Here is a 262,151-nt window from a genome sequence, read left to right as displayed (position 1 = left end):
TTGATGTGTTAGATATCATTCCATTGTCCCCATTCCAGCCATTATTCAAATCAACTCACATTCTATTGGCCACATGCACATATTTAGCAGATGTTATTGCTGGTGTAGCGAAATGCTTGTGTTCCTAGCTCCAACAGTGCAGTAGTATCTAACAATTCACAACAATACACACAAATCTAAAAGTAAAAGAATGGAATGAAGAAATATATAAATATTAGCACTAGCCATGTTGGAGTGGCATTGACTAAAATACAGTAGAATAGAATACAGTTTATACATATGAAATGAGTAAAGCAGTATGTAAACATTATTTAAGTGACTAGTGTTCCATTATTAAAGTAACCAGTGATTCTATGTCCACGTATATAGGGCAGCAGCCTCTAAGGTGCAGGGTTGAGTAACATGTGGCCACGTAACAGGGCGGTAGCCGGCTACTTATTATGGCCCGTCCTCCCCTCAGCAGCCTCCACTGGTCTTTACCCATTTGAGTGCAGCAGCACATTGTTTTTTCTACCCTAAAAATATGTACTGAACAAAAATATAAACGCAACATGTAAAGTGTTGGCAACATGTTTCATGAGCCTAAATAAAAGATCCCCAAAATATTCCATACGCACAGAAAGCGTATTCCACATCCATGTATTTGAGTATTTCTCCAATGCCAAGATAATCCATCCACCTGACAGGTGTTGCATATGAAGAAACTTATTAAACAGCATGATCATTACACAGGTGCACCGTGTGCTGGAGACAATAAAAGGCCACTGTAAAATGTGCAGTCTTTTCACACAACACAATGCCTGAGATATCTCAAGTTTTGAGGGAGCGTGCAATTGGTGTGCTAACTGCTAACTGAGAATTTGGCTGTACGTACAACCTGCCTCACATCCGCAGACCGTGTGTAACCAGGCCAGTTCGGACCTCCACATCCGGCTTCTTCACCTGTGGGATTGTCTGAGACCAGCCAGCTGGACAACTGATGAAACTGTGGATTTGCACACCCAAAGAATTTCTGCACCTACTTTTAGAAACCACCTCATGGAAGCTCATTTACATGCTCGTCATCGGGGTCTTGACTGGAGTTTGGCATCGTAACCAACTTCAGTGAGCAAATGTTCATCTTCGATGCCCACTGGTACCCTGAAGAAGTGTGCTCTTCAACTATGAATCCCGGTTTCAACTGTACTGGGCACATGGCAGACGGTGTGTATGGCATCGTGAGGGCGAGCGGTTTTCTGATATCAATGATGTGAACGGAGTGCCCCATGGTGGCCGTTGGGTTATGGTATGGGCAGGCATACACTACGGACAACGAACACAATTGCATTTTATCAATGGCAATTTGAATGCACAGAGATACTGTACCATGACAAGACCCTGAGGCCCATTGTCGTGCCATTCATCCGCCGCCGTCACCTCATGTCAGCATGATAATGCACGGCCCCATGTTGCAAGGATCTGTACACAATTCCTGGAAGCTGAAAATGTCCCCGTTCTTCCATGACCTGCATCCTCACTAGACATGTGATTTCCTCATATGCAGTGTAACTCAGTAAAATCTTTGAAATTGTTGCATGTTGCATTTCTATTTTTGTTCAGTGTAAATAAATAAAATGGCCTATATTTGGTGACGTGATCAGGAAAACCTCTGGGGCCCTACTTTTACAGAATATGTTGTATCTACAAAGACTTAACACACAAGTATGTTTTGTTGCATGGGATTACATTCTGACGATGGGTGTGAGTAATGTGCGACCAAATATCCATTGTTGTCAGAGGGCGTGTGGCCGAAACTGTGCTACAAAGTGACTGTGAGGCCTGAGTATGATGCAGAGACTGGGGAGGAGCTGTCAGTAGAAGCCTACACCAGGCAAGAAGGTCAAACACACACACACACCACAACAACTTACTTTATATCCTAGGCTTTAGCTCATTCATTGATTTGTCAATAGCTGCCACCATAATGAATAACCTTTTATGTGGATGTGTTGTACATCTTTTTACTCGCCCATTTTACACTGACTCTTCAGCTCCCTCTGCTGGCCCCAAGCCAGTGGTGCAGGAGCTGAGCAGCAGTGCTGTTGTCCTGCAGTGGGAGCCTGTTCCTCTGGAGCAGAGGCATGGCTTCATCCGCTACTACACCCTCTACATCCAGAGTGAAGAAGAAGAAACTCCAGAGGTTGTAGTGGTGCCAGGAGACAGCCTGAGGTACCAGTTGAGTGGTTTGTCTGGACTGTACAGGATCCACATGGTGGCTCACACTGATGCAGGAGGGAGTCCTCCTGGTCCAATGCTTGATGTGGCTGTAGGTGAGGATCAATACAGGCTGAGATGATTTAACTGTTCTACTGACCTACCTCCATTGGAGTGGACAGTTGTTCATTCATTTGTGTGTGTGTGTGTTCCAATCTAGGGGGCGTTGTTTTGGTGGACACCATACTGTGGTGTTGCATTCCTACAGTGCTCACCGTCATGATACTTTTGAACTGCCTACAGTGGAGACAGAGGTGAGAGAGCCACAGAGAGGGCAACCTACTAGTAGAGTTCTTGAAGTGGAACTCTCCCCATGTCTTGCCAGCCTGCTGCACTTTTCCAGACCCACATGTATCCCTGGCTGATTAGCAGCAGACTGCAGATGCCTTAGTCTGTGTCTGATAACAGTGTCTGTTCTCTGCAGGATAAAGCAGAATCTCTGGCCTACAGTCCCTGACCCTGCACATAGTAGCCTGTCCACCTGGAACACAGAGACTAAATACACCACAGTCGTTTTCTCTGGGGGGGGGTGAGTACTTTTATGATCCTTCCCATCCGGAATCCCCGGGACGTCCCTACCCCATTAAAGTTTACATTTAAAATGGTTAAGGTTAGAGTAATAATACATTTTATTTTAAGCGCTTTTCACGACACCCAAAGTCACTTTACATACAAGAGAAAATCAGAAGAATTAAAGGCAATAAAATCACACGTTAAAATGAGTAAGTGTATAAAAGTACACCAAACATGATGACAGACTAACCATGGAGAACACTAAACATGATGACAGACTAACCATGGAGAACACTAAACATGACATGATGACAGACTAACCATGGAGAACACTAAACATGAAGACAGACTTACCATGGAGAACACTAAACATGATGACAGACTAACCATGGAGAACACTAAACATGATGACAGACTAACTATAGAGAACACTAAACATGATGACAGACTAACCAGGGAGAACACTAAACATGATGACAGACTAACCATGGAGAACACTAAACATGATGACAGACTAACCATGGAGAACACTAGACATGATGACAGACTAACCACGGAGAACACTAAACATGGTGACAGACTAACCATGGAGAACACTAAACATGATGACAGACTAACCATGGAGAACACTAAACATGATGACAGACTAACCATGGAGAACACTAAACATGATGACAGACTAACCATGGAGAACACTAAACATGATGACAGACTAACCATGGAGAACACTAAACATGATGACAGACTAACCATGGAGAACACTAGACATGATGACAGACTAACCAGGGAGAACACTAAACATGAAGACAGACTTACCATGGAGAACACTAAACATGACATGATGACAGACTAACCATGGAGAACACTAAACATGATGACAGACTAACCAGGGAGAACACTAAACATGAAGACAGACTTACCATGGAGAACACTAAACATGATGACAGACTAACCATGGAGAACACTAAACATGATGACAGACTAACTATAGAGAACACTAAACATGATGACAGACTAACCAGGGAGAACACTAAACATGATGACAGACTAACCATGGAGAACACTAAACATGATGACAGACTAACCATGGAGAACACTAGACATGATGACAGACTAACCACGGAGAACACTAAACATGGTGACAGACTAACCATGGAGAACACTAAACATGATGACAGACTAACCATGGAGAACACTAAACATGATGACAGACTAACCATGGAGAACACTAAACATGATGACAGACTAACCATGGAGAACACTAAACATGATGACAGACTAACCATGGAGAACACTAAACATGATGACAGACTAACCACGGAGAACACTAAACATGGTGACAGACTAACCATGGAGAACACTAAACATGATGACAGACTAATCATGGAGAACACTAAACATGATGACAGACTAACCATGGAGAACACTAAACATGATGACAGACTAACCATGGAGAACACTAAACATGATGACAGACTAACCATGGAGAACACTAAACATGATGGCAGACTTACCAGGGAGAACACTAAACATGAAGACAGACTTACCATGGAGAACACTAAACATGATGACAGACTAACCATGGAGAACACTAAACATGATGACAGACTAACCATGGAAAACACTAAACATGATGACAGACTAACTATAGAGAACACTAAACATGATGACAGACTAACCAGGGAGAACACTAAACATGATGACAGACTAACCATGGAGAACACTAAACATGATGACAGACTAACCATGGAGAACACTAGACATGATGACAGACTAACCACGGAGAACACTAAACATGGTGACAGACTAACCATGGAGAACACTAAACATGATGACAGACTAACCATGGAGAACACTAAACATGATGACAGACTAACCATGGAGAACACTAAACATGATGACAGACTAACCATGGAGAACACTAAACATGATGACAGACTAACCATGGAGAACACTAAACATGATGGCAGACTTACCATGGAGAACACTAAACATGATGACAGGCTAACCATGGAGAATACTAAACATGATGACAGGCTTACCATGGAGAACACTAAACATGATGACAGGCTAACCATGAAGAACACTCAACATGATGACAGGCTAACCATGGAGAACACTAAACATGATGAGAGGCTAACCATGGAGAATACTAAACATGATGACAGACTAACTATAGAGAACACTAAACATGATGACAGACTAACCAGGGAGAACACTAAACATGATGACAGACTAACCATGGAGAACACTAAACATGATGACAGACTAACCATGGAGAACACTAGACATGATGACAGACTAACCACGGAGAACACTAAACATGGTGACAGACTAACCATGGAGAACACTAAACATGATGACAGACTAACCATGGAGAACACTAAACATGATGACAGACTAACCATGGAGAACACTAAACATGATGACAGACTAACCATGGAGAACACTAAACATGATGACAGACTAACCATGGAGAACACTAAACATGATGACAGACTAACCAGGGAGAACACTAAACATGAAGACAGACTTACCATGGAGAACACTAAACATGACATGATGACAGACTAACCATGGAGAACACTAAACATGATGACAGACTAACTATAGAGAACACTAAACATGATGACAGACTAACCAGGGAGAACACTAAACATGATGACAGACTAACCATGGAGAACACTAAACATGATGACAGACTAACCATGGAGAACACTAGACATGATGACAGACTAACCACGGAGAACACTAAACATGGTGACAGACTAACCATGGAGAACACTAAACATGATGACAGACTAACCATGGAGAACACTAAACATGATGACAGACTAACCATGGAGAACACTAAACATGATGACAGACTAACCATGGAGAACACTAAACATGATGACAGACTAACCATGGAGAACACTAAACATGATGACAGACTAACCACGGAGAACACTAAACATGGTGACAGACTAACCATGGAGAACACTAAACATGATGACAGACTAACCATGGAGAACACTAAACATGATGACAGACTAACCATGGAGAACACTAAACATGATGACAGACTAACCATGGAGAACACTAAACATGATGACAGACTAACCATGGAGAACACTAAACATGATGGCAGACTTACCAGGGAGAACACTAAACATGAAGACAGACTTACCATGGAGAACACTAAACATGATGACAGACTAACCATGGAGAACACTAAACATGATGACAGACTAACCATGGAGAACACTAAACATGATGACAGACTAACTATAGAGAACACTAAACATGATGACAGACTAACCAGGGAGAACACTAAACATGATGACAGACTAACCATGGAGAACACTAAACATGATGACAGACTAACCATGGAGAACACTAGACATGATGACAGACTAACCACGGAGAACACTAAACATGGTGACAGACTAACCATGGAGAACACTAAACATGATGACAGACTAACCATGGAGAACACTAAACATGATGACAGACTAACCATGGAGAACACTAAACATGATGACAGACTAACCATGGAGAACACTAAACATGATGACAGACTAACCATGGAGAACACTAAACATGATGGCAGACTTACCATGGAGAACACTAAACATGATGACAGGCTAACCATGGAGAATACTAAACATGATGACAGGCTTACCATGGAGAACACTAAACATGATGACAGGCTAACCATGAAGAACACTCAACATGATGACAGGCTAACCATGGAGAACACTAAACATGATGAGAGGCTAACCATGGAGAATACTAAACATGATGACAGACTAACTATAGAGAACACTAAACATGATGACAGACTAACCATGGAGAACACTAGACATGATGACAGACTAACCATGGAGAACACTAAACATGATGACAGACTAACCATGGAGAACACTAGACATGATGACAGACTAACCATGGAGAACACTAAACATGATGGCAGGCTTACCATGGAGAACACTAAACATGATGACAGGCTAACCATGGAGAATACTAAACATGATGACAGTCTTACCATGGAGAACACTAAACATGATGAGAGGCTAACCATGGATAACACTCAACATGATGACAGGTGTCGTGTGTTTGTCTATGCCAGATTAAGTGATATGACATGCTATTCTATAAAATTATTTCTCTGTAATTAATATTACCTGATTAAGCTAATCAAGTAGATAATTAACTAGAAAATCGGGGCACCACAAAATAATATTAATTGAACTGTTATCTTCCGAATAAACTCTTAAAGACCTGGTAATCTTTTACATCAATAGCAGTCAATTATTAATCGTCCCCTTTTTAGTCTCATCTGAAAGTGATATATTCTTGGTCATCTTCCCGAACCCTTGCTAACAAGTTGAATCAGCAATACAACATTTGATTTATTTATTTATTTACTAAATACCTAAATAATCACGCAGAATGGATCATACATTGATTACAAATTATGTCATAAAGAAAACGTCCCTGGTGGACGGGACAGATATGGCGGCTGAAAGAGCGGGAAGACTGAGTAACAAAGGGAGAAGCATTGCTTTCGTAAATACAGAATCTTATGCATTCTAAATAACCGCCTATTTGAAAAAGGAGAATGCAATAAATATTTACTCTGAGCTGCGCTTCGGTAGATTGGTCGTCGATGGAAGGCCGGTTTGTCCTTTATGGATCTCTGGTCCTCTGAAGAATGTCTAGTAGTGAATTGGTAGAATGGATACTCCGTCCGTCCTCTCCTAGCCCACGTTTAACGACTGCTACTAACTCAACGGCTAGGAGGTATCACTTCTGGAGTGAATAAAAGTTCAAAATTCATATCAAGTTGCCATACTTTTAAGCTCATGCTATATTCTGGCTGGTATAGTCGAAATTCATCCTTTCGGCGTGTTGATCGCCATCTTCACGTTGAAATTCGATGCTAATTTTGTTAGGTTATTATCTGAGCCCTTTCAACGTGGAGACTGTCGTCCTCTCGTCCTCGGATCAGAAAGTTACATTTTCGTCAAGGACTTTATATAGGAGGGGAGAGAAGGGCGTGTTTCATAGTTTATAACCAATGTCTCTTCACATGGGCGGGGCCACTGAGTGAGCAGAGCTTTAACCTAAAATTACATTTGATCTTTTCACAAATAGTTTCATATTTAAATATTTAAATTGCACAACAATTCCATGTGAATCTGATAACTATAATGTGTAGACTTTCCAAGATACAGTTTATGTCATCCTATCATTAGTAAGAATGTCTCAGACGCCACCAGATCTGGCATCATATTCATTAAGTACCAATGCATATTTTCAACTGGTTGGATTACTGAAATATGGTTCCTTTCCCCCCACCTTTTGATGTTCCCAGACTCTATATGTTTAACAAAGGCTTTTCAAGAGTCCTTCTGTAGAGTCAAGAGAGAGGAAAGGGAGAAAGGTATTTATGGGGTGGGGTCATAAACCTCACCCACAGGCCAACGTCATGACAGTCCCCCCATGTTGGGTTCAATCTTGAGATTAACCTGCACGTTGGGGGTGATCTTAAATAAATGTTTAATTGTCACATACACATCTTTAGCTGATGTTATTGCGGGTGTAACATTTTTTATTTTTTTGCTACAACAGTGCAGTAATATCTACCAATTCACAACAATACACACAACCTAAAAGTCAAATAATCTAAGGAATATACAAATATTACGATAAGCAATGTCGGAGTGGCATAGAGTAAATACAGTAGAATAGAATATAGTATATATGTTAAAATTATTAAAGTGACTCGTGTTCCATTATTAAAGTGGCCAGTGATTTCAAGTCTATGTATATAGGGCAGCAGCCACTAAGGTGCAGGGTTACGTAACCGGGTGGAAGCAGCCTAGTGATGGCTATTTAAGTCTGATGGCCTTGAGAAGCTGTTTTTCAGTCTCTCTGTCCCAGCTTTGATGCACCTGTACTGACCTCGCCTTCTGGATGATAGTGGGGTGAACAGGCAGAGGCTCGGGTGGTTGTTGGCCTTCCTGTGACATCGGGTGCTGTAGGTGTCCTGGAGGGCAGGTAGTTTGCCCCCGATGAAGCGTTGGGCAGTTGCCGTACCAGGTGGTGATACAGCCCGACAGGAAGCTCTCAATTGTGCATCTGTAAAAGTTTGTGAGGGTTTTAGGTGCCAAGCCCCCAAAATTGGCCTCCTGAGTTTGAAGAGGTGCTGTTGCATCTTCTTCACCACACTGTCTGTGTGGGTGGACGATTTCAGATTGTCAGTGATGTGTACACAGAGGAACTTGAAGCTTTCCACCTGCTCCACTGTGGTCCCATCCATGTGGTTGGGGGCGTGCTCCCTCTGTTGTTTCCTGAAGTCCACAATCAGCTCCTTTTGTTTTGTCGACGTTGAGTGAGAGGTTATTTTCCTGGCACCACACTCCCAGGGCCCTCACCTCCTCTCTGTAGGCTGTCTCGTCATTATTGATAATCAGGCCTACTACTGTTGTGTCATCTGCAAACTTGGTGATTGAGTTGGAGGCGTGCATGGCCACGCAGTCATGGGTGAACAGGGAGTACAGGAGGGGGCTGAGCAAGCACCCTTGTGGGGCCTCTGTGTTGAAAATCAGCGAAGTGGAGTTGTTGTTTCCTACCTGCTCCACCTGGGTGTGGCCTGTCAGGAAGTCCAGGATTCAGACCCAGGGCACGAACTTAATGATGAGCGTGGAGGGTACTATGGTGTTGATTGCTGAGCTGTAGTCAATGAACAGCATTCTGAAAAATCCACAGCCAACCTGACAGAGCTTGAGAGGATCTGCAGAGAAGAATGGGAGAAACTCCCCAAATACAGGTGTGCCAAGCATGTAGCGTCATACCCAAGAAGACTTGAGGCTGTAATCACTGCCAAAGGTGGTTCAACAAAGTACTTACTAAAGGGTCTGAATACTTTTTTATAGTTACATTTGCTACAATTTCTAAAACCCTGTTTTTGCTTTGTCATTATGGGGTATTGTGTGTAGATTGATGAGGGGAAAAAACTATTTAATCAATTTTATAAATATATATTTTTTACTTTTATTTAACTAGGCAAGTCAGTTATGAACAAATTCTTATTTACAACGACAGCCTAGGAATAGTGGGTTAACTGCCTTGTTCAGGGGCAGAGCGACAGATTTTTACCTTGTCAGCTCAGGGATTTGATCTAGCAACCTTTCGGTAACTGGCCCAATGCTCTAACCACTAGGCTACCTACCTCCAATAAGTTTGGAACGTAACAATATGTGGAAAAAGTAATGAGGTCTGAATACTTTCCGAATGCACTGAAAACAGAAATAAATAAAATCCTTAAAAATAGGCTACTACACCAGAAAATATGATGATTTGGCCACAGGGGATCATTAGCTTCATAAAAAAAGATGTGGATTGTTTTAAATCACCTACAGTCTGAAGGGCCCGCAATTTGCGCAGCTCATGCTGCAAATACCAAATAGATGATTGTAGAGTTATGACTGTCAGTGAAAAGCAGAGATCCAGCCAGGCATATCACAATATTTAAAAATACAATAATGGAAAAACTGTTTTAAAAGCAAATGTCTATTACTGTAAAAAGATGACATTGAAAAGACTCCAATTTGTCTTTTAGTTATCAAAATGATTAAGTTAATTGAGCAAACAGTAGCCTATCTTATTGGCACCGGTGGAGAACATTGGCCATATCCCCTGTGAGTGTGCATATTCACTGTCTTTATCATTGGGTCAGTGCCACTTTTGTTTCTTTTTGGACAATTATTTCCTCCTTCAGGTTAGATGGACGTCATATTGTATTCGTGTCGCCACTTTTCGTAGGCCGATTATATGGATCAGACAACATGGTTTTTATTGATCTGTTTGTCAGTGTCAACAGAGTAAGCTACCCTGTAATTGTTGTAGTATAAAAATAAATGTGTGTGTGCACTTGGGTGTCCCGTACCATTAAGAAAGGGTGAGACTGTTGCAGCTGCTGGATAGATAGCCTTGACTTTGTTTTGAAAAGAGGCCAGAAAACTGACATAAAGGTCGATGGTGAAGTTTGTTGATGTTTGAGAAGAGCTATCTTGGGTTTCCTTGTTCATTCCTTATGATGTTGGAGAAATAGGCAGATTAGGTTGTGGCAAGTGAGTCCTTGCAGTTGTGAATGTGGTCTTTGTAGGCCTCCTTATGGACAATGAGCCCTGTTCCGTTTGTAGAGCCGTTCTAGTTGTCATCCTGTGGCTTTCATGGCACGCAACTCAGGATTGTACCATGGCGCTGGGATGTTGAAGGAGACCACCCTCGTTTTAAGGGGGAAAAGAACATCCAGGTGGGAGGATAGTTCACTGTTGTAATGAGCCACCAAGTCAGTCACTGCATGAGGGTCAGAGGGGTCATGCAGGTAGGGGTTAGGGTTTAGGGTAGGGACGTCACAAGGATCCACAATTGCATACTTTTATATACCCGATGGCAAAATTGGACTGTGCCCTAAAAAATGGAAAAACACAGATTTCTATTGTACATATCTGTAGACAATGATCTCATTGAAGATCTCTGGAAGTCCACATAAAAATACAGAGTAGGACTAATTTAGTGAAGCATTTTTGTTTGATTGATTACTCTGTATTGCACGTTTATGCTATATTATTTGTCTAACCAATAAAACATGTTCTAAGTTATTCTCTTTATTTTTCAGAATCTCAGAGGAGAGAACACCATTTCAAATAACGCCCCAGTGCCCCCACTCCCCCAGCAGGGGGCAGAAAACTATTGATGTTGATTGTATGTGGTAATATAATTTCTTATGACGTCTGAACCCTGTTCTTTGTTTTTCTGTTATATGTTCTGAATTTGTTTACGTTATAACACACTGTGAGGTTTTCATTGGCATCTGTACAGTACTTTGAATATTGTTTTTATCCAATCAAGTTTCATTGTGACCTGGCAAGTCAAAATAAGGCCACTTGCAAAGTAATTCAAGTAATATATGTTTCATCTGTTCTATATATATCCTTTATATGCTGTAATATCGTATCATCTACTGATGCTACTGATGCGTGTCTGAGTATTTACTGCAGTTTCTTTTAAGAGCTGCTGTGTTATAAGAGAGGCTAGAAGTCTGTCAAACCAGGCTAGAACGTCTAGCCCCAGGTCTAGTGCTGATGAAGAAACAAAAACACAAGTTATCCCAGTTCCTCTGAGTCCTACTGTTGCTTGGTGATGTTAATTCTACAGTCCCAGCAGGACTTATAAAACTCCCTTTGCTTTTGTAACTGTAACTGTTTCCACATACTGAGTCCAGTACGCCCACACACACTTTGTTAGAGCTTTGAATAATGCCCATAACTTATGGCACATTTAAACCCAATTTTATTTTTACTACCCAGTGTCAACCGGTCATCCCCAGTCATGTGTGAGTCAGCATCCCTGGTGTTTTTTGCTCTTTCACAAGTAGATTACAGAAGGGTTGACAGTTTGGGAGGATAGCATGTTGTTAAATACTGCATACTGAATTAAGGGTCCGGCTCTGCATGGAAAACTATGCAAATGCTTTTCAAGAATGCAGTATTGGCTCAGGACAAGAAAATGCTGCATGCGATGCCTGCTGAGGTCTGTAGCCTACTGGCTCGAGTGGATGGAGTTTGGTTGTCATGCATGTCATGTCATGTTGTAGCAGCCTTAACCTAACACCTAGCGAGCTAGTCAAGAGTATACGACCTCATGGTGTCACAGTTAAGGTGTTGGCTACACAGTTACTGGACCCATGTTCGAGTCCTGATTGGGGTTACCCCTGAATTTGTAACGATAATGTTATTACAATGTTTAGAATTATATTTAGTAAATAATTACTTGCCTTGAATTCTGTGACTGATCACTTTAGTCTAATCATATAACATATAAAATATATAAAAATGTCTTTATTATCAATATGTCACCATTAATGTAGAGTGCCATGTATTTCCCCCCCAAATCCCAGTCGACACTGATCTATGGAAATGCCCTAAAATATCCCCAGACGTTTTATGGCACATGTACACAGTCAGTCAGTAACACAGGCAACTCCCCAATAGTCAGCTGCTATCCACTGTGTGCACTGTAGACTACTCTGAGAAACTAACTGCTTTACCACCAGCAAGACTGACGGGATGGTGCAGAGCGCAGGATGATTTCTGCTCTGCTTTCCTTTATTGTTGCTGTCAGTAGCTACAGTAGGTTTCCATCCAATTGGGAACAGATTTTCATGCAAGTATTCTAAAATCTGCATAACAACAATATGTGCATTTTCCCACAAGAGATGTTTCCATAATTTCCATTAACTTGTTGTGAATAAAAGGCTGTGCATGATGTGCATTTTCCCACAAGAGATGTTTCCATCATTTCCATTAACTTGTTGTGAATAAAAGGCTGTGCATGATGACGTCGTGCACAAACGTTAATTTTTGCTGTTAAATTCCCATATACCAAATAAAAAAATATAAGTTAAAGGAAAATTCCACCCCAAAACTTATCTGCGAACTTTCAAAATACAGAATACAGCCGTCATGATCATATGATTCAAAATGCATCAGAGGCTGTATTTCTGTATTTTGAAAGTTACATATCTTGAAAACTTCATTGCTGAGATGCAAAACATTTTGAGACAATATCAACAATGGAAAAATGAAATTAATATTACGAGAGTTTTTGTGTGGAGTTTTCCTTTAACCTCTACGGTTTCGGTGTAGGCACATTATACAACATTTTGAATAGTAATGCAATGGTTCATTGGATCAATCTAAAACTTTGTACACAAACTGCTGCCATCTAGTGGCCAAAATCAAAATTGCGCCTAGAGTCCTACGTGTAATAATGGCCTTTCTCTTGCATTTCAAAGATGATGAAAAAAATAAAAATAGAAAACGCATGTTTTTTTCTTTATATTATCTTTTACCAGATCTAATGTGTTATATTCTCCTACATTACTTTCACATTTCCACAAACTTCCAAGTGTTTCCTTTCAAATGGTATCAAGAATATGCATATCCTTGCTTCAGGTCTTAAGCTACAGGCAGTTAGATTTTGGTATGGCATTTTAGGCGAAAATTGCAAAAAAAAGTGTCCGATCCATTTTAAATGGGTTTCCATGCGTTTTCAACTCTGCCGATGGTTTTGTCTCAAACTGTTGCATTGTATAGCAAATTAGCCCAGTCTGGTCTTGGCAGTGAGCTCTTGCCAACAGCTCGCAGATACAGTGCTGGTATAGCCTACATTATGATATTATGGATAAGACCGGGATCATTTTTATTTCTCAAACTGGAGCCAATTAAAGCATTGATCATGTCACCAGAATTAGATCCCCCATATTTATTGGAATGGAGCATTAAACTCATCACAGTGCACTTTCACCACCCTGTAAAGTTCATAATTTATTTCAGCTGCAGCCTTCTAAATGCTTTCCCGAGTCATAGTGGGAAGACCATACGTCATCGCGTCACCTAAAATGTACTACGATAAGATGGTTATTGGGCCTATTGGCTATCAATATTTGAGCATAATGTCGTTTCCACCACAATTTCTCGAATCATTTATTTTACCGACGCAAAACAAATCACACCTTTTCTAGCATATTTTGTTTTGTCAACATTTGGAAAGTTTACTGATTTGCTATTACCATCGTGACATTTTTTATCCGACATGTGCTTTATATCTATAAAAAGGTTGACTGGAAACCTGGCTTGTGTCAATTCTTATCTTTCAAATTTCGCACATTTAAGTAACTATTTCCGAGTTCCCAGTTGTTTTGAACGCCGCATAAAATACTGTAAGGAAGTGGGAAGGAGGGATCAGTGGCGTAGTGCACTGAGAGTGTTGCGTTGGTTTGACAGACGCCTCAACTAATATAAAAACGTTTTATTTTTCAGTCCGTAACCAAAATATGCGGGCAAAGGGCGTAATAGTTTTAACACTGTGGCCGATTGAGATGATTAGAGTCTGAGTTCGGAAGACATCTTTGGGATTTCAAAATTGCATTCCAAGGTAACAGCATTTGTGGGCAGGTAGGGAAGTAGCCTTCCGGAAGAACTCGCGATACAGGTTGGCAGTTTGCATACGGCACTCGTAAAGTAAGTTTTGAAACAAGTTTTTAATCAAATACAGAAGGAAAAATGACGGATTTTAGAAAAAAGAAGCTGTATGTCTTCGTGGACGTGCTGTGCGTGGTAGTGGGTAAGTACAGTAGCTACAGTGTATCAATTTCACACTGCGCTTGAACAAAGACAGGATTATATACTAGGCAGGCTACGTAATCAGATCCATTCACATACAGTCATTAGGACTACCGTGTCCGTGCCTCGTTAACATTGATTTTAATTTTAGACGGATGAAAATCCATTGGACATGAAATGGAAAAGATTATACAGATTGTTACCAACATAATATTCCTCCTCGTGGTTAATGTATGTGGCAAATGACAACGTCTTTACTGTATATCTAACTGATTTAGTCACTTTTGATTACATAGTTGAGTCGAACTGTCGGCCTACTCTTCATTAAAAAAAATAGAAAGTTCAAATATGTGCGCCCTTAGAGACAATTCTTATAAAGCTGGCGGACTGTGAAAGAGTCAGATTTAAGTTTTGTGTTAACACTTTCTCCAGTTCATACTGATTATAACACCGTAGTAGAGAATAAGATGGGAGTAGCTTGTTTTTAATGCCAGCCTGTCTCTGCTCCAGACCATCACCACTTACAAACATGCACATTTGTCCAGATGACATGATGCGATATTAAATTGCACCATGGGAAAATAGGAAAGGCTCATTTTCATCATGGGCCTTTTACCTTTTGTAATGAATTTCAGTAAACTCAATATTTGTTTGTGGAAATGTAATATGAGTGCCCCCTTATCCCTATTTTCCTCTATTTGGCCTTCCAACATCTTTTGAAGAATATGCCTCTTTTCCACATTCAATGCATTTTCAAGGATCTTGCTTGCAAATGTGCATGACAGACCAGCTACTTCAATACTGAGTTAGTTCAATATGAATTCTGGCTGGGAATTTAAAGTGCAGACTGTCAATGAATCAATGAAGATAAATGATAGGGCAGTGCAAATGTACAAGTGGACAGTGGTTTGAGGTGAAGCTATAGCAATACAATCAGTACCAGTCAAAAGTTTGGACACACCTACTTATTCAAGTGTTTTTCTTTATTTTTACTATTTTCTACATTGTAGAATAATAGTGAATAAATCAAAACTATGAAACAACACATATGGAATCATGTATTAACCAACATGTGTTTTATATATTTTATATTTGAGATACTTCAAAGTAGCCCCCCTTTGCCTTGGTGACAGCTTTGCACACTCTTGGCATTCTCTCAACCACCTTCATGAAGTAATCACTTGGAATGCATTTCAATTAACAGGTGTGCCTTGTTAAAAGTTCATTTGTGTTTTTTTTTCCTTAATGCATTTGAGCCAATCAGTTGTGTTGTGACAAGGTATGGGGTGGTACAGAAGATAGCTCTATTTAGTAAAAGACCAAGTCCATATTATGGCAAGAACAGCTCAAATAAGCAAAGAGAAACGACAGTCCATCATTACTTTAAGACATGACGGTCAGTTAATTGTGAAAATTTCAAGAACTTCAAATGCAGTCTCAAAAACCATCAAGCGCTATGACGAAACTGGCTCTCATGAGGACCGCCACAGGAAAGGAAGACCCAGAGTTACCTCTGCTGCAGTGGATAAGTTCATTAGAGTTAACTGCACCTCAGATTGCAGCCCAAATAAATTCACACAGTTCATGTAACAGACACATCTCAACATTAACTGTTCAGAGGAGACTGTGTGAATCAGGCCTTCATGGTTGAATTGCTGCAAAGAAACCACTACTAAAGGACACCAATAAGAAGAGACTTGCTTGGGCCAAGAAACACAAGCAATGGACATTAGACTGGTGAAAATCTGTCCTTTGGTCTGATCAGTCCAAATGTGAGATTTTTGTTTCCAACTGCCGTGTCTTTGTGAGACGCAGAGTAGGTGAACGGATGATCTCTGTATGTGTGGTTCCCACTGTGAAGCGTGGAGGAGGAGGTGTGATGGTATGGGGAAGCTTTGCTGTTGACACTGTCTGTGATTCATTTAGAATTCAAGGCACATTTAACCAGCATGTCTACCACAGCATTCTGCAACGATACACCATGGTTTGGGCTTAGTGGGACCACCATTTGTTTTTCAACAGGACAATGACCCAACACACCTCCAGGCTGTGTAAGGGTTATTTGACCATGAAGGAGAGTAATGGAGTGCTGCATCAATGACCTGGCCTCCACGATCACCCAACCTTACCCAATAAAAAATATATATATATTTAACTAGGCAAATTCTTATTTACAATGATGGCCTACACCGGCCAAACCCCGTACGACGCTGGGCCAATTGTGCAGTGCCCTATGGGACTCCCAATCACGGCCGGTTGTGATACAGCCTGGATTCAAACCAGGGTGTCTTTAGTGACGCCCCTAGCACTGAGATGCAGTGCCTTAGACCACTGCGCCACTTGGGAGCCTGAATTGAGATGGTTTGGGATGAGTTGGACCGCAGAGTGGAGGAAAAGCAGCCAACAAATGCTCAGCATATGTGGGAAGTCCTTCAAGACTGTTGGAAAAGCATTACAGGTGAAGCTGGTTGAGAGAATGCCAAGAGTGTGCAAAGCTGTCACCAAGGAAAAGGGTGGCTATTTGAAGAATCTCAAATATGAAATATGTTTTGATTTGTTTAACACTTGGGAGTTGGGAAACACTGCTTAGCGGTAGGTTTTCCATCTGTCAAGGCTCCAATGTGGGGGTGTTGTTACACAGGGGGTGTATGATAACTGATAACTGCATTTACACTTGGCAGACTGATTGCGTAATGGTCTGGCCTTTAGCAGCACATTCCCACATTGTTGTTGTTCGTGTGTGGTGTGAGAGAAGAGGAGAGCAGAATGGGTAATGCCTGTTGGGACCTGCTTCAGGGCAGCATCCCCAGGCTTTCAGGATATGATCCATTCCACCATGAGATTTCAGCAGTGAGTACATCACACCGACTGCTACATAGAGAGGGTCTGGCCGGCCCCCCTAATGAACTCTAAAGCCCACCATGTCACGAGTCTTGTCTTAAATTCTCACGGTCAAATTTAGATGATCCACCTCACTTCTTGCACCCTCCAAAGAAAGGAGAAGTAAGTCATATCCATGCTCCTGATCTTCGCAAAAAAATAGTCTTTTTAGACACAGGATACACTAGTTATGGTGTGGCTTTTGTACCACCTCCAAAATGGATTGAAATGCACTCCACTGCCCAAGCCTGAAGGACATAAATTGCTAGAAGTAAAAATACAACTGAATCTCTACCAAGGGGGAAGTTGATATAAAGGGAGAGTGCAGTGATGTGGTCTGTAGTTTAATTATTAGGTTACTGTGAAGTGTGAATTAATGGTATTGCAATGGTTATGCAACAAGTCAGAACCACATTCCCCAGGGTTAACCTCTGTTGTAGGCTATTACGTTTAAATGACATTACACTAAGCTCTGTAGATATAATCACAGAGTAATATAACTGGTAAATACTTATCCTGCCCAGGGCTTCGCCCATGTCAAACTATGAAAAGCTGGTGTGGCAGGTGAGGTGTGTGATTATTAACCATGGGTCATTTCCATTTCTAAAGGACCCATGAGCACCAGCATATGAAGTTCATAGGAGCATATCAAATTGGGTGTCAAATGAAAGCTAAGAGTCTATATTTTTGGCAAATGAAGGCATGATACATTTTTCAACCATTTTCCATGTAAAACAATTGTAATGGCTTTGATTTCTGGTTAAACAGATGGAAAAGGAATCTTAGAAAACATCTTCAAGAAAAAGTCTTCAAAGGTTTTAGAAATACATCCAAACACAATAATGTTGAAGAAAGACCCCTGTCAACTAATATCAACACTTCTATTTAGTTTTGGAGAATTTATTTTCCTTCTGTAAATGTATGAAACATTGCCTTGTGCCTTGCAATTCTATTACCAAAAACCTGCATATCATTAAGATATTTTCAAAAGTCTCTCCCTCATTATTAGGGAGGGTTATGAAAGTTCACAGAAGTAACAAGTAAAGGTAGACCTACCAATTTGTTATAGTGTTTTTACTGATATCAATATTTGTTTGAGTTATTAAGCGAACCAAATTCAATTCTGTTACCAAATCTGTAAAAATGACTGAAAAATCATTAACGGAATTACTGCAATTGAATTGGCTACAATAGGAGATGATAGTAGTCACAAACCACAGTTGGGTAACCTGCTACTGTCCTCCCTTCCACTGGCATACTGGTTATGTTCAGTTTATAACGGTTGTCTTTCTCTTTCTGTGCTTTCATGTTCAAAGCCAGAGTGAAAACTGTCTGAACAACCCATCCGCTCTCTCTCTTTGCCTCTCTCTCTCTCTCTCTCTCTCTCATTCTCCTCTCTTCTTTCTCTCTTTTCTCTCCTCTCCCCTCTCTCTCTCCAGTTAATGTTACCTCTCCTCTCTTACTGACACTTACCCCTCTCTTTCCATTTGCTGTAACCAGCATCCCTACCAACTGAGCACTGACCGACACCAGACATCCATGGACGTTGAAAAGTAGTTGATTTGATTTCAACATCCACAGACAACGTTTTTTAGTCCGGTCCGGAACATCCGTGATTTGGCCCAAACGTGGACGTGAACCAATCATAGACGTCTATATTTCACAAGTTTGGTCGTCACAGTAGTCGTGTATAGTACTGTAGAGCACCCTAGAGTTTAGTACAGAATAATGAACTCTACTGAACTGTACTGACCTCTACTTTACTGTGATGTACTGTGCTGTTCAAACAGTGTGAAACAAAGATGTCTATGATTGGTTGAGATTAGGTCCGAAACAACTAAATTTGGGCTTGTTTGTGGGCGGAGCTCATTACAATAATAGCCATATATGCAAAGGATTATGTTGCATATTTCTACCTGTTTAGGAAACAGCACCATGAAGAGAATGACATTCATATCCATAATTATGCATTTCTGTGTAGTACAGATCAGGGATCCATGATTGAATTCTGTTACTATAGTTCAGTACCCAAAATAGATGATTTAATGCTCAAGGTGTCATGTCATAGCTGACATCCCATTCTTTCTGCAAACATCTTTGAATCTAAAAGGGACACTTCGGAATTTTGGAAATGAAGCCCTTTATCTACTTCTCCAGAGTCAGCTGAATTCATGGACACCATTTTTATGTCTTTGCATCCAGTATGAAGGAAGTTCGCATTAGCTCGCAAAACTACCTCTAACTAGTGTTACCATGGACTTCCAGTCATTGCGCTATCTACTAGCAGCTACCATAGACTTCTAGTCATTGCGCTATCTACTAGCAGCTACCATAGACTTCTAGTCATTGCCCTATCTACTAGCAGCTACCATAGACTTCTAGTCATTGCGCTATCTACTAGCAGCTACCATAGACTTCTAGTCATTGCCCTATCTACTAGCAGCTACCATAGACTTCTAGTCATTGCCCTATCTACTAGCAGCTACCATAGACTTCTAGTCATTGCCCTATCTACTAGCAGCTACCATAATTCGGAGCAAATACTGTTTTTGAAAAACGTGGTCGCATATATGGTTTTTGAAACTTTGAAATCAATGTTTTTTGTTTGGCTCAGCATAATTCCATTATTGTGGAATTGCCCCATGACAAAGAGGCAGTTTCAAGGTCACTAGTTTGAGTCCTCACAAGCCCCCTGCTTTACAACCCATGCTAGGATTTCACTGTGGAATTAGATGTTCCTCAGACAATAAGACTCTATGCTTCAGAGAGCTTTCTCTCTCATGTTTATGTCCTAGATGGCCTCAGCGGCTAGTAAGTAATCTGTAGTTACCAATTTTTTTGGGATACTCAAATATCTGCCCTAGTTTAGCCTTGAGTTTGACATTCAATATAGGCTCCTCTCTCCCACCCCTCTCAAACCCTCTAACCCTCTTTTTCTCCCTCCCTCTCTTCTGTCTGTAAACCTACACTCAGCACAAATAGACAGTGGGTGTTAGCTGGGGTTAACCTCTCCCTGTCTGAAGTTTTCATAGGTAGCACTACAGAGAGACCAGCAGAGCAGAATAACAGTCTACATTTTCAGCTGTACTCTGTGCTTCAGTCCATATGTATAGCTTTGTACTGTTTCTTATAAATAAAGTGTATTCTGAGCAACACATGATTGCTAACCCCCCGCCCCCCCGGCAAGGCAGAGGTTACACTCACCACATACTCTCTCCAGAGCTGAGAGGCTATGAGTGAGTGTGACTCAGTTAGGTCTCCACATACATACTACTGGACCCCCAGGGTCTTGGCACAGCTACAGAGGGACACAAGAAGGAATCAGCTGGTTTAGAAAGGGACTTGAGGAGATTTTGTATTTTTTTCCACTCAAACTCAGTGGCACAGCAATGCAAATCAGAGTATCCCTGGCACTTCTGAGGAATTGAGTGCAAGACAGCAAAGGAAATGCTTTGTGATCAGTTAAGAACTCACAATGTCTTTTCTCCAACTCAATCATCAAGTTTTCTGATGACAGCACAGTGGTAGGCCTGAATACCAACAGCGATGAGACAGCCTACAGGGAGGCGGTGAAGGCCCTGCTGGAGTGGTGCCAGGAAAATAACCTCTTTCCTCAACATCAACCAAACGAAGAGGCTGATTGTGGACTTCAGGAGACAGCAGAGAGAGCACGCCCCATCCACATCGACAAGGCCACAGTGGAGGTTGAAAAGCTTCAAGTTCCTCAGCGTGCACATCACTGACAACCTGGAATGGTCCATTCACACAGACAGTGTGGTGACACATCACTGACAACCTGGAATGGTCCATTCACACAGACAGTGTGGTGACACATCACTGACAACCTGAAATGGTCCATTCACACAGACAGTGTGGTGAAGAAGGCGCAACAGTTCTTCTTCAACCTCAGGAGGATGAAGACATTTGGGTTGGCCCCAAAGACCCTCACAAACTTCTACAGATGTACCATTGAGAGCATCCTGTCGGGTTGTACCACCACCTGGTACGGCAGTTGCACAAACCGTAACCGCAGGGCTCTCCAGAGGTTGGTGCAGTCTGCACAGGGTAGCCTAGTGGTTAGAGCGTTGGACTAGTAACCGAAAGGTTGCAAGTTCAAATCCCCGAGCTGACAAGGTACAAATCTGTCGTTCTGCCCCTGAACAGGCAGTTAACCCACTGTTCCTAGGTCGTCATTGAAAATAAAAATTTGTTCTTAACTGACTTGCCTAGTAAAATAAAGGTAAAAAATAAAATAAAAACGGAGGCACACTGCTTGGCCTCCAGGTCATCTACAACACCCGGTGTCACAGCCACCCGAAACACAGCCTGTTCACCCTGCTACCATCTAGAAGGCAGAGATAGTACAGGTTCTTCAAAGCTGGGACCGAGAGACTGAAAAACATCTTATTTCGCCAGGTCGTCAGACTGTTAAACAGTCACCACTAGCCGGCCTCCACCCAGTACACTGATCAGTCTCTGACATCCCATTTGGCCAAAAAGCAACAAATTTGAAGTTTTGGAATGGCCCAGTCAAACTCCAGACCTAATTCCAATTGAGATGTTGTGGCAGGAATTGAAACGAGCAGGTCATGCTTGAAAACCCACAAATGTCACCATTATATACACATATACATTGAGTGGACAAAACCCGATACTGAGCATTTCCATTCTGTTTTCAGTCGGCTGCAAGGTGTGAACATTCCTACCAATAAGATTTTGTATTGAATGGCTGTGTGTGTGGAGACAGATTTCATGTCATACTGTCTAAAACATTTCCAGCTGTACAGTAACTACAGCCATGCACACACAGTAGCCATCAAGCACAAGTTTATTTTTATTAGGAATGTATGTCCATGTACACTGAGTATACAAAACATTAAGGTCACCTGCTCTTTCCATGACATAGACTGACCAGGTGAAAGCTATGATCCCTTATTGATGTCACTTGTTAAATCCACTTCAATCAGTGTAGATAAAGGGGAGGAGACAGGTTAAAGAATGATTTTTAAGCCTTGAGACAACAGACATGGATTGTGTATGTGTGCCATTCAGAGGGTGAATGGACAAGACAAAATATTTATGTGCCTTTGAACTGGGTATGATAGTAGGTGCCAGGTGCACTGGTTTGTGTCAAGAACTGCAAATCTGCTGGGTGTTTCCTGCTCAACAGTTTCCCGTGTGTATCAAGAATGGTCCACCACCCAAAGAACATGCTACCAATTTGACACAACTGTGGGAGCATTGGCGTCAACATGGGCCAGCATCCCTGTGGAACGCTTTCGACACCTTGTAGAGTCCATCTCCTAACACATTGAGGCTGTTCTGTGGGGAAAAGGGCGTGCAACTCAATATTAGGAAGGTATGCTTAATGTTTTGTACAGTCAGTGTATATATTTATATTCTGGTCTCTGACATTGCTCGTTCTGATATTTCTCCATTTGTGTGTATTGTTAGGTATTACTGCACTGTTGAAGCTAGAAAAATAAGCATTTCGCTGCACCTGTGATAACATTTGCAAAATATGTGTATGCGGCCAATATTTTGAATCTTAGTGCCACCGGTAAGAAAGCTTTTCTATCTGTGTTAAATAGGACAGTACTGGAAAAATGTTGGGAAAAAGATTTGACTCAATAAAATATGTTCCCATGTTCTTTGAACTGACTGCCCTGGAGTTTGTAGTGGTTGAAAGAGGCTTGTGAAGGAAACAATGAAGCTGTCTCCAGGGATTCAGGATTCTCATCCAGATTGGTTGTACCTTGTCATGAGTTCTCCAACTGTTTCCACTCAATGAGAGCTGTACTGATGACAGCAGAGGGAATAGTGCTCCCAGGACAGTTATCTTCTGGAATCTGAAGGCATTTCACTAAACAGAGTAGAATAGGTGGACAAACACACTTAGATGAGTTTGTTTAGTGAGGATTTGATACTATTAGGTTAAATGGAATGGAGAAGAGTACCTTAAATAGTTTCTTAACCATGGGTCTACAAATATCTACAGCTCCCAGATGTATAATCAAAATGTGTTGTCTGGTCTATTTGTTTGGTCTAAGTAAAGTCAGACTATTCCCCAGACCAGATTAAACTGCCCTCCATCCGCACTACTTGGTGCTCAGAATGCGTAAATGATGAGAACGAGAGAAAGGGGATTAGAAAGCAATGGGTAGCTGGATTTGGTGTGACTGCTTGGGGAAGTCGGGTGTTTCTAGTGTGAATTAGAATCCAAATGCAGAAGTTGTATGCTCAGCACATACCTTCCACATTAGTCAGTCTAGCCTGCCAGAGAGGACTGGGGCTGGGAGAAGGGCCCTAGTCCACACACTACACAGTGAGGGAAGAAGACACTGAGAGAAGTTGAATGAAGGGCTCTACACAGTCTACGCAAACAGAACTGACGTAGGTCCATTTTCATTGTGTTCCAAAAATTCAGCCAAACAAATGTACGTTGAACTACGTAGAGAACGGCACAGATGGACCTCCGCCAGCTCCATTTGTGTTGACTTGGTAGAGAGGAGTGAGAGTTGAGGAAAGGGCGTAGATGGACTGGCGAAGGAGGAACAGAGTAGAGGCACTGAATGTGAGACTGAGAGGAGAGTGACTGAGAGGAGAGTGGCTGGAGAGAAAAAAGTCACTGGATGACGGACCCTCAGTGTGGAAAGGCAGGCCATCCAATCCCAGTGTTCAAGCACGTGGCCCAGCTGTGACTCTGTAGGAAAGCCGCCTCTCCAGTCTGAACCAGGTCACATCTAAGGGCTGTTGAGGTGACAGTGGTACTGTAAAATTCTAGAGGACTGTCGAGTCACAGTAATCTCCTCTTGTACCTTTTTATTGACCTTTTTATTTCAGTATTTGCACTGTCTCTGCACACTCACAGGGCCCTATACACACTCACAGGGCCCTATACACACTCACAGGGCCCTATACACACTCACAGGGCCCTATACACACTCACAGGGCCCTATACACACTCACAGGGCCCTATACACACTCACAGGGCCCTATACACACTCACAGGGCCCTATACACACTCACAGGGCCCTATACACACTCACAGGGCCCTATACACACTCACAGGGCTCTATACACACTCACAGGGCACTATACACACTCACTCACTCTCACACACGTACACACTCACTCTCACACACGTGCACACTCACTCACTCTCACACACGTACACACTCACTCGCTCACTCACACACACACTCACTCACTCTCACACACGTACACACTCACTCACTCTCTCACACAAACACTCACTCTCTCACACACACACTCACTCACGCACATACATTTATACTGACTCTACATACCCGCACACCCACTCACATACAAGCTGCTGCTACTCTGTTTATCTTATATCCTGCTGCCTAGTCACCTTACCCCTATACATATCTACCTCCATCACTCTAGTATCCCTGTCCCCTTACCCTTATACATATCTACCTCCATCACTCCAGTATCCCTGTCACCTTACCCCTAAACATATCTACCTCCATCACTCCAGTATCCCTGTCCCCTTACCCCTATACATATCTACCTCCATCACTCCAGTATCCCTGTCACCTTACCCCTATACATATCTACCTCCATCACTCTAGTATCCCTGTCACCTTACCCCTATACATATCTACCACTATCACTCATGTATAGAGGTAAGGTGACAGGGATACTAGAGTGATAGTGGTAGATATGTATAGGGGTAAGGTGACAGGGATACTAGAGTGATGGAGGTAGATATGTATAGGGGTAAGGTGACAGGGATACTGGAGTGATGAGGTAGATATGTATAGGGGTAAGGTGACAGGGATACTAGAGTGATGGAGGTAGATATGTATAGGGGTATGGTGACAGGGATACTAATCTTCCTCCATCACTCCAGTATCCCTGTCGACTTACCTCTATACATATCTACCTCCAACACTCTAGTATCCCTGTCCCCTTACCTCTATACATATCTACCTCCATCACTCTAGTATCCCTGTCACCTTACCCCTATACATATCTACCTCTATAACTCTAGTATCCCTGTCACCTTACCCCTATACATATCTACCTCTATAACTCTAGTATCCCTGTCACCTTACCCCTATACATATCTACCTCTATAACTCTAGTATCCTTGTCACCTTACCCCTATACATATCTACCTCCATCACTCCAGTATCACTGCACATGTATAGTAAATATGGTAGTACAAGCTTTTTTATCAATAGCCTGTAGTTGCATCACGCAGCCCATATGTTTTGATTACTAATGCATTCTAAGGTTTGTATCATTAACAAGTGAAGTTGCCCAATAACTAGAAATCTAGCATTTAGGACCTGTTTCAAATGATCACTTTTTCGTATAACATAGCCACTTCATATGCGCGCGCTCTCTTGTTCCAGAATGGGAAAAATATCCTTTCTATTTTATTAAGTTCAAGTATTTTCTTCTTACTATAAAATCATATAAAATAATGTCACGGGGCTTATAAGCATATCTTGTCAGCTAAATGAACAAGCCTACAGCCTATATCACGATGCATAGCCAGATAACATACAGAAGGCCAAATCATATTCTGTTCTTCTGAAATACATTTCCTTCAAGTTTCTTTAGACCTGCCTAAAATAAATAATGAATTTATTGTGATGGTGTGTATTCAATTGATTTATTCAACTTTTTTAAATGTAGATCTTCCAAAGGCGAGCATCAGAGGATGCTGCTTGTGTGAGTGGAATGTAGATGTTCCAAAGGCGAGCATCAGAGGATGCTGCTTGTGTGAGTGGAGCCTGGAGATGCTAAATGTGTTTATGTCAAATAACGGGGCTGACATCTTTTCATGACAGCCACAGCCCTAGTCACACCACAGCATGTGAATATCACATCAGATGAATCAGTTGAATGCTTTAAAAAATCACACAAAGTAAAATCCCAGGCTGTATGTTTTTGTAATTTAGTCCAACTGTGTCTATAAAGCAGTCCAGGCGCCACACAGTAAAAAGCAGGGAGAGGCCCGCCCGGTCTATAGTGCAGTGTCAGTAAAGTTTGAGGCGGAGAATGAATCTTTAATTAAATCATTGGTCTAGATGTGCTGTGCAGTCAGCGCAGTTACTCAGGTGTTTGAGTTCAGGCTCTGACCACTCCATTACTGCACTCATTTCAGGGAATAAATGTACATTTCAATGCAAGAATCGAAACGAGCCGTGTACAGCCAGGTCCAACATTATTGGCACCCTTGTTGAAGATGAGCAAAAAAGACACTATGAAATAAATAATACATATTTTATGCTCAACATTTTTTGGAAATGTATATTTTATACTAATACAATTGCTCCAAAAAGAGTGTCAAAATGATTGGCACCCCTGTTTTCAATACTCCCGGCACCCTCTCCTTGCGAGGATAATGGCACTGAGCCTTTTTCTCAAGTGTTTTATGAGTTGGAGAACACATTGGGATGGATCTTAGACCATTCCTTCACACAGAATCCTTCCAGATCCTTGATATCCTTTACCTGCGCTTTGGACTGCCCTCTTCAATATAAACCACAGGTTTTCAATGGGATTCAAGTCTGGAGACTGAGATGGCTATTGCAAAATTATGACTTTGTGTTCAGTTCACTATGTCTTTGTGGATGTATGCTTTTATTGTCTTGCTGGAAGATCCATGTTTTTGCTTCCTGGCAGAAGCAATCAGATTTTTGGCTAAAATGTCCTTGTACTTGGTAAATGCCGTTGATCTTAACAAGGGCCCCAGAACCAGTGGCAGCAAAACAGCCCCATAACATCCAAGATTCACCACCATATTTACAGAAGGTATGAGGTTATTTTCTGTATACGCATCCTTCTTTCAACGCCAAACCCACCACTGTGTGGCCAAAGGGCTCTATTTTCATGTCATCGGACCGTAGTACTGGTTCCAATCCAAGTGCCAATGGCGTTTAGCAAACATTTGTTGGTTGCTCTCAATAAAGTCACTTTTTATGGCAACCCTTCCAAAGAGCCTATTGGCATGGAGGTGGCGTCTAATTGTAGATTTGGAGACGTGGTGACCCACAGATGCGACCAAGTTCTGTAATTCTCCAACTTTGGGTCTTTGATATTTCTTTGCGTCCTGAACCATCTTCCTCACTGCGTGGGGACAAGATATGCGTCCAAGTTTATCGCTGATCTTAATTGTTGCCCTAATAGTGGTAAGTGGTGTATATATATTTTTTGCAATTTTCTCTGTACCCATTGGCGGATTTTATGAAGGTCAACAACCATTTGTGAGCTCTTTGCCTTTTCCCATGGTAATGGATGACAACAGGAATTTACATGTGTATTACGACATTACCAGTAAAACAGGAAGCCATGGAAGGCCACAATAGTTAATTTGTTGAAATTAACTTAGAATCTGCATTAAAATTCAAATGTTTTATTTTGTTTGATTTTATTTCTGAGAATCTTTAGATGTGCCAATTTCAATTCTATATGTGTTATTTCATAGTTTTGATGTCTTAACTATTATTCTACAATGTAGAAAATACAAAAAAATAAGGAAAACTCTGGTATGAGTAAGTGTGTCCAAACCTTTGGCTGGTACTGTGTATATATAGCATCCAATAGCTCAGTATTTTAATTATTTGTTTTATACGGTAATTTTTGCTCATATTTATCAAGGGTGTCTGACTGTATTTTCAATTATGTCTCTTTGGTTCTTGTGCTGGAAATTCAATTCACTTCATGAATTGAGATGGCATTGATCCCTGCCCTCCACTGTGTAGACAGAGAGAGGACGTGACAAATGCAGTGACTCTCAGCTTCCAGTGAGATCATGACCCAAATCATCCCATGTAATTGCAGATCAGCTGTCTAAAATAAGCCGGGCTCCATTCAGACCTCTATATTTACAGAGCGGGAGAGTATAGGAGGACACTGGGATTGAAGGAATGACAAAGGATGAATGAGCTCGAGAGACTCTGAATAAGAGAGTGAGGGCACAAAGGAGGATAGAAATGAGTGGCGTTGATGGAATAAAATGAATCTCTTCTACCCAGCGCAGAGGGGTCAGGTAGCTTAGGACCCTCTATGAAAACGTGTAGATCTTATGCATATCCTGTAACTTTGAGCAGGTGCTTGATAGCTTTAACAAACTTCTTTCCCATGTGTTTGTGTCTGAACCAATTGTCTTCGAGTCATTTTCCTCCCCTCTCCCTTGTATTTCTGTGCTCCAAGACCCCGTTTAGGAGAAGCATAGAGTAGGCGAAGGTGCCATTGTAAATGATTGTGAATCGAAAGTAGAGGAGGAAGGGGAACATTACTTTCTCAAAATGTGACTGAAAAATGTTCAAATGGGGTTCCTTAATCTGAGGTAGGTAATGTGAACTCCTGCTTCTTGTGACTTCAGAAGGCCTCGTTATGGGCGCAAATAGGAGATATTTCACTGTCATTCCAAGCAGGGCCTCATTTCCCTCCAACTGTAGAGTCAGGTGATTCATGGGGCGAATACATTCCCTTTCAAACCTGCTTTCCTCTATTACTCTACCTTTTCTTGTAACAACTTTCATTTGGACCGTTAAAGACCAAGTTCCCTATTTTCCTTCTGTACAGATGAAGTTCTGCAGCACTGTCAATTTGGGCTGTGGCATTTTGTTGTGGTATCCTGGAGACCTAATTTGCCTGTCTATTTTTGTCTGTCAGTGTGACTGTGTTTGTTTGTGTCTGTCTGTGTGAATGTTTTTTGAGGTGTGTTAAGAGGCTTGGAAATCTATTAGACACCCCTACTGTAGGACACTAGTGCCAATGTTTTTTTTATTTTATTTATTTGTTTTTTTTTACCGACATTGTTTAAAAAACAATATTTTCATATTAACTTTTAGATGTATGTCTCATCAGTCAAAGTGATGTGTCTGCAGTATAAATGCAGTATTATCAGTACAGAAATAAAGACCTACACAGCTTAATAGGCCTGGAGGTGGTCATTTCAGGCTGGGTGTACTGCCTATCCCATGCCCAACACTAATACACTAATAGAAATAGCGTCCTTCACTCTTCTAACTTCTTTATAGCCAGAAGTGCTAGATCCAAACTTGAGATGTGCAACTTTCAAGCATTGATGTAATGTAAGATTTGTGCACAAATATTTGTTATTTTTGCTCATCTCAGATTCGACACTGATTCCCTCCACTCCTGCACTGTCTTGTTACTTGTGTTGTTGTGATATTTTTCTCTGTTTTCAGTTTACAGGAACTAATGTTCAGAAGTCTGATTATTCTGTCACTTTTCTATCATAATTTGAACCTTATTTTTCCCACTTAGCCACTACTAATGCTTCTGACAGACCCTTCTGAACAATGGTGTTGAAAGCATTGCAATTGCTGCAAGATGTTTGTTATACAGCATCAAGCACAAACTGTCTATTTAAAATGGCCTTCACCATGCTGTATTAAAGAAAATAAAAATGTCCTAGATTTTATCCAGAGGGCCAGACCAGCGCTCAGACTCACAACACGAATACTGTAAGCATTCTAAGTTCACTCATATGGGCAATGCAAACCAGATACAGGTTTCAATAAGCCTCGAGGTTGTCAGCATTTACATTCTGTTTTCAATCGGCTGCAAGGTGTGAACATTCCTACCAATAGGATTTTGTATTGAATGGCTGTGTGTGTGGAGACAGATTTCATATCATACTGTCTAAAACATTTCCAGCTGTACAGTAACGACAGCCATGCACACAGTAGCCATCAAGCACAAGTTTATTTTTATTAGGAATGTATAGCCACTTATATTCCCGGTAAATATTGTTTTTCTGAATACATTACAGAGGATTTGACAGCTGGTACTAATCCCAAGCAAGTTACATTATGAAAGATCAAGAGTATGGAAATACGCTTTAAGAAAATACTGTATCTTGTATAAAAACTTTCAAAGTGATGTATGATTAACTCAGAAGTGAAGTGGTGATAGTAGAGTGAATGTCCTTCAAAGATCATCAGCCTGTCCTGATTTAAGTTCCATTCAGCTCAGATGTTGGGAACAAAACAATGGCAAATTATTCCTCCAGAAACCAAACACATGTTATCGTGGACACTGGATCAGGGGGAGTGGGATGAATGAATAGTCACAATAACCAAGAAACACAAACCTCCTCCACTCTTTCTGTGGTTCACTTCCTGCCATGTGTGGATTTGGAGGAGGAAAAGGAAGCTGTTCCTTGACATTCTTGGTGTGATTCTGACTGATGTTGTTTGTGCTAGCTGGAGGCAGGATGTAGGACAAATGAATTGACAATAAAATGGTGGATGGCCACATTGTCTTGTGGCACCACCAGAAAGGATGGAGGTGCTGAGGGCCTGGGGCCACTAAGGCTTTTATTTTAGGGTTCTATTCCCTCACAAAGCTTTCTACCACTGTGTAAACACTACCCCAACAGCCTTGTGCTGAGGAAAACAAGGAGCGGCGGGCAGGTGAGCAGAGTACAGAGGGATAATGGTTGGTGCCGGTTGAGAATGAAGGGTTGCGTCTTGGATCCCATATCTGACGGTTAAGTGCCACCTGTTTGGTGGTGACGCTGTCTGATCTCTGTTGATATAATGGTGGGTGCTTGCATTCATATTAAATGTAATAAACATATCCTCTTGAACTAATATTAGAAGGCTAGCAATACAATGGACACTTTTTGTAGATGTAGCTTGAGTGAATCTTAGCGGCTATCTCCAGTTTAGGTTTTTCTCTCAAATGTTTGTCTCATTGTGTCTTTTGTCGTGTCTGACAACTAGCAGCAAGGTTAGACTGTATGACACAGTACACTGATCTGTCTTTATCCTATAGGGTCATTCCACCTCAAAAAGCACAAGAAAGAGGATTTTGACACCCACCATCTCAGATTGTTCTGCAATTGTTTATGTTGTTGTAAGCAGATAAGATTAGCATTCCTGCAACATTGTTTTATATAATTTGATCTCTGAGAAATTAAGCTAATTGATTACACCCAAATTGGCCATTTTAATTGATGGGATTCATATAATATTCAATAAATATAGTGCCCTACATCTGATTTGGACCAAACTTTTTTCGAACAATGAGTTCGACATGAGGAATCCAAAGAAATGGTCTAAAGCCCCTCACGGACCCCACCCCAACCTCACATGCCAATCCCACCCCAACAATGAGTTTATCTTATCAGTTCTCTATGTCTAACAAGTAGTTTGGAGCTGCGGCTTGGAGTGTTGTTTCTTTATCCAATGTATTGTATTCTCAGCGAATTTTGTGATTTTTTTTCCCCCTGTTCAGAGAGATTAGTCATTGAAATTGTTAGGTTTATGTCCCATCCTACATTGTTCTTGGTGCCGAAGACGTGGATGTAAATTATGGCAGCCTCCCACACCTCTCTGATTCACTGATTCAAAGGGGTTAGGTTAAATGTGGAAGACACATTTCAGTTGAATGCATTCAGTTGTACAACTGACTAGGTATCCCCCATTCCCAATGTAGATAGTGCTGTTTCAGCGGATTTGTATTTTTGCATATTTATTTTTAGAATCGAGGATGAAATGAGATGTGTTGACTCTCTGTTCATGTGATACGAGTTAGATCTGATATAAATATCATTTTCTTCTTCAAGCTTAGGCTAATTCTTATCCATGTAAATGTATATGTCATCAACATCTAGTTTACATTAAACTAGATGGTGTTATCTGGCCTTGTGTTTTCTTCATGATATTTACTATGAATACTAGTTTGTCCAAAACAGTCATTGCCGGCCGCGACCGGTAGATCCTGGAGGCGGCGCACAATTGACTCAGCGTCGTCCGGGTTAGGGGAGGGTTTGGCCGGCAGGGATGTCCTTGTCCCATTACGTACTAGCGACTCCTGTGGGGGGCAGGGCGCACTGACACAGTCGCCAGGTGCACAGTGTTTCCTCCGACACATTGGTGTGGCTGGCTTCGGGGTTAAGCGGGCATTGTGTCAAGAAACAGTGCTGCTTGGCTGGATTGTGTTTCTGAGGACGCACGGCTCTTGACCTTCGCCTCCTGAGTCCGTACGGGAGTGCAGCAATGGGACAGGACTGTAAGTACCAATTGGATACCACGAAAATTGGGGAGAAAATGGCTATATAAAAAAGTCCATAATAAATGAGTAATGCTAACTGGCTAGCTAGCCACGAAAAATGGGTAGTTAGCTACCCACGACAAATTTACATCTACCTTGCATAACGTTAGTTTTGGGTCATTTTTGCCTGTTTAACTAGCTGGCTAGCTAGATTATTACAATTCACATATATCAAGCTGATAATTATGAAGTAAAATGCTTGCTTTGTTTATTTCTTGTTTCGTCTGTTGTTGCCATTGTCCTGGCTGGAAGAAGGTTCAGTGAAGGGGGAGGTGCAGCATTAGTTAATACAGTAGGGGAGCGACTGCTTCTTAAATGTCATGTTTTATGCGTTCTCCACACTCTCGCCCTTACAAGAACGTCCCCTGAGAATGCACTCGGAGAGTGTGGAGCACGATAGTATGCATATTGAGAAACACCCTGTGTTTTAAAGCACTGTCTGTGTGTCCCTAACCTTGCCAACAGACAAAGCTGTGAATGGATCAGTGGTTCACCAGTCAGGGCCTTGATAAGCTCCGCAACAGTAACAAGGTGTGATGTGTAATGAGAGAGAAATAAATGGGCGGAGAGAACGTTTCTTTCGGACCATCAGGTGACTTCCTGACAACTGATACACAGAAATGTGTATGGCAACAATGTTTTGGTGGAACGTTGATGGAATATTCTAACCCTCAGAAAACTGGACACATGGATTGTATTGCAATGTCCCATGAAACGTGTCTAGAATGTTAATATGGGATATTCTGAGAACATGGTAACCACATTCTGGATTGGTTTGACATTAAGGGAATGTTCACCTAACTCTAACCCCAAAACATGCTGAATAGTTTGTCATTGAATGTTCCTGGAAAACTGGACCCTCAAACATCAGTGAAACATTAGGGTGATATGACAAACACTTTCTCTCTCCCTAGAATTGTTAGCTGGGAAGAGCTCCCAGCAGTTGTACCAATAAGGTCTTTTTCACATACGCTTTAATTTGTAGATGCAGCACAGACGAGAAGAGTATTATTCATTAGGTTGAGTTTATCAACATGAACTGCAGTAATGAACGCATAATGCCTTCCTCATGGTGTGTTTGTGGCTTTGCATCACACATCAGACAGGTTGAGCGCGTGTGTGTGGATTCGATGATGTTTTCCGAAAGTTTCAAGTGCATTTTCCATCCACTCTATAGCCTTGAGAGGCTATATTTGGGCTTGTTTGTGCACACCACCACATCAGTCAGTCTTCTAAGGAAGTGCACTGGGGAGGGGTGTGTGTGTGTGTGTGTGTGTGTGTGTGTGTACATCTGAGTCCATGTGTTTGTTTTTGCAATCCCTTACTCTAAAGATTTTACTACAACATTTCACAACCTACTTCAATGTTTGGTGTGCACTGCTTCGCTATGCTGGGCTTTTCTGGGCCATGAATGTGGTATATTTTCAGGATAGTGTTGTTCCACTGAACGAGGTCTTCAGGAATGAAGGAGAAATAAAACTTCTCAGAGCACCTTGAAGAAATATTTAACCTCCCAGATTGAATAGTGATGTAATGTCTGGGTTTCTGGAAATGTAAAATATATGTTATTTAACTGGTGGATGCTCTCGTAAATCTTTATATACGTTAGCTTGAATCAACAGCATTATCATTAATCGCTCCTGATGTACTTTATCGCCCTTTATTATAGGAAAAGTCGATGCTGGTAGTTGAAGTAAAATAATGAAAGAGAAAATAAAATTCACATCCTGCTAGTTCAGGTGCTGGACAGAAAAATGAATGAAGAATGAAATTATGTCAGCAGTTGGATCCATACAATTGTTGCAGACATCATTTTTCAAGTTGGAGTGAATTAACAAGTTGCCTGCCTGCTCTTTCTTCTCATAGCGGCACTGCCTTTCCTCATTATGACCGTCGTTTTCCGGCCCTACCAGAGGGGTGTGTACTGTGACGATGAGGACATCAAGTACCCCTTCAAACATGACACTATCACCCACGGCCTGCTGGCTGCAGTCACCATCTCCTGCACCGTCGTCATCGTGAGTCCCGCCCTATACTTTCCTCTCTGACACCTAGGTGAGATAAAGAACATCTGACTACATTGATTCCCAGATCAGTGTCACAAACAGGCGTTTGTCTATGTAGCCAGTGGACCAGACCATATATTACCTGTCATACTGGAAGATACTGGAAGGTTAGATGTAATTCAAGCTCCTCTCTCTTTCTCTTCCCATAGCTAGCATCAGGAGAGGCCTACCTGGTCTACAGTAAGAGGATTCACTCTAACTCTGAGTTCAACGGGTACGTGGCGGCGCTCTACAAGGTGCTAGGTACCTTCCTGTTCGGAGCAGCTGTCAGCCAATCACTGACAGACCTGGCTAAGTTCACCATTGGACGCCTGCGGCCCAACTTCATGGCCGTCTGCAACCCCAAGGTCTGCAAAGGCTACATGCTGGATATCAACTGCACCGGCAACTCTCATGACGTCACTGAGTCCAGGTAGTTACTGAGATAGAGGGTATGAGGGGAATATTGTTGACCGGTGCATTGCTCTATGCCAGTGGTTATTGCTGAACTGGAACCAATGCTTATACAAACTGCTGCTCACCAGGACAAGGGTTGGATACCACAGCTTAACGCTCTGGTAGAAACACACTAAATAGATCCACTGTAGTCTCCAAACAGTCATGACAGGTTGACATGACCATTTTTAATTAAGAACATCAATTTTTTTCTCAATTCTTCCAGGTTGTCCTTCTACTCCGGCCACTCCTCCTTCGGGATGTACTGTATGCTGTTTCTAGCAGTGAGTATACAAGTCTCATGGAACAGATGCAAATATCAACTACAAACACCCTTATATTCAACATTCTCAAATGGAATCAATTGATGTAACACCTCTCCATTTAAATTAGGAGAAATGGGGTAGATATGATAAGGCAAAATAGAGCAGGCTTTACTGAGAGTGATTGTGCTCATATATAAATATATATAAAGGGCAAGTCAAAAGTTCAGCCGAATTTTGACACAGAGGCTAATGCCCTGCTGGACTGTCATAGACCGGAGATGAAGGCTAGGCCTGTGTTCTTTTCCTGGTTATCTAGTTCAACTGCTTTGGGCCTTGTCATTGTGAAATGTAGTATTTATTAAGATCCCCATTAGCTGCTGACAAGGCAGCCGTTACTCTTCCTGGGGTCCAAACAGGAATAAAACAACACATCACAACACAACAATAGTCTACAGCAGTGGTTCCCAAAGTGTTTGTAGTCCCGTACCCCTTCAAACATTCAACCTCCAGCTGCGTACCCCGCCTAGCACCAGGGTCAGCGCACTCTCAAATTTAGTTTTTTACCATCATTGTAAGCCTGCCTCACACACAACCAGGCTCGTGGGAAGTGACAAAGAGCTCTTATACAATAGGACCAGGGCACAAATAATAATGACCAATAATTTTACTCTTTATTTGACCATCTTACATATGAAAGCTTATTTGTTCATCGAAAATTGTGAATAAATCACCACAGGTTAATGAGAAGAGTGTGCTTGAAAGGATGCACATAACTCTGCAATGTATTGGAGAGAGTCTCTGTCTTAAATAATTTTCCACGCAGTCTGTGCTGGTATTCACATAGGTACGTGGTTGCAAAGGGCATCAGTGTCTTAACAGCGCATTTTGCCAAGGCAGGATACTCTTGAGTGCAGCCCAATCCAGAAATCTGGCGCAGTGGTTTCTAATTAAATTACATTTTCACAGAACCACTTGTTGAAATTTTGATGACGCTCTCTTGTTCAGATATCGGTAAGTGGACTGAGGCAGGGCATGAAAGGGATATCGAATCCAGTTGTTTGTGTACAATGATGGAAATACCTGTGTGTTGTCCTTCTTAATGCAGACAGAGAAGAGCTCCAACTTCTTAATCATAGCCTCAATTTTGTCCCGCACATTGAGTATAGTTGCGGAGACTCCCTGTAATCCTAGATTTGGATCATTCGGGCGAGAAAAAACATCACCCAGATAGGCCAGTCGTGTGAGAAACTCACCATCATGCAAGAAGTCAGACAAGTTAAAATTATGGTCAGTAAAGAACTTTAAGCTCGTCTCTCAATTTAAAAAAAATTGTCAATACTTTGCAGCTTGATAACCAGCGCACTTCTGTATGTTGTAAAAGCGTTACATGGTCGCTGCCCATATCATTGCATTGGGCAGAAAATATATGAAAGTTCAGGGGCCTTGCATTAATAAATTTAACCATTTTCACTGTAGTGTCCAAAACGTCTTTCAAGCTGTCAGGTATTCCCTTGGCAGCAAGAGCCTCTCGGTGGATGCTGAAATGTACCAAAGTGGCATCGGGAGCAACTGCTTGCACGCGCGTCACCACTCCACTATGTCTCGCTGTAGGGAGCAACTGCTTGCACGTGCGTTACCACTCCACTATGTCTCGCTGTAGGGAGCAACTGCTTTCATGCGCGTTACCACTCCACTATGTCTCGCTGTAGGGAGCAACTGCTTGCACGCGCGTTACCACTCCACTATGTCTCGCTGTAGGGAGCAACTGCTTGCACACGCGCGTACCACTCCACTATGTCTCGCTGTAGGGAGCAACTGCTTGCACGCGCGTTACCACTCCACTATGTCTCGCTGTAGGGAGCAACTGCTTGCACACGCGTTACCACTCCACTATGTCTCGCTGTAGGGAGCAACTGCTTGCACACGCGTTACCACTCCACTATGTCTCGCTGTAGGGAGCAACTGCTTGCACACGCGTTACCACTCCACTATGTCTCGCTGCTTGGCATTGTCTGTATAGTTCTTTTGGCCTTTTCCCCCACCATTGTCCCAGCCATATCTGTGGCAGCAGGAAGAATTAAGTCCTCCACAATAGTATGGGGCTTGCCTGTCCTAGCCACTCTGTAGTTCACCATATAAGACCTTCTAGCCCCTTCTTTATAACGGTATTTTTTGCTTTTATACATGTCTTACTACTTGAAAGTCGTCTTAATTCTCACTCAAAAAGCTCCTGTGGCTTATTTTTCAAATTGCCATGTTTTGTTTCTAAATGTCTGCGCAAGAGTGAAGGTTTCATCGAGTTGTGAGAGAGTACTTTTGCACATATGACACACTTTGGCTGAGGAAAGACACTACTCCCAATATAAGTGAATCCCAAATCAATGTAGTTCTCATCATATTTGCGCCTCTTCGATGGTCCAACGTCCTTGTCTGTTATTCGGTGCTTTCCCGGGTAAGGGGGTAGTAGCTCTTAGAAACTGTCAGTGTCCATGCTAGCTGGGCTATCAACAAATGTAGATTTACTGATGCTAGCATTGGATGTGCTCTTGGAAGCAAAACAACTTGTGTTGTCGACAGGTGCAGGTGTAGTACTGCTGGTAGTAGCAGTACTACCAGTAGAGCTGGTATGTGTCTCTATGGACGGGGGCCTTACATTTCTTTTTACCATTTATCCATTTTAGAGCAAAACGGAATGAGCAGCAGCTACATTTGGCTACATACGGACTAGTGGGATTCCCACGAGAAAGTAATGATTAATGTGATTGGATGTTAATTATTTGACTAGGCTACCTGAATTTGACATTGTTATTTCGCTGAACACTAGATGGTTTAATTGTATTTTTGGCAGTGAAACGAGGCTACTCAGGTGAGAAAAAACCCTCACAAAATGTATAGCCCTGTTGGAATATATAAATGGACTGTTTGAAAATGTGAAGATCATTTTTTTTAAACAAATACAACTAAAACAATAAAATAAAATATGAATCACATTTTTATTTGGCGTACCCCCGACGGCATTGCGCGTACCCCCAGTACCCAGTTTGGGAATACCTAGTCTACATCATAAATAAAACAACTACATCATAACAAAACAATCTACATAATAAATACAAATATAATAAATAAATAAAATAAAATAATTATAAAATAAAACAATTACATCACAACAAAACAAAACAATAAATAAACATAAATAAAATGATACATCACAAAAGACATTGCACTATATAAATTTACAATAATACAATATTACTGTGTGTGCATGCATGTCTTTACAGTCCGTGTTTTGCCGTGAGGTGTTGTTTTATTTTATTTTTAATTATTATAATGTAACCTTTATTTAACTAGTCAGTTAAGAGCAAATTCTTATTTACAATGACAGCCTACCGGGGAACAGTGGGTTTAACTGCCTTGTTCAGGGGCAGAACGACAGATTTTTACCTTGTCAGCTCGGGGATTTGATTCAGCAACCTTTCGGTTACTGGTCCAACGCTCTAACCACTAGGCTGCCTGCCGCCCATGTTTTATGGTTTTTTCCTGATTTCACTGCTAGCTTGTACTGGAGCCATGATGTGGAAGAGTTCCATGTGATCATGGCTCTAGTACACTGCTGTACAGTGCAATGCACTGCATTTCCCAGCCTCTATGTTTGGGCTTAGGGACTGTGAAGAGACCCCCGGTGTCATGTCTTGTGGGACATGTATCGGTGTCTGAGCTGTGTGTTCACTGTTTGAAGAGACAGTTTGGTGCTTTCAACACGTCAATAGCTCTCAAAAAGACAAGTAGTGCTGCAGTCCATTTCTCCTCTACTTTGAGCCAGGAGAGATTTACATTCATGTTCTTGATATTCGCTCTCTGTGTACATTTAAGGGCTAGCCGTGCTACTCTGTTCTGTGCCAACTCTAATTTCCCTATGTCCCTCTTTACAGCACTTGACCATATAACTGGGCAGTAGTCCAGGTGTGATAACTAGGGCCTGTAGGATGTGTTTGGTTGATTGTAATGTCAAGAACGCAGAGCATTTTATCACAGACAGACACCTCCCCATCTTAGCAACAGTTGCATCAATATGTTTTGGGCATGTAAGTTTGCAATCTAGGGTTACACCATGCAGTTTAGTCTGCTAAACTCACTCAATTGCCACATTATTCATTAAAATATTTAGATGAGGTTTAGGGTTTACCTTTTAGTTGTTTTTTATATTTAGGTGTAGCTTATTACTAACTTCCCATTCTAAAACTGACTGTAGCTGTTTATTATAGGTTTCAGTGATTTCACTTGCAGTGGTAGCTGAAGTGTAAATGTTGAGTCATAAACACACAAGCTTTACTCAAGGCTAGTGGTAGGTCATTAGTAAAAATGTAAAACAGTAAAGGACCAAGACAGCTGCCTTGAGGTATATCACCCTCTACCTGGTTTACGTGAGAGAGGCTTCCATTAAATAAAACCCTCTGTGTTCTATTAGGTAGGTAGCTCTCAATCCACGATATGGCAGAAGATGTAAAGCCATGACACGTCTCTTTTTCAGCAGCAGATTACAATCGATAACCTCAAAAGCGGCACTGAAGTCTAACAAAACATCTCCCACAATCTTCTTTCTGCTTATCATCAGTCATTTGTCTCAGTGCCATACATGTTGCGTGCCCCTCCCTATCAGCGTGCTGAAAGTCATTTGTTAATTTGTTCAGCTGTTTGAACCAGAAAGGGGTACTTTAATATTCTTGGGTAGCAGAATGACATTTACTTCCTTCCAGGCCTGAGGGAACACACTTTCCTGTAGGCTTAGATTGAAGAAATGGCAAATAGGAGTGGTAATACAGTCCACTACTATCCTCAGTTATTTTCCATCCAAGTTGTCAGCACCAGATGGTGTGATATCATTGATTGACAGCAATAAATATAGCCATTGACTGACAGACAGACAGACAAAGCAGGCAGGAGACTCTAGCAGACGACTCGGTCCTCACTGCCAGTCAAAGCGATCAGTAATCTGCTCTGCTTTGTTCCTCTTTGATATTCCCTATTAGATGTGCTTAATATCTCCATCTCCCTACAAGTGTTGAATGCTGAGATTGAGTGTATGTGCAGTAGGGGGGCATGAATGGATGCCAATTTACACACCTACTATGGCAGGAGCCTGGTAGCAGCCCAGAGAAATGAATGTGCCAGTTAGACATTCTGGCAGCAACTCTCCTCTTCTGTGAAAATGGTTTTCAGTCCATAGTTGGGCATAAATTAGATCAACATTCAGTCTTTTCATGGTTTATGCAATTCAAAGCATACCATATTTCTGTTTTTACTGGGATTTGATTTAGTATGAAGGGGCATTTAACTTTTAAATGATTGCCTGTTATCATGTTTATCTGACTAAATCAAATCACATTTCATTTAATGTGTATTTAACAAAGTTGCGACACATTTGACAGAAAGAAATTGAATACAATTCTTGCCTGTTACATGTTTATCTGACTAGTGACTACATGTAGCCTGCTGACGTTAGCATTTTGTAAAAGCTGAACAATGTGCTTTCATATTAGCCACTTGTAGAATGGACTCTCACACACTGTATACATGAAAATAACATTTACTAACAAATGCTGTGTTTCATTGAGGCATATTTGATGGACTGAAATATGATGATAGGCTTAATGTTACTGGGGCCAGTTTACAGTCAAATAACATTGCCTTATTTGGTGAGATGGTTCACCACTTGTGAACACAAAAACCACTAATGACCTCAATCAGCAGTAAAAGCAAATAGTCTTCAAACAAAGATAGCTCTACTTATGAGAACTGAAACATCTCCTCCCTCTCTTTCTCTCTAGTTGTATGTCCAGGCGAGGCTGAGGGCAAAGTGGGCCAGACTCCTCCGACCCACAATCCAGTTCTTCCTGGTGGCTTTTGCAGTGTACGTGGGCTACACCCGTGTGTCCGATTACAAGCACCACTGGAGCGACGTTCTGGTGGGCTTCCTCCAAGGCGCTCTCATTGCCATCCTCAACGTGAGTGTTGCCTGCTGGCTTTTTATTGTTCCTAGTCCACTGTTGTTATAGTCGCGGAGACGTGAGTGATTCATATTGGAAAGCGTAGCTTATTTCAGACTACTGCATGCAATTGGGGACCCTCCCAGGCCCAATGTTTTATGACTTCTCTGGCCTGGTTAGAGAGCTGGAGGGGTTATGCAACGCACTGTGTGTTCCTCTGAGACGTGGAGCAGCTGCATGGTGCCCTCCACCACCAGACATACAGTATACAATCACATTTTCCAGCCCTACTCTGGTCCTCTCACTTTGTCTGACCCACACCATTTCACTCCTCTCCTCCCTACAGGTGCGCCACGTGTCAGACTTATTCAAGCAGGGTCCTCCCCACTGCTCCAGCCCAGACACGGTCGAGAACGAGGAACTGGAGCGCCGCAAACCCAGCCTGCAGATTGCAGATGCAGATCACAACAACCATTACAGCTACCCAGGGCCTGTGTGAGAGGGGCCAACCCAGTCAACCACTCTCACAACAAGCTCCCACAAACCACTGGACTGACTGAGGGGGCTGTGCACATTACCAGAGTCCTCTATGTCCTGGGTGCACCAGCGCATTAGTGGGAGAGGACTTTTATATTGAGACATCATGGTTGATGTTCACTAGTTTCTTAGTATATTCGTCTCAGAAGTTTTTATGTTGCTTTTTTTAACACAATAGATTAGGTAAGAGTACCAAACATTCAGATAAGAAAAAAAGAAAGACCATTCTCAAAAGAGAAGCTGTCTAGATGAGTCCCATTTTAGTGCACCTTTAGTCATGTGAGTAATCTGAACTTCATTGGGAGTTTGGGATTGATATATTGATTGTTTCACCTATGTGAAATGGACTGCAGAGATTTAGAAATGTTGATGTTGATTGTGTAAGCTTGATATACCACTAGATCACAAACAATCAATTCAAATGTTTGGCATAAAGATTTTAGAAATTGAAAATGAGAAATTCTGCTTTTAGCTATGCACATTCTGGCATCAATCACTCTATTTTTTTAAATGAAGAAAACAATGTTTTAACTGTAACATTGCTCCTTGAAGGTATTTGGACAGTGCCTATTCATTTTTATTTCATAGATTACTTTATTCACAAGGTCAGAAATGTCTATAATGCCAGCACTGTTAAGGTATTGTGCAATCACAATCACCCCTGTTAGCCACTATGAGCCACAAATACTGTATCTGCTAATATTATGGCATTTTTCCTTTTTCAAGTATGTTATTTTTTCTGTGGCCCATATCAAACCAGTGCCTTCTTGGACTAGTGCCCTTTAAGATTGACACAAATGGATCAGATTCCAAGTTCACAACACAAACCAGATGCCTTAACATGAGCCTTTAAGAGTTGTAATGATACAGCTTACTATTTGAGTCATTTGTGGCAAGCTGGTATAATGCTCTATGCAAAGTTCAATGATTTTTCCTTTCTTGTGTGGACTGCTGGGGTTAATTTGTGAAGAAATGCTCCTGTACAGTGACTATGTCAGGCCTGGCCCTGCTTGGCACAGGAGGACTGATGGCAGAGAGAGGCTCACCTCTGGTAGTAATTGTGAGGCTCAGAGAGCTGACTCAGAGAGCTGACTCCGAGCTGGCCTGTGACTGTGGAATGGCAAGGTACTCAGAGCTGGCCTGTGACTGTGGAATGGCAAGGTACTCAGAGATGGCCTGTGACTGTGGAATGGCAAGGTACTCAGAGCTGGCCTGTGACTGTGGAATGGCAAGGTACTCAGAGCTGGCCTGTGACTGTGGAATGGCAAGGTACTCAGAGGGGCCTCCTGCTGAGACGCAGGTCCTACGGACTTCAAGAGATTGAAAGACTTTTCTTTGAATTCCATAATGATAACCACCTGGAGCAGCTTCAGTGAAGTGTTGTGTAATGTCTCACCTGTGTATTACTGAATCCCCCAGCCCAAATTTACCCATGAAGCAATAGTATCACAATGTTATGGGGTTTGAGTTTCCTCCAGGTTTTCATCATAAAATCCCCTCTGTTAGCCTTGTTCTGGGTGGTGTGTGTTTCATATGTAATAATACTATTCCTTGCCTTCCGGGTGGCGCATTGGTCTAGGGCACTGTGCACTGTGCCACCAGAGACTCTGGGTTCGCGCCCAGGCTCTGTCGCAGCTGGCCGTGACCGGGAGGTCGGTGGGGCGACGCACAATTGACCTAGCGTTGTCCGGGTTAGGGAGGGTTTGGCCAGTAGGGATATCCTTGTCTCATTGCGCACCAGTGACTCCTGTGGCGGGCCGGGCACAGTGCATGCCAACCAAGGTCGCCAGGTGCACGATGCGGCTGGCTTCCGGGTTGGATGCGCGCTGTGTTAAGAAGCAGTGCGGCTTGGTTGGGTTGTGTTTCGGAGGACGCATGGCTTTCGACCTTCGTCTCTCCCGAGCCCGTACGGGAGTTGTAGCGATGAGACAAGATAGTAGCTACTAAACAATTGGATACCACGAAATTGTGGAGGGGGTCAAAAAAATGTTTTTAAAGAATAATAATACTCTTCCCATTAGCGGATTGGTCCTGGTTGGCCATTATATGTACAGGTGAAGTTGGAAGTTTACATACACCTTAGCCAAATACATTTAAACTCACTTTTTCACGATTCCTGACATTTAATCCCAATATAAATTCCCTGTCTTAGGTCAGTTAGGATCACCACTTTATTTTAAGAATGTGAAATATCAGAATAATAGTAGAGAGAGTGATTCATTTCAGCTTTTATTTGTTTCATCACATTCCCAGTGGGTCAGAAGTTTACGTACACCCAATTAGTATTTGGTAGCATTGTCTTTAAATTGTTTAACTTGGGTCAAACTTTTCGGGTAGCCTTCCACAAGCTTCCCACAATAAGTTGGGTGAATTTTGTCCCATTCCTCCTGACAGAGCTGGTGTAACTGAGTCAGGTTTGTAGGCCCCTTGCTCGCACACACTGTTTCAGTTCTGCCCACAAGTTTTCTATAGGATTGAGGTCAGGGCTTTATGATGGCCACTCCAATACCTTGACTTTGTTGTCCTTAAGCCATTTTCCCACAACTTTGGAAGCACCCCCACAACATGATGCTGCCACCCCCGTGCTTCATGGTTGGGATGGTGTTCTTCGGCATGCAAGCCTCCCCATTTTCCTTCAAACATAACAATGGTCATTATGGCCAAACAGTTCTATTTTTGTTTCATCAGCCCAGAGGACATTTCTCCAAAAAGTACGATCTTTGTCCCCATGTGCAGTTGCAAACTGTAGTCTGGCTTTTTTATGGCGGTTTTGAAGCAGTGGCTTCTTCCTTGCTGAGTGACCTTTCAGGTTATGTGGATATTGGACTTGTTTTACTGTGAATATAGATACTTTTGTACCTGTTTCCTCTAGCATCTTCACAAGGTCCTTTGCTGTTGTTCTGAGATTGATTTTCACTTTTCGCACCAAGGTATGTTCATCTCTAGGAGACAGAACGCGTCTCCTACCTGAGTGGTATGACTGCTGTGTGGTCCCATGGTACAGATGAACGTGGTACCTTCAGGCGTTTGGAAATTGATCCCAAGGATGAACCAGACTTGTGGAGGTCTACAATGTTTTTTCTGAGGTCTTGGCTGATTTCTTTTGATTTTCCCATGATGTCAAGCAAAGAGGCACTGAGTTTGAAGGTAGGCCTTGAAATACATCCACAGGTACACATCCAATTGACTCAAATGATGTCTAAATCCATGACATCATTTTCTGGAATTTTCCAAGCTGTTTAAAGTCACAGTCAATTTAGTGCATGTGAACTTCTGACCCACTGGAATTGTGATACAGTGAATTATAAGTGAAATAATCTGTCTGTAAACAATTGTTGGAAACATTACTTGTTTCATGCATAAAGTAGATGTCCTAACCAACTTGCCAAAACTAGTTTGTTAACAAGAAATTTGTGGAGTGGTTGAAAAACGAGTTTTAATTACCCCAACCTAAGTGTATGTAAACTTCCGACTTCAACTGTATGTCAAACATTATGCTGTTCTGTTCACTGTACATGTATCTATCCATAGCTGTTTATGTATGCACGAAAGGAATCAAAATAAATACAAATAAATATAAATAAATATAAATACAAATACACCATGTTTCAATGCAACGCTATACTTTCATATTAACAAAACAGCTGAGTCTGCGTAGCTTTCATCAAGGTTTAATATTCGATGTATGCATTGTCTTGACACGTTGTTTGTCATACATTTCATTCCACATTTAACGAGTTTGCATTCCAAAGAACTCATTCAGTAATCAAATAATTTGATGCCATGCTGGTTTCACTCTTGCAACACATTTCACAAGTATGGGTTAGGTGGTGGGGCTTGTGAGTTCAGAAGTGTGAAATGTAACTGATCTCACATTGTGTCTGAGTGATTTGTAAATCGTGATGAGGTGGGTATGATATCAGAGTGCGTTTTGAAGTAAATTTTGGGGCAATAAGAGAAACGGGATGCCTTGCCATCTAGTCTGGTTTTGACTCAATGGGATACAGCTTTTGTCAGATTTGACTTTTTGTAGTAGGTTAGGAGAACTTATGCAGCAGGTTAGGATCATTAAAATAGCAGACATAGGTTAAGGTTAGGAAAAGGGTTAGAGCTAGCTAAAATTCCAAATGGCGTCAATTTAACAAAAGCTGTATCCCTTCTAATCTGGGCATGCTCCAGCTAGCTTGTTTATAATAATCATGAATCATGATTTCCAGCTGCTTGATGATTCCAGTCCCTCTGCAAGTACTTACTGTACGAGGTGGAAGGTCTCACTCAGAAATTAAACAAATTAATGTAACTGTTTATTTCACAAATATACAGTAACTTATATACATCTACTGATAAAGGATTGGAATCTGCTTTTATGGGTCAATTGTTTGTGAGAGAAAAACCTGACCATAGAAAGATATCCCTACGAGTTTGACATCCTTCCTATTGACAGTGGCATTCCCACGAGTAAGTTTTTCTGACTGTTAAAAACACCCTGCCTCACCTATTGTTCCTGTGCAAAGAGGAAACCAACATTATCTGTAAAAAGCTATTTACTCATTGTTCTGCTATTACCATGGTTCTCTTATCTGAGTTTCTGTTCTTGTGTGAGGAGGGTATATTTAGTGATTCTTCAGTTTCCTTCACTGTTTGTGTGCACTTAGCCCTGAGTATTTTCTAGCCATTGTAGGGAGTTTATCCTGTGTACATTAAAGAGATGAATAGAGATATCACAATCATCAATGCCTGTAGGGTTGCTGCTCTTGCACACTTGTGATGGAGTAGAGCTTTGGAGAAGCTATCTTGAGGTGGTTATTCATGACACTTCCACTGAAATTTTCTGACCATTTAGGTAGCGGTAGCAACACTGACTACATGAGGTTATAAGTTTGATTAGTGTCTGAGAGCCCAAGGCTTTGCATGCAATGCATGGTGGGAATATGGCTCAACTGGGCAGATCGATCCATTAATTACATGGTTTTTACTTGGAGACATCCTGTCCTGTGGCCCCAGCTCTGTCCTGCTTTAAAAGTTCAGTACAAAACCCCTTGACTTATCCCCCTGGCTTTTCAACAAGACTAATTAAAATCAAGTTCCAGGGATTGGGAGAAGTTGAGCAAGACTCTCTACCCCCTCAGACAAGGGCCAGAGAATGGGAACTCTCAACCATAATAAACATGCATATCTAAATAAACATTGGACCCCATTATTTTTAAAAGTCTTATTGGCAGCTCAAATATACACCACTCATTTAAAACAATATTAGTTACTGACCTATTTCGAAATACCTGAGTATGTCTCTAACTTGTTTTGTGTTTTCAATGTCAGGTGGTTAGGAGAGTAAAAATTGTTGATTGAGTTGCAGCTAGGTACTGAGTGGACTTAAATGCATATGCTACATTTCTCAGTAATAAATAACACATGCATACAATAGTATCCCGAGTTTGCTGAATATCTGTTCCTATGGTAACACAGGCACATTTCAGAGCAATGAGTGTGAGGCTATGGACCTATAGCTGAAATGCTAAGACATTTCAACCCCTTATTTAGCATAGTAATAAGAACATTCATAGATCTGCCTGGAGAGGTAACCTCACGATAAATATGATTAGGCTAATCTTGCAGGTGTGCATAATTATAACCCTGAAATCTCAGTATTAATCCAAAATACAGGTATCATAATCTTCATATATGACAAATAACACAGTAATTCACACAGTTCCTTAAAACCCATCTGAGCTCTAGAGACATGAATGGTCCAGGAGTGAATGGCTCAGTGCCTAGTGAAAAGTGGGCCCTCAAATGAGCGGTTAGAGAAACCTCAGCTGGGAAGAAGTCTAGAAGTCTGACAGAGAGAGAATGGGCTCCGGCTGCAGTGTTTGGGGCTGTGGCTCCAGCCCTGTCGTGCGCCTCATTCTGGTCCGACTCACACACACTGTGACGACCATGCGGTCCCAAGCTGGAATGCCTGGGCAAACACTGGAGCACGTTAGATTGTAGCCTTGTATTGTCTTTCTTCGCCTCGGCCTACATTGTTATTTTGCGGCTTTCATTGTTGTTATTTTGCGGCTTTCATTGGGGTGTGTCTCTGTTTATGTTCACGGTTCACGTGCTTAAGACAAGGGACGTGAGTGCTCCTCACAATGTCAACACCCACTCTCAGTAACTAGCTCCTAGCTGTTATCAGACTTAAAAAGGGGATTAGACCTATTGATCAAATGGCCCGGTTCAAAGGTTATCTAGATAAGACCATTAGGCCAGTGTCCTTTCAAACATTTCACAGATAGTGGTCTGACTACTCAATGATTCTGCTGCATTCACTCATTTGCCAGTCTCTATTGAATGTAAAATGTACACTATGTATACAAATGTATGTGGACATCTAGAGGAAAGCCTTCCCAGAAGCGTGGAGTCTATTACAGCAGCAAAGGGGGGTTCAACTCCATATTAATGCTCATGATTTTGGAATAAGATGTTCAACGAGCATGTGTCCACATACTTTTGGCCATGTAGTGTATCCACCATCAACTGTAGATATACAGTAGGTGTCATGGTTAAAGTTTTATTTTCTCATGCAGGATCCCTGTATAGAGGCATTTTCAGCTTAGCTCTACATTCTACCAATTAAAATGTATCCACAAAATAAGCTACCACTGCTTGAGTCACTGTTGTTTTCCACCTCCTGTTACAGGCAGCTCTCTGTCTCACTGCTGGTTCCTAATGAGACACCACCCCTCAAGTGGCCTTGTCCACATAGCATCTATTCACTGTTGTGTTCTGTGTTCATTCGTCGTGTCATGGATAGTAATACTCTAAATCCTCTTGAAATTGTATTGTAATCCCTAGAAATATAATTAATCTTTCTCCGAGCCATTTGACCAAGTTTTAGTCCACCGTCATATTTTTCATATAACTCCATTAGTCGACTTGTCTAACGCTTTAGTGAAATTAAGTCAAAACTGATTGTCATAACAGAAAAGCCACATGCCTCGCTATCAAGTATGTTAACATGTTTTGGTCCATTTCACTGCATCTATTTCAGGAAGCTTCAATTCATTTAAGTAATCTGTGACAGAGTGTAACCTATTATTTTCATGTCTAGTAGGGTTTGACTGTAAAACAGTCCAAAGCTGATATTTATAAAAATATGTGCATACATTAAAACCTGCAAAATAACCAAAGGGTGGAGTGCCTCCAAATCCTTACTGTACTCACACACTCCCATCCATTCCATAGTTTGTATCGCAAATTAACCCATGGTTTGATTCTCATGTGACCAATTCATATTTGCCATTTATATCTAGGCTTTACAGAACGATGTATTGCTTTTGCAGACATTCCTTTTACAAACCATTAATTTCAGATGCAAACTGTCCCTTAATGTAGCGAGCTAGAGTTTTCTCCTTCCCCTGAAGCAAAAATTGAAAAAGAGAAGAGTAGAGTTCAACCCGGTCTCATAGCCTTTCGCATTATAATATACGTAAATCTGAAATTCTTTATTGTACATGATTTGGAAAGGCTGTCTATATAAGATCCTACAGTTGACAGTGCATGTCAGAGCAAAAACCAGGCCATGAGGTCAAAGGAATTGCCCGTAGAGCTCCGAGACAAGATTGTGTCTAGGATCAGATCTGTGGAAGGGTACCAAAATGTTTCTGCAGCATTGAAGGTTCCCAAGAACACAGTGGCCTCCATCATTCTTACATGGAATAAGTTTGGAACCACCAAGACTCTTCCTAGAGCTGGCCGCTCAGCAAAACTGAGCAATCAGGGGAGAAGGGCCTTGGTCAGGAAGGTGACCAAGAACCCGATGGTCACCCTGACAGAGCTCCAGAGGTCCTGTGTGGAGATGTGAGAACCTTCCAGAAGGACAACCATCTCTGCAGCATTCCACCAATCAGGCCTGTCTGGAGGAAACATGGCACCATCCCTACGGTGAAGCACGGTGGTGGCAGCATCATGCTGTTGTGATGTTTTTAGCGGCAGGGACTGGGAGACTAGTCAGGATCGAGGGAAAAATGAACGGAGAAAAGTACAGAGAGATACTTGATGAAAACATGCTCCAGAGCACTCAGGACCTCAGACTGGGGCAAAGGTTCACCAGGTTCACCAGGATAACAACCCTAAGCACACAGCCAAGACAATGCAGGAGTCTCTGAATGTCCGTGAATGACCCAGCCAGAGCACTCTCCATCCAACCTGACAGAGCTTGAGAGGGTCTGCAGAGAAGAATGGGAGAAACTCCCCAAATACAGGTGTGCCAAGCTTGTAGCGTCATACCCAAGAAGACTCAAGGCTGTAATAGTTGCCAAAGGTGCTTCAACAAAATACTGAGTAAAGGGTCTGAATAGTTATGTAAATGTGATATATATATTTTTATATACATTTGCAAAAAAATCTAAAAACTAGTTTTTTCTTTGTCATTATGGGGTATTGTGTGTCGATTGATGAGGGAAAAAATATTTAATCCATTTTAGAATAAGCCTGTAACGTAACAAAATGTGGAAAATTGTCAAGTGGTCTGAATATTTTCCGAATGCTCTATATATTCTGTTCAGTCTGAGAAGGAGAGCGTGAAGATGAGAAGGAGAGCGTGAAGATGAGAAGGAGAGCGTGAAGATGAGAAGGAGAGCGTGAAGATGAGAAGGAGAGCGTGAAGATGAGAAGGAGAGCGTGAAAATGAGAAGGAGAGCGTGAAGATGAGAAGGAGAGCGTGAAGATGAGAAGGAGGACTGGAGGTTAACTCTAATAGCATGCTACTACTATAATTTAATTTCATTTAAAAAATATATGTTTCTTGCCTATGATGTATTTATCAGAGTTATTGACCTCACTATAAGCCAGATTCGAGTAACTTACATTGTGGTGCTCAAACTTGAAGCAGCAGCTGCATCACAATCAATTGGAAATGGACAGTTCATGGTGCTGAAAGTAAGCCAATTTGAATAGGCATAATTCATTTCAACCATCTTCATTTTAATTAGACTTTACCAAAAACAAGATGGCTTTGAGTTGGAGCCTATTTCTTCCTTTTTAAGAAATAAGAGGTAGGCCTACCTGTTTGACAGACTATAGGCTATAGGCTGCTAAATCCATAGATTTGTAGGTCAATTCCTCCACCCACCATGCACTCTTTAAATCCTTAAGAGTCTACTGACTCACCGTGCATCAATCTAAGTCACCTAATAAAAAAATCCCATCAAAATCCATTTAAGCTAGAGAGAGATATTTGTTTTTTTGCATGGTCTATGTATGTCTCAATCCACAGCATCCACTGTGGAAGGTGGCCGAGCTACAGCGATGTTTGTCAGACCATGAGACAGGCGTTGAGCTCTAGACCCGGGGCCTGGCTGGACAATGCTGTACTTCTTTCAGCCTGTGGAGCAGAGCACTGACGTCTGGCACCCAGCCATCCCCACAACCACCACCAGCCCTGACGACGGATTTATATATTTATACATGGCCACTGTTACTGTCGCTTCAACTGCGTCTCCAATCGCTACTATTTCACAGCGGCGTGTGCTTTGCCGGCCCCTCATAAATCTATAAAGCTGTGGATGACTTACTGGCTCACTGGTAACGACCATCTCAGACACACAGAGAAAAACAGACGTTCAGTACCTGAAAGCGCAGCGTGAGAGCCATGGGGCTTGATATGGATACAGCAGAAGGCTCTGTTTCAGTATGGGATGATGTCATTTTGCAGGGAAGGATACACTTACTGCAGCATGGGATAATAGCTCATTTGTTGATCAGACATGATGATGAGCAGATATGTTGCTGTGTCTATGTGTTTACATATACAATAATGTACACACAAATCATATGAATTATATACTTTAATGGTGTACTGATGATACACAGCTCAGCCATCTCATCTAGTGTGGAACTGATTTATGTCTCTGCCAAAGGGGTGAAAAGGTGTATTTATCCAACTAGATTTTTACCATGTTTATGTGTTTATCTTTAAGCGAGACCGATTTAAGACCAGCTGAGGGAAAAATAGAGCTACTCTACAAATTATTACTAACCCAAACACAGTGGAGAACAATGGGCCTTCTATGCCTTCAGAGAAGGGCTAAGGATTTATAAAATAATTATTATAATAATTATTATTATTTTCAACGATGTTCTGATTTAATCTCCTCAATTTCTGTTGGAAATTAAAGGGTTAACACTGAAGAGAAAACTCAATCAGAGTTTTATTTTTGCTGTTCTCTGGGGAGATAAATCTAGCTAGCTAAGTCAGTCATTGGCTAGGCCATCAGAAGCTAGATAAATCAAATCAAATGTTATTGGTCACATACATGTTTATAACAGATGTTATTGCAGATGTAGTGAAATGCTTGTGCTAACAAGTAATACCTAACAATTTCACAACAAATACATAATACACACAAACCTAAGTAATGGAATGGAATTAAGAATATATAAATATATGGATGAGCAATGTCAGCCATTCAACTGTGTTAGGGCAAAATGTTGGAGTGGCAGTGGATTCAACCAATCACATTTGGACTGTTTTTACAAAAACTTATTGAAGGCCAACAGGTCACTGTGCAATAGCGAGCAGTAGTGTTCCCACAGTCTAGCTAGCGAGCTTTTGGTGTTGGCTAGTTTGCAACAGGTGCAGCAGGTGTTATCAATGAGGATGTTGTTGCTAATTTGTTAGTGTCTCACTTCTCAAGAATAACATTTAAAGTGGATGTAACAGCATTTTAGCCATATCAAATCTGATTAAAATCATATACAGTCGTGGCCAAAAGTTTTGAGAATGACACAAATAATAATTTTCACAAACTTTGCAGCTTCAGTGTCTTTAGATATTTTTGTCAGATGTTACTATGGAATACTGAAGTATAATTACAATCATTTCATAAGTGTCAAAGGCTTTTATTGACAATTACATGAAGTTGATGCAAAGAGTCAATATTTGCAGTGTTGACCCTTCTTTTTCAAGACCTCTGCAATCCGCCCTGGCATGCTGTCAATTAACTTCTGGGCCACATCCTGACTGATGGCAGCCCATTCTTGCATAATCAATGCTTGGAGTTTGTCAGAATGTGTGGTTTTAAGTTCTCAATGGGATTTAGGTCTGGGGAGTTTCCTGGCCATGGACTCAAAATATCGATGTTTTGTTCCCCGAGCCACTTAGTTGTCACTTTTGCCTTATGGCAAGGTGCTCCATCATGCTGGAAAAGGCATTGTTCGTCACCAAACTGTTCCTGGATGGTTGGGAGAAGTTGCTCTCAGAGGATGTGTTGGTACCATTCTTTATTCATGGCTGTGTTCTTATGCAAAATTGTGAGTGAGCCCACTCCCTTGGCTGAGAAGCAACCAGCATCCCAGGATGCTTTACTGTTGGCATGACACAGGACTGATGGTAGCGCTCACCTTGTCTTCTCCGGACAAGTTTTTTTCCAGATGCCCCAAACAATTGGAAAGGGGATTCATCAGAGAAAATGACTTTACCCCAGTCCTCAGCAGTCAAATCCCTTTTGCAGAATATCAGTCTGTCTCTGATGTTTTTCCGGGAGAGAAATGGCTTCTTTGCTGCCCTTCTTGACACCAGGCCATCCTCCAAAAGTATTCGCCTCACTGTGCGTGCAGATACACTCACACCTGTCTGCTGCCATTCCTGAGCAAGCTCCGTACTGGTGGTGCCCCGATCCCGCAGCTGAATCAACTTTGGGAGACAGTCCTGGCGCTTGCTGGACTTTCTTGGGTGCTCTTGATGATCCGATAAATGGTTGATTTAGGCGCAATCTTACTGGGAGCAATATCCTTGCCTGTGAAGCCATTTTTGTGCAAAGCAATGTTGACGGCACGTGTTTCCTTGCACGTGTTTCCTTGCAGGTTCTTCCTCTGTCATGGATGACAGAGGAAGAACAATGATTCCAAGCACCACCCTCCTTTTGAAGCATCCAGTCTGTTATTCGAACTCAATCAGCATGACAGCGTGATCTCCAGCCTTGTCCTCGTCAACACTCACACCTGTGTTAACGAGAGAATCACTGACATGATGTCAGCTGGTCCTTTTGTGGCAGGGCTGAAATGCAATCATTTGCATGGCAAAGAGAGACTTTGCAATTAATTGTAATTCATCTGATCACTCTTCACAGCATTCTGAAGTATATGCAAATTGCCATCATACAAACTGTGGCAGCAGACTGAAAATTAATATCTGTGTCATTCTCAAAACTTTTGGCCATGACTGTACACCTCTAGGAAGAATATGACACTAAACAAAAACAAAAATCTGACCAGTGACCACTTAGATATTGTCATTTTCAAGTTTTTGATAAATTCTTTGAATGTTTGGGAATCACGTCTACTAAGGCATTTGTGAAAATTCTATAGCAAAATAGAGTGGGAAAGCAGATGTGCATTTGCACAATTAATAGACACTGCAGCAAATAAAACCAAATAAAAACATCTGTCTCGTCCAGGACCAGAGTCGACACAGACCGGTGCGCTATAGCCAATTAGAGTTATAGTTGGCCTTGATAAAAACAAGCCATTTGCCAAACGGACCTACCATCATTCACTTTGAACTGGACTGTGTGTTTACAGGCAGTTGCAACAGCACGACTTTAGATCATTAGAACGCATTCGGCAAAAGCCACGTAAATACACCAGAATGGATTTCTGAAAATATGTAAACACCATGGGAGTCCTCTTACATTTGGGAACTTTACTGTCCTATTGATCAAACAACCAAGGCTCTTTCTGCCTCAGTTATGCACACCAACAACAACAAGATCAAGAACTAATGCTAGCCAGAACAAGATGAGCTAAAAGGAACATTAGGTAAACCCTCTTAAACTTTTTCAGCTAGTTGGCCATCAAAATTGCACTGATAAACAATGGGGAATTGTAGCCTGCTTGTCCTGCTGTAGCTTGCCTGCCATTGCATGCTTGTCCCAACCAAGCACCCAAGCAAACTGGCTAAAGTTGGATAGCTTGCTAGCTACCTACAACCAGACACAAATGATGGAACACCTCGTTCTGACAATTTTACTCGCCGTAGCAGAGCTGGTTAGCCTGTTTACGTGTTATCTAGACAGTACTTGACTAACTATTTTTTGGTCTACGTTTACTGACACCGGTCATATTCAGCGTTTGTAAATTCATCAGTTGTTCTGCGCTCTGGCACACAGATGAAAGTACTCTGAAATTGGAGTATATAGCAAGAGTGAATTTGCAAATGCAAGATATATGCTAACTGGATAACAGTCATTCAGGTTCTTAAAAGCTAACCAAATGACACCTGCATCTCTGGCTGTGCATAGCCACCGAAAAACAATATGAGGGGGAAAAGTCAGTCACTCATCCACTCTTCCAATGGCATGACATTACATCTTCCTAGCAGCTGGATAGCTAGCTAGCCAACATTAGGCTCCGTGTTTTTAGCTTGCTACATAAATAGATATGCTAGCCTATTAGCAACATTATGACTGATTTGTGATCATTGCCCTTGCTAGTTTGATTGTATTGACATTCATGGCCTTCATTACATTTGTCCATTTTTGGCCAAAATATTGTGTAATTGATACTGAAACAGTGCATTCCAAATGGAGGCAGCAAACAATTTACCAGGCCAGCTGGGATTGGTGAGTTATATTATCATGCATTGAACTGCATCTACAGTGCCTTGCGAAAGAATTCGGCCTCCTTGAACTTTGCGACCTTTTGCCACATTTCAGGCTTCAAACATAAAGATATAAAACTGTATTTTTTTGTGAAGAATCAACAACAAGTGGGACACAATCATGAAGTGGAACGACATTTATTGGATATTTCAAACCTTTTTAACAAATCAAAAACTGTAATTTTGGGCGTGCAAAATTATTCAGCCCCTTTACTCTCAGTGCAGCAAACTCTCTCGAGAAGTTCAGTGAGGATCTCTGAATGATCCAATGTTGACCTAAATGACTAATGATGATAAATACAATCCACCTGTGTGTAATCAAGTCTCCGTATAAATGCACCTGCACTGTGATAGTCTCAGAGGTCCGTTAAAAGCGCAGAGAGCATCATGAAGAACAAGGAACACACCAGGCAGGTCCGAGATACTGTTGTGAAGAAGTTTAAAGCCGGATTTGGATACAAAAAGATTTCCCAAGCTTTAAACATCCCAAGGAGCACTGTGCAAGCGATAATATTGAAATGGAAGGAGTATCAGACCACTGCAAATCTACCAAGACCTGGCCGTCCCTCTAAACTTTCAGCTCATACAAGGAGAAGACTGATCAGAGATGCAGCCAAGAGGCCCATGATTACTCAGGATGAACTGCAGAGATCTACAGCTGAGGTGGGAGACTCTGTCCATAGGACAACAATCAGTCGTATATTGCACAAATCTGGCCTTTATGGAAGAGTGGCAAGAAGAAAGCCATTTCTTAAAGATATCCATAAAAAGTGTCGTTTAAAGTTTGCCACAAGCCAACTGGGAGACACACCAAACATGTGGAAGAAAGTGCTCTGGTCAGATGAAACCAAATTTGAACTTTTCGGCAACAATGCAAAACGTTATGTTTGGCGTAAAAGCAACACAGCTCATCACCCTGAACACACCATGCCCACTGTCAAACATGGTGGTGGCAGCATCATGGTTTGGGCCTGCTTTTCTTCAGCAGGGACAGGGAAGATGGTTAAAATTGATGGGAAGATGGATGGAGCCAAATACAGGACCATTCTGGAAGAAAACCTGATGGAGTCTGCAAAAGACCTGAGACTGGGACGGAGATTTGTCTTCCAACAAGACAATGATCCAAAACATAAAGCAAAATCTACAATGGAATGGTTCAAAAATAAACATATCCAGGTGTTAGAATGGCCAAGTCAAAGTCCAGACCTGAATCCAATCGAGAATCTGTGGAAATAACTGAAAACTGCTGTTCACAAATGCTCTCCATCCAACCTCACTGAGCTCGAGCTGTTTTGCAAGGAGGAATGGGAAAAAATTTCAGTCTCTCGATGTGCAAAACTGATAGAGACATACCCCAAGCGACTTACAGCTGTAATTGCAGCAAAAGGTGGCGCTACAAAATATTAACTTAAGGGGCCTGAATAATTTTGCACGCCCAATTTTTCAGTTTTTGATTTGTTAAAAAAGTTTGAAATATCCAATAAATGTCGTTCCACTTCATGATTGTGTCCCACTTGTTGTTGATTCTTCACAAAAGAATAAAGTTTTATATCTTTATGTTTGAAGCCTGAAATGTGGCAAAAGGTCGCAAAGTTCAAGGGGGCCGAATACTTTCGCAAGGCACTGTATTCTGCCAACAATGCCCGAGTGTACATTATGGAACTTTGAGTCAAATAGAACCTATTTTTAAAACCTCTTATAAAGCTGGTTTTGTAGCATAAACTGGAAATTTGAAATTGTGTACTGATATTATGATTGTCTGTTTGTTTCATATCTTCAAAGTAGTTAAAACGCTGTCAGTTCTACTTTAAACTTTAGGTCATTTTGTGTGCTAAACGGGAAATGTTTATGCAATGGGAAGTAATAGTTACATTGCGACTGGGAAATAATTAATGGTTGTGTTTTTGTATTATTACGATTGGGACCTACTGGTTTATTATGTCACAGTTTATGGACTGCTTATCCTTTAACATCATGCTGTGTTTGACTGCTGTTTTTCCATCTGCCCCATGCAGTGGTGTTGTGGTACCTGGAGAAGTGGGTATACGCAAATGTTGCCAAAAGCTCCCAAACGGCCCACCCAGTGAAGGAAAAGCACCCTGTGTGAAAAATCACACTTTTTACGGAAAAAAAATACAAAGATTAGATGGTCGAACAATGCTTAAACAACATCAATCTGATTGGGTGGGCAGAGCCTGGCTTCCCAGTGGGTGTGGCCTCTTGTCCACCCTGGCCCATCCACTTCTATGCCCCTGATGCAAACAGTGCATGATGACAATTGCACATCACAAATAGCCTACTAACCAACACTTCGGACTAAACGTTTTCAATACCTGGTTTGCATGCCTTAGATAGAATTTACTGGTAGATATCAAACGTTGAAACGTCTTTCCAAAACCAGTTGAGAGCTCCACACTCTTGCTGCCTGGAGATGATATTCCACTGAAACTAGGCTGTGTGTGGCCCAGATGTGAATATAATTCCCTTGCTTTGCGATTGTGTGGGCCACTTTGTGCATGATTTCTCTATTGTACTAAATAATTGATACATCGCATACCTCCACTACACTACTTTGATATGCATCAGTAGGGATTAAGAAGTGAGTATACGCAATGCCCACTGAAAAACAAAGTAAAAATGAAAACTAATTTAGTTTCATCCTTCAAGACATTTAGAAGTATGAAACTTTGTCTTGAAACTTTTTTATCAGGGTTATCCTTGCTCTAATGTTCTATTATCATTACACTATTTATTATTCTATTATGAGAGATACTATGACAGTAATTCACTGTAAAAGGTACACACGTTGTATCTGGCACAAGTGACGATTTAACTGATTTTGTAACGTTCATCGTTAAGGTTAGACCAAGGCGCAGCGTGATTTGGGTTCATCATATTTTATTAAAATGTGAACCTGCAAAGAAACAATGAATTTTGCACAAAAGCTTTTTTGTGCAAAATACATGCAATCAAACAAAGACAAGATCCCACAGCTGAAGGTGGGAAAAAGGGCTGCCGAAGTATGATCCCCAATCAGAGACAATGATAGACAGCTGCCTCTGATTGGGAACCATACTAGGCCAACAAAGAAAAAGAAAACATAGATATGCAAAAACTAGAGTACCCACGCTAGTCGCACCCTGACCTAACCAAATATAGAGAATAAACAGGGATCTCTAAGGTCAGGGCGTGACGGATTTCAAAGACTGCCATTTCAAAGATACATTTTTTATCATTTTTTATAACCCATACGTTTTTTTTCATATGCCTTTATTACATTTATTTTTCCTGAATAAAAATCCAATTCAATTTGAAAATGTTTCTATTTGCAAAAGCATGTAACAGAATTTGGGTATTCCAGAACTGTAATTTACATGTAAATAAACATAACCCTGTTTTATGTTTTTAATACTGCAGATAGAATGCTCTGTGTGCCAGAGATGGTACCATTCAGCTTGTCTGGGGATGACAAAGAAGGGCATTAACAAAGCCAAAATAGAAAATGATTGTAAGGGGCCTCTGCTGTTAAATTAGAGACATAGAAATTAATGACTGTTGTGCCTTGTAACTACTTTAAAATATGAAACTGTTGCACTAAAAACTGCAAACATTTATTTGGCATACAATTTAAGATTGTCAACATTGTACAACTTTATGTAAACATTGTCTAACTTCATATAGAACAAGTTGCACTTGAAATGAACATTTCTTTAAAGCTATTGCAAATAAAAGCATATTTTCATTTTTTTTCTGAAACAATCACTGAATTAGTTATTAATTTCTTCATCTTTAAATGCAATATTTGAGATTTTGTGTATTTCTATCAAATCAAAATGCTGTAATTTCTACTTACGGCAAAGGTTTTAAAAGTATGCTAGACATTTATAGAATAAATCATACATAGTTTGATGTTTCTGTGACAAACGGTGAATTAGTTATTGATTTATACCACTTTAAATGGCTTTTGGCGAATGTCTGTTGAATGTCAAATCAAATCTAATCTAATCTAATTTTATTAGTCACATACACAATACAACAGGTGTAGGCTTTACAGTGAAGCACTTACTTATGAGCCCCTAACCAACAATGCAGTTTAAAAAAATTACGGATAAGAATAAAAAATAAAAGTAACAAGTATTTAAAGAGCAGCAGTAAAATAATAATAGTGAGACTATATACAGAGTCAGATACTCTTGATGGTGCAGCTGTAGAACCTTTTGAGGATCTGAAATCCTTTCAGTCTCCTGAGGGGGGATAGGTTTTGTCGTGCCCTCTTCACGACTGTCTTGGTGTGCTTGGACCATGTTAGTTTGTTGTTGATGTGGACACCAAGGAACTTGAAGCTCTCCTACTCCACTGCAGCCTGTCAATGAGAATGGGGGCGTGCTCGGTATTCTTTTTCCTGTAGTCCACAATCATCTCCTTTGTCTTGACCACGTTGAGGGAGAGGATGTTGTCCTGGCACCACACTGCCAGGTCTCTGACCTCTTCCCTATCGGCTGTATCGTCGTTGTCAGTGACCAGGTCTACCACTGCTGTGTCATCGGCAAACTTAATGATGGTGTTGGAGTTGTGCCTGGCCATGCAGTCATGAGTGAACCGGAAGTACAGGAGGGGACTAAGCACTCACCCCTGAGGGGCCCTGTGTTGAGGATCAGTGTGTCGGATGTGTTGTTGCCTACCCTTACCACCTGGGAGCGACCCGTCAGGAAGTCCAAGATCCAGTTGCAGAGGGAGGTGTTTAGTCCCAGGGCCCTTAGCTTATTGATGAGCTTTGAGGGCACAATGGTGTTGAACACTGAGCTGTAGTCAATGAATAGCATTCTCACATAGATGTTCCATTTGTCCAGGTGGGAAAGGGTAGTGTGGATTGCAATAGAGATTGCATCATCTGTGGATCTGTTGGGGCGGCATGCAAATTGGAGTGGATCTAGGGTTTCTGGGATGATGGTGTTGATGTGAGCCATGAGCAGCCTTTCAAAGCACTTAATGGCTACAGACGTGAGTGCTACGGGTCAGTAGTCATTTATGCAGGTTACCTTAGTGTTCCTGGGCACAGGCAGTATGGTGGTCTGCTTAAAACATGTTGGTTTTACGAACTCGGACAGGGAGAGGTTGAAAATGTCAGTGAAGACACTTGCCAGTTGGTCAGAGCATGCTCGCAGCACACGTCCTGGTAATCCGTCTGGCCTTAGGCCTTGTGAATGTTGACCTGTTTAAAAGTCTTACTCACAACGGCTGCAGAGAGTATGATCACACAGTCTTCCGGAACAGCTGGTGCTCTCATGCATGTTTCAGTGTTATTTCAGTGTCACTTCCCTTTGTAGTCTGTAATGGTTTGCAAGTCCTGCCACATCCGACGAGCGTCAGAGCCGGTGTAGTACGATTCGAACTTAGTCCTGTATTGACGCTTGCCTGTTTGATTCTTCATCGGAGGGCATAGTGGAATTTCTTATAAGCTTCCGGGTTAGAGTCCCGCTCCTTGAAAATGGCAGCTCGCCTTTAGCTCAGTGCAGATGTTGCCTGTAATCCATGGCTTCTAGTTGGGGTATGTATGTATGGTCACTGTGGGGACGACTTCATCAATGCACTTATTGATGAAGCCAATGACTGATGTGGTGTACTCCTCAATGCCATCGGAAACATATTCCAGTCTGTGCTAGCAAAACAGTCCTGTAGCTTAGCATCTTCTTCATCTGACCACTTTTTTATTGATCTAGTCACTGGTGTTTCCTGCTTTAATTTTTGCTTGTAAGCAGGAATCAGGAGGATAGAATTATGGTCAGATTTTCCAAATGAAGGGCAAGGGTGTGCTTTGTATGCATCTCTTTGTGTGGAGTAAAGGTGGTCCAGAGTTTTTTCCCCTCTGGTTGCACATTTAACATGCTGATAGAAATTTGGTAAAATTGATTTAAGTTTCCCTGCATTAAAGTCCCCGGCTACTAGGAGCGCCGTCTCTGGGTGAACGTTTTCTTGTTTGCTTATGGCGGAATACTGCTCATTCAATGCTGTCTTAGTGCCAGCCTCATTCTGTGGTGGTATGTAAACAGCTACGAAAAATACAGATGAAAACTCTCTAGGTAGATAGTGTGGTCTACAGCTTATCATGAGATACCTCTGGCAAGCAACAGCTTGAGACTTCCTTAGATATCGTGCACCAGCTGTTATTTACAAAAATGCATAATCCGCCGCTGTTCTATCCTGCAGGTACAGCGTATAACCGGCCAAGCCGTATGTTGATAGTGTCGTCGTTCAGACACGACTCTGTGAAACAGTTTTGAATGTCCCATTGGTAGTTTAGGTCATCGTAGGTCATCTATTTTATTCTCTAAAGATTGCACATTTGCTAGCAGAATGGAAGGAAGTGGAGGTTTATTCGATCACCTATGAATTCTCTGAAGGCAGCCCGCCCTCTGGCCCCTTTTTCTCCACCTCCTCTTTCTTTTTTACCCCTTTTTCTCCCCAATTTCATGGTATCCAATTGTTACTAGTTACTGTCTTGTCTCATCGCTGCAACTCCCGTATGGGCTCGGGAGAGACGAAGGTCGAGAGCCATGCGTCCTCCGAAACACAACCCAACCAAGCCACACTGCTTCTTAACACAGCACACAGCCAACCCGGAAGCCAGCCACACCAATGTGTCGGAGGAAACACCGTACACCTAGCGACCTGGTCAGCATGCACTGCGCACAGCCTGCCACAGGAGTCACTAGTGCACAATGAGACAAGGATCTCCCTACCAGCCAAACCCTCCCTAACCCGGACGACGCTAAGCCAATTGTGCGTTGCCCATGGACCTCCTGGTCGCAGCCGGCTGCAACAGAACCTGGGCTCGAACCCAGAGTCTCTGGTGGCATGCAAATCACAGGGATCTGGGCCTGTTCCCGAGAACACAGTATATCATTTGCGTTTGGCTCGTTACACTCGTTAAAGGATAAAAAGGATTCTGCCAGTCCATGGTGAGTAATCACAGTCCTGATGTCCAGAAGTTATTTTCTGTCATAAGAGACAGTACCGGCAACATTATGTACAAAATAAGTTAAAAAATAAGTTACAAACAACGCAAATAAACAAACAAAAAAACACAGTCCTTTGGAAGAAATTCTGAGTCCTCACTGTCCGAGACCGAGTCAAGACCGAGTACAAATGTATCCTACATCCAGACTAGAACGAAACACTCAATATTTGGTCTCGAGACCAGATTTGAGTACTACAACACTGTCTTTAAGTCACACTATATTTAGATTGGCTTTATGAAGTATTATCTTTTGGGGTAGTGAGTTGAGGTGAATGCGGTTGAGCATTAATTTAATGCCTCATTCAAATTCACAAACTCCGCACTTCCTGATAACTGTCAACAAATATCTGCTTTTACATGGCACCTTAACAACTTGCCTGAAATCCAATGACTTGTTTATAAATCATATTGACTAGCACCTCATAGTCAATCCCGGTGGGTTAGGGTGCAGTATATCACAATGCACTGGATTTGTCATGAAATGCCCCTGCACATAATTACAAACCCCACAACTCAGTAGCCAAAAGCATTGTTGACTACTAGCTACTGCTATCCAGACTTGACTAAATCCATGTAGCAAAGGGCTGGATCACATCTACTGGGTTTGTACTGGTTTCTATTGGGCTGGTGCAGTGGGCCTATTCCAGTTCCAGACAGAGTGAGGGACCACAGGGGGAACCAGGAGGCCTGGGTTTATTGCACTCTGCACAGCCAGCTGGGCTCCCCTGGAAAATGCTAGGTCCCTTCCTGTGTCAGAAATGTGGAGGGGAGAGGGAAAAACAAGAGAAAAAAGGAAATTCTGAGTGTGATGGCTAGAGAGTGGAGGGCAGTTCAGTTCCCATGCTCTGGCGCCCCATGGGGAAATAAGAAGGCTTGAAGAGAGGATGAGAGGCACATAGAGGGAGAAGGAGCCAATACATGTGGGAGAGAAACACAAAGGAAAATGTAAATTTAAGAATAAAAAAAGGTAGAGGATGGATAAGTAGAAGAGTAACCTAATGCGTGAATTGTTTTTCCTCATAAAACTGATGATGAATGGAGCCAGAGAGGATAGTCATCATAGCTTTCTATGTGGCTGTCCTGAGGCAGACGTTTTGGCTAGTGTTACGGAGAGACCGGGAAGACAATTAAGGGAACAGACATGTCAATAACAGTAGTATATATTCAGCAAGAGACACCACAAACTCACCAAGAAGGAATACTTGAGAGAGTGCAAAGTGGTTTGCAATCTGTTAAGCATGACCAGTCCTCAGGATAGGGAAGAGGTACTTCCTAAAATATTGTATTCATCTAGGCCTGCTGAATGTGAAAGGCTTGATACACAATACTCTTTCAATAGAGAGACGAATACTGTACTTCATTAGATAATGAGTAATATGGCCTCCCGAGTGGCGCAGTGGTCTAAGGCACTGCATCGCAGTTGTTAGCTGTGCCACTAGAGATCCTGGTTTGAGTCCAGGCACTGTGCAACCAGTCGTGACCGGGAGACCCCTGGGGCCGTACACAATTGTCCTAGTGTAGTCCGCGTTAGGGGAGGGTTTGGCCGGCATGGATGTCTTTGTCCCATCGTGCTCTAGCAACTCCTGTGGTGGGCCAGGTGTAAACACACTGACACGGTTGCCAGGTGCACAGTGTTTTCTCCAACACACTGGTGTGACTGACTTCCGGTTTAAGTGGGCATTTGGTCAAGAAGCAGTGCGGCTTGGTTGGGTCGTGTTTCGGAGGACGCATGGCTATCGACCTTCGCCTCTCCCGAGTCCATATGGGAGTTGCAGTATTGAGACAAGAATGTAACTACCAATTTGGATACTGAAAAATGGGTAAAAGTAGATAAAGATGAATACAAACATGGTGGCGTTTAGGTCAAAACAATGTACTTGAGAGCTTAGTCCAACCTCAAAACAGTGACTTTCTTCTGACCCCATCCATTCCCCAGCAGAGAAGATCCTCTCTGGTTTCCACTGATTATTTTCATTTGTCTGTTTTTGTTATCATTCATTCTGTGCATTAAGGATGTGAAATATTGCTGACTGATACAGATTCACTAAGATTAATATTTGGGCCCCTTTAGCTCTACAGAGCTGGGTTTGTCCAGACAGCGGAGGCCCTTGACCCTTGACCCCTGGCTCCCAGGATCTTCATGGTCCAGAGAGGAGTCAGATATCAAGATAGTCAGGAAGACTCAGCTCACTCATGAGTGTCGGTGTGGGTTTATTGGTTTTCGTAGACAACAGCAAACAGAAAGTGAGTGGGAGGACATTATCATATTTCTACACAATTGTTATTGTTTGTCCAGCTCTTGTGCCAAGTCAGATATGCATAAACACTCTTGTTGTTATTGGCTTTCATTAGTCATGTAGTCACCCTGGAGTCTGACTGATGAGACAAGATCTCTACTGTATCTCTACTATATGACCTGTTATTGCACTGGAACAATCTATTGACCACTGTGAAGGAGACTATGGGTGAGAACTACTAAGCAGCAACTGCCAGCAGGACCCACTAATTGGGCTCAGGGCGCCAGTGCCGACATGTTATAGTTTAGTCAATGATATTTCTGAATGGCACAACTCCAAGGAAAATTTAACGACAAACCCCAAATCTATATGAATACAGATAGATCACTGTCTAATAATGTTTATATGCAAGAATGGATATGATTTAATAAATCATATTTTGGACATTGTGATCTCCTGAGTGGTGCAGCGGTCTAAGGCACTGCATCTCAGTGCAAGAGATGTCACTGCAGTCCCTGGTTCAAATCCAGGCTGCATCACATTAGGCTGTGACTGGGAGTCCCATCGGGGGGTGCACAATTTGTCCAGGGTAGGATGTCATTGTAACTAAGAACTTGTTCTTAACTGACTTGTGTAGTTAAAAAAAATTATGCTGTTTTCTTCCAACAAACCTCCCTGTGTGGCGATGACTGTACATGGAAAATATGAACTGGTTTAGTGTTTCCAAAAGTTTATGGTTATTAGTCAAGCTTCAGAACATTGACTACACACACATAATCAGAGTGGTACATTTGTTCTGAATTTCAGTCATCCACTGCCTGTGACAACTGAGACTCCTAATGGACATCATCCTCTGTGCCTCATTAGAAAATATGCACACATGCAAGCACAAACACAAACTGATTTTATTGTTGACAAGACTGCACTGATCCCTTGTCAGTCTGTGAAAAGCATATGATGGACCCATGAGGGATTAATATGATTTATCACATTTTTATAGTAAAAGAATGTTGGTCGTAAAAGGGAAGGAAAGTATAATAATAATATAACCAGTTGTGGGAAAGTCAGTGGAAGACCCTCACACACATTCAGAAGTTTGGGTTGAGGTTAGTGTTAAGGGTTAGTGTTGAGCTGTGTTTTGGACATAATGCCAAGTTTAGGGTCAAGGGTTAGGGTTAAGCTGGGATGTGGACATGAAGCTAGGGTTAGTGTCACACCCTGATCTGTTTCACCTATTTTTGTGCTTGTCTCCACCCCCCTCCAGGTGTTGCCCATCTTCCCCATTATCCCCTGTGTATTTATGCCTGTGTTCTCTGTTTGTCTGTTGCCAGTTTGTTTTGTTCATAAACCCTACCAGAGTTTGTTTCCCTGCTCCTGCCTGTTTCTTACATCTGCTTTCTAGTCCTTCCCGGTTTTGACCGTTCTGCCCACCCTGAGCCTGAGGCTGCCTGCCGTTTTGTACCTTACCGCACCGTTCTGGATTATTGACCCCTGACTGCATTGACCTGTCGTTTGCCTGCCCCTGTTGTTGTAATAAACTCTTATTACTTCGACACTGTCTGCATCTGGGTCTTAACTAAACATGATAGTTAGGGTGATAGGAATAGGGTTGAGGGTAAACCAGTGATGTGGGCATGAAGCTTGGGTTAGGGTTAGGGCTACGTTTAGGATTACTGCTGTGAGTACAGTGTAACACATTGAATCAATAAGTAATTACAATACTTGTTCAACTGTAATTGCACAAGTAGCTAGACAGTAATAAGGGAATTGTAATGTAAAGTAGTACTATTTAAAGTTAGATAATTATTTTTTGTATTGTATTGTGAAAACACAATTCGTAACAAGATGAAGACAGAAATACATTTTTATCTCTCATTAATTCTCTCTCATTCACTGTGTGTGTATGTATGACCATGAGTTACAAAAGTAACGATACAAAGCCCTGTGCCTAATGACTATTCTCTATCAGCTGTACTATACTGACTCCTTGTGGAAACCTTTAAAACTGCAGTTTTTATCATACTTTATGTATTTTTTCCCATGTGCCAGCTTCAGAAATGTGCTTTGCATAATAATAGGGTGTTAAGTGATCAAATCAATTTTCAGTAAATGTCAATAATGTGGTCATCAAAATTTCCAAGAAATCATTTGAAAACATGAATGTGGAAATTGTTAACCACAATACTGTCTTGTTTTGTACACTTTGTACAAACTAATATAATGCAGTACTACAGGATATTTCTTAACGTAGCTCTTTATTAGCTAGCTATAACTGGCATGTTCACGTATCGCCAACCAGGATCAAACTGACCATGACCTAACCATTTGGGTGGTCTTAACCAATCATAGCACAGTATGATATGGTGGTAAAATGCATCCAATTACAATTCAGTATGTTTACACATATGAATATTACATCCCCCTTCTTTTAAAACAAAATAAAATGTTTACATATTCTAAGCGTTTCTTTTGAATACATGCTCTGTAGTTTGAACTCAAGGTAAGTAACCATTTATATTACATACTACACCAACTGAATCAACATAAACTCTGAAACAATAATCCAACATACTCTTACTTTTCTAACAAGGGATTCTCAGCAACTCAGCTTTCACTGTAGAAGTAACATCTTAACATTTCAAACAAAAACAATACCAAAGCATTTCAAATGAACTTTCAATAACAAGTTTACAGTCTGGAACTCTTTTAGGGCAGCGATCCGCCTACACCCTTTGACATTTCACAGGTCTAGGACAGCTCTGGACTTGACCTCTCTTCCTGACCTTGTGCGATATGATGCTGAGCATGCTTCTGTGTCAGTCAACCGTTCTTGTGGTGTTGCAGGTAAGTATGGTGTATGTTGTGCTGTGTGTGTGTTTAGTCCACCACGTTCTCTTTCAGGGGAACAGTGCATCTCATCAGTGTGTTGTTCTTTTGTGTTCAGTAAGTGACGACGATTGTGGAGGTACACTGCTCCTTCTGCGGTGTGGACGTGATATGAACGTTCAGTGTCAGCTGGCTGGATGACGACTGCTGGCTTCCAGAGGCCATGCTCCTGGATTCTAACTGACTCTCCTTCGATCAGTGGTGGCAGTGGTCTAGCTGATCTGTCGTAGTATCGCTTTTGTTGTTGTTGTCTCTGTGCACGTTTTCCATGCATTTCCTTGCAGCTGACGACCTCAGGTTGCAGCTGCTGGTTCAAATCAAATCAAATCAAATGTATTTATATAGCCCTTCGTACATCAGCTGATATCTCAAAGTGCTGTACAGAAACCCAGCCTAAAACCCCAAACAGCAAGCAATGCAGGTGTTGAAGCATGCTGGCTAGGAAAACCTCCCTAAAAAGGCCAAAACCTAGGAAGAAACCTAGAGAGGAACCAGGCTATGAGGGGTGGCCAGTCCTCTTCTGGCTCTGCTGGGTGGAGATTATAACAGAACATGGCCAAGATGTTCAAATGTTCATAAATGACCAGCATGGTCAAATAATAGGTCTGGGACAGGTAGCATGTCCGGTGAACAGGTCAGGATTCCATAGCCGCAGGCAGAACAATTGAAACTAGAGCAGCAGCAAGGCCAGGTGGACTGGGGACAGCAAGGAGTCATCATGCCAGGTAGCCCTGAGGCATGGTCCAAGGGCTCAGGTCCTCCGAGAGAGAGAAAGTAAGAGAGAAAGAGAGAATTAGAGAGAGCATACTTAAATTCACACAGGACACCAGATAAGACAGGAGTACTCCAGATATAACAAACTGACCCTAGCCATCCGACACGTGAACAACTGCAGCATAAATACTGGAGACTGCGACAGGAGGGGTCAGGAGACACTGTGGCCCCATCTGATGATACCCCCGGACAGGGCCAAACAGGGAGGATATAACCCCACCCACTTTGCCAAAGCACAGCCCCCACACCACTAGAGGGATATCAACCACCAACTTACCATCCTGAGACAAGGTTGAGTATTTACCACAAAGATCTCCGCCACGGCACAACCCAAGGGGGGAGGGCGCCAACCCAGACAGGAAGATCACATCAGTGACTCACCCCACTCAAGTGATGCACCCCTCCTAGGGTCGGCATGAAAGAGCACCAGTAAGCCAGTGACTCAGCCCCTGTAATAGGGTTAGAGGCAGAGAATCCCAGTTGAAAGTGGGGAACCGGCCAGGCAGAGACAGCAAGCGTGGTTCGTTGCTCCAGAGCCTTTCCATTCACCTTCACACTCCTGGACCAGACTACACTCAATCATATGACCCACTAAAGGTTGAGACGAGTTTGCGTCTCTCAAATGGGTAGGCAGACCGTTCCATAAAAATGGAGCTCTATAGGAGAAAGACCTGCCTCCAGCTGTTTGCTTAGAAATTCTAGGGACATTTAGGAGGCCTGCGTCTTGTGACCGTAGTGTACGTGTAGGTATGTACGACAGGACCAAATTACATTTACATTACATTTAAGTCATTTGGCAGACGCTCTTATCCAGAGCGACTTACAAATTGGTGAATTCACCTTATGACATCCAGTGGAACAGCCACTTTACAATGAGAGAGATAGGTAGGAGCAAGCCCATGTAATGCTTTATAGGTTAGCAGTAAAACCTTGAAATCAGCCCTTGCCTTGACAGGAAGCCAGTGTAGGGAGGCTAGTACTGTAATAATATGATCAAATTTTCTGGTTCTAGTCAGGATTCTAGCAGCCGTATTTAGCACTAATTGAAGTTTATTTAGTGCTTTATCCGGGTAGCCGGAAAGTAGGGCATTGCAGTAGTCTATACTAGAAGTAACAAAAGCATAGAAGCATAGATTAATTTTTCTGCATCATTTTTGGACAGAAAGTTTCTGATTTTTGCAATGTTACGTAGATGGAAAAAAGCTGTCCTTGAAATGGTCTTGATATGTTCTTCAAAAGAGAGATCAGGGTCCAGAGTAGCGCCGAGGTCCTTCACAGTTTTATTTGAGACGACTGTACAACCATTAAGATTAATTGTCAGATTCAACAGAAGATCTTTGTTTCTTGGGACCTAGAACAAGCATCTCTGTTCTGTCCGAGTTTAAAAGTAGAACGTTTGCAGCCATCCACTTCCTTATGTCTGAAACACAGGCTTCTAGCGAGGGCAATTTTGCGGCTTCACCATGTTTCATTGAAATGTACAGCTGTGTGTCCTCCCCATAGCAGTGAAAGTTAACATTATGCTTATGGTTGGTGCTGGGAAGGTTTGAGCAAAGTCTGCGGCTCATCAACAGCTGGGCTGGTGATTTTAAGTTGTCAACTGGAGTGTTTCGGTATTCAAGGAGGCTGAGGTAGGGGTCTCTCTTGTCTGCTTTTGCTTTGTCCATGAGTGATTTAGCAATCTGCACTGATTTTTCAGCAAGGCCATTACTTTGAGGGTAATGTGGGCTTGTGGTGACATGTGTAAACTCCCATGCTTTTGTGAAGGATACAAACTCATTTGATTTGTAACAGGGCCCATTGTCAGATATTAAAGTCTCTACAATGCCATGCCTGGCAAAGGCTGCTTTCAGCTTGTGTATCACAGCTGCAGATGTGGTGCTGTGAAGCTTGTCGAGTTCAAAGTATCTGCTGTAGTAGTCCACTGTTACGATGTAGTCCTCATTGTTCCAGGTGAACAGATCGGTTGCCACGACCTGCCAGGGTCGGTCTGGGATACAGTGAGGTAACATTGGCTCTTTGGTGTTTGAGGGGCGACGTTCAAGACATATGGCGCATTTACCAACAATGTCCTCTATTTGTTTGCACATTCCGGGCCAAAACAAAATGGCATGTGCTCTCTGTTTGCACTTTTCCATGCCCATGTGTCCAGCATGAATCTTTGTCAAAATCTCTTCTCTGAGACTGGTAGGAATAATGATTTTCTCTCCTTTGAAAATTATTCCGTTGATCTGTGATAGTTCATCATGATGGTTCTGGAATTCTGAAACGCTGTGAGGGCATTTTCTCCTCTCCTCAGGCCATCCATCCTGTATGACTTTCCTCAGCTGTGCGAGTTGTGCGTCCTTTTCTGTTTCTGCTTGGATCTGCTTCAGTTTTGTGTCACTAACTGGTAAGTTGCTGTACACAGTGTGCACTTGCATGTCCATGCCTTCACTGAGGCTGCTGTCCTTATAGGTAAGAAACTTCCTGGAGAGTGTGTCTGCGACAGGGATGTCTATACCTGGACGGTGAGTGATTGTGAAGTCGTATTTTTGTAGTTGAAGGATCATTCTCTGTAGCCTTGGCGGGGCAGCGGCTAGTGGTTTCCTCATTATTGACTCAAGGGGCTTGTGGTCAGAATCCAAAATGACTTGTCGTCCATATACAGTGGGGCAAAAAAGTATTTAGTCAGCCACCAATTGTAATTTTCTGTAAATTTCATCATAGGTACACTTCAACTATGACAAACAAAATGAGAAAAAAAATCCAGAAAATTACATTGTAGAATTTTTCATTAATTTATTTGCAAATTATGGTGGAAAATAAGTATTTGGTCAATAACAAAATACCTCAATATCTCAATACTTTGTTATATACCCTTTGTTGGCAATGACAGAGGTCAAACGTTTTCTGTAAGTCTTCCCAAGGTTTTCACACACTGTTGCTGGTATTTTGGCCCATTCCTCCAGGCAGATCTCCTCTAGGGCAGTGATGTTTTGGGGCTGTTGCTGGGCAACATGGGCTTTCAACTCCCTCCAAAGATTTGCTATGGGGTGAGATCTGGAGACTGGCTAGGCCACTCCAGGACCTTGAAATGCTTCTTACGAAGCCACTCCTTCGTTGCCCGGGCGGTGTTTTTGGGATTATTGTCTTGCTGAAAGACCCAACCACGTTTCATCTTCAATGCTCTTGCTGATGGAAGGAGGTTTTCACTCAAAATCTCACGATACATGGCCCCATTCATTCTTTCCTTTACACGGATCAGTCGTCCTGGTCCCTTTGCAGACAAACAGCCCCAAAGCATGATGTTTCCACCCCATGCTTCACAGTAGGTATGGTGTTCTTTGGATGCAATTCAGCATTCTTTGTCCTCCAAACACGACGAGTTGAGTTTTTACCAAAAAGTTCTACTTTGGTTTCATCTGACCATATGACATTCTCCCAATCTTCTTCTGGATCATCCAAATGCTCTCTAGCAAACTTCAGACGGGCTTGGACATGTACTGGCTTAAGTAGGGGGACACGTCTGGCACTGCAGGATTTGAGTCCCTGGCGGCGTAGTGTGTTACTGATGGTAGGTATTGTTACTTTGGTCCCAGCTCTCTGCAGGTCATTCACTAGGTCCCCCTGTGTGGTTCTGGGATTTTTGCTCACCGTTCTTGTGATCATTTTGACCCCACGGGGTGAGATCTTGCGTGGAGCCCCAGATCGAGGGAGATTATCAGCGGTCTTGTATGTCTTCCATTTCCTAATAATTACTCCCACAGTTGATTTCTTCAAACCAAGCTGCTTACCTATTGCAGATTCAGTCTTCCCAGCCTGGTGCAGGTCTACAATTTTGTTTCTGTGGTCCTTTGACAGCTCTTTGGTCTTGGCCATAGTGGAGTTTGGAGTGTGACTGTTTGAGGTTGTGGACAGGTGTCTTTTATAATGATAACAAGTTCAAACAGGTGCCATTAATACAGGTAACGAGTGGAGGACAGATGAGCCTCTTAAAGAAGAAGTTACAGGTCTGTGAGAGCCAGAAATCTTGCTTGTAGGTGACCAAATACTTATTTTCCACCATAATTTGCAAATAAATTCATTAAAAATCCTACAATGTGATTTTCTGGATTTTGTTCTTCTCATTTTGTCTGTCATAGTTGAAGTGTACCTATGATGAAAATTACAAGCCTCTCTCATCTTTTTAAGTGGGAGAACTTGCACAATTGGTGGCTGACTAAATACTTGTTTGCCCCACTGTACGTACTGATAGAAACGTTTACATACGAACAGAATGGCGTAGAGCTCCTTTTCGATTTGAGCGTATTTGATTTCACAGTCTGTGGAAGATTTGGAAGCGTAGCCGATGGGCTTTCCTTCTTGCAGTACCACTGCACCTAGTCCATACTTTGACGCGTCCACTTGGAGTCTGAGCTCTTTGTCGGCGTCGTAGTAGGCAAGGATTGGTCCTGGTTCTCTCGTGATCAACTCTTTCACATTCTGGAAAGCAATGTCGTGTTGCTTGTCCCAGAGAAACTCACTGGACTGCTTTAGCAGTTGACGCAGGGGTGCATTAGCATTGGAGAGGCAGGGTGCGAACTTGGCTAAGTAGTTGACCATGCCAAGCACTGTTTCCAGCTCTGCACGGTTCTTTGGTGGCTCCATTTCTTTTATGGCTGAGATCTTCTGTGGATCTGGCTTGATTCCATTTGCTGTGAGAAGATGTCCGAAGTAGCTGACCTCTGTAGCGCTCTTCTCGGGTTTGAGCCGGACTGCTCTCTCGTGGGACCTTTGCAGCATCGCGCGGAGGTTTTGGTCGTGCTCATCTTTGGTTCTACCATAGACAAGGATGTCATCCACAATGGCCACAACTCCGTCGAGGCCTTCGTACAGTTCGTCGATCTTTCGCTGAAACTCGTCTTGGGCTGAGATAATCCCAAAAGGCAGGCGACGGAACCTGTAGCGTCCAAACGGTGTGTTGAATGTTGTGAGCTTAGAGTGAATTTACAAAAGCCCCCAATATTTCCATGATATGAGCCCAAGTGACATACTTAGGTCTTTTTTATGAAACCCATGAAATCGGTATGTTCATATGTGTTCTTTGAGTTTGCGAAGGGCATTCCACACTCTACCAGAGTAAGAACGATGGGACATTGTATTGCAAACAAGTATGGGTAAGTCCTGAGGTTGTTTTACAGTCATAAGGCATCCTTGGACTGAAATATAAGGTATCCTTCACTTCTGTCATTCAGGTATTTTTAGAGACACGCAGTACTTAATTTGTACTTCAGGAGGTGCCGGAACAAATAGTGAGCGCGAGAGGGGGGTGACCTGGGGAGCTCTGAGGTACCGGAAAATCGCCATTATAATAAAGTATTGCATGCACATCATCACATTTACGTAGTGGTCTAGACTAGAGCAGTAGAGTAGAGGCGCTTGCATTATTTTTTTGTAGCCTAGGGTCTGAGAAAAATGTGGCCTTTTAGAAATGCATTTCATGCAATTATATGTCATTTTATATGACTAGAAACTTTAGCATAATCTTTTTTAATACCGCACAAATGATTGAATTGTCAGGCTACTTTGACACTGACAAACTGAGAATCTGAGATCATTAAAAACGACCTTGTCTTGAATCCATCAATAGCCTAGGCCTAGGTGTGTGGAGACACATATCGTACAATATGAGGAAATTAAAGTCCTAAAAAGCTTCCAGTTTCACTGACTCAACCAATGATGAGCAGCTCACTCACCAGCCATTGTTTTAGTTTGTAAAAACAATGCTATTCACTCAATAGGCCTATTTGGAAGGTATACAATATTTATTCAGCCTACAGACAGATAAGTATTTTTGTTTCAGCAGGAGCCATTTACATGACAACATGTGCTATCGCACGATTGTGTTAAAAATATTGCTAAAGGCCTGTTTTGGCTGCATGCTGTTCACTGACAGATTTGCCACACGTTCCCGAATGTAGGCAATGCCTTGTTATTGGGCTGCACACCATCCACAGCTATGCTATTTAAACAACAAAAGCGAGTGATCCTCTGTGGCTAAATTATAGGCCTACTCCTGGTGTAGTATTCTGAATTATTTCATTTATTACTGCTATAACTTCGGCAAATGTATTTCAATGTATCTGGGGTGCTGAAGCACCACCAGCACCCTATGATTCTATAAGGAAACAAATTTTGAAGTACAACTCAGGAGAGATGGTAGTTGCAGGCTCGTGTCTACCAGAGCAGAGATGGGAAAAGAGATCATAGAAAGTGAATCTCATTCTGCTTCTGTGAGAGACAGGCTACAGGAAACTGCCACGAGTTGGTATCTAGGCTACAATGTTGAGCAAACCATAAACCAGGGCTGGCCCAACCCGAAAACATTGTTAGAATACCGGGCACAGGCTGAAAATCTAAGTTTTCACATTAGGCTATGTTTTTTATAGGGAGCAGGACAATTACAGAGGAGACAACTCTAATTAACTTTGGTCGCTTTTATTTGACTGTTTACATTGCAAACAGTGAACATTATGTTTCATGCCAGGAGAGGTACCGGATGCTGGCAAATAGGTTCCCAGAATGAAACAGTCCAAAACTGAGAGGTGCTGGATCCTGTTAGGCTCAAATTAAGTAACAAAAACATCAAGTTACAAAGTAAAACTCATAGACTAGATGGAACACAGTAAATGTTAGTCCGGGACACTCAAATTAGTGTGATAGGTTACGCTTGGTAACCTCACAGACAATTTTAGCTAATTAGCAAATGTTCAACTACTTACCACTTTTTAGCTACATTGTATCTACTTAGCATGTTAGCTAATCTTTCCCCTAACCTTAACCCTTTTAGCTGACCCTAACCCTTTAACCTAACTCCTAAACTTAACCCTAAAGTCTAACCCCTATCCCCAACGACTAGCCTAGATAACGTTAGCCAGCTAGCTAACATTAGATACCTAGCCACCTAGCAGAATCCATAACATATCATACGTTTAGCAAATTCATAACATATAGTACATTTTGCAAATTCGTAACATATAATGCAAATCGTAATTTGTGACATAACATACGGAATGAGTGATGGACATCCACAAGTTAATACATACCATCCAAAACATAACATATTATACTAAATGGAGTGTCTCGGATTTACATACTGAATAATACGAAATGCTCTGAGACTAGGTTTACATGGCTGGCACTTTACTCCATAGTGTAAACATTCTTCATTGCTAAAGCGTATGGCACTGTACACTTTATGTATTCTATATTCTTCCTTATTCTCCTGTAAATATGTATATAAACTTTTACCCAATGCTGCTAATGCTCATCATGTTTGCACTGTTACTGTACACTTATGACCATATAATAATACACCTACACACTGATATTCTATTAGAGTGAGAGAGAGAGAGAGAGAGAGAGAGAGAGAGAGAGAGAGAGAGAGAGAGAGAGAGAGAGAGAGAGAGAGAGAGAGAGAGAGAGAGAGAGAGAGAGAGAGAGAGAGACATCCATGTTGGTGTGTGTGTTTATGTATGTGGGGCTGGGGAATTATTTTTCTGGTCTTAATTCTTTGACAAAAAAACGTGCAAATCTGCTAGTGGGATGTCTCAACTTCCTCTTGTCTTTCAGATTGTGGCGTTGATTAGATTATAAAGTGTATTCAGAAAGTATTCAGACCCCTACGTTACAGCCTTATTCTAAAATTAATTAACATTTTTTCCCTCATCAATTGTATCTACTTAGCATGTTAGCTAATCTTTCCCCTAACCTTAACCCTTTTAGCTAAACCTAACCCTTTAACCTAACTCCTAAACTTAATCCTAAAGTCTACATAATACCCCATAATGACAAAGCGAAAACAGGTTTTTGAAATATCATATTTACGTACAGTACCAGTCAAAAGTTTGGACACACCTACTCATTCCAGGGTTTTTCTTTATTAGTACTATTTTCTACATCGTAGAATAATAGTGAAGACATCAAAACTATGAATCAACACATATGGAATCATGTAGTAACCAAAAAAGTGGTTAACAAATCAAAACATATTTAATATTTGGCTATTTTCTCTAAAGTAGCCAACCTTTGCCTTGATGACAGCTTTGCAAACTCTTGGCATTCTATCAATCAATGTCATGAGGTAGTCACCTGGAATGCATTTGAATTAACAGGTGTTCCTTGATAAAAGTTAATTTGTGGAATTTATTTCCTTTTTAATGCATTTGAGCCAATCAGTTGTGTTGTGACAAGGTAGGGTGGCATACAAATGATAGCCCTATTTGGTAAAAGACCAAGTCCGTATTATGGCAACAACAGCTCAAATAAGCAAAGAGAAACGAGAGTCCATCATTAGTTTAAGACATAAAGGTCAGTCAATCGTGAAAATTTCAAGAACTTCAAATGCACTTGCAAAAACCATCAAGCGCTATGATGAAACTGGCTCTCATGAGGACTGCCACAGGAAAGAAGAACCAGAGTTACCTCTGCTGCAGTACACAAGTTCATTAGAGTTAACTGCACCTCAGATTGTAGCCCAAATAAATTCACAGAGTTCAAGTAACAGACACATCTCAACATCAACTGTTCAGAGGATATTGTGTGAATCAGGCCTTCATGGTTGAATTGCGCCAAAGAAACCACTACTAAAGAACGCCAAAAAGAAGAAGAGACTTGCTTGGGCCAAGAAACATGAACAATGGACATTAAACAGATGGAAATCTGTCCTTTGGTCTAATGAGTCCAAATTTGAGATTTTTGGTTCCAACTGCTGTGTCTTTGTGAGACGCAGAGTAAGTGAACGGATGATCTTTGCATGTGTGGTTCCCACCGTGAAGCATGGAGGAGGAGGTGTGATGTTGTGGGGGGTGCTGTGCTGGTGACAATGTCAATGATTTATTTAGAATTCAAGGCACACTTAACCAGCATGGCTACCACAACATTCTGCAGCGATACGCCATCTGATCTGGTTTTCGCTTAGTGGGACTATCATTTGTTTTTCAACAGGACAATGACCCAACACACCTCCAGGCTGTGTAAGGGCTATTTGACCAAGAAGGACAGTGATGGAGTAATACATCAGATGGCCTGGTCTCCACAATCACCCGACCCCAACCCAATTAAGATGGTCTGGGATGAGTTGGACCGCAGAGTGATGGAAAAGCAGCCAACAAGTGCTCAGCATATGTGGGAACTCATTCAAGACTGTTGGAAAAGCATTGCAGGTGAAGCTGGTTGAGAGAATGTAAAGAGTGTGCAAAGTTGTTATCAAGGCAAAGGGTGGCTTCTTTGAAGAATATCAAATATCAAATATATTTTTTGCCAAAAACTTCAATCTTGGCCTCCTGAGTGGCGCAGTGGTCTAAGGCTGGCGGAGTCACTACAGATCAGGTTCAATCCCGGTTTGTGTCACAGCCAACTGTGACTTAGAGACCCATGAGGCAGCGCAGTGTTGTCCGGGTTATGGGAGGGTTAGGCCAGCCGGGATGTTGTTGTCCTATTGTACTCTAGCTGGCCATTGTGCTGTGGCTGGTCATGCACGCTGACACGGTCGCCAGTTGTACGGTGTTTCCTCCAACACTTTGGTGTGGCTGGCTTCTGTGTTAAGCGAGCAGGGTATCAAGAAGCAGTGCGGCTTGGTGGGGTTGTGTTTTTCGGGGGACGCATTGCTCTCGACCTTCGCCTCTTCCGAGTCCGTATGGGAGTTGCAGCGATGAAATAAGGCTAAGTGGGCAGTCATGTGCCTGTTACTGTTCATATTGTGAAAATATATATTATGCCTGTTGCATGGATTGTAAAACGTGTGCTGCTATTTGCTGTTATACAGTGTTGGAAAATGTACTCAATTGTCATACTTGAGTAAAAGTAAAGGTACCTTAATAGAAAACTAGTAAAATGCTACTTGAGTAAAAGTCTAAAAGTATTTGGTTTTAAATATACTTAAGTATTAAGAGTAAATGGAATTGCTAAAATGTACGTAAGTATCAAAAGTAAAAGTGAAAGTATAAACCATTTCAAACCTGCACAATTTCCCTTTTTTTATTGACAGATAGCACTCAGACATAATTTACAAATTAAGCATTTGTGTTTAGTGAGTCCGTCAGATCAGAGGCAGTAGGGATGACCAGGGATGTTCACTTGATAAGTGTGTGAATTGGACCATTTTACTGTCAAAATAGAATACTGTCAAAATAGAAATATTTTTGGGTGTCAGGGAAAATGTATGGAATAAAAAGTACATTATTTTCTTTAGGAAAGTTAGTAAAGTAAAAGTTGTCGAAATGTAAATAGTAAAGTAAAGTACAGATCTCCGAAAAAACTACTAAACTAGTACTTTCAAGTATTTTTACTTAAGTACTTTACACCACTGCTGTTATACTTTGGTTCTATATATCACAAGTAATACAACGTTACTGTTATAAAACAAGAAATCCAATGATTCAGTGTTTTGCATATATGGCATATATTTGGTGTACCAATACACCAAACTGATATCTACTAACTTGCCAGTATTATCATTGATTATTTTGCCTATTGATAATATGTCAAATAGAAATCCAAAGTTGCAATTTTTCATAAAACAAGGTTCTACCGAGATTTGAACTCGGATCGCTGGATTCAAAGTCCAGAGTGCTAACCATTACACCATAGAACCGTGCTGCGCATGACGAGAGGAATTATAAAATATAAAAATGATCTATCGCTCAAATGTTAACATTAAATAATTGTAGAAATATCTTTAGTATGATTGTATTCGCTTAACTCAATATTACAATCCATATTTAGCGGTGTCTAGTATCCGGCAAATCATTCCCCTTCGTTTCAATGCAATTGCAATGCCACAAATGAACGGGAGGCGGCAACCTGTGCTTATTATCGCAGACAGATTTCCTTGCAAAGAAAGCCCATATGGTGTCCAAGATGAGAAACAGAATGATTTGGAATCTTTGGCAAATGGTAATATCAAAGATTTGTATAACTAACCCAAGATAGATCACGGCCTTCCGTTTTCAATGGGAGCAAATTAATCATAGTGGGCAGAACAAGCAAGGAGATGGGCAGAGCCAAGCACGAGCTAGCGAGATCCTATTGGCGTGTTCTAACATGTAGGTAATTTGCATATTTCAATAGGGACACTGAATGCGCATGTGCAATAACTAAATTCGCCCTTGGACTCCGAAACAACTTTTAAAAACGTTGGCACAAGTTAAAGCCTCCTCTGCATTGTTTACCCCAATGGGCTAATCATTAGCTAGGTCACAGACTCTAAATATGATGTTGTTGCTTGTTTAATGTCTTTAAATAATAGCTCCCATTGGCACTAATACAATCATGTGATTTTTTTACAGTGTTAATAAATACAGAGAAATTGTGTGAATTTTACAGTTAATAGGCTATAGCAGCCAGATCGTTCAAGATTGACTTCGAAAATATTGTCATGCCAGACACTCAGATTGTAAAACGCTGCCAATTGCACAAAAAATTGGAGTTGAGAAATGCATAGTATAGCATTAAAAAAAATGGTATCCAGCGTTTTTCAATAAATATCAGCAACACTGTTGTCTTTTCCCTAAATTGTATTTAGGAATGTTGGCAGTGACTGGACTTATTCGAACGTATTTCTTTCCACGCAGCAATCAGCTGTGTGTGAGGAGTTGCACACTCTTGCCACCCGACAGCTGATATGTTAAGCTCATAAATAAATGACATAGCTCATTAACAGCTTCGGGAATTAATATTTTCGTAAACATTTTTTTATTTTTTACAATTAGGCCTATACAGACTACAGAATCGCATTACTACAAAATTCATTTTTATTTATTCCTGTAGGCCTAGCCTATTTAACCAAAATGTTATTTGTTTAAATACTGTTCATGTCTTGACAAACAAGCAGCTCCATAGTATAGGCCTACATAAACTTTGCTTTGCTAATAATGACATCGTTGTGTCTAATATGAAAAAATACAGAAAAGTAGGTGGTTATTTTCAGTTGTGTAAAGTACCTGAGTAAAAATACTTTAAAATACTATTTAAGTAGTTTTTTTTATATCTGCCTGGTCATCCCAACTGCCTCTGATCTGGTGGACTCACTAAACACAAATGCATCATTTGTAAATTGTTTGAGTGTTAGTGTGCCCCTGGCTATCCGTCAATAAAAATACAAAATTGAATTGCGCTGTTTGTTTTGCTTAAAATAAGGAATTTGAAATGGTTTAAACTTTTACTTTTGATGCTTAAGTAAATTTTAGCAAATCCATTTACTCTTAATACTTAAGTATATATATAACCAAATACTTTGAGACTTTTACTTAAGTAGTATTTTACTTAGTGACTTTCACTTTTACTTGAGTCATTTTCTAGTAAGGTATCTGTACTTTTACTCAAATAAGACAATTTTTCCACCACTGGTTATCTTTTTAATGCGCATGCTGATGTTCAACACTGAATTGATGATTTTCCGCCTCCGCTGAGATGGGTCTGGCGCAAGGATCCAGGACGTATAGGAGGGGCTCACTCGAGATGGAGATGGTTTGGCATTCTTACCTCTGCTTGGAAACGCTGGTTGATAACAAGTGTGAAGCGTCAGAGGTCGGGAAGATTGTGAAGCATTAAATACAAATATCCTTTTTTTTATTTATGATTTTTGAAAATGTAGCCTACTGGCCCAAGCGGGCCATATGAACGTTTAATTAACTTGCCCTGTGTGCTCGGAAGATGTTGCAGGGCCAGAGGGCATCCCTGAATGTCGAGCCCATGATTAACATACAATAGGGAATAGCCTATGTGGTGGGACTGCCCATGAGCAGGTTTTTCTAGATGTGAGAAAAGAACAGATCCCACTCTACTGTATGTAATGAATGACAGGGCAGTGTGAAAAAGTTGTAATTTGCAAGTTAATGTTAGGCCAACATCTCTTCCTCCTGCAGAGTGTGTTTGAATTCAAAATGAATTGCTTATGCCAAGATACTGGACTGTATTAAATACATAGGCTATATCCGTTATATTGATCATACAGAGAACAAGAGAATATTTACTTTATTGAGCCTTTATTTAACTAGGTAAGTCAGTTAAGAACAAATTCTTACTTACAATGATGGCATATAGCCTACAGTAGGCTTATGTCAGATATTGACAATGACCCCTTCAAAGATCCCAAAAAATGTCATAGTCATATTGCATAAACATTGTTAAGCTAAGGGAATTTTATTTTTATGGTGACCCATGGTTTATTCCAAAGAGATGTGTAGGTAGTTTTGGTTGAGCAATGCCTGATGTTGTTGTTCGCATCCACAAAGAGCAATGAACGTATTTGAAAAAAGACAAAATTGTATCACTCCTAAATACTGGTAGGCCTATATGACTGTATGCAACTAATGCATCGATTCAGATGTGGTGTATTGTTTCAGTTTCCAGTGTAGTATGGACATATAGCATCATATTGCATCAGGAATGTGAGGGACTGTTGAGTGGGCAGGGAATGCAACATGAAAGGAGAGCAGTGGAATCCTGAGTTCACAGATACACATGCCTGTGGGTGTTAATGTGCCTGAGTCTCTGTCAGGAGTGTGTGTGTGTGTGTGTGTGTGTGTGTGTGTGTGTGTGTGTGTGTGTGTGTGTGTGTGTGTGTGTGTGTGTGTGTGTGTGTGTGTGTGTGTGTGTGTGTGTGTGTGTGTGTGTGTGTGTGTGTGTGTGTGTGTGTGTGCGTCTGTGTATTTTGTGTTTATTTCTGAGTGCGTGAAAGTGTGTCACTGTATGTGTGTGTGTCTGTGTGTGGCTGCTGATGTGGGTCATTACCCCTTCTTTTCCCCCAGGGGCCAGGAGGAAAGAGAGGAGGGAGGATGGAGGGATGGAGTGGGGGATGGAGGGAATGGGAGAGGGAGGCGGGTTCCCAGGAGAAGAGAGACCTATAAATCACTGTGCTGTCTCTGTGCTGACACCAGGCTTGTCTGCTGGGGGGAGGGGCACTCATAACAACACTGGAGCCTTGTCTCTCTGTCACTCACCCCCATGCTGGGCAGGGGCCATCCCCAGCATGTGGGGGTGGGGGGCATTTGGGGGTACCCAGCCCCCCATCGGTACAATATGATACATTCTATCACTTGTTTTCATTTGAGATGGATGTACTGAAACAGCTTAGTTCTATGTTAAAACTTGATGTGAAATGCATGAATTTACTAACTCTTTTGACTCATCAGATGTGCTGCTGTTACTGTTTATTATATATCCTGTTGCCTAGTCACTTTATTCCTACCTATATGTACATACAATATCTACCTCAATTACCTCCTAGCCTGTACCTCTGCACATTAACTCGGTACTGGTACCCCATGTATATAGCCAGATTATTGTTACTCATTGTGTTTTTATTCCTCATGTTATTATTTTGTATATATTTTTCTCTCTGCATTGTTGGGAAGGGCCTTTAAGTAAGCATTTCACTGTTCAAAAGTATGTCTTGCTGTGCGGTAGAAGAGAGAGCAGTCTATGACTGGGGTGGCTGGAGTCTTTGGCAATTTTTAGGGCCTTCCTCTGACACCGCCTGGAATAGATGTCCTGGATGGCAGGAAGCTTGGCCCCAGTGATGTACTGGGCCGTACACACTACCCTCTGTAGTGCCTTGCAGTCTGAGGCCAAGCAGTTGCCATACCAGGCAGGGATGCAACCAGTCAGGATGCTCTTGATGGTGCAGCTGTAGAATTTTTGAGGATCTGAGGACCCATGCAGGTCTCCCGAGGGGGAATAGGCGTTGTCGTGCCATCTTCACGACTGTCTTGGTGCATTTGGACCATGACAGTTTGTTGGTGATTTGGACATCAAGGAACTTGAAGCTCTCAACCTGCTCCCCTACAGCCCTGTTGATGAGAATGGGGGCATGCTCGGGCCTCCTTTTCCTGTAGTCCACAATCATCTCCTTTGTCTTGATCACGTTGAGGGCGAGGTTGTTAACTTGGCACCACACTGCCATGTTTCTGCCCTCCTCCCTATGTTAGTCTACACCTGTTGTTTGCAAAGCATGTGACAAATACTATTCTATTTGATAAATGTAGCTAGGCAATTGTATGTTTTTGAAGACAAAAAACAGGTTGCTGCATCTCCACAATTCCTCATATTCAACCACTCCCTGTTGATGTTTTTTTGGCTGCTGATATTTTCCTGTCCATAAATAGTAGTTTGCCTTGCTCTTACTGCTGTGTACAAGTCCATCTCTGTATCAAATGCAGTTCTAAAAGTTGTGATTACAAGGGATATTGCAGGTGCGTGACCATGTGTCATGTATGATATAAAAGGAGTGTGTTGATCATATGGACTAGTTGCTTTTCAACAGGACATTTTCCTAAAAACAAAAGAGCCTCTTCCATAACAATGGTGTGGTGATTGAGGACTTTGAAATGAGTGCTGTGCTCCAGACCAGACAGCACTGGGATCTGCAGGCCTCAATCAGACCCCAGTTAGTATCACCCCCTCTCTGGGCTGACCTGCCTATAGCAATAATGTGTGTCCTTCACTTCTACCAGATCACATTCTATCATCTATTATTATGCCTCCTCCAGCACACAACGCACACCCATACATCCTGCTGGCTGCCTGCCTGCCCTACGCTGCCCGCCCTACCCGCCCTCCTACTACATGAAACATCTCCAAGCAGAAGCCTGCAATACATTGCATTCCTCACAACTTTTTTTATTCTAATAAATGTGATCCTAGACCCTGGGAGGGAGACCAGCAAGCTGCATTAAAATTCATTGGGAAAAAAATTGCAATAAAATCTCTCTCTCCCTCCCCCTCCCCATTTCTCTCTCTCTCCCCCTCCCCATTTCTCTCTCTCCCTCCCCCTCCCCATCTCTCTCCCCCTCCCCATCTCTCTCTCCCCCTCCCCATTTCTCTCTCTCTCCCCTCCCCATTTCTCTCTCTCTCACCCTCCCCATTTCTCTCTCTCTCACTCTATTTTTCTACCACCCTTGGGCACTCTCTTTCATTCAATCTCTAACTCTCACACTGGCTCCTCTTTCTTAGCATCCCCCGCTGTCCTTCATCCCTCTCTCTCTCCCTCTCTCTCTCTCACACTCTGTATTTTCCAACTCCACCCCTGGCAGATTGTGATTTCCACTGTCAGAAAATTGCTTTTTCAATATCTGTCTCTCTAATTATGAGGCCTGCTAAAGGGGTCGTGCCACCAGAATACCAATAAATGTCTCTGAATTTTTCCTCTTTTAAATGCTATTTTTGATTCTTTAAAGTTTAAAGGAACAAACAATACACACTGAAATATGCAGGTGCTTGGCTATAATCACCATTGTATTACTCACTGGATCATCAAGAGTGCAAGTCTCAATGCTGTGTTGTTTTCAAATCAGCGACAACAAAAATGGCAGTGTGTTTTAAAAACATTTTTAAAGCTTACAGCTATAGCTTTCCTTCTGTACCATACTTGCAATATTAAATAATTATGAGATTAAATACATTTGTTTGTGAGGTGGGATGCTCTCTTTACTCATGTTCATTGTTTATTTCAGATGTCCAAAAATGAACATTACTCAGATTTAGAATATAATTTTATCATAGGGCCTGACAATATATTTTCTTATATATATATATATATATATAAATAAGAAAAATATAATATATTTTATATATATATATATATATATATATATATATATATATATATATATATATATATATATATAAATAAGAAAATATATATAAAAAATATATACTAAAAAATATATATATATATATATATGCAACATTCAAGATTTGTGCACCGATATACGATTTGTGGGAAGAGGAAATAAGCTTAATAGACACTGTTCTGTAGGTCTACCACAACTTCATCACTATCACGTCGAAAGGGTTAAATTGTCCTCTCAGCGGGTTCAGACTACTTGATTGACGTTTGGAGCACTGTAATACCAGTATCCTCCAATAAACAAACGGTCGGTGTCCCCCACGTGGGTATTCGGATTACTCATTGGTTACGTTCACCAGCGTTAATTGTGACTGGGTCGAGCCCCACGTGGAGATTTCATTCAATTGTTGAACGATTCCATTGTACCCCACGTTATATTGTAGGCTACACGTAGTGTATATACAATTATAACATGGTTAATGTAGGAATCTCAAATATATATATATATATATATTGTTTAAGTACAAAGCGGGCTTCATTTGCATGGCTACACGAATGAACGAACTGAGTAGAAAATGTACACGCATGGTGAGAAAATCAACAAGGGTGTTTACTTTACTAATATCATTAGACTATTTATACAAGAGCAATTGGCAAACTGTATGTCATTGGTCTGAAATGTTTTAACACCAGCAAACAGATGTGGCCTTCTTTCATTAGAGTGGGTAGGCTAGATGCGGTGTCATAAATAAGGACAGAAAGGCGAAACCTTAGCTCCAGTCCTATGCTGGCTTGATCAACGAGAATAGCGAGATACTCCCTTCTCATTCTGTCTAGCAAATGTCCCTTTAGTTTCTCTCTCAAGAAAACAAGTCAGCTATGTCTTGAAGATCAGGCGAGGACCAGAAAAGAAGGTGGGAGTGTGAGGAGAGCAGTGTTGTAAAGGAGAAGGGCGACGAACGAGACAAAAGAGGCTGCGGCTGCATTGAATGTGGTGGTGTCCGACTCAGAACCCACATAGTACAACCTAGCCACATTTGCTTTTTATTCTAGGTGAGAATACACCGGGGAGGGGAGTATTTACGAGAAGAAAAGGTGCCATTTTACTCATTCGAAGTGCGTAGTCACGAGGCCTCTAAACATTTAGTCGTGGACTGGGTGCATCTTTACTACATCGAATGTTATTTGTCTGTGGGTTGAACATAGACCAGAACAAAGGGAGTCTTGAGCAAGGAATTAGCGAGCCGAGACTAGCTTTGCCATTACTGCCTCTGAAACCAAGCCAAATGCGTCTCTGAAACCGACAATATAACGTCTTCTCCATTTCTGTCCTTTTTTGCCCATAAGAGAGGAAGATTTTTTTTAAGAATTCGGCACCCAGAATGTTTCCTCAAAACCGACCTCCGGTAAGTACGATTAGCATGTAACGTTCGGTAATTGTTCTGTTGGGGCGATACTTTAAAACCTCAGCGATCTATACATTATCTAACCTTTCTCTGTCTATTGAAGTACGTTTATTTGAAATAAAGGAAACAATGAGCAAGAATGTATACAGAGGTAGGGCCATAAACTTGCTACATGATTTATTGTTCCATTTTTATCTCTGTCATTGTATCTATGCTATTTGTATCCGGAATTCCTTTGTGATCGTGTTGGTGAAAAAGTAACACATGCTGCAACATTGCAAACCTTTACTCATTTTACGTTTGGTACTTGAACGACGAGCGGTGTAAACTCAATCCAACATGGGTCTGTTATAAACAGAGGGGATTTATACCGCCAGAGTCTGGTAAAACAAGAACTTTAGGGAAACTCATTCTGTGCAAATTCTGGACTCTTGTTGTTGGTATAACTTTAAAGTGTCAAATTAGAACAGCCCAACCTCGAGTAATCCAAATGGTAGGCTGTATTGGCCTAGATGATGGAGTGGTCTAGGTTTGTTTGTCCTTTCAACACTCGGCAGTCTATTTGAGGGGTGAGTCAACTTTAGGCAAGGGTTTGGGTTGTTTATTTAACTAGGCAAGTCAGTTAAAAACACATTTTTATTTACAATGACGACCTTGGAACAGTGTGTTAACGGCAGGTAGCGTAGTAGTAAGAGCGTTGGACTAGTAACCGAAAGGTTGCAATATCAAATCCCAGCTGACAAGGTAAAAATCTGTCGTTCTGCCCCAGAACAAGGCAGTTAACCCACTGTTCCGAGGCTGACATTGAAAAAAATTAATTAGTTCTTAATTAACTGACTTGCCTAGTTAAATTCTATTATAAAAAACTACAGATTTTACCTTGTCAGCTCAGGGATTCAATCTAGCAACCTTTCGGTTACTGGCCCAACGCTCTAACCAACAGGCTACCCAGTGAAGTGTCACTTACTGTTTAAGAATGAGTTTTTCCTCTCTGGCGTTCATCTTATTGATGATGCATGTGCTTTTGATTTGTTTGATTCAAACAAAAGTATCAGACAGTCCTATACATGAGGTTTTCTAGACACCCAGTACCAGGAACTGCAATCTGAATTGACTTTCAACTGGTAACTAAATATTTGTGCTATAAACTTTACTCATGTCACATTTGTTTTTTTTATGTACTTGTTGTGTGGAATCAATACATATTTTTTGCAAAAATACAGTATATGCCTTCTATATGAAGTAGCCTATCGTATAAGTTTCTATTTGAAACAGAGTTACCCTCGCCTCTCCTCCATGCCAACCATACACCCCACCATGAGAGTGCTTTCACATCCATGTCCTCCTAGGGATGGGGATTAGGCCCTAATGCTAAGTATGATGCCATGATTCATGGTCGGAGCCAGGGTGGGGAACAGAGGTTAATGGGGCACCTTTGTCCCTCGAACACGTACAATGCCTTCAGAAAGTATTCACACCCCTTTACACATTTTGTTGCGTTACAACCTGAATTAAACATTTATTCAATTGAGATTGTCACTGATCTACACACTACCCTTGTCAAAGTGGATTTTTTTTGTTGTTGTCGAATTTGAGAAAATACTAACAAATTAAAAGCTGAAATTTCTTGAGTCAAGTATCTAACTCCTTTGTTATGGGAAGCCTAAATACGTTCAGGAGCAATGTGCTTAACCAATAAGTTGAATGGATTCATTCTGTGTTCAATGGTGGTGGTTAACATGATTTTTGAATGACTACCCCATCTCTGTACCCCACACATACAATTAGCTGTAAGGTACCTCAACCGAATACTGAATTTCTAGCACAGATTCAACCACAAAGACCAGGGAGGTTTTCCAATGCCTCGCAAAGAAGGGCACCGATTTGGTAGATGTGTAAAAAAAAAATAAAGCACACGCTGCATATTCCTTTGAGCATGATGCAGTTATTAATTACACTTTTGTATGGTGTACAGTATCAATACACCCAGTCATTACAAAGTTACAGGTGTCCTTCCTAACTCAGTTTCCAGAGAGGAAGGAAACTGCTCAGGGATTTCACCATGAGGCCAATGGTGACTTTAAAACAGAGTTTAATAGTTGTGATATAAGAACTGAGGATGGATCAACAACATTGTAGTTAATCCACAATACTAACCTAAATTACATAGTGAAAATAAGGAAGCGTGTACAGAATAAAAATATTGCAAAACATGCATCCTGTTTGCAACAAGGCACTTAAGTAATATTGCAAAACATGTGGCAAAGAAATGTACTTTTTGTCCTGAATACAAATAATTATGTTTGGGGCAAATCCAACACATCACTGAGGACCACTCTTCATATTTTCATGCGTGGTGGTGGTTGCATCATGTTATGGGTATGCCTGTCATTGGCAAGGACTAGGGAGTGTTTTTTTTTTTTTTGCATAAAAATAAATGGAATACAGCTATAAGCACAGGCAAAATCCTAAATAATACCTGGTTGTCTGATTTCCAACAGACACTTGGAGATGAAGTCACCTTTTTAGCAGGACAATAACTTTAAACACAATACCAAATCTACACTGGAGTTGCTTATCGAGACAATGTTGAATGTTCCTGAGTGTTTTAGTTCAGTTTTGATATAAATTGGCTTGAAAATGGCTGTCTAGCAGTGATCAACAATCAACTTGACAGTGCTTGAAGAATTTTGAAAAGATCAATGGGCAAATATTGTACAGTCCAGGTGTGCAAAGCTCTTAGAGATTTACCCCAAAAGACTCTCAGCTGTAGTCACTGCCAGGTGCTTCTATAAAATATTGACTCAGGTGTGAATACTTCTGTAAATTACATTTCTGTATTTAATTCTCATTACAATTGCTTATCATTTCTAAAAGCATGTTTTCACTTTGTCATTATGGGGTATTGTGTGTAGATGGGTGAGAGAACATATATTTAATCCATTTTGAATTCAGGCGGTAATACAACAATGTGAAATAATTCAAGGTGTACTTTCAGATGGCTAGCACCAGACATTACACTGTTTTCAATCAATAAAACCGTGTACATATTTGAAAGTAGTTGAATTGGGTTAAAAATGGATTCTACTAGTGATTTTTAAATTATTTATGCCACTTCCCGAGAGGAAATTCTACCTCTTCAGGTTCTCTCCATACCATGCCCATAGTACCTTGACAGAAGAGTGAGAGGGCTCTACACCAACTTAATGCGCCCTCACCCCAGCCAGCTGTAGGACTAAAGGGAGAACAGAACAGAACGTGGCGCTGTGGTTACAGCTCTTAACCCAATCCATCTCATCCACCAACTCTACACTGCATCACCTGGGGAGCTAGCTACCAACCACAGCTCATATGTATGGTTATGCATCCTGGAGGGAGAGGGGTACTGGGTTGGGAAAGAAAGCACAGATTCTGTTTCATTTTAACCACAACAGGCTTGAAACACTGAAAGCCTGTCTCCAAAGTCATTGGCTTTCATTAAAGTATGTTTGGAAGACCCAGGGAACAATTTATGAAACTATACTGAACAAATATAAACGCAACAATTTCAATGATTTTTCTGAGTTACAGTACATATAAGGAAATCAGTCAATTGAAATACATAAATTAGACCCTAATCTATGGATTTCACAACTGGGCAGGGGTGCAGCCATGGGTGGGCCTGGGAGCCCACCCACTGGGGAGCCAGGCCCAGCCAATCAGAATGAGTTTTTCCCTACAAAAGGGCTTTATTACAGACAAATACTCCTCAGTTTCATCAGCTGTCCATCCGGGTGCTGGTCTCCGATAATCCCGTAGGTGAAGAAATTGAAAAATGTTAGGGAAACAATTGAGAAATGTCCACTAACATGGATGTAAACAAATTTGTGCACAAAATTTGAGAGAAATAAGCTTTATGTGCATATGGTACATTTCTGGGCTATTTCATATCATGAAACATGGGACCAACAATTTACATGTTGCTTTTTATATTTTTGTGCAGTGTAAATATAATCCTTTATGGAACCTTGTTTGTCAAGTTTCCTTTAATGTGAAAAGCATGGTAGAGTGAGTATAATGTACTGAGTATACATTTTACCTGGTCAGTCTGTCATGGAAAGAGCAGATGTTCCTAATGTTGTGTACTCACTGTATATGTAACAGAATATATATCCAGAAATCTGCTCTTGCTAGAGTCGTTCTTAAGATTTATTTGACTTTTTTCAAAACGTTGGGATGCCATACAATGAATGAAGTTCAATTAATGTTTAGGTAAACACCTGACATGCAAATGTGTGAAACATATTTCCTCATTTTTGTTACATAGCAGTGAGACATTTATTTGATAACATTTTGCTGTGGCAGGCAGACTGCTTAGTATAGCCTGACCAAGGAGACCAGCTCCACCTTACAGTTCTTGGAAATCAGCATAATGCGGACTAGTAGTAGATGTGTCAGCACTGCTGTTCTCAATGCTTAGCATCCAGTTCCATTTACCGGTAGCGTTTTCCGGCCAAGAGTACTTAGCACCTCTGAGCAGAGTGCTGAATGTAATTTGCAAACCGATTCTACATGTAGAATCGCACGACAATGTCGGCAGTAAGACGTCCACCAGAGTCAGCTCACCAACCCAAACTCTGCTGGAAATGCACCACACTACACAGGTCTGGCTGTAGAGTGTACAGATATACAATCACACCTAATGATTAAGAGTTTTGTTTGTACATGTATCAATTCCACCCCCACCCCCCTGTTCCTCGGAGGTCCAGTAATGCCAGCAGGCTCCTGGAGCTCTGTTGGCCCAGTCAGCAGACCCTCCTGCTCTCCCATCAGACCCTGATTGATTCAGGACTCCCACTGGGCTGATTCTGGACAGGTCCACTTCAGCAGCACTGGGGAGTGATGGGCTGGGAGGGAAGCGCCGGGGAGTGATGGGCTGGGAGGGAAGCGCCGGGGAGTGATGGGCTGGGAGGGAAGCGCCGGGGAGTGATGGGCTGGGAGGGAAGCGCCGGGGAGTGATGGGCTGGGAGGGAAGCGCCGGGGAGTGATGGGCTGGGAGGGAAGCGCCAGGTAACCCAACTTGCTTAGCTCTTTATTTCCAGTATTCGATTAGATGGCCGCCCGCCTGCCAGAGGAGAGGTTTTTGGGCAAGGTTTAAACCAGCTCTGGAGGTGTGGCGCTTAAGTCTGAGCCCCGGAAAGAACAAACCGGCTGTGGGTGGGTTACCTAATAAAGGAAGGTACTTACAGCAATTAACACAGCTGACAACCAAACAGTTATGCACCGCCTATATACACTGACAGCGGGGACATTTGAATAACAAGCATTCAGGAGCGAGGGGGGGAAAGAAAGGTGTAGCGCAAATGAAAGTGGTGCCTAGCAGCCCTCCCCTTAGTTAGAGAGAACTGGGGCATTTCTCTCTCATTCACTCCCACAGCACAGCAGAGAGATCCTGGCGCTTGTGATCAATTGTGTGTGTGTTTGTCTACGTGTATTTGTGTGCGCGTGCGTGCACATCATCCACCCACAGAGGTGCTTTAAAATGCAAATAACTGGTTTGTTGACTATTTGAATAATTCGATGAGGCTTGAACTTCAAAAGCTTTCTGCAAGGACAATATATTGCCATGTTTCACAGTTGTTTAAATCAGTAGGGGAATGCTTGGGTGAGAGTGGAGGGGGGCAGGGGGCTGTTACTCTTCTATGGTTCTCCAGCTGGGGGCTGGGGATAGGTCTGCCATGCCCTCCTTCCCACTACTGTGTCCCCAGAGACGGGCGGGCAGACAGGCAGGTAGTGCCCTAGCAGCGAGGGAGCATGGTGTCTGTTTACTTGGAACAATCGGCTCTGTGGGAAGGCACAGTGTAATTAGCAGGATGGTTCGTTGGCTAGATTGGTTCCCAGTTCTTATGCTGTTGGAGACTGGGAGAAGACTGATTGGAATAGAAGTGCAGGTAACATAAAGAACTGAAGTCTTCAAGGGGCTTCACCTTTGGTGTGTGTGTGTGCACGCTTGTGGCGTGTGTGTGTGTGTGTGGGCGTGTTGCGTCGTGTGTGTTTTGGGGAGAATCAAGGGATGTGAGGTCATAGTGGTTTAGTGCTATTTGGTTTAATTAGAGGGAGTAAAAGGAAAACAACATTGATTGCATGCAGGGAATGCCACACCCACTGTTCCTTAGAGGGTGTGTGTGTGTGTGTGTGTGTGTGTGTGTGTGTTAACCTGTAGGACTTTAATAGCAGCCAGACTCTCTATATGAAGCATCAGTCATTTGCAGCAGCAGGTTGTGTGTGCTGCCTAGCTCAAGCCCAGCACCTAGTGGCTGTCTTCCCTGGCTGGGGTGTCCCTGTAGGCCTTCCTCCAGCCTATTTTAAAGGCCCATTAAAGACAATTTAGGCCTGATTAGAGCCATTACTGTCCCGGGATGCCTCTTCACCTCTTCTCCTTTCCACCACTACTGCTCCCAGCTGGGGCCTGATTTAATCACTACAATGTATTCCTTGCTGAGCTGGACCAGGGCAGATTACCAGGGGACTCAGGGAGGAAGGCTGCTATCTGATCAGCCACCTGACTGCCTATGGTTCCTTTACCCTGATGGCGCTCTCTAGCCTCTGGCTCTTCATGGCACGGTGGAACATGGCTGTTTTGGAGCTTGGCACATTCCCTGACTTCCTATAGGGACAAACAGGATTAGTTGGAGTATTGTACTTGAGAGTTGAGTACATTTTTTAGTCTTGTCTGGCTGGATGCCTGGGTGGGTGATTGGGTAATCCAATGGTGATCAGGTCAGCAGTGTGACCTCTGACATCACACACTAAACCAGAGCAGCTGACCAGTGAGGTAGAGGGATCAGTGAGTCATCTGACTGACAGCTAATGGGAGGGTCTGCTCTGCAGCACTCCACTCTTTCATATTGTTGTTTCTGTGAGGGGCCACAGGGGTCTGCTGTGTACCTGCAGGCACCTATTCTGACGTTGGCCTGAATCATAACAGCACCTGGGCATCAGAGCCAGAATGGCTGATGTTAGCAGAAGCCCAGGCAGCAGTTTCCTCTGTCTTCATAAATCTCCCCCATCACCGAACTCAACTACTGGGTCAGCCTCGATCCCACACTCCCCATTTCTGTCTCAAAAAGGCTCTCTGCACCTGTTCTCCAGCGCGCGCACACACACTGAGGTGAAAAACAAGAAAACAGGGAGTGGAAGGTGGAGAGAAGGGCAGAATTATTCCCCCTCCCCCTCCTTACCTCCCTCGCCTCCTACAAAATGGCCTTGGCGCTCTTGTTCCTGAGGCGCCTTTCTCTGGCCTGTGAAGAGTAATTGGTGTGTGTGTGTGTTTGTGTGAGAGAGAGCGAGGGAGTCTGTGCCCCTGCCTGTGCTCAGGGGGAGGATCTGGCCAACAGATTGAGTTGGAGCGCAGGCAAGCAGGCAGGGGAGAGGAGCTCGTTAGAGGCTGGAACAATGAGCAGCCCCTCTCTTGAACCTCAGTGGACCTGAGGGGTGTACTACGATTTAAGCTAGATCTACTCTGGGTTTTCTAAAGCTTGCCGGCTTCAGTTAGCTTCACATTCCAGCTCTGGCTTCATCCTTACTATGACGGTGAATATTTCTTGTCTGCCTATGTCATACTAACACACACCTGCTTTTAGCGGTGCTGTGCAGATCCACAGTCCAGTCACATGCAGGACTGAGCGCTGAGTTCCATATGTCCTCTCTCTTGACCTCTCCTTTCTCCAGTTTCCCCCTCCACCAGGGAATCCAGCAGAACGAACAAGCGATCTACTTAATGTGACTAATGTCACTTTATAAACCAATAACATTCTTCTGCATAGGGCCCATGAGTGGAGCTATACCCACTCAATTATTTCCTCTAGACACACACACACACACACGCACACCACTTCTGTTCTCATTAAAGAGAGCAGTGGTGTGAACGGCCTGTCGTATATCCTTCAATGTAGCTTTAGCACCAGGGCGGAGGGGTGGGCCTCCATTGACAGAGATCCAGACAGACAGACAGTCGCTAGCCCAAGGTCCGGCCCATTGTCTGGCTGTCCTGCAGCATTACCTCTGAGGCCCTGTTAACTAATTGCTCGAAGCCCCGCAGAGAGGACCAGAGAGGAGGGCCAGGCTACCGGGGGTGCAACTCCAGAGGGAGGAGGGCCAGGCTACCGGGGGTGCTACTCCAGAGAGAGGAGGGCCAGGCTACCGGGGGTGCTACTCCAGAGAGCGGAGGACCAGCATACCGGGGGTGCTACTCCAGAGAGAGGAGGGCCAGGCTACCGGGGGTGCTACTCCTGATGGGGTCCTACCTATTCTCCCTCTCTCCTTCCTTCCTTTCAACCCAGACTTAATATTAAACAAGTGTCTTAATTTGGTCAAGAGCCCCTTGTTCTCCCCTCCCTCCCGGTTCCCCTCACACATCTGGCCCTGACACATTTTTGTCCCATCACAATGGTTCCTGTCTCCCCTGGCCTCTCCTGGTTTCCCGACAGTCTCATCCTCCCCCCCCTCTCTGTGCTCACACCCCTCCGAGTCTTTCAGCTTTGTTCTTCAGCTCCAGGAAACTCATCATGGCTTTCCAGCTCACAACAACTGTTCCCTATGCATACAATCACATCTCTCATAGGACCCACACACAGAGATGACTAGCGGTGCATGAGGCCGCATTTTCTACCATCAATAAAACACCAAATTCTAGAATTTGGTGTTTTATTGAATAGTGTTGCATCCTTCCGATAGAGTTACAGAATCTATGTCAAGGTGCATTGAAGCGGTTCTGGCTCATGGTGGTCCAATGCCCTATTAAGAAACTTTATGTTGGTGTATCGTTTATTTTGTCAGTGACCTGTATATAGAGTCTGAAAGATGTTCACACTTTTGACAAGATATGCTCACAGTGCTTATTGTCTTTCTGCGTAGGCACCTCTCCAGCCACCCCCTGGGTCTTCAGCGTCTGCGGCGGCAGCTGCAGCCTCGGGAGCCCCCCAGGCCCTAAAGCTCACCTACCCAGAGACCCTGGACCGCATCAAGGAGGAGTTCCAGTTCCTCCAGACCCAGTACCACAGGTACACAACCTCCCCTAGTACCCAACTCAACACGGCAGCCTTTTCTCTCTCTGTGTGTGCGTGTTTGTTCATGTGCTAGTTTACAGCTTCTGTAGCTCACGGGGGCCACAAGAGTTTGGAGAGCTGCTTAACATCTTATTAGGCTACCATGACCAGAAGCAGGAGTGGGTTGGTTATATACTAGATCTGTTCTAGAACGCCCACTTGACCCAACCTCAGCTTGTACTGAGGGGGAGGAAGAGGGAGGAGAAGTGAGAGAGTACATTGGAGAAACGGGCCACGGAAAGGAAACGGGGAAAACCACAACAATGGATGGAGGCTCACAGGCTTTCTTCATCCTTTATGTTTGTTGATGAACTGGAACGTGCATCTTCTGGATGTCGTTAACTGTATAGGAGTAGTTTTTTATGTGTTTCAAGGCTTTGAGAGAGTTTTCCTTCCATAGGCTGCTGGGCATTGGGGATGGGTTGGGGCTCTGTTGTTCAGGACTTTCAGAAGATTGAGACTCCGTAACAATATTCCAACATGTATGTGTGCATTTCAGTGCGTGTCTTCCTGTATGTCTATATGTGTGGTTGATGTGTAAGAATTTAGACCGAGCTGGCCTGACTGGCTTTGACTGTGGGCCTCTAGCTGTCAGTGTCGTCCCAGCCTCAGCCTGCTCTGCCTCTCTGTGTTCTCTTGGCACACCTTCACACGGTCCCCCGCTTTGATTCGACCAGCCAGAATCAGCTCATCCACCCTCTCCTCCAGCTAACTTCTATTGTATGGCCCCCTCTCCCTCTACCCAGCTCCCGGATGAAAGGCTCCCTATACAAACAGGGGGCCAGCGTTCAAACAGGCCTGGCTGATTCCAGATATATCTTCCAGTGACGCTGCAAGGCGGTGATTCGTTTCTCTCGAACAAGCCAGCAATTTAAATTTAAAAAAAAATGTGTGGGTCCCCTGCACATTTTCTTGTTCTATGTGATACCTTAATGTGGATAATTCCCCTACCCCTTTGTGGATTATAAAGTGTACAGATGTGATCAGTATGTTCAGAAACATCGAATTCAACCTTCTGGCAATCTCAACATGATTCTTCCTTATCAAATGCGTAGTGTTGGGGATCACCTGGAGGCTGGAGCTCCCTGGGGAATGGAGATGTGCTCTGCTACAAGAAGGACGGGCTAATCCTGCTAAGGCCCACTTTGAATGGGGAGAGGGAGTGTTTTCCAGACATACCGGATTAAATGGAAAGGACAGAAAACAAAACACAAACGAGTCAAGAAGGGCGTAGTGAGGCAACACGTCAGAGCCAGAAAAAGCCACCCACCTCTCCAACTATCCTCCTAGCTAATGTATGTTCCCTGTCAAAGCATCATGATGTCCTTGCTGCCAATATCAGACGCCTCAATTGAATACAGAGAGAGTTGTCTACTATGTCATCGCAACCTGGCTAAAAGATATTAATGATTGGAATTAACTTAAAATAGAAGGCTTTGGAACCCCAATTAGAACAGAGATCCCATAATCACCCAAAAGTCACTGGGGGACTCACAAGCCACTGCTTACTCACAAGCCCTTTCACAACAATGCAGAGCCAAAAAGTAAAAAAATTGCAAAAAGGGAGATGGTAACACAATAAAATGACAGTAACGAAACTATATACAAGGAGTACCGGTACCGAGTAGATGTGCAGGGGTACGAGGTGGTAGACATAATTGAGGTAATATGTACATGTAGGTAGGGGCAAAAGTCTGTGCATTTAATATAAACTAAATATGAATTGGCAAGAATCAAGCTTGCTGGATTAACACTGAATTCATTATCCCCCAACTATAAATTGCATTCTTTGGCAGATTCTTGATTCGACTAAAGCATTCTACGGCAGCGAGCCACACACATAGTGTTATGCAAAGCATGTTGAGGACAGACACCAGTCTATTGGATTAGGGGTGACCTGCTTAGCATCCCTCAGCAGACAGACAGGAAAGCTGCAGGTCTCTCGCCACAGAGGATCTCATGAGCACACACCTATTACTGACAGACTAATCAGTCTTACTCTAGGTTAAAACACATGGCACGCACACAACAGAGTGGACAGAGACTGACAAGCTGAATGCAGCCTCACACTCAGACCTGGGTTAGAAATAGCAGGGTTTAGGTTAGTATTTTGGCCTTATTGATCGTGGCTGGAGCCTGATGGTTGTTGCTTAAGTGGATTAGGAGGCAGGAAAGAGACCAAGGTAAAGGGATTAGGAGTAATGGGCTATGTGTCTTTCCTGGTGTCTCTTTCTTTCTGTGTGTGTTTGACCCTCTTGTTCTTTGTGTGTGTGATACAAGATACAGTATCTGGACCCCATAGAGGAAGACATTCATTAAACCTAGCTAGATGTGTGGGTCACTTGCTACTGCATGAAATGAACTTGTTTGTGCCTGCCAAGTTAGTTGTGTGTGTTCTGCAGCTGCTCTTTACACAACCTCTAATCAGCAGACTGGAGGGAGCTGCTGACATGGGGCTCTCATTACAGTAATTCTCTCTACACACACGGATCTGTCTTGACTGGGGAATGTGTGACATAGAAACTCTGTTTCCATACGAACGTCAGCGCCGACACACATCTAACATAGTGTGTTGTTGTGTATGGAGGTCTAGAGTGGAGGAGAGGCTCTCATACTGTTACCATGCTGCCACTCAGAGAACAGAGTACCCACTTCTCTCTCCTGCTCTGACAGGATCACACTGTTTTGATACCAGGACTGTGCTCAAAACAACTGTGTGTGAGCGGATGGAACATTGGGTTTATGTCTGTCTCAAGGTTTGTGGTTCAGGGTTGTTTGTGTGTGTGGCACAGCCTGTCTTTGTGGGATTGTGTGTGACTGAGCATGTGTTTGGTGGTTACTGGTTGGTGCTTAAGTGAGCAGGGTGGGTCTGAGCATGTATTCATGAAAGGACCGTCTGTACAGTAAACTAGTCTCATGTGTGCACACACTGTCTTTACTGTAAACTCACACATGCTAGTTAGTACAAAGAGCACTGCCCCCACCCTTGAAAGGCTACACTGAGTGGAGCGCTGGGGCGGGGGTTTAAAAGAGAGGACGAGATGAGGGGGGGACTGAGATGGAGGGGAAATGTGCTGTGTTAGTGCAGAGTAAAAACTCATTAATAATGAATTAGATGTAAAATGAACATCCACACAACTGGAGGGGGTAAATGGCCTTAATGTACCCCGAGCACAATACGAACAACCATCCACCAGCCGGCCTGTCCTACTCCACACCAGCCGGCCTGTCCTACTCCACACCATACGCTATTCATAAGACTTTGCTACACGCGTGCATTTGTTGTGTATATTAATTTCCCTCTAGTTGTCAGTGGGGCGTTTTGTGTCCGAGGCTTGACACGCGCTCATTGTGAACAAGGTGAAGACGACGACCTGGACTCATCCAATAAGAATCATTTAACTTCTTGCGTCGAGCAATCCCGGATCCGGGATTCTATTTATAGCCTCAAGCTCATTAGCATAACGCAACGTTAACTATTCATGAAAATCGCAAATGAAATAAATATATTTGCTCTCAAGCTTAGACTTTTGTTAACAACACTGTCATCTCAGATTTTAAAAATATGCTTTTGAACCATAGCTAAACAAGCATTTGTGTAAGAGTATTGATAGCTAGCGTAGCATTTAGCGGGCAACATTTGCACAAAAACCAGAAAAGGATTCAAATAAAATCATTTACCTTTGAAGAACTTCGGATGTTTTCAATGACGAGACTCTCAGTTACATAGCAAATGTTCAGTTTTTCCTGAAAGATTCTTTGTGTAGGAGAAATTGCTCCGTTTTGTACATCACGTTTGGGTACCAAACAAAAATGAAAATTTAGTCATCAAAACAGCGAACTGTTTTCCAAATTAACTCCATAATATCGACTGAAACACGGCAAACGCTGTTTAGAATCAATCCTCAATGTGTTTTTCACATATCTCTTCATTGATATATCGTTCGTGGTAGTCTCCTTTCTCCGGTGAATCGCTTGGAAAAAGACGTGCAGTTGAAGATGACGCACCAATTTCGACGGAGGACACCGGGCGGACACCTGGCAAATGTAGTCTCTTATGGTCAATCTTCCAATGATATGCCTACAAATACGTCACAATGCTGCAGACACCTTGGGGAAACGATAGATCGGGCAGGCTCATTCCTTGCGCATTCACAGCCATATAAGTAGACAATGAAAAACAGAGCCTCAAAAATCCTGCTCATTTCCTGGTTGAAGTTTCATCTTGGTTTTGCCTGTAGCATCTGTTCTGGGGCACTCACAGACAATATCTTTGCAGTTCTGGAAACGTCAGTGTTTTCTTTCCAAAGCTGTCAATTATATGCATAGTCGAGCATCTTTTTGTGACAAAATATTGCGCTTAAAACGGGCACGTCTTTTTATCCAAAAATGAAATAGCGCCCCCATAGCATCAAGAGGTTAAATGTTCTGTTACAAGACGTTTTGAAACGTTCCATTGCGTGGCCTAATGAACCCCAGGCAGGTGTGTGGGTAGGAGAGGTAGAGGTTTAGCATAGCCACCTGCTGCTACAGCTCTGACACACATTGGAACTTTGCAATACACTATGGTATTTTTTACCCCCCTTTTCTCCCCAATTTCATGGTATCCAATTGATAGTAGTAACTGTCTTGTCTCATCACTACAACTCCCGCACGGGCTCAGGAGAGACGAAGGTCGAGAGCCATGCGTCCTCCGAAACACAATCCAACCAAGCCGCACTGCTTCTTAACACAGCGCGCATCCGACCCGGAAGCCAGCCACACCAATGTGTCGAAGGAAACACCATACACCTAGCGACCTGGTCAGCGTGCACTGCGCCTGGCCCGCCACAGGAGTCGCTAGTGCACGATGAGACAAGGATATCCCTACCAGCCAATTGTGCTTCGCCTCATGGACCTCCCGGCTGTGACAGAGCCTGGGCTCGAAATCAGTCTGGTGGCACAGCTAGCACTGCGATGTAGTGCTTTAGACCACCGCGCCACCCGAGAGTACACTATGGTATTTTAATGAGACCACGTTTGTTTTGATTTGAGGTATATTGCATGTGTGCATGTGATCGAGCGTGTGGGGACTGCAGTGCACAAACATGCATCTGTGTGATCGTGTGTATTTAGTGTAGGTCTGGTGGCACGTGTGTGTGCAGGCTTGGGGTAATGGTGCTCTGCTGACAGAGCTGTCTGAGTGCTGGCAGGCTACAGATTCGTAGCGCATTCCGATGATCATCTTATCTGCTGTCACCATGAGGGAGAGATGGGCAGAGCAGAGCATGCTGACATGTAGCAGACTCCATATCACTTTTTCTCTCTCTCTATTTCTCTGTCTTACACTCACACGGTGTTTCTCTCTTTCTTTCTACTATCTCTACCAGGGGTTGAAACCGGTTCAGGGAACAAACCCCAAAATTTGGGAAATGACTACATTTCTCCAGGAACAAAACCATCATGTCCTCTAGTATTCTGGAACAGAACCACTATTTTCATATCTTGAACTGGTTAATTATGTTATTCACAAAAATGTTCCTCCTATTTAGTATATCATTCTGTAATTCAGTGAAGTTATTTTCATCCCCCTCTACTCACCCGTGAAATTTCTGTCGCATCTCAGACCTGCACTTAACTGACCAATTAAACGTGTAAACAACTACCTTACACGTTCCATAGCAAGCTGCTCGAGCTGTGCTAATTGGTAGGGTAAATTAATGAGCTAAATGTGAAAACGATGTTGATTTCACAGCTTAAATGAACGGGGTTTGAACTGATTCAGAACTTATGCTGGTCGGATCAGGGGGTGTTCAGAACGGAGCAATTAATCTTTCTCTCTCAATCTACACACCATCCACTCCTTCCTTTCTACGCACATCACCTCTGTCTGAGGCATGGACTAATTATTACAGGCAATCATCATCAAATACACCCCCCATACACACTAGGAGAGAATTGTGACATATCTTTTTGAATGTGATCCCATCTTCTGTGCTAAATTCACAATAAAAATCGGAATATATTTGCCTGTATTTGTGCGGTATATTCCTCTGCTGTTGTATGGTATAGATGGGCTGATATAAAGGTTAAACATTACAGGGGAAGGGTGTATGTAACATAAACATCTAATCAAACTTTATTTGTCACATGCGCCGAATACAACAAGTGTGGACTTTACTGTGAAATGCTTACTTACAAGCCCTTAACCAACAGTGCAATTCAAGAGGAAAATATTTGCCAAGTTGGCAAAAAAATAAAAAAGTAACACAATAACAATAACTAGGCTATATACAGTGGGGCAAAAAAGTATTTAGTCAGCCACCAATTGCGCAAGTTCTCCCACTTAAAAAGATGAGGCCTGTAATTTTCATCATAGGTACACTTCAACTAAGACAGACAAAATTAGAAGAAAAATCCAGAAAATCACACAGGATTTTTTTATGAATTTATTTGCAAATTATGGTGGAAAATAAGTATTTGGTCACCTACAAACAAGCAATATTTCTGGCTCTCACAGACCTGTAACTTCTTCTTTAAGAGGCTCCTCTGTCCTTCACTCGTTACCTGTATTAATGGCACCTGTTTGAACTTGTTATCAGTATAAAAGACACCTGTCCACAACCTCAAACAGCCACACTCCAAACTCCACTATGGCCAAGACCAAAGAGCTGTCAAAGGACACCAGAAACAAAATTGTGGACCTGCACCAGGCTGGGAAGACTGAATCTGGAATAGGTAAGCAGCTTGGTTTGAAGAAATAAACTGTGGGATCAATTATTAGGAAATGGAAGACATACAAGACCATTGATAATCTCCCTCGATCTGGGGCTCCACGCAAGATCTCACCCCGTGGGGTCAAAATGATCAGAAGAAGGGTGAGCAAAAATCCCAGAACCACACGGGGGGACCTAGTGAATGACCTGCAGAGAGCTGGGACCAAAGTAACAAAGCCTACCATCAGTAACACACTATGCCGCCAGGGACTCAAATCCTGCAGTACCAGACGTGTCCCCCTGCTTAAACCAGTACATGTCCAGGCCCGTCTGAAGTATGCTAGAGAGCATTTGGATGATCCAGAAGAAGATTGGGAGAATGTCATATGGTCAGATGAACCCAAAATATAACTTTTTGGTAAAAACTCAACTCGTTGTGTTTGGAGGAAAAAGAATTACGAGTTGCATCCAAAGAACACCATGCCTACTGTGAAGCATGGGGGTGGAAATATCATGCTTTGGGGCTGTTTTTCTGCAAAGGGACCAGGATGACTGATCCGTGTTAAGGAAAGAATGAATGGGGCCATGTATCGTGAGATTTTGAGTGAAACCCTCCTTCCATCAGCAAGGGCATTGAAGATGAAACATGGCTGGGTCTTTCAGCATGACAATGATCCCAAACACAACACCCGGGCAACGAAGGAGTGGCTTCGTAAAAAGCATTTCAAGGTACTGGAGTGGCCTAGCCAGTCTCCAGATCTCAAACAGCCCCAAAACATCACTGCTCTAGAGGAGATCTGCATGGAGGAATGGGCCAAAATAACAGCAACCTTGTGAGGACTTACAGAAAATGTTTGACCTCTGTAAATGCCAACAAAGGGTATATAACAAAGTATTGAGAAACTTTTGTTATTGAGCAAATACATCATTTGCAAATAAATTCATTAAAAATCCTACAATGTGATTTTCTGGATGACTTTTTTTTTCTTATTTGTCTGTCATAGTTTAAGTGTACCTATGATGATGATGATGATAATTACAGGCCTCATCTTTTTAAGTGGGAGAACTTGCACAATTGGTGGCTGACTAAATACTTTTTTGCCCCTCTGTACCAGGGGCACCGGTACCGAGTCAATGTACAGGCTAGTTGAGGTAATCTGTACATATAGGTAACAAACAAACAGCGAGTAGCAGCAGTGTACAAGGGGGGTCAGTGTAAATTGCCCGGTGGCGATTTTTATGAATTGTTCAGCAGTCCTAATGTATAGGTCGACCAATTTAATTGGAATGGCCGATTTTTATTTAGGGCCGATTTTCAAGTTTTCAAAACAATCGGAAATCAGTAATTTTGGACACCGACTTTTCAGATTTTTAAATTTTTTACAACTTTATTTAATGTGGCAAGTCGGTTGCGAACACATTATTACTTTCAAAGACGGCCTTGGATCGGTGGGTTAACTGCCTTGTTAAGTGGCAGAACGACAGATTTTTACCTTGTCAGCTCGAGGATTCAATCTTGCAACCTTACGGTTAACTAGTCCAACGCTCAAACCACCTGCCTCACGAGGAGCCTGCCCGTTACGCGAATGCAGTAAGAAGCCAAGGGAAGTTGCTAGCTAGCATTAAACTTACCTTATAAAAATCAGTCAATCATAATCACTAGTTATAACTACACATGGTTGATATTACTAGTTTACCTAGCGTGTCCTGCGTTGCATATCGGTGCGCATTCGCGAAAAAGGACTGTATTTGCTCCGACGTGTACCTAAACATAAACATCAATGCCTTTCTTAAAATCAATGCACAGAAGTATATATTTTTAAACCTGCATATTTAGCTAAAAGAAAGGTTAGCAGGCAATATTAACCAGGTGAAATTGTGTCACTTCTCTTGTTCATTGCACGCAGTCAGGGTATATGCAACAGTTTAGGCCGCCTGGCTCATTGCGAACAAATTTGCCAGAATTTTAAGTAATTATGACACAACATTGAAGGTTGTGCAATTTTTAACAGCAATATTTAGACTTTAGGGATGCCATCTGTTAAATAAAATATGGAATGGTTCCGTATTTCACTGAAATCAAATCAAATGTATTTATATAGCCCTTCGTACATCAGCTGATATCTCAAAGTGCTGTACAGAAACCCAGCCTAAAACCTCAAACGGCAAGCAATGCAGGTGTAGAAGCACGGTGACTAGAAAAAACTCCCTAGAAAGGCCAAAACCTAGGAAGAAACCTAGAGAGGAACCAGGCTTATGTGGGGTGGCCAGTCCTCTTCTGGCTGTGCTGGGTGGAGATTATAACAGAACATGGCCACGATGTTCAAATGTTCATAAATGACCAGTATGGTCAAATAATAATAATCACAGGCAGAACAGTTGAAACTGGAGCAGCAGCATGGCCAGGTGGACTGGGGAAAGCAAGGAGTCATCATGTCAGGTAGACCTGAGGCATGGTCCTAGGGCTCAGGTTCTCCGAGAGAGAGAAGAATTAGAGCGAGCATACTTAAATTCACACAGGACACCGGATAGGACAGGAGAAGTACTCCAGATATAACAAACTGACCCTAGCACCCCGACACATAGACTACTGCAGCATAAATACTGGAGGCTGACAGGAGGGGTCAGGAGACACTGTGGCCCAATCCGATGACACCCCCGGACGGGGCCAAACAGGAAGGATATAACCCCACCCACTTTCCAAAGCACAGCCCCCACACCACTAGAGGGATATCTTCAACCACCAACTTACCATCCCGAGACAAGGCCGAGTATAGCCTACAAAGATCTCTGCCACGGCACAACCCAAGGGGGGCGCCAACCCAGACAGGAAGATCACATCAGTGACTCAACCCACTCAAGTGACGCACCTCTCCTAGGGACGGTATGAAAGAGCCCGAGTAAGCCAGTGACTCAGCCCCTGTAATAGGGTTAGAGGCAGAGAAACCCCGTGGAAAGAGGGGAAACGGCCAGGCAGAGACAGCAAGGGCGGTTCGTTGCTCCAGAGCCTTTCCGTTCACCTTCACACTCCTGGGCCAGACTACACTCAATCATATGACCCACTGAAGAGATGAGTCTTCAGTCAAGACTTAAAGGTTGAGACCGAGTTTGCGTCTCTCACGGGGATAGGCAGACCATTCCTTAAAAATGGAGCTCTATAGGAGAAAGCCCTGCCTCCAGCTGTTTGCTTAGAAATTCTGTGGCCTGTCTTGTGACCATAGCGTACGGCAGGACCAAAAAAAAAAAAGGAAACATTTTGTTTTCGAAATGATAGTTTCCGGATTCGACAATATTAATGACATATTTCTGTGTGTTATTGTTATAATTAGGTCTATGATTTGATAGAGCAGTCTGCCTGAGCGATGGTAGGCACCAGCAGGCTCGTAAGCATTCATTCAAACAGCACTTTCGTGTGTTTTGCCAGCAGCTCTTCACAATGCAAGCATTGCACTGTTTATGACTTCAAGCCTATCATCTCCCGATATTAGGCTGGTGTTTCCGATGTGAAATGGCTAGCTAGTTAGTGGGGTGCGCGCTAATAGCTTTTCATATTTTTTTTAATTATTATTTTTTAACCTTTTTATTTATTAGGCAAGTCAATTAAGAACAAATTCTTATTTTCAATGACTGCCTAGGAACAGTGGGTTAACTGCCTGTTCAGGGGCAGAACGACAGATTTGCACCTTGTCAGCTCGGGGGTTTGACCCTTCCGGTTACTAGTCCAACGCTCTAACCACTAGGCTACCCTGCCGCCCCATGTTAAAAGGAACCACCAGCTTTCATATGTTCTGAGACAGGACCTTGAACATTATCTTTCTTACATGGCACATATTACACTTTTACTTTCTCCAACACTGTTTTTGCATTATTTAAACCAAATTGAACATGTTTCATTATTTGAGGCTAAATTGATTTTATTGATGTATTATATTAAGTTAAAATAAGTGTTCATTCAGTATTGTTGTAATTGTCATTATTACATATAAATAAAAAATTGGCCGATTTATAATTGATATCGGCTTTTTTTGGTCCTCCAATGATCGGTATTTGCGTTGAAAAATCATAATCGGTCGACCTCTAGTGTAATGGCTTGGGGGTAGAAGCTGCTGAGGAGCCTTTTGGTCCTAGGCATGGCGCTCCGGTATCGCTTTCCTTGCGGTAGCAGAGAACAGTCTATAACTTGGTTGACTGGAGTCTCTGACAGTTTTATGGGTTTTCCTCTGACAGGATGCTCTCAATGGTGCATCTTTTGAACCTTTTCGAGGATTTGGGGCCCCATGCCAAATCTTTTCAGTCTCCTTAGGGGGAAAAGGTTTTGTTGTGCCCTCTTCACGACTTTCTTGGTATGTTTGGACCATGGTGTCCACATCACCAACAAACTAAAGAACTTGAAACTCCATCGGCTCCACTACAGCCCCGTTGATATTAATGGGTGTCTGTTCAGCCCGCCTTTTCCTGTAGTCCACGATCAACTCCTTTGTCTTGCTTACATTGCGAGAAAGGTTGTTGTCCTGGCACCACACTTCTGACCTCCTCCCTGTAGTCCGTCTCATCGCTGTCGCTGATCCAGCCTACCACTGTTGTGTCGTCAGCAAACTTAATGATGGTGTTGGAGTCGTGTTTGGCCATGCAGTCGTGGGTGAATGGGGACTAAGTACACACCCCTGAGGAGCCCCAGTGTTAAGGATTAGTGTGGCAGACGTATTGAAGCCTACTCTTACCACCTGGGGACGACCTGTCAGGAAGTCCAAGATCCAGTTGCAGAGGGAGGTGTTTAGTCCCAGGGTCCTTAGCTTAGTGATGAGCTTCGTGGCCACAATGGTGTTGAATGCTGAGCTGTAGTCAATGAACAGCATTCTCACATAGGTGTTCCATTTGTCCAGATGGGAAAGTGCAGTGTGGAGTGTGTTTGAGATTGCGTAATCTGTTGGGGTGGTATGCGAATTGGAGTGGACCTAGGGTGTCTGGGAGGATGCTGTTGATGTGAGCCATGACCAGCCTTTCAAAGCACTTCATGGCTACCGACGTGAGTGCCACGGGGCGGTATTCATTTAGGCAGGTTACCTTCGCTTCCTTGGGCACAGGGACTATGGTGGTCTGCTTGAAACATGTAGGTATTACAGACTCGGTCTGGGAGAGGTTGAAAAGGTCAGTGAAGACACTTGACAGTTGGTCCGCGCATGCTTTGAGTACACGTCCTGGTAATCCGTCTGGCCCAGCGGCTTTGATTGTTGACCTATTTAAAGGTTTTGCTCACATCGGTTACCAAGAGCATTATCACACAGCCATCCAGAACATCTGGTGCTCTCGTGCATGCTTCAGTGTTGATTGCCTCGAAGTGAACATAAAAGGCATTTAGGTCGTCTGGTAAGCTTGTGTCACTGGGAAGCTCGCGTCTAAGTTTCCCTTTGTAGTCCGTAGTAGTTTTCAAGCCCTGCCACATCCGACGATCATCAGAGGCGGTGTAGTAGGATTCAATCTTAATCCGGTGTTGATGGTTTTCTGAGGGCATAGCGGGATTTCTTGTAAGCGTCCAGATTAGTCTCCCACTCCATGAAAGCTCTAGCCTTGGCTTCTGGTTGGGATATGTATCACTGTGGGGACGACGTCATCAACGCACTTTTTGATGAAGCAAATGACTGAGGTGGTGTATTCCTCAATGCCATTGGATGAATCCCAGAACATATTCCAGTCTGTGCTAGCAAAACAGTCCTGTAGTGTAGCATCCGTGTCATCTGACCACTTCCGTGTTGAGCGCGTCACTGGTACTTCCTGCTTTAGTTTTCGCTTCTAAGCAGGAATCAGGAGGATATAATTGTCGTCAGATTTGCCAAATGGAGGGTGGGGGAGAGCTCTGTATGCATTGCTGTGTGTGGAGTAAAGGTGGTCTAGGATTTGTTCCCCCCCCCCCATGGTTGCACATGTGACATGCTGGTAAAAATGTGGTAAAACTGATTTAATTTTGCCTGTATTGAAGTCCCCGGAGACTTGGAGTGCCGCTTCTGGGTGAGCATTTTCTTCTTTGCTTTTTTTCACCTTCATTTAACCAGCTGGCTAGTTGAGAACAAGTTCTCATTTACAACTGCGACCTGGCCAAGATAAAGCAAAGCAGTGTGACACGAACAACAGAGTTACACATGGAATAAACAAACATGCAGTCAATAACACAATAGAGAATATTAAGTCGTGTGTGTGTGTGTGTGTGTGTGTGTGTGTGCAAATGAGGTAAGATTAGGGAGGTAAGGCAATAAATAGGCCATAGTGGCGAAATAATTACAATTTAGCAATTAAACACTGGAGTGATAGATGTGCTTATGGCCTTTTTATAGTGTTGGTTGAGTGCAGTCTTAGTGCGAGCTTCGCTTTGTGGTGGGAAATAGATGGCTACGAATAATACCGATGAGAACTCTCTTGGTAGATGGTGGTTGGCAACTTATCATAAAGTAGTCTACCTCAGGCGAGCAATACCTCGAGACTTCTTTAATATTAGGCATCGCGCACTAGCTGTTATTGACAAATAGACACACACCCTCACCCCTCGTCTTACCAGAGGTAGCGTGTCTGTTCTGCCGGTGCATGGAAAATCCCGGTAGCTCTTGTTTGTTTCTTTGTTCAGCCACGTCTCGGTGAAACATAAGATGTTAGAGTTTTTAATGTCCCGTTGGTAGGATAATCTTAATAATAGTTCATCAATTTAATTTTCTAACGATTGCACGTTAGCAAGTAGAATGGAAGGCATTGGGAGTTTACTCGCTCGCCTCCAGCTTCTCAGAAGGATCCCCCAGCCTGCGTCCCCTTTTTCCGGCGTCTCCTTTTCCGGCGTCTTTTCTTCATGTAAAAGAATGGATCTGGGCCTGTTCCAGTGAAAGTAGGATATCCTTCTCTTCAGACTCATTAAAGGAAAAAGTTTCTTCCAGTCCGTGGTGAGTAATCGCTTTTCTGATGTCCAGAAGTTATTTTCGGTCATAAGAGACGGGAGCAGCAACATGAAGTACACAATCAGTTAAAAAAATAAGTTGCGCAAAATACATAACAAAATTACACAATTGTTTGGGAGAATGTAAAACGTCAGCCATGTTCTTTGGCGTTGTCTGTGACCTGTGGGATTTAATTAGACATTGGCCTCAATGAATGCACTTTTCCACTGAACCCCAGTCATGGAATACAGAACCAGTCTTCTCAACTCCTGATAACCTGCCTGTCTGAGAATCCATCTCTCCTGCCCCCTCAGCACTCCAGAGTCCTCTGGAACCCCAGTAAGGGCTCACCACTGTTTCCTGTACTTTAATTACACGTTGTAAATCCATTAAACATTATGAAAATAGTATATTTACCCTGATCTGAGATCAATTATTCCTAAATCCAGGATCGGTGTTTGTATATGTCATCGGTGTTAGCATGTTTCCCTCCACACAACTTGAGGAAAGTCACCCTCGGAAACGCCCAGCCTGGCCCTTGTCTAGGTGAACGGATACGGATAGAATTGTCACTTTTCAGAAATCCTGCCATGGGGACCTCTGCGGGGGGCTACTCCACTATAATAAAATCTATCAGGGGAATGAATTTAATCCCCCGAGCTCTCACCCGCCCCTCCCATCCCTCAATCTCCTCCCTCTCCCGTCTCCTCCCTGGCGGTGATAAATGAGTCAATTATGGGTGGCAGCGCCGGCCTTCTGAAGGGGAGCGGATGTGCTGTTATTACCTGTTGTAGCCTGGTAATGTTGCAGTATTAATCATATTCTAATTTCCCAGGCCCTCACTGCTCTCCCCCGCATAAATCTGCTACACACAAACAAGTCAGCAGCGTGCCCGCCGGGGTGAAATACAACCCTGGGCAGGGGAGGAGGGAGTGTGTGTGTGTGTGTGTGTGTGTTAGAGGACACGGGGCAGGGGGGTGTGTTGGAAGACACGGGGCAGGGGGGTGTGTTGGAAGACACGGGGCAGGGGGTGTGTTGGAAGACACGGGGCAGGGGGGTGTGTTGGAAGACACGGGGCAGTGTTGGAAGACACGGGGCAGTGTTGGAAGACACGGGGCAGTGTTGGAAGACACGGGGCAGTGTTGGAAGACACGGGGCAGTGTTGGAAGACACGGGGCAGTGTTGGAAGACACGGGGCAGTGTTGGAAGACACGGGGCAGTGTTGGAAGACACGGGGCAGTGTTGGAAGACACGGGGCAGTGTTGGAAGACACGGGGCGGGAAGACACGGGGCGGTGTTGGAAGACACGGGGCGGTGTTGGAAGACACGGGGGAGGTTGGGGTGTGTTGGAAGACACGGGGGAGGGGGGGGTGTGTTGGAAGACACGGGGGAGGTTGGGGTGTGTTGGAAGACACGGGGAGGTTGGGGTGTGTTGGAAGACACGGGGAGGTTGGGGTGTGTTGGAAGACACGGGGAGGTTGGGGTGTGTTGGAAGACACGGGGAGGTTGGGGTGTGTTGGAAGACACGGGGAGGTTGGGGTGTGTTGGAAGACACGGGGGAGGTTGGGGTGTGTTGGAAGACACGGGGGAGGTTGGGGTGTGTTGGAAGACACGGGGGAGGTTGGGGGGTGTTGGAAGACACGGGGGGGGGGGTGTGTTGGAAGACACGGGGGGGGGTGTGTGCTTGGCTGAGGATTCCTGGGGTCCCATGGTGGGTCATGGTCACATCAGGGTGACTTGGCAAAGACAGAAGGACTGGGGGAGGAGGGGTCAGAGAGGGAGAAACGGACAAATGGAAGGAAGAAGAGAGGGAGGAGGGGACTGATAAATTGTGAGAGGGAGTGGACACACAGGGCAATTAGAAGGTGAAGGTGGACAAATGGAGAGAGAGAAGAGATTGGGAGGGAGAAGTGCACCCCATCCCTGCCCTTCAATGACACCTTGGTCCTGGGAGAGACTGCAGTCAGGTCTGGTCTGGTTGGGAGGCCAGCGCTAAGTGTGAGCTCAACTATTCCTGGTGTGCTCTGAAGCGATAATGTCCTGTCACCTGCCCAATCCTATCTCTGCTGGCACACATCTATCTGCAGGTGTCTGCACTGCCTACTAAACATGGATGTGTATTTCTGGCTCTGTGTGTCTTTGTGGGTGTGGGAAAACTTTTTGAATGATATTGTATGAACACTTTTGAACAGGGTGTGTATTATATAGATATGAGTATCTGCTCTCTTGTAAATCTTAACCTCTTCCTTACAGCCTGAAGATGGAGTGTGAGAAACTGGCCACAGAGAAGACTGAGATCCAGAGACACTATGTTATGGTGAGACCCTCAAACACAGTCAACAACACACTCAATCCACTCCACCTTGGGTGTTGTAACAAACACCATGCTGAAGATTCTTGTCTGCAGGAGAAGAGTTGAGATTTATTGTGTTTCACTGAGCAGGCAGACAGTTCAAGGGCTTTATTGGCATGGGAAACAAACTTGCCAAAGCAAGTGAAGTAGATAAACAAAACCAATTAACAGTAAACGTTACACTCACAGAAGTTCCAAAAGAATAAAGACATGTCAAATGTCAAATGTCTATATACAGTGTTGTAACGATATACAAAGGGGAAATTAATTAGCATAAATATGGGTTGTATTTACAATTGTATTTACAGGTAGCCTAATCGCTTTAGGCCAGTAACCGAAAGGTTGCTGGATTGAATCCCCAAGCTGACAAGTTAAAAAAAATGTTGTTCTGCCACCGAACAAGGCAGTTAACCACTGTTCCCTGGTAGGCCGTCATTGTAAATAAGAATTTGTTCTTAACGGATTTGCCTAGTTAACCTCTTACATCTATGGGGGCGCTATTTCATTATTGGATAAAAAAACGTGCCCGTTTTAAGCGCAATATTTTGTCACAAAAAGATGCTCGACTATGCATATAATTGACAGCTTTCGAAAAAGAGAACACTCTGACGTTTCCAAAACTGCAAAGATATTGTCTGTGAGTGCCCCAGAACTGATGCTACAGGCGAAACCAAGATGAAACTTCAAACAGGAAATTAGCAGGATTTTTGAGACTCTGTTTTTCATTGTCTCCTTATATGGCTGTGAATGCGCAAGGAATGAGCCTGCCCGATCTATCGTTTCCCCAAGGTGTCTGCAGCATTGTGACGTATTTGTAGGCATATCATTGGAAGATTGACCATAAGAGACTACATTTGCCAGGTGTCCGCTCGGTGTCCTCCGTCGAAATTGGTGCGTCATCTTCAACTGCACGTCTTTTTCCAAGCGATTCAGTGGAGAAAGTAGACATCCACAAACAATATATCAATGAAGAGATATGTGAAAAACACCTTGAGGATTGATTCTAAACAGCGTTTGCCGTGTTTCAGTCGATATTATGGAGTTAATTTGGAAAACAGTTCGCCGTTTTGATGACTGAATTTTCATTTTTGTTTGGTACCCAAACGTGATGTACAAAACGGAGCAATTTCTCCTACACAAAGAATCTTTCAGGAAAAACTGAACATTTGCTATGTAACTGAGAGTCTCGTCATTGAAAACATCCGAAGTTCTTCAAAGGTAAATGATTTTATTTGAATCCTTTTCTGTTTTTTGTGCAAATGTTGCCCGCTAAATGCTATGCTAGCTATCAGTACTCTTACACAAATGCTTGTTTTGCTATGGTTCAAAAGCATATTTTTAAAATCTGAGATGACAGTGTTGTTAAGAAAAGGCTAAGCTTGAGAGCTAGCACATTCATTTAATTTCATTTGCGATTTTCATAAATAGTTAACGTTACGTTATGCTAATGAGCTTGAGGCTATAACTGGATACAGGTTTTTTTCATAGCCAAACGTGAACAAAACGGAGCGATTTGTCCTACACAAATAATATTTTTTGAAAAACTGAACATTTGCTATCTGAGAGTCTCCTCATTGAAAACATCTGAAGTTCTTCAAAGGTAAATGATTTTATTTGAATGATTTTCTTGTTTTTGTGAAAATGTTGCTGGCTGAATTCTAGGTTTATAGCTATGCTAGCTATCAATACTCTTACACAAATGCTTGTTTAGCTATGGTTGAAAAGCATATTTTGAAAATCTGAGATGACAGTGTTTTTAACAAAAGTCTAAGCTTGAGAGCAAATATATTTATTTCATTTCATTTGCGATTTTCATGAATAGTTAACGTTGCGTTATGCTAATGAGCTTGAGGCTATAAATAGGATCCCGGATCTGGGATTGCTCGACGCAAGAAGTTAAATAAAGGTTACATTCCCCCCCAAGTCTGTATTTGGCAGTAGCCTCTGTGTTAGTGATTGCTGTTTAATAGTCTGATGGCCTTGTGATAGAAGCTGTTTTTCAGTCTCTCGGTCCCTGCTTTGATGCACTTGTGCTGACATCGCCTTCTTGATGATCGCGGGGTGAACAGGCAGTGACTCGGGTGGTTGGTGTCCTTGATGATCTTTTTGACCTTCCTGTGACATCGGGTGGTGTAGGTAGTTTGCCCCCGGTGATGCATGCAGACCTCGCCACCCTCTGGAGAGCCTTGCAGTTGTGGGCGTAGCAGTTGTCGTCTGCAAACTTGGTGATTGAGTTGGAGGCGTGCATCGCCACACATTCATGGGTGAACAGGGAGTATAGGAGGGTGCTGAGCACGCACCCTTGTGGGGCCCCTGTGTTGAGGATCAGCGAATTGGAGGTGTTTCCTAACTTCACAAGGGTAAGCGCTCAGCCCCCTCCTGGACTCCCTACTCTATTTTTTTCTTTCTTTTTTTTCGTGATTTTCTTGGGTCTAATTGTGTTGCTGCCCTGGGGCTCTGTTGGTCTGTTTGTGAACAGAGCCCCAGGACCAGCTTGCTTAGGGGACTCTTCTCCAGGTTCATCTCTTTGTAGGTGATGGCTTTGTTATGGAAGGTTTGAATCACTTACTTTTAGGTGGTTGTAGAGTTTAACGTCTCTTTTCTGGATTTTGATTGTTAGTGGGTATCGGCCTAATTCTACTCTGGATGCATTATTTGGTGTTTTACGTTGTACACAGAATATTTTTGAAGAATTCTTCATGCGGAGTCTCAATTTGGTGTTTGTCCCATTTTTGTGAATTATTGGTTGGTGAGCGGACCACAGATCTCACAACTATAAAGGGCAATGAGTTCTATAACTGATTCAAGTATTTTTTTTTTTAGCCAGGTCCCAATTGGTCTGTCAAATTTTATGTTCCTTTTGATGGCATAGAAGGACCTTCTTGCCTTGTCTCCTGTCTCATTCACAGCTTTGGTAGTTACCTGTGGCACTGATGTTTAGGCTGGGGTATATATTGTTTTTTGTGTGCTCTAGGGCAGTGTCTAGATGGAATTTGTGGTCCTGGCAACTGGACCTTTTTTGGAACTGTCTCGGGTTAGACTGGATGTGTGTGTGTGTGTGTGTTGACTACACAACACCACTGATGCCAGCATCTGGCAAGGGACTAAACATCACACCCACTGGAAACCACATGGACCACACGTGTTGTCTCCAGCCCAAATATGGGTAATCCTCCACATTCCCTTAGAGCAGGCGGTGTTCAGACGAGGCGTGATCAGAGAGCCCCCTAACCGCAGCTGACTGTGTGGTGCCAGGCCCCACTGTTGCAAAAGGAGCTATGTGGTAGCCTGGCACAGCCCTGGCACTCTACCCATTTCTCGCTTCTTTTTTTGGGAGTCTGCAAGTTGCCTAGCAACAGCTCTGAATCTTGGCACAGCGGCAGAGCAAACAGCCAGCTGTCTGTGTGTATGTATGTGTGTTATGTATGTATGTATGTGTGTGTGTGTGCGCGCGTGCGCTTCCATCTCTTTATTTCTTCCACCGAGCTGACAAACCACTCACTACTTACTCCTCAATCAACCCTGTTGAAAATGACATGTCAGAATGTCACAAGGGACGTCTGTTTTTAAAATGATTTGAGCTCTGCCCGATGATGATTTTCCATCCTTGTTCTGAAACGATTGATTGACACACCATCTCTGGGCTCACATGCCATGTTGGCATAGCTTGGAGCTGAGGGCACAAAATAAATGAAACAAAATGACTCGCCCATTCATCTAGCCTTGAAAGGTGTATTTTCTTTTTAGATCTACATATATGCAAATGTATAACCGTCGATTTACGTCTAATTTTTACAGTATTACGAGATGTCCTACGGCCTTAATATTGAAATGCACAAACAGGTGAGTACAACCGCCTTCCATTGTCATCTCTCCCCCTCTCCCTCCCTCCCTTTCTAGTCAATCTGGGTCTAGAGGAGTTATGTATGCTATGCTGCTGGGAGAATCTAGTGAACTGGCCTCCAGCACAAAATGCTAATCCGCCAAGGGTGGACCCATGACACTGTGCTGCTGTTGCATTAATAGGATCTGCAAACAGAATTCTTATTTCTAGACAGACAAGAGGAGAGATGTGCCCTTCCTAAAGCAGCTGGAGCATCCTCTTTACTCCCCTCAAACATTCTCTCTACCGCTGCTGACTTTACCCTCCTTCCTCTCTCCCTCTTTCTCTAACTTTCTCCTCCTCTGGATCTCCCTCCTCCTCTGGATCTCCCTCTTTCTCTCTAACTCTCTCTCCTCTCTCACTACCTCCTTTCTCTCTCTCTCTTTCTCTTTCTTTCTTTCTCTCTTTCTCTTTCTTTCTTTCTCTCTTTCTCTTTCTTTCTCTTTCTTTCTCTCTTTCTCTTTCTTTCTCTCTTTCTCTTTCTTTCTCTCTTTCTCTTTCTTTCTCTCTTTTTTTTCTCTCTCTTTCTCTTTCTCTCTCTCTCTCTCTCTCTTTCTCTCTCTCTCTCTTTCTCTCTCTTTTTCTCTCTTTCTCTCTCTCTCTCTCTTTCTCTCTCTTTCTTTTTCTCTCATTTTTCTCTCTCCCTTTTCTCTCTCCTTTTTCTCTCTCCTTTTTCTCTCTCCTTTTTCTCTCTCCTTTTTCTCTCTCCTTTTTCTCTCTCCTTTTTCTCTCCTTCTTTCTCTCTTTCTCTCTCTTTCTTTCTCTTTCTCTCTTTCTTTTTCTCTCTCTTTCTTTCTCTTTCTTTTTCTTTCTTTTTCTCTCTTTCTTTTTCTCTTTTTTTCTCTCTTTCTCTCTCTTTCTTTCTTTTTCTCTCTTTCTCTCTCTTTCTTTCTTTTTCTCTCTTTCTTTCTTTTTCTCTTCTCTCTCTTTCTTTCTTTTTCGCTCTCTCTTTCGCTCTCTCTCTCTTTCTTTTTCGCTCGCTCTTTTTCGCTCGCTCTTTTTCGCGCTCGCTCTTTTTCGCTCGCTTTTTCGCGCTCGCTCTTTCGCGCTCGCTCTTTCGCGCTCGCTCTTTCGCGCTCGCTCTTTCGCGCTCGCTCTTTCGCGCTCGCTCTTTCGCGCTCGCTCTTTCGCGCTCGCTCTTTCGCGCTCGCTCTTTCGCGCTCGCTCTTTCTCTCGCGCTCGCTCTTTCTCTCGCGCTCGCTCTTTCTCTCGCGCTCGCTCTTTCTCTCGCGCTCGCGCTTTCTCTCGCGCTCGCGCTTTCTCTCGCGCTCGCGCTTTCTCTCGCGCTCGCGCTTTCTCTCGCGCTCGCGCTTTCTCTCGCGCTCGCGCTTTCTCTCGCGCTCGCGCTTTCTCTCGCGCTCGCGCTTTCTCTCGCGCTCGCGCTTTCTCTCGCGCTCGCGCTTTCTCTCGCGCTCGCGCTTTCTTTCTTTCTCTGGCGCTCGCTCTTTCTTTCTCTCGCGCTTTCTTTCTTTCTCTCGCGCGCTTTCTTTCTTTCTTTCTCTCGCGCGCGCGCTTTCTTTCTTTCTCTCGCGCGCGCGCTTTCTTTCTCGCGCGCTTTCTTTCTTTCTCGCTCTTTCTTTCTTTCTTTTTCGCTCTTTCTTTCTTTCTCTCGCGCGCTTTCTTTCTTTCTCTCGCGCGCTTTCTTTCTTTCTCTCGCGCGCTTTCTTTCTTTCTCTCGCGCTCTTTCTTTCTTTCTCTCGCGCTCTTTCTTTCTTTCTCTCGCGCTCTTTCTTTCTTTCTCTCGCGCTCTTTCTTTCTTTCTCTCGCGCTCTTTCTTTCTCTCTCTCGCGCTCTTTCTCTCTCTCCCGCTCTTTCTCTCTCTCCCGCTCTTTCTCTCTCTCCCGCTCTTTCTCTCTCTCCCGCTCTTTCTCTCGCTCTTTCTCTCGCTCTTTCTTTTTCTCTCGCTCTTTCGCTCTCTTTTTCGCGCTCTTTTTCGCGCGCTCGCTCTTTCGCGCGCTCGCTCTTTCGCGCGCTCGCTCTTTCGCGCGCTCGCTCTTTTTCTCGCGCTCGCTCTTTTTCTCGCGCTCGCTCTTTTTCTCGCGCTCGCTCTTTTTCTCGCGCTCGCTCTTTTTCTCGCGCTCGCTCTTTCTCGCGCTCGCTCTTTCTCTTTCTTTCTCTCTTTCTCTCTCTCTCTCTCTCTCTCTCTCCTGCAGGTATACAGTCTATGCTGCTGAATTTCACTTTAAATCAGGTCACTGCCTTCGGAGCATCTGCTCTCTTCCTTCGTTTCGCCATCTCAATCGCTCTGATTTTGACAAGCCACACAAATCACCCTCCTTCCTTCTCTTTCTTTCTCTCTAGCTCTTCCTTCTCCCTATGCATCCTGCCTCATTGGCTGTCAATTCCTCAAGTGCACAAGAGCCTCCCCTTTCATCTCACTCTCCCATTTTGTTCTCCCCTCTTTATCCTCTTTCTCTTGCTCTCATTTTCATTCTCTCCCTCCCACCATGCTGCCCTTCTCTCCAATCTCCCTGGCTCCCTTTCTCCTGAAGATGACATTCAGTAGTTGGCGTTCTCTAACAAGAAATCATTGTGTTTCCCTGGGGAGGGAGCTGATGGATTTATGGAGAAGAGTGCTGAAGGGTGGGCACTGCCTGTCTGCAGAATAGAGGGAAGCGGATGGGGGGGGGCAAGAAGGAGAGGAAGAAGAGTGTGAAGGAGGTTGTGGGTGGGAGTTCACCACAGCATCAATAAATCACTTAGTAGAGAATGGTGTGGGGCTGTGTGGCCGGCCGGAGCGAGAGGAGAGAGGAAAGGCTAGCTGTCAGCAAGACTAATGACCCCCAGTCATAATGATGTTGTCATCATGATCTCTGCATGAATATCATTACTGGTCTTAACAGGTTTGCTGGGGGCCACCGCTAAGTTAATGAGGGGAGGGAGGGAGAGCTGTGTGGATCAGAGAGGCAAATGCCCATGGCTAAGCCCACTGACCCCCAGCAGGTAGGCACACACACAGATGCTGGCCATGAATATTTTAGCTGGGTTCCCTGGCAGTGTTTGGATTTGCATGGACCAGATGTGTGGAGCTGAAATATTTACCACACTCGCCCTCGCAGCCAGCCCTGCTAAGGTTTTGGGGTGTGTTTTGCTTTGATGAGCACACACAAAAACACTGTGTCCTCCCTCACACACTCTCTCTTTTTCTGCAGACGGAGATCGCCAAGCGCCTGAATGTGATCTGTGCCCAACTCATCCCTTTCCTGTCACAGGAGGTGACACACACATACACACAGTCATGCATATTAACACATCAGTAACACGTTCAGTATCTCTCTGACATCCACCCACAGACTGGTGCACATGCTCCTCGTAACAAAGAAGTCCCAGTATAACATTCAGACGTACAGTACCACCAGGAAGCAGACACATACATTAACACAGATGCTGTAACACAGAGTAAAAACATGAATATAAGTCCGATGATGATAGCGATTGCCCATTTACTGCTTATCACTTAGTAAGCATTTATTCTCATGACTTTGAAATGATTTCATTATTAAAATTATTATTTCATTCCAAGTCATCGTCTAATCTCTATAGAGCTGTTGCCTATGCTGTCTGACAAAATCACTATTTTAGTAGTTCTTCAGTCAGCTGTGCAGGCTGACTGTCATCGTTTCTTTCCTGCTCATCAACTTGGATAGAGTTAAGGATATGTTTAGCCTTATTCTAACACTGTTAACATGCACATTGCTCAGCTTGATGTATTTCGCATTTACAAGTGCTGAGACAAACAGACTTGGTTTCCCTTACAATCCCTTACAATAAATTTGACAGTCCTGTAACAGGTCATTTTTACAGAGTAAAATGTAAAAGAGAATGGTATCAACCTACAAGCCATGTGGTCAAAGTATTAAAATGAAACACTGATAAATAGGCATAACATTAGCTCATCATTACACTATTGTTGTTCTATATTAAATCAACTTCTTCACCCTCATCATTCAGTTAGGCCTCATTTAAATTTAATAGTGAAGTAACTCGCACAATTATCACCCATTCCATCTACAGTGGGGCAAAAAAGTATTTAGTCAGCCACCAATTGTTTGTTCTCCCACTTAAAAAGACGAGGCCTGTAATTTTCGTCATAGGTACACTTCAACTATGACTGACAAAATGAGAAAAAAAATCCAGGAAATCACATTGTAGGATTTTTTTAATGAATTTATTTGCAAATTATGGTGGAAAATAAGTATTTGGTCACCTACAAACAAGCAATATTTCTGACTCTCACAGACCTGTAACTTCTTTAAGAGGCTCCTCTGTCCTTCACTCGTTACCTGTATTAATGGCACCTGTTTGAACTTGTTATCAGTATAAAAGACACCTATCCACAACCTCAGTCACACTCCAAACTCCACTATGGCCAAGACCAAAGAGCTGTCAAAGGACACCAGAAACAAAATTGTGGACCTGCACCAGGCTGGGAAGACTGAATCTGCAATAGGTAAGCAGCTTGGTTTGAAGAAATAAACTGTGGGATCAATTATTAGGAAATGGAAGACATACAAGACCATTGATAATCTCCCTCGATCTGGGGCTCCACGCAAGATCTCACCCCGTGGGGTCAAAATGATCAGAAGAAGGGTGAGCAAAAATCCCAGAACCACACGGGGGGACCTAGTGAATGACCTGCAGAGAGCTGGGATCAAAGTAACAAAGTCTACCATCAGTAACACACTACGCCGCCAGGGACTCAAATCCTGCAGTGCCAGACGTGTCCCCCTGCTTAAGCCAGTACATGTCCATGCCCGTCTGAAGTTTACTAGAGAGCATTTGGATGATCCAGAAGAAGATTGGGAGAATGTCATATGGTCAGATGAACTCAAAATATAAGTTTTTGGTAAAAACTCAACTCGTCGTGTTTGGAGGACAAAGAATGCTGAGTTGCATCCAAAGAACACCATACCTACTGTGAAGCATGGGGGTGGAAACATTCTTTGGGGCTGTTTTTCTGCAAAGGGACCAGGACAACTGATCCATGTAAAGGAAAGAATGAATGGGGCCATGTATCGTGAGATTTTGAGTGAAAACCTCCTTCCATCAGCAAGGGCATTGAAGATGAAACGAGGCTGGGTCTTTCAGCATGACAATGATCCCAAACACGCAATGAAGGAGTGGCTTCGTAAGAAGCATTTCAAGGTCCTGGAGTGGCCTAGCCAGTCTCCAGATCTCAACCTCATAGAAAATCTTTGGAGGGAGTTGAAAGTCCGTTGCCCAGCAACAGCCCCAAAAGATCACTGCTCTAGAGGAGATCTGCATGGAGGAATGGGCCAAAATACCAGCAACAGTGTGTGAAAACCTTGTGAGGACTTATAGAAAATGTTTGACCTCTGTAAATGCCAGCAAAGTGTATATAACAAAGTATTGAGAAACTTTTGTTATTGACCAAATACATCATTTGCAAATAAATTCATTAAAAATCCTACAATGTGATTTTCTGGATGATTTTTTTTCTTCTCATTTGTCTGTCATAGTTGAAGTGATGATGATGATAATTACAGGCCTCATGTTTTTAAGTGGGGAACGTAAACAATTGGTGGCTCACTGAATACTTTTTTGCCCCACTGTATTTGTCATTCATTCAGTGGGCTGGGATCGTTTGCGTCGCTGGATAGTCAAGCATTATTCTAAAGGTCCACTGCAACATGTAGCACGTTTGTTTCCCTTACAATATATGTTATTAGTAATAAAGTTTGAGTAAATAAAAGTCCCATAACAGCTTCTTTTTACGAAGTAAAACGTAAAAGAGAATAGTATCAACCCACAAGACGTGTGAGCAAATTATTTGCTGCTGATAAAATAGGCATAACAAACTTCTCATTAGAGTATTGTCTTTCTAAATTAAATCAGCCTCTTCACCCTCCTTATCATTCAGTTAGGCTTAATTGAAAAATAAATTGTAGGGTAAGGTGCACAATTCCCGTTCATCCATTTGTCATTCATTCATTCATTCAGTGAGGTGAGAGAGAGGGACCCATTAGCGCCTGGCTGGGTACTAAGGATCTACAGTTAAGAATAGGTGTGGGGGAAAAAAGTAAAAAGACTGATTTCACAATTCTGACAAATGAGCAGTGTAAAATACAAATATTTAGGTAGTCGGGGAAGGAGCAGGACAAATTTGTTTTGGAGCCTTTTTTTTCATTTATTTACAAAATCAAACGTTGGTGGGTGTTGGCCTATGGTGGTTTTAGTGTTAACCGATTCACATGCTTTAAAAAAATAATGGTTCTGTTCCGGGAACAGTATTGATCAATTTTGTTTTTGGTTTGGGTTCTGTTCCTAAAATAATTGTTATTTTCCAGTTTTCGGTTCTGTTCCCTGAACCGGTTCCAACCCTTGCTATATATACCACATTTTTGTATTGAATGTATTTACATTTTGTTAAAATGCAGACTTTTATTTAAGTTTCTCCTCTCCCCATCTCACTGTTACCTTGGCTTGTCCCACAGCACCAACAACAGGTGGTCCAGGCCATGGAGCGCGCCAAGCAGGTGACTATGGGGGAGTTAAATGCATCGATAGGGGTACGTGGACTCCCTCCTCTACCTCATACAGTGTTTAACTCATCCTCTCATACATCTTTATTTCGGTTATTTTGTTTGTGCTTTCTGTGGGTAGCCAATTTCCCCTCCCCCCAGCATGCACACACAGGTTCACAAACATGCACACACACACAGACAGACAAATTGGTCACTTAGTGCAGGTCTGACTGGAACAGGCTGAGATGAGTGTTAGGAAATGGAGAGGGAGAAGAGAGAGGGATGAAAGATGACACTGTTTGTGTGTCTGCACAATGCTACTGCCGTGTGCCAAGAAACAACCCAATGGCCTCACCAAACCAGAGGACTTTCAAATTGCACATTGCATTGATTTTTACAGCCTGAGAAAAATATTTTAGTGTTATGTGAAGAACTACAATTATTTGAGAGATTCTGATTTTCTTGGCTTTTTTTCACATCTTTTTAACAATCATGCACTCCATGGATTGATTTTGTGGCAGTCTTCTCTCTCCTAGGGAGACCCTTCACTCTCCCTCCATCTTGGATGGCACGATGCATGGACTCCTGCATCACTGGAGACAGACCTCTTTCTGTATACCTCTCCCCCTTCAGCCCCTGTACAGCCCCCATCCAGCCCAGCTCTAACCCTGCATTGTCTTCTCTCTCTCCTTCTTTCAGCAACAGCTGCAGGCGCAGCACCTCTCCCAGCACGTGGCCCAGGGTTTGCAGGGTCTGCACAGTATGCAAATGGGGCCCCATCCTGGGGGCCTCCCTCACCCTGGCCTGGCACTGGGCGGAGGGTCCAGCCTCTTGGCTCTGTCTGGGGCCCTGGGGGCCCAGCTGGCTGCCAAGGAGGGCCACGAGAGGGCCCACCTGGAGGCTGCCGCTGCTGCAGCCGCCGCAGAGCACCACAGAGGTATGGGCTTGGACAGGGACAGGAAGGGGAGCAAGATCGAGAAGGGCGGGACTGGTAGGGATGGATTAGACTGAAAAAATAATTTGATGTGTAGGGTTTAGTCTAGGCTGGGGCTTGGCTAGATTGTTGGAGCTGATTGGGTTGGACTAATAATGTGTGAAATTGATAGTGATATACTAAAGAAATAGACATTTCAAGAAAATACCACGTGTGAGAATGGTGATAGTCATGTTGTATTGTGTTTGCTCTGTTTTGGCTGGCTGCGGGGACGCGGGGCGATGCTGCCCATCATGGACGTAGACCGTGAAGCGGGACCGGTGAGAACGCTACACCTGACTTCCCTACACCCAAGTACACTGCAATATAGTACACTTCAATCTCCCACAGACAATGAGCCCTGATTTTCTTTTTATTCTAATAATTTTTTCCCCCATCACATTTAGCCCGGGTGGTTATGAAGTTGACATGGTTTATACAGTTCCTCTCGCCTCATCGCCTTCTCTTCCTTCTCCCTCCCTCAGAGCTCTATGTCCAACGGGGATAAGGGCCGTACAGCAGACTACCTCAGCAACGGGAAGAAGAGGAGGGCAGACGAGAAGGAGTTCATGACGGACTATGTTAGTCTGCTTGCATCGCTGAAAAGTTGATTAGCAATATGTGTGCATTTGTCACATTAATTCAGTAATTAGGTGGGTGTGTGTACGTGCACATTTTTTAACTAATATCCCACATTTTGATTGCAGGGCAGCGATGCGGATAAGAGTGATGATAATTTGGTGGTGGATGAGGTGAGTTGGCCTGTCTTTGCATCTCAGTTCAAATCCCCTAAATCACTCTGATAATTGACTGATTCAGATTGATGAACCCCCCCCCCCCTCCAGGACCCCTCGTCCCCCCGCAGTGTCCACTCCTACTCGTCTCGAGAAAACGGCCTGGACAAGTTGCCCCCGTCTCGTAAAGACGCCCCTCCCCAGGCCAGCCCTGCGTCCCTGGCCTCCTCCAGCAGCCAAGCCTCCCCCTCCCGCAGCAAGGACCGGGAGCCACCGGTATGCTCCGCATCAGTCCATTACATGCCTTTTATTGTGAGACAAACGCACAGCTTCATACAGTTATGCCTGGGGTAAGATGAGTGCTTGTATGTATGGTGAGGCATGCTCAGCCCACACACTTAGTTCCAGCAATGGTCCTTCCATTCAGCCTCAACTCTGTGTCAAGGACGCTCACATCCCATGTGACTCTAGCCTTACTGAGCCTTAGTGAATTACTGCATTTCTACATGACCTCTCTACAGCATAGATTCTAGATACATAGAACAGCAGTGATACAGAAGCCATCTGTTAAATATTCCATTCCAAGTGGTTTCTCCATGTTGGGTGTCCTTCATGTAACTCCACAGCATTAGCACCTAGTGTCTCTCTGAGAACTGTGGTGTGATGGAAGGATATCTCACATTCACGTCACATGATCTCTTCTCTCACACCCTCTCATTCTCTTTCACACTTTTCAATCTTTACCTCCCTCCTCCTCTCCCCATCTCGCTCTCTCTACTTCCTTCCACCTCTTCCCCCATCTCTCTCTCTCTCGCTCTGCCTCTCTGTGTCTCGCTCTCTCTGTGTGTCTGTCTCAGAGGGAGAAGTCCAGTACCCCAGGTATGAAGCCAGGCACCCCCCACAGTTCCCAGGACTCCTCCACCCCCGGCCCCAGTGCACCCCCACAGTTCCGGCCCGTCCCTGGCAAACCTGGCGTTGACCCTCTGGGTAAAACCAAGAACATCATGGATCACATGTGTACTGAAGTTTTCACTAGGTTTTTTAATATCAGCCTTGATCATTGATTATCAGATTTTGACTGAAGCAGCCTACAGTTTCCATCTGCTTTCAGTATTTGAGTCCATGCATTAATCAAAATGGTAAGCCATGTTCCAACCATTTGAGCTATACAAAATGCCCTTGACATGGGTTACCTGATGTGTTTGTGAGAGATGTGCAGTTGTGTGGATTTTCAGCTGGGAGTTTAAGAGAGGACTCTGGCACTTTTATAATTATGCTGTGTCAGTCTATTGCAATGCATCAATCTCTCCTCCCAGCAGCTCCCATTCAGTAGTCAAGTGGCTCCACACTGCTGTGTGGCAGACCAGCCAGCAGAGTGCAGTAGTGCTCTTGTGATGTTCTCGTTTCTGTGGCAGAGAGCTATGCGTTTGAGCCTGTTTGATGTGGAACCCTACATAGAGTATCAGAGCTGGCTCCCAGGCTGGCTGTTTACACAGGGTCTCTGTCTTCTCTAACAGTGTTAACTCTATCAGCCACACTATTGGGAATGGTAATCATGTCCTTTCCCAAAGCAATACAAACTTCTCTTTGTGTCTCCATCTCTGTATTCATAGTTCTAAGGTAAACATCAGCTACTGGTCTCTGTTGGATTCTAGCTTTTCAATTTTTTTTTTTGCTTTTGTTGCTTTTCTCTCCAATTTCGTGATATCCAATTGGAAGTTAGTCTCGTCTCTGCAACTCCCGTATGGACTCAGGAGAGGCGATGGTCAAGAGCCATGTGTCCTCCGAAACACGACCCAACCAAGCCGCACTGCTTGACACAATCCCCGCGGAACCTGGCCAGCCACACCAATGTGTCGGAGGAAACGCCGTACACCTGGTGGCCGCCACAGGAGTCGCTAGAGCACGGTGGGACAAGGACATCCCTGCTGGCCAAAACCTCTCCTAACCCAGAGGGCCAATTGTGCGCCGCCCCAAGGGTCTCCCGGTCGCGGTCGGCTGCGACTGAGCCACTCGGGAGGCCCAGATTCTTTTGAAGGTTAATTTGCTTTGTAGCTTTATCGATTCTTAATCTTTTAAGTCATTTTACATTTTTTTTGCCTTTTTTCTCCCCAATTTGGTGGTATCCAATTGGTAGTTACAGCCTTGTCTCACGACACTGGGCCAATTGAGACGCCCAATCACAGCCGGTTGTGATCGAGGCCGGGATCGAACCCGGGTCTGTAGTGCCACCTCTCGCACTGCGATGCAGTGCCTTAGATGACTGCGCCACTCGGGAGGACCCCGATTCTTAATCTTATCTCCTCTCTCCCTCCCGCCCTCCTCTCTCCCCTTTTCTACTCTCCCCATCAGCTCTGGGTCTGAGGAACCCTCTGGCGGTGCAGGGAGCGTATCCCCCCGGGGCATTTAGCCTGCCCCCTCCAGGAGTGAACGGGGAGCTGGCAGGGGCAGCGGCAGCCTATGGGGCGGGGCTCCATCTGGTCTCCCCCCAGATGAACGGCTCTGCAGCCGCCGCCGCTGCAGCCGGATATGGACGATCACCAGTGGTGAGAGAGGGATGGGGTAGTGATGGAGGGAAGGTAAACGGAAAGAGCGAGAGGGAAACGGAATATATATACACACACACACACATACACACATACATACATACATACATACATACATACATACATACATACATACAGTTGAAGTCGAAGTTTACATACATCTTAGCCAAGTACATTTAACTCAGTTTTTCACAATTCCTGACATTTAATCCTAGTAAAAATTCCCTGTCTTAGGTCAGTTCGGATCACCACTTTATTTTAAGAATGTAAAATGTCAGAATAATAGTAGAGATTTACTTCAGCCTTTATTTCTTTCATCACATTCCCAGTGGGTCAGATACACTCAATTAGTATTTGGTAGCATTGTTTAACTTGGTCAAATGTTTTTGGTAGCCTTCCACAAGCTTCCCACAACAAGTTGGGTGAATTTTGGCCCATTTCTTCTGACAGAGCTGGTGTGACTGAGTCAGGTTTGTAGTTCTACTTTCAGTTCTACCGACAAATTTCTATAGGATTGAGGTCAGTGCCTTGTAATGGCCACTCCAATACCTTAACTTTGTTGTCCTTAAGCCATTTTGCTTGGGGTCATTGTCCATTTGGAATACCCACTTGCGACCAAGCTTTCACTTCCTGACTGATGTCTTGAGATGTTGCTTCAATATATCCACATAATATTCCTACCTCGTGATGCCATCTATTTTGTGAGGTGCACCAGTTCCTCCTGCAGCAAAGCACCCCCACAACATGATGCTGCCACCCCCGTGCTTCACGGTTGGGATGGCGTTCTTCAGCTTGCAAGCATCCCCCGTTTTCCTAAATACATAACGATGGTCATTATGGCCAAACAGTTATATTTTTGTTTCATCAGACCAGAGGACATTTCTCCAAAGTATGATGTCCCCATGTGCAGTTGCAAACCGTAGTCCAGCTTTTTTATGGCGGTTTTGGAGCAGTGGCTTCTTTTTTGCTGAGTGGTCTTTCAGGTTATGTCGATATAGGGCTCGTTTACTGTGGATATAGATACTTTTGTACCTGTTTCCTCCAGCATCTTCACAAGGTCCTTTGCTGCTGTTCTGGGATTGATTTGCACTTTTCGCACCAAAGTATGTTCATCTCTAGGAGACGGAACCTGTCTCCTTGCTGAGCGGGGTGACGGTTGCATGGTCCCATGGTGTTTATACTTGCATACTATTGTTTGTAGAGATGAACGTGGTACCTTGAGGTGTTTGGAGATTGATAGCAAGGATGAACCAGACTTTTGTTTCTGAGGTCGTAACTGATTTCTTTTGACTTCCCCATGATGCCAAGCAAAGAGGCACTGAGTTTGAAGGTAGGCCTTGAAATGCATCCACAGGTACACCTCCAATTGACTCAAATGATGTCAATAATCAGAAGCTTCTGAAGCCATAACATACTTTTCTGGAAATGTCCAAGCTGTTTAAAGGCACAGTCAACTTAGTGTATGTAAACTTCTGACCCAGTGGAATTGTGATACAGTGAATTATAAGTGAAATAATCTGTAAACAATTGTTGGAAAAATGACTTGTGTCCTGCACAAAGTTGATGTCCTAACCGACTTGTCAAAACGATAGTTGGTTAAACAAGAAATTTGTGAAGTGGTTGTAAAGTGAGTTTTTTTTTTTTTTTTTTTTTTTTTTTTTTTTTTTTAAACTTCCGACTTCAACTGTGCCTGTGTTCATGCACTTGCACACGAGTAGGCTTTTATTGAAAATGATATTACCTCATAAACCAGTTATATCTCTTCATGCTATCGATTGATTATTCACTGTGGGGAAACAGTACATTTCTAGTATGTGGTTGTAACTGCAGTTGTAACTGCTCTGTCAGATGCCTGAGCTGTCATTTTGTCCGTGTCCTCCAGGTGGGCTATGAGTCTCCTCACCCCCACATGAGGGTACCAGGGTTACCCGCCAGCCTGCAGTCCACTGCCTCAGGGAAACCGTGAGTACTGTTCTCTACAGTTCTCTCTGCCGCTGCTACCACAGCCACTTATACGGTCATCACACCCTCTAATTCTCTGACCACAGCACAATTTTACTGTTATGTCTTCATACTCGTTTGTTGCCTATTGTAGGCTTTTATTGTCTTGAGGGTAACCTCAAGCTTCAGCTTTGTTGAAGGCCCAGTGCAGTCAAAAAACTGCACACATTTTCCTGTGTTTTTATATATATTTTCACACGGAGGTTGGAATAATCAGCGGTGTGGACTCAGTTGCATGACTTGGACTCTATTCTCCAATTGCAAATTTGACTTGAGACTCGACTTGATAGCAAATAATGACTTGACTTGGAGCCTCAAGACTCTGCTTTGACTTGAGACTGATGACTTGAAATGATCTGGGCAGGTTTTGTAAAGTTTTGTCACTCATTTTGTGGCACGGTGTCTCTGATTACTCCTCACGCAGCCAGAGACAGTAGCTGCTGCATCGACTTGCAAAAGAAGTGGAACAGATTTTCTAGTGAAATATAAACTCTGCTCTCTGATTGGACCAGCTAACTGTTAGTCAACACATGTCAGGGTAGTGCAGTTGTTATCAAAGTGAGATGGTTTTGGGGGGTCGCGAGTGTGAAATTGAATGGAATAAATATATTTTTTTCATATTTTAATGGGTCACCATTTGTATTTTCTATATCTTTGTCCATTTGATCTGATTTATAATATAGGCCTAATGTATTGCACTAAATTGTCTCAAACTTCTCATCTGTGTTTCAGAACACAAAAATTGCATGTCTTGATTGTTGACCAGTCATCAGCATAGGCGCCCATAGGCGAGCACCCATACCCAGAGATTAGTGTCCAGAAAGCTCTTGCTTACTTTTCTCTGGCAAAAACAGAGTAGGCCTACGTTTTATATTATTCATATCAAATACCGTTTAGAAATCTACTACAGACACATTTTTGCAAGAATAATAACAGGCTACCTGGCGATATTTCAGATAGGCCTCGTTTGGGTGGCTACTGGCTATAGGTCTAAAGATGGCTGTAACATCGCACTGCCTTCAATATTATGGTATGAAGATGTAACATTCTGGCGATTGAATTATGGTATTTGTGAGGAAGTGGGTCTACCCAGTTGGCAACGAGCATTCGGCGGGCAGGCGGCCCTCAAGTGATAGGACGAGGCGCTGACAGACCGTGCTTTCCACCCTATCCTGCAACCCCCGCTGCATACAGTTAGGCCTTGTGATTCTGCTTGCTCTGGACAGAGACGTGAAATGATATCCCTGATATCCAGTTAATATTGGCTGCTAACATGAATGACTTTCAGATAAACTGCATTTTACAACCGGATTTGTGTCTTGCGTTTTGAAAATGCTTTGCCATTTATGTCTCTAATGACAGGTGATTATGCGCAGTGATTATGTGCACTCGTGTGCATGGGGGGGGTTGTGAGCTTTGAACCGCTGCTTTTTGGGGGTCGCGGGTCAAAATGTTTAGGACCGCTATAGGATCTGGTGCAGCGCAAACGTCAAATTGTAGGGAGAAAAGATTGACAAAAATATCCAGCTCCAAATATTGTTTGGTGACAATATTAACTGGTTACTTTGCAAGCTCACCAGCAATGGAGCGTCAATGAACAATTACTAGCATAGGCCTAGCTACTGTTCTTATGGTAAATTGATCATTTACTTATGAAGCTTGCATTTGGAATTGGTTATTAAACTTAATTCTTACATATCAAAATGTGTTAGACAAAATACTGAAACGGCCTGTCTGGTAGGTTCAACAAATAGACAGATTTGTAGTTGTACATACAAGTCATTGTATGTAAAGCGTTTTTTTGTTGTTGCTTGACTTGAGACTTGTCTTGACTCTTCTTAGAATGCACGACCTGGTCTTGACTGGACTCGTTCTACTTGGGACACAATTTGAGACTCTGACCTTGTGATTGGCTCTTGAGACTCTGACCTTGTGATTGGCATTTGAGCCAACTGATTGGCTCAAACGCATTAAGGAGGAGGAAATTGGACAAATTTAAAATGTATTTGATTTACTTAAACAATTATTTACTACAAGATTCCATATGTATTATTTCATAGTTTTGATGTCTTCACTATTATTCTACAATGTAGAAAATAGTACAAAATAAAGAAAAACCCTTAAATGAATAAGTGTTCTCGAATTTTTGACCGGTAGTGTATACAGTAATATTTTTGTTCTTCTCCTCCCTCTGTTTACCTCCTCTCTCTCACCAGTGCCTACTCTTTCCATGTAAGTGCGGATGGACAGATGCAGCCGGTGCCTTTCCCTCCAGACGCCCTGCTGGGCCCGGGCATCCCGCGGCACGCCCGGCAGATCCACACTCTGAACCATGGAGAGGTGGTGTGTGCCGTTACCATCAGCACCTCCACACGCCACGTCTACACCGGCGGCAAGGGGTGTGTCAAGGTGTGGGACATCAGCCAGCCTGGCAGCAAGAGTGCCATGGCCCAGCTCGACTGTCTGGTGAGTGGAGAGACACACTCTGCTTAGAGACACAAACACACTAACACCAAAGAGATAGCAAAGGAAGGACTCACTCAAACAGTGGTCATGTAAGGACAACTTAAAGTGATAGGCATTTTATTTTTATTTTTTTAATACTTTACAGTGTACATGAAAAATGTATGTACCAAGTTGTCTTGAAGGGAAATGTTGCTGGGTGGTAATGTTTTACTCTGGTGGTACTGCTGCGGCTGCAATCCTTAGAGGACTTAATTCTGCTGCGGTCATATTATTAATAGTTGTGAATTTTATGTTGCCCACTGCACACTGACACATTTGCACCCTATAATTACTGGAGTTATTTTCAATGTTACCCAATCAGAATAGGGATAACTACATCCGCTCCTGCAAACTCCTCCCTGATGGCCGGACCCTCATCGTTGGAGGCGAGGCCAGCACACTGTCAATCTGGGACTTGGCCACACCCACTCCCCGCATCAAGGCGGAGTTGACGTCTTCTGCCCCGGCCTGCTACGCTCTGGCCATTTCCCCCGACAACAAGGTCTGCTTCTCCTGCTGCAGCGACGGAAACATTGTAGTCTGGGACCTGCACAACCAGACCCTGGTTAGGTAAGGAGAGGAGAACGAGCGGGGGATAAAGAGGAAGATGAGGCTAGGAGAGGGGGGAAATATTGTGGTATGGGACCAGCACAACCAGATCCTGGGCAGAAGAGGAGGAGAAGGAGGGTAGTGTAGGGCTGGAGGAGGAGGGTAGTGTAGGGCTGGAGGAGGAGGGTAGTGTAGGGCTGGAGGAGGAGGGTAGTGTAGGGCTGGAGGAGGAGGGTAGTGTAGGGCTGGAGGAGGAGGGTAGTGTAGGGCTGGAGGAGGAGGGTAGTGTAGGGCTGGAGGAGGAGGGTAGTGTAGGGCTGGAGGAGGAGGGTAGTGTAGGGCTGGAGGAGGAGGGTAGTGTAGGGCTGGAGGAGGAGGGTAGTGTAGGGCTGGAGGAGAAGGAGGGTAGTGTAGGGCTGGAGGAGAAGGAGGGTAGTGTAGGGCTGGAGGAGAAGGAGGGTAGTGTAGGGCTGGAGGAGAAGGAGGGTAGTGTAGGGCTGGAGGAGAAGGAGGGTAGGGCTGGAGGAGAAGGAGGGTAGGGCTGGAGGAGAAGGAGGGTAGGGCTGGAGGAGAAGGAGGGTAGGGCTGGAGGAGAAGGAGGGTAGGGCTGGAGGAGAAGGAGGGTAGGGCTGGAGGAGAAGGAGGGTAGGGCTGGAGGAGGGGGGAGGGCTGGAGGGGGAGGGGGTAGGGCTGGAGGAGGGGGGTAGGGCTGGAGGAGGAGGGGGTAGGGCTGGAGGAGAAGGGGGGTAGGGCTGGAGGAGAAGGGGGGTAGGGCTGGAGGAGAAGGGGGTAGGGCTGGAGGAGGGGGGGGTAGGGCTGGAGGAGGGGGGTAGGGCTGGAGGAGGGGGGGGGTAGGGCTGGAGGAGAGGGGGGGGTAGGGCTGGAGGAGAGGGGGGTAGGGCTGGAGGAGGGGGGAGGGGTAGGGTAGGGCTGGAGGAGGGGTAGGGTAGGGCTGGAGGAGGGGGGTAGGGCTGGAGAAGGAGGGTAGGGCTGGAGAAGGAGGGTAGGGCTGGAGGGTAGGGCTGGAGGAGGGGGGTAGGGCTGGAGGAGGGGGTAGGGCTGGAGGAGGAGGGGGTAGGGCTGGAGAAGGAGGGTAGGGCTGGAGGAGGGGGGGTAGGGCTGGAGGAGGGGGGTAGGGCTGGAGGAGGGGGGTTAGGGCTGGAGGAGGGGGGTAGGGCTGGAGGAGGGGGGGGTAGGGCTGGAGGAGGGTAGGGCTGGAGGAGGAGGAGGAGGGTAGGGTAGGGCTGGAGGAGGAGGGTAGGGTAGGGCTGGAGGAGGAGGAGAGTAGGGTAGGGCTGAAGGAGGAGGAGAAGGGTAGGGTGGAGCTGGAGAAGAGGAGGGTAGGGTAGGGCTGAAGGAGGAGGAGAAGGGTAGGGTGGAGCTGGAGAAGAGGAGGGTAGGGCTGGAGAAGAGGAGGGTAGGGTAGGGCTGGAGAAGAGGAGGGTAGGGTAGGGCTGGAGAAGAGGAGGAGAAGGAGGGTAGGGTAGGGCTTGAGAGGAGAGTGCATAAGAATAGAGTGAGAGGGTAGGGCAGGAGAGTGGAGAGGAGGGGAGAAGGGTAGAGGGGAAGAGAGCAGGGCAGTGGGCTAAATGACTATGGATCACATGTGAATGGCTCTGGGTTGATTTTGATTGTATCTCTGTGCTCCCCAGGCAGTTCCAGGGCCACACTGACGGGGCCAGCTGTATTGACATCTCCAACGATGGGACCAAACTGTGGACGGGGGGGCTGGACAACACAGTACGTTGCTGGGACCTGAGAGAGGGACGACAGCTGCAGCAGCACGACTTCACCTCACAGGTACTGACACCAACTGAGACTAGATCAGGGCCAGTATTCACAGTGTCTCAGAGTATAAAATTGATTCTAAGAATATACTGAGAATATACATTTTACCCCTACTTTTATGAGTGAAAATAAAATCTCTGCATGAAGCCTCCTTCGTCATAACAGTCCCACCCTGTCAACATGTATTTAGGACACCTCATGAGCTGTCCTAAACAGTTAAGTTACCAGCAGGTGTCTTGATAATAGAAAAATGCAGTGAGTCAGTGGTTCCTGCGCCACATGCAACTGCTTTGGAGTTGTTGAAAGAGTGTTTTGATATTTCTATATGATCAATCCATATACAATCTAGGTCTGTGTACAACAGTAGACTTATCTCTTGTGCTCTAGACAATGATTTCACAAGATATGCCGAGATACTTAGAACCATAAGGCTAATAAATAATAAATCTTCTTTTTGATTATTTAATTAAACTACATACGTGTTATTTCAAGTTATCCTTTTAGAGCGCAATTTCACATTGTAAAGAAAAATGTTAACTTTGATTGTTCGAAGAACATTCTAGACCTTTCAAATGATTTATATAGCATTATCGGTAAGTGACTTGATGGCTACTGTGCCAAAGCAATTTAGTTGTGTTAATATAATGGTAATATAAAAAATTCCACTTAATAACCATCAGTTAGTTAAAAAAAAGGTTGGCCTCTTTGTTTTCTGTTTTTTTAAAATAATTTTTATTTTATTTTACATATTTTGGATATTAATTGCTCTTCAACTATAACCTAATATTAGATGAAGGCTACCTGGGTGAACAAATAACCTGTTGCATACCTTTGTTTATTAAATAATTTAAAAAGTATCAACACACCTGTGTGAAAGTAATTGCCTCTTTACACTCAATAACTGGTTGTGCTACCTTTTAGGAAGCGTTTGGTTGCAGTCATTGCAGCTATAGTTCATCAGTCTCTCACATCGCCGTGGAGGAATTTTGGCCCACTCTTCCATGCAGAACTGCTTTAACTCAGCGAAACAACATTTGTCGGCTATCGAGTACTACCTGCTCATTTCAGGTCCTGCCACAACATTTCAATCAGGTTTAGGTCTGGACTTTGACTAGGCAATTCCAGGTTTCTTTTTAGCCATTCTGATGTAGACTTGCTTTTGTGTGTTGAATCATTGTCTTGCTGCATGGCCCAGCTGCGCTTCAGCTTAACCATGAATTCTACTTTGTATCAATTCTCTGATACACAGCAGAATTCATGGTTCTTTCAAGGAGGGCAAGTTGTCCATGTCCTGAGGCAGCAAAGCATCCCCAAACCATCACACTACCACAACGCTGGATCCAAAAAGTAACATTGAATCTGTATAGTGTGATCATCCAGGTGCTTCCTGGCAAACTTGGATGACATGGGTCCCATTATGCCTGGCGAAAACCAAACACTGCATTCCGCAGTAAGAACCTCATACCAACGGTCAAGTATGGTGGTGGTAGAGTGACGGTTTGGGGACCTGGAAGACTTATGTATGTTTTGAAACGTGCTATAGAGATCACAGCTGGCGTTGCCATATCGCGAGTGGTTATTCCCTATTTAAAACAATGTCAATGAGCGTCATCGCTGTCTTTTCTTTGCAGTAACTTTTGTGATTACCAGCTGAGATAAACCTGTGTTGATTTTACTCCTGGCTCAGAGTTTGTCTGAGCAGTGTCTTAACATCATCCTAAAACCTAATCTGAGCTTTGAGTGTTTTTAGTCTTAACATGATTCCTAAAACTTTTTCTGAGATGCTATGTGGATACAGCCCCAGTACTGTACTTCACTTGTTAATATATATGGAGTGGCTGCGTTTCCGGATTTTCTGGAACCCGATTTGCCGTAGCTAAATATGGAGATTTATGCGCATGTGAAGTACTTTTTAAATTTACGTACTTCTGCCCACTCCGCTGCCTATGTAGCGGCTCTCAGTAGTGATTGGAAGTTTGGATCTTTTTACTGACTCCAATCTTTTCAACTCATTCAGTCAAAATAACATCTTTCAACTCATTTAATTTGATTCAGTAATGCTCAGAGCACGCAGGACCCCCCCCCCCCCACCGGCAAACTTAAAACTGGAATCTTGCTTCTAGTTCACTGTTGGAGGCTTATTGTAGCTGTCATTTGTGACTGTTTGAAGCACGCTTTTATAAGTATCAATGCACATATGATTATTTATTGATGGCTTTGAAACGAGGTCTAGTTGTGGCCACAAAGGACTAGATTGTGAACGACTTTTGGCGGAATGCTTTCGGCTTGACTGCCGCGAGGGAGATTAGCACAATATCGTTTGAACTGCAGCAGCTCCCCAAATGAATTGTTTGAGTGTTGAGCAGAGGCGGGTGTTTGCTTTGGTTCTACAAAGCTGTGTCCATCGATAACATTCGCTAATCAATTAATTGCGTTCATTCTTGCACCATGTGATCAATTATCAGTTCTAAACATGTACTTTTCTTTGTCAAACTGTATCCACAGCCTAATATACAAGACCTGTTGCTCCATTCAGTCGTGTAATGAGCTAGTTCTCTCTCATCCTCTCCCTCCCTCCAGATCTTTTCTTTGGGCTACTGTCCTACAGGAGAGTGGCTGGCAGTGGGCATGGAGAGCAGTAACGTAGAAGTGCTGCATGTCTCCAAACCAGACAAGTACCAGCTGCACCTCCATGAGAGCTGTGTGCTCTCCCTCAAGTTTGCCTACTGTGGTACGTACCACACTGCTAATTGTTCCATTCAAATGTTTTCTTGTGTGATCTTGAGGACAAAATAAAATTTTCAGTCATTTAGCAGACTCTTATTCAGAGCGACACACAATTAGTGCATTCATAGCTAGGTGGGACAACCACATATCTCATTCATAGTAAGTACATTTTCCTTCAGTAAAGTATCTATGAGCAAAAGGCTAGTAGGAAAATAAGAAAAAGGGAGGGAGACTTATTTAAGATACTCTTTTGAATAGGTAGGGTTAGCCTGAAATGACTGTGGCTCACAAAGCAGACGTCTCTTTCTCCCCGTATGCAACAAACTAGCCATCCCTCTGTCATGCTGCATCTCCTCTGCCCATCTCCCATTGTGTGTGTGTCTTTGGTTCTGCAGGCAAATGGTTTGTGAGCACAGGCAAAGATAACCTTCTGAACGCATGGCGGACACCCTATGGATCAAGCATATTCCAAGTAGGTCCCCGCTTTGATTTACTACTGGTTTGTGCCTTAAACTTTCACTAGAGAAATTCTATTTCAAATGCATTTGTTGGAATTCTAGTTAATTAAGCCATTTATTATATTAATCACTTTTTTTATAATGATATTGTCTCTGAATATGGCGCGTGTGTGTGTAACTTTTATTTTTTACCATTTTTGTTTCTCCAGTCAAAGGAGTCGTCTTCTGTGCTCAGCTGTGACATCTCCCCTGATGACCAGTTCATTGTGACAGGCTCGGGTGACAAGAAGGCCACTGTGTACGAAGTCATCTACTGATGAGGGAGCACTCTGATTGGATAAAGTGGGGGTGAGGCTCCCTTGGCGCACCAATGGACTGTAAAGAGAGTGGTGGGCGTCGTGGAGACCAGAGACACATTGTACTTTGTTTTATTTACTTTCGTAAAGGATGCAGATGAGGGTGAAGTCGAATATCTGGAACTTTGACCTTAAAAAAAATATACTCAGAAAAAGCTGGTAGTCGAGCGACACAAAACGTGGGATTCCTCCAAAGACCTCTGATTTTCCCTCACCTTTTTTCTCTTTTTTTTACAAAATGAAAAAACATATTTTTTTAGCCTTAGAATTCATGACGAGCAGTAGGACCATGATGTGTGCACAGAGGGAGATAAGGGGGTTGTGAGTGCTGGGGGGGTGTGTGTGTGTGTGTGTGGGTGACTACAGTTTTGTGTGTAGCCTTACCCAGTCTCTGCTCGTATCACTGTCTGTCTGTACTCATCTCGCAGATGGCATGGCGGACAGACAGTTTGCTGTGAGATTCCAATGACTAAAGGTGGTTAGATTCAGCAGCAATATGATTGTATTGTAATACATGATAAAAGGACAGAACACTATCCAGAATACAAAACTAAAATTTGTGTTCACAGTATTCTGCAATTTCAGGGAAATGGCTACTTACATCAACATTCAACAATTACATGTTTTCTATTGTATTTGTTAGGGCACATAGACAGGTATTTTCACTACTGCATCGTGACCTTTGAACTCAGTATATATCAACTGTAAATAAAGCTCTCTGAAGGCAAAAAAAAAGACATTCGTGGGTCGGATTTGCTTAGAGCCGAGGATAAAAAGAAATGGAAAAACAACTAAATTGTATGATGGTTTGTACATTGTAGTTGAGTAACTTTTCAGTGCATATTCCCAAGAGCAGCAGGACTGTGACTAACCACCATACAGGGCTGATGGGTCTGGAAAGGTTGGTAAGATGTCTGCAGCCACACAGCTTAGTGGGAGCTTTGATATGAGTCTGGCTGACTGTCTGCTGCTTTTAATGTCATTGAGTCCTTAACTGGAAGTGTGGCTGAGGAGGACCTGCCACTAACTTCAGTGTCCTCTCAACCCTTCCCTACACACCCTGTGTATTCGCTCTCTTTAGTACAGCTTTGCTCAGAACAGAAGCCTCAACCATGAGTAGGTCTCATATCCAAAGGTGGACATGTTCCATGAGTGGGGAGTTCTGCATGTGTACAGATGGATAATGATAACACAATGTGTTCAAAGCTACTGTGTGCCCCCCTGTAAAATCTGAATGGTCTGAAGAGTACTTGTTGCATATAGCAGCGATGTCATGGAGGCCCATGTCTTTATAATGTACTCATTAGGAGTGGGATGAAGTGGCCCTGGCCTAGACATTTACCTGGAGGAGCTGGTGATTTATGGGATGATGGAGGTATTCTCTAGATGGGGAGCTGGTGTGTACTGGCCAAGGAATGGACCTGTGGGCTAGGTGAAAGACGTTAGGGCTGGGGGAATGATGTGGGCAAGAGTAGATCTAGGTGATGTAATGAAGACCAATAAACTATTTTGTATGGTTCTTGGTGTGTTCATACTGTACTGCATGTTTCCAACATTCTAAACTGCATTCAATAAGAAAAATGAATACTCAGCAGGCACTTAAAAGGTGAACACTTTATTTTTCCAGTCGTAGTATTTCTTGTAGAACACGTGGGAAATTCATTAGAAAGGAAAACAATTCATTTATTACTTTTTAATTTCATTGGCTTTAAGTCATTAAATAAGAGCACTATTCAATCCGTAGCGCTGAAGAGCTGTGCTACAGTGCGGTACAAATTTAAACGCAATGTTCCCACTTTCAAGGAGACTTAACGATAAAAAAACGGCATATGTCAGCGCAATTGAAGATGGCCTTTAAATTACAATCGCGCTACGGATTGAATCGAGCACTTAAAACAAGTCATTAACTGTCGTAACAGAGAAAGCAGGGGCTGTGAAGGTTTTACTGACAGTGACCACGTTTACATGCACACCAATATCCCATTATTCTGGATACTTAAGTATTTTGTTTCTAAGTAGATACATAATGGGATATGTTTTACAATAACCCGAAAAAGCTTGTATCCCGGTTCTGAGAACCAGATAAGATGCCTGGGATGTGCTAATCTTCGACGGGATACTGTGGCATATAAACATTTTATCCCGTTTCGAATATCATGGGTGTTGTGATATTTTCATCTGATTGTCAAACAAATCACTTCAAAAAGTAGGCTACCATAATAATTCCATAATTTATTTTGCTTAGACTCTGTACTGGACCGTATAGCTTACTGACAACTTTCACCCGTATTTTGACAAATTTCTGAAATTTAGTAGGCCAGAATATGATTTCCAACATTCGGTAAACCATTTGCCAACTAGTTAGATTCATGCAGCTTCTCTTCTTTCATAACTTGTTGCCCGAGAAGACTAAAGTAGTGCACACCAGAATGTCTTACACCGATAAATATATGAATGCATTAGTAATCTAATTAACACCAGTAATGTTGTCTTTCATTTAGGGACCGGGGAGAAAATGCAATAATTTAAACGGTGGAATGATTGGTCCTGTGCAAAATGTCCAAATGTGATCAGTTTGACTGGTTTTAAGGAAATGAAAAGCTGATGAAACAAGTTTCCAAAAAGACTTCAGTTTGTCTTGGTGCATATTTTCATGTGGTTGAAATACTGTCTGCTTGCATAAAGTGACCAAGATAAAACACATCACACGCATTTTCCCCAAGAGATCATTTTTCTCACTCTAGTTCCTGACAATTTACATGAATTGTATAATTTTACTGCAAGAAATGCATAATTCAGCAGGAGTTAATATTATGTTACACTACATGTGAGGTTATAGACCTACAGTCAGTGTCCAGATTTCAGTTACTATTCCATTTAACCCATATGAACTTAAAATGAGGAATATTCTGTTGATTCATAGATACAGGGATATATAAGGTGCATGTAAATAACTGATCCCAAATAAGACCTTAAGCGGGATATGAGCTACAATCCGGAATACATGTACGCATGTAAACGTGGTCAGTGAGCTGAGAGACACCCGCAATAACATCTGCTAAATATGTGTATGTGACCAATAAAATTTGATTTTGAATTGAGAGAGACTGTCTATGGCTGACAGGCAATGAGAGGGGTGGGTAGGCAGGCACCATATACTGTACACTTCCCAATGTCTCTTCACCTTTCCCCAACACAGCGACATGACCTAACGCCTGCTGCTGTATACTGACTGACTATAGATTGAACAGAAACACTGAAATAGCATTACACACTAATGACTGAAAACCTATATAAGTACAGTTATCACTTCTGCTTGAAACAGGAACAAAAACAGGAGTCAGAACAAGCCTTCCCAAAATGGTAGCCCAGTTTTAGGACCCCTGTGGTGTTGTGAAAAGGGCAGTACAGTACACTGCTTGTCACCATCACCAAGGAGAAGGACACAGATAAAAAAAAAGGCAAATATATTTCCCTCACCCACTTGTGTGTCACTAGGTTGTGTAGTGTATCACTTAATTTTGCTCTCCAAGGCCAACGTACAGACGTGGGCAAACACAGCACCCTTAAAATATTCAAGTAGCTTGAGCGTGACTTAAAACAAATGTACACATTAAGCTCTGTGACCAGTTCTACCGAAGCAGGGTTTTGCAATGTACGTGGATATCATCAATTTCCTTATTTGCTACACGTTGAAGAATGTAGTATTAAACAGGGAAGTTAAATGAGCATTAAACGGCGAGTGGTGTCAGGAGAACAAGCCATTGGTAAGCATGAAGATGAACAGCATAGCCCAGTGTTGCTCCTGTCTGTTTAGTGTTTGTGGCACAGGGGCCCGCTGAGACTCAGATTGACTCCGCTCCTCATTAAACGCGGCCTTTGTGAGACAAAAGTAAAATAGATATTAGGGGAGTGAGACGGGGAGCGCTGCTATGAATATTTAATTGGGTGCAGGGCTGTGTGTGTGTCTGTGTTGTGGGTATATCTCTGGGGCAGAGCTCCAGCACTTCTCCAGCCCGGCTCACGGTGATAGCTCTCCCAAGCTCCTGACACCCCTTGCTGGGGAGCTGTGGCGCAGCGTTGGCATCATTAAGGGTTCCACTGTCTGACTAATGAATCGATTGTCTGGTATCAGTGCTCCTCGCTGCAGCTCCCAGAGTGGTGCGCTCCTCCTCTGGGCTTTCCCTTCTGCTGAGCTCTTAATCAGAAAACAGCACTAATTACCCTCCTTTTCTCCCTCCCCTTCTCTTGTTATCTCTAGCCCTCTCCCTCCATCTTACTCTCCCTCTCTCTTGCGCTCTACTCATCTCTCCCTCTTTCTCCCCTGCCTCATCCTCAGGGCTATAGTGGTAGTGTACATGCTGGGATGAGCAGCTAGCTGAGATGAGGGGGTGTTGTAGTCGGGTCCTTTTGGCAGCTGGAGCTGGGGAGATTGCTACTGTACAAAAGAGCCATAGCTGCCCCCACCTGCCCTGCTGTAGTCCTGAAGTAGGTAACCCCCCCCCCCCCCCACACACACACACTTATTTCCTGTTCTCAGTAGACCACCTCATACACGGTGGCCTTCTTGTCTCCAGAACCAGTCACTATGTACTTATCATCCGGTGACACGTCACAACTCAGGACAGACGAGGACTCCTTGGACTGACAGAGAGAGAGCGAGAAGAGGAAAGGAGAGCGGGAGGGGGAAAGAGACGGAGAGAGGAAGAAAAGAAAGAAGTTGTTACAAATCAGTGAGTCATCCATGAACTCTGATGTGGACCAGAGGTGGACCTGCCAAAGCCTGGTCATTATCAGTAGGTGTAATAACACTCAGCTCCATGTCTTAAACAAGGGAGTGAAACTGAGATTAAACAGAGAGAAACTGATAAGGCACTGCCATACTGTTGGATCTTGTCTAGCCATCTTGTCTCGAGTACCACAGTGGAAATAAGTCCCAGACTTTGTGTGTTATCCTCGATTTTATTTATGTGCATGTATGGCTTTTTCAAGTTTTATGTTTGCTTGTTTTTTTTAAATGGTCAAATTAATAAACTAAACAAAACAGAGTCACAGACAGTATGAAACAGAGACACATGTGTGTTTACTCAGGAACACAGATATGTCTGGGAAGGAACACACTTCCACAGCGGTGGGTGAGTGACAGTGATTAGGAGAGATCTCCCTGTGGGTCCCACATGGCACCACACATCACTGCTCTACTCAGGAAGCTAATGTCTCACTTGCCTCATGCCTCTATAGCACCGTTTATATCTGGTTCTAACATGTCCTTTGTCCACATTCTGATTGTACCCACATTTTCAGACAGGTGTAGATGATTAAAAGATGCATTAAACTGATTGTGGTGTGTTTATTTCACTGATCATCCCCAAAGCTAACACCTCATTTGGCCGCCTTTCCTCCCAGTTCTCTGCTGCCAGTGACTGGAATGAATTGCAAAAATTGTTGGAGACTTATTTCCCTCACCAACTTTAAACATCAACTATCTGAGCAGCTAACCGATCGCTGCAGCTGTACCTAAGTCCATCTGTAAATAGTCCACCCAATCTACCTACCTCATCCCCATACTGTTTTTGTTTTATTTACTTTTCTGCTCTTTTGCACACCAGTATCTCTACACACCAGTATCTCTACTCATCCTCTGCTCATTTATCACTCCAGTGTTAATCTGCTAAATTGTAATTATTCGCTCCTATGGCCTATTTATTGCCTACCTCCTCATGCCTTTTGCACACACTGTATATATCCTTTCTTTTTTCTACTGTGTCATTGACTTGTTTATTGTGTTATTGGCTTGTTTATTGTTTACTCCATGTGTAACTATGTTGTCTGTGTCACACTACTTTGCTTTATCTTTGCCAGGTCACAGTTGCAAATGAGAACGTGTTCTCAACTAGCCTACCTGGTTAAATAAAGGTTAAATAAAGGTGAAATAAAAAATAGTGATCAGGTCTTCCTGACCACCTCCTGTAAGATATCCAGACACATTGTGTAGATGGATCTGGACAGTGAAACCATTTAAATCATCATTATCCCTCCCTCAATACATGTCTTAAAATAAATAAATAATTTTGAAAGAATATCTGGACAAAGGACGCATGTAAGTGTAACCGATGTGAAATGGATAGCCAGGGTGCGCACTAATAGCTTTACAATCGGTGATGTCACTCGCTCTGAGACATTGAAGTAGTTGTTCCCTTTGCTCTGCAAGGGCCGTGGCTTTTATGGAGCGATGGGTAATGATACTTCGAGGGTGGCTGTTGTCAATGTGTGCAGAGGGTCCCTGGTTTGAGCCCAGGTAGGGGCGAGGAGAGGGACGGAATCTATACTGTTACATAAGCACTAGGTATAAACCAGGCTTGTCTCTATGTTGGTCCACTACAGAGTTGGCTCAAAATGCCCTAATAACACTAGTGTATTTTCAGAGGAGGCTGATGGGAGGAGCTATAGGAGGACAGGCTCATTGTATTGGCTGGAATGGATTATTGGATCGGTACCACATGTTTGACTCTATTCCATTCCAGGCATTACAATAAGCCTGTCCTCCAATAGCTCCCCCCACCAGCCTCACTGATTACCGCCTAGATGTATTAATTGAATCAAAATAGGGCACAAAATAACATGTTTCTGTTTGGACACAATCGGAATAGTAAATAATATATTATGGTCTTTCTGGTGTATTATTGACCATTCTCTACTTTTTTGAAAATGACCAAGTCATTACAAGGGTTTTAGATCATTCCAGTAATAGTAATTGCTACACAATACATGCTTTATAACAGACTGCCTGTAAATGTTATTCTTCTTCATCTGATTGGCAGAGTGATGTCTCCTGAGTGGCGCAGTGGTCAAAGGCACTGCATCTCTGTGCTAGAGGCATCACTACAGACCCTTGTTTGATTCCAGGCTGTATCACAACCGGCTGTGATTGGGAGTCCCATTGGGCGGTGCACAACTGGCCCAGCATCGTCCAGGTTAGGCCGTCATTATAAATAAGAATTTGTTCTTAACTGACTTGCCTAGTTAAATAAACATTTCAAAAAGTCAACCCAGGTTCTTAAAGGTACAATCCACCTAAAACCACAAATTTCTATGATTACAGTGTTAAATAACGAATATGTGAGAACAATATTTTTGTTGACAAATTACTCATTTTGTCATTATAACAAGGTTAGTAGCAACATGTGAAAATCGTTGTGGAAATATGTTGCAGATCAAGTCGACTACAAAACCCACTGGCTAGTTAGCTAGGTATCTACTAGTCAGCAAACGTAGCTACACACAATAATACCAACGTCAATATCAGCATGCGAAGTAGCTAGCTACCTGTAAAATCACATAAAGAAACTGCAATTTACGAGTCTACAATCTCAACCATGTTCAACTTGTAGTCCTCTCAGTCTACCGCAGAGCCCAGGGTGAAGACGTTGCTATGGTAACAACGGCCGTTTCACACAGACACACAATGCGTGTTGGGTTTAGGGTTGCCAGGTCTAGCTAAATTCTCCAGCAAATGACTATCAAAACCTGATCAAAAGGCCTGAAAACTACGACCTTATTTTTTTTCGCAGCAAGAGAGGAGTTGTCACATGTATTTTTTGGAAATGTCATATTAGCTAGCTAGTTCTGTTTTGTTTTTATTAGTATTTTTTTATTTGAAGGCCTGCACAAGCTTTTTTTCTAATATATATATTTTATTAACAACAAATCAATACATAAATCACATGGGGGAACACAAGCATACATATATTACAAACAATGGACAATCGACCTTGGGGGTACAATATCACATTCCAATTATGCAAGGACTTTAAGGGACATATATATACTTACAATTCTAACAGCTTTTTTGTTAGTAGAGCATTTAACCGTCTTAAAATACAGTTAAATTTATTTTTCTGGGGTACGAAAATGTGGTTTTCTGTTTGTAAATTTACATTTGTGTATATGAAATTTGGCCAAAATAATGAAATTAATTACATAATGTTTCAGCTTATTTCTATTGTATGTAAAGAATCCAAACAGTACATCTCTCCACAATAGTGTAAAATCTTCATAAATGTGTTCAATATAAACCTACTGATGTCTTGCCACAGTTTTCTTACATGCATACAATGCCAAAAAAGATGAAACACTGTTTCTGGGTGGTCATTACAAAAGGAGCAATTTGAGTTGATGTTTTCCTTAAACTTCTTCATATAGTGGTTGGCAGGATAATATTTATGAATCATTTTAAAGGAAACTTCCTTAATTTTGTTAACAAGTAGGTATGTGTGTGTGGAAACATCCAAACTTTTTTTTTCAACAGATATGATCAATAAATCCATTCCAATAAGGCATGACATAAGGTACAGATACAACATCCTGCTGAAACAAGGTTCATATCGCTCTGTTGTTGAATGGACCAAAAGAGAAACAAATCTTTCCTACTGACGAGTCAATAGAAGGTAGGCTCTGAGGGTCAGGTCTTGACACATTCCTGAATAATATAGCAACACCTGAGGGAATGGCATCTAAAACAATTGCAAAATCTTTAGGTGTTACAGGGACCTTGTAAAGTGATAAGAATTCCTTATAAGTGAGTAAAAGACCCTCTGCATTTACCAGTTGGCTCACCAATAGGATATTATTTCGGAACCAATATTCTAAAACAAAGAAGTATTTTTATACAATATATCCCAATTATTCCATATATAATATCTCTGTGGAGAAAAATTGTGTTTATAAATTAAGGACCATGACAAGAACCTGCCGATGAAAAGCAGAAAGTTTCACTGGAATATTGTCAATATTATAATTGCAAAAAACATGAAGTTATGGCCACCAAAAGTAAAGACATGATGAGGAATAAAATTACAGATAGAAGTGGGTCTTCTTAGGAATTGTTTTATCCAATTGATCTTAAAAGTATTATTTAAAGTAGCAAAGTCCAGAAAATTCAGTCCACCATTCTCATACGTGTTCATTACAACAGTTTTCCTAATGTAATGGGTACGGTTTCTCCACAGAAAGTTGAAAAGCATCTGGTCTATCTCCTTGCTTATTTTACTGTCAAGATATAAAGATAGAGGGCCATATGTTAGTCTAGAGATACCTTCGGCCTTGGTTATTAGGACTCTACCTTTTAAAGATAAGTCCCTCTGTAGCCATTGATTTAGCTTCTTCTGGGTTTTTTTAATAAGAGGGTTCAAATTTAGTAAGCCTCTAGACTTATGATCCTTTATAATGGTTATGCCTAAATATGTAAGTTCTTCTTTTACTGGAATACCATAATATGAAGGTGTCAAACAATCTTTGACAGCTATGAGTTCACATTTATTAATGTTAAGATATAGACCAGACGCTTTGGAAAAGGATTGTATCACATTGATCGATATGGGAATTTGGTTAGCGTCTTTCAGAAAAAGTGTAGTATCATCAGCCAGCTGGCTTATAATAATTTCTTTACCAGCTATGCAAATACCTTGTACAGGACTATTATTTAAAGAATTTGCAAGAAGTTGGGTGATTAATAAAAACAGGTACGGAGAAATAGGACAACCTTGCCTAATTCCTCTCTTTAACTCAAATCTAGGTGAGGTGCCATATTTCAATTTGATAGAGCTGTTACCATTTGTATAGAGAGTCTTAATAGCCTTACAGAAAAAATCCCCAAAGCCAAGTCTCTCAAGGGAGTGGAAGAGAAACTGATGCTCTACTGTGTCAAATGCTTTATAAACATCTAAAAATAATATGAAACTAACCTCAGTTATTAGGTCTGAGTAGTCAAGTATGTTTAATACTAGTCTGACATTGTTAGAAATATTTCTCATAAAGCCAGACTGTGTTTCATCAATGATTGCATCCAGGACTTCTTTAATTATTTTTGCAAGTAGTAAGGCTAATATCTTATAGTTATTATTATTGTGTTAGTAGTGTTATTATATTAGTGTTATTAACCCCCGACTCATTGTAGGAGGGAGAACATTGTTTTTAATGCTCTCTAAAAAAGACTTAAAATAGGAAGGGAGCTACTTGTTCAGAAAACAATTTGTAAAATTCTGATGTAATTCCATCAACACCTGGTGATTTATTGTTCTTTAGATGTTTGATAGACTATAATCTCTTCAACTTTGATGGGTTCATCACACTGTTTAGATTCTATATCACTGATAGAGTGAACATTATTCAGTGAGTTAAAAAACATATTTGTGGATTCCTGACAGTACGTAGAGCTATACAATTTTCTGTAAAAATTGCTACAGCATTTAGCAATTCATTTTTGGTCATCTGTAATAACACCATCAATGTTTAACTTATGGATAGTGTTATTTTTAAAGTGAAATTTCTCAAGTCTAAAGAAATAGGATGAATTCTGTTCTCCCTCCTCAATCCATTTTTTTCCTAGATCTAATAAAGGCTCCTTCTGCTTTTAATCTATATATATTATCCAGTTTATTTTGTAACTCAATCAGTTCCATCTTCTCCTCCCCCTAGAGGCCGGCTGGGGACCTCTGAGAAAGGGAAGTTATCTAATGATCACCTTTTCCTCCTCAGCTATTCTGGTCTTAGCAAGATTACTACCATATTTTCTAAGGTATTTGGACAAATACCAAATTTAAAGAGCTCCCAGTTCTTGCAATAGGATTTTTCTTCACAAGCCCTTTCCCAAAAGTGTGAGAGCAGATTTTTAACCTCAAATTTAACTATATCATTATTTAATAATGAGCTATTTAGCTTCCAGTAGGATGCTCTACCAAGGTTAATATCAGGGGTAAATATTTAGATATCAATGTAAATGGCCCTATGGTCTGTGAGGGGAGTAGTACAAATACTTGTAGTAACACACTCACTATCAATACATTTGGATAGAAGCCAAAAAATCTATTCTGGATTGTCTGGAGCCTGTTTTGTTACTCCAAGTGGATGATCTGTCAGCCGGAAACCTCTCTCTCCATATATCAGTAAGATCAAACTTTTCCATAAAAAGTATTAAACCCAAATTCTGATTGGTTGGCCTACCTGGGGGCCATCTATCAGTTGAATTATCTATAGTAATGTTAAAGTCCCCTCCTATCAATAATAACGAATTGGGAAATTTAGATAACCAATGAAGTATATGTTTCTCTATAGATTCAAGCAACTCATCATTCTCATGTTTGGTGTTGTACCCGTACAAGTTGACTGTAATGAGCGTAATGTCATTGTAACTGATCACAAGACAAATAAAGTGACCGAAAGGGTCACATTCCGAGTGTAGAATATTACCACCAAAGGTATTTTTCATTGTCGTGACACCAGCGGAGCGTTCAGATCCATGGGAAAGCCAAATATCATTGCCCCACTGTGACCTCAAGAAGTTGGCATCAGCCGAAATTGAGTAAGACTCTTGAAAAAAGCAAAAATCTGTTCAAAATGGTTTAGCAAATAGAAATAAGTCCTTGCGCTTCACATTGCTTTGTAACCCCCTAGCACTAAGAGAAACTATAGACAAAGACAAAACAAAGATGATATAAAAGTATAAATTGTAGTAGGATCAGTGAAAGTAAACGATAAGGAACCGAGATCTGCACCATTTAAGTCAATTGAAAGTGAAAATAGCTTATTCTATAACCTTTGAGCTAGACGTTATCTGGCTTTGAAATTCAACTCAACTGGAAATTATGTTCAAGACCAAACCAAGGGTTCTTGTAGTAAGAGAGACTAAAAACCCTCTTTAGTGTAATCAGGATCTATTCTGAGAAATAAAATAACAAATAATAATTTAAATAAAAGGGTACCTACTATTTTAAGTGCATATGAAAGCTGATCATAAAATAATTGAATATTTTTTTTTACATATAAACGTTCCTAAGACCTTTTTTTGGAAATAAGTATTAATAACTAAATAGAACAATAACCGTGTAAAGTCAGAGCAGACCTGTATGCCCTTTAAAACAGTATCTTAGTTACTGTATACATAAAACATAAATACAGCTTTGTCTTCTTCGTAAGTTTGTAAACAAAATAGGTCTTCTGGTCATACAAGAACAAACTAATAAATTGAAATACCTGAGTATTCCTGAAAAATAGTCACCTGATGCTTGTTAGGTAAACAACATAAGGAAAATGAGAATACCATGGCTGAAACCATCAACCTGTTCCTTCTGGTGAGATTTTAGGGAGGAATATGGATTTCTGAACCGTTGATGAAGCCTCGTCCTCCGACAAAGTAAGCCTCATTTCGTGCTATCTTGACCGTTGGCCACAACTTGTTCCTTCTTTCTATGTCCTCTGGGCTGAGATGCTCGGCGAAACGCAGACCATGGCTCTGAAGGAGGGCGTTCTTCCTAGCAGCTTTCTAGACAGCATCCCTGTAGACTCTGGCAGTGAATAGGATGATGATACGCCTTGGTCTTGAATCGTTTTGCTGTTGCTTCTTGCAGAGGCGATGCACAACTTCGATGGTATCACCAACTTTGTTCTTCTCTGCAGGCAAAACTTCTTGGCAGATACGGATAGCCTCTCCTCACACATCTTCATTCTCCACTTCTGGCAAGCCGTAGAGTCTCAGGTTCCATCTTCTTGTGTATTGTTCCAGATCAGTGAGACGTCTATGGTCGACATTGTTATTATTTTCCACCCTTTCCACCCTTTTTTCAACTTTTGCCACTCTTGTTTTCACATCCTTGATTTCACCACATGCAAACTCCACAATCTTTTTCAAGACTTCACGCCTACCGTTTTCTCAATTGCGTCACACCTGGAGTTGATGAGTAAGGAGAGGGTAGCCACGATGTCAGAGTTCATGTTGGGTTTTTGGGATGGTGGAGGTTTGCACGGAGTAACCGGTAAAGAGGGTGAATTCGTCATCTTCAGCATTCGAAAGCATGATATTATCCATAGGCCAAGCGTAGTTATGGCAGTTGTCTATAAGCACGTTTCTCTCTTGTTGATTAGCAATAGAACGGCTAACTTCTTCCTTTCTTTTTTTTAATCACGACTTTGCATGGACATGCCAAAATAAATTATCCAATTATTATTCCAGTCACAGGAAAGGTCTTATATCTTGAACAAATAAAAATAGTAATGACTGTAAACTTTTTTTTCTTTCACAATCTTTCTGAAGTTTGGTACAGAGCTCGGTAAAAAAGAACGTCTGTTCAAGCCGCCATCTTGGCACCTCCCCGAGTGAACATAATTGTACACTCAGAAAGCCGACTAAAAACGACGATTGAGGGGCTTACGTTGCAAAGTTCCCTTGCTTGGCGAATCATTTGGCTCACCCCCCAAGATGGCAAACGGGATTCTCCCAAGGGCATAAGGCGAGGGTAAGTGTATGAGGGTGTGTCTTTTAAGTGTTTGGACCGTAAAGTTTGGCTGCATTCCAAACACTTAAAAGACACACCCTCTCCCCTCAGTCCTTAAATTAAGTGGACACTTCTGATGACGTACCATGACGATTGACGAGTTTACACTTGCAAGGGAGGAAGGAATTCATTTAAATGGACCGCCTTTGTCCGGAAATTCATCACTCCTTCGGTCCACAATGTTTGTGTTCTCAGCCACCGGTAGCTTGTCGGTGCTTTATATGTGCTACAGTCAATTTTGATTGCATTTCATATCTTGGCTAGAAGACCACGCATCCGCAGACATCGAATATTAGCCATCCTACTATATCAGGTCATCTAAAATTACAATGTATAAGTATGATGTCGGGGAACGTTATGTGCGGCGCAAGTTTCCAAAAGCTAACCAAACAAAAACATCATTACGTGTTTGAGCCATCATGTGCATTAGTAGCACAATTTCTAACTTATTTACATTTGTTTTTACTTACGCTTGAATGTTGACTTCTCCATATTAATGTTGGTTTTAAGTTTTGGTGGACTTTTCTTAGCGGATGTACAATCATCGTGAATTGAATTATGGGGCGTTTCAGGCCAGGAGTCAACATAATTGTACACGCGCAAAAGCTGACTAAAAACGGGGACTGAGGGGCTTACGTTGCCAACTTCCCTTGCTTGGCTAATCATTTGGACCAACGACAAAGATGGCCACGGTGATTCCCTTAAGGGCATAAGGCGAGGGTAAGTGGAGGAGGGTGTGTCATTTATGAGTTTGAAACGCAGCCTGAGGGTGACTTCCAGGGAATGGGGAGGGGATCAATAAACCCATAAATTTATGGTGGAACACACTTGACTTGAATTATGCCATTCATGTTTTACTTAAGAAATAAGGCCCGAGCAGGTGTGGTATATGGCCAATATACCACAGCTAAGATCTGTTCTTAGGCACGAAGCAATGCTATTATAAACTGTTTACCAAAATAATTAGAGCAGCAAAAATAATTGGTTTTGTCACATCCGTGGCATACTTAAGTGATAATGCCAAAGAAGCCGGTGTTTGGAGTATATATAGGCACAGGTGTTAACTTTAACTCCTATATGTACATATTACCTCGACTAACCTGTGCCCCCACACATTGACTCTGTACCAGTACCCCCTGTATATAGCCTTGCTACTGTTATTTTTCCGCTGCTCTTTAGTAATTTATTTTTATTTAAAAAATGTACGTAACACTTATTCTTCTCAAAACTGCATTGTTGGTTAAGGGCTTGTAAGTAAGCATTTCACTGTTAGGTCTACACCTGTTTTATTCTGAGCATGTGACAAGTAACATTTGATTTGATTTATGAGATTAAACTTCGCTCTGAAGCCGGCAACGTTGCTGGCTCAGTCAAAGTGATTATCGGAGTGTCTAATTAGCCCCTACCTACACCCTCCATAATTTTCACTCCCCCAGTTGTGGGGCACTTGTGCATAGGGCGGAGAATGTGCAAATGGAGGGCCGACACACACCTCTCTGGCCCTGCCCCCCACTCACTCAATCAGCAACAGCCTGCCTCACTGCCTGATAGTCAGCAGCAGCAGGTGGCACTGTCACAGTGAAAATAATAATAGCTTTTTTTTATTATGAGAAATGTCATGGCTGACGCAGTGCAATTTAGAAGTACCCCAAAAACCCACAATCATCAAATCAAAGTTTATTTGTCACGTGTGCCGAATGCTTACTTACAGGCTCTAACCATTTGTGCGAAAAAAAGGTGTGTGTGCAGGTAGTTAAAGAAATAAAACAATAGTAAAAAAGACATTTGAAAAAAAGAGTAGCAAGGCTATCTATATACAGACACCTGTTAGTCAGGCTTATTGAGGTAGTATGTACATGTAGGTATCGTTAAAGTGACTATGCATATATGATGAACAGAGAGTAGCAGAAGCGTAAAAAGAGGGGTTGGCGGGTGGTGGGACACAATGCAGATAGCCCAGTTAGTCAATGTGCGGGAGCACTGGTTGGTTGGGCCAATTTAGGTAGTCTGTACATGAATGTATAGTTAAAGTGACTATGCAATCAATACATTTTCATCCGTGACATTGTTTTCAAGTAGCCCAATTGCTAGACAACTATGGTCATGGCAACCCTGATTGCATAATGGTACTTGATGGAAAAACTGATATGAATAATTTGGTACACTGTTTAGATTGAGCACATCTAAGCGAGATATATATTTTGTCATGACGAAATAAGCGGATGGAACTGTTCTCGACCAAGGGGATCTCAAGACTTTTGTGGCCTGGGACCCCTTTTGTGATAGCAAATTCATCAGGGACCCCTTATAATCAGAACACAACTCGAGGGCGTTCTGATAGCCTATAAGGAGTTTTACTATGACGTCTGAAATCCATGGCTGGACAAACCAGGTCTCGGGCCCGGGGAGAGAACATTTGAAAAGCCTGCCTCTTGGCACTTTTCAAGATAATTTCCTGCTATTCTACACATTTTGCCATGAGGCAAAGAGAAAACATTGCAGTTTTAAAGTTTAAATTACAGTGCATTTATGTTAAAAACATGTTTTTTTAACCTCTTACATCTATGGGGGTGCTATTTCATTTTTGGATGAAAAACGTTCCCGTTTTAAACAAGTTATTTTGTCACAAAAAGATGCTCGACTATGCATATAATTGATACCATTCGAAAGAAAACACTCTGACGTGTCCAGAAATACCAAGATATTCTCTGTGCGTGCCCTAGAACGTGAGCTTCAGGCAAAACCAAGATGAGATGGCATCCAGGAAATGACAAGGATTTTTGAGGCTCTGTTTTCCATTGTCTCCTTATATGGCTGTGAATGCGAGAGGAGTGAGTCAACCCTTTCTGTCGTTTCCCCAAGGTGTCTGCAGCATTGGGACGTATTTGTGGGCAGATCATTGGAAGATTGACAATAAGAGACCACATTTACCAGGTGTCCGCCCGGTGTCCTGCGCCGAAATTGGTGCGCAAAAGTCACCTGCCAGTATTTTTCCATGCGATACAGAGGAAAGCAAGCCTCCACGAACTGCATATCAATGAAGAGATATGTGAAAAAACACCTTGAGGATTGATTCCAAACAACGTTTGCCATGTTTCGGTCGATATTATGTAGTTAATCCGGAAAAAGTTTTACGTTGTAGGTGACTGAATTTTCGGTTCGTTTCGGTAGCCAGACGCAATGTAGAAAACGGAACGATTTCTCCTACACACAGACGCTTTCAGGAAAAACTGCGCATTTGGTATGTAACTGAGAGTCTCCTCATTGAAAACATCAGAAGCTCTTCAAAGGTAAATGATTTTATTTATTTGGTTATCTGGTTTTTGTGAAAATGTTGCGTGCTAAATGCTACTCAAAATGCTATACTAGCTTTGCATACTCTTACACAAATTAGTCAATTTCTATGGTTCATAAGCATATTTTGAAAATCTGAGATGACAGTGTTGTTAAGAAAAGGCTAAGCTTGAGAGCAGACGCATTATTTTCATTTTATTTGCGATTTTCAGAAATCGTTAACGTTGTGTTATGCTAATGAGCCTGAGGCTTTAGTCACAAACCCGGATCCGGGATGGGGAGTTTCAAGAAGTTTTAAACATTGGGGGAATTGTATTGAGTTGAAAAATGGATAATTAGGAGTACTGTGGATACACATATCCCTGTGAGTCAGGCCCATGTTGCCCAGGGTTAAAGACATACATTGTAGATTAATAATATTACATTGTTTTGTATTACTAGAGGTCGACCAATTTTGATTTTTCAACACCGATACCGATTATTGGAGGACCAAAAAAAAGCGGATACCGATTTAATCGGCCGTTTTTTAAATATATTTGTAATAATGACAATTACAACAATAGTGAATGGACACTTATTTTAACTTAATATAATACATCAATAAAATCAATTTAGCCTCAAATAAATAATGAAACATGTTCAATTTGGTTTAAATAATGCAAAAACAAAGTGCTGGAGAAGAAAGTAAAAGTGCAATATGTGCCATGTAAAAAAGCTAAAGTTTCTTGCTCAGAACATGAGAACATATGAAAGCTGGTGGTTCCTTTTAATATGAGTCTTCAATATTCCCAGGTAAGAAGTTTTAGGTTGTAGTTATTATAGGAATTATAGGACTATTTCCCTCTATACCATTTGTATTTCATTAACCTTTGACTATTGGATGTTCTTATAGGCACTTTAGTATTGCCAGTGTAACAGTATAACTTCCGTCCCTTTCCTCGCTCCTCCCTGGGCTCGAAAACAGGAACACAACGACAACAGCCACCCTCGAAGCAGCGTTACACATGCAGAGCAAGGGGAACAACCACTCCAAGTCTCAGAGCGCTAACTAGCGTGCACCCCGCTAACTAGCTAGCCATTTCACATCGGTTACACCAGCCTAATCTCGGGAGTTGATAGGCTTGAAGTCATAAACAGTGCAATGCTTGAAGCACAGCGAAGAGCTGCTGGCAAAATGCAGAAAGTGCTGTTTGAATGAATGCTTACAAGGCTGCTGGTGCCTACCATCGTTCAGTCAGACTACACTATCAAATCATAGACTTAATTATAACATAATAACACACAGAAATACAAGCCTTAGGTCATTAATATGGTCGAATCTGGAAACTATCATCTCAAAATCAAGATGTTTATTCTTTCAGTGAAATGCGGAACCGTTCCATATTTTTTCTAACGGGTGGCATCCATAAGTCTAAATATTCCTGTTACATTGCACAACCTTCAATGGTATGTCATAATTACGTAAAATTCTGACAAATTAGGTGGCCCAAACTGCATATACACTGACTCTGCGTGCAATGAACGCAAGAGAAGTGACACAATTTCACCTGATTAATATTGCCTGCTAACCTGGATTTCCTTTAGCTAAATATGCAGGTTTAAAAATATATACTTCTCTGTATTGATTTTAAGAAATGCATTGATGTTTATGGTTAGGTACACATTGGAGCAACGATACGCACCGCATCAATTATATGCAACGCAGGACACGCTAGATAAACTAGTAATATCATCAACCATGTGTAGTTAACTAGTGATTATGATTGATTGTTTTTTTAAAGATAAGTTTAATGCTAGCTAGCAACTTACCTTGGCTTACTGCATTCGCATAACAGGTAGGCTCCTCGTGGAGTGCAATGTAATCAGGTGGTTATAGAGCATTGGACTAGTTAACTGTAAGGTTGCAAGATTGAATCCCCCGAGCAGACAAGGTAAAAATCTGTCGTTGTGCCCCTGAACGAGTCAGTTAACCCACCATTCCTAGGCCGTCATTAAAAATAAGAATGTGTTCTTAACTGACTTGCCTAGTTAAATAAAGATTTAAATAAAGGTGTAAAAAAAAAAAGCTGCCAAATCGGTGTCCAAAAATACCGATTTCTGATTGTTATGAAAACTTGAAATCGGCCCTAATTATTTGGCCATTCCGATTAATTGGTTGACCTCTAATTATTACACACTTTAAAAACATATTCCACAGATCCCTTGGCCAAAAGTAGTTTAATCAGTTAGTAATATTCATAATATTCATAATATTATTATTATTATATTCATAATATTCAAAAATGCAATGTATAATAAAATATAAAAAAACGTATAAAAATATATATATATTTTGAGATCTGGCCGCGGACCCCCCGCAGTACCTCTGCGGACCCCACTTTGAGAACCCCTGTTCTAGACAAGTATGCCCATACCATCTATTGGCTGATTTGGCAATCTGGAGTGCAGGTAACTGTTTTATATTTACATTTTAGTCATTTAGCAGACGCTCTTATCCAGAACAATTTACAGTAGTGAGCGCATACATTTTTTAAGCATTATGAAATGTGATATTGTTTTATCCCCGATCTCCAGTGATTAGAACCTTATAGGTTTGACAAGTTCCTACACAATTTCCTGATTTCATAGACGGACCACATAGAAGTTAAATCATGGTGAAAATAGTTATTTTACACACTTATAGAACATACACTGTCCTCAAACTGACAGAAGTTTCATGTTTCACTTCTGGGGGTGGATTATCCTTTTAACCCTACGTGGTTCAGCTGTGCTCTCAGCACCACTAATCACAGCTTTCAGAACCACAGAAATACAGGGAGCTGACTTTCTCTACAATAACTGAATAAACAATCCCTACTACTGTACCTCTATTCTGTCTCCACCAGGATCCGTCTCTGTCTGCATCAGACCTATGATCCTATCCCCAGATGGCTCCCTACTAGCACGGCTCCTCTCTCAATCCATCCCTCCTTTAACTCTACCTCCTCCCACTTCTCCCCCCCACTTCTCTCCCTCCACTCTCCCCCTCTTTCAATCTCATCCTCCTCCTTTGCATCCCCTCTCTCCTCCACATAACAGGTTCATATCACCAGGGCTGTCAATCAGCAGGCCATTGGTGAGAGAGGCCATGTTGACTGACAGACACACTCACACTACAGAGAAACGGGGAGGAGGGAGAGAGGATGGATCGGTACAAGGGATGAGGTAGTGTTGAGTGAGAGCAATTGGAGGAGGAGAAAGGGGGGGTTTGGGTTTGTGTATGTACATGTGAGAGAGAAAGAGAGAGAGAGAGAAATAAATCGGGAGTAAAAGCGAGCAAGAGAAAGAAAGCAAGAGAGGAAGTAGCAGAATAATACCCTTTATGGACAGAACGCCACTACAGTAACGTTTCGATAGCAACAACTGATTATCTTTTAAGACAATTTTTAAAAGTGCAGCATCAGAAGCATCTGTACCTTTTCAGATAGTGGAATTCTGCTCCGGCATAGAATGTTCTGTATTGTTTCCCTGACGACAATAAACGTTCCTGATTGCTGTGTTGTTTTTATGCTGTTTTTTTATGGAGGGGAAGCTAGATGTGTTTTCTTTCTACTAAAAGTCACAGTATTTCATTAATTTTAACAAAAACATTTAGGAGAGTGGTCTGCGTGCAGGCAGACAGGTTACGAGCAGGCATCTCAAGATTATTATTTACAGTTCGCCTAATGATTGATGTCTGTCCCACTTTAGAAGTGGCATTCCTTTATAGACAAGTAAAATACCCATTTTAGTGGCGCTTCGAATTTCCAGAGAAGGTTCCGTGTCAGCATTTCAAAAGCTGTTGTATTTGTACCCTTACAGACAAACAAACAAGCCGTAGCCGAGGTGCTTTCAAGGTGCCACATTCCATATGTCTGAAAAGGGTATTATAGTGTGAGAGAGACACAGAGAGATAGAGAGGGAGATTGTGAGACGTCATGTAGAGGGAACTGAGGGGCATTTGGATAATAAAGATAGCCTCTGTGCTCATCAGAGCTCTAAGGAGACACCAGCCAAGGCTGCAGATTCCTCCCTCCCTGCACTAGACTAGCAAACAGCAATGACAGCCATACTGCCTCCCTCCCACACACAACACAATATCTCCCCTTTAAATGGTCTTCCTGTAGCTCATCACACTCATACATACCCAGCATAGATAAAGCCTAAAGTGTGTGTGTGTGATGCAGTCTGTTCTGTCTGATAAAGCCCAGAAAGTCACCTTGAATCATATCTGTGATAAACAACTTGTCTTTCAATCTCTGTCCCACCCTCAGTCTCTCACAGTGGGAAAAAGCTAACTTCCTGCAATTCTACACATTTCATTTTGCCAGAGAGAGAATTTGCAGTTCTATAGCTAATCTCATGTTATTCTATACCTTTTGCCATGGGGCAGAGCGTGAATGTTGCTGTTCTATAGCTAATCTAATGCTATTCTACACATTTTGCCATGCAGCTGAGAGAAAATGTTGCAGTTTCATAGCTAATTTCATGAAATTCTACACATTTTGCCATGGGGCTGATGGAAAACCAACACCCCAGGGGCTGCGGGGGGTTGTGCTATGCCAGTGCTCTCACTCACACACGCACACACTGATGGGAACAGGAGAATATTAGAAGATTGGGCTATGGTTGGTGTTGTTCGTGGGATAGAGAAAATATATTGTGTTGGGGTGGGATAGGGTTAGTGTTGGGTTCACTGACGGTACAATACCATATGAGTATTAGCCAGAGGGCTATCCTGCCTCTCTCTCTCTCACCTGGAAAATACTGGCTCCATATGGCGTCCTCCATGCATTCAGCAGATTGTCCTTCCCTGTGCTCACAAACCACTTGCCTGAAACACACACACACACATTATACTTCAGAGTTAGCTGATGTATCCAACCACTATACATCTCATTAGCATAATTATGCAAGTTAGGAGAGTGTCAGTCAGAGTTCTGAGCTTGTACGTACCACAGGAGGCAAACTTGAGGGAGAGCACACAGCTCTCATGGAGGTGCAGCTGGTACTTGTCTGGTTTGGAGACATGCAGCACTTCTACATTACTGCTCTCCATGCCCACTGCCAGCCACTCTCCTGTAGGACAGTAGCCCAAAGAAAAGATCTGGAGGGAGGGAGAGGATGAGAGAGAGAGAGAGAAAGCTCATTACACGACTGAACGGAGCTCATCTGACAAAGATTATCATCTGCATCATCATGGAGATATGATACAACAGAGAGGAGCAGAGTGACTGGTCTGAAATAGAGGCTGATAGGTACACTATCATATTAAGGTGAAGTCTTCTCAGAAAGACAGTCCTGAGTTGGTCATACCTAGCGTTAGCTAGTCACAACGTCTCAGGTGTTTCATCAGTACCTGTGAGGTGAAGTCGTGCTGCTGCAGCTGTCGTCCCTCTCTCAGGTCCCAGCAACGTACTGTGTTGTCCAGCCCCCCCGTCCACAGTTTGGTCCCATCGTTGGAGATGTCAATACAGCTGGCCCCGTCAGTGTGGCCCTGGAACTGCCTGGGGAGCACAGATATACAATCAACATCAACCCAGAGCCATTCACATGTGATCCATAGTCATCTAGCCCACTGCCCTGCTCTCTTCCCCTCTACCCTTCTCCCCTCCTCTCCACTCTCCTGCCCTACTCTCTCACTCTACTCTTATGCACTCTCCTCCCCCTCTACCCTCCTCTCTTCTGCTGCCCTGGCTGTGCAGGTCCCAGACCCTGATGTCCCCCCCACCTCTCTACCCCTCCTAACCTCCTATTTATCCCCCTCTCCTCCTTATCCCCTTCTCCTCTCCTTACCTAACCAGGGTCTGGTTGTGCAGGTCCCAGACTACAATGTTTCCGTCGCTGCAGCAGGAGAAGCAGACCTTGTTGTCGGGGGAAATGGCCAGAGCGTAGCAGGCCGGGGCAGAAGATGTCAACTCCGCCTTGATGCGGGGAGTGGGTGTGGCCAAGTCCCAGATTGACAGTGTGCTAGCCTCGCCTCCAACGATGAGTGTCCGCCCATCAGGGAGAATCTTACATGAGCGGATGTAGTTATCCCTGTTCTGATTGGTGGAAAGAGAGAACATATGTATTGAACAGCTAAAACAATCAATATGATTGGTTAAGCCTTTTAAAGTTTGTGTCCACTCACCAGACAGTCGAGCTGGGCCATGGCACTCTTGCTGCCAGGCTGGCTGATGTCCCACACCTTGACACACCCCTTGCCGCCGGTGTAGACGTGGCGTGTGGAGGTGCTGATGGTAACAGCACACACCACCTCTCCATGGTTCAGAGTGTGGATCTGCCGGGCGTGCCGCGGGATGCCCGGGCCCAGCAGGGCGTCTGGAGGGAAAGGCACCGGCTGCATCTGTCCATCCGCACTTACATGGAAAGAGTAGGCACTGGTGAGAGAGAGGAGGTAAACAGAGGGAGGGAAGTAGGAGGAAATGGAACGAGTGCCATCCACTGAAATAGAAATCTGTATAAATCTGTATATTATTACAAACAGCAAAAGCATTGAAGACTGTCAACACTGCAATGGGAATGGCAATTGAGAAATATTCACCCAAACCTTGCTAACTGTTTTTACACAATAGCCATGTGCAGAATGCAAAAAGGAAGATTGTATTACAGGGGCCAGAGTAAGAGTGCTATTTCCAATGGCCAATCAGTTAGGGCCGGGACAATACCAGTATTGAGAACGTTAGTATCGTGGGCAAGGGAACAAAACACAACGCGGATTGAACTTCTTTAGGAAACAGACCTAATGATGGAAACAAACATCAATATGTTGTCATCAAAAGTCACATTTATTTATTTTCCAAGCTATAACACAAAATATTTTACATAGCAGGTTTTTAAAGGACCAAAGAGTTTGGTTTGCTTCATATTGTCATTTTTGACATGAAAACTGCGATACTGGTATCGTCCCGGCCCTACGATCAATAGCATAGCGACGATAAGGTTGTTGTGCAATTTTATATCTAAATTGGGAGAGCTTGCTGCTTGCCCCAGCTAAAACAACAACAACGACAGTTCTCTATGTTTGGATGGAGGAGAGGAGCGACATACGGTTTCCCCCCAGAGGATCCACCAGGCAGTGAGGAGGACAGCCCTGGGGCCCTGAGGTGGGACCGAGACTCATATGCCACCTGGAGAGCCTAGGAGGAGGACCAAAGACATGAGGAGGATTACTAAAATAATCATCCGGTGTTGTAACAGTTCAATCTCAGTAAATCCTAATCTTATCAAATTCAGTGAAATCTTGACAATTCATCCAACATAGGCTTTCAAACCAGTTACTACCACAGAAAACATTGTCAAAACAGAATACAGCTGTAAGTTTTGTTTTAAACCAGTGATGCATATCTTCCATGCTTCAGGGCCACAGTGTTTAGACTTGATTTATAATTAGTAATTGATTCACACCCGGGCAACCAGGTGGGTGCATTAACTGGCCAATTTGGGACATAATTGATCAATTAAGTGCCAGGAAGAGACAAAGACAATAGACAATGCAGCCCTTGAGGTCTGGAGTTGTGAACACCTGTTTTAAACAGAGAGGTGAGTAAGGTGTGCTAAAGAACTCACCAAGGGGCTGCGGGTGTAGGCGCTGGTGGCAGCGCTGATCTGGGGCGAGAAGCCCCCGGGACTGGCTAGCTCCCCATTGACGCCTGCGTGGGACACCCCCCCAAATTGAGCCGGGTACAAACTGGGGGGCACAAACAGAGGACTGCGGAGAGCTAGGGGGAGGGGGTGAAGAGGGTGGATGAGAACATCCATCACTGAGGACCAGAGAGGTCAGACAGGTGGGGTCTACGGAGAGTTGTGTTGGTGATATCTTATACTATAACCCGTCTTTATTGCTTTAGCTGATCAACTGTACCACAGGAGCACATTATCACAGTGGTGAGTTATAATGGTATTATGAGCAGATATAATCATATATAATAAAGTATAATCATGGTATTACATGGCTATATAATCACAATAGATTAATAGGATGGTATAGCAGGGGTATAATAACGGGCACAGACAGAAGGTATGAAAGATAGACAAGACAGACAGGTGTGTGACTCACCCAGGGGGTCAGCGGAGGAGGCAGCCCTGCTGACCAGGCGGAGGCAGGACGTACTGGGGCCGGGGGTAAGAGCCTCATGGTGAGACGGGGACGGGGTGCTTGACTTAGACAACGAAGATCCAGACTTCTCCACCTAAAGAGAGGTAACGAGATACAGTCATGATACACCTTCATATAGATAAGTAAGGGATAGTACTCTCATTTGTTGATGTTGGGCACAATGTTAATGCTTGACAACGAATGTATAATACCTGTGCTGGGTCCTTGGCCTTGCCCGGTGTGGGGCTGCATGGTAGGGGGGAGGACGGGACCTCTCCGGGGCTCCTGGGGGACCCTGGTAACTCCTTCCTCAGGGTGGGGGCCCGGTCCAGACCGTTCCCGTGGGGGGAGTGAGGGGGGCTGCCCGCGGGAGACGTGGGTTCCTGTGTACATAGACCGATAAGGGACTCCAGGTCACCCCAAAACTACACAAGACCGTAGCTTCACATTAGCTGTCAAAAATCTCTAAAATTGTAAGATTATAGACATTATAGATCACTATAGTGTCCGTATGGATTTAAGCACAAGTGTGTATGAGGCCTGTACGGTACTGTAAGTCAAACCCAGCAAACTGTCTACCTCCCTGCCACAGCAACCCCAATAAAACCATTCCCATCTTCTCCCAGTGTGCTGCAGTCAGCACATCTCCTGTATCTGAGCAGAACACACATCCACAGACTGTACCACAACAATCACCAGAGACATCCCCTCTCACACACTCAATAAGAACATCTGTCAAATTCTCAAATTGTTCTCTATGCAAAAATCACACAAGAGACTTTCCCGCTTTTGTGCATTGTGCCTCGCAGAACCAAATGCAGAAAGCTTGGATAAAACATATATTTCGGTACACTGCATTAATTATTTAAACAATTTAAAATATTCTGAGGGCATAAATAAAGGAAACACACTGCTGCTATCTGATGAGAGGAGGGGTGTCTGTGCATGTGTGAGCTGTGTTCAACAGGGAGAGACTTTACTCACTAGGAAAGGAGAGAACAGCAGCTCCTCATAATTCAGAGTGATTGGTGTCCTCATTGTGAAATTATCAATTTTACCCTCTACATTAAAAATGACCATATACACTGATTGTTTAAAGCAAAACTACCAAAACTATTGCTGATGGTAAACCTGAACAATCAATTATATTGTAAGACTTAGCAGGTAGGCTATAGCCAGATGACAGTTGTGTCTCCGGTAGCAGCGCATAGATGTCAATAACCTAGCCAATGACATAGGTTGTCACTCAACTCATAAAACATAACAACACGCAAGCCATTTTAGTATCTGAATGCTGAAGGTGCCACACAGATTTGCAAGATCAGGAACAGGTCGTCTACTTGGCGTTTGTCAGCACGCGAAGCTGGGCACAGTACACAGTTTGACAAGGCTACTGATACTGCCTGGGGTTGTACAGCATGCAAACTGATCAATGACTCAACACTTTCACACTGAAGGAGAGAGGATGCATCAGTTGTCACAAAAGATTAGGTCTTTTCAGAAGATAGAAAAAAATATAGTTTTTTTTTGTGACAATGTTTATTTGATCATTTTTTTATTTGGGGAGGGCTATAGGTACACTACACAAACTCATACAATCTCATACTCTGCATTTTCCTGTTGGCTAATGCTCAAAAAGAAAAAAACATCCCAAAAAAGGTGCAGAAATATAAAGTATTGATCATTTTGATCATATCATAGAATCAAAAAGTAACAATAAACCCTGTTTGCAAAGGGAAATAAAAACAAAAATGAGTCTCCACGCCCAACATCTCGCTGTGGATAATTCTAATGATTGAACTTCTAGTGGTGACTGTATCCACTGGTGAATTGAGAGAGAGTGAGGTGATTTCCATCTAATAGCCAACATCTGTTTTGCAGCAGTGCTGCCTGCCAGCAGTAATTGTCTCTGATTAATTAGGAGATTCAAGAAACTATCATCGTTAAGTAACATAGTACAGTGCATTCAGAAAGTATTCAGACCCCATCCTCTTTTCCACATTTTGTTACGTTACAGACTTCTTCTGAAAGGGATTCAATTCATTGTTTTCCTCATTCATCTACACACAATACCCCATAATGACAAAGCAAAAACAGCTTTTTATAAATGTTTGCAAATGTATAAAAAAATAAATACCTTATTTACATAAGTATTCAGACCCTTTGCTATGAGACTCAATTGAGCCCAGGTGCATCCTGTTTCCATTGATCATCCTTGAGATGTTTCTACAACTTGAATGGAGTCCACTTGTGGTAAATTTAATTGATTGGACATGATTTAGAAAGGCACACACCTGTCTATATAAGGTCCCACAGTTGACAGTGCATGTCAGAGCAAAAACCAAGCAATGAGGTCAAAGGAATTGTCCATAGAGCTCCAAGACAGGATTGTGTCGAGGTAAAGATCTCGGTAATAGTACCAAAACATTTCTGCAGCCTTGAAGGTTCCCAACACAGTGGCCTCCATCATTCTTAAATGGAAGAAGTTTGGAACCTCCAAGACTCTTCAAGGAATACCTAGGATAGGATAAAGTAATCCTTCTCACCCCCCCCCCCCTTAAATGATTTAGATGCACTATTATAAAGTGGCTGTTCCACTGGATGTCAGAAGGTGAATTCACCAATTTGTAAGTCGCTCTGGATAAGAGTGTCTGCTAAATGACTTAAATGTAAATGATGTAAATGTTTCTAGAGCTGGCTGTCTGGCCAAACTGAGCATTCGGGGGAGAAGGCACTTGGTCAGGGAAGTGACCAAGAAGCCGATGGTCACTCTGACAGAGCTCCAGAGTTCTTCTGTGGAGATGGGATAACCTTCCAGAAGGACAACCATCTCTGCAGCACTCCACCAATCAGGCCTTTATGGTAGAGTGGCCAGATGGAAGCCACTCCTCAGTTAAAGGCACATGACAGCCCGCTTGGAGTTTGCCAAAAGGCACCTAAAGGACTCTCAGACCATGAGAAACAAGATTCTCTGGTCTGATGAAACCAAGATTGAACTCTTTGGCCTGAATGACAAGCGTCACCTCTGGAGGAAACCTGGCACCTTCCCTTTGTTAAAGTATGGTGATGGTAGCATCATGCTGTGGGGATGCTTTTCAGCAGCAGAGAATGGGACACTAGTCAGATGAACGTAGCAAAGTACAGAGAGATCCTTGATGAAAACCTGCTCCAGAGCGCTCAGGACCTCAGAATGGGGTGAAGGTTCACCTTTCAACAGGACAACGACCCTAAGCACACAGCCAAGACAACACAGGAGTGACTTTGGGACAAGTCAAATGTGCTTTTTTCTTTGTCATTATGGGGTATTTTGTGTAGACTGATGAGGAGAAATAACAATTTAATCAATTTTAGAATAAGGCTGTAATGTAACAAATGTGGAAAAAATTAAGAGGTCTGAATACTTTCCAAATGCACTGTACATACAAAGCATTGCATATTTACATTAATGTACTTTGAAAGGAATTTTGTAACTTTGTCCCAGAAGTATTTAACCGCAGTGCCTACCTGATTTAGGGGACACAGTGAACAGTGAGTTGGTGTTAAATACATTCTGTGAACAAACTTAAAGTTTATAAATTGATGGTTCAGATTACTGGATGCCATGGTCACGTTTCCATATTCTGTTCCAATAAAGGGTTGTTCAGATTCACTTAGATCTAACCCATACTTTTTAATGGCTTGCCCAGAATATGAGCTTTCCAAAAGTTGTTTATAGACATCAGTCCTTTTGGGAGCCCAGATAATGTATTCATATTTCGCATAATTGGATGGTTTGGTATTTGGGTTTCCCAAGGGACTCCATAGGACAGCATTGCTGACCTACGTTGTAAATATAGAAAAAATAAGTTTCCTGTTAATGTTTATGTATATTTCAATCTTGGAATGTTTTCAAACCATTTCTATCCATGATATCAACAAGGGTACGGATTACACATTTGAACCATTGGGTGGATGCAAAATGCCGCCCTCATATTGCAAGGTATTATTGTGAAATATTGGAGTATGGGCATGCCATTTTGATATCAAGTTACATTGTTTTAAAATGTCGCGCAAAATAGAGATTGTGTGAGCAATAGTAGGACCAAAGCGTAGTTTACATTGTTTAAACAGACGGATTTTGATGGGGATTTTTGTTTTATGTTATTTGATTTCCGCGGAGCCACGGAAATTGTAGGAGAAGGGTTAAGAGGTATATCAGTGAAGACCACCTCTTCCAAGGCAATAGGAGACACCATTTTTCTGTATATACTCAGTCAGGGAACGTAAGAATAATGTCTAAACGAATTTAGGATGGGGCAAAATGCTAGTGCCTGGAAATACAATTTCAACTTTGGTACAAATAGTCCTCCTACTTCTTTCCCTCTTAATTTAATCTGGGATCACTTACATTGCTTTATTCATTTTTAAAAATCCCACTATGGATTTTATCCCAAAAGCCAGAAGGGGAGACATGGGAAGAATTGAATTACAAAAATCCAGCCATGGCCATTTTTCATTTTGACAATACATATTCTGCTGGTTAAAGCAACATGGATGTTAGTCCATCTACTGAGGTCGGATTTAATTGATTTGAACATTCTGTTTAAGTTTCTAGCAATGGTTTTATATAAGGAAGAAAATCTATTACACCCAAATATTTAAAATGGGAAATTATTGGGATTCCAAAAGCAGAGATGGAGTCCTCCGTCTGGGTCTTGAGAGGAAGTAAGGCAGATTTGGGTCGATTAATTTAATAACTTGAGGTGAAGCTGAATTTATCCATGATCTTCAATGCATTTGGGAGTGATTGAGATATAATGTCTAGATATAGTAAAATATTGTCCACGTATAATGAGATGAAGTGATCAGGGAAATTGGTCAACAAATAACAAAGGAGAAATCAGATCACCTTGTCTATTGCTTATTGTGATTCTGAATGATCAGAGCAGATATTGCCTATAATATCTACGGCTGAGGAATTGGCATATTTAGTGTTTTAAGCATATTAATGAAATTGGAGGCCAATTCCCATTTGTTCGAAGACAGACCAGAGATATGACCATTCTAGTCTTTCAAAAAGCTTTTTCTGCAACAGGAGATAAAACAGCCCAAGGTTCTGATGAAGCATTTAAGATATGTAGTAGTCGACGGAGGTTATCTGAGAATAAACGTTTTTTAACAAACCCATTTTGGGTAAGGAAGTCTCAAGACGGGACAACATTTTGGAAAACGGTTTGATATCTGTGTTTATCAAGATAGGGAGCGATAGTGAGAACACTGGGTAGCATCCTTACCTTAAAAAAAAAATTAAAAGCTTAAATAGTGGTGTATTCACATCTCCCAAATGAACCTTTGTCAACGGCTGTGTTAATCATTTCAAGCACTAGTGGACCAAATTGATTCCCACATTTTAAATAGACCTTAAGGGGGAATCCCATACAGGCGATTTTCCTTTATTCATTCTACCCAATGTCCTTTTGAGTTCATTGAGAGAGATTTGGGTCCCAGCGCGGTGGCTTCCTCTGTTGAGAGAAGAGGAGTTCTTAATTATTTTAGAAAGGCCTTAGTCTGACATTGTGTGGATTTACAATCAGAGGTGTACAATTCTTTATAGAAGCGAGATAATCTTTGATTAATTTGGGTTCTGATAGTAATTCAATAGTTGCAATATCAGCTAATTGATCATTCCTGCATAGCTTGTTGGTAAATGACGGTGAAGATTACAATGGAAGTAATGGTTGAGTCGAACTCGATGGATAGCATATTCTGCTCTCGGTCTTATCAATCAATTAAGTTCTGTCTTGACTTTGGAAAGAGCTGCAACTCCCATACGGACTCCGTTTGTCCTCACAATCCATCCAAGCAGCACTGCTTCTTGACACAATGCCCGCTTAACCCGAATGCCAGTCACACCAATGTGTCAGAGGAAACAGCGTACACCTGGTGACCATGTCAGCGTGCATGCCCCTGACCCACCACAGGAGTCGCAAGAGCACGATGGGACAAGGACATCCCTGCTGGCCAAACCCTCCCCTATCCCGGACGACGATGTGCCAATTGTGCGCCGCCCCATGGGGCTCCCGGTCGCGGCCGGCTGTGACAGAGCCTGGACTCGAACCAGGATCTCGAAACAGGATCTCTAGAGGCACAGCTAGCACTGCGATGCAGTGCCTTAGACCACCGCGCCACTCGGGAGGCCTGATGCACTTGTATCTTAAACATTTGAATCGTTTTCATTTAGCAGTTACATGGGGTCAGATGATGTTGCATGTAGTAGGTGCTGATCTAAGGCCAGTTAGCCTTTTCCCTCTAACAGGTTTGGTTAGAATTGGGAGAGGGTAAGCTCATCCAAGATCTGTGTCTACGTGTGACTTGGTTATTCTTACTTCATTAGAGACATCAACCACCAGGTTATCCTCACTCTTGTCCCCATCACTGTCCTAAGAGACACAGAGGAGAGAATGTCAGGTGCACACTCTCTCTCACGTAAACAACATTGCCCACCCTTCACACCTTCCTTCTGTCAGCCGTACACACAGACTAACACACAAACTACACACATACACAGATATGCCCACTCCTCCCTCCCTTTCTCTGTCTGTTTGGCCATATTACTACTTTATTCCTCTCTCTCCCTTCCTCTCTTCTTCTCCCCCTCTCTCTCTGGGAATAGTGGTGACAGCGATGGCACTTAATCACCATGGCAACAGTGCGTTGATGTGATCGTGGCCTGATATTCCTTTTGACATCACAGTGGAGTGGCATCACCCCCTAATTATATTGAGCCAGATCAGGGCCATGTTGGAGAGGAGACTATTCCTAAACATAGACAGACCAGAGCTAGGACAAAAAAACATATTGGACGAAGACAGACCAGAGCTGGGAGAAAAACATCCTGGATGTAGACAGACTGGAGCTAGGAGAAAAACATCCTGGACATAGACAGACCGGAGCTAGGAGAAAAACATCCTGGATGTAGACAGACCGGAGCTAGGAGAAAAACATCCTGGATGTAGACAGACCGGAGCTAGGAGAAAAACATCCTGGATGTAGACAGACCGGAGCTAGGAGAAAAACATCCTGGATGTAGACAGACTGGAGCTAGGAGAAAAACATCCTGGATGTAGACAGACTGGAGCTAGGAGAAAAACATCCTGGATGTAGACAGACCGGAGCTAGGAGCAAAACATCCTGGATGTAGACAGACTGGAGCTAGGAGAAAAACATGCTGGATGTAGACAAACTGGAGCTAGGAGAAAAACATCCTGGATGTAGACAGACTGGAGCTAGGAGAAAAACATCCTGGATGTAGACAGACCGGAGCTAGGAGAAAAACATCCTGGATGTAGACAGACTGGAGCTAGGAGAAAAACATCCTGGATGTAGACAGACTGGAGCTAGGAGAAAAACATCCTGGATGTAGACAGACCGGAGCTAGGAGCAAAACATCCTGGATGTAGACAGACTGGAGCTAGGAGAAAAACATGCTGGATGTAGACAGACCGGAGCTAGGAGAAAAACATCCTGGACGTAAACAGACCGGAGCTGGGAGAAAAACATCCTGGATGTAGACAGACTGGAGCTAGGAGAAAAACGTCCTGGACGTAGACAGACCGGAGCTAGGAGAAAAACATCCTGGATGTAGACAGACTGGAGCTAGGAGAAAAACATCCTGGATGTAGACAGACCAGAGCTAGGAGCAAAACATCCTGGATGTAGACAGACCAGAGCTAGGAGCAACACATCTTGGATGTAGACAGACCAGAGCTAGGAGCAAAACATCCTGGATGTAGACAGACCAGAGCTAGGAGAAAAACATCCTGGATGTAGACAGACCGGAGCTAGGAGAAAAACATCCTGGACGTAGACAAACCGGAGCTGGGAGAAAAACAACCTGGACATAGACAGACCGGAGCTGGGAGAAAAACATCCTGGATGTAGACAGACCGGAGCTGGGAGAAAAACATCCTGGATGTAGACAGACCGGAGCTAGGAGCAAAACATCCTGGATGTAGACAGACTGGAGCTAGGAGAAAAACATCCTGGATGTAGACAGACCGGAGCTAGGAGCAAAACATCCTGGATGTAGACAGACTGGAGCTAGGAGAAAAACATGCTGGATGTAGACAGACCGGAGCTAGGAGAAAAACATCCTGGACGTAGACAGACCGGAGCTGGGAGAAAAACATCCTGGATGTAGACAGACTGGAGCTAGGAGAAAAACGTCCTGGACGTAGACAGACCGGAGCTAGGAGAAAAACATCCTGGATGTAGACAAACCGGAGCTGGGAGAAAAACAACCTGGACATAGACAGACCGGAGCTGGGAGAAAAACATCCTGGATGTAGACAGACCGGAGCTGGGAGAAAAACATCCTGGATGTAGACAGACCGGAGCTAGGAGCAAAACATCCTGGATGTAGACAGACTGGAGCTAGGAGAAAAACATCCTGGATGTAGACAAACTGGAGCTAGGAGAAAAACATCCTGGATGTAGACTGACCGGAGCTAGGAGAAAAACATCCTGGATGTAGACAGACTGGAGCTAGGAGAAAAACATCCTGGATGTAGACAGACCAGAGCTAGGAGCAAAACATCCTGGATGTAGACAGACCAGAGCTAGGAGCAAAACATCCTGGATGTAGACAGACCAGAGCTAGGAGAAAAACATCCTGGATGTAGACAGACCGGAGCTAGGAGAAAAACATCCTGGATGTAGACAAACCGGAGCTGGGAGAAAAACAACCTGGACATAGACAGACCGGAGCTGGGAGAAAAACATCCTGGATGTAGACAGACCGGAGCTAGGAGAAAAACATCCTGGATGTAGACAGACCGGAGCTGGGAGAAAAACACCCTGGATGTAGACAGACCGGAGCTAGGAGCAAAACATCCTGGATGTAGACAGACTGGAGCTAGGAGAAAAACATCCTGGATGTAGACAGACTGGAGCTAGGAGAAAAACATCCTGGATGTAGACTGACCAGAGCTAGGAGAAAAACATCCTGGATGTAGACAGACCGGAGCTAGGAGAAAAACATCCTGGATGTAGACAGACCGGAGCTAGGAGAAAAACATCCTGGATGTAGACAGACTGGAGCTAGGAGAAAAACATCCTGGACATAGACAGACCGGAGCTAGGAGAAAAACGTCCTGGACATAGACAGACCGGAGCTAGGAGAAAAACATCCTGGATGTAGACAGACTGGCGCTAGGAGAAAAACATCCTGGATGTAGACAGACCGGAGCTAGGAGAAAAACATCCTGGATGTAGACAGACTGGAGCTAGGAGAAAAACATCCTGGATGTAGACAGACTGGAGCTAGGAGAAAAACATCCTGGATGTAGACAGACCGGAGCTAGGAGCAAAACATCCTGGATGTAGACAGACTGGAGCTAGGAGAAAAACATGCTGGATGTAGACAGACCGGAGCTAGGAGAAAAACATCCTGGACGTAAACAGACCGGAGCTGGGAGAAAAACATCCTGGATGTAGACAGACTGGAGCTAGGAGAAAACGTCCTGGACGTAGACAGACCGGAGCTAGGAGAAAAACATCCTGGATGTAGACAGACTGGAGCTAGGAGAAAAACATCCTGGATGTAGACAGACCAGAGCTAGGAGCAAAACATCCTGGATGTAGACAGACCAGAGCTAGGAGCAACACATCTTGGATGTAGACAGACCAGAGCTAGGAGCAAAACATCCTGGATGTAGACAGACCAGAGCTAGGAGAAAAACATCCTGGATGTAGACAGACCGGAGCTAGGAGAAAAACATCCTGGACGTAGACAAACCGGAGCTGGGAGAAAAACAACCTGGACATAGACAGACCGGAGCTGGGAGAAAAACATCCTGGATGTAGACAGACCGGAGCTGGGAGAAAAACATCCTGGATGTAGACAGACCGGAGCTAGGAGCAAAACATCCTGGATGTAGACAGACTGGAGCTAGGAGAAAAACATCCTGGATGTAGACAGACCGGAGCTAGGAGCAAAACATCCTGGATGTAGACAGACTGGAGCTAGGAGAAAAACATGCTGGATGTAGACAGACCGGAGCTAGGAGAAAAACATCCTGGACGTAGACAGACCGGAGCTGGGAGAAAAACATCCTGGATGTAGACAGACTGGAGCTAGGAGAAAAACGTCCTGGACGTAGACAGACCGGAGCTAGGAGAAAAACATCCTGGATGTAGACAAACCGGAGCTGGGAGAAAAACAACCTGGACATAGACAGACCGGAGCTGGGAGAAAAACATCCTGGATGTAGACAGACCGGAGCTGGGAGAAAAACATCCTGGATGTAGACAGACCGGAGCTAGGAGCAAAACATCCTGGATGTAGACAGACTGGAGCTAGGAGAAAAACATCCTGGATGTAGACAAACTGGAGCTAGGAGAAAAACATCCTGGATGTAGACTGACCGGAGCTAGGAGAAAAACATCCTGGATGTAGACAGACTGGAGCTAGGAGAAAAACATCCTGGATGTAGACAGACCAGAGCTAGGAGCAAAACATCCTGGATGTAGACAGACCAGAGCTAGGAGCAAAACATCCTGGATGTAGACAGACCAGAGCTAGGAGAAAAACATCCTGGATGTAGACAGACCGGAGCTAGGAGAAAAACATCCTGGATGTAGACAAACCGGAGCTGGGAGAAAAACAACCTGGACATAGACAGACCGGAGCTGGGAGAAAAACATCCTGGATGTAGACAGACCGGAGCTAGGAGAAAAACATCCTGGATGTAGACAGACCGGAGCTGGGAGAAAAACACCCTGGATGTAGACAGACCGGAGCTAGGAGCAAAACATCCTGGATGTAGACAGACTGGAGCTAGGAGAAAAACATCCTGGATGTAGACAGACTGGAGCTAGGAGAAAAACATCCTGGATGTAGACTGACCAGAGCTAGGAGAAAAACATCCTGGATGTAGACAGACCGGAGCTAGGAGAAAAACATCCTGGATGTAGACAGACCGGAGCTAGGAGAAAAACATCCTGGATGTAGACAGACTGGAGCTAGGAGAAAAACATCCTGGACATAGACAGACCGGAGCTAGGAGAAAAACGTCCTGGACATAGACAGACCGGAGCTAGGAGAAAAACATCCTGGATGTAGACAGACTGGCGCTAGGAGAAAAACATCCTGGATGTAGACAGACCAGAGCTAGGGGCAAAACATCCTGGATGTAGACAAACCGGAGCTGGGAGAAAAACAACCTGGACATGGACAGACCGGAGCTAGGAGCAAAACATCCTGGACATAGACAGACCGGAGCTGGGAGAAAAACATCCTGGATGTAGACAGACCGGAGCTAGGAGAAAAACATCCTGGATGTAGACAGACCGGAGCTGGGAGAAAAACATCCTGGATGTAGACAGACCGGAGCTAGGAGAAAAACATCCTGGATGTAGACAGACCGGAGCTGGGAGAAAAACATCCTGGATGTAGACAGACCGGAGCTAGGAGAAAAACATCCTGGACATAGACAGACCGGAGCTGGGAGAAAAACAACCTGGACATAGACAGACCGGAGCTTGGAGAAAAACATCCTGGACATAGACAGACCGGAGCTGGGAGAAAAACAACCTGGACATAGACAGACCGGAGCTGGGAGAAAAACAACATGTAGTACAGAGAGGCGGATGATCAACAGAGCTCCCTGTCCAGCCTGTTTTAAAAACACAACATCTCCCTTCACGAGAGGCTACACTGATGTGATATTTAAGGCAGTTCTCATAGAGGAGCTATGTCAATCAGAATACTCACTCCACAGAGAGAGAGATCATGTTCACTAGGGTAATCTATTTTGGCCATTGCATGTCTTACCCTTCCAAGCTAAACACATATTTGACTAGCAGAATGACTGTGACCTCTGGTTGACCTGTGATGTCAGAGACTTGGGGCTGATCCAGCGTTAATACTGCAGTGCAGGTTTAATTGAATGGCATACGTACGTAGTGAGGTGGGGGGGGCTCCTTGTCATCACAGCGCCTCCTCTTAGCGTCTCCCCCTCCCTGGGAGGAGGAGTACCCCCCCGACGGGCCCTGGCGCTCCTCCACTTGCTGGCTGTCTGTCGACGACACAGACTTACTCTGCACACACACACACATATCAAATAAAAAAGAGCTGACACACAACAGGTAAGTCATACAAAAAATGCAATCAAACAACACATTAAAAGTGTATTAACTTTCTCCCTGACACGGAAAAGCTCATATGACTCTCAAATATGACTCTGATCATTTTACAAGAAGTCAATTTTCTGGCTATTTATACTAGAAAGAGCATGGTGTGATCACCATAACAGAGGAATAAAACATCAAAGTGGAATATTATTTCTGGGGTCTATGTGGGCTAACTCTATTCTCTTTCATCGGTTGACTCCTATGGAACGTTCTGTTCTTTTGAACTGTAGAGGACACAGACAGGAAGCTGGTTGGACGGACGAGACCAGAACACAAAGAACCACAGTTTTCTCAACAAACTCCCAGTCTTCTCCTCCATCTGTCCCTCCCTCTCTTCTCTCCCGCTCCTTCCCTTCCTTTCTCTTTCTTCCACTTCCTTTCTCTTTCTTCCCCTTGCTTTCTCTTTCTTTCCCTTCCTTTCTCTTTCTTTCTTTCCCTTCCTTTCTCTTTCTTTCCCTTCCTTTCTCTTTCTTCCACTTCCTTTCTCTTTCTTCCCCTTGCTTTCTCTTTCTTTCCCTTCCTTTCTCTTTCTTTCTTTCCCTTCCTTTCTCTTTCTTTCCCTTCCTTTCTCTTTCTTTCCCTTCCTTTCTCTTTCTTTCCCTTCCTTTCTCTTTCTCCCCCTTCCTTTCTCTTTCTTTCACTTCCTTTCTCTTTCTCCCCCTTCCTTTCTCTTTCTTCCCCTTCCTTTCTCTTTCTTCCCCTTGCTTTCTCTTTCTTTCCCTTCCTTTCTCTTTCTTTCTTTCCCTTCCTTTCTCTTTCTTTCCCTTCCTTTCTCTTTCTTCCCCTTCCTTTCTCTTTCTTCCCCTTGCTTTCTCTTTCTTTCCCTTCCTTTCTCTTTCTTTCTTTCCCTTCCTTTCTCTTTCTTTCCCTTCCTTTCTCTTTCTTTCCCTTCCTTTCTCTTTCTTTCCCTTCCTTTCTCTTTCTCCCCCTTCCTTTCTCTTTCTTTCACTTCCTTTCTCTTTCTCCCCCTTCCTTTCTCTTTCTTCCCCTTCCTTTCTCTTTCTTTCCCTTCCTTTCTCTTTCTCCCCCTTCCTTTCTCTTTCTTCCCCTTCCTTTCTCTTTCTTCCCCTTGCTTTCTCTTTCTTTCCCTTCCTTTCTCTTTCTTTCTTTCCCTTCCTTTCTCTTTCTTTCCCTTCCTTTCTCTTTCTCCCCCTTCCTTTCTCTTTCTTTCCCTTCCTTTCTCTTTCTCCCCCTTCCTTTCTCTTTCTTTCACTTCCTTTCTCTTTCTTCCCCTTCCTTTCTCTTTCTTTCCCTTCCTTTCTCTTTCTTTCTTTCACTTCCTTTCTCTTTCTTCCCCTTCCTTTCTCTTTCTTTCACTTCCTTTCTCTTTCTTCCCCTTGCTTTCTCTTTCTTTCCCTTCCTTTCTCTTTCTTTCTTTCCCTTCCTTTCTCTTTCTTTCCCTTCCTTTCTCTTTCTTTCCCTTCCTTTCTCTTTCTTCCCCTTCCTTTCTCTTTCTTTCCCTTCCTTTCTCTTTCTTTCCCTTCCTTTCTCTTTCTTTCCCTTCCTTTCTCTTTCTTTCCCTTCCTTTCTCTTTCTTTCTTTCCCTTCCTTTCTCTTTCTTTCCCTTCCTTTCTCTTTCTTTCCCTTCCTTTCTCTTTCTTCCCCTTCCTTTCTCTTTCTTTCCCTTCCTTTCTCTTTCTTCCCCTTCCTTTCTCTTTCTTTCCCTTCCTTTCTCTTTCTTTCCCTTCCTTTCTCTTTCTTTCCCTTCCTTTCTCTTTCTTTCTTTTCCCTTCTTTTCTCTTTCTTTCCCTTCTTTTCTCTTTCTTTCCCTTCCTTTCTCTTTCTTTCCCTTCCTTTCTCTTTCTTCCCCTTCCTTTCTCTTTCTTTCCCTTCCTTTCTCTTTCTTTCCCTTCCTTTCTCTTTCTTCCCTTCCTTTCTCTTTCTTTCACTTCCTTTCTCTTTCTTCCCCTTCCTTTCTCTTTCTTTCACTTCCTTTCTCTTTCTTCCCCTTGCTTTCTCTTTCTTTCCCTTCCTTTCTCTTTCTTTCTTTCCCTTCCTTTCTCTTTCTTTCCCTTCCTTTCTCTTTCTTTCCCTTCCTTTCTCTTTCTTCCCCTTCCTTTCTCTTTCTTTCCCTTCCTTTCTCTTTCTTTCCCTTCCTTTCTCTTTCTTTCCCTTCCTTTCTCTTTCTTTCTTTCCCTTCTTTTCTCTTTCTTTCCCTTCCTTTCTCTTTCTTTCCCTTCCTTTCTCTTTCTTCCCCTTGCTTTTTCTTTCTTCCTCTCCATTTAAAAAAAATAATCACATAAGCACAACTTAACAAATAGCAATTGATATGCATCTCTCCTTCCTCCCTCCCTTGCGACATCCATATTTTGGAGGACGTTATCACAAACACGACCTCTTTAAAATCAGTACATTAGTATAAGGGCGTTAATTCTCTAGAGTAAGATGTTGGGGCGGGGGGGGGGGGGGTGTTATGAGCTGACATGGAATTGTTTTAAGATGGTCATATGTACCATTTAGCTATTTGATTTTAGTTACAGTCTTGTCTCATCGCTGCAACTCCCATATGAACTCGGGAGAGGCGAAGGTGGAGAGCTGTGCGTCCTCCAAAACACAACCCAGCCAAGCCGCACTGCTTCTTGACACAATGCCCACTTAACACGGAAACCAGCTGCACCAATGTGTCGGGAGGAAACACCGTACACCTGGCGACCGTGTCAGCGTGCATTGTGCCCGGCCTGCCACTGGAGTCGGTAGAGCACGATGGGACAAGAACATCCCTGCTGGCCAAACCCTCCCCTAACTCGGACGATACTGGGACAATTGTGCGCCGCCCCATGGGTCTCCCAGTCACGGCCGGCTGTGACAGAGCCTGGACTCAAACCAGGATCTCTAGTGGCACAGCTTGCACTGCGACCAAACTTTAACTTCCTGACTGATGCCTTGAGATGTTGCTATAATATATCCACATACTTTTCCTCCCTCATGATGCCATCTATTTTGTGAAGCCACTCTGGTAATTTATATACTAAATAAAAATATTAGAATAAAAATGATATATTCATATATATAATTTTCATTTTTTATATCTGTGTCCATATTGTCCATGAGTTTCTAATATATAGACCATATGGTTCAAGAGAAAAATTGTCTAATTAATGAATAAAGCATCTAATCAACAATGGCATTATTTTCAATTAACATTACAACTCGCCCAACTACTGTCTTTTTTCATAACTGCCACCAGTTGGTGCCAAAACATCGACAACAAAGACATATTAACATATTTATTTCACTAAGTGTGTATAAAATATTCATGCTGAAACCCTCATATTAAACACTAATGGTATTCACTAAGTTGATGGTTTACATTTAGGATCATATTTAACAGCTTTGTCATTAGTTATTTAATTATTTCATATAGGCCAGAGTGAGGGCCAAAGATAATTACAGACACCTGTGATAATTTGAAGTACTCAAAATGTCCGCTATATGTCTTGTGATACTTCACATAAAATACTTGAAAGATACCAAACCCTCTCTTTGCAACCCTACCATTGGGCCTGAGTTAAGGAACAACAGAACTGTTCTACTGTTGTACTAGCTATGCTAACCTAGGTGCTGGTCCTATTAATGGAAACTCTCCAACAAAACAGACCCTTTTAGAGGTCCTCTTTAAAGAGGGTCTCACAGTCACACACACACGCGAACGGACACACACGTTGGGGTTACTTACCCTGCTGGGCGCAGCCTCTGTGAAGGGAACAGAAAGAGGGAAGGAGCAGTAGAGGGGGTGAGGGGTAGATGGGGAAGGGGTAGAGGGGATTGACGTCAGCATAATAATAACAACAGCCCCACAGCATGCCAAGGTCAACCTGAAAAAGGCCTGTCCCAGTGCAATAAAAACACAAGCTTTGTATTGTACATGTTTCCAATCTGCAGTGCTGCCCTCTCCGTCTCGGTCTCCACTCCTCAGAGACACAATACTTTCTGTCTTCCCGTTCATTCATTCAGCACTCATCTGTCTGCTCAGTCTCTCTCTCATTCTTTTTCTGCACCAGGGTCCTACAAGTTTAACATCTAGTCACCCTCCACCAATACAGCCTCGGAGGCAACATAATGCCATTTGTTAGTTGTTCAATGTTTAATGAGCGCTGTTCCTCAAAATATTCTGCCACCCTTTGAGTTCAACAAAAGTTCAGCCAAGTGGTTATTTTGTATCAAAAGCTGACACATTTCAGTACAACAGTTCTTCACTAATGTCCTTCACGTGGCGGTCAGTCAGTGAGTAGTACCTCTTAGGTGCTCAGGGTCCAGGTGGTTGCGTTCATCCTTGGAGGCCAGGTGGGCTGAGACCCCCATGGCTCCAGTAAGGGCAAGCAGACCTGAACCTCCCCCCAGAGAGAGGCCTGATGGGTGGGGAGTCAGGGGAATACCTGGGGTGTGGTGAGACAGGTGCTGGAGCTGCTGCTGCTGTACACCAGGGAGACAGGACAGGGGGAGAAGGAGGACAGGGGGAGAGAGAGAGAGAGAGAGGGAGAGGGAGAGAGAGGGAGAGAGAGAGAGAGAGAGAGAGAGGACAGGGAGAGCGAGAGGGGACAGGGAGAGCAAGAGAGAGAGAGAGAGAGAGAGAGAGGACACAGGGAGGGAGAGAGAGATAACACAGGGAGGGAGAGAGATAACAGGGAGGAAGAGAGGGAGGACAGGAGGAGGGAGATAGATCGAGAGAAGGAGGAATAGAGAAAAGAGAAAGAGTGGGGCAGAAGGAGAGAACAAAACAGAGGGGGGGGGGGGGAAGAGATGGGATGGAGGGAGAGGAGAGGAGGGGGGTTACAGACAGATAAAGAGAGGCTATTTTCCTTGGGTCTTATTACAGCTTATTTTAGTGTGTGTGTGTGTGTGTGTGTGTGTGTGTGTGTGTGTGTGTGTGTGTGTGTGTGTGTGTGTGTGTGTGTGTGTGTTACAGTGAGAGCTTGTCGGAGCTCTGATCACATTACACTCTACTTACACCCCGGCACTTTAAGCACTGCAGAGAGAGAGGTGTGCATGCCCCTGTAGACTGTGTCTTTGTGTGTGTGTGTGTTGATGTTGATAGTGTCGCTGTTGGGGTTGTGAGGGTTGTCATGGTGACCAGAGGTGACTCACCCCAATGATGGCGTTGAGTTCAGCCATAGTGACCTGTTTGGCCCTCTCCACTGCCTGGACCACCTGCTGTTGATGCTACACACACACACACACACACACACACACACACACACACACACACACACACACACACACACACACACACACACACACACACACACACACACACACACACACACACACACACACACACACACACACACACACACACTCACAGGTTATTTATGCCGCTGTGTGCTTCTCATAACACATAGACATACCCTATATGCAGTGCCTTGAAAAAGTATTCATCCCCGTGGCGTTTTTCCTATTTTGTTGCATTACAACCTGTAATCGAAATATATCATGTAATGGACATACACAAAATAGTCCAAATTGGTGAAGTGAAAAAAATAACTTGTTTCAAAATATTCAATAAAAAAACACAATAAAAACAGAAAGGCGGTGCGTGCATACTGTATGTATTCACCCCTTTGCTATGAAGCCCCTAAATAAGATCTGGTGCAACCTTCAAAGTCACATAATTAGCTAAATAAAGTCCACTTGTTTGGAATTTAAATGCCCCAGAGTCTGCAACACCACTAAGCAAGGTGCACCATCAAGCAAGTGGCACCATGAATACCAAGGAGCTCTCCAAACAGGTCAGGGAAAAGTGGGGGAGAGGTACAGATCAGGGTTGGGTTATAACAAAAATATCAGGAACTTTGAACATCCCAAGGAGCACCATTAAATCCATTATTAAAAAGTGTAAAGAATATGGCACCACAACAAACCTGGCAAGAGAGGATCTCCCACCAAAACTCACAGACCAGGCAAGGAGGGCATTAATCAGAGAGGCAACAAAGAGACCAAAGATAACCCAGAAGGAGCTGTGAAGCTCCACAGTGGAGATTGGAGTGTCTGTCCATAGGACCACTTTAAGCCATACACTCAACAGAGCTGGGCTTTACCTAAGAGTGGCCAGAAGAAAAGCCATTGCTTAAAGAAAGAAATAAGCAAACATGTTTGATGTTCACCAAAAGGCATGTGGGAGAATCCCCAAACATATGGAAGAAGGTACTCTGGTTAGATGAGACTAAAATTGAGCTGTTTGGCAGTGAAGCATGGTGGTGGCAGCATCATGCTGTGGGGATGTTTTTCCATCAGCAGGGACTGGGAAACTGGTCAGAATTTATGGAATGATGGATGGCGCTAAATACAGAGACATTCTTGAGGAAAACCTGTTGTTTCAGTCTTCCAGAGATTTGAGACTGGGATGGAGGTTCACCTTCCAGCAGGACAATGACCCTAAGCATACTGCTAAAGCAACACTCGAGTGGTTTAAGGGGAAACATTTAAATGTCTTGGAATGGCCTAGTCAAAGCACAGACCTCAACCCAATTGAGAATCTGTGGTATGACTTAAAGATTGCTGTACACCAGTGGAACCCATCCAACTTGAAGAAGCTTGAGCAGTTTTGCCTTGAAGAATGGGCAAAAATCCTTGCAGCTGTAATTGCTGCAAGAGGTTGCTCTACAAAGACTTTGGGGGAGTGTATACTTATGCATGCTCAAGTTCAGTTTTTTTGTCTTACTTCTTGTTTGTTTCACAATAAAACATAATTTGTATCTTCAAAGTGGTAGGCATGTTGTGTAAATCCTGGTTGTAGAGGCAACAAAATATGAAAAATGTGAAGGTGGGTTAATACTTTCGCAAGCCACTGTATAAACAATAGCATGTGGACACCCCTTCAAATTAGTGGATTTGGATATTTCAGCAACACCCGTGGCTGACAGGTGTATAAAATCGAACACAGCCATGCAATCTCCATAGACAAACATTGGTGGTAGTAGAATGGCCTTATTGAAGAGCTCAGTGACTTAAAACGTGGCACCATCACCTTTCCAACAAGTCAGTTTGTCAAATTTCTGCCCTACTAGAGCTGCCCCGTTCAACTGTAAATGCGGTTATTGTGAAGTGGAAACTTCTAGGAGCAACAACGGCTCAGCCGCGAAGTGGTAGGCCTCACAAGCTCACAGAACGGGACCACAGAGTGCTGAACCGCCTAGCGCATAAAAATCGTCTCTCCTGAAGCAACGTCAGCACAAGAACTGTTAGTCGGAGCTTCATGAAATGGGTTTCCATGGTCGAGCAGCCACACACAAGCCTAAGATCACCATGCACAATGCCAAGCATCGGCTGGAGTGGTGTAAAGCTCACCGCCATTGGACTCTGGAGCAGTGGAAATGCATTCTCTGGAGTGATGAATCACCCTTCACCATCTGGCAGTCCAACGGACAAATCTGGGTTTGGCGATTGCCAGGAGAACGCTACCTGCCCAAATGCTTAGTGCCCACTGTAAAGTTTGGTGGAGGAGGAATAATGATCTGGGGCTGTTTTTCATGTTTTGGCTAGGCCCCTTAGTTCCAAGTGAGGGGAAGTCTTAATGGTACAGCATACAATGACATTCTAGACGATTCTGTGCTTCCAACTTTGTGGCAACAGTTTGGGGAAGGCCCTCTCCTGTTTCAGCATGACAATGCCCCTGTGCACAAAGCGAGATCCATACAGAAATAGTTTGTCGAGATCGGTGTGGAAGGACTTGACTGGCCCGCACAGAGCCCTGACCTCAACCCCATCGACCACCTTTGGGCTGAATTGGAACACCGACAGTGAGCCAGGCCTAAACGCCCAACATCAGTGCCTGACCTCACTAATGCTCTTGTGGCTGAATGGAAGCAAGTCCCTGCAGCAATGTTCCAACATCTAGTGGAAAGCCTTCCCAGAGGAGTGGAGGCTGTTATAGCAGCAAAGGGGGGACCAACTCAAATTAATACCCATGATTTTGGAATGGGATGTTCGACGAGGAGGTGTCCACATACTTATATTGTACCTGACATATGTTTTGTAATCTCATTCACAAACACACCGTTTGTCACATACTGTTCACATAAAACAAATATCACAACAAACACTCGCTGAAGAAAACATACTGTATGCACATGCAGTACTAATGTATGCACTGATTGAGCTACCAGACACACACATGGAAAAAAAGTCACATACCCACACAAACGTACGCAGCAGGACTACACACTCAAACGACCCAAACCTACACCTATTTACTCATTCAAATGTACACACACACACACACACACACACACACACACACACACACACACACACACACACACACACACACACACACACACACACACACACACACACACACACACACACACTGCGTAAACACACACACAAGTGAGCATACACACACAGAGGCAGTATTGATCAATGTAAAACAGTCGCCAGCTCTGTGACCTTCCCTTCAGTGGACACACACTTGTCACCGGACACACACACAAAAACAAACAATGTATTGTGCAGCCAGGTGTGTGCGTGTGTGTATGTGTGTGTGTGTGCGTGTGTGTGCGTGTGTGTGTGTGTGTGTGTGTGTGTGTGTGTGTGTGTGTGTGTGTGTGTGTGTGTGTGTGTGTGTGTGTGTGTGTGTGTGTGTGTGTGTGTGTGTGTGTGTGTGTGTGTGTGTGTGTGTGTGTGTGTCAGTGATACTTACCTCCTGAGATAGGAAGGGGATGATCTGAGCACAGATGGCACTGAGACGCTTCACAATCTCCGCCTGCAACACACACACACACACACACACACACACTTCAGTCTCATCTTATGATTCATACAAGGTAATATAGCACAACATTATTCATGCCCCTTGGGCCATCAGGGTAATTTTCTTCAGGGAAGCAGCAGGAGCAACAAACACATACATCAATGAAAGTACAGACACTTTGTCCATACCATCTCATACAGTTATCAAAGTTAGATCATTTCATTGAGGCAATTCCGGTTAGTAAAGGTGATGGAGGTAGTTCGGTGACAACTGAGCTCCTCAAGCTCATAACTTGGCTTTAGATCAGCGGACTAACAGTCATGTGGCATGCAGGTGACCTGGTTTCAAACCCAGCCTACCACAAGTGGATGAGAGAGAGCAATAATAGAGAAAGAGTATGAGACCGGAAGAGAGAAAGTGGAAGAGAGAAGCTTTGAAAGGCCAGCTATGTTATTAGACTCCAGTTTCTCATGCAGGCCTCTCCCTCTCCTCACTGCATTCAATGCCATTCTTTCATCCATTTTCTCTAGCTTGCCGAGGCCCATTGAAAATTCTCTCTCTAGACGTGAGGAGTCGAGGACATTGAATTGTTGTCTATTCTACATACACACACACATACACACGCATGCATGCACACACACACACACACACACAGAAAAGCACTAATGTGGCAACACGCACGACATATGGTACAAAGGAAAATGTACAAATGAGCATGCACACACACGTCTACGCACACACACACTACATGCCTCACCTATTTCTGCCCTGAGACTCATTATGTTCTCTTCTTCACTCAGGCGTTCTCACCCTCTTTAACAGCCTTCCCACTGAGCCATTATTACCCTATTCATCCTTTTCCTTCCTTCATCTCTCTCTATCCTCCTTCCCCTGCCTGCATCCCTGCCTGCCTCCCTCCCTCCGTGATGGTTGTCTATTTGTGTGTCCTCCATCCCTCCAATCTAACACATGTTTCTGACACACAAAGGGAGACAAACGAGATTAGAGGACACAGGAAGTCCTGACACCCCCTCTACACTGACTGACAGGAGCTTATTTATACACACACACTGCCAGCCTGTCCCATCTCAATACAGGCCAAATTATACAACACAGCTCTCTGATAGATACATCGCTCTGTTCAAAGGGTAGAGAAGACCTAGCTAATTATATAGTGTGTGTGTGTGTGTGTAGACTGGCTTGTGTGTGTGTGTGTGTGTGTGTGTGTGTGCGTGGTGAAAGGGAGAGAGAGGATGTGAAATAGTCAGAAGAGAGAAAGGGAACAGGGAACAGGGACTCTCCTATTGGCCTTGAGACAGAGGGGGTTTATTTTCACTGGACTGTGTCTACAATAAACTGTATTGATGCTGTGCAACAGTAATACATGTAGCTAGACACAGACAGTGATGCATACAAAGCTCTCCCTCGTTCTCCATTTGTCAAATCTGACCATAACTCTATCCTCCTGATTCCTGCTTACACGCAAAAACTCAAACAGGAAGTACCCGTGATGCACTCAATACGGAAGTGGTATGAAGCGGATGCTAAACTACAGTACTGTTTCGCTAGCACAGACTGGAATATGTTCCGGAACTCATCCGATGGCATTAAGGAGTTAAACACATCAGTCACCAGCTTCATTAATAAGTGCATTGACTGCGTCATGCGTCATGTGACCGTACGTACATATCCCAACCAGAAACCATGGGTTACAGGCTAAAGGCTAGAGCTGTTACTTTCAAAGAGCTGGACACTAACATGGGTGGTAATAAGAAATCCTGCCAAGCTCTCTGTCGAACCATCGAACAGGCAAACTGTCAATACAAGACTAAGATCGAATCCTACTACATCGGCTCTGACACTTGTCAGATGTGGCAGGGCTTGCAAACTATCACAGACGACAGAGGGAAACCCAGCCGCGAGCTGCCCAGTGACACAAGCCTACCAGAAGAGCTAAATGCCTTCAATGCCCGCTTCGAGGCAAGCAACACTGAACCATGCGTGAGATCACCAGCTGTTCCGGACGACTGTGTGATCACTCTCTCCGTGGCCGATGTGAGTAAGACCTTTAAACAGGTTAACATTCACAAGGACGCATGGTGATACTGATTACCAGGGCACATACTCAGAGTATGTGCTGACCAGCAGCCAAGTGCCTTCACTGACATTTTCAACCTCTCCCTGACCCAGTCTGTAATACCTACATGTTTCAAGCAGACCACCATAGTCCCTGTGCCCAAGAACGCCAAGGTAACCTGGCAGTGTGGTGCCAGGAAAACAACCACTCCCTCAACGCCAGCAAGACAACGAAGCTGATCGTGGACTCCATAGTGGAAAAAGTACCCAGTTATCATACTTTAGTAAAAGTACTTTCATTGAAAATTACTCAAGTAAATGTCACCCAGTAAAATACTACTTGAGTAGAAATCTAAAAGTATTTGGTTTTAAATATACACAACATGACAAAAGGCATGTGGACACCTGCTCGTCGAACATCTCATTCCAAGATCATGGGCATTAATATGAGAGTTCCCCCTCTGTTGCTATAACATCCCCCACTCTTCTAGGAAGGCTTCTACCCCCAAGCCATACGGCTGCTAAATAGTTAGTTAAATAGTTAACCAATATCTACCCGGAATATCTGCATTGACCCTTTTGCACAAACTTATTTTTTTTACTAATCACATACGCTGCTGCTACTGTTTACTATATGTTACTTAATTCTTAGTTATGTGTACAAACTGTGTCTACCTCAATTACCTTGTACCCCTACACATCGACTCAGTACTGGTGCCCCTTGTACATAGCCAAGTTATCATTACTCACTGTGTATTTATTAAGACTTAACATTACTTGTTTTACTTTTCTATTATTTCTCTATTTTCTTTCTATCTGCATTGTTGGAAAGGGCCTGTATGTAAGCATTTCACTGTTAATCCACACCTGTTGTTTCCAAACATGTGAAGAATACAATTTTATTTTATTTTATTTAGACAGAGAAACTAATAATTTAGTTGTTGACGAGCCAACAACACAACCATGACTGCAACTGATCCTGGATCTGTCAGACAAAAGTCTTGGCATCCTGCTACAAACAGAGATCACCACGGCTTCCTCTCCTTCATCCCTTTCACTCTCCCTCTCTTTCTCCAGCGTTGGCCAGTTGTCAGCAATAACATGGACTTTCTCTGCCAAAAGAGTGCATAATATGCTGACCACACCGCTCGCATTACGCATTACGTACATGTTGTTATTCAATAATTTCATCCAAACTATGTGTTAACAAGCATCTTATTTTGTTTCTTCGCTCCGTGTCGACAATAAAGGGTCCAGGCCAATTGGCAAGGGTGTTATTGTAGCCCTAGAATTAGCTGGTATATGGATCTAGCTCAAGGATAGCTCAAGGCTAGCTGGTGCTTGCTTCTGGAGGGAGGCATTAGCTAACAGTAGCCACTCTTTTGCAGCTAGCTAGCTGCGATGATCCGGTGTAACGATCCAGAGCTGCAGGAATCCAGTGATGTGGTAGAGAGAAGCAGTCCGATATGCTCTGGGTTGACATCGCGCTGTGCTGACTGGCAGGTATTGTCCGAGCTAAGGCTGGCTGGTGACCGAGAAAAAGGCGAAGACAGCTAGCTGTGACGAACAAAGACTAGTAGCTAGTTAGCTGGCGAGCTCCTGATAGAAGTTCCAGTTATAAGGAATAAAAATAGCAGATCCGTACCACATTGGGTGAGGCGGGATGCAGGAAAGTATATTTAGTTCGTAGATAGAAAGTGAGATTAAGATATATACGAAAAAGACCAGCTATTTACACTGGATAAGACCAAGACAAACACACATGTTGTAACGGCATTCTTCCTCCTCTTCTGAGGAGGAGTAGCGAGAAGGATCGGAGGACCAATGCGCAGCGTGGTAAGTGTCCATAACGTTTATTTAAAGACATAAACTGAACACTACAAAACAATAAACGTGAAACGAACGAAACCGAAATAGTACCGTGTGGCAACAAACACCCACAACTCAAAAGTGAAACCCAGGCTACCTAAGTATGATTCTCAATCAGAGACAACTAACGAAACCTGCCTCTGATTGAGAACCATACTAGGCGGAACTCAAAACCCCAACATAGAAAAACACACAGACTGCCCACCCCAACTCACGCCCTGACCATACTAAATAAAGACAAAACAAAGGAAATAAAGGTCAGAACGTGACAGTACCCCCCCCCCCCCCAAAAGGTGCTGACTCCGGCCGCAAAACCTGAACCTATCGGGGAGAGTCTGGGTGGGCGTCTGTCCACAGTGGCGGCTCTGGCGCGGGACGTGGACCCCACTTCACCACAGTTTTTCTCCGCCTCATTGTCCTCCTCTGTGGCCTCTTAAACTAGGCGACCCTCGCCGTTGACCTCGGACTAGGGACCCTAGAAATGGGTCCCGGATGGACGGGAGGTCCCGTTCATGAAAGATGAACTGAGATCCACACTCTTAGTCCAGTTGGTGGTGGTAATGCACCTTAAAGTTGGTTGCCAACCACCATATAAAGTCCACAGAAGAAGAAGCCTGAAGGAGGAGAGATTACTAGAAACTGACAAAATATCCCCTTTATCTATGGATTCATTGTTGGAGTAGAGAACACACGACTTTGTGTGACTCAAAATGAGTCAAAATTCTACAAAGATCTCGGAAAAAAGTACCTTGTGCGTTTCAGATAAAATTACAACCCAATGTTTATATCCCAGGAGAAATTAGCTAGCTGAATGTCCATGAATGTTCAAAGTGTTTCGACCTGTCCCTAAATTAATATAGTTGGTTCAGAGTTCGTTTTGATATTTCAACCTGCCTGTCCTGATCGCGTCTGGTGTGGATGGACAAAATCAACATGGGCGCGACGGAGGACGCACACGCCCAGTCTAGTCAGCATGTAAGGGAGTTTTGGCAGGGCTGTGAATAGAGGGATGGATGAATGGGTGGATGGATACAAAGGAAGAAGAGAGAGCTGGTCAATAAACACCTGAGGATAAATAATCTGCCAACAGAACACTGCTGTCTCTTTGTCTGGCAGAGGGGGGTGAGATGAGGAGGAGAGAAATGTGGAGGAGAGGAGAGAGACTGACATTATATGTGAAGCTGCATTTTAAACAGAGCAGCAAATCACCCTAAATTCTTACAAAATGAGGGAGGAAGAGAAGATGGATGGATGAGAGGGAGGACAAGGACCCAGTCCTGTGGAGCACACCAGTCAATCACTGCCTGAGGGAGACACAAACGCATGCACACACACACACACACACACACGCACGCAGGTACTCATGCCCGCACACATATACACTCAGCGTGCTCGCCAATCATCAGATATGTTTCAGAGTCACAATTAACACAGTGAGCTGCAACACAAGAGTCATTACTGAGACTCTGAAACTAACGCAAGTGGATCGTCAGTATGACATAGACAAGCTGCAGTAAGCTTTTCTGGAGTATTTACTTTATAACACAATGCAAATGCTTTGCTAATAAAGCTTTGTGAAATGTAATGTGATTTGAGTGGGGGGGGGGGGGTGCTCATTTGGGCAATGCCAGCTGAGTCTTTCCCTGAGCCCCAGTGTGGCTGTGCTGGTCAGCTTTAGAGAGAAGAGGTGGGTGAGAGTGTGTGTGGGTGTGTTCTTGTGCATGTGTGTGAGTATTTCATTTTATGTGTTTGTGCATGCCTTCCTGACTGCAATGCATCTCAGTGCATCTCAGTGTATGCTTGCGCGCCTACATGTGTGTTGAGCAGGAGTCCCCCCAGTCCCCACAGCCCTGTAGCACCAGATAGAGAGAGAGAGAGAGAGAGAGAGAGAGAGAGAGAGAGAGAGAGAGAGAGAGAGAGAGAGAGAGAGAGAGAAATCATATCTACTGGGTGAAATACAAGTGTGCCATCACAGCAGAAAGATTTGTGACCTGTTGCCACAAGAAAAGGGCAACCAGTGAAGAACAAACACCATTGTAAATACAACCCATGTTTATGTTTAGTAATCGTCCCTTTTGTACTTTAACTATTTGCACATTGTTACAACACTGTATTTAGACATAATGACATTTGAAATGTCTTTATTATTTTGGAACTTCTGTGAGTGTAATGTTTACTGTTAATAATTAAAAGTGAAATAAACAATAAAAATGATCTACTTCACTTGCTTGGCAATGTTAACATATGTTTCCCATGACAATAAAGCCCTTCAATTGAATTGAGATCCCGGTCAGCCAGCCTAAGTCTAGCCTTATCTCCCCCTGCTGCCAAACACCATGCCCGGACAGGACATGGGACTGCGACATCGTGAGTCAATTGATTTTGTCCCGACACAAAACGCGATCCCGACACGCAGGTTGAAATATCAAATCAAACTCTGAACCAATTCTCTTAATTTGGGGACAGGTAGAAAATAAATTAAACATTTATGACAATTTAGCTAGCTAGCTTGCAGTTGCTAGCTAATTTGTCCTATTTAGCTAGCTTGCTGTTGCTAGCTAATTTTGTCCTGGGATATAAATGTTGGGTTGTTATTTTACCTGAAATGTACAAGGTCCTCTACTCTGACAATTAATCCACACATTAAACGGTCAACCAAAACGTTTTCTTTTTCTTCTTTGGACTTTATATAGCGATTGGCATCTACTTTCATAATAAGGTGTATTACCACTACCGACCGACCGCAGTTCATCTTTCAATCACCCATGGATATAACCAATGAGATGGCATGTGGGTATCTGCTTCTATAAACCATGGGAGGCAGGACTTGTGACGCTGACCACGCATTCAGCGTCACAAATAGAACTGACTTCTGTTTTAGCGCTTGGCAACGCAGACTCTCGTTGGCGCGTGAGCAGTGTGGGTGCAATGATTGAATAACATGTATGTGTACATTTATTTTGCAATGCACGCGCGGCGAGCGGTGTAGTCAGCATGTAATGGAACTGCTCTCCTCTCTCTGCAAACACTTTAAGACAAATATTAGCCACTGGTTGTGGTCACAGCCACAGATCAATAAAATATCTGATCTCTTTCTCCCTCACCTATTCTTTCTCTCACTCTTTCTCTCTGTGCACTTAGACTCTCTGTCTATCTTTCTCTTTCCTCTGTGCAGTTGGTCTCTTTCTCTCCTCATCCTGTTCACATCCCCCCCCCTTCCTCTCTATCTCCCTCCCACTTTCCCTCCCCTCTGGGCAGCCCCTCTTCCTGGCGCTGCGCCAGCAGCCCCCCTTCCACCCTCTCTGATTGATGGACCCTCTATTCGGGAAGAGGAGGAAGAGAAACACACAGAGGGAAAGAGGAAAGGAGAGCAGTAAAGCAAACATACTATTTTACTATTTTCTACATTGTAGAATAACAGTGAAGACATCAAAACTATGAAATAACACATATGGAATCATGTAGTAACCAAAAAAGTGTTGAACAATCAGAAAATCTTTTATATGAGATTTTTAAAAGTAGCCGCCCTTTGCCTTGATGACAGCTTTGCACACTCTTGGCATTCTGTCAGCCAGCTTCATGAGGTAGTCACCTGGAATGCATTTCAATTAACAGGTGTGCCTTGTTAAAATATAATTTGTGGGATTTCTTTCCTTCTTAATGCGTTTGAGCCAATCAGTTGTGTTGTGACAAGGTAGGGGGATATACAGAAGATAGTCTTATTTGGTAAAAGACCAAGTCCGTATTATGGCAATAATAGCTCAAATACTGTAAGAAAATAGAAATGACAATCCATCATTACTTTAATACATGAAGGTCGGTCAATCAGGAATATTTCAAGAACTTTCAAAGTTTCTTCAAGTGTAGTCGCAAAAACCCTCAAACGCTATGATGAAACTGGCTCTCATGAAGACTGCCACAGGAAAGGAAGAACCAGAGTTACCTCTGCTGCAGAGGATAAGTTCATTAGAGTTAACTGCACCTCAGATTGCAGCCCAAATAAATGCTTCACAGAGTTCCAGTAACAGACTGTTACATCAACTGTTCAGAGGAGACTGCGTGAATCAGGCCTTCATCGTCAAATTGCTGCAAAGAAACCATTACTAAAGGACACCAATAATTAGAAGAGACTTGCTTGGGCCAAGAAAGACAAGCAAAGGACATTAGACCGGTGGGAATCTGTCCTTTGATCTGATCAGTCCAAATTTGAGATCTTTGGTTCCAACTGCTGTGTCTTTGTGAGAAGCAGAGTAGGTGAACGGATTATCTCTGCATGTGTGGTTCCCACAGTGTAGAATGGAGGAGGAGGTGTGATGGTGTGGGGGAGGCTTTGCTGGGTACACCATCAGGGATTTATTTAGAATTCAAGGCACACTTAAGCAGCATGGCTACCACAGCATTCTGCAGCAATACGCCATCCCATCTGGTTTGTGTTTAGTGAGAATATAATTTGTTTTTCAACAGGACAATGACCCAACACACCTCCAGGCTGTGTTAGGGCGATTTGACCAACAAGGAGAGTCATAGTGTTGCATCATTTGACCTGGCCTCCACAATCACCTGACCTGGTTTGGGATGAGTTGGAACGCAGAGTGAAGAAAAAGCAGCCAAGAAGTGCGGGAACTCCTTGAAGACTGTTGAAAAAGCATTCCTCATGAAGCTGATGAGGGAATGCCAAGAGTTGTCAAAGCTGTCATCAAGGCAAAGGGTGGCTACTTTGAATATTTCTGAAATATTTCATATATTTTTATATGTTCAACACTTTTTTGGTTACTACATAATTCCATTTGTGTTATTTCATAGTTTTGATGTCTTCACTATTATTCTACAATGCAGGAAAACCCTTGAATGAGTAGGTGTGTCTAAACTGTTGATTGGTGCTATATGTAAGCAGACTCACAGAGTGAGAACCAACAAACAGTTATCCTTGTGGGGACCAAAACATTTATTTCCATTCAAAATCCTATTTTCTCTAAACCTAACTTTAACCCTAAAACTAAACCTAACCCTAATTGTAACCCTAAACCAGCTAAATGTCTCCACTTTGTTTTAATGTCCTTATGGGTACATCTGGTCCCCACAAGGATAGTTAAACCAACACACACACACACGCACGCACGCACGCACGCACGCACGCACGCACGCACACACACACACACACACACACACACACACACACACACACACACACACACACACACACACACACACAGGCTCTTAAACAGACAGAGAGGCCTTTATAGGGCATCTGTAAAAATGCAGTCCTGCAGACAAATTTCTGCCTGGGTCCCAGAGTTTTTAACAATATCTCTCCTAGGCTCCCCAGCAATATACAGTAATGTGCTTACCCATTACTCTGACATTCATATTCACACACTGCCAACTTACCAGCTTGTCCTGACAGACTGCTTCAGCTTTAAACTCCTGTCCGCCACAAAGCAATTATACAGTACACCGCTAGCCCCGTACACTGGCCACACACTCACACACACACACACACACACACACACACACACACACACACACACACACACACACACACACACACACACACACACACACACACACACACACACACACACACACACACACACACACACACACACACACACACACACACACACACATATATATATATATATATAGAAAAGATACATACACACAATGTGGAAGCACACACACATATACACTGTGGTAATACACACACAACAAAAGAGTGTACCATACCGTACAAACGCAGTAACATACTGTCACACACACGCAGGCAAACACAGACATTTGTTTATGCTTTCAGTCTCACACGCATATATAAAAAGGCTTGCATGTGCACACACCTGTAGACACACACAGATGCATTCACACACGTACACATACACACAGATGTATTCACACACGTACACATACACACAGATGGGCTCACACACAAACACCCAGCAGGGCGTGAGCAGCTACTCAGATGCCTTTTGATCGAGTGACAAACCCATTATGCTAAAAGACTAGCTCCCTGGGAATCTCCCTCCCTCCCTAAATGAGGTCTGTTACACACACACCTCTGGATTCAGGTCATAACGCCAGCCAAGCACAACCAGAGGAGGATGTGAATTAATATGAACTACATATAAACATGCACTGGGCTGTCTGAGCACATAGCTAGCGGTAATTAGGCATGAGCGAACAAACACACATTCATATTATGCAGATGCTAGAGCACATACACTCACACACGTTTTATAAAACCCTCTCACTTTCTTGGTCTCTAACTCTCTTGCGCACGCACACGCGCACACACGCACACGCACACGCACCCGCACCCACACACACACACACACACACACACACACACACACACACACACACACACACACACACACACACACACACACACACACACACACACACACAGAGATGGAACAGGAAGGAACGCCAGCTGCTTCATCTGTCCTTAGGAGTCTACTGGGGATAGAGCAGAGCAACTCCAAAAACATCCCCCACACCCCCAGCCTTCCGTAGGCAGTAATCACTACCTACAGCGCCTTCAGAAAGTATTCATACCTCCTGACTTATTACACATGTTGTTGTGTTATAGCCTGAATTCAAAATAGATTTTTTGTCTCTCACCAGTCTACACACAATAACAAAGATTTTTTTAGAAATGTCTGCAAATCTATTTGAAAATGAAATACTGAAATCTCATTTACATAAGTATTCACACCCCTGAGTCAACAATACATGTTAGAATCACTGTTGGCAGTGATTACAGCTGTGAGTCTTTCTGGGATGTCTCTAAGAGATTTGCACACCTGGATTGGGCAATATTTGCACATTATTATTTTTTTAATTCTTCAAGCTCTGTTAAGTTGGTTGTTGATTATTGCTAGACAACGTGCAATGTTGTCCTGGTAAGCAACTCCAGTGTGCATTTGGAATGCTAGAAGGTGTCTCCCAGTGTCTGTTGGAACACAGATTGAGTCAGGTTTTCCTCTAGGATTTGACCTGTGCTTAGCTCTATTCCATTTATTTTTATTTAAAATAACTAGTCCTTGCCGATGGCTACCATACCCATAACATGACGCAGCCACCTCTATGCTTGAAAAGATGAAAAGTGGTACTCAGTGAGGTGTCGTGTTGGATTTGCCCCAAACATAATGCTTTGTATTCAGGACATAAAGTTAACTTCTTTGCCACATTTTTTGCAGTTTTACTTTAGTGCCTGAATGCAAACAAGATGAATGTTTTAAAATATTTGTGACTCGTTTCAGGAAATGACACATATGTTGCACATCACTACTTCACAGGAGAGGCATTTGAACATAAACATTTATTTTAGTATCAAAATGCATTTTTGAGCAGAAATGCCTTCTGGAACATGTGAACTTTAATTTGCCTTAATTACTAACTTGTATGTTATCTGTAAGTACGAATAAAATCGTTAAAATTATGAGCCTAGTTGGTTTAGTCACGGAAAAAGACAGGAACCTTCCAGTTAGCCATGATTGGCTGAGATAATGGCTGGGTTGGACATGAGCCAATTGTAAAATGGGGATTATTAGGTGAGTGTGATGGTTTTGAGGGCCAGATAGGGAATTTAACCAGGACACCAGGGTTAACACACCTACAGCATGTGCCCTTTAATGACCTCAGAGAGTCAGGACACCCGTTTAATGTCCCATCCGAAAGACAGTACCCTACACAGGGCAGTGTCCCCAATCACTGCCCTGGGGCAATGCAACATTTTTCAGACCAGAGGATATAGTGCCTCCTACTGGCCCTCCAACACCACTTCAGGAAGAACATAGTCTCCCATCCAGGGACTGACCAGGAACAACCCTGCTTAGCTTCAGAAGCAAGCTAGCAGTGGTATGCAGGGTGGTATGCTGCTGGCTGAAGCAAATATTGTAGTCTTCTGATGACAGTGATTGGGAAGAAATGTGGATTAACAGTGTTGTTGTGACGGAAGAAGTTGACCGAGCTTTGAAATCAGTTGAATGCCTGGTGGAAGCAGATTATGATAGCTAAGGAGATGGAAAAAAATATGGCGTTTGATTGGAAATATGCGATGGGAGTTGAAAAGAGAACATAGAGAAGGCTGTTGTATAAAACACCTGTCTCCAGACTACATCTTCAAACTAAGGGCAACCATGGCATCCGTGACAAAGAGGGAGAAGCATTCATCCATGTCTAGCTAGCTACGTTTTCAGATATTATACGTTTCTAATTTTGTCAAAGTCGTTTTCATTGCAAGTTAAGGCGTACTATTAGCTTGTCAGCTAACATTAGCTGGCTGGCTTGCTATTTAACGTTACGTGTATGATCTGCGTAGTAATATTATTCATATCTCAGAAAGCCATTTGCATTGGCCACTTTCTAGAGTCCTGACTTTCAGGCATGAAGATCACTGACGACGTCATGATTTGACCTCATATTTTTCAAAGTTCCCAGTTGAAAAACACTGTTAGGTTCACTGTTTAGCTAGCTAGCCTCAAATCTAAACAAAAGACTACACTTTGCCAGATGATTACGTGACTGACCCATCAGGTTATCCAGGTGTGTCTGGGGTGATTATGGTCATCCTTTGTATTTCATGAACATGTGTTCATGTCTGGACAATAGTGACCCATCCACTTAGCTAGACGTGGCTGTGGGGTGGTTATAGCATTTCTTTCACATGACCCATCAGGTGTGTCTGGGTAAGAATCATCTAATAATTTATACAATTTAATTTATACAATATGCAAGTAACCATTTCACTGTACCGTTTAAACCTTGTATCCTGCGCATGTGACAAATAAACTTTGATTTTATTTGATAAATTGTGTGTTTACCAGAAACGGTCATGTGAAGAACAACATGACCTGCACCAAAGTCAGATTATGATATAGGCCAAGGACTAGATAAAGTGTATTTTTGCTACTACTTTCACCACTTTTAGTCTTGAAATCTTTAGTTGTTTACTACACTACCTTACCCCACTCTGTTTAGCACATGGCCCCACATGAATCCTTAAAGATGGGTGGGGCTAAGGCTTAAGAGGGTGTGAACGATGCTGAATGGGTGTAAACAAAGAAGAGCTCTCCAGTAGGTGTACCAAACATTTCATGGGCCATTTTCTCAGAAGTGGGGTTACAAGTTTATCAACTTTCAAAGCAGAATTACTTTCCCATTGTTCCTCAACTGCATTGTATGATATACAATTTTCTAGCTCTGAGTCTATACTTGTATCCAATGTCAGTCATTTTTTAAATTCTGTACAAGCTTCCATTGTGGAGTTACTACAATGTTGTTGATCCTTCCTCTATCACAGGCATTAAACTCTGTAATTGTTTTAATCACCATTGGCCTCATGGTGAAATCCCTGAGCTGTTTCCTTCTGCTCCGGCAAATTAGTTAGGAAGTATGCCTGTATATTTGTAGTGACTGGGTGTATTGATACAGCATCCAACGTGTTGTTAATAACTTCACCATGCTCAAAGGGATATTCAACGTCTGCTTTTTTGTGCCCATCTACCAATAGGTGCTGTTCTTTGTGAGGCATTGGAAAACCTCCCTGGTCATGGGGATGGATCTGTGTTCGAAATTCACTGATAACCAGATAATTGCATTTGTTGGGCAGTGGCAGTCGGTGCCGTTTAAGATGAGGGAGGATGAATATTTTTTATGAGCATGGCCTTACTTCTATTACAGCATATTGGATGACTGTCATTCATATTCCATTCACCCAGTTCAATGTAACATTGATAGGTTAGGCTACTTACATGATACATTTCCCTGTAACAATCATGACGTTGCTACAACATAGCCTATGAATGAAAGTTTACAACACAGGTCGAGATCATTTTTAGTAAACAAGGTGACAGACAGTAAAACTATCAATATTGCTTTGCACACTCTTGCCGGCATCTAGCTCACAGGAGGTTGATGGCACCTTAATTGGGGAGAACGGGTTTGTGGTAATGGCTGGGAACAGAACAAGTGGAATGGTGTCAAATACATCAAACACATGGTTTCCATGTGTTTGATGCCATTCCATTTGTGCCGTTTCGTTATTATGAGCAGTTCTCCCCTCAGAAGCCTCCTGTGATCTAGTTGATCTAGGGTGTAATCATTAGTCTAACAGTTGCAAATGAGAGCATCTATTGGACAAATTCAGGTATGTTTATCCCCGTTTCATTGCGTTTAAGAATGAATACACCCCTGATCACACGCAAACACAGTTCACTTTCATAGCAGTCACATAGAAACAGTATGATCACTTTGCTCGTTGTTCTGTATATATATATATAATAATATAATAATATATCCCATTTAGCAGACGCTTTTGTCCAAAGCGACTTACAAGTCGGCTGGGGCCACTACTTTTACATATGGGTGGCCCCAGCGGGAATCGAACCCACGACGCTTGGCGTTGCAAGCGCCATGCTCTACCGACTGAGCCACACAGGTCCTTCTCGTCATTATCTATGGGCTCTCCTCCTCTCACCTTTTCCTTTTGCACTTCAGTGCACAACACATCAGCTGTCTGTGACCAGGCAAAAAAAACAAAAAAACTTTCCAAGCCAAACCTTCATATCATGACCGCTATCCGCTACACACAGCCTACACCATTGTCACGTCATAGTCAACTAGAACTACTAGAACTAACGTGTTAGTAAACAATCATGCAGTACAATGTACAGTCAGAAAGCAGTTTAGCAGTTACACCAGCATGCCCCGGTGGCAATAAATTAATAAAACTAAAAGCTTACCTTGACTTGCTAGCGTTCCAATGTTGGATAGTCATAGCCAGCTAGCTAACACATCAGCCCTCTCGGTTTGAGCTGGGTGTTTGAGTAGGCTAAACTAGTTGGCTGCATAAGCAGTTCAGCAGTTACACTGGAGGGCCCCAGTGGCAATAAATTAATAAAAACAAAAGCTTACCTTGACTTGAAGAGTTCCAGTGTTGGATAGCTATAGCCAGCTAGCTAACATATCATCCCTCTCTGTTTGAGCCAGGTGTTTGAGTAGGCTAACTAGCTAGCTGAATTCACTAGCTAAGTGAAAGATACAAAAATACAAGAACCAAATATAGCTAGCTCTGTCTCTAGCGCTTCTCCTTAATTTTGGAAGAAATTAATTTGTTTAAAACTGTTCAACTGTTTTCTCTCTCTTTGAGTCAACTACTCACCATATTGTATGCACTGCAGTGCTAGCTGTACTTATGCTTTCAGTACTAGGTTCATTTTCTGATCATTTGATTGGGTGGACATGTCAGTTCATGCTGCAAGAGCTTTGATAGGTTGGAGGACATCCTCTGGAAGTCACCATAATTACTGTGCAAGTCTATTGAAGGGGGTGGGAACCATGAGCCTCCTAGGTTTTGTATTGAAGTCAAAGTACAATGAGGTGGACAGAAGCTAGCTGTCCTCTGGCTCCACCATGGTGCTACCCTACAGCGTGTTGCTGAGGGTACTATAGAACCTCATAGCAAAACATTGTTTTAATCTATCATTTGGTGACATGTGAATATATTTAGTAGTTTTATCTAAAAAAAATATATATATTAAAAAGAATACAAATAGAAATTCACTGGAGATGGTCCTCTCCTTCCTCCTCTGTGGAGCCTCTACTGGTGTGGGGTAGAGAGATACTGAATCAAAAATCATGTTAAGCACTATTATTGCACACAGAGTGACTCCATGCAACTTATTAAGTGACACATTTTTACTCTTCATTTTTTATTCATTTGTAAACATAAAAAAACACAATTCCACTTTGACATTATGGGGTTCTGTGTGTATGTAACGGATGTGAAACGCTAGCTTAGTTAGCGGCGGTGCGCGCTAAATAGTGTTTCAATCGGTGGCGTCACTTGCTCTGAGACCTTGAAGTAGTAGTTCCCCTTGCTCTGCAAGGGCCGAGGCTTTTGTGGAGCGATGGATAACGATGCTTTGTGGGTGACTGTTGTTGATGTGTGCAGAGGGTCACTGGTTCATGCCCGGGTATGGGCGAGGGGACGGTCTACAGTTATACTGTTACATGTAGGCCAATGACACAATTTCAATTCAATCCATTTTAAATTCAGGTTGTAGCACAACAACATGGAAAAAGTCAAGGGGTGTGAATACCTTCCAAAGGCACTGTATATCTACTGGCATTCTAGACCTAACTAAATATATAGAACTAGCCTTCTGTAGGCCGTTATCACTAACTATATCTACTGAGCCTTCTTGACCTGACTGGATATATAGAACTAGCCTTCTGTAGGCCGTTATCACTAACTATATCTACTGAGCCTTCTAGACCTGACTGGATATATAGAACTAGCCTTCTGTAGGCCGTTATCACTAACTATATCTACTGAGCCTTCTAGACCTGACTGGATATATAGAACTAGCCTTCTGTAGGCCGTTATCACTAACTATATCTACTGAGCCTTCTAGACCTGACTGGATATATAGAACTAGCCTTCTGTAGGCCGTTATCACTAACTATATCTACTGAGCCTTCTAGACCTGACTGGATATATAGAACTAGCCTTCTGTAGGCCGTTATCACTAACTATATCTACTGAGCCTTCTAGACCTGACTGGATATATAGAACTAGCCTTCTGTAGGCCGTTATCACTAACTATATCTACTGAGCCTTCTAGACCTGACTGGATATATAGAACTAGCCTTCTGTAGGCCGTTATCACTAACTATATCTACTGAGCCTTCTAGACCTGACTGGATATATAGAACTAGCCTTCTGTAGGCCGTTATCACTAACTATATCTACTGAGCCTTCTAGACTTGACTGGATATATATAACTAGCCTTCTGTAGGCCGTTATCACTAACTATATCTACTGAGCCTTCTAGACCTGACTGGATATATAGAACTAGCCTTCTGTAGGCCGTTATCACTAACTATATCTACTGAGCCTTCTAGACCTGACTGGATATATAGAACTAGCCTTCTGTAGGCCGTTATCACTAACTATATCTACTGAGCCTTCTAGACCTGACTGGATATATAGAACTAGCCTTCTGTAGGCCGTTATCACTAACTATATCTACTGAGCCTTCTAGACCTGACTGGATATATAGAACTAGCCTTCTGTAGGCCGTTATCACTAACTATATCTACTGAGCCTTCTAGACCTGACTGGATATATAGAACTAGCCTTCTGTAGGCCGTTATCACTAACTATATCTACTGAGCCTTCTAGACCTGACTGGATATATAGAACTAGCCTTCTGTAGGCCGTTATCACTAACTATATCTACTGAGCCTTCTAGACCTGACTGGATATATAGAACTAGCCTTCTGTAGGCCGTTATCACTAACTATATCTACTGAGCCTTCTAGACCTGGCTGGATATATAGAACTAGCCTTCTGTAGGCCGTTATCACTAACTATATCTACTGAGCCTTCTAGACCTGACTGGATATATAGAACTAGCCTTCTGTAGGCCGTTATCACTAACTATATCTACTGAGCCTTCTAGACCTGACTGGATATATAGAACTAGCCTTCTGTAGGCCGTTATCACTAACTATATCTACTGAGCCTTCTAGACCTGACTGAAAATATACAGGATATTGTCATGCAATATCCCTGAATACAGTATATAATGTATATCACTGAATATTTAAATCATTTTTCCTGGACCTATATCTGTGAGCTAGCTTACTGCAGGCTGCTTATGACAGATATCACTAGAACTACAGGGGCGGTGTACATCTGTGAATATAAAATTACTTCTGCAGGCTTCTTAGGACCGATATCAGTGAATATAATGTATCACCATACCTCCTGTACACATATACCACCATATCCCTGAGTCTTCTGAGAACATATAGCATGGAATATATAACTAGCTGTCTGCAGACCTAAAACATCACACTTGATGATATGACTGTATTGCTGCCGACATATATATCACTACATATGTAACTCCATTATACTAAGCCCTCTGTGTTTCTCTCTCTCTTCCAGTGAGGCAGGAATGTGTGTGCTGTGCTGCGCCTGCTGTTTTAAAGCCACCATGATGCCATGGCTGATCAGTGATCACCATCTCCACAGCAGGAAGGGAGGGAAGCAGACAGAACACACACACAGATACTATCAGATCAGTTGGTATCAGTAGCCCTGTTGGCAGACAGCCCATTCCTTCCAAATCCTCCCCTATACACATCCCTCCCTGATCAGTAGAAGCTAAAGGGAATAGTGACTCCTGTAGAAAGCGAGTGACTGCTTGATGGCTCAATTAATGGCAGCAGCACACCACGAGATGGCCCCGCACGTGATAAGGAGGAGAGTAATGGCACACGGCTGAGCTGGGAAGAGAGAAACTAAGAGCAGATACTGTTAAATCTATTCATGATTCATTATTCCTTGCTTTGGCTCAAAGCTCCCCTTGTCATTTCTCAGTGCACTCTCACTAATTTTTATTTTACTTTCACCCTCTCTCTGGCTCATCCTTTGTACAGTATCTCTCTCTGGCTCATCCTTTCTACAGCATCTCTCTCTGGCTCATCCTTTATACAGTATTTCTCTCTGGCTCATCCTTTCTACAGCATCTCTCTCTGGCTCATCCTTTATACAGCATCTCTCTCTGGCTCATCCTTTATACAGTATTTCTCTCTGGCTCATCCTTTCTACAGCATCTCTCTCTGGCTCATCCTTTATACAGTATTTCTCTCTGGCTCATCCTTTCTACAGCATCTCTCTCTGGCTCATCCTTTATACAGTATTTCTCTCTGGCTCATCCTTTCTACAGCATCTCTTTCTGGCTCATCCTTTCTATAGCATCTCTCTCTGGCTCATCCTTTCTACAGCATCTCTCTCTGGCTCATCCTTTCTACAGCATCTCTCCCTGGCTCATCCTTTCTACAGCATCTCTCCCTGGCTCATCCTTTCTACAGCATCTCTCTCTGGCTCATCATTTCTACAGCATCTCTCTCTGGCTCATTATTTCTACAGTATCTCTTCTACAGTATCTCTCTCCTTTCTATCGCTCTCTGGCTCTTTTTTTACTATCCATTTTTCTTTCTCATATCACACTAATTCCCCCCGCGCCCTCTCTCTGTTCTCTCTCAAATGTATCTCTTTCTCTCTCATCACCTGTCTCAGCCCTCCTTCTTCCTTCTCCTGTGTCCCCTGCCAGCAGCCTTACTCCCCCTATCTCATTCCCTCCTTCCCCTCTCTTCCTCCCCTCCCTCTCTCCCCCCATTCTTCCTCCCCCTTTCTGGAGTAACACAGGCAGATCTCTATTCCCGTCTCCTCTGTGGTGACAGTAGAGCTGACAGTGGAGCTTTACCCTGTCGGCCTGGCTACTGGCTAATGGCACATATTCACTATGGTTCTGGGTCTGTTTGGTTCTGTGCCTAGCTCTGGATCTGGGTCCAGCATGTGGACTGCTAAACACCACCGGACCTTTTCACTGCTGTCCGTAACGATGGAGAAGAATGAGCCTGTAAGTCACCTTGAATGATGACATTTTAATGGCATCGGACCGAGGCTCTGCATCTGTCCTCGTGCTCCTAGACCTTAGTGCTGCTTTTGATACCATCGATCACCACATTCTTTTGGAGAGATTGGAAACCCAAATTGGTCTACACGGACAAGTTCTGGCCTGGTTTAGATCTTATCTGTCGGAAAGATATCAGTTTGTCTCTGTGAATGGTTTGTCCTCGGACAAATTAACTGTACATTTCGGTGTTCCTCAAGGTTCCGTTTTAGGACCACTATTGTTTTCACTATATATTTTACCTCTTGGGGATATTATTCGAAAACATAATGTTAACTTTCACTGCTATGCGGATGACACACAGCTGTACATTTCAATGAAACATAGTGAAGCCCCAAAATTGCCCTTGCTAGAAGCATGTGTTTCAGACATAAGGAAGTGGATGGCTGCAAACTTTCTACTTTTAAACTCGGACAAAACAGAGATGCTTGTTCTAGGTCCCAAGAAACAAAGAGATCTTCTGTTGAATCTGACAATTAATCTTAATGGTTGTACAGTCGTCTCAAATAAAACTGTGAAGGACCTCGGCGTTACTCTGGACCCTGATCTCTCTTTTGAAGAACATATCAAGACCATTTCAAGGACAGCTTTTTTCCATCTACGAAACATTGCAAAAATCAGAAACTTTCTGTCCAAAAATGATGCAGAAAAATTAATCCATGCTTTTGTCACTTCTAGGTTAGACTACTGCAATGCTTTACTTTCCGGCTACCCGGATAAAGCACTAAATAAACTTCAGTTAGTGCTAAATACGGCTGCTAGAATCCTGACTAGAACCAACAATTTTGATCATATTACTCCAGTGCTAGCCTCCCTACACTGGCTTCCTGTCAAAGCAAGGGCTGATTTCAAGGTTTTACTGCTAACCTACAAAGCATTACATGGGCTTGCTCCTACCTATCTCTCTGATTTGGTCCTGCCGTACATACCTACACGTACGCTACGGTCACAAGACGCAGGCCTCCTAATTGTCCCTAGAATTTCTAAGCAAACAGCTGGAGGCAGGGCTTTCTCCTATAGAGCTCCATTTTTATGGAACGGTCTGCCTACCCATGTCAGAGGCGCAAACTCGGTCTCAACCTTTAAGTCTTTACTGAAGACTCATCTCTTCAGTGGGTCATATGATTGAGTGTAGTCTGGCCCAGGAGTGGGAAGGTGAACGGAAAGGCTCTGGAGTAACGAACCACCCTTGCTGTCTCTGCCTGGCCGGTTCCCCTCTTTTCACTGGGATTCTTTGCCTCTAACCCTATTACAGGGGCTGAGTCACTGGCTTACTGGGGCTCTCTCATGCCGTCCCTGGAAGGGGTACGTCACCTGAGTGGGTTGATTCACTGATGTGGTCATCCTGTCTGGGTTGGCGCCCCCCCTTGGGTTGTGCCATGGCGGAGATCTTTGCGGGCTATACTCAGCTTTGTAAGTTGGTGGTTGAAGATATCCCTCTAGTGGTGTGGGGGCTGTGCTTTGGCAAAGTGGATGGGGTTCTATCCTTCCTGTTTGGCCCTGTCCGGGGGTGTCCTCGGATGGGGCCACAGTGTCTCCTGACCCCTCCTGTCTCAGCCTCCAGTATTTATGCTGCAGCAGTTTATGTGTCGGGGGGCTGGGGTCAGTTGGTTATATCTGGAGTACTTCTCCTGTCCAATTCGGTGTCCTGTGTGAATCTAAGTGTGCGTTCTCTAATTCTCTCCTTCTCTCTCTCGGAGGAGCTGAGCCCTAGGACCATGCCCCAGGACTACCTGACATGATGACTCCTTGCTGTCTCCAGTCCACCTGGCCGTGCTGCTGCTCCAGTTTCAACTGTTCTGCCTTATTATTATTCGACCATGCTGGTCATTTATGAACATTTGAACATCTTGGCCATGTTCTGTTATAATCTCTACCCAGCACAGCCAGAAGAGGACTGGCCACCCCACATAGCCTGGTTCCTCTCTAGGTTTCTTCCTAGGTTTTGGCCTTTCTAGGGAGTTTTTCCTAACCACCGTGCTTCTACACCTGCATTGCTTGCTATTTGGGGTTTTAGGCTGGGTTTCTGTACAGCACTTTGAGATATCAGCTGATGTACGAAGGGCTATATAAATACATTTGATTTGATTTGATTTGAAGACGTCAGTCAAGTGGATAATGTGCCACAACGCGCACTCTGCAACAAGAAAGGGACATGGGGTGCCTGCCATGACTCTGCTGATCATGACACACACACACACACACACACACACACACACACACACACACACACACACACATACAAACCCTACTGCGATGAACACACTCTTTCAGAGATGATGAAACACACATGCACACACACTCGGGTTTGAGGGTGTGTGTGTGTGTGTGTGTGTGTGTGTGTGTGTGTGTGTGTGTGTGTGTGTGTGTGTGTGTGTGTGTGTGTGTGTGAGTGAGTGACAGAGACAGTGGCTGGTTTCTGAGAGGGATGATGACTGTGGTGTCTGCCCTTTACTGCTCCCTGTAAAGACCATTACTGGAAGAGACCAGACACAGACAACACACACAGTAATACTGAAAGACAGTAACATCTCTCTTACCTGCTTGTGCATCTCTATGTTCAGACCATAGGACATCTCATAGTACTGTATGGAGAGAAAAATAACAACGTTCAATAAGTATACAGAGGTAATAGATTAAATATAATCAGATGATCAATTGTGTGTGTGCATGTGGGTCCGTTCATGTGTGCATGGTGGAAATGTGAATGTGTGTCTGTGTATGTCGTTGTCAGTGTTTGTGTGTATGAGGCGGTGTTTGTCTGTCTCAGCACCAGTCTGGGTGTGTGTACACAGTAATAACTTCCATCCGGGCTGGAGAGACAGCGGGGATCAGTCATTGTGACATAGCCAGTCCCAGTCTCAGCAGGCACATGAACAGCATGGAGAATGATGACCATCAAACCTGACTTCTCTCCCTCCCTCTCTCTCCCACCCGCTCTCTCTCCCCTCCCCCAATCTCTCCCCTTCCTCTCCCCCCTCTCCCTCCCTCTCTCTCCCTCTTCCCCCCTGAAACTCTTGCTGTCTCTGTATCACTCTCTCTGTCTTTCTGTCTCTTCTCGCCCTCTCAGAATCTCTGCATCTCACAGGGACTGTCTGTCTATATCTCTTTCTCTCGCTCTCCATCTCTTGATCTCTCTCTCTGGCATTTCTCTCTCGGTTTCTCTCTCTATCACACACACACGATGCACACACACGCGCTCACACAGTACACACACACACACGCTCACAAGGTACACACACACACGCTCACACATGGTCCTCTTGAGCCTTCCTTCCTTTGTCCATCTCTGAATCCTCTCCACTCTCCAACATCATAAAAGCCATGTTCTTTTGTGCCATCTCTCCTCATCATGTCCTCCCTCCCTCTACCGCTCCATCCATCCCCCATCTCTCTCTCTTTTTCTCTTGCACTCTAACCATTATTAGTCTCTCTCTCGCTCTCTCTCTCTCTCACACACTCTAACCATTATTAGTCTCTCTTTCTCTCTCCATTCTTATTCATTCTCTCTCTCTCATATTAGATAAGTAGGTTCTGAGGACCAATATGCTAATGTGGCCATGTACTGGACAACACAAGCCTCTTCACAGAGCAGTCTGCATGGAGGAATAAGGAATATGTAAAGGCTTTAGAATGCTCTACACACCATATTATAGGCTGAAAGATAGTGCATAAGGCTCCATAGAGAACCAACATGGCTGGACCCATGCAGAGAGGTGAACAATGTGGGAATGGATTACTGTAATGAACGTATACACTGAGTATACCAAACATTAAGCACACCTTCCTAATACTGAGTTGTGTGTGTGTTTGGCTGTGTGAGGATACTCCTCAGGCAAAGTCAACACTGATTGAGAGGCAGGCTAAATGAATTAAATGGCATGAAAGATCAAGATACTGTACAGCCACATATGATCCTTAGCATACAACACACTGCACAGTGTACGACAAGGAATCTGCTCAGCTTAGTCACACCAAAATACATCTGTCATGTCTTGCATATTCTCATTCATCTAATCTACTCTCATTAATTTTAATATTTCACATTCCTATAACTATCCACACATACTATTCCAAGGATCATCATTCTCAGCCATATAAAAGAACAACGCTAAAATCCCCATGCAGGCTTATGATCCCAGGTGATGAAGCTGAGCTAGCTAAGAGCCCCACACTACACAACAACACAACAACAGCAGCCAGCCACAGAGCTTTTATCAAGGCTGATCTACTACACACATACAGCAGAGCAGAGCAGCGTTGTTGTAGCGTTGTGCAGGTTTGTCTGTTCTGTTTCTTAATGGCTTCATCTTCCTCTAGCTGACTGCCTGACTGTCAGCCCCCTGTCCTACTCCTCCACCGCCCACCATTATATAATATCCCTCTCGTGTCAGTGCATTCTCATTGAGCGCTATGTGTATAATACCTGGTGTATGCATGTGTGTGTGTCAGTCTGGAGCAGATTGTGCACGGCATGTGGCGCATGTGGCGAAGGCTAAGCCCGGCAGAGAAACAGTAAGTCACCCTGCTGATGCTGACGTCACCTCCCCAACCACCACAACGAGGAGGGTGTGTGTGGTGTGTGACACTGTGTGTGTGTATCAGTGTGTGTGAGAGTGACAGACAGAAAGTGAGGGTGAGACAGCGATGAGGGTGTGTGTCACAGTATATAGGTTTGCATGTGTGTGTGTGTGTGTGTGTGTGTGTGTGTGTGTGTGTGTGTGTGTGTGTGTGTGTGTGTGCGCGCGTGAGTGCACGTGCGCATTAACTTGATGGCAAGGATCGACCATGCGAGTGTGTTGGCCCTCACACTCTTGGACACTGACGATAATAGCGATAGACCCCATCGGAGAACAGCTTTGATTGCTACAGAACTAAGGCGCTAAAACATTGACATTGCTACCCTGAGTGAGACCAGGTTCCTGGATGAAGGTTCCCTGAAAGCGGAGGGAGAAGGTTAAACCTTCTTCTGGAAAGGTTACCCTCCGGTTGGACAACATCAGCACGGTGTGGGACTTTTAAGAGCAGCCTATCACTCAGCCTCGCCAAAACACCTGTTGACATAAGTGAAAGACTCATGTCTCTCGGTATCCCCCTAAACAAGATGCGTTATGCTACTCTTCTCAGTGCATACGCACGCAAGTTACCATCTGAAAATGAGGCAAAGGACTGCTTCTACCAGTCACATCGCATCCCCAGGAATGTCAAGATATTTCTGCTGGGTGACTTCAACGCGGGTGGGACAGAACAAAAGGATATGGAGCGGAGTAATGGTGTTGGCCAGGTCAATGATAATGGCATGAGACTACTAACTCTATCTGCCGAGCACAATCTCATTGTCACTAACACCTTGTTCCAGCAGAAGAACAAATATAAAACATCATAGCTGCACCCACGCTCCAAACACTGGCACCTGACTACGTCATAGTGAGACGTTCTGACACTAATGGCGTCCTGCTGACACCTGCCACGAGGGGTGCAGAATGCTGGACAGATCACCGTATGATACTGGCTAAACCCCAGGTGAGAATACATCCCCCCAACGCCGGTGGATGAATAAGAAACAAGAAATCCAAATATATGTCGACAAAAACGGCATGCACAATTTCTACAACTCAAATAAAGCTATCTATGGCCCTAGAAGTCACTCCATCACCCCCATGAAAACAGCCCATGGTCTGACTCACTTGAAGGACCAAAACCAGATCCTGATGAGGTGGGCTGACCACTTTGAAGCACTACTCAATCAGCACTCTCCTACAGACCACTCCATCCTGGAAGAACTGCCTGTCCGTCCACCCATTCAAGACTTCAACCATTTGCCAACCTTCCAGGAGGTGTTATCAGCTCTTCGTTACCTCAAGAACAACAAGACCCCTGGTGCTGACAACTACTTAAGAAGGGAGGTTACTTCTGCACCAGAACGGTCCACCAGTGCATCACTGAGGTTTGGGACCTGGAGATTGTCCCCTCAACAGTGGAGGGATGGAAACATTGTCACCATCTATAAGAACAAGGGTGACAAGTTCATCTGCGGCAACAGCCGGGGGATATCCCTTCTGGCAGTGGCCGGCAAGTTCGTGGCCAAGGTGATGCTACACATGCTGGTGAACAACATCACATAGGAACTGCTGCCAGAGTCACAATGCAGCTTCAAAAAGAACAGGAGACGGTCAACATGATACTCGCGGCACAGCAACTCCAGGAGATGTACCGTGAACAACATCAGGTCCTTTTCATGACCTTTGTCGACCTCTCCAAGGCCTTCAACACTGTGAGCAGGGAACTACTATGGGGCATTCTACTCAAATGTGGCTGTCCAGACAAATGTGTCAACATCCTTTGCCAGTTCCATGATGGGATGATGGTTCCAATGGCCATAGGAGGGCAAGAGTCATTGCCCTTTGGAGTAAGCATCAGTGTGAGACAGGGATGTGCGATGGCACTGGTACTCTTTAACAATTTCCACCTATGTGTCACCCAGCTTTTTCACAAAGTTGCGGTGTACTTCAGACTGGATGGAAATCTATTCAACATAAGGAGGCCCCAAGTGACCACCAAGGTTTTGACGGAGCGGTTTCTTGAGCTGCAGTATGTTGATGACTGTGCTCTTGTGGCCCACACTTCAGAAGACCTTCAGTCTATCCTTGTAGCATCTATGAGGGTCTATAGCAGGATGGGACTGTCTATCAACACCACCAAGACAGAGGTGGTCTGCCAATGGAGATCCGGCCCTCCACCCACCATGCCTGTCTTCACCATTGAACATAAATCACTGACAATAGTCCCGTCCTTCAAATACCCGGGCAGCATCCTCTCAGGGGGCTGCAGCATCGACCTCGAAATTCAAAATAGGATCAACAAGCATTTGCTGCCTTCGGGAAACTCAGACGCAGGGTCTTCCAAAACAGAGGTCTCCACCTCCACACCACAATCACCGTCTATATAGCCGTTTGCATCACCAAACTTCATTACAGCTGTGAAAACTGGGTAATTTACAGTCGCCACAACAAACAGCTTGAGCGATTCCACATAAGACATTCTGGGAATCACCTGGTGCAACCGTGTGCCCTATACAGAAATACTTGCTAAGACCAACTGCAAGAGCATGGAGGCCATGGTCACCCAGCACCAACTGCGCAGGCTTAGGCATTTCATTAGAATGTCTCAGGAGCGCTTGCCAGCGAAAATCCTGTACGGCCAGATACATCTTGACCGGCGATCTGCAGGGGGGCAGATGAAGCACTACAAGGACCAGCTAAAAACATTGCTGAAGCAATGCAACATCAAATCCACAGACCTGGAGGATGCTGCTGTCGACCGTTCCACCTGGCGGAAGCTCTGCCAGGCCGGTGAACAGAGGTGGGAGGAGGAGAGGGGCACAGAGAGCAAAAACAGCTCAGGAGACAAACAACCATGCCTGCCCCCTGCCAACACAGACTGCATATGCCCCATCTGCAATACAGTTTGGGGATCTCAGATTGGACTCCACAGTCAAAGAATTCACTGTTAACTCAGAAGTGGAAGTCATCATCAGATACGATGGACTACCATAAGCAAGTCATTGGCTAACTAATCTCTAGTCATGTGATAGTCCTAAACCATCTCACTCAACCAGCTCTCTCTCTCTCTCTCTCTCTCTCTCTCTCTCTCTCTCTCTCTCTCTCTCTCTCTCTCTCTCTCTCTCTCTCTCTCTCTCTCTCTCTCTCTCTCTCTCTCTCTCTCTCTCTCTCTCTCTCTCTCTCTCTCTCTCTCTCTCTCTCTCCCTCTCTCTCTCAGAGTGTTTGCGCCCTCGTTTGCCCTTCCTCCATTTCAGTGACTCATCATGTTGAGTGTCAAAGTGTCTCGCCAGCCAGCCTGTGTCTTTACTATTCTGTTAAATCTCCAGACTTAAGAAGATGATCTGTGGAGTGCATCTAATCCAAGGTGATTTGGCTAAATGGTATGTGTGTGGGTGTGCATGCGTGCGTGCACGTAGACTGCATTGTTTATCAGCATCCCTCATGTGGTGCCTGTCTCTCCACTTCTCTCTCTCCTCCCACACCAACAGATACCATAAGTATATTAATACATTCATTAGAAAGCTTTACTCACATGTTCTTAAGACTGGTGAGATCTGACTTTTAGCTCTGTAAACTCCACATAGAGAAATAACTAAAAGTAGATAGAAAGTCTTTACTTCTTAGTTCATAATCAGAGTTGGAGAAATATGACTAAATCCCAACCAAAATGATTGACCTTGGAGTAGCCTTTCTGATTGGGCCTAGAGTATGAGGGGCATATTTTTATTTGACCAGGTAAGTTGACTGAGAACACATTCTCATTTACAGCAACGACCTGGGGAATAGTTACAGGGGAGAGATGAATGAGCTGTAAACTGGGGATGATTATGGGGACTGTGATGGTATGAGAGCCAGATTGGGAAATTAGCCAGGACCCCAGGGTCTTACAATAAGTGCCATGAGATCTTCAGTGACCAGAGAGAGTCAGGACACCCATTTAATATCCCATCCGAAAGACAGCACCCTACACAAGAGATGTTTTCTTAGACCAGAGGAAAGGGTGCCTCCTACTGGCCCTCCAACACCCTCTCCCATCCAGGTCCAACGCTGCTTAACTTCAGAAGCAAGCCAACAGTGGGATGCAGGGTGGTATTCTGCTGACAAATGTTGATAGAGCCACCAGCAGCCAATCTTTGTAAAGATGTGTGTTCTTCTGTGTTCCTACATGTTACCAGACAGTCGAGGCAGGTTGAAGACTCTTAAATCACAATCCTCCTGGACCCTTTTTTTCTCCCTAAATCCTCAGCTTGCACTGTCATATGTCATAGAAACGATTAGCTTACCAGGGTGCATTCCTTTTACAATTCTATCCTCATCCCTTCTCCTCTCCCCCTCTGCCCTGGTTCTCTCCTTCCTCCCCTCCCCTCTTCTGATACTCAATCTCTCTCTCCATCTCCCTCTTTCCATCTCTCTTTCGCAATCTGTGACTGTAATGTTCCTGAAGAGAGCACAGTTTGTCAGGCTGAATCAGACAGATAAGCTGGGGGTGGAGTAAGCGGCTGAGAGTAGTGCATTAATCCTCCCCCCTCACAAACACCCCTCCCCCTGCGGGGATGTATAGCACGCAAACACACATGAACACATAGGGTTATAGTGCATGTGACCACATGGATGGTCATTAAAACTGGAACCCTGCAGATCCCCTCTATTCCAAACAGAAACACTACACACAAATACTAAACAAACACACAGACGCACTCATAAAACCCACAGAAATGACACAGACACATGCCGACCTCTTCTGTATCCCTGTCTCAGGCCTGACACTGACAGATACCTCTCATTCTCTAATCAGACAGTGAAACAATGTGGTCTTATTTAGGCCCAGGACAGCCAAAAATGTGATTTACCTGTGTTTTGAGGTTGGAATAATACTGTGAAATTGTGAAAATTATGATAATGCCTTTTGAAAAGCCTGCCTGAATTTCAGCCTGTTTGGGTGAGATGTCCTAGCAAAATTGTTGCTTGAGAAATTGCCCTTTGCTAAAAAGCTATTTTTGTTTCTTTTTATATAAATATTTTTTACTTTTTACCCCTTTTTCTCCCCAATTTTTTGATATATCCAAATTGGTAGTTACAGTCTTATTCCATCACTGCAACTCACGTACATACTTGGGAGAGGCGAAGGACGAGAGCCATGCGTCATCCGAAACATTGCCCTGTCAAGTCGCACTGGTTCTTGACACACTGCTCGCTTAACCCGGAAACCAGCCGCACCAATGTGTCGGAGGATCACAGTACACCTGGTGACCGTGTCAGCGTGCATGGGCCCGGCCCGCCACAGTTGTCGCTAGAGTGTGATGGGACATCTGGCCAAACCCTCCCCTAGCCCGGACGATGCTGGACCAAATGTGTCTCTCGGTCACGGCCGGCTGCGACACAGCCCAGGATCGAATCCAGATCTGTAGTGACACATCAAGCACTGCAGTACCTTAGACTGCTGCGCCACTCTGGAGGACCCTTTTCTTAACCATTTTAATTAAAAACAATCACAGTAAGGTGCTTATTTATTACCCAGAAATTATTTGATGTTGGGATAAAAATGGCTGCAAATACACAGATTTCAGGAGAGCTGTGAAATCTGAGCCCCATGAATTATAAATACAACAACCAGAAACAAGGCGCCCGCAGACACCCTCTCGTGTGTGTATGTCCATGTCTCTGTAGACTACCACAGAAGACTAACAGAGACAGCTTCCATATCTAACAGAGAAGGGTTCCATGAAAAAGAAACGTCCTCACTGTCAACTGTTTATTTTCAGCAAACTTAACATGCAAATATTTTTATGAACATAACAAGATTCAACAACTGAGATATAGACTGAACAAGTTCCACAGACGTGTGACTAACAGAAATGGAATAATAATGTGTCCCTGAACAAAGGGGGAGTCAAAATCAAACAGTCAGTCAGTATCTGGTGTGGCCACCAGCTGCATTAAGTACTGCAGTGCATCTCCTCCTCATGGACCATATTTGCCAGTTCTTGCTGTGAGATGTTACCCCACTCCTCCACCAAGGCACCTGCAAGTTCCCAGACATTTTTTGGGGGGGGGAATGGCCCTAGCCCTCACCCTCCGATCCAACAGGTCCCAGACGTGCTCAATGGGATTGAGATCCGGGCTCTTCGCTGGCCATGGCAGAACACTGACGTTCCTGTCTAGCAGGAAATCACACAAAGAACGACCTGTATGGCTGGTGGCATTGTCATGCTGGAGGGTCATGTCAGGACGAGCCTAAAGGAAGGGTACCACATGAGGGAGGACGATGTCTAACCTGTAACGCACAGCGTTGAGATTGCCTGCCATGACAACGAGCTCAGTCTGACGATGCTGTGACACACCGCCCCAGACCATGACGGACCCTCTACCTCCAAATCGATCCCACTTCCAGAGTACAGGCCTTGGTGTAACGCTCATTCCTTCAACGATAAATACAAATCCGACCATCACCCCTGGTGAGACAAAACCGCGACTCGTCAGTGAAGAGCATTTTTTTACTGTCCTGTCTGGTCCAGCGACGGTGGGTTTGTGCCCATAGACGACATTGTTGCCGGTGTTGTCTGGTGAGGACCTGCCTTACAACAGGCCTACAAGCCCTCATTCCAGCCTCTCTCAGCCTATAGTGGACAGCCTGAGCACTGATGGAGGGATTGTGCGTTCCTGGTGTATCTCGGGAAGTTGTTGTTGCCATCCTGTACCTGTTCCGCAGGTGTGATGTCCGTCCTGTTTCCCTTTAGCGCTGTCTTAGGCTTCTCACGGTACGGACATTGCAATTCATTGCCCTGGCCACATCTGCCGTCCTCATAACTCCTTGCAGCATGCCTAAGGCTCGTTTACGCAGATGAGCAGGGACCCTGGGCATTTTTCTTTTGGTGTTTTTAGAAAGGCCTCTTTCGTGTCCTAAGTTTTCATAACCGTGACCTTAATTGCCTACAGTCTAAGCTGTTAGTGTCTTAACGAACGTTCCACAGGTGCATGTTCATGAATTGTTTATGGTTCATTGAACAAGCATGGGGAAACAGTGTTTAAACCCTTTACAATAAAGATCTGTGAAGTTATTTGGATTTCTACAAATTATCTTTGAAAGAGAGGGTCCTGAAAAAGGGACATTTGTTTTTTTGCTGAGTTTAGCTTATGCATAAAGCTGCAGAGTGCGTTAATCAAACATATAAAACATCACCCCCTGCTGCCTGCCTGCTTATGCTTTTACCTCGTTTTACGGAGGCAACATTCCAATATGCTGCTCCAAATGAATCCTCATGTCTATTCCATGCTCAACATCATCATCATTATCATCATCAGCCGAGTCGTAAGTCATTCCCTGGAAGTAGTACATTAGAGGGCGGGAACATCCCATACCTGGTTTTTAAAGTTACAGAATAATGAATGATAGGAGCAGTCTAAAGAAAGACTGGACTGCCTGTGCAAACAAGTTATAAGGCTACAGTCTAACTACCTAAATATATCCTTCTGGGTTAGCTCCACTGTGGAGCCACTGAGACTTTGTTACTTCCCATTATTTACGTGTCTGTGCTCACGCTCTCTTTCTCTATCCCTCTCTTTTCCTGCCTTTCCATCTCAGCCACTCTATCTTTGTCATTCTCTGTCTCTCTCTGTTGGTGTTGTATCTCTCTCTGTCTGGCTGCCTCTCTCTCAACTTCCCTTTTCTATTTTTTTTCTCTCCCTTTCTCCCTTTCTCACTCCTAAGCCCCTGTCCCTGCCTTTCTCCCTCCTTCTCACTCTGTTCCTTACACTCCCTCCCTCCAGATCACTGCCAATACAGTAGGCATTACAGACATCACAGACACAGATGTTAGAGACCATTCCTCAGAACTAACCTCAACCCCAGCCATTCATAGGCTACTCTACATAACTTGTATGTACACCAATATACAGTGCCGTGAAAAAGTATTTGCCCCCTCTGTGATTTTCTCTATTTTTGATACCGAATGTTATCCGATCTTCAACCAAAACCTAATATTAGATAAAGGGAACCTGAGTTTACAAATAACTAACAAAAATTGATACTTATTTTATTCATTCAAAAGTTATGCAACGTCCAATTACCTTGTGTGAAAAAGTAATTGCCCCCTTACACACAATAACTGCAATGACTGCAACCAAATGCTTCCTGTAGTTGTTCATCAGTCTCTCACATCGCTGTGGAGGAATTTTGGCCCACTATTCCAAGCAGAACTGCTTTAACTCCGCGACATTTGTGGGTTTTCAAGCATGACCTGCTCATTTCAAGTCTTGCTCATTTCAAGTCTTGCCACAACATTTCAAAAGGGATTAGGTCTGGACTTTGACTAAGCCATTCCAAAACGTATAATTAGTTGCTTTTAAACCATTTTTATGTAGACTTGATTGTGTGTTTTGGATAATCCAGGCCCTGAGGCAGCAAAGCATCCCCAAACCATCACACTACCACCATCACGACCACCGCATTTAACCATGGAAAGAGGTCTGGGAATATGGCTGAATATAAACAGCGTAGTTATTCCCTCCACAAGGCAATCAAACAAGCGAAATGCTGATACAGATACAAAGTGGAGTCCCAATTTAATGGCTCAGACACGAGACGTATGTGGCAGGGTCTACAGGAAATCACAGACTACAAAAAGAAAACCACGGACACCGACATCACACTTCCAGACAAACTAAACACCTTCTTTACCCGCTTTGAGGATAATACAGTGCAACCGTCGCGGTCCGCTAACAAGAACTACGCCCCCCCCCCTCTCCTTCTCTGTGGCCGATGTGAGTAAAACATTTAAACGCATTAACCCTCGCAAGGCTGCTGGCCCAGAGCATCCCTAGCCGCGTCCTCAGAGCATGCGCAGACCAGCTGGCTGGTGTGTTTACGAACATATTCAATCGCTTCCTATCCCAGTCTGTTGTCCCCACATGCTTCAAGATGGCCACCATTGTTCCTGTACCCAAGATGGCAAAGATAACTGTACTAAATGACTACTGCCCCGTAGCACTCACTTCTGTCATCATGAAGTGTTTTGAGAGACTAGTCAAGGATCATATCACCTCCATCTTACCAGCCATCCTCGACCCACTTCAGTTTGCATACCGCCCTAACAGGTTCACAGACGATGCAATCGCCATCACACTGCCCTATCCTATCTGGACAAGAGGATGACCTATGTAAGAATGCTGTTCATTGACTACAGCTCAGCATTCAACACCATAGTACCCTCCAAGCTCATCATCAAGCTGGAGGCCCTGGGCCTCAACAACGCCCTGTGCAATTGGGTCCTGGACTTTCTGACGGCCGCCCCCAGGTGGTGAAAGTAGGAAACAACATCTCCACCTAGCTGACCCTCAACACTGGGGCCCCACATGGGTGCATGCTCAGCCCCCTCCTGTATTCCCTCACCCACGACTGTGTGGCCATGCCGCCTCCAACTCAAATCATCAAGTTTGCAGACGACACAACAGTAGTGGGCTTGATTACCAACAACGATGAGACAGCCTACGGGGAGGAGGTGAGGGCACTCAGAGTGTGGTGTCATGAAAACAACCTCTCAGTCAATGTCAACAAAACAAAGGAGATGATTGTGGACTTCAGGAAACAGCATAGGGAGGACCCCACTATCCACATAGAAGGGACAGCAGTGGAGAAAGTGGAAAGTTCCTCAGCGTACACATCAACGACAAACTGAAATGGTCCACCCACACAGACAGTGTGGTGAAGAAGGCGCAACAGAAATTTGGCTTGTCACCCAAAACCCTTACTATTTTCCACAGGTCCACAATCAAGAGCATCCTGTCGGACTGTATCACAGCCTGGTACAGCAACTGCTCCGCCCACAACCGCAAGGCTCTTCAGAGTGTGGTGCGGTCTGCACAACGCATCACCGGGGTCAAACTACCTGCCCTCCAGGAAACCTACAGCACCCGATGTCACAAGAAGGCCAAAAAGATCAAAGACAACAACCACCCGAGCCACTGCCTGTTCACCCTGCTATTATCCAGAAGCCGAGGTCAGTACAGGTGCATCAAAGCTGGGACCGAGAGATTGAAAAACAGCTTCTATGTCAAGGCCATCAGACTGTTAAACAGCCACCACTAACTCAGAGAGGCTGCTGCCTACATTGAGACCCAATCACTGGACACTTTAATAAATGGATCACTAGTCACTTTAAATAATGCCACTTTAATAATGTTTACATATCTTCCATTACTCATATCACATGTATATACTGTATTTTATACCATCTATTGCACCTTGCCTTTGCCGCTCGGGCATCGCTCATCCGTATACAGTGGGGCAAAAAAGTATTTAGTCAGCCACCAATTGTGCAAGTTATCCCACTTAAAAAGACGAGATAGGCCTGTAATTTTCATCATAGGTACACTTCAACTATGACAGACAAAATTAGAAAAAAATCCAGAAAATCACATTGTAGGATTTTTTATGAATTTATTTGCAAATTATGGTGGAAAATAAGTATTTGGTCAATAACAAAAGTTTATCTCAATACTTTGTTATATACCCTTTGTTGGCAATGACAGAGGTCAAACGTTTTCTGTAAGTCTTCACAAGGTTTTCACACACTGTTGCTGGTATTTTGGCCCATTCTTCCATGCAGATCTCCTCTAGAGCAGTGATGTTTTGGGGCTGTTGCTGGGCAACACAGACTTTCAACTCCCTCCAAAGATTTTCTATAGGGTTGAGATCTGGAGACTGGCTAGGCCACTCCAGGACCTTGAAATGCTTCTTACGAAGCCACTCCTTCGTTGCCCAGGAGGTGTGTTTGAGATCATTGTCTTGCTGAAAGACACAGCCAGTTTCATCTTCAATGAAAGACCCAGTTTCATCTTCAATGCCCTTGCTGATGGAAGGAGGTTTTCACTCAAAATCTCACGATACATGACCCCATTCATTCTGTAGGATCTGTAGGATTTGAGTACCTGGCGGCGTAGTGTGTTACTGATGGTAGGCTTTGTTACTTTGGTCCCAGCTCTCTGCAGGTCATTCACTAGGTCCCCCCGTGTGGTTCTGGGATTTTTTCTCACTGTTCTTGTGATCATTTTGACCCCACGGGGTGAGATCTTGCGTGGAGCCCCAGATCAAGGGAGATTATCAGTGGTCTTGTATGTCTTCCATTTCCTAATAATTGCTCCCACAGTTGATTTCTTCAAACCAAGCTGCTTACCTATTGCAGATTCAGTCTTCCCAGCCTGGTGCAGGTCTACAATTTTGTTTCTGGTGTCCTTTGACAGCTCTTTGGTCTTGGCCATAGTGGAGTTTGGAGTGGGACTGTTTGAGGTTGTGGACAGGTATCTTTTATACTGATAACAAGTTCAAACAGGTGCCATTAATACAGGTAATGAGTGGAGGACAGAGGAGCCTCTTAAAGAAGAAGTTACAGCTCTGTGAGAGCCAGAAATCTTGCTTGTTTGTAGGTGACCAAATACTTATTTTCCACCATAATTTGCAAATAAATTCATAAAAAATCCTACAATGTGATTTTCTGGATTTTTTTTTCTTCATTTTGTCTGTCATAGTTGAAGTGTACTTATGATGAAAATTACAGGCCTCTCTCATCTTTTCAAGTGGGAGAACTTGCACAATTGGTGGCTGACTAAATACTTTTTTTGCCCCACTGTATGTACATATTCTCATTCACCCCTTTTTAGATGTGTGTGTATTAGGTAGTTGTTTAGGTAGTTAGATTATTTGTTAGATATTACTGCACTGTAGGAACCAGAAGCACAAGCATTTCGCTACACTCGCATCTGCTAACCATGTGTATGTGACCAATACAATTTGATTTGATTTGTAAACCATGCTTGACCGTTGGTATGAGGTTCTAACTTTGAAATGCAGTGTTTGGTTTTCGCCAGGCATAACGCGACCCATGTCATCCAAAAAGTTATACTTTTGACTCATCTGTCCATAGTACATTTTCCAAGAGTCTTGATGATCATCCAGGTGCTTCCTGGCAAACTTGAGTAAACTTTTTGGACGAGATGGGTCCCATTATACCTGGCGAAAATCAAACACTGCATTCCTTAGTAAGAACCTCATACCAACGGTCAAGCATGGTGGTGGTAGTGTGATGGTTTGGGGATACTTTACTGCTTCAGGACTTGGACAACTTGCCTTAATAGAAGGAACCATGAATTCTGCTCTGTATCAGAGGATTCTACAGGAGAATGTCAGGCCATTTGTCTGTGAGCTGAAGCGCAGCTGGGTCATGCAGCAAGACAATGATGCAAAACACACAATTAAAATGCTTAAAAAGCAACGAATTCAGACCTAATGCCAATTGAGATGTTGAAAATCAGGGGGCAAATACTTGTTCACGGCATTGTACATTATATGCAATATATCCGCATTTTTAGAAAAAAAGGTGCTATCTAGAACCGAAAATGGTTCTTCGGCTGTCCACATAGGAGAACCCTTTTTGGTTCCAGATATAACCCTTTTGAGTTCATGTAGAGCCCTTTACGCAGAGGGTTCTGCACGGAACCCAAAAGAGTACTACTGTACCTTGAACCAAAAAGGGTTCTCCAACGGGGACAGCCGAAGAACGCATATGTAACCCTTTTTTCTAAGATTGTAAATGCATATCGCACCTTCCCCAGCTATCCTCCATCTCTATGGAGACCAACACGATGGAAAAGGCTTCATTCACAGACGTTTTAGCCTATTTCTTCCTGCTGTTGACCAACAGTCCTGTGGTCACAAAGGTCATGACATTTAATATGAATTCATGAGGGTCGATCAAATGTTGCTGACTGTCCCCAGTCTATAACACAGAGTAGACTGTAGTCTCTCCTCATATTGGAGTAAAGGCTCCTATACATATCTATCCAACTACCGCCATCCATCAAACCCTGCAAATGTGAAATCTTCCATAAAGGACAGCCTCTCACAGTCACAGAGAACAGTGTGAATATTCTTAGTCTGAGGTAGTGTCTGTCTGTCTACCATTGTGCACTGCCCTTCCCCTTTCTCTCAGTCTCTCTCACTCACTTTCTTCCATCTCTCTCTCTCTCTCATTGATGAAATGGGAGCTGCTCAGCAGATGATTCATATCATATTCACGTTGTCCTCACCGTGTTTGTTCCACAGACATAGACATAGTTAATAACATACAAGTCTTTAGGCAGACAGACTGATGTGGAGGGGCTCAAGCTGTTGCAGAGGGAGTAGAGCGAGAGCGAGAGACAGAGAGAGGGACTTGTTCTGCTTTTGGACAGTCTGAGAGTCTCATCCTCCTAACTCAAGATGAGCCTCCTCAACAAGCTAGAATCAGGGACGGGCAACTCCCGTCCTCAGGGGGCCTGATTGGTGTCACACTTTTGCCCCAGACCCAGCTAACACACATGACCAATAATCAACTAACCCGGATCTTTAGTTTAGAACGCAATGACTTTAAATCAGCTGTGTTTGCTTGGGATGTGGAAAAAATGTGGCCCCCGCGGACTGGAGTTGCCTATCCCTGGGCTAGATGGTTTCCTATGTTGGTGTAATGGAGAGGGGTATATTTGTAAAGCAAGACAGAGACAGGGCCTACCCTCTCCACGTTGTCTCATTGATGTCTGTGAACCAACGCTGGTGGAAATAGAATAGATCTTACCATGATGTAGTGTCTCTGCATCTCTGTCTTCTCACTGGCCAGCTTCTCACACTCCAGTTTCAGGCTGCAGAGAAAGAAGGAAAACACACACACACGTGTCAACAAACTGATCTAAGGCAGGATCTACCCTGCTGCAGCTCAACCTGAATCTCTCCTTTGTGTCAAAGCTGAAAAAGGTTATGGGTCTAGATCAATTAGACAGAGAGACCATTGGGATCCAGGCTGCAGTGGGAGAACAATACTAGTTTCAACACACTGTTCACTGCTGTGACCGAGAGAGTTATGGCCATGAGTATTCAGCTCATGGTGTTTTTTTTTATTTATTTCACCTTTATTTAACCAGGTAGGCTAGTTGAGAACAAGTTCTCATTTGCAACTGCGACCTGGCCAAGATAAAGCATAGCAGTGTGAACAGACAACACAGAGTTACACATGGAGTAAACAATTAACAAGTCTATAACAGTAGAAAAAAAAGAGAGTCTATATACATTGTGTGCAAAAGGCATGAGGAGGTAGGCGAATAATTACAATTTTGCAGATTAACACTGGAGTGATAAATGATCAGATGGTCAGATACAGGTAGAGATATTAGTGTGGCAAAAAAGCAGAAAAGTAAATAAATAAAAACAGTATGGGGATGAGGTAGGTAAAAATGGGTGGGCTATTTACCGATAGACTATGTACAGCTGCAGCGATTGGTTAGCTGCTCAGATAGCAGATGTTTGAAGTTGGTGAGGGAGATAAAAGTCTCCAACTTCAGCGATTTTTGCAATTCGTTCCAGTCACAGGCAGCAGAGAACTGGAACGAAAGGCGCCAAATGGGGTGTTGGCTTTAGGGATGATCAGTGAGATACACCTGCTGGAGCGCGTGCTACGGGTGGGTGTTGCCATCGTGACCAGTGAACTGAGATAAGGCGGAGCTTTACCTAGCATGGACTTGTAGATGACCTGGAGCCAGTGGGTCTGGCGACGAATATGTAGCGAGGGCCAGCCGACTAGAGCATACAGGTCGCAGTGGTGGGTGGTATAAGGTGCTTAAGTGACAAAACGGATGGCACTGTGATAAACTGCATCCAATTTGCTGAGTAGAGTGTTGGAAGCTATTTTGTTGCGGAATAGAAAGCCGACTCTAGATTTGATTTTCGATTGGAAATGTTTGATATGAGTCTGGAAGGAGAGTTTACAGTCTAGCCAGACACCTAGGTACTTTTAGATGTCCACATATTCAAGGTCGGAACCATCCAGGGTGGTGATGCTAGTCAGGCGTGCGGGTGCAGGCAGCGAGCGGTTGAAAAGCATGCATTTGGTTTTACTAGCGTTTAAGAGCAGTTGGAGGCCACGGAAGGAGTGTTGTATGGCATTGAAGCTCGTTTGGATGTTAGATAGCACAGTGTCCAAGGACGGGCCGGAAGTATATAGAATGGTGTCGTCTGCGTAGAGGTGGATCAGGGAATCGCCCGCAGCAAGAGCAACATCATTGTTATATACAGAGAAAAGAGTCGGCCCGAAAATTGAACCCTCTGGCACCCGCATAGAGACTGCCAGAGGACCGGACAACATGCCCTCCGATTTGACACACTGAACTCTGTCTGCAAAGTAGTTGGTGAACCAGGCTCTCAGCACCAAGGTCACAGTCTGGAGGTCAACTCTACTCTGCTAACACTCTGATAAAACAGACACTTTGCTATGATATGGAAGAACAGACCAATATCACCACACCCTGCTAGCCTGTGACGTCGAGCATAGGAGTCGGTAAAACAGCACAAACAGATCTGGGACCAGGCTTGCACCCTGCCACTGTGACAGGTGGACTACGATGGATAAGATTAGAATCACCACCTGCATTTGACCTGTGTATGACTGTGTTATATCAACCTTATAGTTCACTGCACCCATCCTTGGCTTTCACATACATCAAGTGCAGTATTATTAAGCCTGACATGTAATATTCCACAGAATAATAAGTGGAGCAGTGGAAGTGTGACAATGGTTCCCAGGGGGATCCCCCAGTCCTTTAGAGAGAGGAGGGGCAGTTCCCCCCTGAGGTACACACATTCATATAGGACACAATCCTCAGACTCCCATCTTCAGACACACAGATAGCACAGACCTTTATATTGTGTATTAATGTTTATGACATACAATATCACACCACTATAGTTCCTTTTTAAATATAAATACATATATTTATTTTTTATTTAACTAGGCAAGTCAGTTAAGAACAAATTCTTATTTACAAAGACGGCCTACACTGGCCAAACCCAGACGACACTAGGCCAATTGTGCACCGCCCTATGGGACTCCAAATTACGTGATACAGCCTGGATTCGAACCAGGGTGCCTGTAGTGACACCTCACCACTGAGATGCAGTGCCTCAGACCGCTGCGCCACTCAGGAGCCCAATATACTGTATATCGTAGGTAGGGCAGTGGCAGAGATATACTATCTGTATAGTCTATAAGGTGGAGGTGGAGGGTAGTGAGTGAGTATACACTATCTGTATAGTCTATAAGGGGGAGGTGGAGGGTAGTGAGCGAGTATACACTATCTGTATAGTCTATAAGGGGGAGGTGGAGGGTAGTGAGCGAGTATATACTATCTGTATAGTCTATAAGGGGGAGGTGGAGGGTGGTGTGTATATAATATCTGCATAGTCTATAAGGGGGAGGTGGAGGGTAGTGAGTATATACCATCTGTATAGTCTATAAGGGGGAGGTGGAGGGTGGTGTGTGAGTATATACTATATGTATAGTCTATAAGGGGGAGGTGGAGGGTGGTGTGTGAGTATATACTATCTGTATAGTCTATAAGGGGGAGGGGGAGGGTAGTGAGTGAGTATATACTATCTGTATAGTCTATAAGGGGGAGGTGGAGGGTGGTGTGTATATACTATCTGTATAGTCTATAAGGGGGAGGGGGAGGGTAGTGAGTGAGTATATACTATCTGTATAGTCTATAAGGGGGAGGTGGAGGGTGGTGTGTATATACTATCTGTATATTCTATAAGGGGGAGGTGGAGGGTGGTGTGTGAGTATATACTATCTGTATAGTCTATAAGGGGGAGGGGGAGGGTAGTGAGTGAGTATATACTATCTGTATAGTCTATAAGGGGGAGGTGGAGGGTGGTGTGTATATACTATCTGTATAGTCTATAAGGGGGAGGTGGAGGGTGGTGTGTATATACTATCTGTATATTCTATAAGGGGGAGGTGGAGGGTGGTGTGTATATACTATCTGTATAGTGTATAAGAGGGAGGTGGAGGGTAGTGAGTGAGTATACACTATCTGTGTAGTCTATAAGGGGGAGGTGGAGGGTAGTGAGCGAGTATATACTATCTGTATAGTCTATAAGGGGGAGGTGGAGGGTGGTGTGTATATACTATCTGTATAGTCTATAAGGGGGAGGTGGAGGGTAGTGAGTGAGTATATACTATCTGTATAGTCTATAAGGGGGAGGTGGAGGGTGGTGTGTGAGTATATACTATCTGTATAGTCTATAAGGGGGAGGTGGAGGGTGGTGTGTATATACTATCTGTATAGTCTATAAGGGGGAGGTGGAGGGTAGTGAGTGAGTATACACTATCTATATAGTATATAAGGGGGAGGTGGAGGGTGGTGTGTATATACTATCTGTATAGTCTATAAGGGGGAGGTGGAGGGTAGTGAGTGAGTATACACTATCTGTAATATCTATAAGGGGGAGGTGGAGGGTAGTGAGCGAGTATATACTATCTGTATAGTCTATAAGGGGGAGGTGGAGGGTGGTGTGTATATACTATCTGTATAGTCTATAAGGGGGAGGTGGAGGGTAGTGAGTGAGTATACACTATCTGTATAGTCTATAAGGGGGGATGTCGAGGGTGGTGTGTGTGTATATACTATCTGTATAGTCTATAAGGGGGAGGTGGAGGGTGGTGTGTGAGTATACATTATCTGTATAGTATATAAGGGGGAGGTGGAGGTTGGTGAGTGAGTATACATTATCTGTATAGTATATAAGGGGGAGGTGGAGGGTGGTGAGTGAGTATACGTTATCTGTATAGTCTATAAGGGGGAGGTAGAGGGTGGTGTGTGAGTATATACTATCTGTATAGTCTATAAGGGGGAGGGTGGTGTGTATACACTATCTGTATAGTCTATAAGGGGGAGGTAGAGGGTGGTGAGTGTGTATACATTATCTGTATAGTATTTAAGGGGGAGGTGGAGGGTGGTGAGTGTGTATACATTATCTGTATAGTATATAAGGGGGAGGTGGAGGGTGGTGAGTGTGTATACATTATCTGTATAGTATATAAGGGGGAGGTGGAGGGTGGTGAGTGTGTATACATTATCTGTATAGTATATAAGGGGGAGGTGGAGGGTGGTGAGTGAGTATACACTATCTGTATAGTATATCAGGGGGAGGTGGAGGGTGGTGAGTGTGTATACATTATCTGTATAGTATATAAGGGGGAGGTGGAGGGTGGTGAGTGTGTATACATTATCTGTATAGTATATAAGGGGGAGGTGGAGGGTGGTGAGTGTGTATACATTATCTGTATAGTATATAAGGGGGAGGTGGAGGGTGGTGTGTATACACTATCTGTATAGTCTATAAGGGGGAGGTAGAGGGTGGTGTGTGAGTATATACTATCTGTATAGTCTATAAGGGGGAGGGTGGTGTGTATACACTATCTGTATAGTCTATAAGGGGGAGGTAGAGGGTGGTGAGTGTGTATACATTATCTGTATAGTATTTAAGGGGGAGGTGGAGGGTGGTGAGTGTGTATACATTATCTGTATAGTATATAAGGGGGAGGTAGAGGGTGGTGAGTGTGTATACACTATCTGTATAGTATATAAGGGGGAGGTGGAGGGTGGTGAGTGTGTATACATTATCTGTATAGTATATAAGGGGGAGGTGGAGGGTGGTGAGTGTGTATACATTATCTGTATAGTATATAAGGGGGAGGTGGAGGGTGGTGAGTAAGTATACACTATCTGTATAGTATATAAGGGGGAGGTGGAGGGTGGTGAGTGTGTATACATTATCTGTATAGTATATAAGGGGGAGGTGGAGGGTGGTGAGTGTGTATACATTATCTGTATAGTATATAAGGGGGAGGTGGAGGGTGGTGAGTATACATTATCTGTATAGTATATAAGGGGGAGGTGGAGGGTGGTGAGTGTGTGTACACTATCTGTATTATATATAAGGGGGAGGTGGAGTGAGTATATACCATCTGTATAGTATATAAGGGGGAGGTGGAGGGTGGTGAGTGAGTATACACTATCTGTATAGTATATAAGGGGGAGGTGGAGGGTGGTGAGTGAGTATACATTATCTGTATAGTATATAAGGGGGAGGTGGAGGGTGGTGAGTGAGTATACACTATCTGTATAGTATATAAGGGGGAGGTGGAGGGTGGTGAGTGAGTATACATTATCTGTATAGTATATAAGGGGGAGGTGGAGGGTGGTGAGTGAGTATACACTATCTGTATAGTATATAAGGGGGAGGTGGAGGGTGGTAAGTGAGTATACATTATCTGTATAGTATATAAGGGGGAGGTGGAGGGTGGTGAGTGAGTATACACTATCTGTATAGTATATAAGGGGGAGGTGGAGGGTGGTGAGTGTGTGTACACTATCTGTATTATATATAAGGGGGAGGTGGAGTGAGTATATACTATCTGTATAGTATATAAGGGGGAGGTGGAGGGTGGTGAGTGAGTATACACTATCTGTATAGTATATAAGGGGGAGGTGGAGGGTGGTGAGTGAGTATACACTATCTGTATAGTATATAAGGGGGAGGTGGAGGGTGGTGAGTGAGTATACACTATCTGTATAGTATATAAGGGGGAGGTGGAGGGTGGTGAGTGTGTGTACACTATCTGTATAGTATATAAGGGGGAGGTGGAGGGTGGTGAGTGAGTATACACTATCTGTATAGTATATAAGGGGGAGGTGGAGGGTGGTGAGTGAGTATACACTATCTGTATAGTATATAAGGGGGAGGTGGAGGGTGGTGAGTGAGTATACCCTATCTGTATAGTATATAAGGGGGAGGTGGAGGGTGGTGAGTGAGTATACAGCACCTGTGGTATTGAGCCTGGAGGAACTGGAACTCTTCCTTGATGCGGTCCAGGGTCTCCAGGACTGTGAACTTGAAAGACTGACCAGGCTGAATAGGGACCTGGGGGAGAGAAAAGAAAGGAGAGGAAAGAAGAAGGGAGAGTAAGGTCACTTCAACACATATCATAAAACATTGTCCTTGCTCTCTTTATCTCTCCGCACCCCTCTTCCACAAACACTCTCTCACTCTTTTCTCTCCAGCCACCCTCTTCTTCTCTCCCCTTTCCTCCTCCTCCTCTTTCTCTCCTAATGACTGTCTCCCTCCCCCTCTCACATTAGCATCTCTCTCTCTCGCCTCTCCTCCCTCTCTCCTCCCTCTCCTCTGCTAGGATGCTTTTTGCTAATGTATTCTTGCCTACAAAGCACTGAGAAGGGAAAACGTCAACTGAATAACTCATGGTGAATCACAAACATTAAAACGGCACTGTCTTTCACCTGCTAAAAGCAAAGAATCTCTACATCTCTACAAACGCCCCCTAAGAGAACCCTGCCCCCCCCCCCCGAAGCCTGTCTGAAGCACTTTAGGTGTTGTTCCCCTCGCTGTGTAGTTGGGGGAACACAAACACAGCAGGGATGTTGTTTTAGAGGCAGGGCAATATAACCGGATAGAGGGTGGGGGGAGGACTTGGTAGCTGACTAGTGGTGGCTATTCAGCAGCCTGATGGTCTGGGGGTAGAAGTTATTGGCCAGTCTTTCCATTCTTGCCATGATGCTCCTGCACTGCCTGCGTCTGAGTTATGGAAGTGGGATGAACAGTCCGTGGCTCGGGTGAATCGGGTCCCTGATTATCTTCTTGGCCTTCCTGCGACACCTGGTGTTGAAGGTGTCCTGGAAGGCAGGCAGTGTGCACCCAATGGTGCGTTCGGCTGAGCGTTTCACCTTCTGTAGCACCTTATGGTTAGCGGCGGTGGAGTTGTGTTGCAGCTTAACAGTATGCTCTTGATGGTGTGCCTGTAGAACACTGAGGGCCCTCGGAGACAGGTCAAATTTCTTCAGCCTCCTGAACTTGAAACTTTTGACCGTCTCCATGGCAGGGCTGCCATTGATGAGGATCGGGATGTGCCCAGCCTGGTTCTTCCTGACGTCCACAATCAGCCCCTTTGTTTTGCTGACGTTGAGCGAGGGTTGTATACTGGCACCAAGCCGTCAGAGTGCCTACCTCCTCCCTCCCTCATCATTGCTGATAATCAGGCCTACTACTGTCGAGTCATCAGTGAACTTGATGATGGAGTTCGACCTGTGTGAGGCCACTCAGTTGTGGGTATACAGGGAGTACAGGAGGGGACATAGGATGCAACCTTGTGGGGCCCCCGCGTTGAGGATCAGTGTGGAGGAGTTAATGTTGCCTACATTCACCATCTGGGGGTGGCGCGTCAGGACACAGCTGCATAGGGAGTTCAGTCCCAGGGCCGTGAGCTTAGAGGGCACTACGCTGTAGTCGATGAACAGTGTCCTCACATATGCATTCCTTTTCTCCAGGTGGGTGAGGGTAGTGTGCAGTGAAATGGCGATTGCGTCGTCCGTGGATCTGTCTGGGCGGTAGGTAAATTGGAGAGGGTTGAGTGTGTCAGGGAGGGAGGAGGTGATGTGGTCATTGCCGAGCCTCTCAAAGCACCACACGGTGACGGGGGTGAGTGCTATGGGTCGGTAATCATTTAGTTCAGTTCCATTCCCTTTCTTGGGCACTTTATAGCTGAGGGGATGGAAGTGTCGTGAAGGAGGAACATACTACTGAAACATACAAACAGGTGCGTACACACACGCACGCTGAGCTGACACGCAACAAGCCCTTGTGCTAAATGGGGGCTACGCACAAAAAGCCTGGGACACACGCACACACAAATGCATGCACACAACTGAGGCTAAAAAGATAATGCATGTCAGTGTTATTCAACCACATGCTCCAGATCAGTGGCATAGGCTGCTTCAAATCAAAACAAATTTTATTTGTCACATTTAGCAGATGTTATTGCAGGTGTAGCGAAATGCTTGTAATACTTCACCTCACACGCCCTGACCGGACTTTAGTCTGCACAACTCTATCTGTCCATCTCTCCCTCTCCCTCCTCATTCCCTCACTCCATCTCACCACCCCTGAGAGCCAACACCAGACATCTCCCTCCTCATTCCCTTACTCCATCTCACCACCCCTGAGAGCCAACACCAGACCTCTCCCTCCTCATTCCCTCACTCCATCTCACCACCCCTGAGAGCCAACACCAGACATCTCCCTCCTCATTCCCTTACTCCATCTCACCACCCCTGAGAGCCAACACCAGACCTCTCCCTCCTCATTCCCTCACTCCATCTCACCACCCCTGAGAGCCAACACCAAACCTCTCCCTCCTCATTCCCTCACTCCATCTCACCACCCCTGAGAGCCAATACCAGACCTCTCCCTCCTCATTCCCTCACTCCATCTCACCACCCCTGAGAGCCAACACCAGACCTCTCCCTCCTCATTCCCTCACTCCATCTCACCACCCCTGAGAGCCAACACCAGACCTCTCCCCTTTGCCCTTTTCCACTCCACCTCTTTACCCTCCAACTTCTCTCCCCCTTTTTCCTCCCGCTTTCTTTCCACAGAATAGGGTGCGAATCCTGTCTGTCCAGAGGCTAACTAGGCGGCTAAAAGATTGCAGGTTTCAGTAGGAGCTTAATTAGTCTCGACAAGGAAATTCAATTAAATTTCAATTAGGCTAATGGTGGAGGTCAGACACTCTTTGGGCTTTCCAGTAATTAAGCTGCGGGTTGTGCAGCTCAGTTTGTGCCTAGTGTTGTGGCGGTTTCCTGGACCGACGGCCTCAACTCAGTACACAATCCCGGTGGGGGAGGGGCGGCTGCCGACAGGGCCCCACTGACCTTCATTCATACCACACTGGTCTGACACACACACAGGGGCGGGGTGAGGGAGGGGGATAAACTGCAGTAGAGAAGAGATGGCCTAACAAATCCTCTGACCACTAGACAGTGGACCACCGCAGACTACATTCCAGACCGACTACTGGCCATTTTACATCAGCACTCACAATAACACATTCCTCAATGCAGACCGGTTTTCTGTATGAGTCAGGTTGTGAGTGATATAACTACAGACCCAGCGTGTTCTGGTCTCAGAGCATCCTGGGGGAGTGGGGGGAGTGAGGGGGGAGTCTCCTCTCCTCTCTCTCAGTGTGGCTCAGTTGGGCCCTGGTGGTGTCAGACAGCATGGGGTATCCTGAAACACCAAACAGATCCGGTTAATCTAGGAGAGGAGGGAGGGGGTAGACAGACAGGCCAGCATTCAATCACAATTAAGAGGAGCTGGAACTGGAGCAAGTTGAGCCGAGAATTTAGAAGGATTATCCATGGGTAGGGGGGGGGGGGGGCGAGGGGAGAGACTGGGCTAGGAGATCACATAACAGTACAGAGCCAGCAGCAGGGCCACAGCCCTCCCTCCATCCGTCCTCTCATCACCCCCCCCCCTAATCTGTCCATCAATCACTGGGGGAAACATTTGATTTAGGCCGCTGTTTCTGGGCTGAAACAGATGTGGGTCTGGGACTGATCGGGACTGCAGAGCGTCTGTCTGCTCTGTGGCACACTTTCTGTTCTGCCACCCCGCCCGCTCCCTCTCTCCCTCAATCTTTCTCTTTCCATCTCCCTCTCTTGCTCTCTCTCTGTCTTTCTCACTCACTCTCTGTCTCTCTGTTTCAGACAGGCTGGGGAGAGAGATGTTCAGATAGCATGAAATAATAATTTGCTGGTGAAATATTTAGGGTAAAGGCACATGAATAGATGAAGAGTACCAAGTGTAGAAGGGAAGTGTTAATGTGATCTTGGGTGTAGGGGACGTGTGTGTAAGTTTGTTTGGGTGGGTGTGTCCTCCACATCACTCCTGTTCTCTCTTTTTATTTTTCCCTCCACTCTTTCTCCTCTCCTCTGGGTGTCCTCCTCTCTCCTCTCAGTCTGGTGTCTCCATCTCTTCTGTCCCCCTCTCTCCTCTCAGTCTGGTGTCTCCATCTCTTCTGTCCCCCTCTCTCCTCTCAGTCTGGTGTCTCCATCTCTTCTGTCCCCCTCTCTCCTCTCAGTCTGGTGTCTCCATCTCTTCTGTCCTCCTCTCTCCTCTCAGTCTGGTGTCTCCATCTCTTCTGTCCCCCTCTCTCCTCTCAGTCTGGTGTCTCCATCTCTTCTGTCCTCCTCTCTCCTCTCGGTCTGATGTCTCCATCTCTTCTGTCCTCCTCTCTCCTCTCGGTCTGGTGTCTCCATCTCTTCTGTCCTCCTCTCTCCTGTCGGTCTGGTGTCTCCATCTCTTCTGTCCTCCTCTCTCCTCTTGGTCTGGTGTCTCCATCTCTTCTGTCCTCCTCTCTCCTCTCGGTCTGATGTCTCCATCTCTTCTGTCCTCCTCTCTCCTCTCGGTCTGGTGTCTCCATCTCTTCTGTCCTCCTCTCTCCTCTCGGTCTGGTGTCTCCATCTCTTCTGTCCTCCTCTCTCCTCTCGGTCTGGTGTCTCCATCTCTTCTGTCCCCCTCTCTCCTCTCGGTCTGATGTCTCCATCTCTTCTGTCCTCCTCTCTCCTCTCGGTCTGATGTCTCCATCTCTTCTGTCCTCCTCTCTCCTCTCGGTCTGGTGTCTCCATCTCTTCTGTCCCCCTCTTTCCTCTCGGTCTGATGTCTCCATCTCTTCTGTCCTCCTCTCTCCACTCGGTCTGGTGTCTCCATCTCTTCTGTCCTCCTCTCTCCTCTCGGTCTGATGTCTCCATCTCTTCTGTCCCCCTCTCTCCTCTCGGTCTGATGTCTCCATCTCTTCTGTCCTCCTCTCTCCTCTCGGTCTGGTGTCTCCATCTCTTCTGTCCTCCTCTCTCCTCTCGCTCTGATGTCTCCATCTCTTCTGTCCCCCTCTCTCCTCTCGGTCTGGTGTCTCCATCTCTTCTGTCCTCCTCTCTCCTCTCAGTCTGGTGTCTCCATCTCTTCTGTCCCCCTCTCTCCTCTCGGACATTGTAGTGAGAAGCAAAAGCCACTGCTATACAATACTGGATTAGAAATGGAGGGATTGGCAGAGAAAAGAGGGCTTGGAGTGGATCCAAACTTTGGTCAGATCAGCTCTTTTTATAAAAAGCAACAAAGGCTTTGACTGAGGGGAGAATGAGCGTTAGGATTGGAGAGCACAGTTCATTTGGATTGATGTGTTCATACTTGACTTCATAAGAACCAGCTTGTTATAAGAAATGTAAACAGGTAACAGTATGGATAAAGATGATGGTTACATCTGCCAGAAAATATCCATGACATACCTGTATTTCATTAAAATCCTGAGGTGCAAACAGAACAACAAGGTCCACAATACAGATGTATCCAGAGGAAAACAACCAAAAAGGAAGAGAGAGCTAAGGCACGCACGCACACCACCACTCACCCTAACCTAATTAAGGGAACATATGTGATTTGTGCAGCCAGATATTTGGCGTTGGTTTGTTTACTTGGCTGTAAAAACAAAGTGTTACCCTGAGAGATGCAGAGAAGTGAGACCAGACCCAGTACACACAGCCCCAAGCTAGAATATTAATATGGACCTAATGGTCAGGAGGTGGAACACAGAGGCCAGACTTAAGGCTAGATTTACTAGGCAGATGAGAGATTACTAATACTTAAAAAGCACAGTTTGTGAAAATCTACTCCATGCCGATCCTGAATAGTCACGGGGAGTATGAACTGTTCTGCTGCCACTCCAGCTCTGCCAGAGAACAGAATGTAGAGTTGCACACACATACACACACACACACACACACACACACACACACACACACACACACACACACACACACACACACACACACACACACACACACACACACACACACACACACACACACACACACACACACACACACACACACACAGCTGTAACATTGGCACCCTGGTGAGCAGTTAGTAGCAAGCTCTCTGCCATATACACACACCGGACCCGTGTCCCTGTCTGCCTGCGGTAAGTCCCCTCCTGTGTGAGTCTATCAGGATCAGTCCAGGGCCAGATCAACTCTCTCCAGACAACTATCACAACAGTCTCTGGAGGGGACACACATACACAGGCTAAGTGTGCAGGAGCTAATGTCCACCACCGAAGCCTGCTCCATCCATAAATAACAAAAAAAACTCAACTGCACCAACAACAATATGTAAACAACAAGGATTCCCTCTGTGTTCAACATCTTGTAATGCCATGTTCATTTTAGTCTATGCTGTGCGTCCCTACAGGTAAAGACAGAGTGGTCTAGTCAGTGGATGCACTGAGAATCAGCTAGTGTTTCACATACGTCAAAGTAGACTTCAGCTTTAACACGAAGATTACTCAGATGACCTACCATACCACTAACTTTAAACTCATTAGGGGGGTAGCAGTGGTCGTGTGCTACCTACTCTGTCTATGTAGATAAGGACGGTGTCCATCCCACCATCTGTCCACTCTCAGGTCTGCCTCCCATGGCTCTTGCTGCGGCGGTTGGAAATATGTGTTTGGTAACTGCGAAAACTCTGGGCGTGACATTCACAGCCTGGTTTTATTGTTCTTGGCCTGGGCGGGTGGAGATTCGCAGTAGGGTGGGCGATATTACGATAGTATCGTCTATTGAGGATGATTGACAGCCATCGCCGATGGTGACGACATTGTGATGTGACAGACGATACATTTCATTACATTTTGACGAGCCTCACGCCATAAAGAGAAGAGTGGCGTCATGCAGCAGGGCAGTGCATGGGTGACAGTCTGATTAAATTGTATATATTCCTATAGTCTATATTCCTAAGTAAAAACAATCTTTTTAGTTATTGAAAATATATTTCACAGTGATTTAGATGGTACAATGATTCCCCACACTATTTAGTGCTTTTTTTCCTCACAGAAACTGAAATTTAACAAACTCTGTAGATTTTAGCAACCAGGAAATGACAATGATTTCTACATTGGCCCCTTCCCAGGTTCCCACTAGATAACACAGCTTCAGTGTTGCCAACTCCTCAGTAAGGAAAGTAGCTATTGGCTGTCCTAAAAGGGTCTAGAAGTTGCTAAATGATGTCATCGCCTAATTTGCTTACTTGGCCATGTACACGTAACTGTGATGGACGCTGTAGGAGAGAGGAATAAAGTCGTGGGAGAGACAAAAAGTGAGTGAAAAACACCCTAAATATGTTTAGAACTACAAATGAACTTTCTTCTGTCGATTCTTGTTTTTTTTAATGTCACAATTCCAACCCTCCTCCTTTATCCGGGCTTGGGACCGGCAAAAGTGACCCAAAAGAGACACTCTGGCGGAGTTACTTAGTTTTTTATTTTATTGTTTATATTTTTACATTTACATCCCTTCCTAAATGTAAGCCAGGGTGGGATCAGCCAGCGGCGGCTCCCCACATGCGCGATTCATTTGCAGTCTGGACGTGGAGGGGTGAACATCTCCTGCTCTGACTGCAGCTGGGAAGGACTAGGTCGCTAAGTTGGCAACACTGCACAGCTTTCCTATTTTGACAGCAGAAGCCGGCAATAGGCGAATATCACAACACTGCCAGGTAAGTTATACTGTGAAACACTATCATTCCACTAGAATGCATTGATGCAAGACTGCAAATGTTTTTTTCTTAAATGCCAAAAGCCTAATCCTAATCATTTAAATAACATAAAAGCATTAAGACAAATTCAATTATGAAAGTATTTCACAAATATTCTGTGTTAATGTCCTAAATTTGTTGCATTTAAAATGGGAACAATTATGTAAGTCAGAGTCTATGCTATTTTCAATCACAACTTTATTCTAAAATGACAAATAAGTGACATTGAGCAAACAATACCAACATGGAAAAATCAAAACATGAAATAAAATGACTTGTAACCTAGTTGGCCTGGCCCTATTTTCATATTATTCTAGCAATGTCAACCTACCTTCAAGGACTAGTAGCCTAATAAGAGAGGATTAGGCAAAAATGCAAATCAGTTTATAATTATCCAGTTCTGAGGACAGCAGAGTAGCTTGCTCTGTCTGCAGCCCATGATGATTTACAACCCATTGCACGATGCACAGCCAGCGAGGCTCTTTGACTGTGTCACTCGCTCTACCTGCACGCTTCGGCACACACAGACATGCCCACACACACACACACACAGACATGCCCACACACACACACAGACATGCCCACACACACAAACAGACATGCCCACACAAACACACACGCACACACGCACGCACGCACGCACGCACGCACGCACGCACGCACACACACACACACACACACACACACACACACACACACACACACACACACACACACACACACACACACACACACACACACACACACACACACACACACTTCTTTCACGCCACAGATCCACTAAATATGTTTGGTCAATGTGGGGATTTATCTCATCCCTCTCATAGCATGCAAGCTCACGGTGGGATCTTTTAAAAACTTGTTTCGGGGGGGGGGGACAATAGCGGACTATACCATAGTATATCACAATGTTACATGAGTACATAATCACGTGACAAATATTGACATCACCCAACCCTAGTTCACAGAGCAATCCCTCACTTCAGATAACACTAGCCACAAGAATCCAGTGGAACCAATTATGTTTGCCTTGTAAATCAGCCCTGGGTTTAACCCTTTAGGAGGACTACTGAACAGATACCAATGTCTCTGTTCTGCCCCAGGAGTCAACACAACACAGTGCTGTTGCCATGTCTATGTGGTTTATGTTTTCAGTTACTTGTCATTTCGAAAGGCCAGTGACATTGTGAGTAACAGTGGAGATAGAGGCCCTTCCTCCTCTTTTTGGTCTCGGGTGCTTACAGGATTTCTACAGATACCGCTAGTCAAGTCCAGTGAGTCTGACGTTTAAATGATCTGGACATTGAAATGTTAATTTGATACAAAGAAGACATTAATTCATAGGATATTAATAGTATAACAAGATGTGGCTTGGGATACACACAAAACATGACTACCTTTGGAAAATGAGACGCAAAGAAACTAGTCTCTTGACAGTAATAGGTACAGGGGGCTATTCCAAAGTCTACGCAGTCACCCTCTTTTCCTCGTTCTCTCTCAAGCTCACACGCGTGCACACGTTCCTTCCATCCTCACTCTGTGCTGTAGATCCCATTACACTGACAACAGCAGTATGTATTGATCTGTTAAGGTTGGCTCAATCTAGGACCGAACTTTATCACAAACACTGTACAACTCTGAACAAAAGCTCTGAACTGTGACTGGACTAAAGTCCTATTTCCAGTGTGATCTCCTACTCATTCCCATTTCTAATTCACAATGCCTTGGTTCTCTCTCAATCTTGCTTCCTTCTATTCCACTGATTTGCATTCTTTCTGTACATATAATTGATTTCACATGCCCCCTCTTCTGTAAATGTCACCTATAATTCTCTGTGATTGCAGGCTGAAAGCTAAGTGATCACTGACCCATTTGCACCAGATACAAAGACATGGACAGCAAATCTGACTATAGAAACTAGACCTCGACCTCCCGAGTGGCCCAGCGGTTTAAGGCACTGCATCGCAGTGCTAAATGCATTACTACTGACCCGGTTCATTCTGGGCTGTGCCACAACCGGCCGAAGCCGGGAGTCCCATTGGACGGTGCACAATTGGCCCAGCGTCGTCCAGGTTAGGGGAGGATTTGGCTGGTGGGGCTTTACTTGACTCATTGCGATCTAGCGACTCCTTGTGGTGCGCCGGGTTCCTGCAGGCTGACTCTGGTTTCCAGCTGACCAGTGTTTTACTCCAACACATTGGTGTGGCTGGCTTCCGCCTTAAACTGGCGGGTGTTAATAAGGAGCGAGGTTAGGCAGGTTATGTTTTGGTGGACACATGACTCCACCGTCGCCTCTCCCGAGCCCGTTGGGGAGTTGCAGCGATGAGACAAGATCGAAAATTGGGGAGAAAGGGGGGGTAGTAAAAAAACAAATAATAATAATAAATATATATATATATAACTACACCTTGTTTCTCTCCATCCGATTCTCTCGCATGTATGGTCAAACCCATCCTTTCTTCCAGCTTCATTCTTCAGTTCCTAACACTGTAGTTTAGTAAATAATGAGAGGAGGGTGGTAGGGGGAGAGGGGACTGAAGGGAATACCTTCCACTGCCTTCTAACACACTATCCCTGGACACATAAAACACAGATACAGCACAGAGCGCGCACACACACAAGTGTTTGTTTTACTATCCAAACAATTGATTCCCATTCAAAATCTGATTTTTCTGAACTTTAACCTCAACCCTAACCTTAACCCCAAACCTTACCCTAATTCTAAGCCCTAAGCCTAAAATAGACCCTTTTCCGTGTGAGGACTGGCGAAGTGTTCCCACAAGGACAGTAAAACCACACACACACCCCTGTCTTTCCCCTGTCAGCTGCACCCAGGGGCTGTTGAGAGGTAGTTGAAAGGTAGTTGTGTGGGTGGCATAGCTGACTCTCACTTCACGTGTGTGTGTGTGTGTGTGTGTGTGTGTGTGTGTGTGTGTGTGTGTGTGTGTGTGTGTGTGTGTGTGTGTGTGTGTGTGTGTGTGTGTGTGTGTGTGTGTGTGTGTGTGTGTGTGTGTGTGTGTGTGTGTGTGTGTGTTAGAGGGACTCTCTTCATACACCCTAACTGTTCCATGTCTCTGTCCTCTCAGTGTAGTCCCTGTCTATCTATGTCCTCTCAGTGTAGTCCCTGTCTATCTCTGTCCTCTCAGTGTAGTCCCTGTCTATCTCTTTCCTCTCAGTGTAGTTCCTGTCTATCTCTGTCCTCTCAGTGTAGTCCCTGTCTCAATCTCTGTCCTCTCAGTGTAGTCCCTGTCTCTATCTCTGTCCTCTCAGTGTAGTCCCTGTCTATCTCTGTCCTCTCAATGTAGTCCCTGTCTCAATCTCTGTCCTCTCAGTGTAGTCCCTGTCTCTATCTCTGTCCTCTCAGTGTAGTCCCTGTCTATCTCTGTCCTCTCAGTGTAGTCCCTGACTCAATCTCTGTCCCTGAGCAGTAGTCAGATAAAGAGAAAAAGAGGAGCGACTTACCGGATGCCTGCCCTGAGGGTACATGGTCCCAGGAGAGATGTTCAGTCTGTTTGATTATCAGGTCAGAGCCTGTCCCCTGACCCTCCACTCCTCTGCCCCCCACCAGGAACACAGCCCAGTCCAGATCTTTCTGCCTGCTTTGGTCTGGTCTCAGGCAAGGTTGGAGAGAGCAGTCCTCCCTCCTGCCCACTCCTGCTCTCTTCTCTTCTTTCCGTTCAGCTCTGCTCTGTCTGTCCCTGTCCGACACGGAGCCTGTCGACACAGCTGGGAGAGCTCTGTCAGTGCATCCGTTAAACAGCTCTCACGGTAAAACAAATCCCCACACTAACACTTTGGCTCCTTTTCCTTCTTCTCGTTTCCTCGGTGTAACCAAAGTCTCACTCGTTTCTCTTTTCCTCTCTCCGCCTCTCTCGCTCTGTAATCAGTTGGAGTCCACAGGCACTGACATGGCAGTGAAGCTTGAGCGTTACACCCAAGTACACCCCCTTTCCTGTCCCTTCACCAACCCCTCCAACAAGATACAAACACTACACTCCTCCATTCAAATTCACCTACAATCTACAGTACCTCCAGTCCCTCTTCTTCTCATAGGAGAGAACAGAACCTTAAACTGAAGGGTTGAGTTGTCTGTTGGAATACAAAATTTAAAAAAGAGGGAGAAAAACTATGACAGAGAGCGAGCTTTGCTTTTAATCTAAATAATACTTTTTTTTAAACAGGAAAGCAGGAAAGAACAGCAGGTCACTAGGAGATCCAGTAGGATTTTCAGCAGGGAGCCCTGGACTGTAATATATTGTGCCTGTTGGCTTCAACATAAACAAGACAGCCTGCTAAAGCTCCCCTTAAGGTGGAGCGGCTGAGATAGAGACACACCGACACGGAGATAGATAGAGATCCCCTTTCAATTGTAGTCAGATGGACAAAGCAATCAGCCATGCACAAAGAGACAGGCGCAAACAGAAAGACACATCCTTACACACTATCGTTATAGATACGAGTGCACACACACTCGTAAACGAACCACTCACACAAACACAAAAACACACACAAACGCATAATTAGTCATTCTGAAGAGATGAAAGGTATGTCAGTATTCTAGTTCATACACGCACACACACTGACGACATACACACTGACGACACAGAGAGAGAGAGAGAGAGAGAGAGAGAGAGAGAGGGGGAGAGAGAGAGGGGGAGAGAGAGAGAGAGAGAGAGAGAGAGGAAGAGAGGGAGAGAGGGAGAGAGAGAGAGAGGGAGAGAGAGAGAGAGAGAGAGAGGGAGAGAGGGAGAGAGAGAGGGAGAGAGGGAGAGAGAGGGAGAGAGAGGGAGAGAGAGAGAGGGAGAGAGAGAGAGAGAGAGAGAGAGAGAGAAGGAGAGAGGGAGAGAGAGGGAGAGAGAGGGAGAGAGAGAGAGAGAGAGAGAGAGAGAGAGAGAGAGAGAGGGATTTCACAGATACCTCTGTATTTATTTGAACGTCAAGAAGAAAATAGTCATTTCAGTCCTGTATCCTCAGCAAAGAACTGGGTCTACACAACTTAGGCCATGTTAAACATGCCATGTCGAAAAATGTCTCAAGACATACTAATAATGTAGCGGTAATTTCTGCCCAGATTGTTATTTAAAGCCATAAGTCTGTACTCCCACTGTTTGCCTATAGGCTTGATGAGTTTACAGAGGGCGGCTTCACTGTTGAACTTGATCAACCAGGAATGAATCCCTTATGATTGAACATCCCCCTCTCATCGCTTCCAAGACTCTTACCAGGAAGGAACACACAGACACACGCACTCTTACAGCATCTTGAAAAAGAGGTAACCTAGTAACAAGTAAAGCTCTTTCCATTTTTACAGAACAAAAGTTTACAGTAACTAAGGCATTTGGTCCACTAAAGCTCACAATAACAGGTTATTACACACACCTGGACCTAACTGTGCTGCACATCAGTCCTTCTCTCTTACAGTCAGTAACTGGAGTTATTCATATCCCTAACTAACCCTCACTCCCCTCTCATTCTTTATCCATCCATCTCTTCACCTCACACATTTCATCATCCACAACTAATTTGCCCCCCCCCCCTTCCTCTAGATATTTCTCTCCCTCCCTCCCTCCTCCCTGAGGTAAGTATTCCCTCACCCTCCGCTCAGGCAGGGAGGGGATTGCACTAATCATAGTTATCTAATTGCAGGGATTAGGCAGGTAATTATTCACATGACTCTGAGTCTGTTTCCCTGGGAGAGCTGATCGGGAACACAGGGTTCAGGGCTGATAGGCTGATGGGCTGTCTAGTCTACACATGGCTGGCTGGGTGGTGCTGGATAAACAGGGCTGGGTGCTGGCTAAATATGGATGACTGTGTTCATGTCTACACAGGCACCTTGAGATGTATCTGAGAACACCTAAGTATAGTGGTAACTCAGTATGGTGGTCAGCTATTGTAGGTGGTACCAGTGTTTTTGACCAGTGTTTGTGATTCTCCATAGTCAAGTCGATATGGCCCTTATCCAACTTCAATTTAATATATTTTTTGTTTAACCTTTATTTAACTAGGCTAGTCAGTTAAGAACAAATTGTTATTTCCAATGACAGCCTCCCAAAAGGTAAAAGGCCTCCTGTGGGGACGGGGACTGGGATTAAAATATAGGACAAAACACACATCAGGACAAGAGAGACAACACAACACTACATAAAGGGAGGCCTAAGACAACAACATAGCATGGTGGCAACACAACATGACAACAACACGGTAGCAGCACAAAACAGGGTACAAACATTGTTGGGCACAGACAACAGCACAGAGGGCAAGAAGGTAGAGACAACAATACATCACGCAAAGCAGCCACAACTGTCAGGAAGTGTCCATGATTGAATGAAGAGATTGAGATAAAACTGTCCAGTTTGAGAATAACAATCAATAACCCCTCCTCCATTGACCCTCCAACCCGATCTTGCACTGTATAATCTACTTAAGCAAGTCATATTTGCATATTATATTCTTATTCATATCTTACCATACTGTATGAATTTGATTGATGTCAGATGGTGATCTATAGACACAAAACAAATACATTAAAATCCTTACTGTATAAGTAGTCTACCTGAATACTAGTCTGAGTAGTCAGGCTGTGATACACAATTCATTGGCATATACAGCCTGAAACAAATGCCTGCAAAATTGTCTAAATGTTTCTGACAGGCCAGAATGTTGAATAAAATTACATTTAAACTTACTCTACCGGTTGTCTGTGCGGTTTGTCCTTCAGCTGCTCGAAATGAGACTGAATATCCACAGTAATTATTGTTTAAGCAACTTTTAGAGTGCTAGTAGAGGTATATGGTTCAGTTAGGCACCGAGGTAAGATTCGTTTTATACTGGATAATCTCTCGTAAATAGCTATTGAACCCAGCATGCAATGCCAATGAAAATGGGTCCTGTGTGGCTCAGTCGGTAGAGCATGGCGCTTGCAACGCCAAGCGTCGTGGGTTTGATTCCCGCTGGGGCCACCCATATGTAAAAGTAGTGGCCCCAGCCGACATGTAAGTCGCTTTGGACAAAAGCGTCTGCTAAATGGGATATATTATTATTATTATTATTAAAATGGTATATTCTGAATGGGGGGGGTGGAGAACAATCAACACTTTTTGCGGATTTCAATCTATCCAACATAAAATAATTTTACCTCAGTGCCAAGCCATATTTCTACCAGCTCTCTAAAAGGTTGGGTAAATAATTTGACTACCCATCTGTGGATATTTAGTAAAAAATCTCGAGCAGCTGAAAGACAAACCACACAGAATCGGTGAGTAACTTGAACTGTAATTGTATTAAACATTCTGGCTTGTAAGGAACATTTACATGATTTTGCGGGCATTAGTTTCAGGTTGTATATACCAATTATTGTGTATTACAGCCTAATTAATCAGACTACCTGCATGCAGGATTGGCCTATAAAAGCAATTGTTATAGTAATTTCATGGCATCTTCCTAATAACTAAATTCTGCATCAATCTCACCTCTCAGGAGGGCTCGAACATACCTGTGACCACAGTGTGCATAATGACATCATAACCTACCTTTAGTCAACAGCGCAGCAACGTTATTATATTTCTATAGACGTGCACGCCGTAGGCGATACTGTATCAGATTGCAATCATATTTGCATTCGTTGATGACAGTTGAAAGTATAAGCCTAGACAAGTGAGTTATCCCTGCTTTTCTTTCAAAATTCACACATGTAGTTTGTTATCTACAGTAAGCGCCATGAAATAAGTTCACTCAATCAAAGACAAAAAAATAACCAGCCTAAACAGATATAAGATTAAAAGAGCAGCCCTAGGGGTAAAGATAACTGTGACGAGACAGACCAACATTATCGTCGAGGCATGACACCCTCTGGGATGATTCAATTTGAGGAAACGAGTACATACCGTAATACTTCAGGACCACCTTAAAAGCTTGCCACTGTCGAAATGTGTAATCGCTCTCTGATTGGTCAAGCGTGCTGCCTGCTTTAGCCAATAGGCACCACTTTGTCCCACGTTGGGTCTTGACATCGTTCGAAAAGTCTGACCAATCATGGCTTGGATGCCAAATGACTGGCTGTGGGCAGTGGAGAGGGAGTTTACATTTATTTTTTATTTAATCTTTATTTAAGTAGGCAAGTCAGTTAAGAAAATAATCGCATTTTACAATCACGGCCTACCCCGGCCAAACCCTCCCCTAACCCGGACGACGCTGTAACAATTGTGCGCCTCCCTATGGGACTCCCGATCACGGCCTGGTTATGATACAGCCTGGGATCAAACCAGGTTCTGCAGTGACGCCTCTAGCCCTGAGATGCAGTGCCACAGACCGCTGCGACACTCGGGAGCCTGTGAGGATTGTGGGCATTAAAGTTCCAATTATTCTGCACAAACACACATACATGCCTTCGCCGACTCCCGCTGTCAGTCACGCTACATACATATTCAGTAAATTCTGCCGTTAATTTCAATTATTCAATTCCTACTGCTGTATTCAAGCTGAGCGGGTCGTGTCCGCAGTCCGAATAAAAGATGAGAAATGTTTTGAAGGAGACTGAAAAAATGACCCTTATGTTCATTTCAAAGCTGGAATTATTCTGTTTACAGTATCTTGAGATGAGACCATTCCATGCCATGGACAGAATATGATGTGTGTGTGTATTTCTTATTCTGTCAAGATTTAAGACAGAGGAGTCTCTCTACTATAGTTTTTTGCATCTGCAACCTACAGATTAGTTGCAGAGACTAAAGTTTGTTGATGCAGCACTCTGGGGTCTGTATTTCTATAACATGTTACTGTAAAGCAATGCAGAGGTCTCAGAACCCAGAGCTTTGAACTCACTCCAGCTGTCTGCTTTGAAAGCCTCCCTGTTTGAAACAGTGTTGTCACTCTGTCTCTGTCTATGACTGTGTTATCTGCTGCACACACATGCATGCACTCACACACACACACACATACACACCAACATAAACACACTAAGTAATCATTGATCGATAGAAGCCTATTCCATGAGTAAGTGTTTACCACCTTTGGCCCTGTACCTCATTGCCTATATCACCCTCAGAGCAGTGACTCACCTCTCTCTCTCTCCCTGATTCAGAGGGGTTGGGGTATATGCGGAAGCCACATTTTGGTTGAATGCATTCAGTTGTACAACTGACTAGGTATCCCCTTTACTTTTCTCATTCTACCTCGCTCTCTCCATCTCTATCATCCCATGTCTCTTTTATCGCTCACTTTCTGTGTGCCTGTCTCCCCATCTCTCTCTCTCACACACACACACACACACACACACACACACACACACACACACACACACACACACACACACACACACACACACACACACACACACACACACACACACACACCAAATTCAAGGGCTTTATTGGCATGGGAAACATATGTTAACATTGCCAAAGCAAGTGAAGTAGATAATAAACAATAGAAATTAACAGTAAACATTACACTCACAGAAGTTCAAAAAGAATACCTCTATACCTCCCCCACTTCCTCTTTCGCTCTCTCAACCCCCCTCCGTCTGCTCTTCACTTGTTGCCTCCTTCCCTCCCATATGTGTGAAAGTCAGTCTGTCAGGGCGTTTCACTATAACAATAGTTCTGTTTACAACTCCACCTCCCATGCTCCAGACAGGTTCTCTCTGCTATGAACACAGCAGTTACTCCCTAGTTCACAGTAGCACACATTCAACTTTTGCAGGTTTCAACCTCATAGGACAAATACACTCAGTAAAATACAATGGCAGTTGAAAAAAAAACATTCCCTTCAAATGTGAAACTCTGGACAAGCTGGATGTTGGTTAAGGGCTTGTCAGTAAGCATTTCACGGTAAGGTCTTCCTGTTGTATTCGGCGCATGTGACAAATAACATTTGATTTGATGTTGACATTAGGTAAACAGAAGGGTTCCAATGAAAATGATGTGAATAGCGTCCGTGTGTTTTACCAGTACTGTGGCCTAGCCCTCTCCTGACCTCGTAGTGAAAACATTTGGCTATTTGGGTGTGTTCATGTGGACATTCCTGTTCTCCACTCATTACCTGTATTAACTGCACCTGTTTGAACTCATTACCTGTATAAAATACACCTGTCCCCACTCAATCAAACAGACTCCAACCTCTCCACAATGGCCAAGACCAGAGAGCTGTGTAAAGACATCAGGGTTAAATTTTAGACCTGAACAAGGCTGGGATGGGCCACAGGACAATAGGCAAGCAGCTTGGTGAGAAGGTAACAACTGTTGGCTCAATTATTAGAAAATGAAAGAAGTTCAAGATGACGGTCAATCACCCTCGGTCTGGGACTCCATGCAAGATCTCACCTCGTGGGGCATCAATGATCATGAGGAAGGTGAGGGATCAGCCCAGAACTACACGGCAGGACCTGGTCAATGACCTGAAGAGAGCTGGGACCACAGTCTCAAAGAAAACCATTAGTAACACATTACGCCGTCATGGATTAAAATCCTGCAGTGCACGCAAGGTCCCCCTGCTCAAGCCAGCGCATGTCCAGGCCCGTCTGAAGTTTTCCAATGACCCTCTGGATGATCCAGAGGAGGAATGGGAGAAGGTCATGTGGTCATCGCCGCAGCCAGTGGTCTCAGTTGAGCGTTATTTATTATCTGTTATTAAATAGGAAACAGCACGTTAGTTGTGTAGGGCTTAATAATGTTGATGGCTGTCGATGGTAAAATCTGTAGCATGAAAACAACTGTGTTAGCAGTGAGCTTATGTGACCATTACATCGGTGCATGCTAGCTAGCACTCTTATATACAGCAATCATCTACCAAAGCATATCCCAGAAAGCCCCTCAATCCCTAACAGGTACTATATGCCCACACATGTATAAATCAGGAATGTACAGCAAACTTGTACACATTGTAAAATATGAAAATATAATGTAGTATTCAGCACGTGACCTACCCTCATGCATCACATTTTTATACTGTGGAGACCTGACGTTCGCGATCTCGCCCTACAGTTGAAGTCGGAAGTTTACATACACTTAGGTTGGAGTAAAAAAAAAACGTTTTTCAACCACCACAAATGTTATGTTAACAAACTATAGTTTTGGCAAGTCGGTTAGGACATATACTTTGTGCATGACACAAGTCATTTTTCCAACAATTGTTTACAGACAGATTATTTAACTTATAATTCACTGTATTACAATTCCAGTGGGTCAGAAGTTTACATACACTAAGTTGACTGTGCCTTTTAAACAGCTTGGAAAATTCCAGAAAATGATGGCTTCAGTCAATTGGAGGTGTACCTGTGGATGCATTTCAAGACCTACCTTCAAACTCAGTGCCTGTTTGCTTAACATCATGGAAAAATAAAAAGAAATCAGCCAAGACTTCAGAAAAAGAATTGTAGACCTCCACAAGTTCCAAACGCCTGAAGGTACCGCGTTCTTCTGTACAAACAATAGTATGCAAGTATAAACACCATGGGACCACGCAGCCGTCATTCCGCTCAGGAAGGAGACGCGTTGTCTCCTGGAGATGAACGTACTTTGGTGCGAAAAGTGCAAATCAATCCCAGAACAACAGCAAAGGCCCTTGTGAAGATGCTGGAGGAAACAAGTACAAAAGTATCTATATCCACAGTAAAGCGAGTCCTATATCGACATAACCTGAAAGGCTGCTCAGCAAGGAAGAAGCCACTCCTCCAAAACCGACATAAAAAAGCCAGACTACGGTTTGCAACTGCACATGGGGCAAATATCATACTTAGTCCTCTGGTCTGATGAAACAAAATTAGAACTGTTTGACCATAATGACCACCATTATGTTTGGAGGAAAAAGAGGCGGCTTGCAAGCCGAAGAACACCATCCCAAACGTGTAACATGGGGGTGGCAGCATCATGTTGTGGGGTGCTTTGCTGCAGAAGGGACTGGTGCACTTCACAAAATAGATGGCATCATGAGATTGTAAAATTATGTGGATATATTGAGGCAACATCAGTCAGGAAGTTAAAGCTTGGTCGCAAATGGGTCTTCCAAATGGACAATGACTCCAAGCATACTTCCAAAGTTGTGGCAAAATGGCTTCAGGACAACAAAGTCAAGGTAGGCCTCCCGGGTGGCACAGTGGTCTAAGGCACTGCATCGCAGTGCTAGCTGTGCCACCAGAGATTCTGGGTTTGAGCCCAGGCTCTGTCGCAGCCGGTTGCGACCGAGAGGCCCATGGGGCGGCGCACAATTGGCCCAGCGTTGTCTGGGTTAGGGAGGTTTTGGCCATATCCTTATCCTTGTCCTTGTCTCATCGCGCATTAGCGACTCCTGTGGCGGGCCGGGTGCAGTGCATGCTGACCAGGTCGCCAGGTGTACGGTGTTTCCTCCGACACATTGGTGCGGCTGGCTTCCGGGTTGGATGTGCATCAAGAAGCAGTGCGGCTTGGTTGGGTTGTGTTTCGGAGGACGCATGGCTCTCGACCTTCGCCTCTCCCAAGTCCATAAGGGAGATGCAGCGATGTAACTACTACCAATTGGTTACCATGAAATTGGGGAGAAAAAAGTGTTTAAAAGAAAAGTCAAAGTATTGGATTGGCTGTCAAAAAGCCCTGACTTCAATCCTATAGAAAATGTGTGGGCAGAGCTGAAAAAGCGTGTGTGATTAAGGAGGCCTAGAAACCTGACTAACTGCTCGTGGAAGGCTACCTGAAACGTTTGACCCAAGTAAAAAAATGTAAAGTCAATGCTACCAAATACTAATTGAGTGTATGCAAACGTCTGACCCACTGGAAATGTAATGAAAGAAATCAAATCTGAAATAAATCACTCTCTACTATTATTCTGACCTAAAGCAGGAATTTTTACTAGGATAACATTTTAGGAATTGTGAAAAACTGAGTTTAAACGTAATTGACTAAGGTGTATGTACAGTAAACTTCCGACTTCAACTGTATCTGCATGGGGGGAGGGGGGGGGCAATAACAACACGCCTTATTGTCACCAGAATTGAACCAACCAATAAGAGTGCTTTAACTTCTTGGTGACAGGGGGGCAGTATTGAGTAGCTTGGATGACTAAGATGCCCAGAGTAAACTGCCTGCTACTCTGTCCCAGATGCTAATATATGCATAGTATTAGTAGTATTGGATAGAAAACACTCTGAAGTTTCTAAAACTGTTTGAATGATGTCTGTGAGTATAACAGAACTCATATGGCAGGCGAAAACCTGAGAGAAATCCAACCAGGAAGTTGGAAATCTGAGGCTTGTAGTTTTTTAAAACTCAGCCCCTATTGTAGATACAGTGGGATATTGGTTATGTTGCACTTCCTAAGGCTTCCGCTAGATGTCAACAGTCTTTAGAACATTGTTTCGTGCTTCTACTGTGAAGTGGGACCAAATGAGAGAGGAATGCTCTTAGGCGCGGTCACGAGAGAGTTCGCTCTCGTTCCATTGCTTTTCTACAGATATAGGAATTCTCCGGTAGGAACATTATTGATTCTATATTTAGTTTGACAAGTTTCTACGGGCTGGAACTTTTTGATCGGTAGTGTACATGTGATATTTCAGTTGATTTTTAATACATTTGAAAAAAATGCCTAAAAAACTATTTTGGCTTTGTCATTATGGGGTATTTTGTGTAGATTGATCAGGGGGAAGAAATTCAACAATTTTAGAAGGCTGTAACATAACAAAATGTGGAAAGGGGTCTGAATAGTGAAGGGGTCTGAATACTTTCTGAATGCCGTGTATGTCTCATGTCTGAGCTGTTGAATTGCTCCTCTACTTTGTTCCTGTACTGTCATTTTGCCTCTAATTGTCACAGTGGAAACAACATCCTCTATGCACTTTCTGATGAACCCCGTTACCGAGTCAGGGTTTACGAGTCAGGTATACTATTCTCAGAGGCGACCTGGAACATTTCCCAGTCTGCATGATCATAACAATCTTGAAGGATAGATTCTGATTAGTCAGACCAATGTTAAACAGTCCTTACCACGAGAGCTCCCTGTTTAAGTTTTTGCCTATCGATGGGGAAAAGCAGAATGGAGGCATGATCTGATTTTCTGAAGGGAGGGTGGGGTAGGGCCTTGTAGCCATCCTGGAAAGGAGAGTAGCATTGATCCAGTGTAGCACAGGAGATGTGTTGATAGACTTTTGGTAGTATTTTCCTCAGATTTCTTTTATTAAAGTCAACAATAAATGCGGCCTCAGGATATGCCGTTTCCAGTTTGCACTTAGTCCAGTGTAGTTCCTTGAGAGCCACCGCGTGTCGGCTTGGGGGGGAATATAAACGGCAGTGACGATGACCAAAGTAAATTCTCTCGTGTGGTAATGCAATCGGCATTTGATAGTGAGGTATTTGAGATTGGAAGAAATGTATGCACGCCGCCTGAGTCTGACTAGGGCCCCGCTCCTTCTACTTATTCTCTGGCATTGGCTTTGTGGTGCAGCACCCGGGATGAATAGAGCTTCCTCTGGAAGGTCAAACAAAGGATCCAGGTCAGGGAAGTCGAATTTCTGCTTGAATTTCTGGTGAGTGACCTCTGATCTAACATCCAAAACTTTTTGCCAGCTGTAGGTAATAATACAATACATGTTCTGATCAAATAATTTAAGAAATAACACAAAAAATGAAATACTGCAAAGTTGGCTAAGAGCTAGAAACAGGGTGACGGTGCCAGTTTGTGCGTGCGTGCGTGTGTGTGTGTGCGTGTGTGTGTGTGTTGAGGTGGTCATTGTGTTTTGATATGAATGTGGAGAATCTCCAGGAAACAAGACAAGGATCCAAACTTGGATCAGGCTCATTTCCATCTCACTACCGCCTCCCGCTCACACACATGGATTTGTGTTGGCAGCTACTCATATTTGTATGTGTGTGTGTGTGTGTGTGTGTCTCTCTCTCTCTGGGTTCTATAAGCATACATGCCTGGTGGCGTTTTGTGTGAGCCTGCATACAGTTTGTGAGGTTGTGGGTTTGCATGCATGTTACTATTGACATATTGGTTATATGATGCTATCTTTGTTCAGTGCTCCATCTTTCCTCTAGGTGTAGGACTGTGTAATATATCACACATACAGGTATAAAGGTAGCAGGTAGCCTAGCGGTAGGAGCGTTGGGCCAGTAAATAAAAGGTTGCTGGTTCGAAATACCAGAGCCGATGAAAAAGCACTTAAACCTAATTTGCTCCAGGCGCGGTGTACTACAATTGCTGACCCTGTAAAAACAACACATTTCACTGCACATATCTGGTGTATGTAACAATAAAACACTATTTTGTACAATATGGTGTGTATGACGTATGTATAATGTTGTTGTATATACTGTATGTGTAGGCGTATATAAGACTATAAATATGTACAGTACCTCCACTGTATATCTCCTGTTTATCTGTGTGAGTCAGTGTCCCTATGAAGCCAGCCAGCACATCCTTGGTGCTGCCTGTGAGTGGAGTGCTGCAGTACTTTCATTTGGGCTATGTACTGTACATACGTACTATGCGCACACACACGCACGCACAAGCTGGCACCGTCACGCTCTGATCACGCTGCTTGGCTAAAACCAATTGTGTGACTAATTGGGATTCAGGCAGGCTGCAGTGCAAAACAGCTTTTTCAATGCCTGCCTCTGTGGAAGGCTGGAGTGTATGGTAGTGTCGAGGGAGGACAATGGAAGTTATGCATAAGACAAAATACACACCACATCCAAAACACACACACAAACGTGCATGCACAAACACGCAGTGTGCATGTCACACAGTGACCAAACCCAATGGTCAAGTGCATATATTTGGAATAAATACATAACATCTACTATGACCATGTACAGTGCATTCCGCCCCTTCCCTGTTTACAGCCTTATTCTAAAATTTATTGAATAAAAAATGTTCCTCATCAATCTACACACAATACCTTAATAATGGCAAAGCGAAAAAAGGTTATAATTTTTGAAAATGTATAAAAAAATAAAAATGTACGTTATTTACAGTTGAAGTTGGAAGTTTACATACAGTTAGGTTGGCCCATCTGCTAGCCTGCTAGCCAAGGCCCGCTAGCTGTCTAGAGCATATTGGACTGTTAGCTGAAGAGATCCATCAGCCAATTTCTTGGGCCACTATACCTATTTTGCCAATTAGATTGGACCCCTTTACTACACTAATCCCTACTAATCCATCATGACTGGACAACTGACGTAACAGCACGAGGAGGCTCCGTACGAGGAGGCTATAACAGACTTCTTCCGTCACAACGTTCCTCTAAGGCCCTTCTGCTAGCTTGCTTGCCCCGGCCCGCTAGCTGTCTGAATCACCATGTCTCCAGCCAGCCTAACTAGTCACTGGGCTCCTATGATCACTCGGCTACGCATGCCTCTCCATAATGTCAATATGCCTTGTTCTTTGCTGTTCTGGTTTGTGATTATTGTCTTATTTCACTGTAGAGCCTCTAGCCCTGCTCAATATGCCTTAGCTAACCCTTTAGTTCCACGTCCCACACATGCGGTGACATCACCTGGTTTAATTGATGTTCTAGAGACAATATCTCTCTCATCATCACTCAGTGCCTAGGTTTACCTCCACTGTATTCACATCCTACCATACCTTTGCCTGTACATTATTCCTTGAATCTATTCTATCGCGCCCAGAAACCTACTCCTTTTACTCTCTGTTCCGAATGTACTAGACAACCAGTTCTTATAGCCTTTAGCCGTACCCTTATCCTACTCCTCCTCTGTTCCTCTGGTGATGTAGAGGTTAATCCAGGCCCTGCAGTGCCTAGCTCCACTCCCATTCCCCAGGCGCTCTCATTTGTTGACTTCTGTAACCGTAAAAACCTTGGTTTCATGCATGTTAACATTAGAAGCCTACTCCCTAAGTTTGTTTTATTCACTGCTTTAGCACACTCTGCCAACCTGGATGTCCTAGCCATGTCTGAAGCCTGGTTTAGGAATACCACCAAAGATTCTGACATTTCCATCCCTAACTATAACATTTTCCGACAAGATAGAACTGGCAAAGGGGGCGGAGTTGCAATCTAATGCAGAGATAGCCTGCAGAGTTCTGTCTTACTATCCAGGTATGTACCAAAACAATTTGAGCTTCTACTTTTACAAATCCACCTTTCCAGAAACAATTGATGCCCTCAATCTCACACAAATGATCAATGAACCTACCAGGTACAACCCCAAATCCGTAAACACGGGCACCCTCATAGATATCATCCTAACCAACTTGCTCTCCAAATACACCTCTGCTGTCTTCAACCATGATCACAACGATCACTGCCACATTGCCTGCATCCGTAATGGGCCTGCGGTCAAACGACCACCCCTCATCACTGTCAAACACTCCCTAAAACACTTCAGCGAGCAGGCTTTTCTAATAGACCTGGCCCGGGTTATCCTGGAAGGATTTTGACCTCATCCCGTCAGTAGAGGATGCATGGTTATTCTTTAAAAGTGCTTTCATCACCATCTTAAATAAGCATGCCCCATTTAAAAAAATGTAGAACCTGGAACAGATATAGCCCTTGGTTCACTCCAGACTTGACTGCCCTTGACCAGGACAAAAACATCCTGTGGCGTATTGCATTAGCATTTAATAGCCCCTGTGATATGCAACTTTTTAGGGAAGTACACAGGCAGTTAGGAAAGCTAAGGCTAGCTTTTTCAAACAGAATTTGCATCCTGTAGCACAAACTCAAAAACGTTCTGGGACACTGTAAAGTCCATGGAGAATAAGAGCACCTCCTCCCAGCTGCCCACAGCACTGAGGCAAGGAAACACTGTCACCACCGATAAATCCACTATAATTGAGAATTTCAATAAGCATTTATCTACGGCTGGCCATACCTTCCACCTGGCTACCCCTACCCCGGTCAACATCCCTGCATTCCCCACAGCAACTCGCCCAAACCTCGCCATTTCTCCTTCACCCAAATCCAGATAGCTGATGTTCTGAAAGAGCGGCAAAATCTGGACCGCTACAAATCAGCCGGGCTAGACAATTTGGACCCTCTCTTTCTGAAGTTATCTGCCGAAATTGTTGCAACCCCTATTACTAGCCTGTTCAACCTCTCTTTCCCAAACTGCTGCAGACCTATAACTGTCCTACCCTGCCTTTCTAAGGTCTTCGAAAACCAAGTTAACAAACAGATCACCCACCATTTCGAATCCCACCGTACCTTCTCCGCTATGTAATCTGGTTTCAGAGCTGGTCATGGGTGCACCTCAGCCACACTCAAGGTCCTAAACTATATCATAACCGCCATCGATAAGAGACAATACTGTGCAGCCATATTCATCGACCTGGCCAAGGCTTTCGACTCTGTCAATTACCAAATTCTTATCGGCAGACTCAACAACCTTGGTTTCTCAAATGATTGCCTCGCCTGGTTCACTAACTACTTCTCTGATAGAGTTCAGTATGTCAAATCGGAGGGCCTGTTGTCCGGACCTCTGGCAGTCTCTATGGGGGTGCCACAGGGTTCAATTCTCAGGACGACTATTCTCTGGATGCATCAATGATGTCGCTCTTGCTGCTGGTGATTCTCTGATCCACCTCTACGCAGACAACGCCATCCTGTATTCTTCTGGCCCTTCTTTGGACACTGTGTTAGCAAACCCCCAGACAAGCTTCAATGCCATACAACTCTCCTTCAGTGGCCTCCAACTGCTCTTAAATGCAAGCAAAACTAAATGCTGGCTCTTCAACCGATCGCTGCCCACACCTGCCCTCCCTTCCAGCATCACTACTCTGGACGGTTCTGACTTATAATATGTGGACAACTACAAATACCTAGGTGTCTGGTTAGACTGTAAACTTTCCTTTCAGACTCAGAGTAAGCATATCCAATCCAAAATTAAATCTAGAATCGGCTTCCTATTTCACAACAAAGGATCCTTTGCTCATGCTGCCAAACATACCCTCGTAATACTGACCATCTTGCCGGTCCTCGACTTTGGCGATGTCATTGACAAAATAGCCTCCAACACTCTACTCAACAAATTGGATGCAGTCTATCACAGTGCCATCCATTTGTAACCAAAGCCCCATGTACTACTCACCACTGCGACCTATACGCTCTCGTTGGCTTGATCTCACTTCATACTCGTCTCCAAACACACTGGCTCCAGGTCATCTACAAGTCTTTGCTAGGTAAAGCCCCGCCTTGTCTCAGCTCACTGGTCACCATAGCAGCACCCATCCGTGGCACGCACACAGCAGGTATATTTCATTGGTCACCCCCGAAGCCAAATCCTCCTTTTGCCGGCCTTTCCTTACCGCTCTCTGCTGCTAATGACTGGAACGAACTGCAAAAATCACTGAAGCTGAAGACTCTTATCTCCCTCACTAGCTTTAAGCACCAGCTGTCAGAGCAGCTCACAGATCACTGCACCTGTACATAACCCATCTGTAAATAGCCCATCCAATCTACCTCATACTGTATTTATTTATCTTGCTCCTTTGCACCCCAGCATCTCTTCTTGAACATTCATCTTCTGCACATCTATCACTCCAGTGTTTAATTGCTATATCGTAATTACTTCGCCACCATGGCCTATTTATTGCCTTACCTCCCTTATCTTACCTCATTTGCACACAATGTATATAGACTTTTTCTGCTGTATTATTGACTGTATGTTTGTTTATTCCATGTGTAACTCTATGTTGTTGTATGTGTCGAACTGCTTTGCTTTATCTTGGCCAGGTCGCAGTTGTGAATGAGAACTTGTTCTCAACTAGCCTACCTGGTTAAATAGAGGTGAAATTTAAAAAATACGTTAACCTCTTACACTTATGGTGGCGCTATTTCATTTTTGGAAGAAAAACGTTCCCGTTTTAAACAAGATATTTTGTCACAAAAAGATGCTCGACTATGCATATAATTGCTACTGTTCGAAAGAAAACACTCTGACGTGTCCAGAAATACAAATATCTTCTCTGTGCGTGCCCTTTAACATGAGCTTCAGGCAAAACCAAGATGACTTGGCATCCAGGAAATGACAAGGATTTTTGAGGCTCTGTCTTTCATGATCTCCTTATATGGCTGTGAACGCAAGAGGAATGAGTCTGCCCTTTCTGTCGTTTCCCCAAGGTGTCTGCAGCATTGTGACGTATTTGTAGGCAGATCGTTGGAAGATTGACCATAAGAGACCACATTTACCACGTGTCCGCCCGGTGTCCTGCGCCGAAATTGGTGCGCAAAAGTCACCTGCCAGTATTTTTCCATGGGGCACAGAGAGAGAAGCAAGCTTCCATGAACTGCATGTCAATGAAGAGATATGTGAAAAAACACCTTGAGGATTGATTCCAAACAACGTTTGCCATGTTTCGGTCGATATTATGTAGTTAATCCGGAAAAAGTTTCACGTTGTAGGTGACTGCATTTTCGGTTCGTTTCGGTAGCCAGGCGCAATGTAGAAAACGGAACGATTTCTCCTACACACAGATGCTTTCAGGAAACACTGCGCATTTGGTATGTGGCTGGGAGTCTCCTCATTGAAAACATCAGAAGCTCTTCAAAGGTAAATGATTTTATTTATTTGGTTATCTGGCTTTTGTGAAAATGTTGCGTGCTACATGCTACACAAAATGCTATGCTAGCTTTGCATACTCTTACACAAATTAGTCCATTTCTATGGTTCAAAAGCATATTTTGAAAATCTGAGATGACAGTGTTGTTAAGAAAAGGCTAAGCTTGAGAGCAAACGCATTATTTTAATTTTATTTGCGATTTTCAGAAATCGTTAACGTTGCGTTATGCTAATGAGCCTGAGGCTTAGTCACAATCCCGGATCCGGGATGGGGAGTTTCAAGAGGTTAAACTCATTTTTCAACCACTCCACAAAATTCTTGTTAACAAACTATAGTTTTGGCAAGTCGGTTAGGACATCTACTTTGTTCAAGACACAAGTCATTTTTCCAATAATTGTTTCCAGACAAATGATTTCACTGTATCACAATTCCAGTGGGTCAGAGGTTTACAAACACTAAGTTGACTGTTCCTTTAAACAGTTTGGAAAATTCCAGAAAATTATGTCATGGCTTTAGAAGCTTTTGATAGGCTAATTGACATCATTTGAGTCAATTGGAGGTTTACCTGTGGATGTATTTCAAGGCATGCCTTCAACCTCAGTGCCTCTTTGCTTGACATCATGGGAAAATCAATGGAAATCAGCCAAGACCTCAGAAGAAAATTGTGAACTTCCAAAAGTCTGGTTCATCCTTGGGAGCAATTTCCAAACGCCTGAAGATACCAAGTTCATCTGTACAAACAATAGTACACAAGTATTGTAACAGTTGTCATTGGGAGAAGGAGAAGAGGACCAAAGTGCAGCGTGGTACGTATTCATAATAAGTTTAATAAAGATGAATCCTGAACAAAAACAACAAACCGACAAATTAACAAATCTGTAAGGTGCAACAAAAACACTAAACAGAAAATAACTACCCACAAATCATAGTGGGAAAACAGGCTGCCTAAGTATGGTTCTCAATCAGAGACAACAATTGACAGCTGCCTCTGATTGGGAACCATGCCAGGCCAAACACAGAATACAAAACATAGAATGCCCACCCCAACTCACGCCCTGACCAAACTAAAACAGAGACATAAAAAAGGAACTAAGGTCAGGACGTGACAAGTATAAACACCATGGGACCACGCAGCCGTCATAACGCTAAGGAAGGAGACTCGTTCTGTCTCCTAGAGATGAACGTATTTTGGTGCGAAAAGTGCAAATCTTTCCCAAAACAACAGCAAAGGACCTTGTGAAGATGCTGGAGGAAACAAGTACAAAAGTATCTATATCCACCGTAAAACAAGCCCTATATCGACATAACCTGAAAGGCCCCTCAGCAAGGAAGAAGCCACTGCTCCAAAACCGCCATAAAAATGCCAGACTACGGTTTGCAACTGCACATGGGGACAAATGTCATACTTTTTGGAGAAATGTCCTCTGGTCTGATGAAACAAAAATAGAACTGTTTGGCCATAATGACCATCATTATGTTTGGAGGAAAAAGGGGGAGGCTTGCATGCCGAAGAACACCATCCCAACCATGAAGCATGGGTGTGGCAGCATCATGTTGTGGGGATGCTTTGCTGCAGGAGGGACTGGTGCACTTCACAAAATAGATGGCATCCTGAGGAAGTAAAATTATGTGGATGTATTGAAGCAACATCTTAAGACATCAGTTAGGAAGTTAAAGCTTGGTCACAAATGGGTCTTTCAAATGGACAATGACCCCAAGCATACTTCCAAAGTTGTGGCAAAATGGCTTAAGGACAACAAAGTCAAGGTATTGGAGTGGCCATCACAAAGCCCTGACCTCAATCCTATAGAAATTTGTGGGCAGAACTGAAAAAGCGTGTGCGAGCAAGGAGGCCTACAAACCTGAATCAGGAGGAATGGGCCAAAATTCACCCAATTTATTGTGGGAAGCTTGTGGAAGGCTACCCAAAACGTTTGACCCAAGTTAAACAATTTAAAGGCAATGCTACCAAATACTGTATGTAAATTTCTGCCCCACTGTACATAATATGACATTTGAAATGTCTTTATTCATTTTGGAACTTGTGTGAGTGTAATATTTACTGTCCACTTTTTATTGCTTATTTCACTTTTGTTTATCCATTTCACTTGCTTTGGCAATGTAAACATATGTTTCCCATGCCAATAAAGCCCCTTGAATTGAATTGAGAGAGCGAGAGCGTGTACCTGCTGGCTGAGGGGCAGACAGTGGATGTCAATGTTGAAAAAGTCATGATGCCATGTTTGGAAAATCCTTGGGGAGCTCTGTTGTTTAACTGGCCCAAAACAACTGTGCTACGGGAGAGTGTGGACAACACTGACCACATTTACATGCACTCCAATATCCAGTTATCATTCTGAATACTCAAGTATTCTGTTTTTAAGGTGATGCAAATAAACATCATATCCCGTTTTACAATAACCAGAAAAAAGCTTGGTTAAGGGATTGGAGTTAAGGTTAGGGTTTGGTTAAGGTTTAGGGTTAGACGTCTTTATGGATCCACCTGTACCCGAAGACCCAATCCGGGACCCAAGCGGGTCCGGATCCAGAATTGGAAATAACATCACGGTTCTGGGTTGGATCTGACATGATTGTCAGGGGTCTCAGGTAAGTATAATCTTAACTGACTTGTCTAGAAGGGCCCTTAAAGATCAGAAAGACTTCTGCATTAGAGAGACATTTTATAATTCTCTTGCATTTCATGAGATTGGAGCTTGGCGCGTATTGCTTGTTGTTGGCCAATCATAAGTCATCAAAGCAGCAATAGCTACAGTCCAGAGCCTCCGTGTGTGCAAAAGGTTAGGAGATATCTAATCAATGGAAGATGGAATTAAAATGACGGAATTAAAAGTTAAAGGAGAAGAATAAGCTACAACGACCAAGAGCCAATAGGTAGGCTGCTACTTAATATTCTGGAGTTGTTGATATTTGTAACTGTAGGATGACAAAGCGCATGCACTGCAGCCTCAATTAGCCTAGCTATCTAACATTAGCCAGCTTAACTAGTTTCACCTGGTTTGATGCAGTCAAGACAAGTACTATGTAATCAAATTTGATGATAAATAACCTAGCTATGGCAGCTATTAGTCTACTATAGTGTGAGTCGGCTTGGTTGGTTGCTGTCTCTCATCTCTCCCTCCTCTCTGCTCCTGTCATTCACTCACAGTACGGCCCCACCCCCGGGTGCTAAAGCAGCACCCCTCTCTCTCTCTCTCACATGCTTTATCAGCTCCGGTTAATAAAGTAGCTTAAAAAATTACTTTTCTGCTTCTTCCCTCACTCTGATCGGAACAGGTCTGGATTTGACCAGGTCTATACAGAACGGGTCTGGTTGTCCTCCGGTCCGTTCGGAACACATCTCTATATTTAAAAACATTTATTTATGTATATCGGGTCCAGGTGAAAACTTTTTGGACCCGTGAAGATGTCAAGTTAGGGGTTAAGGGAAATATGATTTAGAATGGGAATCAATTGTTTAGTCCGTACAAGTATGGTAAAAACAAACGTGTGTGTGTGTGTGTATGTTGGTGTGTGTATGTGGGTTGGTGTGTGCGTGTGTATAAATACAATATGCACACGTAACAAGAAAGTAGTAGGAATGTCTGTCTATGTTTGAACCAGTGGAGGCACCTCAGAGGAGGAGTGGGAGGACCATCCTACTCAGTCAATTTCATTTAAAAAAATTAGTGGAACATTAAAGTTATCCTTTTTAGATAAAACTATACTAAATATATTCATGTCACCAAATAATTGATTAAAACATACTGTTTTGCAATGAAGGTCTCCAGTAGCCTCAACAGCACTCTGTAGGGTTGCGTCATGGTGTAGCCAGAGGACACCTATTTTCCGTCCTCCTCTGGGTACATTGATTTCAATACAAATCCTAGGAGGTTCATGGTTCTCAACCCCTTCCATAGACTTACACAGTAATTATGACATCTTCCGGAGGACGTCCTCTAACCCACCAGAGCTCTTGCAGCATGAACTGACATGTTGTCCTCCTAATCAAAGGATCAGAGAATTAATCTAGTACTGAAAGCATACGCTACAGCTAGTTAGTACTGCAGTGCATAAAATGTGGTGAGTAGTTGACTCAAAGAGTGAGAGCTAGCTTTATTTCTTTGCATTTATTTCACTTTCACTTAGCTAGTGAATGCAGCAAGCTAGTTTAACCTACTCAAACACCCGGCTCAAACAGAGAAGGATGCTATGTTAGCTATCTGGCTATCCAACACTGAAACTATTCCAAGTCAGGGTAAGCTTTTGGTTTTATTAATTTACTTCCATCAGGGCTTGCCAGTGTAACTGCTAAACTGCTTGCTGACTACAGTGTACTGCATGATTGTAGCTGGTTTACTAACACGTTAGTTCTAGTAGCTATGTTGACTATGATGTTAGCTAATATGGTGACAACGATGTAGGCTGTGTGTAGTGGTTAGCGGTAATGATATGAAAGTTTGGCTTGGAAAGGTTTTTATGCCTGGTCGCAGACAACTGATGTGTTGTGTGCTGAAATCCACAAGCGAATGGAAAAGGTGAGAGGACGGGGAGCGTGTAGATGCTAGAAGGAGTTATACAACGAGCAAAATGATCATGCTGTTTGTTTGTGGCTGCTATGTAAGTGAACTGTGTTTGTGTGTGATCAGGTGTGTATTTGTTCCGCGATTCTGTTGAAAAACGATTCTTGACTATATTGTGTTAAACTGCAGGCCACACTACTTGCCTAGCGAGTTCTCAGCTGTACTTTTCGTGGCTGTTTATTTACCACCACAGACAGATGCTGGCACTAAGACTGCACTCAGTCAGCTGTGTAAGGAAATAAGCAAACAGGAAACCACTCACCCAGAGGCTGCGCTCCTAATGGCCAGAGACTTTAATGCAGGGAAACTTAAATCAGTTCTACCAAATCTCTATCAACATGTTAAATGTGCAACCAGAGGAAAATAAATTCTAGATCACCTGTACTACACACACACACAGACGCCTACAAAACTCTACCTCGTCCTCCATTTGGTAAATCTGACTACAACCCTATCCTCCTGATTCCTGCTTACAAACCAAAATTAAAGTAGGAAGCACCAGTGACTCGGTCTATAAAAAAATGGTCAGATGAAGCAGATGCTAAACTACAGGACTGCTTTGCTATCACAGACTGGAACATGTTCCGGGATTCTTCCGATGACATTGAGGAATACCTCACATCAGTCACTGGCTTTATCAATAAGTGCATTCAGGACGTCGCCCCCACAGTGACTGTACGCACTGTCGTGTCTTTGGCTATGCCAGATTAAGTGATATGACATGCTATTCTATAAAATTATTTCTCCGTAATTAATATCACCTGATTGAGCTAATCATGTAAATGTAATTAACTAGAGAGTCGGGCACCACAAAATAATATTTATAGAGCTGTTATCTTCCGAATAAACTCTTAAAGACGTAGTAATATTTTACATCAATAGCAGTCAATGTTAATCGTCACCTTATTTCAGTCTCATCTGAAAGTTGTAAATTCTTGGTTATCTGCACGCAACCTGGCTAACAATTTGAATCAGCAATACAAAATTGGGTTTAATTATTTATTTACTAAATACCTAACTAATTACACATACACATAATTAAATCATAACTTGATTACAAATTACATCATAAAGGAAAACGTCCCTAGCGGAAGGAACAGACACGACAGCTTGTTACACAAAAGAAAAGGGTCTGGGTTTGAGTGAAAGAGTGGGAAGACTGAGGAACAAAGGAATGAAGCTGTGCAATCGTAAATACAGTATCTTATGCCTTCTAAATTACCGCCCATTTGGAAAAGGAAAATGCAATAAATATGTACTCTGAGCTGCGCTTCGGGAGGTTGGTGGTAGATGGAAGGCCGTGTTGCCCAACCGAGTCCTTTGAAGAATGTCCCTGGTTGTCAATTGGATACGTTGTCATAACGTCGTTGTGTGATAGACGGAATACTCTGTCTGTTCCTTCCTAACACTCGTTTGCATCTGCTGTTGCTAACTCAACGGCTAGGAGGTATCACTTCTGTAGTGAATAAGAGTTCAAAGTTCATACAATTCGCAAACCAAAGCTCACGCTGATGTTGGCTTCGTTCTGTAGTTATTATCTGAACCATTCTGACATAGGACCGTTGTCCTCACGTCTTCAGAACAGGAGGTTACATTGTCGCCAAGGGCTTATATAGGAAGGGAGAGGAGGGTGTGTTTGAAAAGTTTTATAGCCCATGTCCCTTCACAGGGGCGGCCACTGATTGAGCAGAGCCCTATCTTATGAAAACCCAAATCTCACATTTTAGAAGCTAAAATCACATTTCATCCCATCACAAATAAATTCATATTCAAACATTTAAATTGAACAACAATTCCATGTGAATCCGATAACTCTGATGTGTAGACTTTCCACTGTAGAGTTTGTCATCTTATCATTGATGAGAATGCCTCAGATGACAACCGAACTGACATCATATTCATTAAGTACCACCGCATATGTTCCATTGGTCGGATTACCAGAATATAGTTAATTTCCCGCCATCTTCTGATGTTCCCAGAATCTCTATGTTAACCAAGGGTTTTGCAAATGTAACATCAGTAGGGTAGAGAGAGGAAAAAGGGGGAAGGAGGTATTTATGACTGTCATAAACCTACCCCCCAGGCCAATGTCATGACAGTACATACCCCAATCAGAAGCCATGGATTACAGGCAACATTCACACTGAGCTAAAGGGTAGAGCTGCTGCTTTCAAGGTGCGGGACTCTAACCCGGAAGCTTACAAGACATCCCGCTATGCCCTGTGACGAACCATCAAACAGGCAAAGCGTCAATACAGGGCTAAGATTGAATCATACTACACCGGCTCCGACGCTCGTTGGATGTGGCAGGGCTTGCAAACTATTACAGATTACAAAGGGAAGCACAGCCTTGAGCTGCCCAGTGACACGAGCCTACCAGACAAGCTAAATCACTTCTATGCTCGCTTCGAGGCAAGCAGCACTGAGGCATGCATGAGAGCATCAGCTGTTCCGGACGACTGTGTGATCACGCTCTCCGTAGCCGACATGAGTAAGACCTTTAAACAGGTCAACATACACAAGACGGGCCAGACGGATTACCAGGACGTGTGCTCCGGGCATGTGCTGACCAACTGGCAGATGTCTTCACTGACATTTTCAACATGTCTCTGATTGAGTCTGTAATACCAACATGCTTCAAGCAGACCACCATAGTCCCTGTTATCCCAGAAACCCTAGACCCACTCCAATTTGCATACCGCCCAAACAGATCCACAGATGATGGAATCTCTATTGCACTCCACACTGCTCTTTCCCACCTGGACAAAAGGAACACCTATGTGAGAATGCTGTTCATTGACTACAGCTCAGCGTTCAACACCATAGTACCCTCAAAGCTCATCACCAAGCTAAGGATCCTGGGACTAAACACGTCCCTCTGCAACTGGATCCTGGACTTCCTGACAGGCCGCCCCCAGGTGGTGAGGGTAGGTAGCAACACATCTGCCACGCTGATCCTCAACACTGGAGCTCCCCAGGGGTGGGTGCTCAGTCCCCTCCTGTATTCCCTGTTCACCCACGACTGCATGGCCAGGCACGACTCCAACACCATCATTAAGTTTGCTGATGACACAACAGTGGTCGGCCTGATAACCGACAACGACGTGACAGCCTATAGGGAGGTCAGAGACCTGGCCGGGTTCTGCCAGAATAACAACCTATCCCTCAACGTAACCAAGACTAAGGAGATGATTGTGGACTACAGGAAAAGGAGCACCGAGCACGTCTCCATTCTCATCGACGGGGCTGTAGTGGAGCAGGTTGAGAGCTTCAAATTCCTTGGTGTCCACATCAACAACAAACTAGATTGGTCCAAACACACCAAGACAGTCGTGAAGAGGGGACGACAAAGCCTATTCCCCCTCATGAAACTAAAAAGATTCGGC

The 262,151-nt window shown here is 43.5% G+C and overlaps 3 protein-coding genes and 1 non-coding gene across 13 annotated transcripts; 2 read left to right on the top strand and 2 right to left on the bottom strand.

Annotated features, from left to right (window-relative positions):
• Positions 1-14,548: 14,548 nt before the first annotated feature.
• LOC135556503 (phospholipid phosphatase 2-like) lies at positions 14,549-45,789 on the top strand. 2 transcript variants are annotated; one of them, XM_064989764.1, is made up of 6 exons: positions 14,549-14,757; positions 34,767-34,918; positions 35,116-35,378; positions 35,628-35,685; positions 41,493-41,669; positions 41,998-45,789. In XM_064989764.1, exons 2-6 carry the CDS (start codon positions 34,787-34,789, stop codon positions 42,148-42,150), a joined length of 783 nt encoding a protein of 260 aa, XP_064845836.1. In that variant the 5' UTR covers positions 14,549-14,757; positions 34,767-34,786; the 3' UTR covers positions 42,151-45,789. The 2 variants fall into 2 exon arrangements, with proteins under 2 accessions (XP_064845836.1, XP_064845835.1); XM_064989763.1 differs by having other exon boundaries at positions 14,549-14,946.
• Positions 45,790-79,288: 33,499 nt separating this feature from the next.
• Positions 79,289-79,360, bottom strand: trnaq-uug (transfer RNA glutamine (anticodon UUG)). The gene has a single exon. It is a non-coding gene; the product is annotated as a tRNA-Gln (tRNA).
• Positions 79,361-86,105: 6,745 nt separating this feature from the next.
• tle2a (TLE family member 2, transcriptional corepressor a) lies at positions 86,106-138,317 on the top strand. Of its 6 annotated transcripts, XM_064989753.1 has the most exons (21): positions 86,106-86,389; positions 86,684-86,742; positions 95,638-95,783; positions 111,694-111,757; positions 115,592-115,636; positions 118,829-118,891; positions 122,132-122,206; positions 122,861-123,099; positions 123,355-123,415; positions 123,620-123,715; positions 123,842-123,886; positions 123,980-124,144; positions 124,726-124,885; positions 126,221-126,414; positions 128,297-128,376; positions 130,632-130,881; positions 131,243-131,490; positions 133,122-133,269; positions 135,838-135,988; positions 136,380-136,456; positions 136,652-138,317. In XM_064989753.1, the coding sequence occupies exons 2-21, from the start codon at positions 86,719-86,721 to the stop codon at positions 136,757-136,759; spliced, it is 2,439 nt and encodes an 812-aa protein (XP_064845825.1). In that variant the 5' UTR covers positions 86,106-86,389; positions 86,684-86,718; the 3' UTR covers positions 136,760-138,317. The 6 variants fall into 6 exon arrangements, with proteins under 6 accessions (XP_064845825.1, XP_064845827.1, XP_064845830.1 ...); XM_064989755.1 differs by having other exon boundaries at positions 86,106-86,742; positions 122,132-122,173; XM_064989758.1 differs by having other exon boundaries at positions 86,106-86,742; positions 122,861-123,098; positions 123,399-123,415; positions 124,726-124,855.
• Positions 138,318-141,299: 2,982 nt separating this feature from the next.
• LOC135556502 (transducin-like enhancer protein 4) lies at positions 141,300-237,938 on the bottom strand. Of its 4 annotated transcripts, none has more exons than XM_064989759.1 (20): positions 237,158-237,938; positions 226,083-226,180; positions 220,002-220,065; positions 204,376-204,420; positions 182,349-182,411; positions 178,796-178,870; positions 177,946-178,123; positions 177,387-177,403; positions 173,480-173,617; positions 167,905-167,958; positions 161,752-161,922; positions 161,501-161,633; positions 161,011-161,162; positions 160,492-160,580; positions 159,572-159,821; positions 159,235-159,482; positions 158,798-158,945; positions 158,395-158,545; positions 158,196-158,272; positions 141,300-141,442 (listed from the first exon to the last, which is right to left on the bottom strand). In XM_064989759.1, the coding sequence occupies exons 1-20, from the start codon at positions 237,179-237,181 to the stop codon at positions 141,335-141,337; spliced, it is 2,283 nt and encodes a 760-aa protein (XP_064845831.1). In that variant the 5' UTR covers positions 237,182-237,938; the 3' UTR covers positions 141,300-141,334. The 4 variants fall into 4 exon arrangements, with proteins under 4 accessions (XP_064845831.1, XP_064845833.1, XP_064845834.1 ...); XM_064989761.1 differs by having other exon boundaries at positions 159,572-159,800; XM_064989762.1 differs by having other exon boundaries at positions 161,011-161,093.
• Between the last annotated feature and the right edge of the window lie 24,213 nt (positions 237,939-262,151).

The sequence above is a fragment of the Oncorhynchus masou genome, chromosome 15 (genome assembly GCF_036934945.1).
Source record: "Oncorhynchus masou masou isolate Uvic2021 chromosome 15, UVic_Omas_1.1, whole genome shotgun sequence".
NCBI lineage: Eukaryota > Metazoa > Chordata > Actinopteri > Salmoniformes > Salmonidae > Oncorhynchus > Oncorhynchus masou.
Note: the sequence above shows the minus strand (reverse complement) of the source record. Positions and strands in the feature narration are given on the sequence as shown.

Coding starts and splice junctions, on each gene's coding strand:
- LOC135556503 (XM_064989763.1), top strand. CDS start 14,886: ATGACGGATTTTAGAAAAAAGAAGCTGTATGTCTTCGTGGACGTGCTG. Junction 14,947..34,766: donor CGTGCTGTGCGTGGTAGTGG/GTAAGTACAGTA, acceptor TTCTTCTCATAG/CGGCACTGCCTTTCCTCATT. Junction 34,919..35,115: donor TCTCCTGCACCGTCGTCATC/GTGAGTCCCGCC, acceptor CTCTTCCCATAG/CTAGCATCAGGAGAGGCCTA.
- tle2a (XM_064989753.1), top strand. CDS start 86,719: ATGTTTCCTCAAAACCGACCTCCG. Junction 115,637..118,828: donor ATATTGAAATGCACAAACAG/GTGAGTACAACC, acceptor CTTTTTCTGCAG/ACGGAGATCGCCAAGCGCCT. Junction 124,145..124,725: donor GCAAGGACCGGGAGCCACCG/GTATGCTCCGCA, acceptor TGTCTGTCTCAG/AGGGAGAAGTCCAGTACCCC.
- LOC135556502 (XM_064989759.1), bottom strand. CDS start 237,181: ATGTACCCTCAGGGCAGGCATCCG. Junction 204,421..220,001: donor TGCAGAGACACTACATCATG/GTAAGATCTATT, acceptor CTCTCCATACAG/TACTATGAGATGTCCTATGG. Junction 178,871..182,348: donor TCCCCTTCCTATCTCAGGAG/GTAAGTATCACT, acceptor GTGTGTGTGTAG/CATCAACAGCAGGTGGTCCA.